This window comes from Candoia aspera, chromosome 3 (genome assembly GCF_035149785.1).
Source record: "Candoia aspera isolate rCanAsp1 chromosome 3, rCanAsp1.hap2, whole genome shotgun sequence".
Taxonomy (NCBI): Eukaryota; Metazoa; Chordata; class Lepidosauria; order Squamata; family Boidae; genus Candoia; species Candoia aspera.
Window position 1 is genome coordinate 161974708 of NC_086155.1, and position 240889 is coordinate 162215596.

Below are 240889 nucleotides of genomic sequence, written 5' to 3' on the forward strand. Positions count from 1 at the left end.
ATTTGAAATAATTTTTTAAATAAATTGTGATCTCCCCAAAATTTTCTATTTTCTAAATCTGCATTTTATTCCCTTGAATACAGAAAATGAAACTTTGAAACTGACTGAAACTTTGAAACTCACAGAAAATGACTTTCAAAGTGGGTGACATGAATTTTATGTCCAGCTATATATATAGTACTATGCAAGGCCCTCATTCTAATTGAAACATATGGTAACTAACTAATTTAAGATTAGCATATTTAGAGAGAATTACACTGCAGAGTCCTTGTGCTGATAGATGTTTCATCTGTTATAAATACAGCTGTAAATGTGATAGAAAAACAGCACATGGTTCTTTTTAATTTGCTGTTGCAAATTATCAGACACAAAGAGACTTTTTAAAGCACCTTTTATTCATATTAATGATCCTACTTAATTGGTGTTGTATATGTTCAGTGGGACCAATGGCCTATAATTCTGATCTTCAGTTAATGGAATACAACCAATACACAAAGGGTTGATAAATACTAAACAATAAACGCATCGTTTATCATAACTGTACAGTGGTATTTTATGGCTAAGATATGTTGTGGAGACATGGACATCATGGAAGATAAGTACTTGGTTATTTAGTGACTTTTTTTAGTACTTCTGCTCAGTGATGCAGAAGTTAAGAAATTAGTCTTTGGCCCTAATGATTTTACTGGAGCTTAATTACAGGGAAAAGTGTTCTTTAGGTAGTAGTATTTAGTTCACTCACAGCATAGTCATCTATACATCCATATTTTTTTGACTTTGAAAAAAACAAAAGCCCCACATAGCAGAAGACTCATTTGGAAACTATCCTCATTATGCCAAGCAGGGCCCTAGACATCTGCCCCAAAAATCCACCCCGAACTCTACTATTTCTGCCCAGCTCAGTAGGTGATGGCACTTAAAGAGTATATTACAATATATGAAGTGTATTACAATATAACTGAAGCCAACAGCTTGTGGGGAATTAAACCAAAATAAATTATAATGAAGAAAAAAGGTTTTCTGTTTCATATACAGATAGATTTTAAAGTTTTATGTGTTATGAACTATGTTACTAAAGTCATATAGTTTGCTTTATTTTAGAGGGAGGCAGTAAAAAAAATCAATGTGTATTGATATGGCTTATGGCGGATAGGATACATACTTACGAGTAGACCCACTGAAATAAATGGAATTGGGAATAACTCAAAATTGTTTCAATTTACTCATTTCTCATTATGCAAGTTAAATTCATTATCTGCTGTTTTACTTCTATGGATTGAATTATTACAACTGCAATAATTGACAATCCAAAGTTATTCCTGTAATAGTAATAAAAAAGACTGAATGACAAAGGTTGTACGAACATGGAAAAGCCTCACCCTGCAAAGGAATGGTAGTTGCAAAATCTTTTTTGCCACTTATTACTGATGAGTAGTGCATAGCTGTCTCAGCACCATTGAAAAAGTTGGCAAGAGGACTGCTGGAAATATATGTATTTATGAGATTCTGGTTAGGAAAAAAAGTTTGCTAGTTAGAGTTCCATGATTGTGCGTCATAAATTTCAGGTTTCCATGTGGAATATACCCAGATATGGACAAAATGATGTTTAGAGGAAAAATTTGATTGCCAGGTTTTGGAGAATATTTGGAATTTTTCACATTTGTAGGAAAACGTTGGACTATGCTTGAACAACAATGAAATGAATCCCACCATTAATCTGTATTAGCATAAAGAGAACAGCTTGAAAACTTATTTCTGGGGGAAGACGTGAAGAAGCTCTAAAGCATGAAGATATCCCTTAAGTTAAAAGTGTTGTTGTGAAATGGGAATAAGGCAGAACTTGCCCGTGCATGTATATATTGTAATGGTATGTTTCATCTTTCAGACTTGCAAGATCTTTCAGACTTGCAAGATTCTGTTAATATAGCTTTACAATAAAGTAGAATTAGTTTATCTGGTTGTGTTTCCTCTCTGGTCTATATGGTAAGGCTGACATTAATCTTGCAAGTCTGAAAGTACAGTTTTCCCGCCTTCTCCTTTACAGCCTGCAAAACTAGGGAAGGTTCCTTCTGAGCCACTTCCGTGCCCATTATGCAGGTGCGGCCTATCCTGTCTCTTATCTGACTGTTCCCTAGGCAGCATCTCTTTGCCCTATCTCCCAAGGTCTTTCCCACATACCATTACGTATATTAATGAATCATAGAGAAAACTATACAAAAAACAACATTAGAAAAGTCTACACCATGTAGAGAAGTTTATATATGCTAATACCATTGTACTAGATATGTCTAAACCAAAGAAGCTGGAATGCTTAGCGCTAAAACAGAGTACAAAGATGGTGGGCATAGTAAAATATCTGGATGAAGAGGACAAATCCATGGAATATATTGTAGTTATAACTGAACAGAAAATAAATAGAAAATAAGGTGTATTAGTTTGTTAGTCTAAATGTCCAGAGAAGGAAACATGAAAGAAGTAAATTATTCAAAAAATCACTATGGTTAAAAGCATCACATTCCAAACTAATTTAAATAGGTAAGATGCTGTAACATACTTGGCCAGGATTCTTGAAACAGAAAATAAGCATGGTAATGGTGTGTCTGTAACAGTCTCTATAAAAGTATTCAGATGAACATATCCTCACATTCAGTGCATTTTCAAAAGCTCTGCGGTGTCCATTGATGTAACACACAAAATGTGTGACAAAATGCAATCAGTAAATTTTGCTTTTCCTAGATATGAAAAACATGAATTTGCATTGTAATCCATCCAGGAAAAATATTATGAGTGGTGATTTACACAGGCCTTAATTGAAATAAATGCATGGAAAACAGAATTACATAAGTAATAAGAAATCTGCATAGAGGTCTCTGTGAGGATAACAATAATAAAATATACAGAGTGAAACTCAGTAATGCTACTATATACAGCAATTCAGCAATGGTATGCCTAAGCAAAGGCATATTATAACCATCTATACCTCATTTTTATTGCGAACCTTCAGAGTATCACTGAGGAGAAAAGGGTAGTTGGAATAATCACTGCAAGGAAGCCAAACACATTATAGGAAGCTAACCTATTGGGAGGCACTTGTGTATCTCAAGATCTAGAGTGGCCGACAGTAAATAGAGCCTAGGCAACATATTCTTTTTAAAAATGGTTAGAACAAATGTGGGTTAATGTGTGACCTTCAAGACGTTAAAGAATTGTAATTCCCAGCACCCCTCATAATTTCTTCCTGGCTGCTGTGAGGTCTAGTTCAGCAGCAACAGGAGAGCTATAGGATTTCCAGACCTGCGTTAATGCTTATTACAGCCTCATCACTGGGAAGGCCTATATAATACTGGAGAAGGATTAGGAGATTTACTTCAAGGAATATAATATACTAAAGCAAAGAGGGTCTTTTTCTAGTACAATAAGAGCTGCTTTTTAGGAAAGCTATATTGTGGACCCAGTCTTCCCTACCCCAAAGCCAGCAACTAAAACCTGGTATGCCTAGTGGCTTAATAGGTCTTAGCTGTACCACTCCATGAAGGATCCTGACCTCATTCACAGAGTAAGGAGCAGGAAATGCTTGAATCTCAACAACACGTTTCCAGTTCTACAGGAATACGAGCTTTGAGGACTAGTATGGACAGGATTCATCAGCTCTCTCACGATGTCAAGTGACATTAATTCTTCCTGTGCTTTGCTCTAGATTGCAGGAGACGTAGGATGCGCTCGTTTTTTGTCAGATCTGAAGGCAATTCATTTTTCTGAAACAAGAAACAAATCAGTGAGAAACCAGAAAAGGATGGTCACTGCAGAGCTTTGATGTATCAAAGTGTGAGACACAAAATCAACAACAGGATTATTTGCATTCAGTTATAGATTATGCCCTAAGAATATCTATTTCTTAGCAGTATTTACTTTTTAAATTCATTTGTAGTGAATATTATATTTCAATATAGGTTGGTGATTAATGTCTGGCAAAAAGCCAACTAAGAAAAGTCGAAGGGCAAGATTTGCCTGGATTTGATATGGATATACAAACACACTGTATATGACAATAAACTTATGATATAGTTTATATATAAATAATTTCAAGGATTAAAATTACATCTTTTATATATATATATAAACAATTGCCAAAAATACTGTAGTATGCTTATGCAATAAATCTGGATTACATAATTTCCTTGGGAACTATTCCCAGACTGATATTTATTCTGTAATTTGGGTTGCACAAAAGTTGTGTTGAAATTGTGAACAGATGGTAATTTTGATTTTGGCATGGATGGGGATAGCTACTATAAGGCTTACTCCAGATAAGATGAAGATACTACAGATAGGAAAAGTTGCTTATCTGAAGGCGTGTGACTAATTTTGGATTAGTTAGAACTCTCCGAATTTAATAAGTCTATTGCTTTATATTTTCATCTGTGAACAGTGTTTGCACAGTGCTTTTTGCCCCCCAAAGTAGTACAAAATAGTTGAAACAGTAATTGAAAACCTGTCCTATATCTGGTAGTCTTTACGATATTATGAAAGTCTTTGCAAAGACGTGATTATTCTCTGAAAAGTGTACTGATAGAAATAATACTATAATGAATGCAAATAATTCTTCCCAAGAGTTCTGCTGCCCTCTAATGGATAGCTGTTTTGTTTTCCATCTAACTTTTCAGAATACTTCAGAATAAAATTTAAAATACTGTGCCAAGTTGTTTTTACAGCTTGAAAAAGTGTGGTGAGTGTAAAACGACGTATGCTACCTTGTTTTTAAGGAGTGGATCTGCTCCTGCTTCTAAGAGTGATGCTACTGCTCTAATATTGCCGCCAAGAACTGCTGCATGAAGGGCAGATGTCCCATTCTAGAAAATACAGAAAAGGTATAAATACATCCATGTATTGCATCTGCAGAGTAACAGCTCAGTTTTTTCATCAGAATAAGAAGGGCTTCTCCAGAAGAGGAACAAAGCAAAACTTTAACATCCAAACTTTGACAGCTATGCCATGGAATGATTCTACATTTGAAGACATACTAGAAACACCTTAAAGTTCTAGCACAAGACTACACTACAATATTGTCGCAGCAATTTAGGATAGGGTGAACATGAATAATCTTCTGTACATGCCCCACTGAAATTATAGTCAGATTCTGAGGCTTCCGGGTGACGTTCTATGGTGGACTAGATGGCTCTGAAGGAGCGGTGATGGTGCTGTTGTAGTGAACGGTGGGCAGTGATGGTTTCTGGCCGGCAAAGTCTTTCTGGATAAAGAAGAGACAGAGAGATTGCCCACCTATACCTGGACAGCTGCTCCTCATGAGGAGACCACAAGATGGAAGTCATGAGTAGAGCAGCTGGAGGACGAGGAAGAAACATTGTGCTCGCATCTGCAGCGCAGTCTTTTAAGGATATTAAGGTTGACTAAACCCCCACTTTCTTAACCCTTTTTGGATATAATCAGTTTATAGTTGAAGAGAAGTCTTTGAAACAGCAGGATAAAGAAAAAAATCACTGAGTCCACCTTCCTTCTGAACTACAGAATGTAAGGTGAAGAGGAAAATAATATTTTTTAAAAGTCTTTAAAATAACAGCAAAGAGCTTAACAAGATTTTGAGTAAGAAAGTTACAAATGGATAAAGGGGTCTGTATAAATTTGAAAGATTAATTTTTGGTGAAAGTGCTTTTGACATTATTTGCAATTAATTAAATAAATAGACCAGACCTTCATGGGAATGTTGATTGTTTGACATCAAATGGAAAAGACAATTGGTGGATTTTACAAAACAAGGAGTTAAGTGTAATATGAAATGGACTGTGTCATTAAAACTATGGAAAGAGAGACTGGACCAAAGCCTTAAGAGTATAGAAAAGGCACAAGAGGATAAAAAAAAAAAGGAAGCCTGCCTTTTACTTTCACCTTCACAATTGACTTACTTTTACTTTTGGATTATAAATAAAAGAATGGTGACAACCAGAAAAGTGGCAAAGCTTGGTGAGGGGAGGAGAGGATCACTGGAGCAACCGACAGAAAAGGGGATTATTCCAGAAATATTTAAAAAATATTTGAAGAGATGGGAAGCAGGTATCAAATCTGTTAAAAGTGATTTGGTTGCTTTTAACGCAAGAATGGAAGAAAGGTTTGTAAATATGAAAGGAGATGAAAGAAGAAGTTTAAAAAAAATTAAGAATCTATAGGACAACTTCCAGGAGAAGTAAAACAATTCAGTGACAAAGTGGAAATTTTAGAAAGTAAAACAGAAATAATAAACAGAGAGGTGGAAAAGGACTTAGACAACCTGGCATTATTGGAATTGAGAGAAAAAGAATTCTGCTTGAGACTCAGAGCAGTTCCAGAGGCTCCTGGAGAAGACACTAGAGAAAAGGTTGTTCAATCTTTAACAAACTTTTTGGAATGGGATAAAGATGATATGGAGGCAGAGACTGGCAAAGTATATCGAATCAATACACAATTTGCAAAATTAAGAAATGTATCAAAAGCTCTGTGCACATTGTGGGGATATGTAACTACTCTGGTTTATTTTGAAGTGGAATAAGGGTTAAACCGCTGAGCTGCCGATCGGAAGGTCGGCGGTTTGAAACCGCACGGCGGGGTGAGCTCCCGTTGCTAGTCCCAGCTCCTGCTCACCTAGCAGTTCAAAAACATGCCAATGTGAGTAGATTAATAGGTACCGCTTCAGCAGGCAGGTAACGGCATTCCGTGTAGTCATGCCAGCCACATGACCCGGAAGTGTCTATGACAACGCCGGCTCTAAGGCTTAGAAACGGAGATGAGCACCGCCCCCTAGAGTCGGACACGACTGGACTTTACGTCAAGGGAAACCTTTACCTTTTTTAAGGGTTAAAGAATGGTCATCTGGTTTGCTTTAAGGATTTGATGGATGATATTTGCTCTTAAAGATTTGGATTTACTGTTTTGAATTGTCTTTGTTTTTTGAGTTTATTAAGATTAAAATGATTAAAACTGTTGTATTATGGTTAAAGAATGTTTATCTGATTTGCTTTAAGGATTTGATTGATGTTATTCGCTTTTAAACAGGAACTTTTACCTTTACTTTTATTCACTGTTAAAGATATGGAATTACTGTTTTGAATTGTCTTTGTTTTTTGGGTTTATTAAGATTGGGATTATTAAAATTGTTTTATTATTAAGTATAATAGCAGACAACTTATGTGCTTTTTAATTTGATCTTTATTATAGTAGCCAGAAATGTATAGAATAGTGGTAGGAAGGGAATAATTAAATAGGTGTTATCCTTTGGAGGGGAGAAAGATGTTTAGGAGGTTTATATGAACTTTTATTTTATTTTAATATAATGGGGAGGAGTAACTGTACTTAGTGATTTTTATTATGTGTTAAAGTGGAATGATTTATAGAAATAATGTGGTGTTTTATATAGTACAACCAAGTAATGTGGTTTAATATAGAGTAAGAGATTGATTATGGAAAATTTTTGTATATCCTTGCTGTTAAAAGTCAGAAGCCACAACTTTTTGTAAATTTGAAAAACTTTTCTCTTGTGTTTCTGCACTTCTTTAGTTTTTTCTTTCTTTGTAGTTTTCTGTTTTTCTGTAGTTTTTATTCTTCTCTTGAAACTTAATAAAATTTACTATATAAAAAAATAAAGAAATATACCAAGGGATATTCTTGTGTACTTTGTCAGGAAGAAGACTAGACATAAAGTTTTGCAGCAGCATTTTACTACCAGACTGAAGATCAATAATGCAGATGTGATTGTACTTAAAGAAATCCTGATCAGAATACTGTGCAAGCCAAAAGAGTATTTTTTCTTGACTGACAAGCTTAAACAGAAAAAGATATGATTTCAATGGGACAAATTGCAAGTGATCTTCACTTTTAAACAACAGAGGTTCAGACTGAATTCAGTCCAAAAAGCAAAATAATTTTTAGAAAAATTTAAAGGGGAATTGGAAGAAATGAAAATGGAAGTGACAGAGGGCCCTAAGCAACAGCCACTGTAAGAAACTGAGCAAGAGACCACCACATTAGATACTACAGGTATTGACTTTTCTAAGTTTCTGGCATAAATATGTTTCCCTAAGACCAAAGTTATACAGATATCTTACTGTTAAATTTTAAATTGCCATCTAATTGTTGCTGAATTTATCAGTTTGGATATATAGAAAGTAAGTACAGATTTGCAATGGTGAGCTAGAACTCTTTGCATAGATTTGTAGTTTCAATTAGTTCTTGGATTGTGAGAAGTAAAATTTTACATTTTAGTAAGTTCCATTTCTTCAGTGCAAATGTCATGTTGTAGTACTCAAATTTATGGCATCTTTGTGTTTTGACAAGTTACAAAGTTAATACTGGCAATATGAATGTGGCAATAACTGTAAATGGGAAAATTAAGAAACTATCAGGTTTCTTATATTTTTGGATTGAGTATTTTTCAGTATATATTATTATATATTGGAATGGAATTCTGAAACTATGAATACTCTAAAAGAGTTATATAAATTGAGCAAATGCTCCTCAAAAAAGAAAACTATTTCACTATTTTAAAAAACTGAAACAAGATGTAGTTTGTCTACAGGAAATGTAAATTAGAAAAAAGGACACAAAATATTTGATTTACACCCAGATAAACTAATGGACTTACCATTTGAAAATTGGTGTTTAATGGGAAACTGAGATGAAGCAATTTGTCTACAAAAAGGCAGTACCTCTGAGAACGGTATTGAAACAACACAAGGTAAACTACCAAAAGTTTTTTTAATATATGATGGACAATTTAGAGCTTATAGATGCATGGAGATACAAAAATGGTGATGCAAAAGAATACACTTGTTTTTCTGAAAGACAAGATCTTTTTCAAGAATTGCTATGTTTTGTATATCTAAGAATTTGGCCACTAGTGTCCATAAAGTAGAGATACTGCCAAAGACTTTTTCAGATCATAACCCAGTGACTTTAGAATTTAAAAGGAAAATCAGTTCCTTCAAATGGAGGTCAAATGAAACATTGTTGCAGAAAGAAACAGTAATGGAAGATTGTAAAAAGAAGTTAAAATTTTTTTTGACAATAATCTTAATAAAGGTACAAACATAAGGGTGATTTTAGATGGGAGTAAAGCTTTTATGGGGGGACATTTTAAACAGCATAATAGCAAAGTAAAAAAAAGGAGACAAAAGAAAACACAAGTGATTTTAGACCAGATAAAAATGAAAGAAGAAGTAAAGAAATCCCCAGAAAATAAAATTATTTCACAACGAATTAAACTTTTACAACGGCAGTTGTCTTTGTTAACAGTAAGAGAAATGGAAATAAAAATGAATTATATAAAACAAAAGAGTTTTGAATTTGCAAATAAACCAGGGAAATGGTTGGCATACAAATTGAGGAAAGAAAAAGAGAAAAAAAATGATATTAAAATTACAAGATAGAAATACTATAATAACAGATAATTAAAGGTGCAAAAATATTTCATCGATATTACTCTGAATTATATAAAAGAGAAGAAGCCTCCCTGGCAAAAGTTGATTAATATTTACAGAAACAAAATTTACCGAGCCTGCTGCTTGGTTTGGATGAAAGAGTAGGTCCTGCTGAGAAATAAGAGAATTTTAGAACTAGATGAGCATGATCTGAGGTTTGGATGGCATGGTTTCTTATGGTATGATAAAGTTAAGGTTAGTGTAGATTTTAAGAATCATTATATTAGACGCGCCATATTGAGAATATGGAATAGATATAAACCCAGGCTGTGCCCAAAAATGTCTTTATGGGTCTCCGCACAAGAAACACTTTATGGGAAAGAAACAGCAGGTAAAGAGAAATGGTTAACTTATCAAGACTTGTTAGAACAAGAGCATGGATAATATAAGATAAAATTTAAAGAACAGCTGGCAGCAAAGGGATTTAGTTTTCAATGGTTTTCATACGCACAGTTAAGAGAAAGATTTAAGGCAGAGAATAGGACATTTGGAATTGAGCAGCAGAAGACAGAATTTGTAGTTGAACAATGTACGAATGAGGAACATGTAATTGCTAAAATGTATACACTTTTATTGAAATTTGAAACAGAAGAAGAACAAGTGAAAGAGAGTATGATAAAATGGGCTAACAACTTTGGGCATAATGTATTGATGGAACAGTGGGAAAATATGTAGTTAAAAGGACTGAAATGTACATTATGCTATAACTTAAAATATATCTTTTTATATGATGATGTACTGTTGGTATATGATTTCAGAAACATTGTCTAGAATGTACAAAGGTATTTCAAATTTAGGGAAATGTGGAGAACACAAAGGGTCATTTTATCATGCCTGGTGGTCTTGTAAAAAAGCCATAAAATTTTGGGTTCAGATACACACAATGATATAAAGAATTTTAAAAATTAATATTCAACAATTTTAAAAAATCAATATATAACTTTTTTTGCTGGGATTAATGGACAGAAACTAGAACAGAACCATGGAAGATTATTATATAAGATTACCGCAGCGAGACTATTACTGCTGCGAGACTGCTATAAAATAGAAAGACTTTGAAATACCCAAAACGGAGGAATGGTTGGTGAAGATAATGGAACTAGCAGAGATGGCAAAATTAACTTGTTTTTTTAAAGGAAGATCAACTACTACATTTATTAGTGACTGGAAACCCCTCATGGACTTTTTGCTGAAAAAAGAAAAAAATAAACTTATGATTTTTGGATTTGATTATTAGAAAGATAGATTATGGAAAGAAGGAAATTATGATGTAACTTTAGAGACAGAGGGAAAAATATAAATGCCTTTATAACCACTGTTAAGATTTGAAGCCACTTCTTTGTAACCTTTTTTCTTTTTTTTCTTTTCTATTTCTTTCTACTTCTTCTTCACTTATTACTTTTCTTTACTCTTCTTACTGTCAACTTAAAATTTGTACTGTTTTTATTTCATTGAAAACCTCTTTAATAAAAATTTTATATATATATATATATATATATAAATATATAAATATATATATATATAATATGTGTGTGTGTGTATGTATATATATAAAAAAGAGCTAGTTTGGTCTAGTGGTTAAGGCAATGGGCTGAGACTGAGAGTTCTAGTCCCGCCTTAGGCATGAAAGCCGGCTGGGTGATCTTGGGCCAGTCGCTCTCTCTCAGCCCAGCTCACCTCACAGGATTGTTGTTGTGGGGAAAATAGGAGGAGGAAGGAGTATTAGGTATGTTCCCTGCCTTCAATTATTTATAAAAATAATAAAGGCAGGATATAAAATAAATAAATATAAAAGAAATTATAGTCAGATTCTACAATATGTCATAAATTACAGTTCTGAATAACCCAAAGTTTTTGTCCCTCAAAACTTGCCTTCAGTAAGCCAAGTGCAGGGGAGAATTTAAGTAATTCCTCTAAAACATCATTATATCCTTTGGTCGCAGCTTTAAGTAAAGCAGTTGTGCCATCCTTCAATAAGAACAGAAAAAGTGGAAAGGAAGGAATTGGGGATTATTATAGTACATGACTTCATTTACATTTTTCATTTTTTTACATATCTGTCTTCTGAATTTATATAGAAAGATTCCTCCCATTCCTTAGGTCTGACTGAGATGTTCCTTCCCTCAAAATTCATAAGAATTCTTAGTTTATCTAGAAATCAGAGATAACTATGTTGATCCACTGAGTAACATGACTCAACGGATAATCTACCAAGTAAAAAAAGTCAGGAAAATCTAACATCTATGTTGTTACCTAGTCCAGTGTAGGCATTTGCTGCTTTTTATAGCCTAATGAAGCATTCTAAGCTCTAAAACTTGCACACAATTGTAACTTTTTGGCTAGTCTTAATAAAATTACTGGCAACAGTATATATCTCTTACAATGTACTGCAGTTACCAAGCTGCATTCTGTATGTCTATACTACCATTTCACCTCCCTTATACTCTTCCATAAATTTTCTTATTAGGTGTTTTTTTCCCCTTAACATTCATTATAATCTCCCACCTTTTCTCCAATAAGCAGAAGTCATAAATCCATGGTTCCTCCCCTTCCCATTTTATCTTCAAAGTAAAGTTAAATATGAAGGAAGAGTTAAAGTATGATTTTTGAAACATAGGTTGTGAAAAGTTCAAAAACTGAGCCTAATGGGCTCTTTTATACCGTGCCCTGTTAAATAAGCTAATAAAGATAATTTACATGCATACCTTAAAATGTAAATAAATGCCACAGCCATGGGAGAGTTACTTTTTCAGAAGATGGGTCTTTTAATTCTGGTTAATTCTGGTTACGAAGCAGCAATTGAACTTTTAAGTAATGACAGCTTCTAATGTGCCAGGTAACAATAAGAGAACTTGAGAAAGTGCTCTAGTCAGAATAGACCCCCAAAATACCATAAATAAACCATATTGCAGAATTATTCTTTCTTCCAACATAAAGCCCAGGAAACTAAAGTGCTTGCTTACATGCCTTGCAGCATCTCGATCTGCTCCTCGGAGCAGCATGACTCGCACTACCTCACTGTGTCCCATCTGAGAGGCTATCCACAACGGAGCTGTCCCGTCCTTAAGGAAAATTAAAAAACAGAACAGGATTAATCAAGCTGATTCAAGCAGTGCTAAAAATTTCTGGCATCTTACTATGAGATTCTGGCTGGAACTCAAGGACAAAATGAATTTGGATATCCAAATGAAATCCTTTCCTTGGAAAGACAGTACTCAGCACAAACGGAAATGTGAATATGCATATACATTAGGATGTCTTCTAGTTGGAAAAAAACTGCATGATATAGGCAAAATACTTGTCGCCTAAATGAAATAAGAGCATCACTCTGTATCATAGCATTTTTTTCTTTTAAAACTGCTTGAGAAAATCCAGATTTAGTCATACTTAAGAGAAGATGCACTGAAATTAACAACAGTAGTCTTGACTATGGGCTCTTCCAGATAGCCATATGAAAGTGCTATCTACCAGTCCTTGAGCCAATAGAAAAGTATGCCAGGGTAAACTGCTACCCTCATTGCTGATCCCTATTCTGGCTCACTAACCAGGCCAATAAAGGTGCTATGCTTACTAATTTAATGCAGGGCAATTTAAGAAAAAAAATTGGTGAATTCCCTGGCTTTGTTTCCCATCCCATCCTGCTGGTAGGAAAACCATCCACAAATCATTCTCTTTAATACTTGCTGGGACAGGATTGGCTACTGTAGCTGGGCATTTGGAACAGCAAATTTAGTCATCCATTAAGCTGCTCCATTTTCCTGGTGCTTCTTGCAATTGTCTTCCATGTCTGTAACTTCTCAAACTATTTTTGAACACTGGTCTAGCATTTTTCTGTCTAGCTGACAGGTCACAGGCAGGGAAGAAGAACTGCAAGGTAAGGGATGAAGGAGCAAGTGGAAACTGATAATGCCAAAGCTCTATCCTCAGCTACTGCTGCAACAGATTGCCAGTGCTGGCAGTAACTGGCCAAGGAGTCCAATTCTGATCCTGTGGTCACCTGGAAGTAGCCAGTAGATGGCCATGGAGGACATGCAATTGTGGTTTGCCAACGTACAATAACACAATCATTACCATTGCACCTAACACTGCCAAATCTGGAGTGGAGTTGACAAAATGGCACACCCTCATACACCCTTGAGAGTGATACAAGTAATTGTGTGTTGCAGAAATAGCCGCAGGAATTACAATTGTAAAATACTGGTTCTGGAGTGTTGACAGGTCAAAGTCACAGTTGTAGTGCATGAATGTGAGGTCCCAGAAATAATAAAAATAATGAAAACATTAAAAAATATGGCAATGCAAAACTCCTTATTGGCAGAAGTTGCAGAAAACCTCTCACACATACAAAGGCAATGGCACTAACAACAAACAGTTGGCAGAACACTGACCTATGCAGCAAAAAAGTGCTTGTATTTACATGGAGAATGTATAACTTGACAAGCACTACAGAAATTGCCAGCCAGGCATTATGGGCAGATGCCTCTGCATAAGGCAGATACCCAATTTTTCCTGCAGGTCAAGCCAAAATCACCCTGGAGGGCAGTTCCAAGTAGTTGGAGGGGTGGGGATGTGTCTGCAGCAGCCCATAGTGGCAAGAATGGGCTGGGCACATACTAACCCCTGACTGTGCCAGCAACCCCTTCATCTGCATAGCAAAAATTATGTCAGGAAAAGAGGGAAAACCTACATTAAAACAGGAACACCTAAAGAAGAATTTAAGCTGCTTCAGCTACAGGATGGGTGTGACATAAAGGCAATGTTATGAGGATATTGCAGGAAAAAGTTGTTGCCAGAATATGTTTTGTGTTGTGGTTAGGGAGAAGTAAGGATAAGCCTTATGAACAGATGAGGGCTAAATCTGGATGTTATTCCTTAATGTTTTGAACATAAAAGTCCAGTTGAAATTGTCAAAGACCTTCTCTGCATCTAAAAAGATGAGACTGCTTGCTGTTCATTGTGGTATTGTAAATATTCTATAATGTCCAAAACTATTGTCATATTGGCTCTTAATTGCCTTTGGATGGAAACCTACAGTGATCTTGGTGAATAAAGTCCTGTAAAGTTTTCTTCATTCTTTCAGCCAATATTGAAGCAAATATTTTATAATCATTGTTCAACAATGTAACTGGTCTATAATTCTAAGAGTAACATCTTTGCCTTCTTTTGGTAAGAGTGAAATATTGGCTTCTTTCCAAGAGTCAGGCACTGCAGAGTCCTGCAAAATAGAATTCATCAATCTTTGAAAGGGCTGAAGCTGCTGCTCCTGGAAGCACCTATAATACAACACTGGCAAGCCATCTCGACTGGTGCTTTCCCCAGTTTGGTTCTTTTTATAGCTTCCACTATTTCAAAAGTAGTTATAGGGTTGTTCATTCATAATTTCTGTGATTGTGAGAGTTTTGGTAATTTTTGTTTCTCCAAATACTCATCTATCTTTTCCAGAGAAACTTCTTGCCTTTTATACAAATTGGAAAAAAAGTTGTGGAACAATTTCTTAATTCCTTCATTATCCAATAATTCAATATTTCCTTCCTGAATTTTTAATATCATTTTCTTTTCTCTTTCCTTCCTTAATTTACAGGCCAACCATCTTCCAGGTTTACTGGCAAACTCAAAATGTCTCTGTTTAACATAATTCAATTTTGTCTCAATTTCCCTCACATTCAACATAGATAATTGTTGGTGTAATAATTTAAGTTGGTGTAAAATACCAGTATCCGCTGGGTTTTTCTGTAACTCAATTTCTTTAATTTGATGCAAGATAGTTTGCATTTTTTGTTGACATTCCTTTTTTATATTACAATTATGGTACATAAAGTGACCTCTCATAACTGCCTTACTGGTGTCCCAAATAGTTTTTAGGTCAGTCCCTTTGTCCAAATTGATGTCAAAAAAATCTTTTAAACTCCTCTTACAATCAACCAAAATGTTTTCTCTTTGTACAATAGCTTCATTCAATCTCCATATAAAAGCCATAGAAGATCTCTTTTTTTTCAAACTTACTGGATTGTGATCAGAGAAAGTCTTTGGTAAAATATCAACCTTACAAATTTTATTGGCTAAATTATTTGAAATCCATATCATATCAATTCTTGAAAAGGATTTATGTCTTTCTGAGTAAAAGGTATATTCCCTTGCCAATCCATTTTTGTGTCGCCAGGAATCTACTAAATGCCAAATTGTCTATCATGTCAAAAAAGGACTGTGGGAGGCTTCCTTGTTTAAGCTTAATTTCCTTTTCAGATGTCCTGTCCAGTCATGGGGAAGTTACACCATTCCAATCTCCTAGTAGACTCTGGCTTTGATATGAAAAAGATGACAATTCATTCAGAAGATGTCTAAAACATTCACTTTTATCCTCATTTGGTACATATATCCCCACAACAATAGATTTAAGTCCATTAAGCTTAACTTCCACTGCTACATATCTGCCATGTTCATCAGAAAGCAATAACGTGGTTTCAGTTGTGGTTTAACATATATTACAAGTCCATTTATCTTCTTCAAACCTGCTGAAATAAATTGCTCTCCCAAATTTTTATTCATCAAATATTTAATATCTTTTTTTCCTTATATGAGTCTCCTGTAAGCATATTACATCATGGTTTAATTTCTTCAAATAATGATTTTTTTTTCTTTTGTGTGGGGCATTTGTCCCATTTACATTCCAAGTAAGGTAAGTGCAAGCCATGATTAAGCAGACATCTCATCAAAGTCCTTAGATGTAGTACCCATGTTTAACCTTGTAGAGCAGATTCTGGGGATCTAGTTCCAGGTGAAAGTTTCTCATCTACATCCCAATCCAAACTATACCCATATCTAGCAAGCAAGTCCTTGGCCTTATGGATGGAGGTCAATCTGAATCTTTGCTGTTGGAACATAAAACTTACACCTTCCAATCTTTCCCATTGAAAAACAATTTTATTCTTTTTCAGAATCTCTGTTAAAAAAGCATAGTCTTTTCTCTTCCTCAAAATCCTTATAGGAATCTGTCATGTTCACTGTTCCATTGTATAGTATACATCGTAACGTTTCACATGCCGTGGCACTGACACGTGTTTCTGTTTGGGAGGGAGCTGCTGTGAAACCTTGTACCAAGCTCTGTATCTGTGTTCATTACAATGGAATGTGTTTGGGTTATGTTCTCTGTTCAAGGACTTTTCCCGCAGACCATCAGAAACTGTTAGGAGCACCTGGGATTGTGAACTTGGGAAGATTCTAGGGGGGGGGGAGGGATTTCATTTGCACCGAGGGTTTTTAGTTTGCATTTGGCGCGCTTTTATCATTCTCAGCTTTCTCTGTGATCCTGCATACTATTCTTTAATAAATCAGATATCTATGAATTCCTGCTCATGAATCTGACAGTGTTTTAGAATTTGCAACCATTACATAAAGCTGAGAATCACCAAAATTGTACCATTAGCTCCTACCAAGATTAGTTTCTTGTGAGGGAAAATAGTTAACGATGGCCGAGTCCAAGTTTATGACTGGGGGACTTGAGGAGACAGCTAGCTTGATGCCCGAGTCGACAGTCAAGAGCGGAAAACTGAGCCTCACCCCAGAACCTTCAGATTTCCGGGCGGAATCGAGTTCCGGTCCTGAGGTGGAGGAATCTGACGATGGGGGAGAATCAGAGCAACCGGCACCCAGCGAATCGCCCACAGAGTTGATCACCTGGGATGAAGTGGGAGAACCCCAGCCAGGGACGTCCCAGGCATCCTGGAAGTATCAGTTCCCGCTGACCCCAGATGTAGAATCTACCACAGTATCAACAGAGAGACAGCCTAACACACAAGGGAGGGAGGAATCTCAAACCCCTGAAAGGCTAAGAGTGATGGAGGCCAAAATAGAATCGATGGAGTACATGCTAAGAAACCTGTCTCTGTCATTGGGGGGGGGCAGGGGAGGCGTGGAGAAGATACCAGCTTCACGCAACCATCCCCCATCCATCCAAACCACCGGCGGAGTGGGGCCGGAGACGGCTCTGGGATGAATCTCCACCCTGCAGGGCTCGATCACCAGTGTCCCCCCCCCGAAGAGGGAAAGCTACTGTAACCTGGGGCCCAACCACTCAAGCAGCTGCCGATTCCGCTCCAACCGGAGTGGGGGTGAGAGACTTTTCTGTCATGTTTGATGGGGATCCAACCAAGTTATCTTTCTTTCTAACTAATGCTAAAAGTTACATGAGGCAGTTTGGAGCATACTTCCCTTCCGAAGAGGCTAAGATAACTGCCATTGCCACCAAGTTGAAGGGTTGAGCGGCTGACTGGTATGTTCAATTAAGTGAGGCTGACTCCCCTGCACTTGATTATTTCGAGGAATTCATGTGGGCGTTAAAGCTGCATTTTGAGGATCCTCTGGCCAAGGCAAGAGCTAAGAAGGTGCTGAAGGATCTTACCCAGGGCCAAATGTCTATAGCTGATTACACCCTAGAGTTTTTAAGGCTCTAGCTGGGAAAATCCCCGACTGGTCTCAGTCAACCTTAATAGAACGGCTTAAAGAGGAACTCAACCGGGACGTCCTACAGTGGGCGTTGTGTAGAGACGACCTAGAGTCATTATACGAATGGATCTGTCTGGCAGGCAAGGCTGAGCACGCTCAGCATACCTTCATGCAAGCTAGAAGATCTGAAAGACCACCCACCACCATGAGGGCACTCCGAAGTGCTGCGACTGCTCCCCGGCCAAGCTATAGAGCCTGGGATGAGGAGAGAGACTGGCGCTACGCAAGGGGTCAGTGTCTCTGATGCGGAAAGGAAGGGCATCAAGCAGCTGATTGCCCAAAAGCCAAGGCTGGAGATCGAGCGGGCAAGCCGCCAGCCAAATCGCCCCCCCCTCGCGGCGGATGACAGCAGCCAAGGGCACAGCCAATGCTGAGGAAGTATTTTACTCCTCAGGAGAGGCTGAAGACGACTCTAAGGAGCCGGCGGGAAATGCCAGCCACCTGCCATGAAGAGCGCCTGCAGGCAGGTGGAGGAGGATGGGTGCGAGGATGCTATGGTGAGTGCTGACTGTCCCACTTTAGCAGTAAAAGTGAAATTGGGCTCCCGCACAAAAACTACAGAGGTCTGGGTTTTGGTTGACTCTGGGTGTTCCAGGTGTTTAATTCACCCTGATCTGGTTGCTGCTTTGGACCTGCCTAGCTTCCCCCTCCAGCAGCCTTTGATCTTCACACAGTTGGATGGTTCAACGGGGGGGGGGGGGGGCGCGGCGGCAGCAACCCATTTCACTGGAACTGTGGCAATGCAAAGGGCAGCCACCATGTGACTTTAAAATTCATTGTAGCACCTGTTGGCAATCCCTTGGTAATTCTGGGGATCCCCTGGTTGACCTATCGAAGCCCATATATAAACTGGGAACACAGAACTGTGACTTTTAAAGATGGGTTTTACCAAGCTCCTACAGCAGAGAGAGCTGCACATGCAGGGGTTGGAAGGGCTGCGATCGCCATGCCACGCCCTAGCTTGGCACATTTAGAAGGCTTGCCCGATCAATACCAAGACTTTGCAGACGTATTTGGGGAAATGGAAGCAGATCAGCTACCCCCACACAAGAAAACTGACTGTGCAATAGAGTTGGTTCCCAATGCTCAATTGCCCAAGCCAAAAATTTATCCAATGACTCAGAAGGAGCTTGAGGCATTACGGGACTTTATTGACAAAAATCTGTCAAGGGGGTTTATTGAACCTGCAAATTCCCCAGTTGGGGCCCCTGTGCTATTCTGGGAAAAGAAAGATGGCACGCTTTGACTCTGTATGGACTATCGAGGGTTAAATTCCATCTCAATTCTCAACAAGTACCCTCTTCCACTCATGAAGGACATGTTAGCTCATTTGTCTAAGGGCAAGATTTTCTCCAAGCTCGATCTTCGCGAAGCCTATTTCCGCATCCGCATACGAGCTGGGGATGAGTGGAAAACTGCTTTTAATTGCCTACTGGGTTCATTTCAGTACAAAATCCTCCCTTTTGTGTTGGCAGAGGCGCCCGGAGTCTTCATGTAATTGATTAATGAAGTATTACATGATCATTTGTTTAAAGGGGTCCTGGTTTATTTAGATGATGTTCTCATTTACACTGAGACCAAGGAGGAACATGAACGCCTCCTCAAACAGGTGTTACGCAAGCTTAGAAATGCCAAACTCTATGCCAAACTTTCCAAATGTGAATTCCACAAAACCCAACTTGACTATCTGGGCTATTGGGTGTCTGACAAGGACATTGAAATGGACCCTGCAAAAATTCAGGCGATTTTAAGCTGGGAACGTCCTGCACCCGGAGGCAATTGCAAAGTTTCTTCGGGTTCAGTAATTACTATCGCCAATTTATCTAGGGGTTTGCTGAGATTGCCTTGCCCCTCACTGATTTACTCCGTACCAAGGGCTTGGGGGAGACACGCAAGGTAAAACATCCTGGAACAGTGCTGAATTGGATGCCTGAATGCCAGGCAGCATTTGAAAAACTGAAATCCCTTTTCACTGCTGAGCCTATTCTACAGCACCCCGATCCTGACCGCCCCTTTGTGGTCCAAGTTGATGCTTCTGACTCCTCAGTTGGGGCTATTTTGTTACAGAGAGATTCTAAAAATCACTTAAAACCCTGTGCTTATCTGTCCAGGAAATTTTCTGAAACCGAATGCCAGTGGCATGTTTGGGAAAAGGAGGCGTTTGCTGTAAAAGCCGCTTTGGAAGCATGGCGTCACCTCCCTGAAAGCGCTAAATGCCCTTTCGAGGTTTGGACCAATCATAGGAATTTGGAAGCCCTCCGCACCCCCCAGTGTCTCAGTCCTAAACAAATTAACTGGGCTCTGTTTTTCAGTTGTTTCAACTTCCAGTTAAAATTTATCCCAGGAAAGAAAAACTTTCTGGCTGATGCTTTGTTGCGTTTACCTCAGGATTTTGACCAGGGGGCAGATGTGGTTGGGACTGTTCTCACTGAACCACAACTGGGTTTGGTTGCTGTCACTCGGAGCCAGACCCGAGCGCAGGGAACCCCGCCCCCAGCCCAGTCTGGGAAGCGGAAAGTTCAAGTTCCTTGTCAGTTACAGAAGGACTTTCTCCAGGCGCTGAAATCTGAGACTTGGTTGCTAGCTAATAAAGACTCTGTTTCATTTGAAAACGGTCTGGCGTGGGTGGAACATCGCCTTTATGTGCCTGAAACTTTAAGAGCTGAGATTTTACAGCATTCCCATGATAAACTTGCTGGACACTTTGGTTTTGTCAAAACATTGCATTTGGTTCGTTGTCAATTCTGGTGGCCTACCTTGAGATGTGATGTAAAAGACTATGTTGCTTCCTGTCCTGTTTGTGCCATGTCAAAGCGTAAGGGGGGGAAACCACAGGGGCTTCTACAGCCAGTGGCCAGCCCATCCCATCCCTGGGATGAGATTTCTATGGATTTTATTGTGGATCTTCCTCCCAGTCAGAAGAAAACTGTCATTTGGGTTGTAAAATATTTTTTTTCCAAACAAGCACATTTCATTCCATGTGCATCCATCCCATCAACCCCGCAATTGGCGCGCCTATTTCTCATCCACATCTACCGCCTCCATGGTAGCCCCTCCCATTTGGTCAGTGACCGCGGGACACAGTTTACTTTCCAGTTTTGGAAATCATTTTTAAAATTGATTGGCACCAAACAAGCGCTGTCCATGTCTTCCCATCCTGAGTTCTACTGAGATTTTAAACTCCACTCTTGAACAGTTTCTTAGAGCATACATTAACTACCATCAGGACGATTGCGTGGAGTTACTACCTTTTGCTGAAGTGGCTTACAACAATGCTGTCCATCAAAGTACCGGGCAAACCCCTTTTTGTGTGGTTTCTGGTCACAACTTTGTTCCCATCCCTGAACTGCCACAACCCCCTTCCCAAACATGTTCTGCATTGGACTGGGCTGTTAAGCTGTCTGATTCCTGGCCGGTGATTCAACAAGCTTTGGCTGATGCCCAGGCTGCTTACAAGTTTCAAGCCAATAAGCATCGTTCCTTGCAACACGACTTCAAGATTGGGGATCAGGTGTATCTATCTACCAAATTTATCAAGTCACCACAATCCTCTAAAAGACTTGCTCCCAAGTTCATTGGTCCTTTCCCTATTGTTGGTCTTCTCAATCCAGTTACTGTTAAATTGGACCTGCCTCACAATTTGAAACGCTTGCACCGTTTTCCATTGCAGCTTGCTCAAGCCTGTCCACCACTCCTCCCGCTGGCATCCTCAACCTCCTCGTCCTGCTCTGATCATGATTGACAGCCAACAGCACTTTGAGGTCAAGGACGTCGTTGATTCTTGCAAGCTTCAAGGCACCCTCCAGTATCTGGTCCGATGGAAACACTTTCCTCATCCTGAATGGGTGTCTGCCCGCCATGTTAATACTCCTGATTTAGTTCGCTGTTTCCACCTTGCTTACCCTTTGAAGCCTGCTGCTTAGTCTTTTCTTTCTTTTGGGGGGGCAGTATGTCATGTTCACTGTTTCAATTTACAGTATACATTGTAACGTTTCACATGCCATGGTGCTGACACGCGTTTCTGTTTGGGAGGGAGCTGCTGTGAAACCTTGTACCAAGCTCTGTATCTGTGTTCATTACAATGGAATGTGTTTGGGTTATGTTCTCTGTTCAAGGACTTTTCCCGCAGACCATCAGAAACCGTTAGGAGCACCTGGGATTGTGAACTTGGGAAGATTCTATGGGGGGGGGAGGGATTTCATTTGCACTGAGGGTTTTTAGTTTGCATTTGGTGCGCTTTTATCATTCTCAGCTTTCTCTGTGATCCTGCATACTATTCTTTAATAAATCAGATATCTTTGAATTCCTGCTCATGAGTCTGATAGTGTTTTAGAATAGGCAACCATTACAGAATCTCTTTCAAAACAATTATATCCACATTGTCAATATTTAATCTTGATTCAAAGTGAGTTTGCAAAACCTGGTCTCTTATTTTCCTTCTAGCAAAATAAACCAAAACATCTCTTGGTTTATTATTTACAGCTGCATATCTTGAGTTGATATGAAAAACTTTATCTAATTCATCCTCCATTCTATCTTCTTCCCAATCCAATAATTTTGCCAAAGCCTGTAGGATTTTTTCAACAATATTCTCCCCTTTCACCTCAGGAGCTCCTCTCAGTCTCAGACAAAAATCCATGTCTCTAAGTTCTAACAGAGCCATTTTATCAAGCTCTTTTTCTGTCTCTTGCTCAGTATTATCCATCTTAGTTTCTAACACCTCCACTCGATCTGTTACTTGTTTCACCTCTCCAGCAGTTTTTTCCATCTGCTGTTCAATCTTTTTCTCAAAGTCAGAATATTTACTTTCCATCGTTTTCTCAAAGTCTCCATATTTAATTTTCATCTTTTTCTCAAAGTCAGAATATCTATTTTCCATTTTCTTCTCAAAGGCATCAAAAGATTGTTTAAAGGTATTAGTAATTTCTTCAGTCATATTTCTCATCATCTCCATATCATCAGAACCATGATGAGCTGGTCTCTTAGAAGCCATGATTGGTTCCCTCTAGTGATTAAAATTAGCCAATACAGCCAAATCTGGACTTTGGGGACAATTTTATACAAGGAATTAAATCAATTTATGTGCCTCAAAAAGCATGTATTATTGTAAATGGTGATTTAACTGAATCTTGTCATATACAGAAAGAAACAAGACAAGGATGTCCTTTGTCACCTTTACTTTTTATCCTAGTTTTGGAAGTCCTGAACAGAGACATTAGACAAGACGATCAGATAAAGGGTTTGAAGATAAAGAAGGAGGTCTTCAAACTGAGGGCCTTTGCTGATGATTTAGTTTTAATATTACAAGACCCTTTGAATGCTGTTGATCAAGAATATGACTACATACAATCAAGAAATGTGATGGGTAAGACTGGTTTTAAAATTGAAAAAACGGTCAGATATTTGGGGGTGACAGTATCAAACACAAATTCTATGTTGTTTCAGAATAACTATGTTAAATTGTGGAGTCATGTTAAGAAAGACTTGTTAAGGTGGGGAAAATTACAACTGTCAATGATGGGTTGGATATCTGTGATTAAGATGAAGGTTTTGCCTAGAATGTTGTTTTTGTTTCAGACAATACCTATTTTGACAACAGATTTACCGTTTAAACAATGGCAGAAAGATATCTCTAAGTTCATTTGGCAAGGGAAGAAAACAAGAATCAAGTATAAATTGTTACAAGATGCCAAAGAACGAGGAGGTCTAGGTTTGCTTGATTTGAAATTGTATTTTGTTGCCTGTTGTTTGCCGTGGATTAAGGATTGGGTGGCTTTGAAGGACAAGAAATTATTGGAACTAGAAGGACATGAACTCCAATTTGGGTGGCATGCCTACTTGTGGTATGATAAAGCTAAAGTTAATAAAGATTTTAAAAATCATTTTGTTAGACGTGCCATACTGAGGGTTTGGAATAAATATAAACCAATATTGTCTCCTAATGTACCTATGCGAGCCAGTTTGGTCTAGTGGTTAAGGCAACAGGCTAGAAACCAGGAGACGGTGAGTTCTAGTCCCGCCTTAGGCATGAAAGCCAGCTGGGTGATCTTGGGCCAGTCACTCTCCCTCAGCGCAACTTACCTCACAGGGTTGTTGTGGGGAAAATAGGAGGAAGAGCAAGTATAAGGTATGTTTGCTGCTTTGAGTTTTATAAAAATTATAAAGGCAGGATAGAAAATAAAATAAAAAAATAATAATAATAAATGTCGTTGTCCCCTCAAGAAGTTTTTTTAAGAAGAGAGATGACAGGCAAACCAAGCTGGTTGAGATATGAAGATTTGCTGAATTCTGAAGAAGGTATACCTAAACTGAAAACAAGGGAACAACTAGAATTGGAAAGTCATATTTGTCACTAGTTTAATTCGCACAACTGTCAGAATGGTTTAATTTGGATAAGAAGGTATATACTTTTGTTAATGAAAAAACACAATTTGGAATGGAACTTTGTACAAATGATAAGCATCTTATTAAGAAAATGTATAAAATGTTATTACAATTGAATTTAGAAGATGAATATGTTAAAGACTGTATGATTAAATGGGCTAAGAATTTTGGGTATAATATTATGCTTGAACAATGGGAGAATATGTGGAAGAAAGGTATGACATTTACTTTGAATTATAATTTGAAAGATAATTTTTATAAAATGATGTACCGTTGGTATTTAACTCCTGATAAGCTGTCCAAAATGTATAATGGGGTATCAAATGTTTGTTGGAAATGTTTACAGGATGAAGGAACTTTCTATCATTTATGGTGGACTTGTGGAAAAGCTAAGAAATTCTGGAATCAAATATGTATTATTATTCAAAGATCCTTAAAGTGGACTTACAATTGAAACCGGAGCTGTTTCTCTTGGGTGTGATGGAACAACAATTTGAGAAGCGGCATGGAACTTTGTTCTTATATATAACAGCAGCAAGATTCTTATATGCTCAAAGATGGAAGGATACACAAACTCCCTCAATGGAGGACTGGATGATTACGTTAATGGAACTGGAGCAAATGGCTAACCTAACAACATTGGTAAGAGAAAATATTGCAACTGGATTTGTTTCTATTTGGAAGCCACTTTTGGACTATTTGCTTGTAACGGAAAAAAATGAAGTTCTGATTTTGGGTTTTGATGATTAAATGGTTTGATTTTAGAGAAATAATGTTACTAAATGTTTAATTAATAGCAAGAAATTAACTTTTAAGTGCTTTTATATCTGTGTTACAGAAGGTCAGAAATCACCTGTCTTTTATGTTTTTCTGTCTATTCTTGCACTGCTTTAGTTTTTCTTGTTTCTTTTTTAGACTTGTATTCTATCTGTTCTATATTCTGTATTTTGTGTTTTAATTATATTCTGAACATTTAACCAAGCTTTATGAAAAAATGGATGTTATTCTTTAATGTTTTAAAGGTGTCTCTGAAAACTAAAAGCCAAAGAAAAATATCAGCCTGAGCTTCATCATCCTGAGGGTTTTTTTTGGGGGGGTAGGTAGGCAGAACCCTAGCTGTGCCTTCTCCTATGTCTTCTTCTATGTTTTCCCCTCCTCTTCTCTAACACAGCTACACAGAGTCCCCTTTTCAGGAGAGATGGGCAGTGATAGAAATTTGAAAAATAAATAAATAAAAATAAATAGAGGATATTGGAAGCTTACACATCCATTTTAGTTTAATTGCAGCTTGTTTTGTTTTCAGAACCCAAGATTTATTTTATGAATTTAATATTGTTTGGATTACCTCTTTGCTCAATCAGTCTTTAAAGATATGTACAAAAGAAGTAATTTAAAAAATAGAATATACAGAAAAACAAGACAATCTGGAAAAGCCACAATGTAATAAAACAAAGGATCAGTAAAACAACAATACAGTATTAACATTGACTATTAAAAACTCAGTGGGATAATATTATCTTCACTGACCATCAAAAGGACAATAAACTAGAAGCTACTAGTCTAATCTTCTAAAGGAGGAGAAATAAATTCCACAATGGGAATGGTACTACAAAAAGGCCTCAGTCTTGGGTATCCAACAAGTATCTTACATGCAACGTGGTAGTCTTTCAGATACTTGGCTCCAAACCATTTAGACTTGCATAGGCCTAATTTGAGTTATCTTAGAAGCAAACTGGAGAGTAGAGCAGCTTGCCAAACAACAAACTGGCTGACCCATTTTGCATTAACTACTGTATTTGGACACTCTTCAAGAATAGCACCATGTGGCTTACAATATGTAATTAAACACGAGGTGATCAAAGCATGGAATGAGGTGGACAGCTGCACTTCCTCTGATAAAGCTGAGACCCCATCCAAAGCTGGGCAAAGACCCTCTTGGAAGTTTTGTCAATCAGCTTCTCAATCAGAAGCTGTGCTGAATCCAAGAGTGCAGGGTTATCAAACAGTCCTTTAGAAGAAGTACAACCCAGTACAGAACAGGTTGATGAAGAAAGCGAGTTTTATATCAAGCTGACTTGTTTCAAAGATACAAGTTATTAAAGATTAACTAAGAGTATGTGAAATGAATAGAAATATAAGGTTAATCATTACAGGAATTAACTCTGTTTTATATGGTGTCTACTGATGACAAGGGCTCAGTCCTTGTCAGTTTTATAAGTTTCCACACATAAAAGGAACTGGAAACCTCCAAGTCAGTTATGATGAGTCTCAAGTTGGCAGGTAACAGTAGGCCTACATCTAAGGAGCCAATTTCCAATTACTTTTGGAATATATTATTTTGAGGTTTACTTCTCAAGAAATTTATGTCCAGCAGGAAAGAAATATATGTGGTTAGAGGCACCTCAAACTTGTTTGCAAAATATATAAGGAATCTGGATGCACAGAGAAGTAAACAAAGAAAATAATACCCAAATCATAATAGGAACATAAGTAAATACAACCTTGATACAAGCAAGGTTTTTACACACCTACCTTATGGCATATACAGATGGTCCTCATTTAACGACCACTCATTCAGCTGACCATTTGAATTTACGATGGTGCTGAACAAATGGTAGTTATAACTGGATCTCGTACATATGGCCATTGCAGTGTCCTGTGGTCACATGAACACAATTTGCAGCCTTCCCTGCCAGCTTCCCACATGCAAAGTCAATGGGGAAGCCGGCAGGAAGTCAGAAGTTGTGGTCATGTGAAGTCCTCACTTAATGACCAGTGTGGTCCTTGTTTAATGACAGCAACTGGACTGTTGCTAAGCAGCATGTTCATGTGGTTTTACGACTTACAACCATGTCACTTAATGACAGAGTTTCTGGTCTCAATTAGCATAGTTAAACAAGGACTATTTGTGATAGTTTCATATGTTTGGAAAGGAAGAGTTTAAGACTAGAAGGTGGGATTAGGTCGCACGAATTCATTATTATTTATTTATACTGGGATATGTCCTGAAATTACCTCCTGCTTTGCTTATGCCATATCATATTTGATATTTATCAGGAGTGTAATCAAAGCTGTGTAGTTGAGCAGTTACATAATATAATTATTGTTATTATATAGTTTAATCAATAGATGGCACTATACTGTATTATATCTAGGTAGATATAGATATATCTAAAATTTCCTGCATTCTGTTCTTGATGGAATGAAACAGTAACATTATTTAGCTTCTTTGAATTGGTCTGCATTCTCTAACCTTCCAGTGACACAGATCTTCACTGCTTGGGAGAAATGGATTCTCAGAAATAAAAGACTGATATTTCAAAGAACATCTTAGTAACATTGTGTTAGCTCTGTGAGGTGGTCTAGACAAGAAGCACAACCAGGAGTACTAGCTCTATTTTTATTGTAAGCTTTCTTTAACAGAATCTTGCAAGACAAAGTATTTCTCCACTCCTTTCCTTTTATTCTCTGAAAAACTAGGGAGGGCCCCTTCTGAAACATTTCCCACAACTTCCCTCCTTCTGTGGGCTGAGATACCTTTTACACGCCAGTTGTCCAGTCTGCAGCTGTCCTTCCTGTCTCCCAAGGTCATTCCCACATACCATTACCCATTGGCAAAGATCAGAAGAAAATAAACTACAACTTTGGCAATCTGCAGAAAGCCTACAATCAGGGAAATCCAAGTTTTATCAAATATTAACTTCCATGTAAAAGTCAGAACAACTATTGGAATCTGCTGAATATTAAGATGTGGCTGATTAATTTAGCATATGATAGATGAAGGGACAGTAACAAAACAAAATCTATATCTGAACAATGCTGAATATTACCTGCCTTGGCTGGTTGACCTTTGCTCCTGAAGATAGTAATAACCGAATTAAATCCAGATAGCCTCCTTGAGCAGCCAGGAAAAGTGTAGTAGCTCCATCCTTAATTTGAAATACACATATAATCAATTAGCTTTTTAGCTATTAAAAATGTCCATAATAGAACCATTAAATGCTTCCTTTCTTCCATTAATCCTCAACCACAGAAAAATGCTGCTTGTACTTAAAAATCTTTTCCACATCTATTAAACAGCTTCTGCCACTTCACATACCACTTTTCGCAAAACTGATAAAAGTAAAATACAAAGATGCTATTTAAATAGTCTGCTTCTGGCTTGAGATGTAATCAATGTAAAGATTAGACTATAAATCTAGCTGCTTTGTGAATAATTGTTCCAGCAGTGTGTATTTGATGTCTGCCTGTAGCAGAATTTTTCCAATCAGAAACCTTTTATCAGCTCAGCTGAATAACAAATGCAACAGATGATAACCAGGTTCTTGTTTTTAGGTAGCTTCTGTTTATTTCTTGCTTGGAAGTGCATTAAACCATTTAAAGACTATCAAACACAACTTGATTAAGGATCTGCACTAATTTTCATCAGCTTCTTTATTGAAAGTTTCAAAACAATCTAATTAAAAAAGAGTTTGTGCTGAAACTTTGCTTATTTGCATATTAATGTTATCTTGCTTTCGTAACTTTTTAAAGGATTTAACAAACTATATATTAATGTCATTAATTCATTTTTATTCATAGTTTTATTCATCGCCTTGTTAGTTGATTTTGAAATAACTGATTTTTAAACGTTTTACTAGATACATATAAATCAAGTATTTAATATGACTTATTCTTCCTGAAAATGGAAAGAGAATAACTGGAGAAGGATATTTTTACCCAGTTTCAAAGAAAAGGTAAAAAGCAGAGGAAACAGGAATGAGATCAGCACTATAGTAGAGAGATATGCAAAAGCCTAGATTCTTGTTTGCTAAGTAAAGAGAAGTTATTTTTTAACTTAGGAAATATTAAAAGAATCTAATTGCTAATCTCATGAAGAACAAGCTAAAGCTGAATCACCTCATTCTGCAAACATGTGGAAAAGGTTGTGAGTATAAAGGTGGTATTCCAGTCATCTACAAATATTTGAAAGACTGTCACATAGATAATGGAACCAATTTACCCTTTGCAGTCCCAAAAAGCAGGACCTAAATAACTTTAAATTTCAAGAAAGGGATTTTCAATGAAAGATTTAAGAACTTCTGTACAGGCTGATTGATACTGGAACAGACTGATGCAGAAAGTGAAACAACTATTTTCATTGGCCTTCTCCTAATGTACTGTATAAAGTTGGGATATGCAGTCTAAATTTCCTGCCTCACATTGTATTTGCTTATTCCAATCTGTAAAATATTTTGCAATGTAAAATTTAAACAACTATAAGTGTTGTTATGAACCATTTTCTCCAACCAATATAATTTTGTACGAACATCTCTAACTTAAACTATTTGTACAACGACTATCTGAATGCATGCTGTTGGGTGCAAGCATTCTGAGCTAAGAACAGTGGACACTAGTGAACCTCTACCAGCCATCTTTGCCAGTCTGCACTGGTGGAATGCGTTATTTCAGTTAACAGGAAATCTGTGAGGGATTTGCTTGCACCCCTTACAGAAGGTGTTCATTCTAAGATTTCATTTTTCTTGTGAAAAGAAAAAAAAAATGGAATCCCAGAAACACTTTTACCACTGGTGGAAAAGAAGGGTTGAAATAATGAATATACATTTCAAGGAAACTCACATAAAGCTGATCATGTATGTTGGCCCCATGCTTTAGTAAGGTTTCCACCACTCTCATGTGCCCATATTGACAAGCAGCTAACAAAGCTGTACCACCATCCTGAAAAGAATACAAACGGATACAAAATAAAGTTTCAGGGAATAGCCACTGCTAAACATTTCTTAGCATTTAACTCACAGTGAGTAGAAAAACTCAAATTACGTGGCTATAACTTGCTCCCCTGAAAATACATACCTCAGTTCCTATTCACTTAAAAAAACACATTTTTGAATCTTAATTGAAAGCAGACCTCTCTTGAGAACTTATCCTCATATTATTCCTACTTAAGAACAGCTACTACTTCACATTTACTACAATATTGTCCCAATATATATTTATATTCAGTGGCCTCTTTTAAAAGGGGAAGATTTGGCTGTGCCCTCTCCTTCCTCCCTCCCTCTAGCAGTAACTTGGCTTTCAGCATTAAGAAGTGTCATTTAAGGCCAAACTATAAGTAACAATGGAAGATCTTGCTCTTTAAATAAGGCCTAATATGGAACTGTGGCAAGATACATTTTACAAAGCAAAAGCAGGGCTTCAGCCATTTTCCCAAACCCCACCTGCTGCAACCTTTCCTGTGTTTTCTTTTCTCAAGTGTTCTCACACACACACACACACCTTTAGCCTACTTTAGCAAGGCTTACTTCCAATTTGGAACCTAAGGAAACATTGACCTGGGTGACAGACTACAGAAAGAAAAGCTATGGGGAAGGTTCATTGTTCCACACCTGCAGCTTCTTAACATGCCCTACAATTTGTGTGTTTCAAGCAGAATTGCATTTTAAGATACAAATCACTCCCCGTCATGCTTTGTTCCTTATTTCATACCATGGCTATTACAGAACACTGCTGGTCCTCATAAAATAGCGCTCAATTCTATAAAATGACAACCTAGTTTCCATAGTGCATTAAAGTGGGCAATCTGGTAAGCTTACACCTGTTTCCCTATTTCCCTTTTCCTTTTTCAGAACTGTCCCTGGATGTATACCCTGCCCTGATTTTATACTAAATGGAACATGATGGGATATACAGTACAAACAAGATTCTGCCCTGGTCATTTAAAAATCTTCCAGGAGTTTATTTTGAGATGAGCCCTAACAGGAAGTAATTTCCATTTTTCACTTCTATCATGTATGCATGCTATGAAGTGTTCCATACTTACGTCATCATGACAACTGGTAACCTCTTCATACTTACCTTTCCAAACTCTTATATGTTTATATATCTGCAAAATAATCCTAGCTATCCCAAAAGTGGGTAAGATTCAGTTTTTTGTTCCAATCCATACTGCTGATTACCTGAAGTATGTCATTGGTCTAAAAGTGTTGTTCTCAGGATTTTTAGGTTCATCCAGATAGCTAGTTTAAGGTGCCATTGTCTAGTCCATGAGTTGGCATAAAGTACAATAGCACAAATTGGCTGTGTCTAAACAGTTGGGCTGTAGTCCTCTTCAAGAACCATGAGTGGTGCTATTCTAACAGTTTATTGTGGGGTAATTTAAGATGCAGTGACTTGTGGATTTCCCTGTGAATTGGGAAAATGTCCACCAACTGCTCTCTCTAACAGAGGGTAGGACTCAACAAGTTCCGATAGATGGGTAGTGGTGGATTTACCCTTTGTCAAAATCTGATTTGTGGGAGTAGGCAGGTTCCCAATAAAGCTCCTACTCCACACCACTTCTCCATATTCTGTAGAGGCAATCTGGGAGACAAGAACATGTACTGTCACCTCCTGGATACTTCACATGACCTACTTGTGCTCCATTCAGGGGAAGTGAGACTGGCTGAAGCTGCCTTATTTCAGCCAGCAATAGCTGTACACAGTGTGTTGGCAGGCCAAGGGGAAGAGCTGCTGGCTGAGCCGGGAGTCCTGCTTCAACCGGCATTACTTTACAACTGCGAGGGGTCCAAAAGACCTCCTGCATGTTGTGTCAGCGCCGGTGTAGTGGTAATGCTGTCTGAAGTTTGTGCTTTGTCCTGAAAGAGTCAGAGTCACCACTGCAGCAACCTGCTGCCGTGAGTGCTGACATGCCACAAAGTGAAAATCACCCACACACCATGTCAGCAGGTAGGAGTGCAATGCTAGCTGAAGCATGAGTTTCTTACCTTGGCATGTAAGCAAAACTGGCTGAACAAGAAGGAATTCCCCTGCCTGGTGTATTGGTACCCATACTAGCAGGCTGAACTATCATGCTATGGTCAGCAGAGCAGGTGTCCCTGCACCAGCTAAGAGTAGCCAATAAGGGTTGGGCAGACCCCACCTATTACACTGTTGAGTCAGTCACAGCTGCAGCACAATACCACATGCAAATTACAGAACTTCTGCTGGGAGAAGGTGGAAAACACCAGTTCAACTTCAGTTCAGAAAAACCAGAATTCGGCTGGCTTCAACTCTGGGCTGCAGATGAGAGGAGTGCTTCAAGAACAGCTAACCAGCCATCCTCAACCTGAATTTAGGGGTCCACAGAGATATGCCTTATGCCTATTAATTAAGGAAATATATACTATATACAATACCATATATTTCCTTAATAGCAGGCCTACATTGTTGTGTAGAAAGACACTGTTGTTTTAGGAGAACAATACAAAATTCAATTTTTCTATAATAGATACATATGACCATCTAATTGGTAGCAGAGCAGCTATGCAAAAATTTAATAGGTAGATGGTATATAGATCAACAGTTTTTAGAAAGTCTACCATTGTTGCTATGCACACTTTCCCCCATTCTGTCATATAAAATGCATGCAACAAGCAGTCCTTCATGTGGGAGGTGCTTCAGACAGCTAATAAATGTATTTACTCTAATTATGGCTGGGATGGGGTTCCACATTTCGTATGAAATTTGGAACGAAGTTGGCCACATCTGTAGCGTATTAGAAACTGAAGCAACATTGCTGCTGCTGGCAAACATGCTGGAAACTCTGAGAAATTAAATCAGTCCTAGAGCAACTGCACACAAAGATCTCAGAATGAAGAGATTTGCACAATCACGGAACTATTACCAAGAATTGGCTATGCTGCGAAGAAAAAGCACATGAGGCCCTTTCAACCAGAAAGTAAATGCATAAATTGTACAACACGTGCTGCGCATTTTGAGCTGATTAGTCCATACTAGTCAGGAATTCCTCCAAGACATTTTGTCCACAAACAACTCATAAGCTGAACAGCAGTGTATTATTACTGAAACCTCCTTCTGATAGTAACAATTTTTATGTTGCATTAAGCCCACCAAACGAGCTGTGCAATCTTAATCCCTCTATATTTTGAACTGCTAGGTAAACATATACGAGGAGTTCTAACTTGAATTCAACCAACTTTCTATTTAAATGCAGCCCTAGAAAACAGGCAGTGAATCAGTGGGCTACTTCCTGTAAAATGCAGTTTCCACATTACTGGAACAGGATGTCAGAAACAACAGTGCAATTAATGCAAGCCGGGGTATACAATCTGTAGTTCCAAGACTGTCTCCCTAAAGCTTTTGGATTAGGATGCAGCGGTCCTTCAAAAAGGTGCCACCAAACTAGTAATAGAAGTGGAAAATGAAATACGTGCAGAGTAATCATATTAACTGCAAGTAACTTGATTAAAATTATTTAAAATCATTTTCTTTCTTTCTTTTCCTACCACTGTCCAGTTTTTTGTCTTGTGCCTTTTCAAACAAAACATCTGACTCCCAAAACCACATAACTGAAGGAGGAAGCCAAACCTGGTGCAATCAGATCTGCTTCCTGACACCATGGGACCAAAGACAATGATTATCTTACTTGAATGATGGATCTGCAATCCTGATTGGGAGCCTAGCTACTTAGTGTAGATTGTGGCGCAAGATTCAAAGGTTCTACTATTAACAGGCTATGGCTGTTTTTCCCCCCATTGGTGAATTTACTTTTTGAATATACTGTATGCTATTTTTCTGCTTATCTAAGATTTCTTGAGAATTTTTATGATTTTTTCCTACTTCATTTAGCATTTTATGGATTAGTTTTATTATACAAGCATTTCTTATTGTTATAGGTTGCTTTCAAGTTTCTTTTATTTCTTTTTCAAGCCAGATATAAGCAACTGGTTTTATTTTGTTGTCCTGTTTTAAATTGTTTGTTCTGTGGCATAAATTCAGGTCTTTGTACCACAGCTTCCTCTTACATGGTGAGGTTCCACAGGACCTCATGCTGCTACTTTCCCATCTCACATAAAAGAGCTGTACCTTACATACAATGAGAATCTGGGAGGGTCAGATTCATTTTCAAGTTCCATATTGCTGCAGGTTCAGTGTATATCTCAGGCAGCCACAACCTCAGCCTTAAATACACACCTATATAAAAATAAAATAAACAGTGACCTACCTGATAAGAACTTTGTGAGAGAAATCACTATTAAGAGTATAAAACATTTCAGAATTTATAAGGGCATATAGTACGGCTGTGCACATTTTGAAATGATTAGGAAGAAATGTTTTAGACCTCAGACAAATGCAGAATCTCCTTTTCTAGGCAAACCTGAGAAAAAGATGCAGCTATTTTAAGGAATGGCTTCTATCTGCTGTTTGCTCCCTGGAACGACCCCCCGATTATGCACCCACTACTTCAGGGGGAGCAGTACCCTGTCAAGAGTAACTATCAGGATCAATGTTAAAGGGAGTCCCCAATATTCACTGGCATGATTTCTGAAAGCATCCACACTTTTTTTCCTGGTAGGGTTGCTTTAATAGTAACGAAGAGGTAGTGTGTTCACACAAGATCCCAAAAACTTTTTCACAGAATGCAGAGCTCTAACTGTAGTAACCACAACAGGAAATCCATTCTATAGTTTTGTGAATCAGTCTAGAACAGTGTTTCTCAACCTTGGCAACTTTAAGATGTGTGGATTTCAACTCCCAGAATTCCCCAGCCAGCCAGCATTCTGGGAATTGAAGTCCACACATCTTAAAGTTGCCAAGGTCGAGAATACTGATACAGTCCTGAATTGTACAAGCTGCACAGTATATTCAGCAAAACCATTGCTTCAGTGTGTATTGTGTATATTCATCTGCACTCTACAATCTCTTCCTGCATTTGCACAGTTATGGGCTCCTTTTCAGTAATGAGAAAGCAGTTCAACAGGTGATCTGCAGAAATCTACAATGGCAATGAAATCTGCAGATTTGGATGCCTCCTATTTAGAGCAAAAATAAGAAAATCTCAGCTGGGATACCTACATGCTGCAGCTTTCCCCAAACCGGTTTCTCCATATATGTGGGATTACAGCTGCCATCATTCCCAGCTATCATACTGTACCAACCTACAGCCAGGGCCGCAACTAGGGGGAGGCAAGCAGGGCATGTGCCCCGGGCGCTGTGCTGGAGGGTGCCAAAATGAGTGCTGGGGGGGCGCCAAAATGGGCACGGAATCCATGTTTGCCCCAGATGACACAGACCCTAGTTGCGAGCCTGCCTACAGCACCCTACAGGAACAATTCCTGTCCTGATAAATATGAAACACAGTATTGTTTTGTTTTGTAAATCTAGCCTAGATTCTAAATCTAAGGTCTCTGTAATTGTGACTTTCATACATTTCCAATCTGTCAATCAAGCAGATTTTTTAAAGTTTGCTTTCATGGTCAGCTTTGGCTTTGCCTTTCCAAATGAAATGACAAAAACAACAAGCAAGTTGAGTGACACTTATATAATGAAAACTGAGCAATAAAGAGCCAGACACAAATTAATGTCCTGCCAGAGAACTGTACAGGGAGAAGCAAAATTGTTCCATGGGCCTCTTGTCGGTTCTCAGTGCCAAGCCTCGGATCAGAAGAAAACAGCCGCCTTTCCTTCCTGCCTGGCTGTCTACGTTCACCAATATGTCAAAGCCAAGTATAACTTCTTACTTTGGTTTTGAATTCTGTGGAAGCTCCATATTCAAAGAGTAACTTCACTATATCATTGTGGCCTTGTTGTGCAGCAAAGAATAGGGCAGTGGCACCGGTCTAAAATGAGAATCAGAAATCCCATAGATTACCAAATATGAAGGGACATTTCATACAAAATATATGTAAGATGTTTTTGTTATTTAATGAGGATGCTGATGGAAGTGCTAAATGAAACCAAAAGTCTATAGCAACGACCATTTCTAAGACACGCCCACCAGATTATTCTTTTGAAGATTCCAGGATGTTTCTTTCATGTGTCAGAAAAGTGTGTAACCACACAAGTAATAATAATAATTTATTACATTTATATACCACTCAACTCCCAGCAACTCTGGGCAGTTAGGAACAGGAACAAGGTTAACTTTGCCCATTCCCCCAATCTCAGTTCTTGTCAATGACATATAGGTAAGGAAAGCCTTTTTTCATAAATTATTTACAACTTCACTGGTATGGCCTAGTAACCCCAACTTTATCCCCTTTCTCCATGTCACTGGGTTGTCTCATTCCCAGGCTATGATTTAAAGACTTTTATTATTTCTGGTCAACACTCATAATAAAGTTTTGATCTGATTTAAAAAAGACCCTTATATGGCTCTTTTCTATAGTGTAAAATCCTGAAGGTTGTTTTGATTGTTTTGACAGCTTTTTCTGTCCCCAAATCTTTTATCAACAAACCTTGTTTGTTTGTTTATTTATTCATCTAATTTATAAACTGCTCCAATCAGCCAGGACTCTGGAGAGTGAGCAACACAACTAGAAAACTTCATAATATAACGTCCCCAAAAATCTAAATTAAATACACAAGATGCACTAGGACAAACTAAGGGCTGAATGTCCACTATAACAATGCAGTTTTAACTGGTCTGCTAAATACAAGTAAGTAGGGGGTCATCCTCACTTCCAGGTGTAAGATGTTCCAAAGTGTAGGGACCACCACTGAATCCCACAGACCTCTCTGGGTGGGGAGAACTCTCAACAGGCCCTCTTTAGGTGTTTATACCAGTATGGCATTAAAAGAGTGACTAGCGCTTTGCACTGGACCTGGAAGCAATCCGGTAGCCAATGCAGCAACTTCAGGATATGCAGCAGTGTCATTCTACACTTATGAGGTTGTTCTCTCAGGAGCCTTTCCACCACATTTGGAACCAGCTGTGGTTTTTGAGTCATCTCCAAAAGCAACCCATGTACAGCACATTGCAGAAGTATCACTGTGAGGTTATCAGGGCATGAATCATTGTCCTCAGGGCATCCTGGTTGAGATAGGGGTGTAACTGGCACAGCAGCCAAAGCAGAGCAAAGACCCACTCACCATGATTTCTACTTCCTGTTTCAGCAGGAACCATGAGTCCAAAAAGACCCACATATCATGCACCAACTTCTTCCAGAGGAGCACTACCCCATCAAGAGTATCTACCAGGGCTATTGTTAAAGGAATGCCCCAATATTTCCTGGCAATGAACAGCTCAGTGTTGGCAGGGCTTAGTCTGAACTTGTTTTGTCTCATTAGATGCTGACTGCCTCCATGCACTGATTTAGGATTAATGCAATTCTAATCCTCCTTTGGGAGGGAGATGGGCAGCGATAAAGTTTGATTGATAAATAAATAAATAAATAAACAAACTATCTATGTAGCAAAGCTCACATTATCTGCTGTTAGATTTGCAGACGATGTTAGTTTGCAGATTTGTTCTACACGGTGTTCTGCTGATAATGGAAAAAGATCTTGAAGCTCATGGTAAGTTAAGGCCATTATCATGCTTAATTAAAAAAAGTCTGAACAAATTACATGTAAGCACAAAAAGATTTTACTACTGAAGATCACCTAAGTTCTCATTCCATTTTTGCCTGCCAAAAAGTTTTAGCCAGGCAGTGAGTTTCATTCACCAGTTACATCCACTTATTTCTCACAGTTTCTGCCTTGTGCTTTTTTTCTGTCAAATGGGTTAGGGTTATGGATGGTTGACAGTTACCTCTGTAAATTTATGTACCCATGCAGTAATCTTAATAAGGATATCGCACCAATCGACTATGTCTGTGGCAGGCAAAAACTTTTTGGACATGAGATTTAGTGACAGGCAAAAAGGAACAAGAGTTGTCACCTAATCATTGAGGTTGCCATTATTTCTTATCATTTGGCATCTGTGCCTTTAACAATCCTGGGACAGATGCTAGTTTAATGCATCCTACCCCCAGCACTGACATGCAATAATGAGGAAACTTCTACCTGTTGTGAGTTGGGCAGCCATATAAATCATCTAAATAGATAAGTAATTTCATGGAGGACAAAGGAGTACTGCTGAGAAAGAGGTGGCAATGAGATTAATAAATAACTTTCCTGTAATGTGTTAAAAGTACACAGATGTAGTGAAAACTCTGCCTCCAAACAAGATCCATTAACATATTGATTTCCTCATCGCTACGTCCTATAACCCCTTTGACACAAGGATTTAAAGATCATAGAAATATGAGGATTAAAAGAGGGTGACTAGAAGCACCATCCTTAGGAAAAGGTCAGTCTCTTGTTCAGTAGCAGGTAATCAGCCCTGACCATACTGTTCAGAATCCTGACAGCAAGGTCCTGAAATCTTGCTGACAAACATCCAACGAAATTCAGAATATCAAATCCACTGTGTTCTGTCAAAGATATTATGATTAGTAGTAAAACTACTACTCTTTTCAGGCCCTTTGCCAGCTAACCACACTAACCAGATTTGCCAATCTTCTGGACAGTAATTAGGTTGTATCCAATGAAGTCTCTCAGCTGACTAGATCTGTTGGCTGTTTGATTCTGGAAGATCTTCCATCAGCAGAATGGGGAGGAACAAATTTCCCCCTCTCCTGAAGATGCTGCTAGCATTCTGAAGCTGGGGGAGTGTGAAAAAGGGATTTGCAGGGGAAATTAATAGTTTTTTCTCCCATTCTATGAGTGGAAGACCTTGCTAGATCAAAGAATCTCTGATTACTGAGATCATGGGATACCATTTGTGAGACTACAGTAATAAAAGGTATACAAATGTAATATATTTTTTTAAACAATAAATATTCCTTAACATCTATAGCAGACATCTTTGAAATATGCCCACAAAATTCCCTGTAATATACTTTGGGGTGCTGAAACTTTAATTAAAGCAGTCCCCAGGGGTACTTCTTCTGCAACTCTTTTTTTAAATACAGAATTTTATCATACCTCTCTCTGAAGATTAATATCGGCTCCTTGCAGCACCAGTTCTCGCACACATTCTTTGTGGCCATAGTATGATGCTACCATAAGGGCTGTTGAACCAAGCTGGGCACAAAGTAATACAGTAAATACCTTAAATATGTAAACAAGTCATGAAAACTGGAACCTCCTTTTCATTTTTCTGCAGCTGCAGGCTCAAATGGAAGACAAAATACCTTTGAGCATGTCTCTATTTTTACTGTGTTGAAGTCTAGACCAATAGGCTTATAAACCATATGACAAGAACAAATTGTCCAATATAATTTATTTTTTCCTTTATTGCATATATGCTTCCCCATTTGTGATGTTCTTTGACCTGCCATTTTTCCTCCATCATTCAGTTATTTGCTTCCAGCAGAGTTGCTTAATCACTGCCCAGTTGTAAAGGGATGGGAGACAATTTAAAGGCAGCAGATTACAGTATTCTGATTGAGAAGTTAGTCCAGTACACAATTAGCTACAGGTAGTCCTCGACCTATGACTATTCAGTCAGCAACCGTTCCAAGTTACAATGGTGCTGAATGAATGATGGTTACAACCGTTCCTTGGAGTTCCGGCTGTCTCAGCACCCCCGCGGTCACATGGTTGTTATCTGGGTCCTCGGCAATCCATTTGCATTTATGAGCAGTTGCGCCCTGCAGTCACATGATATCATTTGCAACCTTCCCTGCCGGCTTCCCCAGAAAGTCAATGGGGAAACCGGCAGTGAATGTTGCAGGTCGCTGAGGTATTGTAAGTCTTCCCCACCTGCACACCTTCCCCCAGCCCCTCTGCACTCACACCACGCTGACCACTAGCACCCCCCACAAACCCTCCCCGACTGTGCTGCACCCCCGCGCACCCTTCCTGACCCGTGCAGCACCTCTCGTGCACCTTCCCTGACCTGACAATGCCTCTTGCCCAACCCCTCACATTCTCCCTGACACATGCCTCTTGCATACCCACCCTACCCCTCCCTAACCCATGCCTCTTGCACACCCTTGCACACTCCCGCACACCCTCCCCGACCCACATGGCAGCTCTTGTGCACTCCCTTGCACCCTCATGCACCCTTCCCGACCCACGTGGCACATCTCACAGACCCCCTCACAACCCCGCGCACCCTCCCCGACCCACATGGTGCCACCCTACCCCTATCACCCTTGCACCCCTCCCCCACACCCGTGCGCACCCCCTCACTCCCTCCCCTACCTGGCAGCAGCCACTTACCTGCCTGCGGGCCTGGGGCTTGCAACTTCCTGCCAGCTTCTCCATTGACTCTGGTTGTGGGAAGCCGGCAGGAAGTTGCCTCACCTAACGACCACAGGATTCAATGATGGCAACTGGGACTGCAGGGATTGCCACTGCTTAGTGATGCTGTTGTGCTTTACAACCGCATAACTTAGCGATGGAAATTCTGGTCTCAATTGCTGTCTTAAGTCGAGGACTACCTGTCCAAATGCCCCTTTGAATCCTGGATAGTTTTCAAACATAAAATATTTACATTCTTATGGGTGAAAATGCATTTACTGAACAGTTCCATAAAATTTGCAACTCGAAGTATCTACCATGGCATAAATCCAAAGTGAGACATGTAGAGAAACAAATAAAGTAGGACTTATGCTGAAGCAAGCAGGCATAATATTGCCACAGTTTGAATGAGAGATGCAGACATTTCTAATTTTCAGAACAAGAATATAATAATATAATATAACCAAGGCACACGGTATTATGAAGTATTAATTATAATACTCTATTTCAAAGAAACAAAATATTTTAAAATCTGACAGGAATTCTTCAAACTTTTCGAAGAAACAATGGAGAGAGAACATTTGAGTTAAAGCTGTAGCAGCCGTTAGCACTTTCTAATCCTGTCCTTGTACCAAGGTCCCCATTCAAACAGCACCCCTCCATTCTGGGATTGGCTATGGAAGAGAAAGCCTATGGGCACAAAATGTACCCCCTCCCCCCATTGTTAACAGCAAGTCAGTGATGTGGAAGAAAAGTGCTGTTCTCTTTTAGGAAGAGAAAAATATGGTTCCAGTCATGGAATTGCAGTTAAAATTGTTTGGCAATTCCTTTTAAACAGAAGTTAGAAACTAAAATGAATGCATTCCTCAGTTTCTATGTCTTCCCTATCACAGTGTATTATGAAAACTGATGCATATCGTATGTTTTTCCATGGAGGAAACCCTTACACTATCTTTGCAGTCCACGTCGACACGCCCACTATTGAACAACAGCTGAAGCAGTGCCAAGTTTCCTTTCCTTGCAGCCCAGAATGCAGCATTTGCAAGTGGTGTCTCCTTCTGTTAATAAATCCAAATGTAACAAAAATCATTAAAATCTGTTTCACGATATTACATACAAGCACATGGGTATCTTGAATACCTTACTGATAAAGGTATTTTCCCCCCAAATAAAAGATATTGCACTGAGGCAGTCCTACAGCAGTCCAGGCAAATAATTTTTTTCTTTTATTCTATGGAAGGAGAATCTTGCCAATTTGGGCCACATCGTACACTCTTTTTTGCTGCCACTGTTCCCACAGTAGCTCAATAAATGCACCATGACTATGAGGTCAGACCACTGTGAAACAAGCACAAAACACAGCACATACAGAACTGTCCTATGCACAGTAAATAATGGGAGCCCAGCACTCCAGATTGCCATGCAAGCAGATGTTAATGCAGGTTGGGGTTGTCCATGGGATAAAGAGGTTAGCAGCATAACTGCATTATACCCTACATGTCTGCGGACCGTGGCCAATCCCCACTGGCGGTCCCATTTTACACCAGAACTGGGTGTGACACACACAGACACCATTCCTTTGCTGCCTTCAGTTTTCCCTGAGTCAACAAGGGATTTGCCTGTCTCTCCTTCTGGAGGTTTGGTGATTTCTTTCATACTGGTAGCAATGTGCTGTGATTGAGTGCTGAGATATCCGTTATCCTTAAATCTCCAGTGAACAAATGTATTTTGAGAGATTATGATAAAATATTTGTGTAAGTTTATGGGGACAGTATGAGAAATTCAGCATTTTATTATGTACCTAAAATATTATCTGATGACACTTGCTGTAATAACACGATAGGAAAATATCTAGCTGACATTTATCAGAAATATCTGTTTATTGGAGCATCAGCATTTTTTCAGGCTGGACTCAATGACACTACAAAAAAAAAAAAGGAGAGATCCTACTTAGTCACTGTATTCTCCTATACAGTGAACACATATTCTTCAGAAGAAGGACAGCTCTATTGCTACAGAGGTTGGAATAGGAAACTCTACTCTGCTGGTAAAGGGGCCATCCTTCCAGATGTCCATTTACATTCATGGATGTAAATCTAAGTCTTGAATAGGGGTATTTCAGGGATGCTAATGCAATGCCCTTCCATTCCCTTGTGACCAGGCCCTTTACTGACATCAACCAGAGAAACATAAAGGGTTACACTAATACCGCAACCTATGCAGGTGTACTCAAAAGTAAATCCCATTTATTTCAGTGGTGTTACTGTCAACTAAATGTGCACTATAGGAGTGTAGCATTCTCTGCAGCAGCTTCCACCCTCTGGAACATCCTGCCCCTGTGGGTGAGGTTAGCCACATCGCTCCTGGCCTTTCGGAGGAACTTGAAGACCTGGCTCTGCCACCTGGCTTGGGGCAGGGAGGGGAATGGTCATGCCTGGGGATGGCTAGTGACCTAAAGTGCTCCTCCCACGCAAGGACTGAATTAGACCATTGCCATCTGGACTTCATTTTTATCTATATTTATTAGTTATTTGTAATTGTTTTATATAGTGTATTTTATATATGGTAATTGTATTATATATTTATTGTTTTTCTGATTATTTTGTTGTAAACCGCCCAGAGTCCCTCTGGTGAGAGAAGATGGGCAATGACAAATTTGATAGATAGACAGACAGACAGATACCTGCATAATCCGGCATAGTCTTTCTCTATGTACATACTGTATACATATTTTTATATAAAGCTCTGCATTCTTGAATTAAGAATTTTGTTAAAAGCAATCAGAAACTCATCGTGTATTAAATTTATTGTATTAAATACAATAAGCAAATTCATGAGGTCTAGAATGTTATTTATTGCAAATTTTGCACTTGTTCTGCATTCTGGAGACCATAGATTCAACCCCCAACACAAACACCCTGTTTCAAGAAATCAAGTAATAGGTAATGGGAAAGATTTCTGAGACCCTGGACTCTCACTACCAGTCAGCTTCCCCTCACTTGGAAAGATGTTGCACTCCATATCATCATCATCATCATCAATAATCAAAGACCAAGAATACCTAAACATATAGAGAGCCAGTCTGGTCTTGTGGTTAAGACAACGGGCTAGAAACCAAGAGACAGTGAGTTCTAGTCCTGCCTTAGGCATGAAAGCCAACTGGGTGACCTTGGGCCAGTCACTTTCTCTCAGCCCAACCCACCTCACAGGGTTGTTGTTGTGGGGAAAACAGGAGGAGGATGGAGTATTAGGTATGTTCACTGCCTTGAGTTATTTATAAAAATAAAAATAATAAGGGTGGGGATAGAATAAACAAACAAACAAACATTAAAACAGAATAGAAAACTTAATTTAAGTGATATCTAACTATTGAATGCCAGAAAAAAATATCTATCTCACACATTTGGCTATCCAGAGAAATTGTAGCCATTCTTCCTTTTCAACTTATCACGGCTATGAGTTAGAAAGGGTGTTATCAGATCTGCCTGCCAGGCCAAATAAAAAGGGTGGTGCAGAAGTGCGAGTCCACTGTGAAACAGTCTCCATTTCCTCTGCCAGGGAGTGCTATAGATGCTCTTACACGGGTGTTACTAAATCTTCCTTCCAATAACAAGGAGGCCAAACACTGAGCCTGGTCAGTGTGAAAGTTTTTCTATGAGATGGACATAACGTTAGCTAAATAGTTAGCTAGTACTGGACGTTAGCTAGTACTGGACAATGATTTTTCTATCAAGCCTATCCCATATAAGGAGGGTCCTCATGGAGGTCTCTCTGGAGATCATTATCAAGGACACAATACCATACCATAAATTAATGCCACATGAGACAGCCTGCATCACCAATGTGTTTGGAAATATATTCCAAAATCAGAACACTATATTATTTTAATTCTCTTTCCTCAAACAGTGGGAAATCCATGCTGCCTAATGAAAATAACCGTATAATCCAGGTGGCAGAAGGTTGGTGGGCAAGATGGAGCTACTGGGACTAATTGTCTGAGGCAGCACAGGGATTCGCTTGAATTGCCTTTTGCAGCTTGAACCCCTTGATGCTGAAAAAAATGTATGAGGGGATCATGCTGCATCATCAGGAAGAGCCTTATCTGGAGGTACCTGTGTAGATCTCTTCCTGAGGTGGAGGGATTCTGTGGATAACTGTGTGAAGCAGAGCATAACATCTTTACGTATCTTTCAGTACCGGGGGAACCAATCTAGTGTAAAGTAGCTTGCTATTCTAATGTGGTCAAGTGGAGAAATGCACCATAAAGACGCTGAAAAAGCCTTTATGACCATGGCTTCCAAACTCCTGAAGGAACTTAGAGATAGAGCAGCCCTGCCCTGTGTGGCTTTTTTGCCAAGTGGAGCATTAACTAACTTGTTTCAGCAAGAACCCGGCTGGGCATCTAGTTAGTTTTTTTCAGTGTGTATTTTAATAACCAGTGTGTTAATTTAAAAAAAATCCAGTGAGTTGCTTTGGGGGTCCTAAGACTGCCTGTGGGAAGATGACTGATGATGATAAAATGCAGCCCTACCAGCACTTCCTTTTACAGCCCCCTCAAATCTACCTCTTTGGAGGACATTAAAGTCCATTGGAGTTGGGCAGCCAATAAATTTAAATAACTAATATAAGAATGTATGTACTGTGCAGAAAAGACCCCTCCCAGAACGCTACTCCGGCTGACAGTTCTCAGTGGCAGGAGGCTTTGCACCACCTTCACTAGCAATAGGAAACAAGACGTTTCCTGTGATCTTTGAACGCAAGCCGGCTCCCTACCTCTGGGATTAGTCGGGGGGTGCGGGGTGGGAATGACTTCTAGACACGGCTCATTTTCCAGCCGCAGGCACAGGCAGCCCACGCGTCTCAGGTGAATCTGGTCAAGGAGGAGTCGCCCCAGCTGCACACGCTTCACCTTTCAACGCCGGCTCCACCGCCAGCGGCGAGCGGTAACACGCCAGAGATCGCTTGCCTGGAGCAGACAGAGCTCCGGTTTCGCCCCCCGGCTCATCACCACGCCCCATCAAGAGGCTGCCGCTCCACCAGGCCTCCCCGGCAGCTGACTGCGTTAGCGGGAGGTCAGCAGCCGCAGGAGCAGCATCGCCCGGCAGCGGCTGGACTGCGGACTTACCTTGAAAGACATTTTGAGCTCTCTAAGGGGCTCATGCCCGCCACCAAAAGTGGAGCCGCATCGTCCGCCCGCCCGGCAGCGCTTCCTCCCGGCTTTCCTCTGGCGCTGGTAGGCGAGCGATCATTGGCTCGCTCGGCAGAGCAGCTGGAGCGGAGCAGAGCAGCGTTTGGCTGCAGACAGCAGCAGCCCCACGCCCGAGCCGGCGTCTGAGTAACAGCGGCGGCTGTCTGCCAGCCAACCAGCGGCACGAGGCCCGCTTTTCCTCGGGAGCTGCAGCCTCTGCTTGCTCATCGCTACGCCCTCGGAGGATTTCCGCGCTTTGTCCGGTCACGCAGGAAGCGCCAGCTGCTGAATTAGCAACTCTCGTGAACAGATCGGGCGGGAGATGAGGATTTTGCTGCGGGCCTCCTGCTGCCAGTCCTGGCTACCTCCGAGCCAGGGCGTTTGAGTGCCCGCTCACTGCCTGCGTGGTGATAAAAGTAACTGCAGAGAAGACAAAAAGGGTGGAGAACCTGCTGGGCTATTAGAGAATTTGTGGTCTCTAGGGCTTATTTCTTTTAAAATATTTACACCCCACCTTTTGGGTATTCAAGACAGCTAAGAATTAAAAAAAGAAAGATGCATTATAAATATTTCAGATTGGTAATTAAATGCATTTAAATGTTATATTAAGAAAAGCAGCACATGAAAAAGTTGCAAAAGTTACAATATTTGCAATTGTACATGAAGAAAGAATAGAGTTTTAAAAAAATAATTGGCTATCTTTACTTCCATTGTAAATCAAAGGACCCAGTAACACAAGAAGAAAAAACAGGAGTCATCTACAACATACAGTGACTATAACAGCCACCACATGGGACAGACAGGCAGAAGATTAGCACATCTATGAACACCAACTAGCAGCCAGAAGACACAATGAAAACTCCTTAGTCTCACAACACATGGACAGACACAACATAGTTTCCCAGTTGAAACTATGAGCCTCCTAGGTAAAAGGTAAAGGTTTCCCTTGACATTAAGTCCAGTCGTGTCCAACTCTAGGGGGTGGTGCTCATCTCCGTTTCAAAGCTGAAGAGCCGGCGTTTGTCCGTAGACACTTCCGTGGTCATGTGGCCAGCATGACTAAACGGAACGCCGTTACCTGCCAACCGAAGCAGTACCTATTAATCTACTCACATTTGCATGTTTTCGAACTGCTAGGTTGGCAGGAGCTGGGACTAGCAACGGGAGCTCACCCCGTCATGTGGATTCAAACCGCCAATATTCTGATTGGCAAGCTCAGCAGCTCAGCAGTTTAACCTGCAGCACCACCACATCCCCTTGAGCCTCCTAGACCAAGCTAAATCGAAAAATGCTAGGGAATTCCTGGAAGCTTGGCATCAGACATTTCAGCCATCGGTAGACACACAGAGATAAACTACATTTACACATCATTCAAAAGAGACAATAACAAAGCTAAGAAGGAAACAAAAAGACCACAACAAATCCTCTCCAGCAGCCAATATCCAGATAAGCAGGGATTAACACAGGACAAACAAGCAGAAAACAATATTCTAATCAAGGAACCACCAAGGAGGCAACCAATCAAGCAATCAAGCAGAAAACAATGACAAAACAATAATAAGAACAAAAACAATACTCTAATCAAGAAACTACCAAGGAGAAAACAACACCTCCCCAACACTGGCAGGGCAAGCTACTGTATACAAACAGGAAGCAAACCCACGCTCATTAGCTCTGATGATGTTACCTAGTTGGGTAATGAAACGTCTGCAAGCAAACAACCAAGCTCAGGGAGCATCAAGGACTCCACAGTTCAACTCAGAGCTACATATATTCTCTTCTATCAAATGTAGTATCATAGCCCCAAATGTTGGTTTGCCTGTTTGTTACTTGGTATGTTGTGTGAACACAGTAACTATGGTTATAAATCATTGTGAAAATCCAGCAAAGGCAATTTAGTCAATTAAAGTTAGTTTAGCATGTAGTTTGCTGCTTGCCTTGGCTGCAGGATTCATTATTGCAGTTCTGACGCAACACCCTGACTTCTGTCCAGGGTCCTAATTCTGTCCTTGTTTCAGAATGGCTCCAATTCACACTTCCACGCTCTGCTTTCTGCCTGAGCTGTTGCTTTTCTGTGGCAGCGGAACCACTGATGGAACAGGACACAGGTAGGGACAACAATTAGGCAGGGACAGTGATTGAAGAGAAGACATATAACTGACAACAGATATAGTATGAGCTAAAATGTTATAATGTCGCTGTAAGAGTTGAGAGTGAGGAGGCAGGAACCAGCAGTTTCCAGGCTAGAGAGGATCTTTATATGAATGTAAGTGAGGATAAAATCTCTTTTGAACTGAGCTCAGCTGGTTATTTTATGGACATATCTATACAGCTTTGTGAAAACAGTACAGAAGATGTTTGCAATTGCCTTCTTCCAGGATTTTTCAGTTTCCAGGTCTAAGTCTCAGTATTTCTTGGTGGTTTCTTATAAATGTGCTAATCAGGTCTGATTCTGCTTAGCTTTTCAAGACCAGTCAAGGTTGGCTTGAGAGGCAGTTTGGTGCAGTGGTTAAGGCATTAGGCGAGAAACTGGGAGACTGTGAGTTCTAGTCCCGCCTTAGGCACAGAGCCAGCTGGGTGACCTTGGTCCAGTCTCTCTTTCTCATCCTTAGGGGAAGCAGGCTATGGCAAACCACTTCCAAAATCTTGCCAAGAAAACTGCAAGGACTTGTCCAGGCAGTTGCCGGGAGTCAACACTGACTTCAATTCTATTCATCAAGAAAAATGATCTCGAGTAATGCTGTTAGTTGCCATTGTCAACTGTGCTGGCTAAGAAGTGTAGGAATTGTGGGCCAATTCATCTAAAAGTTACTATGTTGCCAAAGGCTGCTAAAGAATAAAGAATACGTGACTGCATGTATCCTTTATACAAGTTTATTACTATCTATAGATAGGCCAATGATCTACATAGGAATTTATGTTTATTATCAATTTCTGATTTTGCTCTAACCAGGCCAGAATGTTAGCCAGAGGATCAGCAGAGGATAGAACATTACAAGTAAACAAAACTGCTTTCACTTTTTCAGGAGCTGAATTATCTACCGTACATCCACTTCCACTTCCACATCTACATCTACATCTACATCTACATCTACATCTACATCTACATCTATGCTTTCAAGCATCTAAACCAGCCTTTCTCAACCTTTTGACCCTGGAGGAACCCTTGAAATATTTTTCAGGCCTCAGGGAACCTCTGTACATTCAGGCTCAAATATAGGCCAGAAGTTACAAAATTATTATATTTGTTCCATGTGTAGGCCTGTATATATGCATTAACAGTGTTCTTAAACTAAAAGTAAAGAATGAAACTTACCTCTTTAATGTGAAGTTGCCTGAATTTGAAATATTTTTTTAAATAAATTGTGATCTCCCAGGGAACCCCTAGTGACCATTCATGGAACCCTAGGGTTCCACAGAACCCTGGTAGAGAAACCCTATCCATCCATCCATCCATCCATCCATCCATCCTCAATCATTTAGATGTTTTTAAAGCCACAGATTTGGTCTCAAAAATAAATCAGAATGCACATGGAAATGTTCTTATAATTAGTCAACTCACTGGCTATCATTTCAAGAATTCTTCTATTTTAAAAAGATTGACTAAAGAGTCTTTTATCTCACCAGCATATGAGTGATAATCAGTTTTGGTTCTCTGGCAGTTTAGGTAACAGAACTGTAGCATGTAAAAAAATGTGCCCTATATGGAATTGATACAAACCCAGGCTGTGCCTGGAAATGCCTTTGTTGGTTTTAGCACAAGAAGCATTTTATAGAAAAGAAACAGCAGGCAAAGAGAAATGGTTAACATATCAAGATTTGCTGGTACAGGAACATGGGGAGTTTAAAATGAAGTCAAGAGAACAACTGACTGCAGAGGGATTTAGTTTTCAATGGTTTTCATATGCACCATTAAGAGAAAGATTTAATATAGATAAAAAAGTAGTTGGAACTGAAAAACATAAAATGGAATTTGAAACTGAATTGTGTATAAACATGTAATTAAACATGTGATTGCTAAAATATATAAACTTTTGCTGAGATTTAAAATGGAAGAAGAACAAGTTAAAGAGTGCATGATAAAATGGGCTAAGAATTTTGATTATAATATACAGATGGACCAATGGGAGAGAATGTGGATAAAAGGACTGAAATTCACATTGTGTTACAATTTAAGAGAGAATTTTTACACAGTGATGTACTGTTGGTATATAACACCAGATAAATTAACTAAGATGTATAAAAGTACTTCTAATCAGTGTTGGAAATGAGTAAAACATGAAGGATCATTTTATCATGCATGCTGGACTTGCAAAAAAGCAAAAAAAAACCGATACAAATACATATACAAAGATTGTATAAATGAATTTTTTTGTATTTATATTGCAAATACATTTGTAAATACAAAGAATTCTAAAGACTAACATCCAGATGAAACCAGAACTGTTTTTACTGGGACTTATGGATAACCAATCATAAAAGACTTATGGAAGATTGGTTTTGTATATGATAACTGCAGTGAAACTATTGTATGCACAAAGATGGAAAAATACTGAAATACCCACAACAGAGGAATGGATTGTAAAGTTGAGGGAATTTGCAGAAATGACAAAATTAACATGTTTGATCAGGGGTAAGACGACAAGTACGTTTATTAAGGACTAGAAACCTCTTTTGGACTTTTGCTGAAAATAGAAAAAAATGAACTGGTGGTTTATGGATTTGCTGATTAAAAAGGGTTGAATATGGGAAGAAGAGAATTATGATGTAATTTTAATGAGGGAGGACAGAGGATAAGTTTGTAACTGCTATATCGGAAGTAGGTTCTTTATATATATTTCATTTTTTCTATTTGTATTTCTTTTCATACTTTTCTTACTTTCTCACTTCACCTTTTTCTTTTCATTAATCTTACTATATGTTATTGCATGTTTATCTTTTACCTCTGTGAAAATCTTTAAAATGTTGATATACACACACAAACACATTACACACACACACACACACACACACACACTGTATATATAGGCCAATCAACCGGACATTGTGGTAATAGACAAGGACCAGAAGACAGTGGTGGTGATAGATGTAGCGGTGCCAAGTGAAAGCAACATCAGGAAGAAGGAGTGTGAGAAGCTGGAGGAGTAACCAGGGCCTCAAGGAGGAACTAGAGAGGATGTGGGAAGTGAAGGCCAAAGTGGTCCCAGTGGTGGTAGGGGCACGTGGGGCTGTGACCCCCAAGCTGGGAGAGTGGCTCCAACAGATCCCAGGAACAACATCGGAGCTCTCTGTCCAGAAGAGTGCAGTGCTAGGAACAGCTAAGAACCCTCAAACTCCCAGGCCTCTGGTAGAGCACCTGAGGTTGAAGAAGGCACATACCACCCATATGGGTGAGAAGAGATTTTTAAAAATAATATTATATACTTTATTTGTTTGTTTATTTATTTTCTAACCTGCCTTTATTATTTTTATAAATAACTCAAGGCAGGGAACATACCTAATACTCCTTCCTCCTCCTATTTTCCCCACAACAACAACCCTGTGAGATGGGTTGGGCTGAGAGAGAGTGACTGGCCCAAGGTCACCCAGCTGGCTTTCATGCCTAAGGCGGGACTCGAACTCACAGTCTCCTGGTTTCTAGCCCATTGCCTTAACCACTAGACCAAACTGGCGTGTGTGCACGCGTGCGCGCGCACTCTCTCTCTCTCTCACACACACACACTGCCCTGTCCTAATGCACAGTGACACAACTATGTATTCACATTGTTCCTAAGCAAAATCTCAAATGCTCTAATAAATTCAATTTTCTCTTTTTATTCTTGAGAGTACAATCTAATACAGATCAACTGAGAAGTAAACTCCAACTCAGTTCCTCCCAAGTTCCATTCTTATATTTAACAGTAAAATATTCTTTATAACATACAGTTTAAAATAAAGTTTGTTCTTCCTTCCCACTTCAGCATTTTTTTTCCTTTTCTTTATCACTTTGGGACATTGTCTACAGGTTTACAATTTCATGGTTTACCTTTTGCCAACTTTTCAGGTTTCTTTCCTCCTCCTTTCCTCCTTTGTGTTTTCTGTGACTCATTCTGAAGTTAACTGTTTATCTGTTTAACTGACTGAAAAGCATCTGGATTGAGTTCCACCATCTTACTTCTTCAACAGGAATGGATACAGCAATTTAGAAGAGTTTTATTAAGTACATTATGTTTTCCAGAAGTTTTACACACAAACTGCATCCAGAAGGCTAGAAATCCTAGCTTACAAAAGTGGTAAATAGATGGGAAAAAAGTTCATGCTCAATGAACTCTCTTTCAGTATTTTATCCATATGGACTCTGAGTGCAGAGGTAATAATTTGTTCCTGAATTGGGAGCAGAACAGCATGTACGGCCTTAACTGAAAGCTTGCATTGTAATAATAATGATATATATGAAGTCTACTGCCGCAAGGACATTGTGCATTTACTTTATAGTCCAGAAAGAAACAGGTTTCATAAAATACTAAGGGGTTTAACTTCCAGTAGTTATACAGTACACAGAATTGGACTGGATGGCATATCACAAAATAATACCCAATTATGCAGAATTAAATGAATATTACGTTATGACTTCCTATCTGTCTCTGAATCTACATTTTTCAACAATACACAGCAAACAAACATAGATGTAAAATAAATAAACATATGTATAATAAGGTAATTGTAAAAATGATTTAGTTGAATTATTCTACAACTACATTTTCTTCTTTCTGTTCCTAGATCATCTCATTTGGATTAATTTAACAGAAAGCAATGTTAAGTCTCAAATCAGTAGGTTGAAACTATGAACAAAACTGAATTATACAATGTAATTGCTTTTCCATTTTAGTCAGGAAAGTTTTTTCTCGCTTCTCTATCTTGCTGTTCTTGAGAGTTGCAGATTTATTTTCTCTTGAAGCACATGAGAAAAGACTATCTATTCTGAAAAGTTTTTGTTTGAAATAGTGACTGCATAAGTGAAATTAAGTGCTTGCTTCAGAACAGAAGCAGCAAAACAGCAAGTATGATTTCATTTGAAAGCTTGCATTCTAATAATTCATTACAGACCAAAATACATGGATCATATGGAGAATTTTTCTGTATTTTCTGGGACTCTTGGCATCTCCTAACTTCTTCTATAGCAACCAAGAGTGCAAGGGAAAAAATTGCATCGTGCATGAGTTGAAGGCCCAGGCCTGAGCTGTCAGTGGGGATGGTGAACCTTTCTTTAGAAACATGCTCTAATTTAGGAATAAGCAACCTTTCTGGACAAGTATGCACATATGGACTTTTCAGATCACATTTCTGGCACTCTCACAAAGAATGCTGTCTTGGCAGAAATAAACGATCTCTGGGCACAAATCAAATGCATAATAATAAAATGGCTCCCATGGGGAAACAGCCAGTCATACTCTGGCCATTTACCAGAAGGCAAAGAATCGCACTTCAGCAAAGGATTGTTACCTTGTCGTGGTGCTGGAGCTTGAGCACCTCAGTGACGCCATGAGCTAAACCGTGAAGGGCCACCCAAGACGGGAAGGTCATGACAGAGAGGTCAGACTAAATGCGATCCCTGGGGAAGGTAATGGCAACCCACCCCAGTATTCTTGCCGGAAAAACTAAATGGATCAGTACAACCAGAGATATGTCGGTATACGATCGGAAGATGAGACTCCCAGGTCGGAAGATGGTCAAAATGCTACTGGGGAGGAACAGAGGATGAGTTCAACTAGCCCCAGACGTGAGGCCGCAGCTAGCTCAAAGCCGAAAGGACAGCTAGCAGCCGACGGTGCTGGTGGTGAATGGCGAATCCGATGTTCTAAGGATCAACACACCATTGGAACCTGGAAGACCCACAGATCAGCTAGATATGAGCTCACTAATATTCCTAAGGAATATGCAGTGGAGGTGAAGAATCTGATGTTCTAAGGATCAATGCACCATTGGAACCTGGAATGTAAGATCTATGAGCCAGGGCAAATTGGATGTGGTTATTGGTGAGATGTCAAGATTAAAGATAGACATTTTGGGCATCAGTGAACTGAAATGGACTGGAATGGGCCACTTTCAAATGACCACCAGATCAAATGACCACCAGATCTACTACTGTGGACAAGAGGACCACAGAAGAAATGGAGTAGCCTTCATAAGTAATAGTAAAGTGGCTAAAGCAGTGCTTGGATACAATCCAAAAAACGACAGAATGATCTCAATTCGAATTCAGGGCAAGCCATCTAACATCACAGTGATCCAAATATACGACCCAACCACAGATGCTGAAGAAGCTGAAGTAGAGCAGTTCTATGAGGATCTGCAGCACCTACTGGACAACACGCCTAAAAGAGATGTTATTTTCATCACGGGAGACTGGAATGCTAAGGTGGGCAGTCAAATGACACCTGGAATTACAGGTAAGCATGGCCTGGGAGAACAAAACGAAGCAGGACATAGGCTGATAGAATTTTGCCAAGACAACTCACTCTGCATAACAAATACTCTCTTCCAACAACCTAAGAGACGGCTTTATACATGGACTTCACCAGATGGACAACACCGAAATCAGATTGACTACATCCTTTGCAGCCAAAGGTGGCAGACAACTATACAGTTGGTAAAAACAAGACCAGGAGCTGACTGTAGTTCCGATCAAGAACTTCTTATTGCACAATTTAGGATCAGACTAAAGAGATTAGGGAAGACCCACAGATCAGCTAGATATGAGCTCACTAATATTCCTAAGCAATATGCAGTGGAGGTGAAGAATAGATTTAAGGGACTGGACTTAGTAGATAGGGTCCCGGAAGAACTATAGACAGAAGTTCGCAACATTGTTCAGGAGGTGGCAACAAAATACATCCCAAAGAAAGAGAAAACCAAGAAGGCAACATGGCTGTCTGCTGAGACACTAGAAGTAGCCCAAGAAAGAAGGAAAGCAAAAGGCAACAGTGATAGGGGGAGATATGCCCAATTAAATGCAAAATTCCAGAGGTTAGCCAGAAGAGATAAGGAATTATTTTTAAACAAGCAATGCGTGGAAGTGGAAGAAGACAAGAGGACCTCTTCCAGAAAATTAGAAACATCGTAGGTAAATTCCAGGCAAAAATGTGTATGATCAAAAACAAAGATGGCAAGGGCCTAACAGAAGAAGAAGAGATCAAGAAAAGGTGGCAAGAATATATGGAAGACCTGTATAGGAAGGATAACAATATCAGGGATAGCTTTGACGGTGTGGTCAGTGAGCTAGAGCCAGACATCCTGAAGAGTGAGGTTGAATGGGCCTTAAGAAGCATTGCTAACAACAAGGCAGCGGGAGATGACAATATCGCAACTGAATTGTTCAAAATCTTGCGAGATGGTGCTGTAAAGGTAATGCATGGTATATGCCAGCAAACTTGGAAAACACAAGAATGGCCATCAGATTGGAAAAAATCAACTTATATCCCCATACCAAAAAAGGGAAACACTAAAGAATGTTCAAACTATCGAACAGTGGCACTCATTGCACATGCCAGTAAGGTAATGCTCAAGATCCTGCAAGGTAGACTTCAGCAACTCATGGACGAAGAATTGCCAGATGTACAAGCTGGGTTTAGAAAAGGCAGAGGAACTAGAGACCAAATTGCCAATATCCAATGGATAATGGAAAAAGCCAGGGAGTTTCAGAAAAACATCCATTTCTGTTTTATTAACTATTCTAAAGCCTTTGACTGTGTGGACCATAACAAACTATGGCAAGTTCATAGTGGTATGGGGATACCAAGTCATCTTGTCTGCCTCCTGAGGAATCTGTATAACAACCAAGTAGCAACGGTAAGAACAGACCATGGAACGACGGATTGGTTTAAGATTGGGAAAGGAGTATGGCAGGGTTGTATACTCTCACCCTACCTATTGAACTTGTATGCAGAACACATCATGCGATGTGCTGGGCTTGAGGAATCCAAGGCTGGAGTTAAAATTGCTGGAAGAAACATTAACAATCTCAGATATGCAGATGATACCACTTTGATGGCTGAAAGCGAAGAGGAACTGAGGAGCCTTATGATGAAGGTGAAAGAAGAAAGTGCAAAAGCTGGCTTGCAGCTAAACCTCAAAAAAACCAAGATTATGGCAAGCAGCTTGATTGATAACTGGCAAATAGAGGGAGAAAACGTAGAAGCAGTGAAAGACTTTGTATTTCTAGGTGCAAAGGTTACTGCAGATGCTGACTGCAGTCAGGAAATCAGAAGACGCTTAATCCTTGGGAGAAGAGCAATGACAAATCTCGATAAAATAGTTAAGAGCAGAGACATCACACTGACAACAAAGGCTCGCATAGTTAAAGCAATGGTGTTCCCCGTAGTAACATATGGCTGCGAGAGCTGGACCATAAGGAAGGCTGAGAGAAGGAAGATAGATGCTTTGGAACTGTGGTGTTGGAGGAAAATCCTGAGAGTGCCTTGGACTGCAAGAAGATCAAACCAGTCCATCCTCCAGGAAATAAAGCCAGACTGCTCACTTGAGGGGATATTAAAGGCAAAACTGAAATACTTTGGCCACATAATGAGAAGACAGGACATCCTGGAGAAGATGATGATGCTGGGGAGAGTGGAAGGCAAAAGGAAGAGGGGCTGATCAAGGGCAAGATGGATAGTTGATATTCTAGAGGTGACAGACTCATCCCTGGGGGAGCTGGGGGTGTTGACGACCAACAGGAAGCTCTGGCGTGGGCTGGTCCATGAAGTCACGAAGAGTCGGAAGCGACTGAACGAATAAACAACAAAAAAACCCCAAAGAATTGAAGTTGTCCTCCGTCATTCCCTCTAGCCTTTTGTACTACCCAAGCATTTTTTTTTCTGGGCAGACAGACAAACTATTAAACAAAGCACTGGGCTCAGCCATCTATTATTTTTTTAATTTTCTAAGAATGTGTTTGGAGTCAAAAGGACATTGTCATTATGATTAAAGCTTTGTAGTATGCCAGCTTCCCATGTAAGCTTTCTGAGTTCAAAGAATCTTGAAAGACTCTGAGTGGGCAGAGGGTCTGATGAACACTGCTGAAACCAATATTGATTTGGACAGAAGTGCCATGATTTGTTTCAAATTTATTTCGTGGAAAGATAGCTAGTCTTTAAAATCTTGCTGCAACCCCCACCCCCCAAGTGATACACGTAAGTCTTTTTTTGAAGTTTAAACTTATATAGACATTCTTGCCTCTCAGTTGTGCTTTACCAGGCATCATAATAACATAGACTACATTTTATTATATTCTATGTCCCAGTTAATCAGAGGGGATGAACTGTTAAATTGATTGTGGTCGATTAAAACATAATTTAAAACAATGTATGAACAGATAGTATAGATTCTGTGTAAAGAGACACATCCACCAAACTACTCTTCCATGCTTGATTACAGAAAGAGTTGTTACTCTGGCCAACCATCAGCTGCCTCTTTCTCTTCTCATCCTCCCTCCTTACAAGGTCATTTAGATTTACAGCTCCCTTTTCGTATGGTTGTGGGCAATTAATACTTCTTGTTTTTAACAGAACAAAGTCCTTTCATCACAAGCATCAAGGACTATTTCCATGGACATCTTGTTGCCTATTCATGTTCTAATGATTGTAATTCCATAATTAAGCTACAGTACTGTAGTCACATATATTTTTCCGTCTCCTCTTTCTCTCTTTTATTCTTCTTGTAGCAGTGACTGGACTCCTGCAGGCTAGGGGCAGGTAACAAGAAGGCTGATCTTAGGGGAGGGAGCAAAAGTGAGGTGGGGGAGTGATGCAGACTGATTACAAAGGCAAGAAGAGGGAGGCAATGGGTGTGTGTGTGTGTACTTCTTAGAAAGAGGTGAGTGTGATATCTCAGACCTGCCCATTGCTGACATGGAGTTTCCTTTAAAGAAATGCAGCACTGAAGCATGTACAGGTTCAGAAAATAATTTTACAGCTGGAACTTGGGTTTATAAGGTTCATTTTGCTACTTGATTAACCCTGTTAGACATACTGTATCTGAACTGGTGCAATAAAGAAAACATATCCAGGCTTGTATAGTAACCAGGTCTCTCCCAATCTGAAGAACGCAAAAGACATTATTTGTGCATAAATCCATTAAATAATGTCCATAAGCATCCCTCAGTCTCACCTGTTCCTCAGCTTATGGTGAGCCATTGGCACATATAAGGATGACTTTCCAGGTTGGTGCATTTTGGCCTATCAAGTTTCTTTGGGAAAAAAAAACATGCATAATTCAGCATCAGATGTTTCAAGCTGATGTTTTAAACACAGTGGCAAAAAGCATTAGTCATCACTTTTCTCAACTAAAAAGTTAGGAGGAACATTGGCAGCATCGTACTGTATTAAAAACAGGATATGAAACAAAAAGAGATTTAATACCATTTTTCCATTATATATATTTTTGACAAGATAGAAGCTGGCAATACTGTATTGGTGTCACTTAAAAGAAGCAGACTGGAGCTGCTAGTGTCCATTATTCTCTATCAATACCTGTTGGCATAAAATGTGATACGTAGATTTGGCAGGATCAGTAGATAACACAGGTCAGTTCTGATCTTGCTGTACTGAGAGCCTATTCTTTCAGTTCCAAAGTCTTTGCTTCTGCTTTGTGCAAGATTTTCAAGCTATTTTGAATATATTTTTGTAGAATGACAAGTGTTTATCATCTTTATCATGGGCTGGGCAAAACTCCAATTACATAATAGGGGAAAAAAGTGCAATGCACTTTGTGCTTTGATTTTTCCAAGTAGTAAAAGCCAAATATTGAAATGGTTCCTTACCATATACGGTATACAGAGATGGCTCCTTCCTCTTCCCTACTTTGTTTTCCTGGATTAGAATAGTATATATAACTTTCCTGTATGTTTTAGATTATAAACAAACTGATAAAGCTTTATCTGGATAATCAGCCAAAAGCTGCTTCTTACCACATAGCAGTATTCACAAAATACTTCTGTGTAACTTAACTTACAGCCCCTAATACAACACTGTGTGAAGATGCAAAGATGGCTAGCAGGGTTCTGGCCTCTAGCCTCCTTACTGAAGTACCTCCCATGCAAAACCAGGGGGAGGGGAGGGGAGGGGGCACGGCTGATGGCTGTGTCGCCAAGTCCCTGGTACATGTGGCTTCCCGAAATGAAGGTGTTCCACCAGGATCGTTACCTTCTCGTGGTGCTGGAGCTTGAGCACCTCAGTGACGCCATGAGCTAAACCGTGAAGGGCCACCCAAGACAGGAAGGTCATGACAGAGAGGTCAGACTAAATGCAATCCCTGGGGAAGGTAATGGCAACCCACCCCAGTATTCTTGCCGGAAAAACTAAATGGATCAGTACAACCAGAGACATATCGGTATACCATCAGAAGATGAGACCCCCAGGTCGGAAGATGGTCAAAATACTATTGGGGAGGAAGAGAGGATGAGTTCAACTAGCCCCAGACGTGATGACGCAGCTAGCTCAAAGCCGAAAGGATGGCTAGCGGCCGACGGTGCTGGCGGTGAACGGCGAATCCGATGTTCTAAGATTCAACACACCATTGGAACCTGGAATGTAAGATCTATGAGCCAGGGCAAATTGGATGTGGTTATTGGTGAGATGTCAAGATTAAAGATTGACATTTTGGGCGTCAGTGAACTGAAATGGACTGAAATGGGCCACTTCACATCAAATGACCACCAGATCTACTACTGTGGACAAGAGGACCACAGAAGAAATGGAGTAGCCTTCATAAGTAATAGTAAAGTGGCTAAAGCAGTGCTTGGATACAATCAAAAATGATAGAATGATCTCAATTCGAATTCAGGGCAAGCCATCTAACATCACAGTGATCCAAATATACGCCCCAACCGCAGATGCTGAAGAAGCTGAAGTAGAGCAGTTCTATGAGGATCTGCAGCACCTACTGGACAACACACCTAAAAGAGATGTTATTTTCATCACAGGAGACTGGAATGCTAAGGTGGGCAGTCAAATGACACCTGGAATTACAGGTAAGCATGGCCTGGGAGAACAAAACAAAGCAGGACGTAGGCTGATAGAATTTTGCCAAGACAACTCACTCTGCATAACAAACACTCTCTTCCAACAACCTAAGAGACGGCTTTATACATGGACTTCACCAGATGGACAACATCGAAATCAGATTGACTACATCCTTTGCAGCCAAAGGTGGCGGACATCTATACAGTCGGTAAAAACAAGACCTGTAGCTGACTGTAGTTCCGATCACGAACTTTTTATTGCACAATTTAGGATCAGACTAAAGAGATTAGGGAAGACCCACAGATCAGCTAGATATGAGCTCACTAATATTCCTAAGCAATATGCAGTGGAGGTGAAGAATAGATTGAAGGGAAATTTAAATTTAATAGATTTATTTTGGCCACATAATGAGAAGACAGGACACCCTGGAGAAGATGCTGATGCTAGGGAGAGTGGAGGGCAAAAGGAAGAGGGGCCGACCAAGGGCAAGGTGGATGGATGATATTCTAGAGGTGACGGACTCGTCCCTGGGGGAGCTGGGGGTGTTGACGACCGACAGGAACCTCTGGCGTGGGCTGGTCCATGAAGTCACGAAGAGTCGGAAGCAACTAAACAAATAAACAACAACAAAAATAAAAAACAACCCTAGAAGAGAAAGTCAGGAAATTTAGCACAATCTTGTTAGAAAAACTCAGAAATCAAGATCTTAGATCAAATAAAAATATACTCAAAGGTTTATGCTACTAAAACTCATCACGTTCATATATAGTTCATAAATAGCTGTAGAGATCAGGAGCTGAAACAGTTGTTTCGCAGAAACTGAATAACTGAAAATGTAGACTAAGTTTGCAATCCAGCTGAAGTGTCCTGTTTTAGGGATGTCTGTATAGGCTTTAAGCTGTTTATAGTAGGTATGTAACTTTTCTTTCACTTTTGATATGCTCACCTTGCCAAAAAAGAGAGAAGTGCATAAGAATAATCATATATAAACTTTCATAATAATAGTCTCATTGTCTTTAGTGCAGCTTTACCCTTGAACAGGATTGCACTGTCATAGTCGTTGTTATGGTCCATCAAGTCAATCCTGACTCCTGGTGACTAGAGGGACAAGTCCCTGCAGTTTTCTTGGCAACATTTTCAGAACTGGCTTGCCAGGGCTTTCTTCCTAGATTTGAGAGAGTAACTGGCTCCCAAAATAATATTCTATAAATTGTTTCCTTAATGTTTCATTTAATGTCAGGGCATTGCAGCAAGCTATACATTAGATTTTGACACTTTTAAAAATCAAGAACAGTTTGGAAGAATTGAGTTGGTGTTTCATCCATATTTAATTTAGAGGAGAGGGAGAGAATTTCAACTCTTAGCAGCAATTCCAGCAATGATGAGAGATGTTGTAGTTCAGCAATGAACAAAAGGTATACACTTAATTTTAATTATTTTATTCCTGTAAAGTGCTGCTGAAACTGTTAGGTGATCTCAGCTAGTATTCTCCAAAGCAGAAGATTAAGTATAAGACTCAGACAACTTTCAATATTTATTTTGTGATTGGTTTTGTGGTGGTCATATGTCATACAGTTCTTCAGTTACAAGGGAAATTAGAGGATAGTAAATTATTTGATGGAATCTTTTATTTGTAAGTCTCTTCCTCTCCATAACCATCACTGCCAAGTTAAAAATGCTATCCACCCATCCCTGTATTGGCAGAAATCTATACTGATAAAATTTGCTGTCCCCATTGCTAATCCCTATCCTATGTTTGTGTGTAGCAAAAGTATGTGAACCTTTGGTTTCAGTAACTGGTGTGCTCCCTTTGAACAGCAATAACTGCAACTAAACATTTCCAATAACTGTTGATCAGTCCTGCACATCAGCTTGGAGGAATTTTAGTCCATTCTTCCTTTCAGAATAGCTTCAACTCAGGGATGTTGGTGGGCTTCCTGACATGAACTGCCCACTTCAGGTCCTTCCACAGAATTTCTACAGGATTAAGGTCAGGACTTTGACTTGGCCATTCCAAAACATTATCTTTCTTCTGCTTTAACCATTCTTTGGTCATATGACTTGTGTGTTTTGGGTTGTTGTCTTGCTGCATGACCCATTTTCTCTTGAGCTTCAGTCCACAGACAGATACCCTGACATTTTCTTGTAGAATTTGCTGATACAGTTCAGAATTCATAGTTCCAGCAATGATGCCAAGCCGTCCTAGTTCAGAGGCAGCAAAAAAGGCCTAAACCATGTGACTGCCACCATGATGTTTCACAGATGGGATAAGGTTCTTATGCTAGAATGCAGTGTTTGCCTTTTGCCAAACATAAGCCAAAAAGTTCTAGTTTGGTCTCATCCATCCACAGAACTTTCTTCCAATAGCCTTCTGGCTTCTCCACATGGTATTTTGCAAACTTTAGATGGGGAGCAACTGTAAGGATTGCCTACCCTAATAGACTCAGACTCACAAGCAGGAATTTAATGATATCTGATTTATTAAAGAATAGTATGCAAATACAGAGAAAGCTGAGAATGAGCAAAAGCGCGCCAAATACAAACTAAAAACCCTCGGCTCAAACGTAATCCCTCCCCTCGCCCTGCCGTTGCAAACTCCCCCCCCCCCAGGTGCTGGTAACCGTTTCTGCTGATGTCCTGGGAAAGGAACCTTGAACACACGAAATAACCCAAACACATTCCAATCCGGCTGCTGACATATAACAATCCCACGAGACGGAATCCTCCTCCCCTCCCAGATGAAACACGCATCAGCCAAATGACATGCGAAACGTTACCATGTAACGGTAACATTGGAACGGTGAACATGACATACCGCCCCCCCAAAAACACTAAGGATCAGGTTTCAGAGGATAAGCTAGATGAAAGCGTCTAACTAAAACAGGAGATTGAACATCATGGGCAGGCACCCACTCAGGGTGGGGAAAGTGTTTCCACCAAATGAGGTACTGCAGGGTGCCATGGAGTCGGCGAGAATCAAGGACCTCCTTCACCTCAAAATGTTGCTGTCCGTCAATCATGATCGGAGCAGGAGGTGGGGGTTGTGGATGCCAATGATCGGAGTGGTTGAGAGGCTTGAGCAAGCTGCAATGGAAAACAGGATGTAAACGTTTCAGATTGTGTGGCAAATCCAGTTTAAACGTAACAGGGTTCACAACTCCCACAATGGGAAAAGGACCAACAAACTTAGGAGCCAACTTCTTTGAGGGCTGAGGGGACTTAATGAATTTGGTGGAAAGGTAGACTTTATCACCAACTTTAAAAGCAGGTTGAAGGGCTTGTCGCTTATCAGCGTGCAGTTTATAGGCAGATTGGGCATCAGCCAACACCTGCTGGATCACTGGCCACAAATCTGCCAGTTGAGCAGCCCAATCAGAAGCAGAGCAGGGCTGCGTGGGGGGTTGAGGCAACTCAGGATGGGAACAAAATCCCATCCAAAAACAATATGGAAAGGGGTGTGTCCTGTGCTCTGATGGACGGCATTGTTATAAGCCACCTCAGCAAAAGGTAGCAGATCAACCCAATTATCCTGCTGATAGTTGACAAATGCCCTCAAAAATTGCTCCAGGGTCGAATTAAGAACCTCCGTAGATCCGTCAGTCTCCGGATGCGACACAGTGGACAACACCTGCTTGGTGCCCACCAGCTTCAAAAATGCCTTCCAAAATTGGGAAGTGAACTGTGTCCCGCGGTCCGTGACCAAGCGGGAGGGGCTACCGTGAATCCGGTAGATGTGGATTAGAAAAAGGCGGGCCAATTGCTCAGCAGACGGAATAGAAGCACATGGAATGAAATGGGCTTGCTTGGAAAAGTAGTCCTTTACCACCCAAATCACAGTTTTTCTCTGACTAGGAGGCAAATCCACAATGAAGTCCATAGAAACCTCCTCCCAAGGACGGGAGGGGCTGGCCACCAGCTGCAGCAGCCCGTGCGGCTTACCCCCCTTCCATTTTGACATGGCACAGACAGGACAAGAAGCAACATAACTTTTTACATCACGTCTTAATGTAGGCCACCAAAATTGGCGGCGTACCAGATGCAAAGTTTTGACAAACCCAAAATGACCAGCCACTTTATCATCATGAGACCTAATCAAAATTTCCCTTTGCAAACTGTCAGGGACATAGAGGCAGTTTTGCTTCCAAGCTAAGCCTCTGTCAAATGTAACATTGTCTCTATTCGCTTGCAACCAAGTATCAGACTTCACCTCTAGCAGAAATTGTTGTTGCAATTGCGAGGGAATTGGCGTCCTTCCCCCAGCCGGTGAAACTGAAGCTGGGGGCAGCTGCGCATGAGTTTGACTGTGTGTGACAGCTTGCAAACCCAATTGGGGTTCTGTCCATACTGTACCCACAACGTCAGGTGCCTGGACCGAATCCTGGGGCAGGCGGGAAAGCGCATCAGCTAGGAAGTTTTTCTTGCCCGGAATGAATTTCAACTTAAAGTCAAAGCGACTGAAAAATTGAGCCCAGCGGATCTGCTTAGGACTGAGCTTACGGGGCGTGCTGAGCACTTCCAAATTTTTATGGTCAGTCCATACCTCAAAAGGACATTTAGCCCCCTCTAAGAGGTGGTGCCATGCCTCCAAAGCAGCCTTGACTGCAAAAGCTTCTTTCTCCCAAACATGCCACCGCCTTTCCGTCTCAGAAAATTTCCGGGATAGATACGCACACGACTTCAGGCGATTGTCAGCATCCGCTTGCAGCAAGAGCACTCCAATTGAGAAATTGGAAGCATCCACTTGAACCACAAAGGGTTTAGTGGGATCAGGGTGTTGAAGAATGGGTTCAGCAGTGAACAGACTTTTGAGTTTGTCAAAAGCCAACTAGCAGTCAGGTATCCAATTGAGCAATGCCCCTGGGTTCTTTACCTTGCGTGTGTCCCCCAACCCCTTTGTACGTAACAAATCAGTGAGAGGCAACGCAATTTCTGCGAACCCCTGGATGAATTGGTGGTAATAGTTGGAAAAGCCAAGAAAACTTTGGAGCTGCCTGCGGGTGCACAGGCGCTCCCACCCCAAAATGGCTTGAATCTTCGCAGGATCCATCTCAATGCCCTTGTCAGAGATCCTGTACCCCAGGTAGTCAAGCTGAGTCTGATGAAATTCACACTTAGAAAGCTTAGCATAGAGCTCAGCCTTTCGCAGTTTGCTAAGCACCTGTTTCACCAAGCGCTCATGTTCTTCTTCCGTTTCAGTATAAATCAAAACATCATCCAAATAGACCAGTACACCCTTGAACAAATGTTCATGTAACACTTCATTGATCAATTGCATGAACACCCCTGGTGCCCCTGCCAACCCAAAAGGCAAAACTTTATACTGAAAAGAACCCAGTGGACAATTGAAAGCAGTCTTCCATTCATCCCCCTCCCGTATGCGGATGCGGAAATAGGCTTCCCGCAAATCCAGCTTAGAGAAGATTTTCCCCTTAGCCAGATGTGCTAACATGTCTTTTATTAACGGCAGAGGATATTTGTTTAATATCGAGACCGCATTTAATCTGCGGTAATCTGTACATAGTCTCAATGTCCCATCCTTCTTCGCTCGAAACAAGACAGGGGCGCCCACTGGCGAATTTGCTGGTTCAATAAAACCCCTGGCCAAGTTTTTGTCCACAAACTCCCTCAATGCCGCCAGTTCCTTTTGAGTCATGGCATAAATTTTTGGTTTGGGCAGTTGAGCGTCAGGGACCAACTCTATCACACAGTCAGTTTTTTGATGGGGTGGGAGTTGGTCCTCTTCTTTCTCACCAAACACATCCGCAAAGCCTTGGTATTGCTCCGGCAAGCCCTCCAGTGGTGTGACAGCGAAATGCGGGGTTGCTGCCGCCGCCCTCCCCACTGCAGCCTCCGGAGCATCGTCATCCCCAGGGGCTTGATAGAAACCATCCCCAAAAGTCAAAGTCCTGTGTACCCAATTTATATAGGGGTTTTGTTGGACCAACCAAGGAATCCCCAGAATGACTAAGGGATGCCCCACAGGCGCCACCACAAATGGCAGCCCCTCATGGTGGCTGCCCATTTGCAATGCCACCATGCCCGTGTAATGGGTGACCGGTTTCCCCCCCACCGTAGAACCATCCAGCTGGGTGAAAATCATGGGACGTTGCAGTGGAAAGCTGGGTAACTCCAAAGCAGCCACCACGTCAGGGTGCATCAAGCAACGCGAACACCCTGAATCGATCAATGCCCAAACTTCAACGGTTCTTGTGCGGGAGCCTAACTTCACTTTCACATTCAGTGTGGGATAGTTGGCACTCACTGAAACATGTTCGCGCCCATCCTCCACCACCTGCCCACAGGCGCTCCTTAGAGCAGGTGGATGGCGTTTCCCGCCGGCTGGTGTAGATCGGGCTCCCCCTCGCCCCCGAAGTAAGGAACCTCCTCCACTTCAGTTTCAGCCATGGCTGCCTTCATTTTCCTGGGTAGGGAGGGAGATTTCCCCGTGGGCTTCCCCGAACGATCATCAGTCTTGCCCTTTGGGCACGCCGCGGCTCAATGACCTTCCTTTCCACATCGGAGGCACTGCCCTTTCGCATAGCGGCGCTTCCTCTCCTCCTCCCAGGCACGTTGACCGAACTTTCCAGTAGGCGCAGCAGGGCGGGAACCCTTGCTGACCCCGGAATATCTCATCACCTTCCTGTGAGCGAAGGTTTCATGGGCATGCTCAGCCTTTCCTGCCAACTGTATCCATTCATACAGGGTATCTGGGTCGTCCCTACCGAGCGACCACCTCAGGACCTCCGTGTTCATACCGTCCTTAAAAAGTTCTATTAAGGTAGATTGGGACCAATCCTCAACCTTCCCAGCCAGAGCCTTAAATTCCAGAGCATAGTCTGCTACCGATCGTGGCCCCTGGCTAAGCTCCCTCAGTGCCCATTTTGCCCTTTCTTTAGCTAACGGGTCTTCAAAGTGTAGCTTCAACGCCCACAGGAATTCGAACTCCTCCAGCTCAGGAGCATCCGATTGACATAACTGCACATACCAATCGGCAGCCCACCCCTTGAGCTTAGTGGCAATGGTATTAATCTTGGCTCTTTCTGAACGAAAATATGGTTCCCATTCATCCATATAACTCCTTGCATTGGTAAGGAAGAACAATAGCTTAGTTGGATCTCCATCAAATTTAACTGTAAAGTCCTTAACCCCCACTCCAGGCGGTCCCTTCACCACAGCTGGGTGGTCGGACTTTCTTTTAGCTCCCAGGGATCTCCGCTCTCGAGGAGGGGACCTTGAAATTCTCACCCTCGGCGCCCTTGCCTCCTCTCTGCGCCGGGTCCTACTCCTTTCCTCCGAAGAAGGTGGGGGCGAAGGAGACGAATGCCTATTACTAGACTCCCCTCTCCTCCTCTCCTGGGGACCCCAGTCCATTGATATTTTCTGAAGCATAAATTCTATTGACTCCAATTTGGCCTCCACCAGTCTTATATGGTCAGGGGTTTGGGAATCCTCCTTTCCCTCCTGCCTCACCACAGTTGGGGAACTCGGGTACCGCTGTTTCCAAGATGTTTTGGACATCCCTGGTAGGGGTCCCTGTGTTTCATCCCAGGTGATCAGCTTGCCTGGTGACTTGCTGGTCGGTTCAAGGGCTCTTTTACCTCCAACCTCCTCTTCTCCCAGGCTGGAGCTCGACACCTCCTGAATTTCTGAGAGCTCCCGAGTAGGGACCCTCTGTGTTCTTATCACTGTGGAGTTGGGTTCCCCCTTGCTCGATTCCTCGCTTTCCGTGGTTTGGGGATTTGGTTTGCTCATCGCTAGCACTTCTCCCTCACAAATAAATCTGGAAAGGGGCTAACGGAAAATTTTTTGAGATTCTCAGCTTTATGTAAGGATTGCCTACCCTAATAGACTCAGACTCACAAGCAGGAACTTAATGATATCTGATTTATTAAAGAATAGTATGCAAATACAGAGAAAGCTGAGAATGAGCAAAAGCGCGCCAAATACAAACTAAAAACCCTCGGCTCATACGTAATCCCTCCCCTCGCCCTGCCATTGCAAACTCCCCCCCCCCCCGCCCCCAGGTGCTGGTAACCGTTTCTGCTGATGTCCTGGGAAAGGAACCTTGAGCACACGAGATAACCCAAACACACTCCAATCCAGCTGCTAACATATAACAATCCCACGAGATGGAATCTTCCTCCCCTCCCAGACGAAACACGCATCAGCCAAATGACATGCGAAACGTTACCATGTAATGGTAACATTGGAACGGTGAACATGACAGCAACCTTCTTTTTGGAGAGTAGTGGCTTTTTTCCTTGTAACCCTACCATGCATATCATTGTTGTTCAATATTCTCCTGTTGGTGGTCTCATGAACACTGACATTCACCAATGCAATACAGGCCTTTAGTTCCTTAGATGTTACTCTGGCTTCTTTGAGACCTCCTGGAGTATTACACAGCTTGTTCTTGGTGTGATCTTGGTTGGCTGACCACTCCTGGGGAGGGTACAGTAGTGTTGAATTGCCTCCATTTGTACACGATCTGCCTGACTCTGGACTGGTAGAGTCAGATCTCTTTGGGAAGAGTTTTATCATCTTTTCCAGCCTGCTGAACATCATCGTGTTTTGGAGGTCCTCAGAAATCTCCTTTGTTTGGGTCATGGCACACTTCCACATAGCTGTGTGAGATCAGATCAGACTTTGATAGTGAATGCCCAGAATTCTGTTCTTTAAATTAGGCAGGACTCCCACATTCACACCTAATTATCATCCCATTGATTGATACACCTGACTCTAATTGGCCCTTCAAATGAACTTTTGCCACACACAAATATGTTGCTTTGGATAATTTTCCTCAATATATAAATGAACAAGTACTGTATAGTATTTTTTACTCTTTGTTTAATCAGGTTCTCTTCATCTAGTTTTAGGACTTGTGTGCAGAACAGATCACATTTCTGCATATTTATGCAGAAATATTGACAATTCAAAAGGGTTCACAAACTTTTAAGCACCACTGTATATGGTAGAGTGGAAAGATTGGTCCAACAGCTGTTTGGTGACCGCAGGGAACTGCCTGATATCAGCTGTTTCCACCCAGTGGTGTCAAAGCAGAGTCCCTGGGACCAGAGGGGGAGAGGCATGCCTGGACCTTCCTGAAGTAGCCCATAACTGCTGGATTGTTTCTACCCTTTATGGATCACCTGACTGTGCTGCTGACATACTAGCTGGTAACAAGCATCAGATTTTCCACATTTTGCTGCTAGTTTAAGGGGGGAAACACTACTCTGAAACCAGAACAGCTAAGGATGGCAAGCTCCTCCCACTCATGGGCTCCAGATTAAATGAAGACAATGTCATGGGTCCATAATGGGACAAAAAAGTTGCCAAGATACGTTTCTACTGTGATAAGATGAAATTGGGGAAGTCTTGTAATTTTATTTAAATTTGTAATCTGCACATTTTATTCCTATCTGGGCCCTCTTTTATTATTATGTTGCTGTTATTTCTCCTTATCAACATCTTCCAGAAATGTTGACAATAAGTTATAGGAAGCCATTGCCACTTCACTTTCGCTGCTGTGACCTTGAATGCTGAACCAGCTGCTACAGAGGAAGTGTCTTAATTTCCACACAGTGGATGAAAGATGGTTCTGACATTCTCCAGAAAAAGCTGAGTGACTTGCAGCATCCAGCGTTTTGTCTAGAAGAAATGTAAGTTGGAAATGAATTGAAATCCCATATGAAGTTGTCTCAGAAATGGCTTATTAAGTGAGGTAATGAAATTGGAGAGGGTAATTGTGAATTGTCTGAAGTCTGCTAGCTGGGAATCCTGGACATGGTGTTCCCAGTCTCAGTGTATCTGCAAGGCATCAAGTTGGGGAAAGTGTTAAAGTCTGAAGAAATTTTCTGTCTTTGAAATGTGTTTTGAATGCCCGCCTCGGCCCCTAATCCCACTGGGTTTCAAGCACCTTGTAACCTGATCCGATGGACGTTTAATCAGAAGCAGATCCCGCAGAGCTGAGAGAAGCGCGTACAGGATCGCAGCCCCGGGCGAAGCCATAATCTGATCTGGAGCCAGCAAGGGGTGACGCGTTTCCTCAGTCCTCGCCTCGCTTGCGATGGACTGGTGCTCCCTGCTAACGAAGCCAGCGCCGGGGCGTTATTACAGCTACAGGTGCTTTCTCGGCCGAGATCTTTCTGGAGATCGTCGCGCTAGAGCATTGCCCGTCTCCTCTCCCCGGCGCGCTCGACGGTGTCTTCCCTCGGGATCCCGCGACACTGGCGGCAGAGCAGCAGGAGGTGTCTTCGCCGCCGCCTCCTCCCCTCCGCTTTCCTTTTCGGTGCCCTCCGAGCTAATCAGAACACAAAGGGGCACAGGAGGGGCGGAGGCAGGCCGTCCCTCCTGGATCACTAATCCCGCGGGCGGCGTAAACAAATCCAGTCAAGGGGCGCGAAGATGGCGAGGAACCGGGCGGCGGCAACTGTCGTGACTGCCCGAACGCCGCCGGGCGCAGCGTTGGCAGGGATCGTCTTGGCGCTCTGGTCGTGCTGCCACCCCGCGGGCTCTGACTTGGCTCCTTCCCTGGGCGCCGGGGCGCGGGGACTTAGTCTCCACCCGCCTTACTTCAACCTGGCGGAGACAAGCCGCATTTGGGCAACTGCCACCTGCGGGCAGGACGAGAGCGGAAGGCCCCGCCTAGAGCTATTCTGCAAGCTCGTGGGGGGACCCGCTGCTTCCCCCGCCGGACAAACCATTCAGGTGAGAGGAACGACCGCGGGGTGGGGGGGAGTCGCGGGAGAGAGACTGGGAAGAAGAACAGAGAGAGCCGCAGCGCGCATAAAACTTTGAAATTGGATGAGTTACTCTTATAGTAGCAACCATTACGGTTGCAGTCCTTCACACTTGGGGCTGAGGTCCATGAATCTCAGACTTTTTTTCTGATGGGCATGCATAAAATCGCTTATGTAAGGGTGTAGTTAGTCTATTTTAACAGCTGTCTTCTTCATCAAGACAAGGTAATATGTAGAAGAGCAGACTCCTCCCTTTCTTCCCCTGTCACCGGTGGCACCGGTCCAGTGTGATCATACATGTATAGATCAAAGCAGGAGGCTCTGTGTAATGTGATTGGGTTACCACTACCTTTAATTTCCAATAGTTATATGGTGAGTTAGGTAGAGTTTCTTCATCAGATGTTTGTGTGACAAAAAGCTGCACCAGTTGAATTTCTGTGTCTAATGGGCTGGGGAAAAAAATGAAGTCAACCCAACATGCTGAAAGTCATTTCATCTACTTTAGCTACTCCTGTCTTAATCACTTTATTCTACTCATATTCTCATTATTGAAGCAAAGGTAATAGGTTGGTGTTTCTATGGGTTAAAGTCCTCTGAAATTAGGTCTTTCATTCTAGTGACCAATACTTCTCAGTGATTAGTACAGAGAGCAAAGGTGATAGGAGTGAGCAAAAAGGTCAGTGATACAGAGTATCTACTGGCATAGTTGCAGTGTGTTAATGAGGGTCTTCAACTCCCAGTTTTCATTTTTAGGCCTACTTCAAAGTATTACCATCGCTGTTCTGTCAATAATCAGAGACAGATTTGTGTTTGTTGATAGAAGTCATCCCAGTTCATTGAGCTCATAGGTAAACTGGTTCTTCTCTTTGGTTCTAGCTGGTCAATTTTCAGATGATAACTATTTATTTATTTATTTATTTAATTTTCTATCCCGCCTTTATTATTATTTTATAAATAACTCAAGGTGGTGAACATACCTAATACCCCTTCCTCCTCCTGTTTTCCCCACAACAACCCTGTGAGGTGAGTTGGGCTGAGAGAAAGTGACTGGCCCAAGGTCACCCAGCTGGCTTTCCTGCCTAAGGCGTACTTAAAAGCAGCACAGATCCTGTGATCCAGGCAATATTGGATGACATACTGTAGATTACTCAGAATAATTCCAAACAGGCTTCAAACCTGGTCTGGGTTGAAACAGCCTTGGTTGCTCTGGTAGATGATTTATACCAGGAATGGATGAGAGAAGTGCATCCCTGCTAATGCTTGTAGACTTTTCAATGGCTTTTGGTATCATCCTTCAGATTATCCCTCTTACCACTTACCTGATTTACCTTTAGAAGGCACTGAATTTCACCTCGTGTCTATTATCTTTGGAGTGTTATGAAGTTTCAACTTATTCTCCTATGCATAATTGTTGTGGGGAAAATGCCCACTTACTTGATCCTGCAGTCAGTCGGCAAGACTCAGAGATTCACTGTCCAGAGTCGCAACTCACCTGGATCGACTCCTGCAGAGTCCCTGACGCACAATTTAGTCCCCGCAACCCAACTGCACATCTCCAAAAAGGTTCTGAATTGGAGTGGAAAAAGGGCATGGGCCAAAACCGTGAACCTGGGAAAGTGGCAGGGGCACGCTGAATGTGGCAGACTGCCCTACTTCTTGTTCTTCCAATCCTGCTGACTGTGCCAAGCTGTTGTGAGAAAAATGCCCACTTACATTAGAAACCAAAGTGATTGGAGAGAGTTGAAACGAAGTATTCTTTATTGGCAAGCACAACAGTGATCACTGGGCTCCTTGCTAAAAGGAACACAGATAAGCCCCAAACAAAGCAAATTTTACTGGTTATATACCTTTGGTTTGTTATGTAGCAATGATAAAGAAAATACTGTAAATCATACTGTGACCTATATAACTGGAATGTCTTTGTTAACACTTAGGAGATGACCTTATTGTGCTGCCTCTTAAAAAAAAAAGGAGAATTACTGAGCATTGTTATAAAACTGTATCAGAATTTATGGGGAGAGTTTTGAAACCCATAATAGTTGCTGGTCTGCCTTCCCATGGTGGCTTATCTTCCATGGAACAAGGTTCCATTTGTCAATGAATAAACAAATGTGTGATTAAACTCTTGACAATCTTTACACTATTTACAAGTCCTCGCTCTGATTCATCTCTGCCTCCCTGTTATAATGATCATCACTGTGGTTGTTACTAGTAAAAATGATTAAAACCAGATTGTAAAATGAGTATGTTCTTCTTTGATGCTTAGATTTTTTTTCATTTCCAAGCACTCTGGTTATCAAAGGCTGAATAATATAAAGAAGTCTAGTCCATGTCCCCAAACCAGATGCCTTGCTGAAGCATTGAGCTACATTTCTCATCATTCTTAGCATGTCAACTTATCATAATGGCTGAAATAGAGGGGATGGAATCCAATAGTTTTAGAAAGCATTCAGTTGAGAAAGTTTGTCCTGTGCTGTATAATCATCTTCCTTATTAAAGGAAATGTGTGCACTCTTCCAGTCTTAACTCCTGGCTTCCTTTTGTGTACGATAAAGCAATACTACATCACAATCTACACAGTTGGTTGCCATGGCAAGAAGGGTTTAAACAGATGGGCCTCCTTTTAACAAATACAGAAACTTTAGCTGTCATAAAGTACTACTTGAGAAGTTGCCTGCCCAAAGATCCTGGGCAAATGTGATAACCAAAGCAATGTCTCTGGGCAACAAAATAGTGGCATTATCAGCCTGTTTTTGCTATAGTGAAAAGAAGAATCCATAGACATCTTTTCAGGGTTGGGTTAAAGAAAATAAAATCCCTTCAGGTGCTTTGGCAGCAACTTGTAGGATCTTGTCTGTTAGGAGTCAGAAGAAGAATAAAATCTAACACAAGTGATGCACTATTACGCATGATCAATTCTGCATGTACACTGAGAATAGCTAAGAAGTTTGTCCTGAAAATTAGCTACCAGGCCTCTTCTAAATCAATCCAATTATTTGCCATGTATGTATCTGAGTTGCATGCATTTCAATTGAGTTCTGATAATTTTATATGAATATAGGTGTGTGAAGACACATACACAAAACAGATTCAGTTCTTCTTTTTCATGGGGAATACTGTAATATCTATTGGATATGAATTAACAGAAACTACTTGTATGAACAATAGGATATTTGAGAAAAAAGTATTATCCTGAAGGATAAATTTAGAGTTACAGATTTACCATATTTAATAGTACAACTGCATTTTTATACTCATTTTCCTGGAAGTAAGCACCATTAAATTCAAAGAAATTTACTTTTGAGCAGACATATATAAGAATTGTATTGCTAATGGTTTTAAGAACCATTGCAACAGTCTTAATACTTTATGGGCTTCTTGAAAAAGGAAACCTTTTCCTCTCATCAGCAATACAACACACAGCAAAGAAATGCAGTCCTCTGTCCCTGCTCTGTGAATACCTAGCCTGTTTTTGCAGACTAAAAATATTTGCAAATTTAGTCACATTACAATAATCCATACTAGCCTTTCCCAGTCTGGGGAAACTACACTAAGACTACATCTCCCAGAATTCCTACCCACCTTGGCCAATTGTCCTAGAAGCTGTTGTCTGGAACATCTGGATGGCATCAGGTTGGTCAAGATTGATCTAACCAGAGGAAAAATACAGAAATGCTTCTTTGTCAATTTATGAAATTAATGCTCTGGGGTTTAATAATTAATGTAGTTATATTGCTGACATACGTTAGAATAAAAAAGAATAGGAGAATTTTTCTTATTTAATATTTGTCATGGAGCTTTTGGGTGAGAGGTCGGATGTGATTTGTGCCAGGTCCAAGATCTCAGTAGGGTTTTTGGCAGATCTACCCTGGCAGAAGAAAGCGTGCCATTCTGCTTGCATATTTGATTGAATGGGAAGCCATCAAAGTCCTTCTCTCCAGCTTCATCAAAGCCTCATTCAGACACATAGCAAGAATGCTTCTGTAGCTTACCACTTATTGTGGTTCAAGAGGGATTCTACATTCTTTCAAAAGGTTGGGAAATCAGCCACAGCAATGCATACATTATCACACTGTTTCAACTCTTGAATTACTGGAACTGTTTTCACACAGAAATAGGTACCATGCACTAAATAGCTTAAACTAAAGGTTTAAACAAACATGTCCCCACATACACAGATGTATCCAACTGAACGGGACAGTTGGGGAAAATGGCACATTCCAGATAGTCAGAAGGTTAAGATAAACAACATAAGCAACTGGAGATTTACCTGAGATTTATTTTATTATTTATTTGTGCAGTTTATCTGTCACGTCAATCGTCATGGATTCTAGGCAGTTTACAGATATGATGTGCTTGTTTCAAGATGTTTTTTTTTTCCAGACAAAGTGATTTGAAATAATATGTATTCAAACTTAAAAGGATATAATAGTTCTGGCAGGCTCTGAGTGGTCTCATATTGTTCAAATTTCTTCTAAAGTTATAGTTATAAGTTACTTTCAAGAATGGGTGACAATTCTATGTGTCGGCAGGCTAACACTGTATAAACACCCAGGATCCTGGATAATATTTAATTATTCCCTTCACTCAGCCTTAGCCAGTGGCATCTGCACTGATATTTAATTAGGCATTTTAGAACTTTCATGTATACATGCTTCCTTGGAATAACCCCAAAATTTATGGGACTCCATGGGATTTAAATCTGACTAGACATGTGTCTGGTTGTGAAGTTCTTCTGGGATGAGGGAGCTATAATGGGTGATTTTATCAAGTTCCATCAAAGCAACAAACTTGGAAGCAAAAAGGGAAAACTGTATGGGAGGACTAACAACAAAACCATTTGCAAGTTGCAAGTAAGAGATTTAATCCCTGGCTGTCATCTCTAGGGATACTGATAAAAATAATGGGAAAAACTTTACTCTGTGTAAGATCAGAGAACGACTCCTAGCTAGAATAGGTGATTTTGAACTAGTTCTCCAGTATCCCCATAACATTTTTGTTGCAAATCTTTGCTGCAAAAGTTTAGCATCTCCTTAGCTTCTGATGAGTTTCATAGGATAAAGCCGAGAGGCAATTTAAGATGATCCTTAAATGAATCCAGGAAGTATGCTTTACAGCAGCATTTTTGTTCTATGAGTTAATATTGAAGATCACGATCCAGCAATGGCCAGGGTAACCCACTCTCCCTCTCCTGCACAGATAGCTTTTATTCTACCCCACCCCCCATTCAGATGCATACAGGTAGTCCTTGACTTATATTCAGAGTTATGACCGTGCTGAAAAAAGTGACTTAAGACCAGTTCTCACACTTACAACTGTCACAGCAACCCTGCAGTCATGTGATCAAAATTCAGGTGCTTGGCAACCAGGCGCTCGCACTTATGACAGTTGTAGCATTCTGGGGTCATGTGATCACCATTTGCAACCTTCCCAGCTGGTTTTCGACAAGCAAAGTCACTGGAGGAAGCCAGATTCGCTTAATGACTGTGGTGGTTCACTTAATGACCACAGCAATAAAGGTTGTAAAATTGGGTATGACTCACTTAACAACTGCCTCGCTTAGCAATGGGAGTTCCAGTCCCAATTGTGGTTGTAAGACGAGGACTATCTGTACTGAAAATAACAATTTTCAATATATCCCCCACTATGCTGTTCAGCTCAATAGAATAAATACCGTAGGTCATTCATACCACCTTAAAATGATATCTTTTCACATCCAAATTTGCTCAACTTTTGCCTTTCTGTGAGATCCTTTGGATCTTGTGCCTTGACTTGGCAATTCCCCAGTATTTGGAAGCAAGTAAAGCCCTGAAAAACCACTATTTCAGGGTGCCAGAAATATCTTGCATGTTCCACAGTGAACTGGTTTTGGTTGACTCCTGCACTGTGATCCTTCAAGGCACTCCCAATAGATCCAGTTCTTTTCTTCTCCCTTGGAGGAGAAGAGGTTTTGAAGATAGCAAGGAGCCTCAACAAAAGCTTAGTGGATGGAGGGGGCAATCTGGCAGTCTAAATTTGGCCTTTGGCCTGTAGATTCCTCATCTCTGCCTTAAAAGGATGGATATGTATGTATGTATGTATGTATATAGTTTTGACCTTTGTGTTGACAGAATCATTAGTGCTGTACTTTTGGAGTTTCTAATCATTACATTTGGGCAGATATTTTTTCTTATATGCCCTGTATAAGGCCAATCCAATACAGAGGATATATGCTGTCATGTGTTCATGGATCACTTAAAGTATTTGGAATAAGTATTGGAATTTGGAGGAGGATGCATCTTCAACAAAAGTCTAGAAAGAATGGATGGTAAAATTACAGATATCCGTAGGCTGCTTCCATGATCCCAGCACTGGAAACAGACACATGTGTTTTGCTGCAGACAAGCCTGTGATGTGGAATGCCTTTCTGAGATAGTGCTGGGAGCAGAGAAAGCCTTGTTCAACAACTTTTTTTTCTTTTCTGCCATCTTTGTTGGCAGTTCTTGTGGAATGTACTTTAAATAACTGAAATGCTTGCTATCCCAGAGTGATTCTTGATGCACATGTTAGAAAATGTCTCTAAAACTCCAGGTGACCCAGTTAGCTTAAAAGAGCTCTTCTATATAGCCTTATTCATTATCTGGGGGAAAGTGGCTTAGTCTGATGGGTAGCAGAGGGCTAGAGGTATGAAGACACTGTTCCCCAGTTACCATCAGCTTCATCACTGCCATCACGTTTATGGTATATGCTGATTTCCCATATTTTGCTCAGTGCTGCCAGCAAGCCCCGTAAAACAAAAATATAGAATCACACTGTATCAAACATATTTCACTAATAATATTTTGACTTTAGAAAATTAACAGAGAATCTACATAGTTACATGAACAGTTATACAAATTAGGGGAAGACTAATTATATATAAAGCTTCTGTATGTTGTTGTTGTTGTAAGTAGTTATGAAACTTCCTGTTTTTTTAGAACTATGATGTGGGCAGTAAAACAAATACAAATTTCAAATACAAATTTTATGGATTGACACAATCCTAGTTACCCCTGTGAACAACATCCACTGACATTTCTGTTGAACATAGCATAATGAATGTATCCCTTTCTGAATTAAGTACATGCATTAAAGTACATGCATTCTTTTTCTTCCTTTCAAAATACCTTCACAAAAGTATTAATCAACTATGGATTTTTCTGTTGGATAGCATAGTTACTATTGCTTTTCAAGCATTTCAACTGATTATTTTACTTTTTTTTTTGCCAAGAAAGAAAAATAAGTTGTTTCCATACCAGCTCATTTTTCTGAAACTGCTATCCTTTGTTGGGGTCTGCTTTTTATTGGGATTTGCAGTCTAGTCTTTCTGTGTGTCTTCTTATTTTTGAGACCTAATTTGTGTTGGAGGTCCAAATTCAGTGATACTGGCTCTTCTACACTTCATGTCCTACTGACCACAAGTGCACTATAGGATGTAGTTAGGGATTTAAGGATTTATTCTGTGACAGCTCTTTGTCTAACTTTGCTGGCTGTTTGTTTAAGAGTCTGCTAATATGAGGTTGCTTCCTTTGGTTTTTCCTCCTAGGCACAGATCCACAGAGCACATGCCTTTTGACTCTTCTTCTGATAGAATATAGTTAATTAGGTGCTGGGCTTTGCCCATCCCTATAATATATGTTGTGTAAATAAATCTCCTTTATGTTATAAAACCTGCTTCACTGATCATTGCTCAGTTAGAGTCTACTCTCTTAGGAACACTTACATGTACACAGAGAGTGCTTCAGCCTCCATCAATTTGTTCAGGATTTTTTCCCAAACAAAATCCAGTTGTTAGTCCAATCTGTGCCACGCTAGGAGGTGAAGCACCGTGAAGGTTTTTAAACCAACTGTGCCTTCCTTTTTGCTTCTGTTCATTGCTTCTTATTTAGTATGGTACTGATTGAGCTTAGTGATCAGTTAGAGTCAATTAGTCAGCAAGTATTTGATATTTTTATAGTTATTTTAATAGTTAATTTTCTTTCTTGGAGACTCACATTACAGAATTTTGGCCATGGAGAAGAACATTGCTGGCTATTTAGAAGTACATTGCCATTTGGAGTTACACTTTAATTCTGCTTCCAGGTAACTCCAGAAAAACAAGAGTTTTGTTGTGGAAGAATCCACTTTTATCTCTATTCCTGTATTAAGCTGTTTTAGGCATTTCTGGGGAAATGACTGTACAACTTCTGAATCTTTCAGTACAACAAAATTTGAATGGTCATTGATTGTTACATCTTTTTGTTCATCTGTTTCAGGGCCAGTTTTGTGACTATTGCAATGCTGCTGATCCTAATAAGGCTCGTCCAATAGACTATGCTATAGATGGAACAGAGCGCTGGTGGCAAAGTCCTTCTCTCTCCTTAGGTTTGAAGTATGATGAAGTAAATGTTACTTTGGATCTAGGACAGGTAAGTATGGGTGCTGCTTACCATGTTGCTGACTTAGACAGTTTGGTTCTATGCATGTGGTTCAAGTTAACATGGAAGCATTTTGTAATAAGGTGGTGTGCATTAACCTTACCAGCCTCTCCCAGCTTGGCATCCTTCAAATACATTGGATCAAAACTCAAAAATTTCTCCATTGGTATGAAAGTGCACAAAATTCCCCCTTCGATTTTGCTCTCATAATAACTCTGAGAGGTAAATCAGGTTGTGAGACTATGCCTAGGTTCACCTATCATGCAAATCATGGTCTTTTAAAGCATAGCTTATTGAATAAACTACAATTGGCTGGGTTCCCATCTCATGTTAAGACATAATTTATTTCTGAATTCCACCAGAAATATTAAAATAATAAGCAATATAGAGACAAATTTTTATCTATATTTTACTAAAGAAACCAATTTTTCATTATAATACTGTGATGGAATGTGAGGGTGACCTTGGAAGATGAGGAGAAGAGATGTCACCTAAGGAACAATCAGATAAAAGAGAAAGGAGTGCGCAACAGAGTAACAGCCACAGAAAGAAACTTAGGAAGGACCTGCCCTAATTACTCAGGGGGTAAATAAGGAGGGTGGGAGATTTGAGTCTTGCAAGATTCTGTTAATGTAGCCTTACAGTAAAGTAGAATTAGCTCATCTAGTTGTGTTTCCTGTCTGGTTTACCTGGGAGGGCTGACAAATATCAAGTTACCACATTTAGTTGCTTAGTATATTATAACAAAACTAACAAATTCAGAGCAACCATAGGCTAATAAATTAAAATCAATAGAGGAGTTCTAACAAGGGTGCACAGGATTAGACATCAAAGTCCCCAAACCCTTTCTCAGCTGTTCCTCCTGCTGTTCAGACTGCTTCTATTATGTTGGTGGAGCCCATGCTGGGGTTTAATCCAGTTAGCTTGTTTGTTCTTTTTTCTTCCTAGGGAAACATGCAATGCATTGTTAGGAAATCATTAGCTCTACTATACTGTAAGCCATTCATTAAAATATGCACAATTAGAGGAAAGGTGTTGCAAACAGATCCAAATACTTTTTGAAAAATGTCATGTTCCTCTTATTCTCCCTGTGATTCATTCCCTTCCTATTCGATAAATATAGGATTTCAGAATTTATTAATGAGGGGGAAGTGTTGTGGAACAAATTCTTCTCGTGTTCTCTCTCCTCCAGAGTAAAAAACCTAAATGTTTTTTTGGCTTGCAAGCATTTTAGAGCATTGCTATGGAAAGGGGAGATTCTAGCTGCTCGCGTTCATAAAAGGTATTGTTTAGCATTGTTCCCTGGGCTGTGTTAATTGTTGAAGCTGGTTTTGTTTATGAAGTTGAGCCAAAAATCACAAAAGTAATAGAAACTTATAGAATTCTACAGTACTACCAATTTTAAATGAGATTCATAGTGAGATCCATTAACCCAAAGGAAATTTAACCACAGCTAATTCACAGTTCCTTGTCTCAGTGGTAAAATTCATATATCACACCAAGCTATGACTTAAACCATTGCTTGTTGACTTGGCTGGGTTCACATCTCAAGTTAAGTCAGAACCAAACAAAGCTCATTGTGTCTAGATCCAAGCTAGTTACAAAGGGTTTCTCTCTTCTCCTAATAATTTTAATCAGCATAGGAATACAATTGAATCTCACATGCAATTCTTTTAATCTTATATTTTTAATGCGCCATTTAGGAAAAAAATTGTGAATCAAATAAAATTCTTCATTTGCCTAGCCTTCAAGCCCAGATTTTTTTAGGACAAAGCACTCAAAGCTGTAGAAAGACAAATCTGTCACTTCTGTTTTTTCCTAAATGCAGTTTTTAATTAGTAGTTCCTTCTGTCTGTGTCAAAAACTAAGAATTTTCAAACGTTCAAAGAAAATGAACCAAATGAAATCCTCACTCTATATAAATTGGTAGCCCATCTCAAAAATGATAGTGGGGGGAAATTTCCTAGCTTAATTTCCATTAAGGAGGCTTCCTAGCTTGGAGGAAGGAAGGAAGGAAGGAAGGAAGGAAGGAAGGAAGGAAGGAAGGAAGGAAAGCTTTTTAATAATGTCCTCCTTGAACAGGCATTCTTCTGTTCTCCTGCAGCATAGTGATAGGCCCATTCATATTAAGCAAGATGACAAGATGCATAACACTATGAGTGAATTGCAGCTTATTAGAATTCCAAATTGGTGTGTCTCCCTTAACTGAAGAAAATATTATGTACCTTGCCCGCAGTGAGAAACTGCAGGTAACAATGCAATCATAAACATGGCTACCATTTCTGATTCCTCTTCTCCTGTTTTCTCCTCCTCCTGGTTCTCCTGTTGCTGTTTGCTGCCTTACCTGTATTCTTACCTCAGCTTCATCCTTCCTATCTTCCCTTCAGTAATTATAGCTCCTTCCAGTTGTATCCTGAGTTGCTCACCAAGTCTTGGGAGAATATATCCTTGGCTTTCCAAATACTCTTATTTTGTTTCTAGATGCCATATATTCTCCCATATAAGCCAAGAATTTTAGGTGTCAAAATACACCCCAAAATCAGGTTTGGCTTGTCTGCAGATGGGCTTATCCACAAGTGTATATGGTAATACTTTTTTAAAGGACCTGTATTTCCCATATATATTCATGTATAAGCCCATCTGTGCATAAGCAAACTCCCGATTTTTTAAACCAAAATATGAAAAATGTGGGTTGGCTCATCCAGGAATGGTACATTTTTCATGGTATTTTGGTTAAACATTCGAGGGTTGGTTTATACATGGATGGGCTTATACATGAGTATATATAGTGTATATATATATATATATTTGCCCCTTTTCTTTCCCCATTGTCAAAGGCTTCCTTGCCTTCTGTAGAGGCAAAGAGGTCTAAGAGGCGAGTGAAGTCAATGATGTATTTTCTGTTGAAGTCACAAAAGTAGTGACTCAGAATACCCATGGCATTCAATCCCCCTTTTAAGTTGCCACTGATTTTCAGCAGCACATTATAAAATCTTATGAAGTACTATGGATAAGTTCCCAGTGATGTCTCTTAAATTCTATGCAGCTGTGCAAAGTAGATCCATACTGTCTGTCCCAGTTCTTAGTGGACAGGGTGTTTAACACAGTCTCTTCCAGGTGAAAAATTGTGGGTTCATCAAATGCAGGCCTTGTACCTTCTCCCAAATGCAGTGAAGCAGCATAAAACAATATGATTGAGAAACAGTACAAGATACTAGATTTCCATTGCCCCAGGTAAAGTACTAAACACATTCATAAATGCATGCACAGACATGTGTGCTTATATACACATCTTTAATAAGATCAGTGGAGTGCAGAAAATGTCTGGAAAAGTAGTCACTGAAATATTGGAAAAGATTTTGGAAAAAGCAAAACTAACACTAGAGGCCATTGATTTAAGATATAGTGAATTTATATTAAATACTATATTTAGAAAATGTCCCCATTTTCAGAGCAATTAAGCAGGAGAATGTGCTGTTAAGGAAATCTGTGGGGTCTGCTTCTTGAGGAAGTGAGAAAGATTTTTACAAGCATCTTCTGAAGATGCTTTAAATATAGATTGTCCGGCCAGTGATTTTGTAGCTTAGGTTAAATATTCTGCTGCCTGCCTTTTCTTTCTTCCTTTCTTTTATATACTGGCAAGTACCAAGGTGATGGCAGTTGAGAAAGTATCATTTTATTTGTGGTAAGCAGCTGATTTCAATTTGTATGTGTATTTACTATGATTCATTAAACTTGCCTGTCTAACTTGTTGCATCACTTTTGTTATGCGCAGACTTCAATATCACAGTATTTTACCACTTTACTAAAGCTGTAGGTTTGCACATGGTAATTCTGATCTTCACAGAATTATTACTTTGATGTAATGGTTATGGCTAGGACCTGGAAGTCCCCTGGTCAATTTCATCTTTAGCCATGGAAACTCAGCGGGTAAAATTGGGCCTGTCGAAATCTCTTATCCAACTTACCTTTATTGTATGGAATACAGTGTATGTCACCTTATGCTCTTGTAGGAAAGGTGAGGCATAAATCTAACAGATAAATAAGATGGATTAAAAAAAAAAGATGCCATGGAGCTCTTATACTGTAGAATTCTTTTCAATTCTGGAACATTGGATGCATGAAATCATTAACTATTCTTAATGCAGAACTGCAAACTACTTCAATAACATCACGATACCAAACCCTATTCTTTTTCCTAGCTATAATTATTTTTGATTCAAGATCCAAGCAGAGAAAAGTGGACTGTATGGCTTTGTGAAGTCCTTTGTCAGAACTGACTGACTGAAGAAAGTTGAAACATCTTCCTGTCTACAAATTGTCCCTTGAAAATCAAACCACACCCCATGGTGCTCTAGCTTGGAAAGATATCTATTTCCATATCCATATCTATAGCTCTAGCTATGGGGAAAATACAAACACACACATACACATACACACATATACACACACACGTATACTATATATATATATATATATGTATGTATATATATATATATATATATATAAAGTACACACATACATACACACAATGCATACTTTTAAAAAGGGAGATAAAAACTAATACAAACTAATATATAGTAAGGAAGAAAAAAGAAAAGGAAAGAAAGAGAAAGCTAAAAGTGCAAGAAAAGAAAAAAAGTAGAAGAAAAATAGAAAAGAAGAAAAATGATACAAAGGAGTGGCTTCCAATATTCTTCACAGCAGTTATAAGTAGAATTATATTTTAACTTCTCTTTCTAAAGTTACATTATGATTCTCTTCTTTCTATAATCTATCCTGTCTAATCATCAAAGCCATAAATCACAAGTTGATTTTTTCATTTTTATGCAAAAAATCAATAACCATAAGGTCTCCAATAAATGTAGATACTGTCTTTCTCTAATCAAAGAAGTTAGTTTATCCATCTTAGCAAGATCTGTCAATTTCACCAACCATTCCTCCATAGTGGGTAGTGTCTAATCTTTCCATCTTTGTGCATATAATAATCTTGCTGCAGTAATCATATATTGAAGTAATCTTCATATTGTTCACATTTCCAACATACATTTAAAGTGCCTTTATACATCGTAGACAATTTCTCTGGCATCATGTACCAATGATACATCATTTTATAAACATTCTCTTTAAGATCATAACATAATGTAAATTTCAACCCCTTTAACCACATATTTTTCCATTGATCCATCTGAATGTTATAACCAAAATTCTTAGCTCACTTTCTTTAACCTGTTTTTCCTCTGTTTCAAATTTCAACAAAAGTTTATACATTTTAGCAATTACATGTTCATCTACAGTACAGTTTTACTTCAAATTCTCTCTTACTTTGCTCCATACCATAAGTCTTTTTGTCCATTTTTAATCTTTCTGATAACTGTAAATGGGGAAACCATTGACTACTAAATCCTTCTGCTATTAGTTGCTCTCTTGATTTAAACTTAAATTCTCCTTGATGGTTTTCCATTCCTCTTCTGTGGACTGCTTCTTGAACTAAGATCCACAGGTGTGTTTTATATCTATTCCTTATTCTCAATATGGCATGTCTAATAAAATTGTTTTTAAAATCCACATTAATTTTAACTTTATCATTTCAAAAATATCCATGCCATCCAAACTTCATGTCAGATCTTCTAACTCTAAATGTCTCTTGCTTCTCAGCAACATCCATTCTTTCATCCAGACAAGCTACAAAATACAATTTCAAATTTGGTAAACCCAGTCCTTCTCTTTCCATTGTATCTTGTAACACTTTATATTTAACATGTTTTTTCCCTTGCTATATAAATTTAGATATATCTTTCTGCCATTGTTTGAATGGTACATCAGTTGTCAAAACAGGTATTGTCTGAAACAAAAACATTCTTGACAAAACATTCATTTTTATCACTGAGATTCCCCCAAACAATGGTAATTTTAATTTTTCCCATCTTGACATGTCCTTCTTAATTTCATTCCATGTCTTAACATTCATATTTTTTGTTAACATCTTTGTCTTCTGATTATTCATCCTAAATCCTAATAACATACCAAGGTCTTTAATTTTTTCATTAATGTTTCTACTCCCTCTAATGGATCTTCCAAAACTAACACTAAATCATCTGCAAATGCGCTTAATTTATAAGTTTCTTTTTTAATCTTAACTCCCATAATTCTCTCATCTAGTCTTATGTCTCTATTCAGTACCTCAAGAACTAAAATGAGCAAGAGTGGAGACAATGGACATCCTTGTCTTGTCCCTTTTAGAATCTCACAAGGTTTTGTTAGTGGTGCTCTAGCTTTTAGAGATTTCAAGTTCCTGCTTGTTTCCAGATTTTTTTTTCAAAAAAACTTCCCTAACTTAATTTTCCTTTTTTTTTTGCAGATCAGTATCTTACTCAAATTGCACAGACTGAGAGGATCTTGAAAAAAGTTACACTATCTTTTTTACTGTGTTGCAATATAGTTATTTTTGAGTTCCTCATCATTGCACCTATAAGCAACTTGCTAAAGGGGTCAAGAAACATTCCCCCAATTTTTGATGTAAATTAATAACTTCTGCATTCAGGTCCAAACTTGCCTGCATGATGAAGAAACCTCTCTGAAGTATTTTCCTCCCTCCCTGTCTCTGCATTATAGACAAAGCCAGGGAAGTAGTATGTGCAGTCAGGCTTTTTATGGGGTTGGTCCTAGTACTTGAATTTGAGTTCAGGCAACGAAATTGCTTGGGCTGAATCATATAAAAGGATCAAGAACCACTAGTATACAAAATGGGCTTCTCAAATAGGGATATTCCTTTGTAATCTTGGGACAGTTTTGCTTGGTTTATAGTTTTCCAGTCAGAACCACTCATTTCCTTTAAACATTGCTCCATCACTGGATTAATTGTATTGGAACGCATGAGGTTTTTTTCTTGCCGAAACTCTAAAATGACCAAAAACCCTGTGTTATATAATTCTGTGTTCAGTAGAGCTCTATTAAAAATATATGCCATATTATTTCAATTATTAAATTACCAGGAGTACATGGGATATGCATTTGTGTATTGTGAAACGTAATGAATAAGAAATAGAAATAATAGAAGAAATGTTAGTTCCCTTCAGGCAAAGAAAGTGGTTGACTTGAATTACTTACTGCTGGTGGATTACAAATTAAAGAGGGTTCAGAGAAGGTCAACAAAGATAATACAGCTACTTGAGGACACACCTTATGAAGACAGGTTGAATGAACTTGGGATGTTTAGTCTGGAGAAAGAAGAGTGAGGGGAAACTTGACAGCTATATCCAGGTACATAAAGGGAAGCTATAGCGAAAATGGTCAAAAGCTATTTTGAGTTTTATGTTGCTGGCCCACTGGATAGAGAAGAGTGGCAGGAAGAGTTATTGTATTCAGCAAACCACTAGATTTGTTTATTACATCTCTATTTTGGAGGCATAATCCAAGCCTCCGCAACATATCACAAAATCAGCCTCCCAAACTATCCTTTTTCCTATGTCAGCTGGAAGGAGATGATATTCTGTTTGTAGCTTTGATTCTGTTAAGTTTTTATGGAAAGACAACTCAACAACTTTGAGAAATGAGTAAAAAATCCAAGGCTAGAAGGTAAAAGCCATCCAGTGCTCCCTCATCTAGATGTACTGGTTCATCTTCATCAAATGTACAGTAGACTGAGCTAGTCGTAATGAATTTGGTTGATATTATAGAGTAAATAGGCCAAGCCTTATGACACTATTCCAAGCAAAACAACATGAAAATTAATGTTGACAGAATACTTATATGATGGAATGTGAGGGTGACCTTGGAAAACAGAGGAAAGAGATGCTGCTTAGGGGATGATCAGATAAAAGGAAAGTTAGTCCACGAGAGGGTAATGGTCTAAAGAAGAAACTTAGGGAAGACGCACCCTGACCACTCAAGTGATAAATAGGGAAGGCAGGAGATTTGTACTTTCAGACTTGCAAGTTTCTGTTAATGTAGCCTTAAAATAAAGTAGAATTTGTTTGTCTAATCGTGTTTCCTCTTTGATTTACCTGGAAGGGCTGGCAGTTTAAAAAGAGTGAAACTGAAGGCTTGTGTGATAAAAATTGCTCACACTAAAGTAATTTCATTGAATTTACATATATCCTAGGTTCAGGAGTCTAGTTACATGCACCCACCTTATCTTTGGAAATAAAAATATTGTTTTGTTAATATTACACTTCTTATATTTGCTTGGTATTTCACAGTTAATGAAATTTCCCTTCGTTTGGGATAATGTATCCCAATATTAATATTTTGGGCACATTTTTTGGTGTTATGTGAATTGATCCCTGCTAAATTGAGAAGGAAGCATGAGACATGGATATGATACATACTTTTAATCTTCTCACCCTTTTAACAGTGTATCTTGCTGTTGGGAAGTAAAGGTTTTGCTCAGAGAAACATGCAATTCTCACCTTTGGATCCTCACCATTGAGGAGGTCTCCCCGCACCCCCAATTGCAACACTAGAAGGCAGTCTTAATGAAGACCCCAGATGGGAACAGGGCAAGGACAAAACATTTTGTTACCTGAAATGGAGCAGCACCCAGAGGACAGTTAAAAGCCGTTTTCCACTCGTCCCCTTCCTTTATGCGAATGCGAAAGTAGGCTTCCCTTAAATCCAATTTTGAGAATATTTTGCCTTTGGACAGATGTGATAACATGTCTTTGATTATGGGCAAAGAATATTTATTTGATATTGATACCACATTGAGCCTGCGGAAATCTGTACATAACCTTAAGGAACCATCCTTCTTTGGTCTAAATAGAACAGGTGCCCCCACCGGGGAGTTTGCCGGCTCAATGAAACCCCTAGCAAGATTTTTGTCAATGAATTCCCTTAGCGTAGCTAGTTCTTTCGGAGACATGGGGTAGATTTTTGGCGGAGGTAATTTCACATTAGGGAGGAAGTCAATGGCACAGTCTGTCTTTCGGTGAGGTGGCAATGTATCTGCCTCCTTCTCCCCGAATACCTCAGCTAGATCCTGGTATTGGCTGGGTAGTCCCTCGAGAGGTTGAAGTGTTTGTACAGTGGTGTGCGCTACCCCTCCACCTCCATGTCGTCTAGGAGATCCTTTTCGGGTACTTTGTAAAATCCATCCGCAAAGGTGACAGTTCTATGTAGCCAGTTGATGAAAGGATTTTGTTGTACGAACCAGGGCATACCTAAAATGACCAGAGGGCCCCCCACTGGAGCTACAACAAATGGTAGCTTTTCCCCATGGGAACCCATTTGTAAGGCAACCAGTCCTGTGGAATGAGTGACTGCTTTTCCCCCCGCCATAGTTCCATCCAATTGGGTGAAGATCATAGGTCTTGGCAAAGGGAACGTGGGCAGTTCCAGGGCCGCTACGACATCAGGGTGCATAAGGGAACGGGAGCAGCCCGAGTCGAGCATGGCCCAGACTTCCACAGTTTTGGTTTTAGAGCCTATTTTAACTTTTACAGTCAGTGTAGGGAAATTCCCACTCACCGAATCGTGGTCACGCCCGGTTTCTTCCACCTGCCCAACGGCGCCCTTCAGGGCAGGTGGTAGCCTTTTCCCGCCGGCTGTTCAAATTGTAATTCCTCTTCCTCTTCCCCGAATGGTAGTTCTGGTGGGTCTAGCTCCGCGATGGCAGCTTTCATTTTCTGCGGCAGGGCAGGCGACTTCACTGAAGGTTTCGCCTGCCGTTCCTCTGGACGGCGTCTGGGGCACGAAGTGGCGCGATGCCCTTCTTTTCCACATCTCAGGCATTGACCTTTGGAAAACCGTCGTTCCTTTTCCTCTTCCCAGGTTTTTGGTTTGGGGCGGCTGGCAAGTCCAGTCGTACGTGCTCCTCTGGCAATTCGGGATTGTCTAAGTTCTTTAGTATGGGCATAGGTCTGCAGGGCGTTTTCCGCGCTGCCCGCCAACTGAATCCATCCGTATAGCGTTTTAGGATCGTCTCTTCCCAGCACCCAACGGAGGATTTCTGGTTCTAGCCCTTGCTTGAACATTTCAATTAAAGTTGGCTCGGACCAATCTTCCACCTTCCCTGATAAGGCTTTAAATTCAAGTGCGTAGTTGGCAACGGAGAGGGACCCTTGATAGAGTTTTCTCAGGGCATTTTTTGCTGTATCTTGGGCTAAAGGGTCTTCGAAGTGTTGTTTAAGTGCCCACAGAAAGTCATCGAAGTCCTCTAACTCTGTTGCCTCGGTTTGGCACAGTTGCACATACCAATCAGCTGCCCTCCCTCTTAGTTTGTTGGCAATAAAATTGATTTTGCCATGTTCCGAATGAAAGCTTCGGCCCCAATCCTCCATATAATGCTTAGCATTAGTAATAAAGAAGGAGAGTGTAGTGGGATCCCCATCAAACTTCACCCCAAACGGTGGGAAGTTTCTTACCGGCTCGGCTGGCTGTGGCGGCTCTGTAAACGTCAACGTACGCCGAGCCCCCAGGGGTGGCCGATCTCTGGGCAGTCTTGCCTCTCGCCCCCCCCCTGGCGGGACGCTCGAGTCCTGCTCCTTCCCCTGGGTGGCAGGGTGCTGTGTCTTGGGTAAGCCAGCTGTGACGGCTCTTCCTCCCAATCTTCCTGAGTTGGCTCTGCACCCCTGGGGAGATCCTTTAGGATTGTCACTATCAGATTCATTTTGTCCTCGATTGCTTTTATACGAGCAGGAGTGACCGGCTCTTCCACAGGTTGGTTGGTTACCACCACCCTTGGTGACAAGGGATTTCGGGCTCCCAGGATAGTTGTGGGGACCCCCTCCCTGGTGCCCTTTCCACTATGGATTTGTGTTCACTCCTGAGGCTCTCCTGCATGGATAGCAGCAACTCATCTAATTGAACTTCCCGCATTTCTCGACGTGCTGCTCTTTGCGCTCTCGAAGTTAGAGCGGGCCGGGTCCTTGTCGAATCCTGCTCTTCCTCGCTCCCTTCACTCACGCGAAGCTGTTGGTCGGTCATCGCTAGCGCTCCCTTTTATCCAACGTTTGGATGGGGCTAGCGGGAGATGATTGAAATGATTCTCAGCTTTATGTAATGGTTGCCTAATCCCAAATACTCAGTCTCACAAGCTCGGGCTTAAAGATAACTGATTTATTAAAGGAATAGTATGCAAATACAGAGAAAGCTGAGAATGAGCAAAAGCGCGCCAAATACAAACTTAAGAGCCTTGCGTTCAAACCAGTCCCGCCCCGAATGCATGACAGCCAGCACCCCCTCCCAGGTGCAAGCAACCGTTACACGCGCCTGGGAAAGTAACCTTGAACAGGCTTGCAAACCCAAACATACATTCCAGTGTTGGGAAACAAAGAGGAGGGCAGGAATGGAAAACCCCCAGCATGAAGTAACGTAAATATAATAAGCAGAAAGGTTTGACATGTGAACCGTTACGATGTACACAGATCATTGAAACGTGGAACATGACAACTAGATACTAATTTGCTAATAATTTTTGGAGAACTCTAGAAGTTGCCCTCAAAGGTTTTTCTCTTGTCTAATGCAGTCCCTATTCTCTGGTTGTGCACTCCTAGTCTAGGACAGTAAATGTCAGTATGATCACTTGCTATTTCATACATAATAACAAATGTTAATGACTCCCCTTGGAGTGCATAGGACATCTAGAGATGGTTGCCAGTTCACTACTAATCAAAAACAGAATTAGCTTATTCATTCTACTTTATGGTATCATAGGGCTGACAGGTATATTCTAATGTTCCTTTATTTATATATTTTATTACCAGTTGTTCCATGTGGCCTATGTCCTCATCAAATTTGCAAATTCTCCTCGTCCAGATTTGTGGGTGTTAGAGAGATCAGTAGATTTTGGAAGAACATATACATCATGGCAATATTTTGCCTGTGAGTATCAACCACAGCTATTTGAATGTTTATAGTACTCTTTTCTTTTTAATTTTTACTATCCTATATAGGCATATGTAACCTGTAAAGCTAATTGAGTTTTACAGAATTAGTCGTGCTGAACTCTACACAGGATGTGTCTAAAATGCTGTTCCCTAATCCATAGTTAAAGTAAACAATAAAGCCAGCTAATGTCAGTGGGACCTAGGTATGCTCTGGCTCATGTCCATCAGAACCCAAAGTTTTTGTTATTGTTCATTCATAAGGTGGATTCATTCTTTTCAGAACTGAGGTGGAGGTTCTGCCACTTCTAAACAGATTACTGTTTACCTTCCTCTTTCTTCATTCAGTTCCCTGATTCAGATTCATTAAACTTTCATATTTTAGTAAGCCAGACAATACTTTGACATAACTTTGCCAGAATGTCCATGGACTTTGGAGAACTGAAGGGCGGGGGCAGGACTTATGATGCCAAAGCTGCTCCAACTTTAGCATATCATGTGTATTAGTTTTAAGTCTTATTCTCAAGGCTAGAAGACACATTGAAAATGCATCAGAGACTGCAATAAAAGTGACTTTCTTTTTAAAAAAATAGATTCTAAGGCAGACTGTTGGGAACGTTTCAGAAAAGAAGCTAACACTCGTCTTAGAAAGGATAATGATGTCATTTGTACCACAGAATATTCCCGGATAGTGCCTTTAGAAAATGGAGAGGTAAGTTGAAGACATCAATGTTCTAATGCTTGCCATTCTGGTAGGATTTTAACTGTTCAAATGATACTGCATGTATTGTTTTAGTACTTCTACCATCATAAAATCTACAAGCTTGGTTTGTAATGATCAATGAATATTCCTCCTCATATCTGCACTCACCTTTGCTGCCCTATTTCATTTCATCCACCTTTTCTACTTTACTGGGAGTTGGATTCAGGAATAGCTTGACTTAAAGGAAAAATCCACTTTGACGATAGCCTTCTTCTTCCAGATGTCATTTCCTGTTTCTTTAGTCTATTCTAAGTTACACTACTTATCATTCTTTGCTTTATTGTCTGGCCACCTTTTTCTTAAAATGACAAGTCGTTTTGAGGCTACTTTGTTGTTTTTTTTAATGCACATTTATTTCTACATAACAGCCAGACAAAGATGAAACAAATACCTTAGTTTGGAATTAGAAGCACCAATATAAAGACAGACTCTTTCCCCATATCAGTTGATCTCCTTAAACCAATAAAACTTTACTAGTATGAATAAAGTTTCCAGTTTGTTCATAAAATAGTGTTGTTACATGAACTGAATTCTGAGTTAGCAGAATTTATTATTATTCTACAATGAGCTTTTGTTTAAAAGAACTCTGAACCTGCTCTTGCTGATGGGGAAGTTCCATGTGTATATTCTTGTTGCTATAAAGAGCCATTGATTAAAAGAACTCTTTTCCATTCATTTATTTCTTGACTCTTCATGCTACAGCTGGAAATAAATGCACATTGATCAGTGTTTACAGTACAGTATCCACTCCTCTTTTCATTATTAGGGACATACAGACACCTATTATTGATGTTTGTAATAATCATAATCAATTCTTTTAAGTATATTTTTGTTTATTCAAATGTTACCCTACTGTTCTGCTGATACGAGCAATCAAGATTGCCAACAACAATAAAAAAATTAAAACATAAAATGAATACTAAAATCATTAACTATAGATGCATCTTCACAAACTTTTAAATATTGAAAGTCAAACAGATAAATTGAGTTGAGCTCAATTCCTGATGACTCCAGGGACACATACATGTAATTTCCTTGACAACAATATAGAAAGGTATAGAAACTGTGCATTCTTCACAGTTCAGTATATATCTCCAGAATTTTCCACAGGGTCTCCCATCAAAGTATTAATCAGGCCCAAGCCAGCTTAGCTTCCAAGCTAAAGTGCTTTCCTCTTCTAAGACAAATGCTGAGAAAGTGGGGGCCAAATGCAACTCATGAAGAATTGGGTTCTGGAGCCTGTGGCATTGGAGGAGAGTAATTTTCCCACATGCCAGATAGAAAGATCTGTTATGGCAAAGATGCCTTCAAAAGGAGATAGAGATCTAAAGAGAAATAGTAGATCTGAGCGTTCCCTGTTTCTAGTTTCCAGTATAAATTATTCACAAAAATGAGCAAAGCATTCTTAGTATGATATCCTGTAAAAAAAAGGCTGATTTAAATGAGATCAAATAATCAGTATCATCCAAATGTATCACCTTTATTACCTTTACCAGAAAGTGAATATTGGAGTTCTCCTATAACTGCACTGACATTCTGTAGACATCTTGTCCCTGTCGTGGGAAAGGAAAAGAGTCTAAAAGAACAGGACATTTGGTTGCCAAGTTAATCTATATGAGTTGCCTGGCTCTGAATCCAACTTAAGGCGGATTTGATCACCATTATCCATGAGGAACAGCACAGATTGCTGACAGTAAGACACCAGCTACTCTGCTGCCCGCTCCAACTTGGTGAAGGAGATACCTCCTAGTACATGCTAGCAATGCTAGCATGGAAACAAGAGAAGCAAGCCCTCTTTCTGCCTGCGTTGCTGTGGAGTAGGAATTTAAATGGGACTTCTTAGGCCTCACTCTGTGCTCAGTCTAATCTGTCCCCAGAGTTCCTTCGCTTGTGCTTCAACTGATGTCCGTTCTGGTTGATTTAACTCTGCAAGAAGGAAGGGAGTACTTAGGAATGATAGTGTCAACTGCCCAGATCATCTCTAATCTATAGAGCAGTGAGAACTTCAGCAGTGTTACAACAGACAAGATGGAAAACTCCCCAAGTGCATTCAGGAAACTATCTGAATTCATCAGGGTCACTTTAACCAATCATCCACACTTACAGAGGTTTGTATCATCTGACTCCAAGGATGTGATCTGACCATGACAACAGAGTCTTACAAGTCTCTTCTACCTACCTATCATCAGCTCCATATGAAGAGAATATCACAAACCTATCCTACCGCTTTCTCTTTCCCTCCAGACTCTGATTTATATTGTATCATATTTGTTTATGTCCTTCACTGATTTAAATGTGCAATCATCTATGTTAACAAAGGTCTCTATGTTAACCTAGAGAAGTATGTTAATGGATTTTCATGCTTTGTAATATAATTTTTAATGTTTCAGATAATTATATTCAGCCCAGAAAATTCCTGTTATTGGATCATCTAAAGTGAAATCAGTTACACTTAAGGGCAGAATGACTGCATGACCATTCCAGTGGCATAATCTGTTGACTTCTGTAGAAATTTATAAATTGCATGCTATTGATTTGTCCATCTCTCTCTCTCTTTTGAATCAGATTGTGATATCCTTGGTAAATGGCCGTCCAGGAGCGAATAATTTCAGCCATTCTTCCATACTTAGAGAGTTTACTAAAGCCACAAATATTCGTTTGCATTTCCTCAGAACCAATACTCTCCTTGGACACTTGATCTCTAAAGCTCAGCGGGATCCTACTGTGACACGCAGAGTGAGTCCCTGTTCTTTTTTGACAGTGGAAATCCAATAGATTGGAAGAAGGGCTAAGGCCATGGAATTATTCTGCAAAACCTTTGACCAATTTTCAACCCGCTTGCAGCTTTCTCTTGATAATTTAGAATAGAACATCCCATGTAAACTTTCCATATTTATTTATTGTATTTTATAATAATTGTGATGTCGCTGCTTTTATGAGATTTTAATGTTTATGTTTGGAGCTTGATTTTATTGTAAACCGCCCAGAGTCCCTCTTTTGGGGGAGATGGGTGGTAATTAAATTTGAATAATAAATAAAATAAATAAATTATGGTATGCCATATTGCTTGAGGTTCAGATAGATAACAACAAGAACAAGAATAACAAACCCAAAGCCTTTTCTGTCTGCATGTTCTGATTAATTTTTTATTGAGTAAGAATATTGTCCACTGAGTTCAGTTCTGTCCAAACTGGCATAATCTTTACAAAGTGTTAGGCAAAGTGGTTATGCACAGTTCTTGTACCTGAGAGCCTTTCTAAAAAACCGGAGATGGCAAAAGTAGGTACAGTATTTATATATGGAAACATCTTCACTGCAGCAGTGTAGGAATTCAAATGGGCTCTTATCTTGTCATTGAAATATGGCTAATCCTTGTAAATGGATCAATTTATCTTTGTAAGCTAAAGCTTCTTTACAGTTGCACTGTATACCGGAAAAACCACAATTTTCCTCTTGAACACATTGTGCAGATTAAATTCCTGCAGACTGTAAATGCATGCCGAGGACTTGCATTAATGAAAGAAAGTAGACTTCCAAATGTATTTCATTGGTGTGTTTTTGTGACAATTGGCATTGCTTAGTAAGACCAAGGATCTTAAAACAAATATATTTTACAGACAGACAGAAAGTATACATTAGTAAGTATTCATATCTAGTGAACTGCTTCTCTCCCACAAAAGTTTATACTGTGTCCATGGATACCAGCAAATGTGGTATTGGGGTAGAGTTAGCCAGCTTTTAGTTGCAACTTCATTTTGGTCATGCCGTGATCCCCTGAAGATTGGAAAGTCCTTATTTTGGACATTCTTAAAGAAACACAAACCCTGGAGGCACATGTGACTCAGATTTCCTGTTTATCACAGGATATATTTTGTTTAAAGCCACTTTTTTTTTTGTGCTAGCCAAGGGTGTGATGCATATATCAATAGTTTTCAGGGACAGAGAAAAATACAGGCAAGTTGAATAGGATTTTGGCATCTAAGAAATACTTTCATTGAGGCCTACCTCAATTTAATGGCTTCTTGACCAGGTATAACATGGTCAAGAAGCCATTAAATTTATATGAAAGAAAAAGTGAGACTGAGTTCTAAGTTACTTCAGATTCTAGTACGCTAGAACTGCCAGAAAAATGTGGAACATTTTTTAAATAATTAGGCATCTATAAACCAGAGTTTGTAAGATAAACCATTTTGCTTTTTTTGGTCATGTGAATAAAGCAGCAAACCTGGTTCATTTTCACCTTCTTGAACTATGCATCAGTACAGTGCTGGTAGGGTGGAGAATATCTCTTTCTTATATGTACATAGAAATCATTGTTATTATTGACATTTTCATTGAGTCAGCACAGACAGGTATAGCTTTATCTGTTATAAATATGTTGATGGTAGGGAGTGGTGGTAAAATAATAAGCTATTAATTCTTTGAATACCATTTAGATTAGTAATGCTTGCAAATGACTTCTAACCCAATCTTATGTGTATAAATGAAATAAATTTACTAGTCTAATGAGCCTTACTCAAATTGTAGCATGTAGGAATGCAGTGCCATCCTCTGTTAGTATATTCAGAAGTGGCACTTAATTCAGGGAAATTTGTTCCCAGGTGAATTTTTATAAGCTTGAAGCCTTGGTCTTAATTTGGCTCAAGGAATGGCATCTCTACAAACAGAAATGGAAAATAATTGGGTAAATGACGTTGAAGAATGACCAAATGTTTGAATTAATAGTGCATGGGCATTATATTGGCCACTGAGATGAATAGTGAAGGGAAAAACAACTTTGTAGTATTTCCCTTTTGTTTGCTATATCTCTATGGTATAATAGAGTTTGTTCTAAGGATTGGTGTTCCATCAAGTCAGTGTTGACGCTTAACGACCACATAGATAGCTTTTCTCCATGATGATCTATCCCTAACCTGATCTTTCAGGTTTTCCAACGGCACATACATCGCCACTGTAACTGAGTTACTGCTGGTCATGCTCTTCTTCTCTTTCTTTCCACTTTTACCAGCATTAGAGCCTTCTACAGAGAGCTAGGTCTTGGCATATTGTGTCTGAAGTAGGGGTTAAATATAAATAGGTAAATACTTCCCCAAGTGCTCAAAGAATTGCCTATATTAAATTCTATCTCAAGGTACTTCTGGGTTTGCTGTCCAAACCCCAGAATAATTCCCTCCAAATGTCTAATAAGGGAGAGTAGAAACTGGCATTGTTGTTAACTTCAATAGAGTTGTTTTTGCAGCAAGGAAAAAAAAGCCAGCCACTGTGTGAGGTACCACAATTGGTGAAAGGTAGGGAAGGGGGAGAAGTGATAAGACAGGGTGAGATGGAAATTTGTGCCAATGGGAAGCTGCCTGCTCCAGCATATACGGTATATCCCACATAAATGCTCTTGCACACATACTTTTGCATTGCAGTTGAGCCAAAAGTTGACTGACTTGGCTGCAGATGAGCTGCAGAACTCTGGCAGGGTTGTGGGAACACTCATAGAGGGGCTATCAGTAACCCTGTGAAGAATCTTCACTAGCCTTTTTAGTACCTTTAAAATGGGCAAATATTATCTTAATTTTAAAGATAAGGGAGCTGATATGTAGCTGATTGCCTAAAGACACCAAGTGGGTCCCATAGCTGAACTGAAAGATTTCAGCCTTCCATGTATGTGGTTTTTTCTTTCCTCCATAGGTACAGCTTTTTATCCCTTTAGCTGTTTATTATCAGTATTGATACAGTTCCCTCCCTTTCCCTCCACTGTTTCTTGTCTTCCGCCTCTTTGGAAGTGAAAAAAAACATTAAAATATAGAAAGCTTAAAAAACAAAACAAATACATGATTTAGTAGCATTGTAGTAGGAGAACCATGTTAGTTTATGGTGGGAAAAAATCAGGAGGAGTCTGGTAGCATCTTTTCTGAACTAACATATGTTATTAAAAGGCATCTGCTCTCATGAAAAAGGTGCTACCAGTCCCCTTCTAATGGTTTAGTAGCAGAGTAAGTAATACATGTTTGGAGAATGTACTTGGGCCAAATCTATATTTCATAGCAAATAATTTGTATTCATAAAATTATTTAACAGAATGTTTTGAAAATAGATTGCTTCTGCTATTTGTCTACAAATCTTATTTCTTCTGTTATCTAGTACTACTACAGTATAAAAGACATCAGCATTGGTGGGCAGTGTGTTTGTCATGGACACGCTGATGTGTGTACTGAAAAAACTAACCCAGATTCATACAGGTAAAGTAACCAACAGTACAATCAAAACATCAGCACTTGCAAATGATTACTTTATGTTTATAAAATGATGGAGGTGATGTGGTGGATCCTCCCTGCCCCAAAATCTCAGATTACAGTAAAGGTTATCCATTCATCCATCCCCATGGCTATTATGGAATGAGTTTTGTTTTGAAAAAGTTATTAGTCTCCTGTTTGGGCTTTTTCCTTCAAAATGTGGGATATACATTTTATAAACAAATATGTTAACACTTGAATTTGTATTATCATCAGATTAGGACATAATCTATAAATTATATTATTTTTAAAAAGCATCTGATAAGGAAATATGATATGAGAAGTACAACAAAAATAATGAAAAGCACAACGGGGGAAATTTAACTGAAAATTACTTTATACTTACAGGTACCAATGTGAATGTCAGCACAATACTTGTGGGGAAACCTGTGATCGTTGCTGCCCAGGGTATCATCAGAAAAGCTGGCAACCTGCAACAGCCAGTAGCCCAAATCTCTGTGAACGTAAGTGATGCAGGAAGAAAAGCTTTGCCTTAATGTGTACACAAGCCAAATGTGCAAGGTTTATACTGTATAATAATAACGATCACATAAATGGTAAGCTAGAACGAACAGGTGAGTCCCATGGTGAGCTCTGTATTTTGTGGTACTCATACAAAACAATTCACTATTTTTAAAATAAAAATGTATCAGTAAAAGTGTAAGTAAATAATTCCTCTACATTACACTGTTCCCTTTCTAGAACTTAAGCTACTTGATCATCCTGAGTAAACAAACCACTTGTAGCAGAAAATAATGAATAATTAGGATGTACTCTGGATTGATTACATTTGTACTGAATCAGAATTCTTAGGGTAATGGGACACCTCCTACCCCCCTCCCCCCTCCCCCAAAGCCAATCACTCCCAGTTTTCCAGACCAATTTATGTAGATGAAACAATACCGATATTGGAGGGAAGGAGTGGGGAGTGGAAGAATAGGAAGATAAGAGCAGTAATACTGAAAGTGCGTAAGTTTAGCATAAGAACTAGGCTGCCTGGAAAAGAAGACAAAGAAACCAGTTGTTAAATTAAATAATTGAAAAAAGATAAAAAGAGCTTCACAAAAGGTTAGTCCTCCTGCTGAAGATGCCAGCAGATTGGGAAGAAAAAGGACACTCTTCATGGCACGTATCTCATTTAATTTGCATTTGCCCTTTAGAAGCAAAATGTGATCTAGACATTATGGTTCCCTAAGAACTTCCATTACTAACAGCATTCATAGAAGATTCAATATCTCAGTGTCTTGGTCCATACTTTGCATTAAGCCAAAATGTGCTTGGGTGATTTTACCATAGTAAGGGTACAGGGTTGGCAAGGTGCACACAGCTGGAGTACATGGCAGAGGAATGGTTGAGAATGGTAGTTGCCCTAGTAAGGGGTGCCACAAGATTATCTATTCTCCCCCATGCTATTTAACATCTACATGAAACCACAGGGGGAGGTTATCCACGAATTTTGGGTGAAGTACCATCAATATGCCATTTATACTCAGTTATACATTGCCATCCCAAATCAGACCAGCAGGGTGGCAACTGGGTGGGTGGGTGAGCAAATGGGGCATGTGCCCTGGGTGCCGCGCTGGGGGGGCGCCAAAATGAGTGCTAGGGGTGCACCAAAATGGGTACGGAATCCATGTTTGTCCCGGGTGACACAGACCCTAGTTGCAGGCCTGCAGACCAGGGATGCTGTGGAAGTTCTGACCCAGAGCCTGGAGGCTGTGAGAGCTTTGTGACTCTTCACTGAACTTCTTAAAATTCAATCTTCACAGGAAAACATTACTGTTTGATAAATCTGACTGTATTCCTGTTCTAGTCTTCATGAGTTTGCTCACCTCTGGTGTGGTAGGTGACACCAGCTACTGTGCTTGTAAAACATGGTTTATCACTTAGTATTGTTGTATTAACTGCACAGCTTCTTGCTGTGATGCTTGAGTGTCCCTTTTTTTAGTCTGTTCTAAGAAATGAGATCAAGTTGGGCAACCAACAAGTAAACAGTTGTGTTAGAAAATAAAAGTTTTTGCAGATTATGTTTTGTTTCTTTAGATTAGAACTGTGATTCTGCAGTTTTTTAAGAGCATATAAATTGACTCTTGTGTCAAGTCAACCTGATTAAAATCTGATTAGTTGGAATGCTTCATGATTGCAAGCTGAGCATATTATACCTGCCTTGTTGCTGATTGTGAAAAAGTCACTGCAGGTTGTATGTGCAATTTGTGATGCTTTTTAAAAAAAATCAGTGTCCCATTGCTCATTTTCTCCTTTTGTTAAAAATAATTTTAACTCACCATCTTTCTCAGCATGCAACTGCCATGGCCACGCCCTTGACTGCTATTATGATCCTGAGGTTGAACAACGTAAAGAAAGCTTAAATCTTCATGGACAGTATCAAGGGGGAGGAGTCTGCATTGAGTGTCAGGTAACCCCCCCTCCCCCTGCAACCCCTTTTGTAGACTGATAAGTACATGAAAGTTGCAAATGGCATACTGAACTTTAATTGTTCCGGGATAGAAAGCAGAGAGAGTAACTTTCTGTCACTCAAAGCTTTATCCAATTTTGATCGCTAACTATGCAGGTCTATTCCTTAGAATAGAACTATTAGACCTTAGGCTATTACTAAGAATACATGGTTTAGATAGTGCCATAACATAATTTAACACAAATATTAAAACAATACAGATAAATGCATTTGAGTAATGCATATATTGATAAATGATTTGTGTAAAAATGCATATCAATCCCTGAATTTTCAAGGGATATTAAACTATTTTTACATTATCTTATTCTCTTTCTTTTTGAAGTTATGTTATTCTGGCTTTGTGGAAATGCCATTCGCAATCTTTTCTAAGAAAATGCATTCAGTTTTATACTGAAATTTAGGCATTCTAGTCAAATTATAGGTTTCTATGAATCTCTAAGAAAACAGAAGCTGACACATCCTCTACAAGGGATGAACTTAAGACATATTTCTACAAATTCTACTATTTGCATGCAGTTGTTTACAGATTCAAAGTTAAAAAAAACACAATGAATATGGCATGTGCAGAAGTTTGGACCCCCTGAGTCAGTACTTTGTAACACCTAGTTTGGCAGGCATAACAGCTTCTAAACATTTCTTGTAGCCAGGTAAGAGTCTTTTTATTCCTTGCTTTGGAATTTTTCTTTCTTCCTTGTCCAATTCCTTTGTTTGTGTTGTTGTTTATTCATTTAGTCACTTCCAACTCTTCGTGACTTCATGGACCAGCCCACACCAGAGCTTCCTGTCGGTCGTCAACACCCCCAGCTCCCCCAGGGATGGGTCCGTCACCTCTAGAATATCATCCATCCACCTTGCCCTTGGTCAGCCCCTCTTCCTTTTGCCCTCCACTCTCCCTAGCATCAGCATCTTCTCCAGGGTGTCCTGTCTTCTCATTATGTGGCCAAAGTATTTCAGTTTTGCCTTTAATATCATTCCCTCAAGTGAGCAGTCTGGCTTTATTTCCTGGGGGATGGACTGGTTTGATCTTCTTGCAGTCCGAAGCACTCTCAGGATTTTCCTCCAACACCACAGTTCCAAAGCATCGATCTTCCTTCTCTCAGCCTTCCTTATGGTCCAGCTCTCGCAGCCATATGTTACTATGGGGAACACCATTGCTTTAACTATGCGGACCTTTGTTGTCAGTGTGAGGTCTCTGCTCTTGACTATTTTATCGAGATTTGTCATTGCTCTTCTCCCAAGGATTAAATGTCTTCTGATTTCCTGACTGCAGTCAGCATCTGCAGTAATCTTTGCATCTAGAAATACGAAGACTTTCACTGCCTCTACATTTTCTCCCTCTATTTGCCAGTTATCAATCAAGCTGGTTGCCATAATCTTGGTTTTTTTGAGGTTTAGCTGCAAGCCAGCTTTTGCACTTTCTTCTTTCACCTTCATCATAAGGCTCCTCAGTTCCTCTTCGCTTTCAGCCATCAAAGTGGTGTCATCTGCGTATCTGAGATTGTTAATGTTTCTTCCAGTGATTTTAGCTCCAGACTTGGATTCCTCAAGCCCAGCATGTTGCATGATGTGTTCTGCATACAAGGTGAATAGGTAGGGTGAGAGTATACAGCCCTCCCATACTCCTTTCCCAATCTTAAACCAGTCTGTTGTTCTGTGGTCTGTTCCTACTGTTGCTACTTGGTCGTTATACAAATTCTTCAGGAGGCAGACAAGATGACTTGGTATCCCCATACCACTAAGAACTTGCCACAATTTGTTATGGTCCACACAGTCAGAGTCTTTAGAATAGTCAATAAAACAGAAATAGATGTTTTTCTGAAACTCCCTGGGTTTTTCCATTATCCATCGGATATTGGCAATTTGGTCCCTAGTTCCTCTGCCTTTTCTAAACCCAGCTTGTACATCCGGCAATTCTCGCTCCATGAATTGCTGAAGTCTACCTTGCAGGATCTTGAGCATTACCTTACTGGCATGTGCAATGAGTGCCACTGTTCGATAGTTCGAACATTCTTTAGTGTTCCCCTTTTTTGGCATGGGGATATAAGTTGATTTTTTCCAGTCTGATGGCCATTCTTGTGTTTTCCAAATTTGCTGGCATATAGCATGCATTACCTTGACAGCATCATCTTGCAAGATTTTGAACAGTTCAGCTGGGATGCCGTCGTCTCCTGCTGCCTTGTTATTAGCAATGCTTCTTAAGGCCCATTCAACCTCACTCTTCAGGATGTCTAGCTCACTGGCCACACCGTCAAAGCTATCCCCGGTATTGTTATCCTTCCTATACAGGTCTTCTGTATATTCTTGCCACCTTTTCTTGATCTCTTCTTCTTCTGTTAGGCCCTTGCCATCTTTGTTTTTGATCATGCCCATTTTTGCCTGGAATTTACCTACGATGTTTCTAATTTTCTGGAAGAGGTCTCTTGTCCTTCCTATTCTATTGTCTTCTTCCACTTCCACGCATTGCTTGTTTAATAATAATTCCTGATCTCTTCTGGCTAACCTCTGGAATTTTGCATTTAATTGGGCATATCTCCTCACTGTTGCCTTTTGCTTTCCTTCTTTCTTGGGCTACTTCTAGTGTCTCAGCAGACAGCCATGTTGCCTTCTTGGTTTTCTCTTTCTTTGGGATGTATTTTGTTGCCGACCCCTGAACAATGTTGCGAACTTCTGTCTATAGTTCTTCTGGGACCCTATCTACTAAGTCCAGTCCCTTAAATCTATTCTTCACCTCCACTGCATATTCCTTAGGAATATTAGTGAGCTCATATCTAGCTGATCTGTGGGTCTTCCCTAATCTCTTTAGTCTGATCCTAAATTGTGCAAGAAGAAGTTCGTGATCTGAACTACAGTCAGCTCCAGGTCTTGTTTTTACCGACTGTACAGATGTCCACCACCTTTGGCTGCAAAGGATGTAGTCAATCTGATTTTGGTGTTGTCCATCTGGTGAAGTCCATGTATAAGGCTGTCTCTTAGGTTGTTGGAAGAGAGTGTTTGTTATGCAGAGTGAGTTGTCTTGGCAAAATTCTATCAGCCTATGTCCTGCTTCATTTTTTTCTCCCAGGCCATGCTTACCTGTCATTCCAGGTGTCATTTGACTGCCCACCTTAGCATTCCAGTCTCCCGTGATGAAAATAACATCTCTTTTAGGTGTGTTGTCCAGTAGGTGCTGCAGATCCTCATAGAACTGCTCTACTTCAGCTTCTTCAGCATCTGCGGTTGGGGCGTATATTTGGATCACTGTGATGTTAGATGGCTTGCCCTGAATTCGAATTGAGATCATTCTATCATTTTTTGGATTGTATCCAGCACTGCTTTAGCCACTTTACTATTAATCATGAAGGCTACTCCATTTCTTCTGTGGTCCTCTTGTCCACAGTAGTAGATCTGGTGGTCATCTGATGTGAAGTGGCCCATTCCAGTCCATTTCAGTTCACTGACGCCCAAAATGTCTATCTTTAATCCTGACATCTCACCAATAACCACATCCGATTTGCCCTGGCTCATAGATCTTACACTCCAGGTCCCAATGGTGTGTTGATCCTTAGAACATCGGATTCATCGTTCACCACCAGCACCGTTGGCCGCTAGCCGTCCTTTTGGCTTTGAGCTAGCTGCGTCATCACGTCCGGGGCTAGTTGAACTCATCCTCTGTTCCTCCCCAGTAGCATTTTGACCATCTTCCGACCTGGGGGTCTCATCTTCTGATGGTATACCGACATATCTCTGGTCGTACTGATCCATTTAGTTTTCACGGCAAGAATACTGGGGTGGGTTGCCATTACCTTCCCCAGGGATCGCATTTAGTCTGACCTCTCTGTCATGACCTTCCCGTCTTGGGTGGCCCTTCACAGTTTAGCTCATGGCATCATTGAGGTGCTCAAGCTCCAGCACCATGTCAAGGTAACGATCCTTTGCTGAAGCCAATTCCTTTAGCTTAGAAATATTCTTAAGTCTCCTTACATGCACTGCATGTTTGAGACCTCCACACAGATTTTCAATAATATTTTATTTTAGGATTGTGGAGGTCATTCCAAATCCATGCCTTCTTTCTTATAAGGACTTCATGGTTGATTTGGAAGTTGTTTCAGATTACTGTCTTGCTGAAATATTCAACCTCTTTTCAGCTTCAGTTTCTTCACTACCTATAGGGCATTAGCTTGAAGATAAAGAAGAGCTCTTCTAGAACTGCTTGAAGACTGGAAGTCTTCAAGACCCAGAAGTCACAGATCACAGAGATTGGATATTTCAGTGGGACACTGATCTGTTTTGAAGCTGTTATTTCTGCCAAAGGGTGCCTATCACACAATTCCCTTTTAGAGTAATCAGTATTATGCAGAGGGTGGAAAAGAAGTAAGAAATAATAAGCCAAATAAATTAAAGACATGAGAAAAGAAAAAAAAAAGAAAAGGAAATATAACTAAATCTAGTTTATACCAGCACCATTCACTACAGCTTGTCATACTTTCTATCTTTGCAAACCATCTTTGCTTCCATCATACTGTTCATGTTTTGCCTTTTGCTTTTGAAACTTCTCACCATTCTCTTTTTCAGAATCTCATCAACTCCATTCAGCCACAACTTTCGTAGTCCTTCACTTCTTCCTGGCCTATTTTCTTTTCCTTCATATTTATGTTTTGGAGCCCTCATTCTGTCTCTTTATATGACCAAAGCATTTCACTGTATTTCTTTCTTACTAGCATTCACTTTTGTATCTACATGATATTCATTCATCACCCATTCATTCTTGACCCCATCTCTTCTTGTTTTGCCACATAAATGCCCCATTCACACTGCATTCAACTTATTTTTATGTTCCTCTTTATATACGCAACTTTCATTTCCATATAGCACAGTGGACACCAGCACGCTCACTTATAAACAATATTCTTTTCTAAGAATAGTTTTTAACAATCTGTGATGCCTGGGTATTGCTATTCCTCTGGTGAAAGACCTGTGCAAGTAGTTATGGTACCAGCACCTGTTCTTGAATGGGGAGGTATCCCCTCACCTGGAATCTGGGTGGGGCAGAACAAGAAATCCCCCTTCCCCAGGAATAAGTATTTAAATAAAAGACTCCAGGATTTTTTTTTCCTACAAAGTACAAGTAGTTTAGGTGTGTGTTTAGTAGGGCAAAACACATACTAGACTAACAAAGAATAAATTATTTTTGAGCAACAAAGGATTTTTCTTAGAAAATGGGCTAGCTACTTCAAGTTACATGAGGCTAAGTTCTGTATATCAAAGGTAACAATAATGAACAAACAAAGAAATAAAAGGACAGAGGATGGGAACACAAATGAAGGCAATACCTCTGAACACTAGCAGCACTGAAAAGAAATAAAACATACTTCTCCAATCTGTCTAAAGTTCCCTGCCAAGTATATCCTACTGCTTTTGTTTTCCAAGAACTTTCTGAGCATTGAGCCTGACTTCCCAGTAAAAAAAAAAAATCTGGCTTAAGATCCTTGCTTCCCTTGAAGGCTCCCAAAGGAACAAACACATTCTTCACCGCTGCTCCTGTATCCTATTCAGCTGTCTCATTGGAAAACAGTGGTTGTGTTTATGGAATACGCAAGAATCCTCAATTAGCCAGCAGGCTACTGACTTAAAAATTATCAGGTAACCTGCAAGCCACTTACATCTACTACAGCATGACATCCCCCACTTTATCCATTTGTTCTTGTGTCCTTCGCACTCCCCCCAAACCTTAAGTGCAACATGATTCCCATAAAATATTGACTGTTCTTGTCTTAGGTCACTGCTATCAGGCCAAGGGATGCATATGGTTGTACATAATTCCCTCATACTTTTTTCAATTATAGCTTGCACAAAAATGATCTAATCCAGATATGGTCACAAACTAATCCTTTTTGTTTATGTCACTCTGTCTTTATGTAGCTTTAGATACAGAAGCAAAACCAGTGCACATAAAAATGTGATAGCTGATACACAGAGTAATAACTTTTAACAAAACAAAGATTATTCCCTTGGTTGATAGACTGATAAGGATAAATAAAAGGACAATGGTTCATGTTGTTCTTTAAGATCCTCAGCAGTGGATTCTTAGGGGGTATAAATGTGTTCTCAGAAAATGGGGAATTTCTCCTTCAATTAATATAGTTATATTGGTTGAGTGGAAGGGTAGAAATTAGATTTGAAATTAAAGGAAAGGATTAGAGGAATTCTTGCTTTCCTAGTATCATTCGTATTTCTAAGGAGAGAAACGGTTTTCCCCTTGTAATCTGGGATCCAAGCAAACCTTTCAAAAGCAACCATGTACTTTTGATCTCCTTCCTAAACTGAAAGTACTGCTTGTCAGAGACAAAATTGGATGTAAGTAAAAAACTAATTGTTTTTCAAAAGAAAGAGGAAAACTTTTTCTTTTCCATTTGACATTTCTTTGTGAAGTTTCCTCCTGGCACTTTTGCCCATAAAATAATTTATTGGCTAAGCTTCTTCTCTAAACAGCATCACAGTGGAAAAATAACCAGAATCTTATGAAATACTATCACTTGCAATTGAAGTTGATTGTCCATAATTCATTTGTGCAAATGAAGCTCAATGCTTATCCTAAAATCTGATTATGTCTTTCCCCTCCCAAAAGATGCATATAAATAGCACTTGTCCTATTTATAGTACAGATACACAATTAAAATTGTTTGCAAACAGTTGAAAATTAGGACTTGGTACACAGACAATATGTTTATTTCTATGGATAAAATTAATGATTAATGTGTGTATTGTGATCTAGATGGATTTCCCGGTGTAAATCTTATTTTCCCCATTATTTTTCATGAAATATCTTTGCCCCTGTAGTAAGCTGGTAGCTGCTCAATCCTGATAAATTAATGCACCAAACATATATTCTCTGTTACATTTATTTAAATGAAGTTGTTTAATGGGAGTGGATGCTATGAGTCATAGAACAATAGAGTCTGAAGTTACCTTAGAGGTCATCTAGCCCAACACTCTGTCAGTGCAGGATCCACAAGAACCTTTCTGATAGATTAGTGTCCAACTTCTTCTTGAAGTCCTCTAACAAAGAAGAACTCACAATTTCATATAGTAGACTATTCCATAGGCTGACAGCTTATACAGGTAAAAAATTCCTCCTGGTGCATAGCTTGAGCTTACTTCCTTGTAGTTTTAACCACTGGTTCTGGTCCTGTCCTTTGGGCAGTAGAAAATATGTCCACTTCCTCTTCTGTGTGACAGTCCTTAAGATATCACATTTCCCTTCATATGTCTTTTCAATAGGCTAATCATACCAAGATACTTTAACTGTTCCTCATAGGGCTTGGTTTCCAGACTCCTAACCGTCTCGGTTGTCCTCCTCTGAACTTGAACAATTCGTCACTGTCCTTTTAAAACTTTGATGCCTAGAACTGAATTCATCTTCCATATAAAGTTGAATTTATTATAGTTGATAGTATAATTTTACATGTTTTATGTCAATACTATGTTAGAAATGTGGCGGTGGATGTAAAGATTGAGTCATAGGAGTAATTCATTTTGTGTCAGGAGGACAACAGAGAGAAGTCAGAGTAGAAACAAGAATGAAAAGATCAAGAAGTCAAACCAAGAAACAAATCGAAAGTCAAACACAAAAAGTAAGCCATATATTAGAAAGCACTAGGAAAAGATATAATTGGTCAGAAAAAATTACACCTTAAACTCCTTGCTGGTCCTTTCAGTTGATGCAATTCAGTGGTTAATCTTGGTAATTCCAGTACCTCTGAAGGACCCAGTGCTACATTGCTTAGAGAGATATTCCAAGATGGAGCTCTGGTAGCTTACCATACATGTAGTTGAATCTTGGAAGTTGGCAGTGCAATACCTATAACATCATTAGAAGGCATCCACAAAACATAATACCATAAAAGTAAAAGTGGAAATTCCTCAAAAAATGAGATTTCATATGAAAATTCAGAGATTTGATGATAATGTGGCCATTTTTAATTTTATTTTGCCTTTTAAGTTTTTCTTTAAACCTGTGATATTTTGTACAATCATGTGATTGTACACTGCACCCACTGTTAGAAAAGATTGCTAATCCCTGCTGAACCCTAAATTACTCATTCCTGGCTCAGACTATTCCTGATAGATTAATAGAAATCTCAAGTCACTGTAGTTCTGCTACATCAACCTTTTTTTTAACTGCAGTAACACATTTAAAGTTGCCAAAATTTAATTATTTCTTGTTTAGCTCTTCTTCTGATTGTGTTTTTCTCATGCCAGTTTTTTCCCCTTTATTTTACCCCATGTAGCACAACACAGCTGGTATAAATTGTGAGAAATGTTTGAAGGGGTACTATCGTCCATTTGGTGTTCCAATCACGGCAGTGCACGGATGTATACGTATGTCATTTCTTTTATTCTTTTAATTAGCCCCTTCCCCTCAATATATTAATAGGAAAAACTGATAAAATTATTTTCAATATACTTTAGCATGTGAAGTTAGTCTATTTATACTACATATAGTGCTTTTTATTTTAAATAACATGGGAAAAGTTCTCTGTTAGGATGGCAAATGCCTAGCATGTTGGACAATTGTCAAATAAACCAGAGTACTATTTGGCTGCCTTGGTCTCCCTGATTTTGAGGACATCTCTCATGAGGGCTATGTACCAATTTGGAACCCAATCTCTCAAAAGATGGTGCTGGTTGGTTATGAACCTGAGTCAGTTCCCCCCCCCCCCAGTTCCATTGTTATTTATTTGAAATGTATGGAGTACTTGGGTGGCCCATTTTACATTCTTGCCCCATCCATCCTCTTGATTTTTAGTCTTGAGGTACCTCCCTGCCCCTGCAAACTTCAGTGTCCTTTGATTTAGAATATGTCTCTCCCCACTCCTCTACCATAGTACCATGGTTACAGCTATTGGGGAAAACAATGTTAACATGCTATTCTCTTGGTGTCACAGCTTGTAGAGATTGGAAAAGAAAAGACAGCTTGGTGGCTTTAAAACTGCCTGTCTAACAATTGCTCAGTTTTTTTTTCATATGGCCTGACAAGTACAAAGAACATGAAGTAAACTGATAGAAACATGCTAATAATTTATAGTATTTCTTTTCATTTTGTGTGGAGTGGGTGTGTGAGGCTGACTCAATAAAGATTATGAGATTCTCTGATCGATTATGATGTTCTTGTGCTCTGTTTCAAGGGCAGCAGTAGCTGAGATGATTGCAAGTCAGCTTCTAATTCTTTTGAGAGGTTACAGGAGTGAAACGGGGTGATGTGGAAGTGCTCTCATTTGCTACATTTGGAAAGCTTAACTGTCACTACAAAACAGCATGGCTGTCTGCTTTGGTCTAGACTATTTTTTAATGGTCTAAGACAAAAAAAAGCTAAAATTGATGCATCAGTGGCAACTACTTCTGCAAAGACAGAGTAGCAACTTTTATCCATTTTCTTGAGGCAGCTCAGATTATTGTTTTCTTGATGGGAACTAACTTTGAAAATCATTAGGCAGCTGAATAGGCTTAGAATACAACTGGACTGTTGATCAGCAGAATGGAGTATGACCAGGGCTTACATGATTGATTGATTGATTATGTGCCATCAAGTTGGTGTCATTTCTTAGTGATCGATAGATTTTATCCATGACAATCTATCCTAACCTGGTCGTACAGGTCTTCCAACTCACTGCCACTATATACATCGCCACTGTAACTGAGTCCATCCACTTGCTGCTAGTCATCTTCTTCCCTTTCCTTCCACCTTTTCCAGCATCACAGCCTTCTCCAAAGACCTAGTTATTCTCATAATGTGTCCAAAGTAGGATAATTTGAGCCTGGTCATTTGTGCTGAAAATGAGATTACATTATTTAATGGTCTGCCACTTCATGGGGAGGTGTAGTTCTTCTGAAGAACTTAACAGTTAAGAGCCTGGTTTTAGATCTGTCTTTTAGAAGTCTCAGGGATGCTTCTCTGGATGCCTCCGATTTTTAGAGGCTGGAGAAGTATGCACAAGGAAAATATTCTCAGTTATGAAATTCTGCCTATAGAATGCACTATCCAGTATGGTTCACCTGTATCAAATCTCATGTTCTTTCTGGCATTAAAGAGCATTCCTTATTTACTCAGGCCTTTTAAAAAAAATTCTCACTCTACTGCTGTGGTTCTGCTGCTTTGCCATGTTCCTTGTCTGTGCATTGTATGATTTAAACAATGGTTTACTTTATTTTAACTGTTTTTGGTAAGCTGCCATGGAAGTGGAAAACAAATGCCAAAATAAAAAGGAAACATTGTATCAAGTGCTCCATTGAAAGAGATGTAAAAGTACGGTCAAGCAATTCCATTACAAGAGTCCTTAAAATATAGGAGCTGGTGGGGGTGAATTGTGTTTGAAACCGTGATACAGCATTCAGATCCTTGTATTATCAATAACATTCTAGAATGCAGTTGTAGCCACTTTCCTCCACATGAGACAAAATAAATACATCTCCACTATGAAGTAATACAACCTTTCTCAACTTTTTGACCCTGGAGGAATCCTTGAAATATTTTTCAGGCCTTGGGGAACCCCTGCACATTCAGGCTCAAATATAGGCCAGAAATTACAAAATCATTATATCCGTTTCATGTGTAGGCCTATATATATGTATTAACAGTGTTCTTAAACTAAAAGTAAAGAATGAAACTTACCTCTTTAATGCAAAGTTGCCCAAATTAAAATAATTTTTTAAATAAATCATGATATCCCAGGGAACCCCTAGTGACCTCCCACGGAACCCTAGGTTTCCACAGAACCCTCGTTGAGAAACCCTGAAATATTAATTACTTAAGTTTCTATCATTATAAAATAAGGATATTGATGTTATAAGCTTCACACAGCATTTCAAGATAAAAAGTAGTATCTGCTCCCTAAACAAAGTAGCAAGTACAATAGTTATTCTGTTATTGTAATGGTAAACTTCAGGAAATACATGTATTTGAAGAAAGCTTTTGATGATGTCATTTCATGTAGCCTGCAGGTGTAGCCCTAAATATTCCAATGGCTGTGAAGAAGGATCAGGTCACTGTTATTGTAAGCTGAACTATCAGGGTGAGGCCTGTGATCGGTGTGCCAATGGATATCATAGCTTTCCCTTCTGTTACCGTGAGTATCACAGCATATCCAATGCATCTCTGAACTAAGATCCACTGTTTTATTCAATATTCTCCTACACTCATTTTTATCATAGTACTATCTCTAAGCTATCCCTAAGTCATACTTCCAAATAAGACAAGGAGGTAAATATTTTTATTTTATTGCCATGCAATAGTCTTTTATGAAGTATGAGCTAAAGCTGAACTCCTACAACAAGCATCTGGAGTTATATCTCTGTGACAGATTAATTACCTAGATTGGAAAGCCGGCCACTCTATTTTTAAACATGCTTTCTCTCTGGAAGATTTTGCTCCCCCCTCAGCTCTCATTCTTCCCTTCCCCTGCTTGATGTTCTAATGCTATAATTGTTTTTCAGTCTAGTGCTACTATAGTGTTATGGAATGTGGTCATTACACCTTATATAAGAAAAATGAATTGCTTCAAATTATTGATATAAATATCAAGAAGCAGGTATTTGCTAACATGCAGATATTAGAAGAGCTGAAAGATGGAGATGGGACAAGAGAGGGTCCAAGTTAGAAATATATTAAGTTTGTATTAAAAATAGGTAGAGGGAAGTGATATTCCACTAGATTTACTGACCACATAAAAAATCCAGGGTATCTTTCAATAGCCAGTTACTTCCTTTTTCCTTTTCTTTTTCTCCTTGGAAGAGAAAAAACTCTCATGGGGAGGAAAGAACAAATCAGGGTAAGAGAACAAAGAAGGTGAATATTGAGCAAGAGACTGGATGAGATACAGGGAGAATAAATGGTTAAGGGAAACAATTGAAAGAAGTGGAGGGCAAGATGTTGCAATGAAAGGATGATTCGACCAAGGGGAAGAGAAAGTCAATGAAATAAGTGGGGAGAATGAACCAAGCAGGGACTTGCATGGTGGGGAGAGAAGGTGAGTCCCAAGAAATTATTATAGTGAGGAGAGAGAAGATGTTGAAACAGAGGGGAAGAGTGGTGTAACGGTGACAATAAGAGATTTAAAAAGTTTTAAAAAGACCCTTCTTCTCCCCAAGTTTGTGTTAATATACTGTATATATAGCAATACTTCACAGAGTTTTATGGGAGAGAGAGAGAGAGAGAGAGAGAGAGGTGAGATACCACAAAATCTTCTCCAAAGGCTATGTGTCTCCTGTCACCCACAGTTGCCTGTAGTCATTCCTGACATGCTTGATTGTCTCTTTTTCAGTACCTATTTGTGTTGCCTTTGGTATCATGCCTATTAAACTGTAATAATATACTTTAAACCTGCCTTGAGTGCCTTGATAGACCAATTATAAAGGGGATAGTAAATGACTTTGTTGTCTCTAGTTATTTGTCTAAATGGCTTTTTTTCTTCTTTTGAAAGAAATTCCTATCTCCCCAGCTACAACTCCGAGTCCAGAAGACCCTTCAGTTGGTCACGTTGTTGGCAAGTTTATTTCTTTTGGGGGGGGGGGTTAGCTTATTATTTACTAACAGAGTATCAATCATAGATGCATCATTGATACAGACCTTTTTGGTAATAGCCTTCACACTGTGGAACACACTGCCCCCAAATGTACCGAGGCATGATATGCATATTGAAATAATGTTGTTCCCATCCTTTCTTTATCTAACATTGGCTACCATGCATATGCTGAGCAGAGCAAATGAAAACAAAAATAACTTTTGAAAAGAGTACTTTCAGAATAGGTCAACATTTGTTTTTTTTTACTAAACTCATCTTGGACTGGAGTGGGTGGCTACATTAACTCTACACAATAACAACAAAAACAAGATTTGGCTGTAAGCCCCATCAATTTTGCTGGAAAATGCCTCTCTCTGTTCTAGAGAGCCTTACAAGTTGATCTAGTCATTCTCATAACCTAGACTGGTCAGTTTCACAATCAGTTTGGTAAACTGTCTGCTTGATTTTCCCTGGTTATTTGTTGGCTGTGAAATTTGGACAATATTTCAAGCGAGCAATAGAAAAAGAGCATCAACAAGATGTTACCCACATTCTCCAGGGACAATTCTTTCCCCTGTGTGTCAACTGCATTGTGATAACTGGTGGCAACAATGCCAGCACAGCCCACCTCCACCACGTACTTTCTACAAATTGCTCCTAATCATCTGGGTTTCAGGAAGTCTAAAGAAGTAGATAGGCAGCCAACAAAGTGCCCAGTCACTGTAGAGCTATGATCAACTGTTTCACCTTCTCTTTTTATAGTATCAACAGTAATGTTTATTTTTTTGCATTTTAGGCATAATGGGGGAGAAACTGGGCCACTGAATGCACAAATAGCATTTCAGTTCAAAATTCTAATTAAGTGAACTTTACCAAGGAGGGATAATAATTAAAATAAAAGAAACAGTGAGGTGTCAATTAGGTAAGGGAATTATATACTATTTTAGAAAATTTTACCTAGCTAGAGTTACTTTGGGGTAGTTGATCCAAATCAAATAAAGTTGCTGCAGGGATCCTTCAGTGACTCTTGTGGATGGTCAAAGGTGGATAATTGATAAGAAAGGGCATTTTGCCAGATTTTTTGTTGTTTAATTGCGATGACCTATATTAATAGTCTGCCACCGAGCTGATGGATCAACAGTACTGTATGCAGAGATGGCTCCTGGAGAAGAGCAATTCATTTTAGAGATTATTTTAGAAGATATGCTTTCCAGTCAAATTACCATTGGGAATTGGGCGGTATATAAATTGTGTAAATAAATAAATAATCCCATTTATCTTGAAGTTTGACTGACTTCAAAAAAGGGTTGGACCAATTCATGGAAGTTATAACGATCAATGGCTATTAGCCTTGATGGCAGTGTGACTGTGTCTGAAGGCCATCTGCTAAGAGACTAGTGGGCTTCCTTGTGCCATTGGTTGGCCACTATGAGAACAGACTGCTGGATTAGATGGGGCAGGAGCCCGATCCAGCAGAGCACTGCTTATGTTCTTATGCTCATTTTTATCAAGATCATAACTGAATGATAGAATACAATACTTTCCAGGTGGAAAAAGATTCAACCTCTGCTACTCCAGTTAAAATAATCTGGAAGCAAGTGATGTGAAATGCCCTGGCCTAAGGTTCTGGAGACCCAAACATAGCCAGATGGACAACTAGCCAATCTATGTACTTACATTGGAGTTCATTTTGGGAGGTGCTGGTGGTTGTCTCTTTAGCCAGAACAAGCAGCTCAGAAGGATGGACTTTTCGTGTGAATGTGAAAAGTGTATCATACAGGCATATTTTAAAAACACATATGCAAGTATTGTACATCTACACCAGCAGACACCTGCAGAGGATGTCAACCTTTGCTTGTTAAGAGTTCATCCATCACAGGGCCCCCTGGCATAGGAGATTTGTCTGCTTCTTAGCACAGAAAATCTTTTACTTGGGGCTATTTGACATCTGTTTCTGCACCTGGATTATTACTTGCAATTCCCTTAGCTATTCAGAGCTTTGTCTAGGCAGCACCAACCTCTCCCAAACCTGCAACTTTATTATCAGTCAAGATACTCCTGGCACATGCTGTAGCACTGTTGCGCTCTTCTCTCTTCCGGTATTAGGCAGTCGTTGCAGACCAGGATATTTTGGAACACATTGTCAGTGTAAGTTCTGCTATTCTTCTGGGAAATGCCAAAGTTAACTGCAGGGCGATGTCACCAGGAGACTTTTTTCACTCCAGCTGTGCTTGAAATCCATGGCTATTGTGAACATTTTAATTTTTTTTCTTTTAAATATAGCTTGTCAGTGCTATGGCCCTGGACTGTTCAATAATGATGTTTGTGATTGCAGAACAGGACAGTGCCAAAGCCAGACTGGATTTCAGGGGATTCTCTGTGACAGATGTGCAGTTGGGGGTTTCCATTACCCTTTCTGTCAAAGTCGGTCATGATTTGTTTTTATATTGTAAGCATTTATAAATTGCATTCATCAGGTAAAAAGGCAGGTTATGAAGTTTAAAAATGAAGGCAAGTTAAACAGTTGTTCAACAATCATTGTGGTAAGAAAAAGGAAAAAGGAACCTGAACATATCATGATAACATATTGAGAAGAGAATTTTATTCTAATCCAGAGTTCCCAAACTTTTAAAGTTTGGTACAAAGTTATAGTTTAAAGATTAAGAAAAGATTAAAATGGGAGGCATGTTTACATGTAGAGAAATATCTGTGCTTTGAAAAAGGCTAACAGATCAAAAAGCAAAATAATTACATTCTACCTCCGGAGAGAATCAACCATCCACTAAATCAAGACTCAGAGATGATAGATGTGCAATGCTGATGCTATCAATTGTCTCTGCTGCAAATGCATGTCTCCCAGAAGGGGTGGCAGTGTCTTTATATTAACTTATGGCAGAGAGAAAGATACAGGAATGTTGCAGGAGCACCCCCAGTTTCAAGGGGCCTAGAGGTATTGAAGCACCCAATATGGGAATTTAATTTTTCCAGTTGTACTTCATAACTTCACAAAATGTGCAATATCGATTTGTTTATTATTTAATAGTGTTTCTGCACCACCCAAATCAACAGATTCTGGGTAGTGTATAATATGTGCTACTGTGTGGTTTGGGAATTAACATTTTAACTCCTGTTAATAAGTGCTGAGTGAATAACCATTCCATTTATTAAAAAAAGCTGAGGTATGCATGCTGATTTTAAGCTATTGCAGGAGGAAAGTTAAGCTTTAAATCTATCATCTTAAATGTTATTAAACAGAAATTCAGGCACCTGGCTACCAGCGTGCAATTAAGATGGTTGTAGTGTCCCACAGTCATGTGATCACCATTTTCAACCTTCACTGTCGGCTTCTGACAAGTAAAGTCAATGGGGAAGCTGGCAGGTGGTTGCAAATGGTGATCGCGCGACCGTGGTTCGCTGAGACTGCGTGGGATTCACCTAGTGACGACAACTGGAACTGCCGCAACTGCCATCATAAGTCGGTGCAGTGATGTGACATTATGCTTTATGACCATGTTGCTTAGCTATGGAGTTGCCAGTCCCAGTTACCATTGTTAAGTGATGACTACCCATATTTGAGACCAGGAAAAGAGCTAATTGGGTCAAACAGTTTAAGAACCACTGCTCTAAGGAGAAACTTAGATACTGGAATCAGTAAGATCTTCTGCTCAAGAGTTCTTCTTAAATTTAAATAGTTCATTTCTTGGCTTGAGTAATTAATGAAGTGGATGGGGCACCCACTCAGCCATGTGCATTTATTGTGCAGTCCACTGTCGCTGAATTCAGTACAGCTCACCCTTTGGAAAATGGCTATAGGATTGCAGTTTTAATTTTGGAATACTTGTCCTGAAAAATATTTTGGGGTTCTGTCCTTATTCAACTACCCCTGTGCTAGAAATGTCAACCTTTATAAAGCAGAGTAGAACAAAAGAATACAATATTAAACAGTCATGATTAAACATCATTTTCCTACCAGTTTGGTAGGCAACTGAAGAAATCCACTGCACAGAAGGAGAGGGCACAATGTAACACTGGGGAAAGGGAAAACCCCTCTGTTTAAATCCACATAGACTTTAAATAATTCAGATTTTACAAATGACTTTGCACTAAAGAGCAAATTCCATGCTTTTTTGACATTAGAGTAATTTTACAATGTTCTGATTTGGATCGAGGCTACCATAAATAATCCCTCCATCCCACCAGCAGCTTATATCAGAAAATTTACATACATCTTCCAGTAGATCGTGTTAAAGAATCTTTGAGTGCGGTGATGTAAATTTTCACAACAAGGATTAAATGTACCTGCTGAACATGGTGATCTCAATCCAGATTGGCCCTCCAGATGCTTATGCTAATATATATCAAACCAACCTGAATTTGTTTTTCCACGAATAGTCGTTTATCATGTTTTCTGGGAAGAAGAAACTAAGAAAAAATGTTGAATTGCTTTATTATGTCAATTCTGTTTGTATTATTTTGTTTATTATTTTCAGTTGTTTTGAATGCTTTTTTTTTGGTGGAAGGACAGGATATAAATGGAATGTATAATAATAATGACCCATTTATTTATTTATAACATTTATGCTTTGCCCCAGACAGATCCATCTGTGCCCCCAATTTCCACTTGAAGCCCAATTCAGTGTCTAAGTTGAACAGGAAACTAAATAAATGCTTAAGTATCCAAAGAGGGCACAATAAACAGACCAAGAATCTGTAACAGACAGATATCACAATATAATTATTAATTAATGTATTAATTAATTTAATATGCACCAAGGGAGATCAAGATAGAAGCTCCCATTTGAAACCAAAAATGGTGGAGTATAAAGTGTTTTAGGATAAAACTATTAAAAAAAAAGTGAACGAGCAACCATACATCCGCATCTTATATCTTGAACACCACAAAACACTATATATATGCATAATACTTGGGGGGCAATATGCAGCTGTTCAACTTACATTTTGCTTTTGCTAAGTTTAAAGTGATCAGCATTTTTAAATGTACACTGGACATTAAGCTTTAAGCTAATCACTGACTTTGCAGAAAAGTCATGTTAATCAATAGTTCCTAATTTTGTGATGTCATATAGCAATACCATAAGAACTTTCCTAAATACATTTTATGGGCTTTCAAGGATGGTTAAACACACACATACACACACACACCCTGCATATATTAATACAATAGGATTTGTGGAGAAAAAGGCATAAGAAACTTGTGTCTGGTGTATTGGTACCTTTGGCTCAAATGACAGAGGTAGAAAATAATTGTTTTTTAAAAATTAACATGGGGAAGAAAATATTATTCTTTCATTCATCATATATTTTTACTGAAGGAAACTCACCCACAGAAATTAGGATTTTATTGATTTCTTTGAATTTTGTTTTGGAGAGGCAAATAGGGAATTAAAATTATGATTTAAACAGAATACAATGGTAAATTTGTTTCTTATTGTTCTCATCTAGAATGCAACTGTCTTGCAGTTGGATTTGTGGACAACACCTGTGGCCCTTAGGGCTATTGTCTTTACCATGCAAAGTATGCTTGGTCCAAATGCAGCCAGTTATTTGTGATTATTGAAAAGTGGTGGGTAGTTTCCTGCCATTGTGAATAGAAGACACACTTAAATTGTAGCGCAATCTCTGAAATAAGCTTAGTATAGTGTTGTTTTTAAAAAGAAAAAAATGGAGAGCCTTGGTTGGCCCTACTCACTTTTCATCATCACTCTATCCACTGTGACCCTTCTCTGCCTCCAAATTTTAAAGTTTTTGTGCCTAGAACATGAATCTTTGTAGCTATTGGGTATATCTTTGTGATTCTTTGCAGATGTTGCTTGTTTGTTATGGTGCTTCATTGCTGTTGAACTGTCTCATTTCTTATCTGGAGATAAATGAGAAGGCTCAGAGCCCTCCAAAGCAGCTTAGTATGGATCACATTTGGAATATTTCAAATAGGAAGTGTATTTGACAATTTGCATGTTTTTTCTTCTCTTTTAACTCAACACCCAGTGATTCAGTATTTTAGATGGAGACATTAATATGATAGGAACAGAGCTTTCCTTTCCTTTCCTTCAAGAGCTTACTTGCATAGCTAGGGGCTACAGAGGAATGAGTTAACCAAGTTACCTATCTGTGTTCAAAAGAGAAATATGGAATGCATCATTCCATAAAGAAGTCATAGCTTGCTTGAGCAAGGTTCAAACTGTTGTAAAACATGTATAAAATCATGCTGGAGAAAGGCTTAATCTAATGATTTCTGAACTCTGGCCTCCAGGTGATGGGGGACTAGAAATTATGTAATCTTTAGACAGAAATGCCAGCCACTGGCAAAGATGGGATTTGTAGACCAAAGCACAAGGACCCAGAATTGGGAGACAGCACATCACCCATCATATGGCTCCTTCAGTCTTTCTAAAATTAACACTTTTGTTCAGCTTGTCAGTGTTCAACTTACGGCTCCTACCAGGATGCATGTGATCTGACCACAGGGCAATGTGATTGTCGACCTGGTTTCATAGGCCAGCAGTGTGACAGATGTATCTCAACAACTAACAACTTTCCTCATTGCCAAGGTAATATTTGCAAGGACAGTTCTATTTGTAGAGATATCATACAATCAGCAAACGGTATGGATTTGTCTGAGATCAGGGGACTGGAGATTTTGATCAGCTCAGCTCCCAACAAACCTTGTAATGAAGTTGATTGCTTTTGATGAAGTGCTCAGCATCTTGACTTGAGTGGGCTTTTTGGCCAGCCCTGACTCAGCACATAGAAATGCTCTCTAGATTATAAATAGTTATTCATATTCTGAAAGAAACCTGCTGTGGGAGTAAACAGTGAAGTCACTGTCCAACAAAGGGAAATGCTTTGATCTTGAACTTGCTGTATAAATTTATAAAAGTAAAGTTTTGAGAATAATGCTGCCTTTTTTTAAATTGTTAAAAAGGGGCCATCAATAGATGTGATCCTTCTGGAACCAGAGATTCTTATTCTGTAAGTATTATATTATATAATTAGCATGAAGTGACGGAAGTTAAAAAAAACTCGTTGACCAAAGTAGTGCTGAATATATAGAGAAAGAAACAAATAGCATCATGGTAGCATTTATCTATCTTAATGACAAGTCAGATAAAGATAGAATTTAATTCATCTACAGGTGTCTAGCTCACCTTCAGGTATCTAAATTAGTAGACCCAATGGAAGGAAATTGCAAGGAAGTTGCTTTAATTTCAACATTGGGGAAAAAAAGTTGTTAACCATAAGAGCTGGTTGATAGTGGGAAATGGAATATTCTGTGCAACGGTAGGTTACAGCAGAAGTATTTAAACAGAGGTTGGATTTCTGTCTGTCAGAAATGTCCAGGAGTCCCCAATTTTGTTGAGCTAGTAATCACATTTGGAAGGTTGATAGCATGTTGTGGATTCTCCAGCAAAGTGGCTGGGTAGGATATTTGCCCATTCATAGAATGGCTGCCATGGGAGGCCTAAAGCACAGTTTTATCAGAATGTTGTCATTTCCAACTCCTGCCTGTTCCCTGAATGCTTCTTTTTACCCTACTTACTTTTCTACAAAGAACTGAGCTGCTATTGTGATCATGTTTATTTTCTACGTAAAACAAGAAAAGATTAATAGGACAATGATTGTGACACATTGTGGCATGCTGGTGTTTTAGGTGCCATGTGGAAAACTTTTACCCTTGTTAGAAGAGTTCTATATTGAGCAAGGTTTTTAAAAAAATAATTTCTAAGGTTGTCTCTGTTGTAAGGTTTTCCACATTTTGATATACAGTACTCCTCAGCATTCATTTTGAGTCCAGCAAGTATTACAGTCAGTATAGTCTAATGGCTATGGATTAAGGGTCACTTTGTGCTGGATTCAATTTGCAGCTTGTTTGTTAAATCAGTTCCACACCTGTAAAATAGTTCCCCATCTCAGTTCTCTATTTATATTGATCTACCTCATTAGCTTGTTATGCTCCATAATTTCCTTTAATAACAAATGTCTTTTCCTCTTCATTGTTAGGGCTATTGCCAGTGCCTACAAAATGTAGAAGGCCCAACCTGTAGCATCTGTAAGCCACTTTACTGGAACCTGGCCAGAGACAATCCTTATGGATGTGTAGGTGAGGTTGTAGGGCATGAAAATCAAGCCTATTTCCCCCCTATTACTTTCAACCTAATCCAGATCCTCCAAATCAGCTACTATTTTGTGTTTATCAGCCTTGAGAGAAATAGAATTGAAGTTCCAAGAGATGCTTCTGACAGATGGGAATGTTTGTGAGGCCTTTCAGTGTGTAGCATTAGACATTTACTGAGACTTTGCTTTTCACATATGTTGCAAAACACTTTCTAATGTATTTTGCAAAATGCATAGTTTGCACTATATACAGTAAGTTGCAAATCAATGTGTACTGTATCCCTCCCCCCACAACTAATCGTATCATCTACACAGTAATGTGTTTGCATCAATCTATCCTTCAAAATAGAAATTAGTACTGAACTGACATTATTAATTAATATAATGGTCAACGCTGGAAAAAGAAGTTTGAGTAGGAGAAAGAAAACAATGTTTTCAGGAGAATCATTAGAGAAAAGTGTTGATATTCAGTATGACCAAGAACAAATAAGAGAGAAGGATTATGGTTCAACTGATTTCATCTTTCAGAATCCCAATAAGTATGCAAATTGAAAGGCAGACCTTGGGTTCATCTGCTGTCGTACTTCTCCACTCCCACCACTTTGAAGTTAATTGTTGAAATAGGAAAGGCTATTTTAATTTAATACTTTTATTCAAATATTTTTATTCTGTTTTTATCTTTGGAGATTCTTGTTGGCAGATTGCTAGGAAAGCCTTTGGCCCAGGAGAGATCAGAAAAGTCACACACCAGGCACTTCTATAAAAATAATTTTATTTACAGAAAGCAAACATATTTACAGGCTCTCAGTGAGAGCTGCTTAACTCTCTACATGCCTACACAGAAGGGAAACTGAAACTAAAAACAAGTCCAGGCAAGTTCTTCTCCCCAGGTGCAAAAATTAACATCCGAAAAGAGGACAATTAAATTCAACCTCTTCACCCAAATGATTAGTTACCATAGTAACTTTAATCTGTAGTAGAAAACATATTAACAATTCTTGCTTCCCTATCCTCCATTATTTTTAACACTGTGCCTGACAATGAGGTCTGGAGAACTTAAAACCTTGTATACTCTGTATTGCTGCATCATGACTGGTTGACATTTTTCCCCCAATGTGGCTGTTATTTTTTAAATCTCTCTATCCCTGTTGGAATGGCGAGGTTTCCAAGCTTTTGCAGGGAACCAAAACTACTTCCTAGTTGAGGTGTTTTACTCTATATGTGATAAGACAGACATGAGAAGCAAAGCAGTGAATAGCTTGAATACTCTGGACCTTGGAGTATATAAAAGTTCCAACTTTGAGTATTGTGTAAAGAAACTCAGGTCTGTTAGCAATTGTATAAAACCATCAGAACCCAAATGTCCAGAATTTGTCACTTGATTAGTGGACCCTAATACTATAATCAATTTCTCATTAGCTGGAATTCAGATAGTTTTGTTTACCTTTGCAGACTGCCAATGTGATATAGCTGGAACACTAAGTGGAATCAGAGTGTGTCAGCAGGTAAAAGGATTTTGTTTACTAACAGTTTACCTACGTATTGTTTACATTTTAAATTTTTTTTATTAAAGAAGTTTTTTTTACAAAGTAAAAACATTGCAAATTTATTTTTTATAGTAATTTTATTAAAGATCACCATTACAACAGTAAAAATTAATGCAAACTAAAAAAAAGAATAAAAATAAAAATAGAAGGTGCAGAAAAGAAAGAAAAATAGAAAAACTGGAAATAGAAATAAATAAATGAATAAGAATATAGTAAAGGAAAAGAAAAGAAATATTTAAAGAAATGGCTTCCCCCTTCATTCCACATCTGTCAGGAATTGAGAGAGGCAGGGTGATGCGGTGGGTTAAGGTGGTGGAAGCCCATCCTCCATCACGGAAAAGATAAAAGATACAGAAAAACAAAGAACTACAAAAAACTACAACCCCCCCCTAAAAAGTGTGAAAACACAAGATAATTTTTTAAAAAATAGATTACTTGTTTTTGTAGTCCATCATGGAAATTCCTGAGTGACTTTGGGTACAGTTACTCTCTCTCACACGGCTGTTGTGAAAATAACATGAAGGGGGATCCCGATGTAAAATGCCTTGAGGTCCTAAAGCAGTGCTTCTCATGCTGGCTGGGGAATTCTGGGAGTTTAAGTCCACACATCTTAAAGTTGCCAAGGCTGAGAAACACTGTCCTAGAGGAAAGAGAGATATAATTGTAACAAATACTTACGTATAGACCTACCTCAGTAATATATGTTTCTGTATATGTAATGTATTGGTTAGATTGATGCTATCCTGTTTATTTATACTGTATTATGTTTTTTACCTTATTGGCACCCAGAGCTGTTTCGGAGTGGGACAGTGCCTAAATCTAATAAAATAAATATATACTGCACATAACACACACACACACATATATATATAAAACACATATTTTATAACACTGCTTTACAGCACCAAGTATCTTCTGATTTCTTCTAAAGTTGTGGGGTGGGGAGGAATTCTGGACATAATCTAAAAAATCGGTTTTGATCTCAGTATCCAAAGATCTCCCTTTTATGTATAGTTGATCCTAAAGTCATTATCTAAGGCAAGGACAAGCATAGTTTTGTGTTCTAGGGCTGCACTTTGTGTCCTGCCTGGGTGCTGCAAGAGTTGTGGCTAGTGATGTCAGAGAGGGCAGGGCTGAATGTTTGGGCCTTTGTTTTGGTATGTGTTCGGGATTTTTAGAGTTCTAGGACAAAAAAGAGGTGACTTTCCCTTAATCCTTGCTGAAGGTTAAGGCACCCATTTTACATCTTAGCCCCCAGAACAGGAACATTAGCCTGATTTTGAGTGGGGTTCAGGATTTTTAAGCTCTCATTAAAGTTCCATTCTCCATGCAAAAAGAGTCCCTAATTACTCCAGGGTGTGTGTGTCTAGGACTCAAACATGTGAGGAACATGAGACTGCTGTGGGATGCACAAATCTAATCTATGTATGAGTCTTCTCCTGAAAAGTAAGGTAGACCAAATGCCAAAGAATGAAGGAGCCTTCACACACTGAGATAGACAGATCCCCTGCCTCACTGAGGGTCGAAGACCTATTGGTTACCCTCACCTGGTTTGAGTCTCTGATTATCAGAGCCCATATGCGGTGGGTGGGACATGTCATCAGAACTGATGACCACTGTATACCTCGCCAGTTGCTCTATACTGTATTGGAGTCTGGAAGAGACCTCAAGGTTGACCACACAAGTGCTACAAAGTTGCTGTGAAAGAAATCCATCCAAATGACATCCAGCCAAAGGAACTAAAAGCTGCAGCTGCTGACAGAACCTGCTGGCAAGCCCTATGCTATGAAGTCTCCACCAGGTTTGAAGCCAGGCGCCAGCAAAAACTTAAAGAAAACCAGGAGCAGAATCACAGAATAACACCCGCAATTACTGCAACAATGGACTTCCAGTACCCCCATTGTGCTAGACTCTGAGCTTTCAGACTGGGACTGCAGAGCCACCTCTGTGTTCACAGATGCACCGCACAACAGTATGTCTTCTTCGAACCCCAAGGACTACCATAAGAAGGGGCCTTCTCAGTTATGGGCTGTCTATCCATTTTAATGGGAGACAAAGCTATTTTGATTTTCCAAAACCTTTTAAATTATGTTGTAATTCTAACATTGTTTTAGCTTGGTGAATTATACCCTCTGTTCTGTTCTTTTTTAGTGATGCAGTTTAATGTTCTGCTCATCTTTGTTCTTTGCCTTTGCTTTTTAATTTCTTTATCATACTGTAAGTGTCCTGGAGAACACTAAAAACAACCTACTGTGTTAAAAAAAATCTGAATAACTAAATCTCAAGTTGTAATGATTTGTGGAGTTCAACATTCCATAAGTAGTCTCTCATTCTTATCAATAATGAGAAAGATCTTCCTCCATAACTCATTGGGAAAGGTCACTAGTGGAAGACTCTCAGATTGTGATCCAGGAACTTGTGAAGAAATGAATTTAATGGAAATGTGAACATGTGTTCTGAGGTTCACGGTACAATTGTTAGATACATATTTCAACTTATAAGAGTGGCTGCAGTTGAAAGTTAGTTGAAATATGACAGGTCACAAGAGAATGTTTTCAGCCTGGTCTACTGCCTAGAACCTGTTTTCTGAATTGTTGGATGACTTGAAACATGCATTTCTAAAGAACTCATCCAATCAAATGTTCTGTTTGTGACTATGTGCCCATTTACCACATAATGTCCAACGTGTTCCTCTGTGCTATTGTTGATATCAATGGAAAGGTTGAAACTCTTCTTTTTTTTCTTCCCAACCCTCCCCTTATAGTTGGATGGTGAATGTTACTGCAAACCTAATGTTTGTGGAGGTTCTTGTGATACTTGTGAAGTTGGTTATTATGGCCTGGAAACCAAGAATTATTTTGGGTGTCAAGGTATGGTAAGGTTTATTAATAGCAAAGGTGTGATATAGGATAATGGATTTCTGAAAAGATTGTTTATACATTCTTGCTACATAACAGCTTTGTCCACAAACATTTTGGAGTGTTTCTTACAAGTGTACAACTGTGAGTCTTCTGAATAAAACCTAGGAGGTTATATCTGCCTCAATAAACTTCAGTTATGATAGTAAATGGATATTTCAAGAGAGACAAGACAGAACAAGCAGCAAACAAAGTTGTCATTCATAGCCTTTGGCTACTGTTTAACATAATCAAACTCATTTATAATTGTAGTCTTTGATAAATATTTTGCTTAAATAAGAAATATTTTAAAACAGATGGCCAATATAATAAGTACTTAATCTTTTGCAAAATGTTTTAAATTTTAATATGAGAATGAGTTAGTAGATGATGGTCTCTTCTTCAGTAGTGGCTCTCAAGAAAAGGTGGACAAACCTCTGTTGGAAGTACTGTATGATCCAGACTCCTTATAGATGAGATTGTCTTTAATGTTCCTTTTCATTCTGTGATTGAAAAATACCTTGTTCATCTCCCTTTGTCTAGAAACCTACAGTACTTCTTGTAATGTGTTGTATTTGTTCTCTGATCAAAAGGTGATTCTATTCTTCACTTGCAGGATGCACATGTGATGTGGGAGGATCTGTAAGCCATGTCTGCAATGACCTGTCAGGTGACTGCCAATGTAGAAGGCACATAGTTGGGAAAACTTGCAAAGAGTAAGTAAGATGGGAATTTGTAGCCATCCTTCCTCAGTTATGTAAAACATAGGAAGATCACAAGCCACCTATGTTTTCCTCATATTGCAATGAACCCACAAGGATTAAGGAAAGAAAAAGAGAAAAACTAAGAAGTGTCTTTTGTTAGGCACTATTAGGTATTATCTGTCTGGAAGCAATCATCATGATTGATAGTGTGAAATAAGCTGCTGGTTATGTATAAAATTTGTTGTTTATTCGTTTAGTCTCTTCCAACTCTTCATGACTTCATGGACCAGCCCACGCCAGAGCTTCCTGTCAGTCGTCGACACCCCCAGTTCCCCCAGGGACGGGTCCGTCACCTCTAGAATATCATCCATCCATCTTGCCCTTGGTCGGCCCCTCTTCCTTTTGCCTTCCACTCTTCCTAGCATCACCATCTTCTCCAGGGTGTCCTGTCTTCTCATTATGTGGCCAAAGTATTTCAGTTTTGCCTTGAATATCATTCCCTCAAGTGAGCAGTCTGGCTTTATTTCCTGGAGGATGGACTGGTTTGATCTTCTTGCAGTCCAAGGCACTCTCAGAATTTTCCTCCAACACCACAGTTCCAAAGCATCTATCTTCCTTCTCTCAGCCTTCCTTATGGTCCAGCTCTTGCAGCCATATGTTACTACGGGGAACACCATTGCTTTAACTATGCGGACCTTTGTTGTCAGTGTGATGTCTCTGCTCTTAACTATTTTATCGAGATTTGTCATTGCTCTTCTCCCAATGATTAAGCATCTTCTGATTTCCTGAGTGCAGTCAGCATCTGCAGTAATCTTTGCACCTAGAAATACAAAGTCTTTCACTGCTTCTACGTTTTCTCCCTCTATTTGCCAGTTATCAATCAAGCTGGTTGCCATAATCTTGGTTTTTTTGAGGTTTAGCTGCAAACCAGTTTTTGCACTTGCTTCTTTCACCTTCATCATAAGGCTCCTCAGTTCCTCTTTGCTTTCAGCCATCAAAGTGGTATCATCTGCATATCTGAGATTGTTAATGTTTCTTCCAGCAATTTTAACTCCAGCCTTGGATTTCTCAAGCCCAGCATGTTGCATGATGTGCTCTGCGTACAAGTTGAATAGGTAGGGTAAGAGTATACAGCCCTGCTGTACTCCTTTCCCAAACTTAAACCAGTCCGTTGTTCCGTGGTCTGTTCTTACTGTTGCTACTGTATAAAATTACAATATTTAAATAGCCTGTACCACATTCCTAGAGGGATTTCATGGGGCTGCACCCCAATTGTGGAATTCTACCCAACAAGCTGCCCATTTGCCCCTTTCTTTTTAATTTTGCCTTTGGTGAAGGCAGTTTTGTTTTCTGGGTTTAATGCTAATTCTGATAGTTTGCCTGTTAGTGCTGTGCTATTTCTCTTTGCTATTTTTATATTAATCTATGTACTTAAAAATATCTATGTGTTATAGCATGATTTGAATTTTTGGATTATTTTGAAGTCTATTTTTTAGAGGAAAAGCAGGAAATATGGTTCTTGAATAAATGAGAAAATAAATTGTTGATGTTAGCTAAATGAAAGCTTCATGCATAGGGACTGTGTACTTTGCTAGAGATCCTATGAGCAGGAGGAAAGTTATTGTCTTAAATGCAGATTTTCCAATAGTACTGTGAAAAACAGGATGCTGGACTAGGTAAATATTTGCCCGAGTAGAGCAGTATTTGTAGTCTTAAGTTTATGTTAATGTATAGCATATTAATGTTCATAAAAAAAGCTAGGCATTGTTATTATCTCATTTATGAAAGGCCTGAAAAGAATTACTACTTACCTGATTTACATCACATGAAGTTTGAAATTGAGGATGGTACATCTCCTAATGGAAGAGCAGTCCGGTTTGGTTATAATCGTCAAGAATTTCCTGGCTTTAGTTGGAGAGGTTATGTGCAGATGTCTTCAATACAGGCATGTACTTTATTTCTGTCCAGATACATTGTGTGAATTAATCTTGGTCTGACTGGACCATCTCTTTAATCCTGCTGGAATTGTTTTCAGAGATTTTAATTTCTTTCTTTAGATCAGCCTACTCCCTGTCTAGATGTGTTGGATCATGACACCTATCATCCCTAGCTAAGATAGGAAAGATGATAGTTGTGATCTAACACATCTGAAGTGGACAAGGTAAGGAAAAACCTTTTTAGGTGGTGAAAGAGGAGATGGAGAACAGAGCATCCTTCAATAAAATTTGGTCTGTTAAGTACACTGTCTGCAGAAAGATCTAAGTGAGGATTCCATCTAATTTTCCCAACAGTAACTAAGATATCCTAGAACAGCAGACTGATATATACCTAAAACGTTTTCACAATAATTATGTGCTTGGGCTTTATATAAACCTTGGGATCACATGTTTCTTCTATAGCCATGTAAATACATTTCACATGCCTTTTTTGAGCAGCAGTGTTAGTGAATTAACAGAACTGCAGTGTTTTTCAACCCACTAAGAGTGGTAGTGTGTTACAGAACCCAAATTTTTATATGAAAAAAAAATACATGGGTACAGTCTCAATACGAAAAGAAGAGGAAGATGTTCAGAACCTAAATTAATGGTAGCTTTTGATTAGTTAATCAAATTCCTTTTTAGTGATGTTTGTTTATTTAGCTTTGAGATTGACTAGAAGTCCATGTTAGCCCCAACACCAATTCAAATGTAATTTATATGCCCAGTTAAAAGCAGCTGAAAGCAGCTTGTTGATAATAATGGGGATTATTCTTGGCTGTTTTCTTTGACATTGATTTATGAGACATGAGACTATAACCCATCTACTTCTACTGTACTTGTCCACATCATATTTGAAAGTAAGGACAGTGAGGTAGTATGACTAGCTCATTTGTAGACTTTTGAGGGAGGAATGGAGGTAATGCTCTGTTTCCACCATGAATATATCTCAAAGCAAATCTTTATTATGTTCATAGACCAGCACAGTGAATATATCTGTTCTCTTTTCACCTTGACAACTACATTTGGGAGGAAAACAAAGGTTAAGTTTGGTCTATGCCATTCTAAACTGAGAGTGGTAGTAACAGATGATATAAGAAAGAGTTAATATATTTTAAAAAGGATGATTTTGAAGAAAATTATTGTCTTCAAACAACTATAAGAAGAGAAGTAATGCATGGAACTCTTTCCAACTCTTTCCCCTGCATTGTTAACATTAGGTTGGATTCTTCTGATAGCGAGCTATAAAACAACGTTAATATATTAAAGGGGGAAACACCCTGTGTTTCAAATACCTAATATAAAATTGGTCAGAGAACAGCCACAATACAAGGCGTACAACACCTGATCGTTGGAATGCAACTTTTCACCAAATTAATATCAAAGTTAATTGGATAACACTACATGACACCACAGTCCCTCACAGATTTATGGGCAATCATTCCGGAAATGAAGACCTTTGAATTCAGTGGGTCTTACTCCCGGGTAGATGGCAGCCTTGGAGATGAGCATCACATTATTGACAAATAAGGCAACACTCTAGATTCATCAGCTCATATACTCAATAGCTAATTTAGTATTGGAGGGCTTTGTGAAATGTTTTATCCCTTCTGGACCTAGAGTAAAATTTATACATAGTGTTTGCATTTTCTATTGTTTCTAGATATTTTCTATCTTTCGGTGGTAGTATTAAGTAATTTGCTTTCCTGTCCTCTTCTTTGCTTCTTATTTTCCCAGCCAGAGGTGGTAGTTCCTGTCACTGTGGCTTCTCCTAAGCTCTTCCATCTAGTACTGCACTATGTCAGCTTGGTTTCAAAACACTGTAAAGGGAAGATCTCAATTGCTGAGGGAAAGCGTTTTGACCATAATAACACTTGTAAGTGAATTATATTTCTTGCTAGGTTTGTCTCCACTCTCCTTACTCTAGAAAAGGCTTTTTTCTCTGTGTTTTCAGCTGCATGTGTGTATCTCTTGAAAGTGTGTGTGTGTGTGTGTGTGTAAGAGAGAGAGAGAGAGAGAGAGGGGTTTTTTTTCCTGATAGACATTGACTATTTTGCTTGCATGGCTTATCCTTTTGGCACTTTATGGCTGTCTCTCTTTTTCTTGTTTTATTAACTTCATTTTACAGAATGAAGTCAGGATAACTTTGAGTGTGAAGAAACCAAAACCCTATTTATTTCATGTTATCTTGAGGTATATAAATCCTGGACCTGCAATAGTATCTGGCCACATAACCGCTTATCAGTCTCGAAGCCTAAAAGGTAGGTAAGCAGGATGGATGCATAACTCAGCAAATGACTGAAGTTCAATGCAGTTTGGAGTGTCATTTAACAAGGCTTGTGTACGTGACCCAGTGAGTTTTGCACAGTTTGCAGTCTCTCACTCAGCGCTTGATCTTCCCAGCTTTCATTTTGGACAGGCCTGTGATGGGTGTTGTGCCAGCCATGCTTTTTTTTTTTTGCATGCATGTTCTTAGGTATTTTTTCCCACATGTAGGCTGTGCTTGTTCAACATGCTTAATCAGTTCTCTTAAAAACCAGGAGTTGCTTGCTTTTGTGTAACACTGTGTGCTTCATTGGTGGTAATTGTCCATTTGAGTGCGTGTGTGTGTGTGAGTGTGCACATTTGACTTAGTATGCTGTGCCAACACAGCCTAATTGCTTAGTTCAACATATTATGTAACCTCAGAAAATGGGATGACTCTGTTATCAGTTTAAGGGTATTGTATGATCACAGTCATGTGTGTATTCTGAGTATTTTAAATCATAAGTTCCTTTGACTGAAGATATTTGAAAACTCACATAACAAAATTCTAATGAAGCACATGATTATTAGGCAATCAATTGAATTGGCATCCTGACTCAGTTCAAGATAGATTCTGTGCATCCCCACTATGCCTATGGGTGATCTGTCTGTCCCTTTTTATGACATATAAATACATACTGGCAGAAATATCCTATTTGGTCCTAAATGCAGAACAATTGTTTTACTTACTTTGGATATAAGCAGGGTCAGGCTAAAGAACAGCATACAGCCCCTGGCAACTCAGGTGTCTTGCTCTTCCTTAAAAAAAAACAAAAAAAAAAACCCTTTAGTTATCTTTGAACAAGCGATCATGAAAACAAGCCCTATAACCCAGCTAATTAAACCATTTTCAGTTGCTGTACTTTTCTAGTATCCTTTGTTGTCACAAAGGATGCCAACATGTGCATGTCATGCTCAGGGCCTTCGTAAGTAATCCATATTTCTCTCTGCTTGCCATTATTAGATCTTTAGTGCTGACAGATGCTTCCTGAGGTGCTTTCAGGGAAAGCAATTTTGGCAGACTTGCTTTTGGCTTTAATCATGTGTATTTAAAAGCTACCATTTCCAGCCTCAATATAGCAAGCTGTGTTATTTGACAGAGGGATTAGGACTTGAAATATGGGCCCATTGTCTAAGAGGTAATACAATGTGAATGGTACATATTCTAGGATTTGGCTAGATCAGTGTTTCTCAAACTTGGCAGCTTTAAGATGTGTGGACTCCAACTCCCAGAATTCCCTAGCCAGCATGTTACCAAGTTTGCAAAACACTGGGCTAGATTAATTATATATATTTAAAACTGGCTGGGAATTCTGGGAGTTGAAGTCTGTAGTCTGTGAGTGCTGCTAAGAGGCACTGGAAGATGTATCTATTACACAGGTATAGTTGATAGACATCTTGTATTGCTGACAACTCTCTTGAGCATCTATTCATTGGCAAATTTAAGTTGGTTGCCATGAAATGGGTAAAGTTTGCTTTTCAGGAGTTTCATGGTTAAATTTAGCATTCTTTTTGTTAGAATAAAGTTACTGTAAGCAGCAAGCATTTTTGAATTTATTTACCTGAGAATAAAATAATTGTCTCTGCATTCTTGTCTAACTTTGTTTCCTGACTTTATGTGCCTAACTCTGGTACTTATATCACAGCTCCCAACATATTTCACACAACATTCATATAGAAACTATACTTTAATCTTTGCTTACAACCCAGGATTTGATCTATAAGCAAAGATTAACCACAGTTTCTCAGTTCAGATGTTGCAGGAAACTCCAGCTTTAATAAGACAAGATGTAAGCTCCAAAGCTGGGTACAGGGGAAAAATATTTATTATCTATCTATCTATCTATCTATCTATCTATCTATCTATCTATCTATCTATCTATCTATCTATCTATTCTTTTTTTGTTGTACACTGCCCAGAGTCATTCTTTGAGTGATATGGGCAGTGACTAAATTTGAAATATAAATAAAATAAAATAAAATAATAAGGCAAGATGTAAGCTTCAAAGCGGGGTACAGGGGGAAAATATTGGCACATGGATTGTTCTGTTCTTCTAAGTCACTTTATTGATCTAAGAACATTGTATCAGAATCAGGCTGCAGATTTTCCAGGGAATAGTATCAGGTGTAGAAAATGTACTCATGTCCTTTCCTTAGCCCCTTCACTGGCTGACCATCTAATTTGAATTAAGAAATGTTATTGTTGGATGAATAATCTTCAATAAATTTGATTGTTTTCCATCAGGGACTGATCAGAGCAAAGACATCTTCTTCCCATTCAGTAGAGAGCCAGCTTTTGTAACTGTTCCAGGAAAAGGTTTTGCAGATTCATTTTTATTGGGACCTGGAACCTGGATGTTTAAAATCATGGTGGAGGGTGTCCTTCTGGTAAGAAAAAGATCTATCATAATGATGCTTATATTTTGGGAAACTAATTCTCTTCTGGAGTGCTCCCAAACAAATAAAAGGGAAATGTCTGTTCAGAAAATTAAATCTCACACAGGAATAAAGAATGAGCTAGTCATGTACTTCAAGAGCTAGTACTGGAATCTGAATTATACTCGAGATTCATTCCTGTAAAGGCAGTAGGAATCTGGTGGATCCTGAATATAGGATTGTACTTTTGAACCACAATTGGACATAGGATTACTTGTGAAACTGTTTCAATATGGGGAGATTATATCTTAGTTGATACCAGTTATGTGATATGTGAATTGTATTATTAATCCTGAAAGGACTCTGGACTGAACCTTGTTTGCAAATGTATATTATAGCCTTCTCCAAGCTGAGTGTTCCCAGATGTGTGGACTTTTACTCCCAGTTCCCTAGCCAATTTCTCTATTGCTGAGAATTCTGGGGGTTGAAGTTCACATCTCTAGAGGATGCACAGGATGGAGAAAGCTCATTTATTAGCTAATTTTGTTGAAACATGTAATAGATTTTATGGGTATTAATATGCTTATGCTAATACTGTTTTGTCATCCCAGGATTACCTAGTCCTTTTACCAAGTGACTACTATGAAGCATCCATCCTGCAATTTCCAGTTGTACAGCCTTGCACATATTCAGGATATGTCACAACAGATAAGTTAGTATCTCAGGAACATTTTGGATCTTTCATTATGGTTATCTAAAATTTATGCTGATGATCCAGTTTCATCATGTTCTTCTTTTTCTTTTCAAGTTGTTTACAGTATGAATACTTGCCACTAGACAAATATCGCTGTGTTTTTGGTACAGAAGTAATATTTTTCTTGCATGGGGGAGAATACAGGAAAATAAATTTCCAACAGCCAACAGCCAAACATCCAGTGATGTCTCATATCAGTGGTCGAGAGGTAAGATATAGGATGAAATTGGCCACATAGTGCCTACCTCCTGGCAGTCTATGTAATTGAAAACACCACACAGGATGTATATTGTGTAAAAATAGAGAAAATTCTCCCTTTCTTCTTGTGGAGGTGGATATAGAAGTCATATAAAGCCCTGAAAGAAGGGCATGACAAATTGTAGCACCTATATCTCTCTACTCTGAGTGCTTAAGGGAAGGTGGACTGTAGCTTTCTTGTTTTTCAGTAACTTTGCCACAGTATGTGCCAGATTGATACATTTTAGTTTTGTGCACCTTCTTTCTGGATCCATGGGCACACTGAGAATTTTGAGGACGTATTATGGGTGTTCTCACAAAACTATGGCGAACAAGGAGCTTCTCTTATGGCTGCCATGGTACATGTGAATAATCATGAAGTGTTTTTTTACTAGAAGGCAGACAGATGTGGTTGCCCTACCTGTACTTGCTTATGCTTCAGGATACCCCACCAACCTGCTTCTCTTCTCTTTTTCTGGGCAGGTTGGTGGACAGTGGATGTAGCCATCCACCATCTTTGTTTTCTAAATATCCATACATGAGCCATGTAAGTCCTAGAGGCATTCTGAAATACTGTATGAAGATGACACTGGATGCTGGAGTTTTGTTTTACAGCACACTATTTCTCATTTAATTAAAAATCTAATTAAAAGAAAACAGATGGGGTAGGGAGACTGGCTAATGCCAGAAGAGGTATCTGCAGGGACATGGACACCATGTTGAAGAAAGTATTAACCCTGGGGGATGTAGAGGAGAATTGCCATTATTTTCCTAGCAAAAAAGCATTGACAGGTTTACTTCCCTATTACCTATGGTTTAGCCTGAGGATTCAGGTAGTATTTGCTAAAGTTAAGCAAGCATGAGTTAATACCTGGAAAGGAAACTGCCTGGGAAACTGCCATTTGTGTGGCCTCTCCTTTGCTTTAAAACCTATGTGGTTGTTTAGTGTATGAAAGAAAGATAGCATCCCCCCATTACTCTGATAATATCCAAGCATGATTTGAATCTTCTTTAGGTGAATCTACAGATCAAACTGAAGGTTCCCCAAGTTGGCCGCTATGTAATCATCTTTGAGTATGTCACAGATCATGACCAAATGTATGTTGGTAATGTAAAGATTGAGAGTCTTGGGCAAGTGATGGAGGCTAAAATTAATATATACAGCTGCAAATATAGGTGAGAAAAATGTAGTGAGTTTCTGTTTTGGACTTTCATTATCTAAGTATATTTGTCCTTTCTTACTTCTTTCCTGAAGCCCTTAGTTTCCAATGCACTCCTTTTCTTTGTCTCCTTTGCTTTACTTTATCAAAAGAGCACTCAGCTGTTAATATCAGGTATGTTCTTCAGCTTCTTTTTTTTCTAAAATCTTCTCCTCCTCTGCTTTCAAGAAAACATTTGTACTTTCTTTGTCATGCAGTTAGGTACATACTGTTAATTAAGTGATATTTTTCCTTGTATAATTGAAGTGGATATAATGGGATGATATGTAAAAAAAAACTTAAAATCATTCCTGTTACACTGAAATGAATATAGGAATATTTTTAATATCACATTAAACATCTTCAGAAAACCTAAGCTAAGAGTGGGCAGAAGATGTTTCAGATTCTACTTCTGGATATTATTATTATTATTATTATTATTATTATCATTATTATTATATTTGTATTCTGCCTTACTGGGATGGTTTCCAGTGGAATGGAAAGCATTTTGACTGCTGTGCCTATTATTGAAATATAGCAACAATTTAAACATTTTTCTGTAAGGTCATTCAAGAAGAAGACTTGGAAGTGAAACCAGGAGTGGAATTATTGGGGGTTGTTGTATAAAAGCACAATTTGTTTTTTTACCACATGTTCCAGGAATAAGTATGTGCTTAAAAGCACTTTTTTCATTAAGTTTTAACATTCATCTGCAGCACTCTTTTATACGTTGGGGTTAGTTGCTAGACTCCTGTTGCATCCCACACAGATCCCATAAATCTGTCCACCCTAGTCGAGACTGTGTTCAAGTCAATACTGTGTTAACATTTTTTTGTCATGTTTTGTAAGGGCAGTTTATTTGTAGATTAGCCTCATATATCAGCTCTTTCACAGGCAGAAAAGAACAAATGGAATGGTGGAACTGAAATCTATAATGTACACATATTGTATTGATTGAAAGTAGTGATCTTTTTCAATTCATGCTGGTCTTCTTTGTTTAATTTAAAAGTGATAAATGTAATTCATACATTTGGTGATGACTTTATAGAGAAGGAGTTCAAAAACAGAAAGAAAGGCAAAAAAACTTCTTTGGGGTTGGAGGATATCAGTACCTAGCTATTAACTACTTTTAAAACCTGTTCTAGCTTCCTGTGTCGCAGTGTTGTGATCGATGATATGGCTCGTGTTGCAGTTTATGACCTTTTGGCTGATGCAATGTTACATTTCAGATCATCAGCCATAGATTTTCTACTGGTGAGTTTCTAATATTTTCCTAAACAGAATATCAAGAAAACATACAACTATTTTATATAGGAAACATAGGATGCTATATCTAAAATGTCTGGAATTGCTTTTTGGGTTTTAAAGAGACTGCAGCAGCCTCTGAGTAGCCTCCCCACCTCCCTCCTCTTTTAAAAAGTTTTTCTCCCCATCTGCTTTGGCGACTATCCTATGGCTGTATCCAGTTGTCATGATCCTATCTAACTTTTCTCCTTTACTGCCTGCCTATCTGCTTTTACATCATTCGGTCCATCGTTAGTCCTGTTCCCAACCCAGAATCCAGCTCTTTCTACACTCCCAGCCCAAGACCCTTCCCTCCTTCCATCTTTAGTTGTTCTTGTTAGTATTATTACAGGGGACTGAATTCAGGAGGAGTGTAATGTGAAACATGAATGTAAATATAAATGTATATATGTTGGAATGTTGTATTCTGTCTGCCCATAAGAGAGTACAGGTAGTCCTCATTCAGCAACTACTCGTTCAGCGACCATTCAAAGTTACAACGGTGCTGAATGAAGACTTACGACTGGTCCCCATAGTTGCAGCTGTTGCAATGTCCCAGCAGTCATGTGATTGTGATTAGGCACTTGGCAACTGGCTTGCAATTACACCATTGCAGCATCCCACAGTCATGTGGTCGCCATTTGCAACCTTCACTGCCAGCTTCCGACAAGCAAAGTCAATAGGGAAGCTGGCAGGAGGTCACAAATGGTGATCATGTGATGTCACACCTAACAACCGCGTGGGATTCGTGTAATGATGCCAACTGGAACTGCTGGAACTGCCATTGTAATTCAGTGTGGTCATGTGATGTTGTACTTTATGACCACGTCATTTAGCAATGGAATTGCTTGTCCCAATTACTGTAGTTAACCGAGGACTACCTGTATATAGGTATGTGATTGTATGTGTGTGTGTTTAGGACTGTAGAAGACAAATCAGAGATCTGTCAGTTTCAGATCCTCACTTGACTATGTAATTCACTGAGTAGCTTTGGGCCAACTCTCTCTCTCAGCTTACCTAGAGGAGATCCCTTGTGAGCCACCTTGAGCTCTCAGAGGAAAGGCAAGCTGTAAATGCATAAATAAATATTTTTTTTCTGGTACCACACAGTACACTAGATAAAACAATCACTTTTCTAGAGTTTCCTCTCTTTAGAAGATTCAAGTATGGTACAGTTTTATTCTAAGATCTTTACTGCCACCTTTTGGGTGCATGAAGATTTAATCTTTCTGCATCTTCCTTCTCTCCTTAATAAAAGCAAATGAGCTGTCTAAGACAATACAGTGAGTAAATGTCAGCCAAGATAATCCCATGTAATGGGCAGCTCTCTACCCACCATGTCGCACTCATAGCTGACTCACAAATCCTTCCAATGAAGGCAAAAAACTCCTGTAGGCAAAGCCTTACAGCCGACAAGTCCTTTGCTCACAAGTCTCAACAAACTGTGTTACCTTTTAGCTAGAGTGCTTTCTTGCCTTCACTTTTTCTAGAAGCATAAATAGAAGTTTAAATAACATGCAGTCCCCATTTTCATATGCTGCTCTTACCTGGTAAAGGGAAAAAAATTAACAGGCACATTGTCCTTCTTTCCTAGCACAAAATTTGCATTATTCCAACTGAGGACTTTTCACTGGACTATGTGGAACCTCAAGTTCGTTGCATTGCAACATATAGCCATGGTTCAAGGTAAAGTACTTTCTTCCCTTTTGCTTTCCATAGAAGAGAACTTTAAGACTTAGCAACTTTAATACTCTGTTTGCTCAAAGTTTGGGGACTATTTATACTGCCCATCATGCAACACAGCTGTCACTCCTTTACTCTAACAAGAAACATTGATTGAAGAAGTCACACTTTTTTTTAACCTTGAGACTTCCTAAAGCTCCCTTATGTGCAGGTATTGCCATTTTGGCTATCAAAGGATTCACATTCAGGGAATAATTTTGCTATTTTAGCCTAGCATATGGTAAAACTTTTGGTTGTGCCCTAAATATTGACGGTACAGCTGAATCTTGAGTTAATCCAATTTTTCTGATTCACACAACACACTGAACTGGTAACTAACCACACAACGAGGATTAGCACAACATGCTAAGGGAAATGTTAGGCTGGTTTTCAGCTTGGTTTGTTGAGGGAACAGAGTCATTGACTTCAGAGTTCGTATTTTGTAGTGTGTCTTATTCTCTTCAGCGAGCATTTTTAAAGCATGCCATATTTGACATTTATTTGGCATTTTTCTGCCTTTAAAGTGCCTCCTGTATACCCTTGCAATATGAAATGCCTCTTGGAGCTGTGGTTTTGGATCCTCACAGGAATGGCAAAGTTGTAGAAGGGTCAAAACGTGTGGTCCCCTGGGATTCATCGAGTTCTCCTCTACCATCTCTTCACTCAGCTAATGGTGTGACTCTGGCTTCCTCACAGGTAGTTGCCTTTTGAATTAAAGGTAGAAAACATGTTAATCTTAGTTGCTATGGAGTTGAATGCTAGATGTTCTTTGGGTACTTCCCTTAACTGATTTGCAAGAAGCTGTCATCTAGTAAAGAGCTCTTTCTTGATGTAGTAGCTCAGCTGTTGCCAAGATGACTTTTGAAGTTCATACTCCATCTGACTATTTTTATAGATATTGTGATTTTTGTATATGATTAAATTTGGCCATTTTATCATGTGAGGGTGGGGATATTCTGCCTCCTAATTTTATATATCCAGTGTTCAAACTCTGTGGTGAGCTTTTGCTTATATCATTAGAAAGTGAGTGTCCATAGTGTCCATAGTGAGTGTACACACATAGTGAATGTACATAATGTACACACTATTCCCACCTTCATAACTCAGGTCAAAAGCAAACTGAGATTGATGGTCCCCACTCTGTTGTTGTTTAGAAGAGCCATGAAGACCTGACTCACCACCCAGGCCTTTGGCGAGGGAGAGTGAGACCCCTCGCTTCATCGCACTTCCTGTCTTTTATCTTTTCTTTTATCGATTTTATCGTAATTTCTTTTAAGGTGACGAGTTGCCCAGAGTCATTGAGTCAGACAACATACAATTTACTATATTATTCACAACAACATGAAATCACAGCTGCCAATTCTTTAGCTGGTGTTGGCCTTCATTCGCATTGAGTTCTTCCCAAGAACATCATCATCATCATCATCATCATCATCATTATTAGATGACCTTAAATGTGTGGTATCATATTACTTTCCCACAAAATCTTGTTGGCATTATTGGGAAATTAAAATGATAGGCAACTCCCAGAAATCAGATGACCTTACAGGCTGTTGGAGATAAAGTTTTCTAGGGTGGAAAATATCAGTAAACAACTATCACATAGCACTAAGCATGAAAAGCGCAGAACAACATTTCTATTAAGCCATAAGAAGGGCAGGAGAAAAAGGTACCAAGCTGAAACTTCAGGGGGTAGAAACAAGGACTGTAGTTTTCTGTCAGAGGCCAATTGACTGTTTAATGTGGCTTTAGTCTTAGTTTACAGTGTAATAAAAATTCATTATGAGCCATACTGGGTCAAATTTCTGGGAAATTCCAGCGATGTTTAGGACAGCTAAAGGAAGAAGCTTGACATAGACAGGGCAAATGATGAGGCTTTATCAGCAATTTGAGAATGTCCTATATTGGTGTTTGATAGATTATTTTTATTTACAATAAGAACTTCTACAGTCTTATAGAGAATTGTAAAAAGAAGAATAGTGAATTGTTATGTTTTTCCTTCACAAGTTGCAACTACTTGAAGTCATTTGTAGTTTCTAAAAAAAGTTGAAGTACCACACATTTGAAGGACCACACTTGATAAGCAGGTTATTTTATTTCTGTTCCATTCTAGTTTTAAGTAGTTACCAGGGGATTAACAAAGAGAGGGTTCAAACAAAAGTGGATCCCAAACTGTTTTAATAAAGGCATCAAATGTTTTCTATGGTATATCTTCCTGCACCTTCATTTTAGTGCTAAATCGAAGCACTAGTGTGCAAACATAGTGCTCAGATGCTCCCTTTGATGGCCAATATATTAATTTCCACATACGTATGTTGACAGAACCAAATTACCCTGAATGGGAGAGTCCCACATATAGGCCGACATGTGTTTATCATACATTTCTACCAGCCAGAAAATCCAGCATTTCCAGTACGAGTTTTGGTGGATGGAGGACAACTCTGGTCAGGTAACCTTGACTTAACAATAGTTTAGATTTTTTAGGACATTTGAGTTTTCATAAATTAGATTTGTCCTCACTCTACTTCTTCTATCTGTTCTAGGTTCTTATAATGCTTCATTTTGTCCACATACTTCTGGATGTCGAAGTCTGGTAATGGCAGAAAATCATATTGAATTTGATATCCTTAAACATGACATCTCAGTCACCATGAAAATTCCTAATGGAAGAACAATGGTGTTGGTAGGTTAAAAACTACTTAACTTTTGACTGAGATAAAGACCATCTAGTTACAGTTACTTATGCTTTGGTAATCTTAAGCTTAGACAATCTTCCACATCTTGCAAAATGTGTTAAACTGCAATTCAGAGTTCCTAGCCATCATGGTCAGCGGCTCTGATAGCTGCAAAACTAGGGACTTGTAATTCCACACATCTGGAGGACACTGGGTTGGAGAAAATTGATTTTGGCTACTGCAATGTGTTGCACATGGGGTGGCCTTTGAAGATTGCTCAAAAATCGTATTTTGTTCAACCCATTACCATTAAGCTGCTAATTGGGATTAGGTGCTAATAACACATTTTGCTAGTTGCCAACAGCACCACTTGCTTCTAGTAGCTTTCAAACACAATTCAAAATGTTGATATGTATTAGGTCTTGGATATATATCAGGGAGGTCTTCTTCTCATTAGCTGTTGAAATTCTATGTACCCCTTCAGAGAACCGGCTCAGAATATCCCTACTTTCTGAGGTGTCCTGGACAGGCTTTTCTCGATTGTGCTGCTCTTCATCTGCAACTTTTTTTGACTTTTATCTTTTCATTTCTCTCACGAGGTGAAACTCTTGAAATCACTAATTGCCTCTCTACTTCTAAAGAGAACTTTAAAAAAAAACCCTGGATAAAAGATTAAAAAACACTCCAAAATAAATACCACACTGGTGAAAGATAAAGACTCTTTTGAGTCAAGTTGAGTTCTTGATTTTACACAGACCAACTGATAATTGCTGCTTTATTGGTTATAACTCCATTTTCTGTGAGCAGAAATTATTACTATCCACAGAAGAGAGTGAAGTGATTCCATTACCCTTTCAAGATTTGCCCTGGAGCAGAGGCTTCCCAATGCTGGGGGGGAAAGCGGGTGCCCAGGGAGCTGTAAGAATAAGAGAGACTAAGGCAAGCCCCATTTAGGAATGGACATTCATTCCATTCATAATTATATAATTATTAATATACTTATATATAACAGTGTATTCAACCTGTTGCTACAATGGATTATTGTAGACCACCCTTGACGTTTTTAAATGAAAGATTGATTGTTTTGCAAGGCTTATAAGCAACTCCAACTGAGGCCAATTCTTAGCAGCATACAATTCCCACTTTCATAACTCAGGTCAAAACCAAAATTGATGAAGGTACAAACATAATTAATAGCAATCCTATTGATCCATAACAACAGCACATGAACTGGGAACATCCAACAGTCAATATCCCAGTTTGAAAACAATGTTCCTTTCAAGAGGGATCAGTCATAACATTTCAACCGCTGAGGCCTGCTAGACTAGCCATGTTTTTCTAAAAGCCAGGAGTAAGGGGGCCATTTGGATGTCCAGGCAAATGGTATTCCAAAGGAAGGGGGCAGTGACTGAAAAGTGATGTTCCCACAGTCTCAGCAGACAGCTATCCCTGAGTGAGAGAATATGGAGAAAGGCTGTCCTGCTTAATATTATCAGGTGGGCAGACATTACTAGGAGAGCATGGTCCTGACGATATCTGGCCTATGAACTATGAAGGGCTTTAAAGGTGTCAACCAGCATGCGGAATTGCACCTGGAAACCAATTGGTAATCACTGTAGCTCTTCAGACACATTGAACTGAACCCATAATTACTGTAACTGCCTCATTCTGGACCAGCTGTGCCTTTTGAATATTCTTCAAGATGAACAACCTGAGAAGCATATTGCAATAGTCCAAATGGAAGGTGATCAGGGAATGAGTGATTGTGAGTAAAGCCACCTGTTCCAAAAGGACTAATTTAGAATTGTTTTTAAAAAATATTATCTTTTAAGTCTTTTACCTTTTTAGGAGTAATGCAGGTACAATGCAAGTGCTTTTCACACATGTGTGCACACACTTGAAATGAATGGAAATACTGTGCTTCAGTACTTTAACTTTCTAAAATATACAATTTAATTTTATCATTTTAAAGGAGCATATCCTAGTTGTTCCAGCACACAGCTACAGCTATACACTTCTTCATAAAGACAATGTGCGTCATTCATCGGATTTCATCAGCCAGTGTGGTGGAAACAGTTTTTACATTGAGTAAGTCACAGAGTATGTATATAGGCCAAAACAAGCCAGAATCCAAAGAAAGATGGATTATGCTAAAAACATATTAAATAAACATATATAATATAAATAAAAGAGAACGTAGCATATTTAATAGTGGAACTCAGATGCTCTCTCCTTCCATCCCTCTTTTTAACAGTCCTGGCAATTCCTCAGAATTTTGTCGCGATTCAGCTCGATCACTTGTGGCTGCCTTTAATGATGGGGCGCTGCCATGCAACTGTCACAGAAACGGTGCTACCAGTCCCACTTGCAACCCTGAGGGGGGACAGTGTAACTGCAAACCACACATCATTGGTCGCCAGTGTAGCAGGTGCCAAACGGGCTACTACGGATTTCCATTTTGCAAACGTAAGTAGCCATTCCAAATGGGAGAGGTTATCTGCTTTTTGGAAAGTTGCCCAAAGAGCTGAATATTTTATTTTAATTCATTCTCAGCTTAAGAATTTACTTCAGAGTTCATTAAAAACTTCCTGCTTTGTTTGCTGTCTTGCATGTAAAGTATGGCTAAGAAGGCTGCCTGGATGCGGAAAATGTTCATTCATATCTCAGCTTCTTAAACTGAGATATGATCATCCAGATGCAATCAAATGTTTGATATTTATCTCTGATGTATTATTATTATTAGGAAAACATAATTCCATTATGTTAAGCAGATTTTGCAGTTATTTACATAACATTGGGGGTGAGGGAAGCCATGTATTTGATGAAAGTGACTACTACTTGTTGAGCATATGTATGTTCAGATCAAGTTTTAATTTTCTGAAAAGAATTAATTTTGGAATGAGACAAAATAAGTTCCAGTAGACTTTTGTTCCAACAAGGGTAATTTACATAATCCTAATATTCCTTGAATACAAAATGGTTTGTCTTCTTGTTCCCAGCCTGCAGCTGTGGAAGGCGCCTTTGTGATGACATCACTGGGAAATGCATTTGTCCTCCACAAACTGTCAAGCCTAGATGTGAAGTATGTGTGAGGTTGCACTTTGGATACCATCCACTTACTGGCTGCAAAAAGTGCAACTGCTCAAGAAGAGGAATTATCAGTGCTACAAATCCCGAATGTAATAAAATTGATGGCCAGTGCAAGTAAGTGGGCATTAATGGGTTGTATTTCTATGATGGAATGAATTTATTTCATTTCATTTCATTTCATTTCATTTCATTTCATTTCATTTCATTTCATTTTATTTTATTTTATTTTATTTTATTTTATTTGGCACAGGAGGATGCTATAGTTAAAATATTGCACTGGTGTCATGTTCACTGATTCAATGTAGTTTATACATCGTAACGTTTCACATGCCATGGCGCTGACGGGCATTTCTGTTTGGGAGGAAGCTGCTGTGAGACCTTGTACCAAGCTCTGTATGTGAAATCAGTACGATGGAATGTGTTTGGGTTATTTTCTCTGCTCAAGGCCTTTTCCCGCAGACCATCAGAAACCATTAGGGGCATCTGGGATTGTGAACTTGAGAAGATTCCACGAGGGGAGGTATTTCATCTGCACTGAGGGTTTTTACTTTGAATTTGGCGCGCTTTAATCATTCTCAGCTTTCTCTGTGATCCTGCATACTATTCTTTAATAAATCAGATATCTTTGAATTCCTGCTCAGGAGTCTGATAGTGTTTTAGAATCGGCTATCATTACAACTGGGGAGTTGATTACTTTGGGCCAATTCCTTAGCCCATCTACCTCACAGGATTTTTGAGAGTGGCTTGCCAGGAACTTCACTTCAGAAAGGAAGGCCAGGACAAAAACTATCATTTAAAGCAATTATATTAATTAAATACAGCTAATATGATTATTTCCCATGTATTTAATCATTGAGAGCTAGTTTGATATAGTGGTTAAAGCACCAGATTAGAAATTGGGAGACTGTGAGTTCTAGTCCTGCCTTAGGCATGCAGCCAGTTGGGTGATCTTGAGCCAGTCACTCTCTCTCAGCCTTAGGAAGGAGTTAAGGGCAAACCACTTCTGAAAATGCTCCCAAGAAAACTGCAGGGACTAGTCCAGACAGTTGCTAGGAGTCAGCACTGACTCAAAGGCACACAAATACATAATGTGATCATTATTCCCAAGTATTTAATGCCTCTAGTCTCTGCTGATTGGCAGTGGCAGTCCGTGATTTCAGAGGAGAGTGTTTCTAGCCATGCTTGGGGATTGTACTTGAGACATTCTGTATGAAACATGAGCTCTGCTGCTGAGCCACAGCTCTTGAGGACTGTGGCTATTGACTGGCCAGGCAGCCCAACAGTAAAGCTATTGAGCCAGGTCTACTCCCTTTCCACTGTTCAGCAGCAAAAGTATTTTGTTTCCCAGTACCATATCAGTTACTGTTCTGCCATGCAATGAATGGGACAACACTGGAACAGTTAGCTATTTTTGCAGGACATTTTTTCAGGACACGATTAGTAGCTGTGATGGAATATGAGAGTGACTTTGGAAGATGGGGAAAAGATAGTCTATCAGATAGACTATCAGATAAATGAGAAAGGAGCCTGCAACAGACGGCCACAGAAAGTAACTTAGGAAGGACCTGCCCTAAATACTCAGGTGGTAAATAGGGAAGGTGGGAGATATACTTTGAGACTTGCAAGATTGTTGTCAGCCCTCCCAGGTAAACCAGATAGGAAACACAACTAGATGAGCTAATTCTACTTTACTGTAAGGCTACATTAACAGAACCTTGCAAGACTCAAAGTACAAATCTCCCACCCTCCTTATTTACCCCCTGAGTAATTAGGGCAGGTCCTTCCTAAGTTTCTTTCTGTGGCTGTTACTCTGTTGTGGGCTCCTTTCTCTTTTATCTGACTGTTCCTTAGGTGACATCTCTTCCCCCCATCTTCCAAGGTCACCCTCACATTCCATCGTGGTAGCTGATTCCATGTTTCATCTATCCAGCTACCTACGTGTCTGTCTATACCTACATCTCCCCACCACCAATCTCTAGTTCAGTGTTTCTCAACCTTGGCAACTTTAAGATGTCTGGACTTCAACTCCCGGAATTCCCCCCATGCTGGCTGGGGAATGCTGGGAGTTGAAGTCCAGACGTCTTAAAGCTGCCAAGGTTGAGAAGCACCGCTCTAGCTGTATCCTTCTACCTGACCTAATAGAGGCAAAACATCTGTGCTTTAGCATATTGCTATACTCTTGCTGTAAAAAGCATTGGACTCCTCTAATTCTAAAGCTGATAGTGTTCCATATGCAGTGACCCTGTTATAGTGGGGAGCTCCATGTTGACTTTGGAGCTGAAGAATAGAAGCCTTTACTCTGTACTAATTAGTAATTATTTATCAATGTGGGAAAACTTTCTCTCAGAAGCATTTGTTTTAAACTGAAGAATGGTACACAGTCTTACTGAGAACCAAATTGCTTATTTCAGTACTGGGGCAGCAAGACTGACCTAAAAAGGGGCAGGGATGCAACCCTTCTATGGAGAGTTATGCAAATTAGAACATAAATGTGATTGGCTACCACAGCAACATATTTGATTGGATATAGCAGCGTATCAGGTGTTTAGTCATTTAGGGCCAAATTATGAGATAGGGGCAGAACTACAAAGACAATGAGTAGGTCATGAATATAGTTTCTTTTTTGAGGGTTACTGCTATGGGGTTTATCTTAAACTATCTTTGGTTTCCAGAGCACTCCTAGTATATTTTCCCAGCCCATCAACATTCTTGATCTTTCTAAATGTTTTATGACTGAGCTGACAATTGATTTTCCCTGAGAAAGTGTATTTGGAAAGGAGGTGATGTACTTGTCTATTCTAATGTCATTTTCCAGGCTACCTAATTATGTATTATCTAAATCAGTGTTCTCCTGCACACCAAGCAGTTCGAAAACATGCAAATGTGAGTAGATTAATTGGTACTGCTTCGGCGGGAAGGTAACGGCGTTCCGTGAGTCATGCTGGCCACATGACCCGGAAGTGTCCTATGGACAACGCCGGCTCCAAGGCTTTGAAACGGAGATGAGCACCGCCCCCTAGAGTCGGACACGACTGGACTTTACGTCAAGGGAAACCTTTACCTTTACTAAATCAGTGTTAAGTTAGGTCTGCAGTCTTTATGTTCCCAAGTTATATTTTATTTTTGTTGCATCAAAACTTACCATCCAGTCTACCTTTATGCTTCTCACTTTCAAATGATTTAGAACAGAGAAATTGCATTGAAGTCTTTCAATACAATACAAAAATGATCTCCAGCATCATGTCTATTTTTGGTCTTTGGCACAGAAAGTAAAAGAAAATTTGCTAGCCACTGGAAAAGAAATGCAAAATGTCATATCTAACAAGATCACCTTTTAGGAATGAGGGTTTGGGATGGGTTTATCTTCTTTTCTAGCCTTAATTAGCCCTGCATCTGCTACTTTTATCATATAAAATCTGTATTATGTGCTGAACTGATCTCCTGAAATAAGACCTTTTCCAGAAATGATTTTTGGCCTTTGTTTTCTTGTTCAAGATGTCGCTCAGGAATAGCAGGGCGGCAGTGTGATCACTGTGCTCCTGGTTCTTACAGCTTTCCCAACTGCAAACCTTGTAAATGTAACAGAGGAGGAACAGAACCAGATATCTGCAATCCACAAACAGGACTTTGTCTCTGTAAGGTCAGATGTTTTCATATTTTAAAGTTCGTATGATTATTTTATGTGTTCATCCTTATTTAACTGGAAATAATTCTCATTCTCATAATTACTTTAAAAAGTAATATATCTAGTCATCTATCTCTCTGCACAAGTTTTAGTATGTACATTGTGTAGATCTATAATCAGGTGTCAGAAGGAAACATAGGAGAACATGGTTGATTTTTGAGAATGGATTGCATTTCGGTCCTTCAGCTGCATTTAATAGAAGAAGTATGGAAGACTGAATTATTAAGAAAACATTGAACAGGTTTATTTGTAGATTCTCCACTACTGAAAACAAAGTAATGCTAGGAAATCCCACAGGCACTGACCAGGCCATACCTCTACTTTTCCAGCAGTGCATGTGCCTTTCCCAACCTGTTTTGTCAGTTGAATAAAGGGAAATATGTTGCAGCATTCAATTTAGATACCTACTTCTTTGCTCAATCCAATACTGAGGGCTCAGTGAGTGTAGAATTAGGTTTCTGGGAACTGGCCAACAAATATTATTCAGTTGTGATCCCAAATTTTAATATCACTTCTGGAACATATGAATTGTTGACCTGATGCCCTAACAACTGTCAAAGTGTCATAGTGTTTCCAGAAATTCATTCCATTATTGTGAATAGTGCTTAATTTGTAGTTAGTAATATGATTAATGGTTGGGTATCAGTCAGCACTGCATTTATTTCTCCTTATCAGCATACCTTGTCTACTTGTTTTAAATCAAAAAGGCTCTTGATGGATGCAGCATCAATTTTCTTCCACTAGCAATCAATTTCTTCATCTGTGTATAATTCTAGTACAAGGCCATTTATTTTCCTTTTGGATTCCTGCAACTGTAGTGATATGATCAGAATCAAAGCAAAATGCTCAAGTGCACAATCACACAAATGCTGTGGTATTATTAATGCTCTGTGCTGTGGCTATCCAGCATGTGAGGTGGGGGGGCGTCTTCACAACAGTCTTTATAGTCTACGTTTTTGACTAGGAATGCAGGAAGGTTTCAGTCTTTGTAAATTTTCACATTAATTGAATGATCTCTCCTTCCTGAACTGAAGAGAAGAGAGAATGTAATTACTAGTTTTCATGATGTTTCAGACAGAGTTCTCAGTTCAAAAAGCATTTGAGAATGTATTTAGAAATATGTCTCTTGAGAAATATGTTAGAAGGGCTTGCAGGTGGTCTTCACTTAATGACCATTTGTTTAGTGATGGTTCAGACTTACGATGGTGCTGAAAAAAACGACTTACAACCGGTGTTCACACTTATGACCATATCAGCATTCCTGTGGTCACGTGATCACGATTTGGGTGCTTGGCATCTGGTTTGCATTTATGACTGTTGCAGCATCCTGTGGTCGCATAACTGCCATTTTTGACCTTCCTGGCCAGCTTTTGGCAAGCAAAATCAATGGGGAACCATGTGATTTGCTTAATGACCATGTGGTTTGCTTAATGACCAGCACAGAAAGGTCATAAAATTGGGTTGGATTCATTTAATGACTGCTTTGCTTAGCAACCAAAATTCTGGTTGCAATTGTGGTCGCTAAGCAAGGACTACCTGTATTTACATGCAAATGTTGTATTTTTTTTTTAAAAAAAATACTTGTTGGATAATATGGAAACAGAATAGAATAGACTTATGGATGCATACATGCCAAAGTAATGCAGATTGGAAACAGATTTTCAGTTCGTTATGATTTGATCAAGAATATTGTGTGCATTCAATGTGAATCATCTAGTGACTAATGGCAATAAAATTTGTGTCAACAGACTTCAAAAATGTCTGTCTGGAAGTCCCCTTATTTAAACTGACAGCTGCATTATGGTGGTGGCTATGGCTGTTGCGTACTGAAGAGGCAAACCACTGACTTAAAATTCTCCTTGCAAAAGGAGATAATTTCAGTCTTATGTGTGCTACTCTCTACTGAAAGACCATAGACAAACTGTCTTGTTCTTTTAGCACTCTTTTTCTCTGTATTACTGCAAAGTTTTATGTGGAAACGTTGAATGACTTATTCCAACTGACTTACAGGAGAATGTTGAAGGCGTGCAGTGTGACATGTGCCGTTCAGGATCATTTTATCTGGACCCTGCTAATCCCAAAGGTTGCACTGCTTGCTTTTGTTTTGGAGCAACCAATATTTGCCACAGTACAAATAAACGTAGAATCAAGGTATGTTTACTACATATTTTTTCTCCTTTGGAGGAGACGACTAGACCAGATAGTCCAATATCTGCGACTAGAGTTTTGCGTTGTATGTTAAAAGCAGTGATGTGGTCGAGGCTCAGCTGAGCAGCAGACCACAGATTGCATGGCAATGAAGGGATTTAACCAGCTGCACACGAGTCAGTGGTGGCCTTCCAGGCCCTAAACTGCCCTGTTCCTAGAGCGGCGATTCATCCTAAGAGAGAAGCTTCCAAGAGCATTACGTTTAACCTTTAAAAAAAGCATGGCAGAAAGGCTTTTAGCAGTCATTAATACTGTTCTCCTTTCTCTCTTTGTGCTGAGGATTTTAAGATGCATTTTTCCCTTTCTTGTGTCTGTATGTCATTGCTGTTCCTTACAAACTGTTAACGTCACTTTCTTCTTGCTGGATTTAAAGCTGTTGCTTTTTTCTTTAGCTTTCTGCAGGGCTTTGCAAAAACAGGCTGGCTTGCTTCTTTGCCATGAGCCGAAGTGTAACATCTGGTCACAGTTGCAATGCCCAGATTGTACTTCTACTTATCCCAGAAACCAACATGTCTCTGGAAATTTTCCTGCCTCCCCAGAAAAGCACCTCACTTGTGAATCCGGGCAGTTGGCTTTCCAGCTCTTACTCCATGTTGCTGGGTAACCTGCAGAAGGAGTTAGTGAAACCTATTATGTGACATTCTCCTCCTGATTAGTATGCTCTGTGCCACTGGCATTATGATATAGCTTGTGTCTTGATGAGTGGACAATTTCAGATCTGTGATGTTCGAAGCCTATCTCCATGGGTAATTGTGCACAGCTAGGATGAGATATTTTGTGATGGCAAGAAAAACTTACAGCTTTTGTTCATGGCAAAGAATCAGAAAACCTTACATAAGCCAAAGGACAAAAAGTTTCCACCAGATACCACTCCATCATGCAAATTAACTTTCCTGTTGTGGGAAGAACTGAGTTCAAAACAGAAACTCATTTTTTGTCTCTCCTCTGTTTTACTATTAGTCCACCGATATGAGGAACTGGCATCTGGAAGCAGTGGGTAATGCCATGAGTATCCCTACAACTTTCAATCCTGTTAGCAACAGTGTTGTTGCTGATGTCCAAGAATTACCTCCCTTTCTACACAATTTGTACTGGGTGGCACCATCATCTTACTTGGGGAATAAGGTATATGGTCTTTTCTATATTACCTTTTAAAATTCTCCCCTATCAGTTCCAAAGACTATTTCCTCTTGTCCTTTTTTATTCCATTTATAACATCCAGATGCAGACTGGACTCCATTTGGCAGGCATAAAGCATAGTTTATGAGTTATGGTACCTTGATTCATGCAACATACTACGCCAAATCCAAAGAAATCATAGTATCACTTAGAACAATGTGAATTCAGGCATAGTAAGTTTCTAGCAAGTAACAATCTGGTACACCAATAAAGAGACTTTTTGTGATGGTTGCCTTGCTCCCAAAGAGACACGGACTCACTTAGATAGGGCTAAGGATTTCCGGTTTAATGGGGACAGAATGCATACACGGAAAAAGACAGGAGTGGGCACATGGCATGCGGGGTATCCTGTAAATACCCGCGGTGCGGACCTGGCCCTTCTCCACCCCCCACTGTCCCACAGTCCGGATCCAGATTCTTGATGGGCGATCAGGGTGCGATACTGGGGTCTCGATGGGTGATCGGGGGGATTATCGCTGATCGCCTCTGTCTCCTTCTCGTGTCCGGCGCAGGTACGTCCCCCGGGGTAATGCAGAGATGCCCGGGAGATATGATGATGGCTTCTTTGGTCAGGGCAAAGGTATGCTTCCTTTGTCCTTTAATTGCATTTGTACCTGAGTGTTTAAAGGATTAGTATGATTCCTTCCTCCTTCCTTCCCTTATCCGGAAAGGCATGTTCCCCTGCTGTGATGCATGATTGCATTGCAACGGGGGACATGACACTTTTAATGACACAGGTTTTTCCTTTTCTTGGTCTCTCTGAACCTATATTGAAAATGCGATTGAGGATATTGTGATTTTAAGACTAAAAATCAGAATTATTTTAAACTATAATAACCAATTTCAATATTTCCTGAAATACATTATTTAGATTTCGTCGTATGGAGGACATTTGAGCTATCAGTTGAAATCCTTTGGCTTACCTAGTGAAGGCATGGCTCTCCTGGAAAAAAGACCAGATGTGCAGCTAATTGTAAGTCAAATGATACATATAAACCTGGATGCATCATTTTAGCTTTAAAGAATTTTTACTCCTTAATCATATGTAGTTGACCTTCAAGTGTATCTGAAGAGAGATTGGAAGCTGGCTTGCATTCATGTATTTTTGGAGCTTACATGCTGTACAGCCACTATGTGGAAATACGAAAGCCTGAGAGGTCTTTATCTGAATCTGCCATTTTGATGACTCTGAACTGTTCCTTAAGTTCTGCTGACTGGCATGAAGATGCCCTACTAACCATTTTTAGAGGACATGATCTCATGATAAGTGCTCGTCTCATCAGCCCACTATAGAGGCAGCTAAATTTGGTCTTTGTCCTAGTGTTTTCTGGCTTCTTCCACCACAAGCCTTGGCATATTAATAATCTCTGATGCCTCATTCATAATCTTGATGATGATGGGGTCAGGGCTAGCATCTGCTGAGTTCCTAATGGCTGATTGAGGATGCTGCATTCATGTTCCCTCCCTTCCATGGGCACTGCTGTCCATGGCCATTTTAGCTGGGCTGTAGGAGAAACTGGACATAGAGTTTTTGTGGAGACATCTGCCCATGTAAGCCTAATTCATGCTTCCCAAAGTGCTGTTAAATATCTGTATTCTTTATATGCACTGATTGATTATGTGCCCCCATGACAATCTGTCCCTAATCTGGTCCTTCAAGTCTTACATCAGTGCACCCATCACTGCTGTAACTGATTCCATCTACCTTGCCTTTTCTCATTCCTTCTGCCTTTCCCAGCATTACAGACTTCTTCAGAAATAATATGCACTGGTGTACTGGTTTCCTTGAAGACCACTAGATTTGTTTTTAAATATGTGTTCCATCTTCTATAGTCTTTCAAAAGACAGGTAGACTTGTCTGTAGAAAGAATGGACTGCCAATTGATTTAACTAGGAAAGAGCTGAGTTGCTGGTTCTGTCCAAATTAGTGGATTATAGGCTTTCTGTTGCTTTGGCTGGCAACGAGTAATGCAAGGCCATGCTTTGTATTGTTTTTATTACTTTGGTGTGGTGCCATTTTGCATACTCCATGGAATACTTCCTGGTACTGCTGACTATGGCCCCTTGCTGCTGGCACTGCTGTTCACTTGCAACGCTTCAGAATAGTTGGGAGCTGAGGTGGAGTTGACCAGAGTTCTGCCAGTTTTTCCTTTTAACCCAAATGACAGACAAGTAAACCTCTATTCAGAAATAGTCTAGTGATGTCATTGAGGTGTAGGATGGGCAGAGATGAAAGGGGAAGAGGCTCTCTTAGTGTCCCATGTGAGTTCCCTTCCTTTTTAGCTGTTTTTCTTGTCTGTGCCATCAATCTGTCACCTGGGCTATTTTTGGACACAGGTCTAATGGTCTTCCAGAAAGCTGGGACGCCCATGTTCATAAATAGCCTGAATGACAGGTTACCAATGCAGAGCACCTCCAGGCTGAAGACTTGTCACTCGGGAAATGTGTCAAAAGCCTTCATCTTCAGCACCCAAGCCTGCCCTACTTTAACAAGAGTGATCGTTGGAGGCTTATCCTGCTGGCTGGTGACGATGGGTAGGAGAGAAACAAAGATAGGGGAATCCCTTGCTCCCTTAAATTGTCTCATACTAAAACTGTACTGACAGGACCACTTGTAAGCCTGTAATAGAAGCAGATTACAGCTTGACTACAGGAACAGTGCAAATAATGCCAGCTTATTTTTCTGCTGACTCCAGGAGTGGAGGAATTATGGTTGTAAGGAAGAGCCCTTGGGGAAAATAAATGAGCTAAAAAAGTGTAGTTAGTTTCTGAGAACAAGGAGATCTATTTCACACTCAAATAAAACTGAGATTTCCACATTTGGACAACTTCTATTTCCACTGAGAGAAATGTGTGGTAAACAAAGAAATGAATGTGTGAGCTGAACGTTTCCTCTTATTCCAAGTTTCTCCAACCTGGTAGCTTCCAGATACATTGATTGGCACCTGCCGTAATTCCCAGCCAGCATGCCATGAGCTCTTTCCAAGTCCATCCCCATCTAAACAAGGCCTTCACACCATTTCTACTTTAGGTCTCCAAACTGATGTGATAATATATTTTATCGCTATGCTTTTTCCCTTATTCTTGTTTGTTGAGATTTATTAATACTGAAAGTTTTTCTAAAGTTAATTCAATACTGAGAAAGAGCAAAAAAAAAAAGTTTCTGATACCACAAAGCCTAACACAATGATTGTTGCATACGTTTCCAAGGACATGTCTCCATTATCATGCAGAAAGCATTATCCTAAGTTGCAGTTATATAGGCACATGGCTTGCTGGGAGAAAGGGAATTGTAAATAATGATGTGAGTGCACAATGAATGCAAAAGTGACACTTATTTACCTCATATACAAGCAATTACATTGTTTCAATATTTTGTTTGACATGACTATCAAACTTTTTGGCCTAACATTTAAGAAGTTTACTTTTTGAACCACGTGATAAATCCACTTGGCAAGAAGAAAGTGGGATATAGGTTTTTAAGTTAGTAACTTGAGAATCATGCTAATAATGTGGGCAGCATGGTAATTTGGTATATAGGTATGGTATTGTACTGACACTGGACTTGAACTACTTTTGCACAGGGACGGGAGATGAAAATATTCTACATAGATCCTAATAATCCTTTGCCAGACAAACAATATTCTGGATCAGTTCAATTAGTTGAGGTAAGAATGATGTTAACTCACTTGGGGTAAGCTATGTCATCAAACCTTTGCCTATTTTTAAGCCCTCTCAGAAAAAGCTAACATGTATGTTCCTGCTCTAAGGATAATTTCCAGGACTGCAGTTCTAGATATTCCATTGTCCACTGGAGAAAAACACCCTCATAAGCATGCATTAATTGTGCAGTAAATATTTATTTCTTTGACACAGTATATAATGACTCTCCACATGTGAGAAGAATCTGTACTGTAATTATACGTTCAAATCCAGAATGGTGTTATATGTGATAAACGAACAGATGGCCTATTATTCAGTAAATAATTGAGGATATTTTCTCAGTGGGAAATCAAACTACAGGGTTGATCCCAAGATTAGTCTTCATGTGCTATAGAAGAAGATAGCAATTTTATAGTTTGAATGCAGCAGAGGAGAACAGCATTTTTAATCAGCATTTGGAAAGAGGTAAAGCATCCCTGGGGTGCAGTTCCTCTTTGGGAATCTGGTGGAGGATTAACAGCTGTGCTACATACTTGCTTGGAATCCTCTTCCACTTGCTTTGCTTCTATTTTGTAAATAATCAGAGATTTTAGAGACACCATATTTACCCAGTGCTATATCAACTATTTAAGAAAATGTGCCTGATGTGTTACCACAGGACTTCTCAAAGCCAGAGCAGCCCTGTGAGAATATTGCCAGAAGCCAAATTGTGAAGATAGTTTGTTTAGTTACTTATGTGGATACATTTCTTCCTTCAAAACACAGATGAGCAGCATCAAGTTATTCTGGCATCAAATAATTCTGTAATATGGTAAACTAATGTGTTATATTATAGTTAAGCAGCTACTTGCACTGGTTGCCTGAGTAGTCAAGCTGGGTCCTTGGCTGATTCATGTTTAGACCTGAAAAGTAAAAATATTTGGCAACATACTCTACCTTCAATTACAGATGTGCTTGAAGATTGTTTGGGGCCATTCCAAACTGATTACATTTTGATGTATAAGGCTGAGTTAAGCATAAGAACTGAAGATAGGAATTGAATCTTGCTCCATAGCTCCTTAGAAACCATCTACCAAATGCCTTTTATTCTAGCATCAGTGGGAGTGAATGGCATTTAATGCCATTTGCTATTCAGAATGAGTAAGAATGGAACCTGTGGAGAACAGAGTATATGCATAGCATCATGCTGTCTAACGTTTTAATATGTTGGAAGTGGAATATTGTACAGTTTTATTTTCCAACAAATTTTTCCTTCATATACCCAACTTATTTGGTTCTCCCTGACCAATATGCTAGACAGCAACCTAATAAGATGTCAAGCATTTTTAAAAAAATCTTTTCTCTTAATGGACATTATCTTCCAAGATGGGAGCTTGATAGATTGATTGGGAGAAGGATTTATTTTTGAGAACTTAGTGATGGGTGAGTTTGTGAGTCGAATATTATCTTAGAGTGGGTGGGTGTTATGTCTTTTAATCTTTTGGAGGCTATATTGGTGGGGGAGGGATATGAGTCCAAGAAAAAGGACAGACAATTGTGGAAAGTGCTAGGGAAGGTGGAGGTATTGTGTGACAGAAGTAGCAGTACCTGTCCCACTCTGAGGCCAGGTTACCAGTCATGATGAGGCAAGGGGGACTCCCAACAATTCCCTTTCTGCTGCTCTTCACCTGGTAAATGCAAGGTATATTTCCTGGGAAATTTGATCTAGGAAAAAATTGTATTGGGCAAGCTGTGCGATGTCATCGGGGCCTCCTAGGTTCTCCTACCAGGTTTCCATGTTCAGGAGCAGAGACTTGAAGGGGCTTGCAGTTGCTGTCATTGCAGTCATGGGCCTGGCCTAGGTGCTCAGGCCTGCATAATAGCAAGGAGTACCTACTTCCAATTGTGAATGATTTATTAACTACAACCCTTTTTGGAAAGAGCCAGTCTGGTTCTTTCAGTCTATCCCACATGCTGGTTACCTCCTGAATAGATTTTTGTTATGTAGGGGAACTGGTCTTCAGTTGTGTCTATCCCAGTGGGAACATGTGCCAGCCATTCTGACAAAACTGGACACCCCCCCCCCAGTTTCTGGAGTAAAAACAAGGTGCTTGTGTTGAGATATATATCTCCAAATGGCTTGCATAAATAAAGAGCTGTTGCTGCTTGGTAACTGTTTTACGAACATTCTCAAAATAGAAATTTTTTGCTCCCAGGTTCTCTATTATTATATGTTGATTGCTAACACTGATCCTACCTACCATATCATTCTTTTAATTATCTCTTGCCTGGCTTTAATCCTTTCTTGATACAATTACTTTGCTAGCACCTTTTCCCCTTAGACTGCCAGTACCTGATCTTCATGCTGTCTTTCTTTGAAAATTGATGTCCCTTTTTTTCCTGCACTATAGGAGATTAATGCAATGTACTCCAGACCCAAATTCCATTTGTATCTTGAATGTGCAGGGGAACTTCAGGCACACCAGCAGCAATAACTTAGTATCTCGAGAGGAGCTGATGTTGGTCCTGTCTAGACTAGATGGATTACAAATCAGAGGTCTTTACTTCACGGAAACTCAGCGGTTAAGCCTGAGTGATGTTGGTCTGGAAGAAGCCACCAATACAGGAAATGGTAATATTGCTTATGCTGTAGAGGCATGTTCCTGCCCTCCTGAATATATGGGTGATTCATGTCAGGTAGGAGATTTTCTTTCTCTTTGTTCTGCATCATCCATGAGACATTGCTCAGGATAACAGTACTGATTTGGCTCTGGCAATGAGAAACTGTTGTTCACAAAGATTTGACTTAAAGGTGCAGCAGGGATGTATTTTGAACCACCTTAGCAGTTCAGTGGAAAATTGTACTGTATCCACATAATCTGCTTGTAAAAAATAATTTATTCAAAGACATTGTGATAAAAAAATGTAGGAATATGTAAAGAAAATAAAATGCAAAGCTAACATAACATAACCCAGTGAATGTAAGGCTGTAACCTAAGGTTTCTTAACCATAGTTTGTTGAAAAAACACAGTTGGCTGAATTCAAAACATTGTATTCTAAAACCAAAGAGCAATAGGATCTGTGAACCCTTCTCTGGTTCTACCTGGCTAAGATGTCGCAATGCCAGACAGTTCTACCAAGTTCTCCTTTTTTTTGCTCTCTACTTTTGTTGATACCAACCAGATAATTTGATTATTTTGCAGTAGCTTTCTTGTTTCTGTGAGTTATTTGTTAAAGGATGACAAATGCATAAGACTTTCCTATTTTTAGAGGCAACTAAAATTTAAGATGCAGTTTTTCAGGTCAGAGTGAAAAAAGCTGCACCACCTTAGCTTCTTTCTTCTTTCAGTGGCCCAGGAGCTATATCAATCTACGCCTCTGGATACCTTGCTTATTTGATATCATTTCACTACTGATTTGGTATCATTGCAACCTTTTGCAAAGCAAACATTTTTAAGATTGACCTGTAACCCTGTCAGTTTTCTTCTCAAGTTACAATACTGGGCTTGTTGAATGTTATTTTGAAAATACCTTCAGTTTTATTTTAAATGATTTTATAGTCTGTGATATGAAATATTCAATCGATTGGCACGTCGAACATGCATTTAAACCCTTACCATTGCTTTTCCTATTCCCCAAGCACACACTATCTGGTCTGTGGGCTCCTCACTTTGTTTTCTCCAGCCTGGTGAAAATGCATAGCCCAAAGGTAGACACAGACACACTCCAGCAAGGAATACACCCACCCAACGCATTTCCTCAGAGTTACTCAGCCTGTGATTTATAGGGCTGTTTCATCGTCTAATACTGTCTCACTGTGTTAGGCAGGGAAAAGGTGATGCTTGCCACACCTTAATTCAGTGATACGTTCAATTTCAGGAATTGCAAAGGCATTGCTCTGTACAGTATTGCACAACCTGACTCATGTGCAAAGTCTAAAGGAGGAGCAGATCCTGGCATACAGATAGAGCCAAAAGCAGAACAATACGAAGTAGCGTAAGGGAAAGTGCTGCTTCATAAAAAGGGCTGTGCAAGGGAGCAGCTCAGCTTCAGGCTCAGCAAAATGAGGGCTGGAGGAGGGAAGCTGTGCAGCTTTGGGTGGCTAGCCTTCTGCATGGGCCTGAGCCTCTGTTTGGGACATGTTTCGCAACAGAGGATAGCATTTCCACAGCTCCCTGGCCGAGGGCAACAGCAACAAGGTCACTGGGATTTTAAACCAAGACAGGTAACCGCTCTTCTCTTTCTCTACTCTTGCCCCACCTGTTTGAATTTTTAAAAATCCTGATATGAACGCATGTTAAGCATGGCCTTAGGGTTAAACCAGTAAAGCAAACTGATATCTTTCTTGATAGCCAGAATCTACACTGGATTCTACCCAGTGTGGGAGGTCAGTAAATGGTTAGTCTGCTCCCTTTGACACTGAAGATTGTAATCCTTGTTCCAAACATACAAAAACCAAAACAGTTTAAAGCCATTTTTCCCCTGTGGGGTTGAAATCTTGACTGCAAATATGTTAAATGGGTGTGGTGCTGCTGCTATACCTAGCAAGTTAAATACTAAGAAATATGTAAAAAAAAATAGCTCCCCAATATGGATATTTTATATGTACAGGATATTTTTCTTTCATACAAAGATGAAAAATAATTTTTATTAACATGGATACTGCTGTTTGTTTAGAACAGTTTTTGCCAATTTCACACCAGAACCACAACCACTCACTTTAAAATGATTAATTCCTACTTAGTTGTCCCTAAGAACTGAGTTGTCTCTAACAATTTCCTTTAATTGATGTCTTTATTGATAATTACTTATTCTAATTTAGCCAAATATCTTTGCAATGACCTCCATCTTAAATGTCCATTCTACTGGCTTTGCCAGCATAATTGCCTAGTATATCCATGCCCAGAGAATTATTAATTTACAAAAGCTTTGTAATGTTATTGTGTCTTGTGAGGCAGTTCATTATCCCAGTATTTACAAATTGGGAATTTGGATTGATGCATATTACTTTGTCCAGTGCTAAATGGTCATTGGGTTAACCCAGAACATGATTAGTTTGGTTTTGCCATAGCACGATGAAGCACCCAACAACTGGATGGTAGTGGATAATGGCTTAATGTGATATGTGAATCTAGTCAATCAGGCCAAGAGGGAAAATGGTGTTTAGACAAATGTCAGATCAATTCCTAATTGCAACTATTAAATGAATCACATTCACTCTCCACTGAACTTAGCATTGATTGATGAATACCAGTGGACATCTGTGGACCTCCAAATTCCACTAAATTGCAGTTTCTAGCATCATTGAGCATATTGGCTGAGGCTGTTGGGATCTGCAGTTAAGAAATGTTTGGATGGCCATAGATTCCCCACTGGTCTATTATATTTATACCCATAGATTCTATTTATTAAACATGTTACCAATAGTTAATGTACCATTAATTTAATGCACCAAGATTAATATATTCTAACCAGTTATTAGTTGAAGTCTCAATATACTAGAAGGATTAATCCTTTTTAACCAAAGAGTTCCACTAATATTCAAACCAATCTTTTAAATTAATAGTTTAAGATTCCCTTTTTGCATAAATTCACTTATGTGAATAGGTACTATATCCGTAAAGAGTTTAGTATATCCTCTTGCTCAACTTAATTCATTAGGTGATTTCCTACATAATGGCTTTGTGAAGATGGAAGTATATATTACATGTCACCATATTAATTAAACTCCAATAGCAACATATTATTGGTGAATTATTTCAGTAGAGGACGGTTTGCAGCAGAGATGTAGAAAGGTGGGGTTCTGAACAACTGTCTTTCCTGCAGCTTTCCCTATGTAATTGTCTCTGACACAGCTTTGTCGCTTTCTTTAATGTCCAGCATGGTTCCAGTTGCCTACAAAATGTGCTTGGAAACTTGCAGGGTAGAATTATTAGCAAGGCAGAGGCTGCAAAGAAAATATGTGCATCTGCTTTGTGTTAGCGATTGTGGCTTGCCTTTCTTCATAGGAGAAAAATCCAATGCGCAAAAACTATGGAGATGATGACAAAGAAATTCTTCTGAATTTTTTCTACCAGTTTTCATTCAATTTATGAAAGGCAATTAGCATTAGAAATGATCTATTATTAGATTATAATATATAAATTATCAGAGACATTTTAATTCATGGAATGTGATGTTTTTGCAGTTATATAGTCATGAGGTGACCAAGATGTGTGTGTGTGAATGACCTATCTTTCACTGGGGCAATCCTCAGTCCAGTGATCTGCAACCTTTGTGGCTTTCAGTTAAATCCCATAATTCAGACAGAGGTCAAAGGCAAGTCTAATGGTACATGACACTAAGATCTTTCTTCCATGTGTTTATGCACAGAGGGAACATGCAACAGCAGCTGCTAAGTTTGTCCAATTACAGATGGCCTTAGTGAAAATTTATTCATTTATTTAATTTTGATATAAATATATATCATTTGAAATAATGATAGATATTGAAGAGGAGATAAGCAAAGACTCAAATGTTTGGCAATGGGTGTGGTTGTGTTTCTTGTATTTTGCTGGTGTTAGCTATGGTATAAAATAGTTCAAAAGGTACCAGCTTATTGGAATTAGACATCATTTTGGAGAAATGTATTCCTATATACATGTTCTGTTCTGCAATGTTTCCATTGATTAATCTAAAAAAGGACAGCTTTTTCCTCTTCAAAGTTTCTAGCCAATGAACATTCTTCCCTGTCTTTGGGATAAGAATATAAATACTGTATATGTTTTGTAATGAAGAACACTTTTGTTTCCTAAACATTGCTTCATATGTCTCCAGTTAGGTATTTTAGCAGAAGTGACATCATCATCATCATCATCATCATTATTATTTCCATCCATCTTTTCTCCACAAGCTCCAAGCAATATACATAGTAGTGCTGCCTCCAATTTTCCCAAAAGTTACCCAACCCTACATAATAATACACTGCTTTCATAGCAATATTTTGGAAATTAATCTGTAAATGTTGGAAAGATATTAATGAATAGTGCACATATTTCTGAAAATATTCTGAATAGCACATGAAATATATGCTATCCAATCATCACTATGGTGATAGAATTCACAAAATATTTCTTGACAGACCTCTGTAATTTAAATATCTACAACTATTTTTCCAGTTTTCAGGTAGTTCATGGACTTTGAAATCAACATTGCTTGTGTTCATTTGTCTTATTATAATGAGCAGAGGTGTAAATAAGCCTCGGCTATGCATACAATCCTTTTATGAGAAAAACCAAAGTAGCCAAGAAGTCTTCCATTGATTATACGTTCTTCATTCTTTCTGAGATTGGCTTCATAGCCTGAGTTGTCCCAGGCTACTGTTTCCTCACCTGGATGAAAAGGAAAATTGTAGAAAGTAGAAGACTTCCTGACTTGTTCACCAACAAGAGAAGAAAGCAGAGTCTGTTTGCATAGCCAAAAGAAGTCTCATTATCTTGGCTTATTAAACCAAGATATTGTAATCTGTCATGGCTTGTCTGTGTTCATCATGCAGTATGTTCTAATATGTCAGTGGTTATGTACTGTAATTCAATTAAATTTCTTCTACTTTCAAATCCCCAAGAGATCTAATTTAAAAGAATGAATTTTCTAATCTTCTCAAACAATTATTCAACTTTTCCTTCCTTCTATATACACCAGGAATGCAGTCCTGGATTCTATCGTGAGAATATGGGTCTATTTACAGGAAGGTGTGTTCCGTGCAATTGTAATGGAAATGCAGAGAGATGCCTGGATGGTTCTGGAATTTGTATTGTAAGTAATTACAACAAATGCTGCTGCAAGTGCTCTTAATTTCTTTTGCTTCAGTCCAACATTCTAACAGATCTCAGCTGTTCAGCTTGCCCTGCAACTTCCTTATTTAAAACAATCTCCAGCAGAGAAGCTCAAACCACAACAGAATATGAAGCTCTGCAAACAGAGAGCAGTTCCTCCATGGAACAAGATAGGCTGCATATCTTTTGCCAAACAGTTAAGCACCTACACAGAACTTTAGTGAACTCACAAACATAGTAATAACTTTGAGATTGCTTGTGCCAGCAAAAATACAAAAGTCTTTGAGGCCCACTAAAAACTGACATATCTATTACAGCAGAAATGTCCACAGAAGCTTGTCAGGTTTGAAACATGAATTATCTTCACTTGCCATGCTTAGCAAGCATTGTGTATTTTTTTCTTTCAACAAGAGTTACCAAGTTCGCATCTGAACACAGTTAACTTTGTTTACAAGCTGAGATATAAACAATCCAGGTGCAGATGCTTCACTCCTCTCTTCATGCATTTTTGTTAATTATAGCTTTCATGGTATATCTGAACAATGAAACTACAGTTTGGGAATAAGCCAGGATGTTCAGGCCACTTTAAACAGTGGTTTCATTTCACCTGTTTGGCTTATTAAGCTGTTGATCATCCATATATGGCCATGAAATGTATTAGTATTTTTCTCCCAAGAGTAAACATTGGATGGTAAGTCTCTTGTAATAGTAGTTCTATCCAAAGAGTAAAAATTGGGTGGGATGCATTTATAAGCACAGGTAAAGGAACTGGGAGGTATAACACTGACCTGCTCATACACCTGATCTCTACACAGCCATGTTGGTTTTTGGCATTATTTCCTTTTGAAATTAGTTAATCAAAGCAATACTTCTATAGGAGCATGACTGGCAAAGATTGGAGCTTAAATAAAATTAAATAAAAGCTCTAATTCAGGGGACAAGGTTTGCATTTTGTGTGTGTGTGTATCATAAACCTGTAGAATATTTCATTACCTTTTTCTCTATAGTACTGTATATTGAAAAATTGTCCTTAGGATCTTTTTTTCTTATATAAATACATTTACTGCCAGATTCATTACACAGTCCTGGCCAATTTCCCTACCCACATTTTTTTTTTTGTGCTCATACTTACTCATTATTCATTGCCCACACAGAGTTCCTTGACATTACACAATACTTCCCTTGACTTTGTTTTTGAGAAACCCTTTTGAGTTTAAGTACAGGAGCTGTTCACCAAATCAACTTGTTCCAGAATAGGTGTGAATCATAAGGCATTTTGATTGAGGAACAGGCCACAACAAGCAAACACAACCAGTAAGATCAAGCAAGAGCTGGATAGTGTACATTGCCCTATGATGAGAGTTCTCTAAAAATTAGCCTTTTCAGCCTCATTCAAATTATCTTTAATGGCCATTACAGCTACCAGACTGGGTGGCACAAATCCAGATAACTCCTAGATGGCAGCCTAGAGTGGTGGTCTAGTAGTCATCTGGTGGTGGTGGTTTTTTGTTTTGTTTTGTTTTTTTGCAGCCCAGATCTGGTAGCCCCAATGGTTATCCATGCTGTGTAAAAAGATAAATATCATATATTTGCAATGAATGTTTACAGCTTGCATTTTATTTGGATAACTAGTTTTCATTGTTTATGAAGTCTTCCTTTCCAGTTAGAAATACTGAATAGGATTTTAAAACAGTTTATAAGGTGTTATTATATGTTCCTCTTAAAAAAAGACTGGTTGGGGAATTCTGGGAATTGAAGTCCACATATCTGAAAGTTGCCAAGGTTGAGAAACATGGAGCTAGACTAAGAGTTGTTTATATAGCTAGAAAACACATGAAGCCAGAAGACATGGAGCCATATATTTTTAAGCACCATAATGTTGCTTGCTGCCCAGTACCTAATACTGGCATATTATGACAGAGGAATGATATTAGTACCAGTAGAGCAGCATTGATAATTGATACCACAGTAGGATTTGATTTCCATGTTGGTGGGGGAGCTTATTTTCATCTTTGCAGTTCTGCTAGGCTGGAATATGTATCAACAGGGTACATAGATCAGTCTGTATAAATGTAAGAATATTTAAACCTTCTGCGACAAATTGATCTCAGTCAAATGCTCTGTCGCTGAGCTATACCCCCACTGCTTTAGGCAGTGAATCTACCCAAATAGAGATGATGATCAAAGTGTCAGACTAATTTGTTTATTAAGAGAAACTGCAAGCTAGGTGAAAGTCAACTTTATTATAACTGCTAAATCACTTCTAACCAAGAGTATCTTAACTGTGAAACATCTGCTATATTAAATTCATAATGTGTTGACCAGCTGTGTAACTGTAAAACTATTCTATCACTCCTGGAACTAAGCAGGAAAAAATTGTCCATACACCTTTGGCCATACGTTAACCGAGTCTCATTTATTTGTTCAGTCTTGCAGTAAGGTAAATATGTGATGGCTTGGAGTGCATCAGCTGTCATTTTCGCCTCTTGGTATTAATAATAAACCTGAAAAATCAGACCACTGCTAACCTTCTGGTTTCTGTATATTTTTAAAAAGAACTGTCAGCATAATACTGCTGGAGAGAAGTGTGAACGATGTAAAGAAGGTTACTTTGGAGATGCCAGTCAAGGACTTTGTAAGGAATGCCGCTGCCCTTACACAAACAGGTACTGTGTTGGGTTGAGAATGGGAAGTAGTGTATTTATTGTGCTTGGCTCAAAGTTGCCCTGATGAAGATATTGTGTCATTATGATTGTGAAAACAACTATTAGATAATTCCATCATTTGCACAATAATGTTATGATTCACATGTCATTTTGATGTCATGGTGGCTTGTTATGGACACTTCTGCTGGCATGGATGGTAAGATGATGTTGGTCACCCATTTTGAACCTCTTCATATAAAATAAAATACACTGATCCCTCTAATAGTGAGCTGAAGTGGGGAATGCCAACAGGGCTACATCCAAAATGGGTCATCTGGAAGCAAAAGGGAGATTTCAGCATGTTTAGAGAAGCATTAAGGTTTGTAGAACCTTCAAATAACAACAATAATAAAAATACCTAAGCAATGATGGGGAAATCAGAAATAGTATAATTAAGAATTGAAATCTTGGATGATGGGAGGTAAATGGGCCTACTAGAACTGGCTGGAAACTTAAACTGGAAAACCTATTAGGAAATATAAATACATTACACTTACTAACATCTCAAATATCTGTGGGTGAGCTACAGAACTATGAGGAGGTCCATGCAATATGCTAGTCTAACCTTCAAAAACTCATTTATCATACAACATATACTTTTTAAAGATAGGGAGCAGCTATCTACAGTCATGTGAAAAAGTAAGTACACCCCATTGATTTTTTCAAACTTTTTTTTGCCATATTTCAACATATAGATATCTGATCTTCATTTCAACAATATTGATAGATGAAAGGTATATAATATAACAAATATCATGCACCATTTACATTTTGTAGTCCAATTTCTATTTTGTTTAAATGTTATGGTATTTTCCAGTTCTGACAATGAACAGAAAGAAGAAGTACATATGAGAGAGAGAGAGACAACATTTATTATATATTGATTAAAAATTGTAGTGGACACTGTGCTATCTTATTCTTCCTGATTAAGACAGCAATACTATCTAAAATATTTTTATTGATGCCCTTCTTGTGTCAGGGAAAAACTAGGGAAGCATATACCATTATATGCTCCTGCAGTCCTGCACTCTCTAACTGGAAGCAAGTAAGCCCTTTGCCATTATTTTTTCTCTGACTATGTCAGGGTCTGCAGAAGAACAGTGTCCAGTCAGTATATTCTAAACTTCAGTTCTTTATTGCTTTTACCATACAGACAGAATCTTGCCAGACTAAAGCCACTCTAACTAACCTAAGGGTAAATAACCTGGGAGACTCCAGGGTGGAGCTACCTTGAACCTCTTAACTTTCCCAGCAACGGTCTCTGGACTGGGAATCCTCTTATCTGCCTGGAACGTGCCCCCTCCTTCCTAGGAATCAGTGACAGCATCGAATTCCACCACAGAATGGACAGCAAAACAGTTGGTTGATCCCTCTTGCTTTGCTATCTTCCTCCTGCATACTACCAGCTAGCAGAAGAAATATCTGCCAATTACAGTGATGCAGCAGAAATGATTCAGGTCTGGAATAAATTGTTAAGAGCCATAATGCCAAAGGATTTAAAATAGTGCCAGCTGGGCTGTCTACTGCTATTACACAATTCTGATAGCCCACCAATGCAGTGCCGTTGCATCCAGCTCTTTAGGGACACAACTACAGAATAATGGCATATTAAGCTGATGGGGACCCAAAAGGGAGGGAATGTGCCCACATCAGCCTGAAAAGACCCATAAGGGCTGCTCTATACACACCCATTTCTGGTCACCTGACTCCATCTCAAACAGGATGGGTGGTGAGATGTACCAAATTTTATATGCCTTGCGGCCATCATCGAATACTGTCAACTTAAGGAGGAAAACAGGGTAATATACAACTAAGGACAATTAAAAGCTGTCACTCATGTAATGAAGACAACTGTCATGGAGACCGTGCAGAAATAACTATTGCCAGGCACATTTGTATCATGGTGAGGTGCAAATGGGGAAAGATCCTAGTCTCATCTTTCTTAAGCACTAATTTTGGCCCAGTCAGTGACTACAAATGGGCAGATGCAGGTATTTAGAGAAGGATTGTAATGAACAAGGAATAGATGCCAAATATGCAAGTCTATTTTGGGGTGGTGGTAGTTTCAGTCTAGAATCTGGGTCTATTTGTTATAATAAGCCTATGTTAGGACTTAATTTTATAATTTTCATGTTTCTTGCATAAAAAATGGCAGGTAACTGTTCCACCAATTTTGGGGGTGTGGGGTTCCACAGGGTATGAAAAAAAAAATCAAGATGGTGGCCACAACGGTGTGATTGAAGCTCCCCGTCTTTTATGTGTGCTTCATGACCACCTTCTTGACTTTTTTTAAACTATACCCTGTGGACACCCTTGTTTGGGTGATTATGTCTGGAAGAGATAGAGATGGGAAGCATTTGTCTATGCAGTTATCATGAATCTAACTCAGATGCAGAAAAGGAGTGATGGGGTGCAGGTTGTTCACCTCAACATAGAAAAGCACAAGTATTATGATGTTCATTTCTAGAATGTGTGGGGCTAGATGAAGATTACAGTAGATGTAAAGCAACAAAATAGGAATTGCTAAAACATTTGGGACTGCATGAAATAAAGACACTCTAAAAGCATTGAAATAAAAAATAAACAATAGCTAAAATGGCCATATGGATTTGCGTGGTATAAAAGCATAGGTCAGGAGAACTTTTCAGTTAGAAAAAGTTGTGATGGCTTTATTCATAACAATAGTATAACAGTACTTAAAACAAATAGCAAATATCTCCAGGTGTTTTCCTGCATCTGTTTTTAAATGATAAATAGTCACATTCTGGTTAAGGCAACGAGCTGGAAAGCAGGAGACTGAGAGTTCTAGTCCCACCTTAGGCATGAAAGCTGACCGGGTGACCTTGGGCCAGTCACTCTCTCAGCCCAACTCACCTCACAGGGTTGTTGTTGTGGGAAAAAGAGGAGGAGGAAGGAGTAATAGGTATGTTCCCCACCTTGAGTTATTTATAAAAATAATAAAGGGGGGATAGCAAATAAATAAATAAAATTCTTTAACATTCAGTACTGTTTTTTCTCTAAAATTATGTATTTCCTATGAAGAAAAAAAAATCATAAAGCAATTTCCACAAATTCTAAACTTAAGTGCATTTGAAAGAAAGAAAGAAAAGAGAAAGAGAGAAAGAAAGAAAGAAAGAAAGAAAGAAAGAGAAAGAAAGAAAGAAAGAAAGAAAGAAAGAAAGAAAGAAAGAAAGAAAGAAAGAAAGAAAGAAAGAAAGCCATTTTAAATAAGTTGTTGATGACCTGGGATAAGATCTCCTGTTAGAGTTTTTAAAAAGCTATTGCAGGGTGACTCATGACCTTAACAAACCTTTACGCTCTAGATGTGCTGGGCATCAACTCCCATAATTACCATAATTGCTAACTATCATCCTAACTGGGAATTGTGGGAATTCAAGTCTGCACTTTTGGAGGATTTTAGCTTGAGCAGTTACAGGATAGCCTGCAAGAAAAGGAGACAGAGAGAACACATTGTTTCTCTTCCCCAGCATCACAGCTCCAGTCCTTTTTAAAAGAAATTTATGATGCAAGAGACTTGGCCTGCAATTTGTCATCTAGTTTGCTCTAAGATACGTTTTATTCAGTTGATATTAATTTAAAATGTATTTAAGGCAAGTTCATTGTTTTTACTCATTTATTTTGCCAGATGCAATGGAAATTTCTTGTATGTCTTCTATTTTGAATATGCATGAGTGCATTAAAAAAGAATAGAAATAAAAAAGTTAATATTGAAACAATTTTCTGAAAGTGTGCCATATTAGTTCATTAAAAAAAACCAAAATAATATTGTGATACCTTAAAGGCTAACCACCTCATTGTTACAAGCACTTGAAAGACTTGGTTTTGTTTGCTGCAATACTGTAAGTAATGAAATAATACCTTCACTTTTTAGGGAAGACCTGTATTTGCTTGATTAGCATAGAGCACCATGTCTTTGCTGCTGAAGCTTTCACCGGTGTCATGCTCTTGATTTCAAAGAGGGGATGGAATTGAGGAAATAACGGAGCTGGCTAACTGATGACTCTCCAGATGTTGTTGAATTCTAGTTTCCAATAGCTCCAGCTAGGTATAGCTGTTGGTGACCAGTGGTGGGAATTGTAATGCAACCATTTCAGGAAAGCCACAAGGTGTCCAATATTGATAGACTGGGGAAGGTTGTAATAACTTTCTTTATTAGATACGTACAGACAACCTTTTGTGCATTGTTCAGTGATCCAGTGAACGTGGAGATTATCCTTTCAACTTATCAAATAGAGATATTTAGATTCCAGAGATACATATGCCAGACTTAACTCCTCAAGGAAGAACAGGAGTGGTTTATTCTTGTTCAGTAATAAAATACGATCCAGTGCCTTTTTTATTCCTTAATTCCTTATTGCAGAATTTGGATTTCTAGAATGTTCTCAGGAATGTAGGACTGCATTCTGATTTTGCAAGAAAAAGATGATAGGCAATGATGTAAAGAGCAAACATAGTTGCAACTTGTCTGTGACTGAAATTATTTGTGTTCTTACAGTTGTGTAACCCTTAAATTGTTTTTCTTTCCCTGTAAGCTGTCTAAATATGCCTTTAGAAGAATAAACTATTTTCAGGCCTTTCATGTTCTTGTATTTTTTTAACTTGTAGTTTCGCTTCTGGCTGTGTGGAAGATAATGGAGAAATTCAATGTTTTTGCAAAGAAGGCTATTCTGGAACGCACTGTGAAAGGTATGTGACTCGTCTCAGTACTGATTTACTATGTACAAAGTTAAAGCAGATCTTCTCAATTGATAGCATGTTGGAAAATATTGTTTTCTAAGCAGGCACCATATTTTCATGCTTGGGCTAGAGTCCAAAGTGCTGCAAGGCTCCTAAACATGTGCATGTGCACACATACCCTCTTTATGTAAATATAAGCTGCTGTCCTTGATTCAGAGTTTCAGAATAATCTGTTCATCCCAGTTAGGACTATTTAATTTCATGTTCTTTTGAATAAACTGCACCAAATGTCCAATTCTCCATTAGAAACCAGATACTATACACATTGATGTTTTTAGATCTGAATAGTTGTGTGAAGTATAGATGCAGCCCACAGAAAGCTAAGTATGCTCAGATTCTTATGATGTCAAATAAGTTAAATATTCTTTTGGACTGAGCTGTCTACAGTATATGGCATGTCAAATTAAAAAATACAATTAAAAATAGAAATAAGCAATATCTATAATATTGAAGCTTCCTAATATTTTACACTAGCCTGTCAATACAAAGACATTCCAATGACATGATCATAAGGCCACCTGAAAACTGAGTGACTAGCAAGAGCAGAGATTTAGAAAGTAGTAACCAAGTAACTTTTGGATTAGATGGATTGACCAATTCAAATCCTTACAGTAAAACGTTTGGAGTACTGATTTCTTCCACCAACTCTCCTTTCCTGCTGACCTGGCTTGCAGAACCTTGTAATTAAGCTCTTTTCTGAAACTTGTAATGTCACTATATTGTACTTTATGGATATATCTTGATATTACATGGAGACACCAAGTGAATTATATATTTAACACCAAGGAGCTATTTGCTTAGTCACTGTATGTAAATTTCTGACCTTTTTCTGTCTCTTAAAAATTAGGAAAGAAATAGGATGTAGTCTAGTTTTTTCCACAGGCTATTTCTTAACAATTATTTGCTTTATTCAGTTCTTTGAATGGTTCATAATGCATCTGTTCCATAAGTTAGCCAAATATTTTATGAATTGTGTTCTGAAATTTTACTTTACTTTGGCTGGTTAGACATCTGTAACACAAATTATTTCACTTTATGGATTTGATGCAGACTTTTAAGCAAGCAGAAACTGTTTCAGCACAAGTTCATATATGTATCTTGTGAGTTTTATTTGTCCATTAATTTATTTTGTAGCTGTGCACCTGGTTATTTTGGGAATCCGCTGAAATATGGAGGATACTGTCAAAAATGTAATTGTCTTGAGAATGGCCAGCTCACAACGTGTGATCGCTTGACTGGGGGTATGTAAAGTGACATAAATGTTTCTGAATAATATCAAACAAAGGAAGCCATAGATCAGTGTTTTTAAGATTTGTGGACTTCAACCCTAGCTGACTGGAGAATTCTGGGAGTTGAAGTCCACAAATCTTAAAGTTGCTAAGGTTGAGAAACAGTGCCATAGATGTTTATTTGAATATAGTCTACTAGGAGGTCTCTTGTGCAGATAAAAGTTATCTTTCCCCATTACTGAGTCAGTATCTAACCTTTTGCCGATTCTTAGCTTATAGCTGTTCATCCATACTACAAATGATAATATAGTATAAGGGTAAGAAAACTATGGCTCTCCAGATGTTGCTGAAGTACAAGTCCCAAGAACCATTGGCTGCTGGAGCTAGGAGCTCTAATTCCACTATATCTGAAAAGCCTGCTTTACAGATTCATGGTTTTAATGAAGTAATTAAGTCTGTTAGTTAATGTTTAAACAGCATGATACAGGTTTATGTGCCATACGTCCTACAACTTTGATTGCTGATTGCATTCAAGTAATCTGGATATCCACATGAATTATGAATTTCTTCTATACAATTTTAATGTTGGCGCTTTCAAAGTTTCAAGGATGATAAGCTTGAACAATAGGCATGGGGAATATAGGGCTCTCCAGATATTGCTGAGCTGCAACTTCTAGCTGCCTCAGCTAACATGGCCAGTAGTAAAAGATGCTGAAGGTTGTAATTTGAATCCCCAAATGTAAAATTGCCTAGCCGCTGTGGGTCTTTTTAACAACGTAACTACCTGCAGAATTAAGCAATTCTAAATGCATTCTATGAGCATGTATAGAATCACTTATAATATCCCCTTCATCCAAAAATTCCAGTTGGAAGGTGACTTCAATAATGTGTTCCTCTCTCTATAGCTTTGTTTAGCCATTTCTAAGTCAGAACAAAGTTTTATATATATATATATATATATATATATATATATATATATATATATATATATTAATGGATTATAATAGAAGAAGAGCAGCCATTTAATAATGTATATCTCAAACACTAATTAAAAAGATATATATTTTATCCAAACATTAAGCTATCAATAATACTCTTATAGTTTCACTTTAAAGTATCCCATGATGTAGGATTTGTGGATCACTTACTTGGTGCTTGCTAATTAACACATACAGTAGTTAGACAGTTTGGTGCTTTGCACTTTGATTTTTGAATTCAATTTGCCGGAATTGCTCTCTTATTTGTATATAGGATCTAGGAGAACCAGAAGTTTGCTACTCTGGTGTATCAGCATGCATTGTATGTACTCTGTACTACTCAGAGGAGAAGTCAGACTTGGAGCCAATATAATGATGCACAAGCATGCACCCTTCAGGTCTGAGTCAAAGGCAACTGTTAGAGATGAACAAGAAAGCAGAAAGCAGGGAGTTGAACCAAGGAGTCCAAGTCATGGACAAGAATATACAAGGGCTAGTAGAACTTGTTCCTCAGGAAGGTTCCCAAACAAGCAGGAATCCTTCCCCAACAGGAGCCAAAGGCCAGCCCAAGGACACATGGCCAGGCCTGAGCCTAAGAAAACTTCACTTGCCAAGGACACATACCAGACTTCTGTTTTGAAACTTGCACATATTTTCCAGTTCTACTACCCAAAATATTTGACATACACATAAAAGAAACCTGTTTTATATTAATAGATTACGATGCTGTCTCAAAGGCCATGTTGTTTTCCCAATTTCCATTTTGTAAACTACTAGGATTGTATAATTGGTACATACATTTCAAACAACGTATTTTAAAGTGCTGTTTTGCTGCTGAAATTAACAGTTGCCAGAACAAGTTCAGTCTTGATGCAGAATCCAATTTAAGTTTTGAGCTGTTTTTTTCCCCAGCCATTTGTTTCTCTACATCAGCAGTAACATCCCCTGTGATCAACAGTACAGTTGCTTTAGCAAGCCCTGATGTCACTGTGGTTTTGCAGTCATGTATTTAGCCTTGGTTTAATTGTGGTCATGCAATAGCTTATTGAAGTCTTTAATTGCGTATCTTTGGATGTTCTCATTCCTATTAGGCAACAACAAGTCATATTTAATGGGCACCCTTCTTTATGTGTCATAAGATAAAAATGGTTAAAAGTGATAGACAACTTCATTGTTCAGCCTGGCTGGGGAATTATGGGAACTGAAGTCCACACATCTTAAAGTTACTGAGGTTGAGAAACACTGGACTACTTATATGTTTAGTAGCAATATTTGCAACATAGCCTCGAGTTTTGTATTTGCTTATCTTGCAGAATTGCTTTAGATACACTTAGCAAATCAGATGGACAGTTGTTCAGCTTGGAGGTTGCAGTTAATGAGATGAGGTGATACTCAAAGAGATGTAAATCTTGTGCTTCGCATATTTTAAGTATTTTAATTCACTGTAGTCATGCTATTGCCTGAATTTTGATTTTCAAGCTGGAATGTGTGCAAAATCATGGAGTACAGAAGGGGAGCCTGTTTGATAGGAAGTCTTTTAAAGACTTGGCAGCCTGTAGTCTTTTGACAGCATGGCTCCTTTAGATGTCAGTACCACTCCTCTTATGATAATGGAATCATACTGGCAGGAGAGACAGACACAGTGTGGACACCTGCATGAACCAGAATTACTGATCAATAGGGGAAGGAGTTGTACAGGAGTAGCTCAAAACACTGCTAAAGGCAATGTCGCCAGAAGCCCTAAATGTGGGTTGTCTTGGTTGGATGTTTTGATTATATTTTACCATTTGTGTATTCTAATGCCACATCTTTTGTTTCTGGGCTCAAAAAGAGTTTAATCAGAGCACAAGTTCAGGAGCCCTTGAATTACCTTGTTTCCCTCCCTGGTTAGAGATTCAGTAAATAATGCTTTGGATTTCTGAAGGGGTTAGGGTTATAGGGTACCATATCATGGTATTTTTGTTCACATTGGCAGAAGCTGTTACTTGAGGAAAAACAATTTGTAAATTTAACTTTGAGGGGGAAAAAATGCACAAGATCCTGTAAACTTCCTCTATAAAGTAATGGTATTATGGTATTGATTCTGGGCAACTTGTGGCCTATTTGTAACCTATCTGCAACGTGCTGAGAGTTATGTGCAGTTTTCAGTGGAGTGCAGAGAGCATCAATTAATAACAGTATCAGCTTTCTGACATTTCAGAATGTCACATTTGTTAAGTGAGTTGCATCCTGTAATTCTAATTTTGCCCCTCTTTTTTTCTAATTTCCAGAATGCATAAGCCAAGAACCAAAAGACATAGATCCAAATGAAGATTGTAATTGTAAGTTATAAACCTTATACATTCTGGAAGCTTGCTTATATAGCATTAATAAAGAACTGTACGTGTTTTGAGAGATTAGAAAGAACAATTGTGGTGTTTTCCTGTGGATAATAAACATATTCAGAAACAAGTTACCTAAGCTCTCAATAGTGAGAGGGAATTTCTCTTTTAATGGTGAGGATAATGAGAGTTGTAATCTAACACATCTGGAGTTGCAGCAGGTTAGGAAAGGTTGAAACTACATACAGTAAGAGACATACAAAGAGTGGCTTGAAGGATTTGGTTACCATCTTACATGTATTTGGCTTTATTGTCTGTTATAACAGTGAAGCAGTGCAGACAAGCAATACAGTTGTATACCAAACGTGGTTTTATCATACCATTTCAAAAATTTTGTTATTTGTTATAGTAACAGATTACATTTTCTGGAAATATCTTTTTGTCCTATTATTGTTTTGAGTGGATCCGTCCTTTCTTTGAATATACTAAAAATTAACATTTTAAACTGTTCCATGCATGCTATTTTTCATTTAGCTTGTGGGAGTTGTGTAATCACATTGCTGGAGGATTTGAGTACAATGGGAAGTGAGCTCCGAGTGATTGAATTTCAAATGCAAAATGTCAACACTAGTGCCCAAGTGCTGGGACAGATGAAGAACCTGGAAGATCGTAGCAAGCAACTGGAGGTAACTTGAAAAACCTGGCTTTCCATGGGACTGGGTACACTTTCCAGGGGCTTGAGTACACTTTTGAAATGTGCTTTAGAAGCAGCTCAGTAAGAGAAATGTCATATTAAATGGTCTTATGGGGCTGGAATATGTTTTTGAATTTTGATGAGACCCATGCGATTGCTCTTTCTGATGCCACTTCAGGAGAAAGATCCTAGCAGCCAATTCAGATTAGACTATTGGAATGTATTATTCATGGATTTATCTCTGAAGCCTTCTTTAAAATTTAACTCAGCCCAACTCCTGCTCAGCTCCTGCTGACTTCATGGAGATGTATTCTTGGCAGCAGTACAGAAGTGGTTTGCCATTGCCTTCTTCTGGTTAGTTATGCAAAAGTATAGTGCTAAAATTACCACCTGGGATATCTTGTGAGACCTTAAATAGTCATACTAGTTACAAATTCATTTCCAAGCACAATTCAAAATGGCCATGCACGATTGGGACTGAAGTCCTTGATCTTCTGTATCCTTTCCTGTATGAACATCTTCTGGAAGCACTTTTATGGTACCCATGTATTCTAAAGATAGGCTGGGGAAAGAGGATCTTTTGATTGCAGCCCCTTATTTTTAGAATATCCTCCTCAGGGAGAGTCATCTAGAACCTATTCTTTTGTATGTTTTGCATTTAGCAAAGAAGGACCTTTCTAAATGTTTGAAGCTTTCTAAATAAGTTTCAATTAGAAATGTTTGATTCTGCTCCTGCTATGCTCCTATTGTTTCTGTTTTTTTCTGCTAGTTTTAAATATGTTTATTTGACATTGTTGTAATTTAAATGTTAAATATAACCTATGAGCTTCCTTGAAAATAGAAATACTATAAATATAAACAGTGAATTCCTTAACGCTTCCCCTCCTGTTCCTCCTTGCTGTCAGAGGCAATGCCTTTCAGGTCTCAGGCATCCAGGTAACGTGCTTTCTGTTAAATTCTATCCAATGGCTCAGTCATCTCTTCCTCTACTAATGACAGTAGAGCTGATTTGTGAAGTCTGACTCCAGGGCTTTTCTGTCCAATACATTTTTCCTAATTCCATATTGTATTTATGCTCAGTTTGTGGGTTCCCATTCTGTTTGGCCTTTATTTTCAGATTCTGTTGAACCGCACTCGTTCTGCTATTAAAATTCAGAGTCCAAAGGTACATGAACTGGAGGCAGACTTGTCTCACCTTAACCAAAATATTAATGCTCTGAAAGAAAAGGTAAGCTGTTTAAATCTTACACATATTGCTATCAGTCCATGAACTTTTTATAAAAGTTTGTGTTTACTAGTCATCTTTGAGATTTGAAGAGCCTTGGTGTAAAATGATAATAAATGTTAAAGGCCATGTGCTAAGGTACCTTTAATAGATGGCAAATGTTACCCTAATGTCCATATAGTGGTAAATACGTTTATGTGACAAATATTTCTGAATTTTAAGAACAACTAATATATTCTACTACAATAATTCCAATCCCAGTCAAAAGCTTATCAAAGAACAATCAATAGATTTATGTGCAGTGTGAAAAAAATCTGAGAGTAAGGTTCAAAATTTTGCAAGACTTAAAAGAAAAAGGCAGCCTTGCATTTCCCAACCTTAAAGTATATTATTGAGCAAACTGCCTGTCATGGACAACAGAAGGGATAAAATTTCCGAACAGCAGAATATCAATGCTGGCTTAGCCAATGGACTTCATAAGTATTTATGGTATAAAGAAATTAAAAAAAAGAAAAGGATTTGAAGGGATGTGTTATAAGATAAAGTTTGTTAAAAATACGGAATCCCCTAAAAACGAAGAAAAGTTTGGCAAACTCACCATTGGTATCACTGTTAAATGCCTTTTATTTCAAGGACAGCTACAGTAAGAAAAATTTAATCACGTACGCCAATATGGTACAGCCAGACTTAGAAAACAGACTAAAGTTCCAGCAAGAACTGCTCAGTGGAAATAGGAATTTACCGTGTTGATATATTTACAAATTTTTTGAAGAATCAGAAGTGACCTCAAGAAAGAAGGAAGGACCTTGAGAAAGATGACAGAATTTGAAACTTTTATACAAAGCCAAGATCATATATTAGGGGGTTATATATGCACACACACACACACACACACACAGTTATTGGAATACAATACAACGATGGAACAAATTAAAAATTGCATGATAAAGCATATGCAAAACTTCAAAGAAGTAATCATGGTAGAACAATGGGAACAGCTATGTAAAAAAATCAACAAAATTTACACCAAGCTAAATATTGTACAGATGGTATATAACTCCATCAGTGATTGCCAAGATGGACAAATCATACAACAATAAATGTTGAAAATGCCACAGCAAAGAAGGAATATTTTATCATATGTGGTAGTTATGCAAAAAGACCCCATAGTACTTGAAAGAAATGCATCAAAACAGAAAATTCTGAAAATGAAATTCAAATTAAAACCACAAATATTTTAATTAGGTATGATCCTGGAATATATACAGTAACTGAAAAGCATCACAATTTATCAAGATAATATGGTGACAGCAACAAGAATCAATCTGGCACAACATTGGAAAAGAAACCTTGCTGACAGTACAAGATTGGCATTCTAAAACTGGAGAATATGCCGCAGTGAAAAAATTGGCTGCATATATTCATAGCAGAAGTCTAACCAAATTCAAGCAGAAATGGTTCCCTTATATACAACATATCACACAGCAAGGCAAGCTAAGACATTTAGAATACGGTTTTTGAAGGAAGAGAGAAATTGTTTAAAAAATAAAAACAATCCAAATAGGAATGAGCTGTGATCATAGATGTGCAAAGCACAGTATAAAAATAATTAAGTAGCAATTAGCAGTTGTGAAAAAAAAAGGAAGAAAAAGCCGGGGGAGGGTGTACTAGAATACTTTTTCTTATAATGTTTTTTTCTTTTTTTCTTGTGTTTTGCCTTTTAAAAGTATATTTTTAATTTTTTAAATAATCATTATATTATTACTTCAACCTTTGCTCTAATGCAGGCTTTCCCACTGTCAGGTGGACCTCCCTTGGGGAGGTGCAGAGAGAGTCCAGGGGAGGTGTGAAGAACCTTTTAGCTACATTGTCACAATAAATCCACCTTTCCCAAAGTTTCATTGATTTTTTCATTGTTCATTTGCATTTATTTTGGTGTCTAGGTTTTTAGGGGAGGTGTGTACCTTAAGATTACACCATAAGGAAGGTGTGATAGCAAAGGGTTTAGGAACCCCTCCTCTAGTGTAAAGCTTGTTTTATATAAATTATGTGTGTATATGTATACCTTTCTTTTTTCTTTGTTTTTAATTTATTATTGTTTGTTTTAATTAATAAATATAAAAACATCAAGAAAAGAAAAATTTACCAAGATAGACAAATCACATGGCAATAAATGTTAGAAATGCTACAACAGAAAAGGAACATTTTTCTCCATTGGTGGTCATGCAAAAAACCCCAAAAGTTTTGGAAGGAAATGCATCAAAACATTCAGAAATTTTTAAACATAAAATTGGAATTGAAACCACAAATATTTTTATAAAACGTAAGTGAAAAGTATCACAATTTACTAAGATGACAGCTGCAAGAACGAATTCAAAATTTAAAAATTTAAAAGCTGACAGCCGCAAGTGCCTAGTACTGGGACCCTGGACTTACATAAGCCACACAGTAGACTTTCTAGGGAGGAGGAATGAAATGGTGTAAAAGGAGACTGCAGTGTAAACCATGCTGATCATGTCAGGAAGGGTCCTGCAAGTGTGAAATTCTAACGGTATGTGGGAATGACCTTGAGGGGTGAGGAGAAGAGAGGCTGCCTAGGGAATGATCTGATAGAAGAGGGAGGAGCCCGCAGCTGCTTAACTGTCAGAGAATGAAACTTAGGAGGGATCCGCCCTAATTGATCAGGCAGTAAAAAGGGATGGTGGGAGATTTGTACTTTCAGACTTGCAAGGTTCCGTTAATGCAGCCTTACAATAAAGTAGAATTAGCTCATCTGGTTGTGTTTCCTGCCTGGTTTACCTGCGAGGGCTGACAACAATCTTGCAAGTCTCAAAGTATAAATCTCCTGCCGTCTCTTTTTGTGAGTAGATTTCGCACAACAGTTACCAAAACTTATTTTTTCATAATGTTTTTACTCATTGTATTAGTGGTTGTTTATCTTCTCCTTTGCTTTTCTGTCTTTATCCTTGTATGATTTCTGTTTAAATAATTCTGATAAAGTTTATGCAATAAAAAAAGATTTTTTAAAATTCCTTTAAGAATGGCTAGTAAATGCCAAATTCATTAATTTGATCAAATTAGTCATATTATAATAGCAAATCATTCTGGCTTCTGTCAAGACATATGTTAATGAAGTAGGGTGGTACATAAACACCCAAATAAATCAGTAATATTAAATACTTTTAAATCAAACTTTTACTAACAGTATCTAATTTTTAACCCACCATCTTAGGCTGAAAGTAATTACAAGAAAGCACAGACTCTATTAAATAACTTTAGTAAAACTAATCAAAGAGGAAGAACCTTAATTTCAAAGATCCAATCTATTCTCACCAATATTAATGGTAAGAGTAATGTTTCTTCTATGTTAAGTTTGGGGAAATGATATCAGTCTGGGGACCAGAATAATTCTTGGCTAATTTTGCCAATGCCATAGCAGGCAGCTTTCAGTTTGTTTTCTTTCATGTGCACAGAGATATTTACACTTCATTTAGGGTTTAACCATTTTCTGTTTATATCCGTAGAAGCTATTTGGAAACCTTATTGCAGTACTAGTGGGGGCAGTTTTTGAAGTCAATCTCAGTGTTAGTGAAGGAAGTTTATTACTGTCCTCCCCAGCATGAACCTTCCTCCCCATCACCTGTTCCTGCAGTAACATAGTTTTGAAACAGGTGACAACAATAGGGCTATTTAAAGCCTTATGCTGGCCAAAAAAAGCATTTGTGTGCATGAGTGACCATGCATAATGCCTCCTGCCCCAGGACAGGATGCAATTGGTGCACCAGAGGGTATTGTGCAAAATTTCTCATGACCATTCCTCCACCTGCTGTTCAAGCAGGAGCTATGAGTCCAGAACTCCCAGATTGCAAACCAGCTCAGTACAGATGAGTGTGATCCCACCCGGAGATAATGTATAAGTAGAACATCTCTGGATTCAGAAGTCTTTCACATCTACACCTACTCCATTGTGGTAGGGTTCGACCTGAGTCTGTACCTCTCAATATACAGTATTTCCTAACCACTTCCGAGAACTGGGTTAAGACCTTCATCTCCTGCCAGCCCTGTTCAGAGTAGAGACATACAGTAAAGCTGAATTTATCTACCAATTGATGATAAGTCACCCTATGCTGACAAATGACATCTCCCAGCAGCTTCATGTAAATGTTAAAAAGCAAGGCGGAAACGGCTGAGCTCTGCAGTGCCCTATAATGCAATGTGCAAACGCCCAATTTCTATGCCCCACCAACTGGAACTGGTTGCTCAGAGAGAAGGAGAACCACTGCTAAACAGTGCCCTTAGCCCTTGCATCTGGCCTAAAAGGATACCACGATCAATGCTGGGTTTCATTCCCTCATCCCTGCCTTTCAAAAGGTCATCAACTAGGGTGACCATTGCAGTTTCCATCTGATACCCAGCTCTGAATCCCAGCTGATATGACTTAGATAATCCGTTTCATCCAGGGTTCTCTAGGTAGTTGCAAGCCTATCACCTTCTCTACCATTTTCCCTAGAAAGTGGATATTGGAGAACAGGTGATAGTTGTCTAAAACAGCCCAATCATCTATTTTAAGACATGAGGCAATTCCCCTCCCTCAAGGATGGACTTACCTTCATGACAGCCATAGTATCCATAGACTTTCTGCCTTTGTCATGTGGGTTGTCCTCTTAATGTGCAAAAAAGTCACACCTTGCCCATGGCAGCAGAAACAGGAGATGAAAATATCCTCCTGGGACATCTATTGAGGAAGAAATAATATTCTAGAGCCACGTATTCAGAAACAAGTCTCACTGAACTAAATTAATTTTACTTCTGATACGGTGTGGATTAGACTGCAATGTTCTGATAAGCCTCGTGTGTACATTGGCAGTTCCTATCGGCTGAGATAAATTAGGATGTCATTAATGATTTACTTATAGTGTGTTGGATGGAAAGTTCTATCTTTTAAGTTTAAAACGGGTGGGAAACTGTTTATAGGCTCTGTATTTTATTTGATCTTTGATTGGTTTGCTAGGGCTCCAGTCCAAGAAGTGGGCAGAGCACGTATGAAACCAATTATAGTTAATATAGCTACTTCTCATATATTTAACAGTTTCCCACTTCTGTCACATTAAGTACTCCAAATTGATGTGACTTCTGGAGAGACCTGGGGCTGCACTAGAGGGTACAAGTTTACACTCCTCGTTTAAAAATGTATCATGTATATCGCTGTGGCATGGTGTGGTAAAATTCTCTTATTTATTCGAATTATGTCTTTCTGTCCTAGTTCTCTTGGAACAGATAGGTGGCACTTCTGAGGAAGGAACTTCTTTGCCTACGGAACATTCTGCAAAAATGCTGGTGCAAGCTCAGCAAATGATAAATGAGATGAGAAACCGCAATTTTGGCCAACAGCTAACGGAAGCAGAAAAGGAAAAAGGGAAAGCCCAACATTGTAAGATGTAAAAACTGTAAATATTTGGGGGTAGAAATGGCTTGATTGGATTTATTAAGGTGAGAATAGATGGGGAAAGACTGTTGCCTTATCTGGAATTTCCCAGTGAGTTTTTAATGGGTGTGAAGGTAGTTATGGTCTAACAGTGAAGAAAACTGGCAATAGCCACTTTAAAATGTATTTTGTTGCTTGCTTGAAACTAGTTCAGGACTTGTGCTGAGCTTTTGCAGTCATATAATCTATATAGAACGTTTGGAAACATAAAGATCAAAAAGGATATACAGAACTGACACATTCATATCTATCTTTACACTTACTGGACCAGATGATCTGCCCAACTAACATTCATTTCTTGATGAGAAGTTGATTTACAGAAAGGCTGTAAGCCAAAAGGACTTGAAGGACCTAATGCTCATAGAATATTGGATTTACTCCTGTTCTGCTTTGTTCATTCTGCATAGTGCTAGAACGAATAAGGGGTGAACTACAAAAGCTCAAAGCAAAAAACCAAGGCCTTGCTAAAAATGTGAGAGATTCACTAAATGAATATGAATCCAGGCTCAATGATCTTCATGATTCTTTGAGAGAGGCAAAGGAACAAACCAAGCTAGCTGAAAATTTAAATGGAGAAAATAGACGCCTTTTGGAAGACATTAAGGTAACTATCTGCTTACCTACCTACTTAAGTACAGTATCCAGGGTTATGGGTCTTCATGCATGATGCATTAAATTGGGAAAATTCCATATTTTGGGAAAACTTGGCAAAAGCAAATGCAAACATTTTAATACATTTAACTGTTACCTGTATCAAGACAATTCTGTGAAAGACCAGCGGAATTAGATTTCTACTGGGTTTTTCTGCTATTTTATTTTTTAGAACACTATATAATTAACATATAATTTCTCCAAAAGAAATACTTAAATTAAAGTTTAGTCATCTGGCATGCCCTAGCCCATTCTTTTTGTCCTGCAAATACCACGAATGACCCAATCATCCTGGGACATGTAAAAAATTGTTATTTCATGTTCTGTTTCCATGCCAAATACCAAAGCTGTTCATAACTGTTCAGTAAAAGAAATAGTTCTTCAGCAGTGGTTCCAAGGTAGGTTTCATTCAGAATAGCATTTTCTCTTGGTTGCCAAGCAAAGTCTTCTCAAAGAATAATGCCAAGTGGGAGGTCTTTCCTGTTGAAAACAGGCAAGAAAGGGTGAGGAACTGGACTTGTCCAGGGGCTAAATTCAGCCCCAAAGTTGTCCTTTCAGGGCAGGAAACATTAGGCACAGGGCTTAATGGATGGAAGCTTCACCCCTGATATCCATGTCTCCATGCAGAAAGACAGAGCATAAATAAATAATGCACTAAGTGGGTGGACTTAAGAGGAGGAAAGGGACCTCACTCAAGGCCCTGAGGGCCGTATGAACCCAGATGTTTGGTAGTTCAAGCACCTAACAGCAGCATATGACTAAGGAAGAAAAATTCACAGAGATTCTCTTTAATCAGGTTTAATGCCAAGAAAAAAGGTTAGGTTACAAAATCTTCGTAACTAGAAAAATATACACAATATACTCATTTATTAGTGAGTATATTCAGATGGAGTATTTATGAATTGTTTGAACTTCTTTCTCACTGAATCCGTAACAAATAGACTGACACCTCACCTAAGAGATAAGGTTGAAATGTCTATCTTCTCTTTAGTTGCCGTGTTTTGAAAACCTCATTTTCCTTTCCCAGATTCTGAGAATTCCTCATCTCATGTAGAACAATGCCTCTATTTAATTTGGTGATTTATTTACTACAGAGGTTTCTGAGGAAATAGCCCAAAGGAAAAGCCCTTCCCTTTCACACACCATGGTCCACTGTCATTTTATACCAGATCTACATTCTACAGTTTTTAAAAAAAATGTTACTAAACATCTTATACCATACCCCCAAAGGAGATTATGAGTCAGGTATTAGCTGGATTGTGTGCCTTCCCATGCTAAGCAGAAGAATAACTGCATTTCCCCACTGGAATCTGCCCAACCGCTTTGATTCTAACCACTCCCAACCCCTGGGAGAGTAGCTGGTCCTTCATTTTCAGGAGGTTATTTTTCTATTGTTGGCTGGTCCTCTGGAATGGCCTCCTGCAAGAAGTGTGTTTGGCCCCAACTCTGGTCAAAGCTGCTTAAAACAAAGCTTTCCCACAGGGCATTTGGGAGCTGACACAAAATGCCTTTTGGAGTTTAGGGTTGTGTGTTTTGAATTTTGGCTTTATTTTATAAAATTCCTATTGTTATTGTTGTATCTTTTTATGTTTCGAGCCACCAAGAATCTGTGTACAATTGTGGCCGTGTATATAAATGATATATAAATAAATATCTAGATAGTAATTATGGGTATGCTACTTTGAGAGCTTTGTTTTGCTTTAAAAAGGGGAGTCACTCTTTATTTTTCTGTCAGAAACAGACAGAAGAGATGACTACACAACAGACTGCCATTTGGGATCTTTTGAATTCTGCTAAAGCATCAGTGTCTCAAGCAAACAGTGTATTTGGATTTCTCCAAAAGAGTAAAGAGGTAAATTTGAAAGAATTAATGTTTTTTATTAGGCTGAAAAGAGAGAAATAACATTCACATTATGATGGAAATAAGAATATACTACCAATAATGACTCGGCTTTGGTGACAGTAGTAACTGCTTGCAAAATACAGGAGCCATTACTACTTACTGTATGAAAAAAAGTCATCTCTAGCTAATCTCCTATATGTAATCCTCATGTTGTGTTCCAAAGCACCCAGGCATTGGGGTTCATACAGGAAATTAAAGCACCCAAAAGCTTCCCACTTATTTCTTATGGATATATAATGCATCTTAGTCACAGTGCATAAAATTCTCTTCTAATTCCAGGAATATGAAAGTCTAGCTGCCCATTTGGATGGAGCAAAGAAAGAGCTGGATGAGAAACTGAAGAGCCATTTTTTATCGTCCAGTAAGGAACCTTTGGTAGTGAGAGCAGAAGCGTATGCCGACTCTTTACAAGACCTGGCAAGAAAGTTGGCTGAGTATGCATTCCCTTCTATAAATGAATTGTTTCAGAATAGTTTGTTCCTTGCTTGAAGGGTATTATACATTGGACATGGTTCCTTTTAGGTGGAAAGGTAAACTATGTGCTTATGCTGGAACCAATTTAAGAGGAAGAGAGAGATTGCTGTATCGCTGGGATGAACAACATTTAAGGGGTTGGGGACGACAACTGAGTTTCCTCACAGAGCGGCCCAGAATGCTGTCTAGTGAGTGATGACGTCACCAGTATGGCTAGAGCAGAAATGTTGAGGCCAGTGTTTTGGAGAGTTGGCAAATTCTAAGAGTGGGTAGAAGATGGCTTAGTTTGTCTAAAAATAGGTTGAATCTGCTAGGGAGAAGTGGCTATGCCACCATCCTTATCTCTGTATCTTCTGAGGCTTATTAGGTAGCAGTTTTCACTGGTAGTCCCTGCCCAGTGCTGATATTACAGAAATATTCCCTCTAGGTGGGATCAATAAACTTAACTGGATGATGCATCACATTCTTTATATTTCTCTTCCCCTTGGGAAACTGCCAGAAGTCTTTTTTTAAAAAATGCCATTTGAAATGATTGTTCTCTCCTCAGGTGTGGGAAAGCACTGGTATGCTTCTTGTGAGGATAGTAGGCCTTTTTACTTACATGTTGCTAGTTTTTCAGAAAAGATAGGCAGCCCAATTTTTGACAATCTGTATGGGACAGTTTGAACTTGCTGGGCATGCTTTAAACAAAGTTAAGCATGTTTTGTACTGATTTCTTAATAAAGATAAGCATACGCTTAATTTTCTCTAGATGGGATCCTTGGGATGTATATTTTGTTTAGACCAATCGTACTTAAACTTTTTGCTCTCAGGTTCCCTTCCCACTTTTAAAAATTATAGAGGACTCCAAAAAAGCTTTTGTTTGTATGGTTTACTGATATTTACTGTATTAAAAATTAAAATTGACTCATCCATAGAATATATATTTATTGAATCATGTAAAAATAACAATTTAAAACTCATTAGATATTAACATAAATGAAATATTTTTCATGAAAAAAACTATATTCTTTAACAAATTAAAAATAATAACAAGAAGAATGACATTGTTTTAAATTTTTGCAAACATTTTCAATATCTGGCAATAATTTTGACTTTGTGGACCCCTGAGAAGGTTTGTATATGCATTTCCATTTTTAAAATCTATCTTCTGAACGGATTCATTTTTATTTCATATAGATTTCTATTGGAGTTAGTCTCTTCTCTATCTGGTAATACAGTATTTCAAATTAGCCTATTAAACAAAATGTGCTGTGTTTAATAAAGTAGCATAGTGCTAGACCCTCCCTCCCTCCCTCCCTCCGTCTTTCTTTCTTTCTTTCTTTCTTTCTTTCTTTCTTTCTTTCTTTCTTTCTTTCTTTCTTTCTTTCTTTCTTTCTTTCTTTCTCTTTCCCACATAATATAAAATTCTTGACAGTGATTAATGAAAGCCAAAAGAACAGCTAAAGTGTTTTAATGTTCTTGATAACTATATTATATTTTTTGCTTTTTTCCCCACAGACTCAAGAAGAATGCCAGCAATAATGAGCTAGTGACCTGTGCTGTGGGAGCTGCTACCACTTTTGAGAACATCACTGATATCATTAAAGCAGCAGAAGCAGCAGCCAACAGAGCATCAAGTGCAGCAGATTCAGCTTTATTAGTAAGAGTATTCTAAATGCACGTCATACAGAATTGCTTTGTTTCTTAGCACCAAGTAAATTCAGTGGAGGAAGTAGATCTTGGATGTTAGCATTGTTTAGGAAGGTTGGAAGGCCCAACCTTAGAAAGTTAGCCTGTCTGTATAAATCCTGAAGACAGGATTTTAGTTATCTTCAATGAGCACACTGCCTTCATTTAAGATGTATGCTAAGAGGCTGAGTATGCTCTACACTCTGGGAGAAGATGCTAAAGAGCAATCTTAGCAAAAACTAATTCTTTAAGAGGAGCACTGACCATTCTATAAGAAGATCCCCCAGAACCCTTCTTAATCCATGTTAATAGACCATTTTAATTGATCCTTTACCTCTGTAGAGAGGAATGGTCACTGCAAGCCTAAATCTCAACAGGAAGTAGTCTGATCATGACAAGATAATGGATGCAAAACTCCTACTTTCAGACCATCCTCCTCCTGCCCAGTAGAAAAATAAACAAATGTAAAACATAATCTACTGCACTTGTAAGGCAGTAACAGGTTGAGATAGAACAAGTTGTCACGAAAGCCATGAAGTCCTGAAGATCCTCAACCATCGCAGTAACAGCATGTATGTTGAACCCCCCAGAATGAACATTCTAGAGTTCACAAGCACTAGAATTCAAGGCCAGGTGCATCAACTCAGGTTGGTGGAATGTTGGGAAGCAGGATGTGTAGTGCATCAGCAGAACTTCAGACCTATCCTGAAATACCCAACACAAGATACAAGTGCTCTAGATTGGCACTTGAATGGACAAGTAGCCTGGAGAGGGAAATTAAATTCATAAAGACTACAGGAAAAGTGTTTGGTAACTTTTTCCTTCTGCTATATCAAAATATACAATTTGGTGGCTGTGCATCCTGAGACTACAATATTTCCTCAGTATATCCTATAATTGTGAACACTTCTTTTATAGCACAGGTGTGTAACCTGAGGCCCTAACACCCTATGTAGCCTCTAGAAACCTGGAGTGCAGTCTCCAGAGACCCCTCAAAATTGCCACTAAATTGTAATTTTTAATGTGACTCTTGGGAGGAATGATTGGAACCAAGTGTATTAGCTGGATGTAGTTGTTCTTATCATAACGCTGTTTAATTAGTTTTTGTCTTGGCCTTACCAGCTACTCAAGTGGCAGGCCCCGAAAAGAATGGTTAATCCCTGTATTCCTATACAATAAGCTCAAACCTCTTATGATTTTAATAATTTGGATCAGTGATGGGTAGAAAGGAGATTGGGATTTTCAGAGAGGTCTTTCCAGATAATTACTCTGCTTCAAATGAAATGTATTGAGGAGAGAGATAACATTAACTTCTGTTTGTAATTCCCATGTTTTATTATTGCTTCTTCTATTTTTTTTTCTTTTTACAAACAAATTCACAAAGAAAAATGATTGCTATATGATACCTTTTGATAGGAAACCCTAGAAACATCTTAGATTGCCAGGTGATTTGTGAGGGATGCACAATTTTTTTTTTAGAAAATAGCAACCATGAGAGATTCATATCAAATCAAATCAAAACCTTTATTATGACCTTTAGGCCAGAAATCACTACAATAAAAACACATAAACCTATAATTATAAAACTAAAAATTAGACATAAAATACAATAAATTCCATAAAAATAAATTAATATAGTAACAATAGTACAGATAACAGTGGCAGTCACCAAAATTTGTATTAATCTTCAGTCATAGGTAAGATGGATAGAACGAATGGTGGCACAAAATCGGGCAACCTGGAAAGACACATCAGGGTCCTGGTGAGGTAGACGTGACAGATAAGCATTGTGCTCTCTCTCAGGGTCATTCTTTAAAATGGGATAGATAGAGAAAGATTTTTGGCTTCTGAGGTAAATAAAGCTTCAAAAGAGATAGATTTTTGTATTGTAAGAGGGTCAGCTCTGTTTCTGGAGCATATTGCTCTTTTCTGACCCTTTTTCTGCCACACACCCCATTTTGCAGCAACCTCCAGTTCCAAGTCCTCTGATTTCACACAAAGCAGTTATAGCAATTCTGCCACTGCTGGTATGGATTATGAATTGGCATTCCTTCTGCTGAACAAACCTCTTACCTGGCAGTGCTTCATTTTCAGACAGTGGAGGGAAAGGATCTAACCGGAATGGCTGAAAGACTGAAAACCAACAGTGGAAAACTGTTAAACGAAGCGCGAGCAGCACAGAAGACTTTGCAAGGTATCACCAGCACACCATACATTGCAAGCAATACAAAACGTGTTAAAAAGCTTTAGGTTTTCACACTCTGCTATTGCTCCAGACTTGACCTTGTTAGAAGCTAAGTTATAAAATGGTTACCACCTCAGTTTTTGCTGAAACCCTAGTCTGAAATCAGCAGTTTTCACATCAGCCTATTTTTATAAGAACTTTATTAAATTTCAAAGTATAGTTAAAATACAAAATAGAAATTACAGAAAAGATAGAAGATAGAACTAAAGAAAAAAGAAGAAACGATAAAAGTGAAAATAGAGAACAGAAACAGAAAGTGACCTCCAACTTTCTCCAATACAGATATAGATACAATTAGAAATGTGATCTCTTACCATTGATTAAACCATATTAACCATATTAACATTATTTCTATCAAAACAAACCATTTAATCAGTAAAACCCATAATCAAAACTTAATTTTTTTCCAACCCAAGCAAGTAGTCTAAAAGTGGTTGCCAACCAGAGACAAATCTAGAAATAGTATTATCTCTTATTAAAGCTGTTAACTTAGCCATCTGAGCCAAATCCAGTTTTCACATCAGCCTAGATCACAGTCACTACATCTGATAAGAGCAGTTGGTAATGAAAGTGATTCTCTCTGTTTTACGATGGTCTTTCAATAGGATCACTTCCAAAGAAACTGGGCTTACAAAACTCAAGCTAGTAAAAGCTGCATGTGAGAGAAGAGAGGCTGCAGAATCCAGTGGTTCTACCCCCTACATCAGTGTTTTACAACCTTGGCAACTTTAGATGTGTGGATTTCTGGGAGTTGAAGTCCACACATCTTAAAGTTGCCAAGGATGAAGAACACTGCCCTACTGTAAATACTTGGACACAATATTGTGACTCATCTACAAAAAGGGTAGCACTTGTATCACAATGTCACAATGCATATTTTGTCATTTGTCCCTGGTAGATGCCCATGATGTGAGGGCTTTGGAAATGATCACATAAATTGGTTCAGAGCCTTTCCTAGCAGTGATTTGCAACTACTGGTAGCCTATGAGAAGAACCCAGTTCAAACAACCCTTTTAATAAAATATAAAAAAGATTTTATAGATACTGACTTATAAAAAAAGGAAATGATTCAATGTGTCAGAAGAATTAGAGGAGCCTGATTTGTATATATATACATAGCTGATATTCTACGATTGAAGTCAGGAATGGGGAACCCTTAGCTGTAATATGGCAGAGACTGCCTGCCCCAGCAGAGCCCTCTTTTTCTATCTCCTCAGATGCTTCCTTTTCTTACTCTATTTGGGCCACTGCCTTTACCCCCATTTTACTCCTTCCTAGGCATCCACATGAAATTAGGTGAAGAACTGTGGATAGCCTACTCCTGATAGGCCAGTAGCACCCCTATCTCTTTTGGGGCTCAATAATGCACTATATAAAACAAAATTAAACATATCCTTATCCATTCTCCGCTCACTGTAAGTAAATACAAAACCTAATTTGTTGCTTTCTTCTAAGTTTAAGTCTCACTATCTTTGGAACTTATGAAAATCTATTTTCAAAAACTATTCCTGCCATATGGAATATCCTCCCCCCAAGATCTGGCAGCCCCCCACTGTTCTAGACTTCCAGAAGGCCTTGAAGAGCTGGTTCTTCTGCCAAGCATTGGGCTAGGGTAAGGCTGGAGCCCAGTGATTGTGAATGTTTATGTGTTGGGGAGTGTTTTTTTTGGGGTGCCATGAGTTGTTTTGATGTTGGTTTTACTGTTTTGTTTTTACTGCTGTTTTTGTGAGTCACCCATGGTTACTGTATATAAGATGGGCGGCCATATAAGTCTTTTAAATAAATAAATATTTTTTTCTGGTTTTATAATGTTCACATGTTTAATACAGATTTCTAGATGTTTAAAGTAAAACCGTTGCTTATAAAAATGAAAGCCATATTTAAATGCAACCAAATTTGCCTAATGGGATTACACTGAAAATGAATTTGGCTATGATGGGTTCATTGTCTGGCCATCTGGGTGAAAGAAATACTAAATAGGAAAGCAGAGAAACCTCATCATAAAGCAACGAGTTATAGGAGCATGAACAGTAAACTACTATTAGTAGTAAAATTAGGGCAATCCATAATTATCAGGATGATATATAGTGGACTATTTTACAGATCTCAGTCCAACACTTGATGATATGAAGAGCAAACTTCAGGAGGCTGAACGGAAAAAAACTGTGATACACAGAGATCTTAGTGCTTCCCAAAATAACCTCCAAGAGATAAACAGAGGCAAGTAATATGATATGGGTTTTTACTAATGTATATTTTATTGGATTTCTTGTGCCAATTATTTTTTTTAAAAAAGCTTTAAGTGGAAGGGAAAAAAAGAAAAGAAACAAGAAACACGATTGTATAAAAATTACATGCTCATTTAGAATAGTGCAGAACCTAAGCCCATGTATTTCAACAGAGAACATATTACATTTTATCATATCTTGAAAGAAAAATAAAAGTTATCCTGAATTTATATGCCACTGTATCTGCCTGCTAGATAATACAGAGAGCATAATCACAACTGCAAATACCATAATTAAGAATGTCAACAATATTACTACAAACATACGCAGTGAACTGGACCCAATTAAAGCTGGAGTTGAGAACATAAAGCACACCTATGAAGTTGTACAGATTACTGATTTCAACAAGGCTTTGAAAGAAGCAAGCAGTTCAGGTAGACTTTTTTCTCCTACGTGAATTTCTTAATCTTTTTTAAAGTTAATGTTAGCTTTTTCTTATGTTGCCTTTTCTGAAGAAGGTCAGTTGTTCATTCATCACATAGCAGACACACCCTGTGAGTCTTATGGGACTAAACATTGTGGGGAATTTCCTGGAAAAGTCAAAACCCAAAATATTTAAGGTCCTCAATCTAGAATGATCTCTTCCAAGATGTTGCATAGCAACTCCTGTCAAAAACTAATTGGCATAGGAGTAGGGAAGGCAGCTCTAGGATATCTGATTATAGAATCTGAGACTTTGATCGGACTCAAGCATTAGCAAAGATGCTTGAATTCCCCCTTCCTCCTCCCTAATGGCAAAGTCATTGGGTTGGAGCTGTTGGGAATAGTGCTTGTAATGATTTCAGGAATCAGGTCACAGGACGGGTTGAACTTGTTATGGTCAGTGACACAGGACGGTCACTTCCTGCATCAGCCCCATTTTGTATATAGGAAGAAGTTCCACTTTCTGTTATAGAACACTGTTAGAGAGCTGTAGTGTTTTTTGGGCTTATGGTAAAATCCTAGTCATGTTTCCTCCAAAATAATAATTCTACTTCTAGTGGGTGTTCAGGTGAGTTGATTTCAACTTCCATCACCCTGAATGTTGGGTATGGGTGAATAACCTTTGTAGTTCAAGACATTTGGAGGATGTGAAAGATTGGAAAAGGTTTCCCATATGTTTAAGACTAACAGCTTAGCTATATTGCTTCTAGTCTCCATTCTTGAAAACAAAACAGGACAAGGGCTTTGGCAAGCTGGTCAATTATCATTTTCCCTTTCTGTTGCCACTTGGGGCTAATAATTAACAAATAATTAAACTAGTGTTTTGTTAATAACTAAAAATTAAGTTTCCAGTTACTTCAGCAATAATTTCATTAATTAAATATGTAGACTAGGCAATCTGTATTTTATATTGTTATATGTAATATTCTATATTTCTCCATCATTTTAAAATGCTTTCAACAGTCAGTAACTTAACAAGCATGCTCCCAGATCTGTTTAACAAGATTACAAATATCAACCAGCAATTCATACCAACAAGCAATATAACTGAGAATATAAATCGCATCAGAGAGCTCATCCAGCAAGCCAGAGATGCTGCAAATAAGGTGTGTTGCAAAACCTTTCTTGCTTTCTTTTTAAAATTTTTCTCACATACTTACCCAAATATTTTTCTCTGTCTTTTCTCAAAAGTATTTTATTTTGAATACCTACTGTACATAGGTCAGGCTGATGGGGATAGGAGTAATATTTGCATAACTGTGAAAGTCCAAGCTGGCTGAATTGTTTAAGCAAGATATGGATATGGTATGGCTTGCTGAACCTACGTAAACTGGTGCTTTGCTTTGCTTCCTACATAAGTTTGTAATGACTTACATTGTTTTAGGTTGCCATCCCTATGAAATTCAATGGCAAATCGGGAGTTGAGGTTCGACTTCCAGATATCCTGGATGATCTGAAGGGCTACACTTCCCTTTCTTTATTTCTACAAAGACCTAATGAAAAGGAGGACAGGCCACAACGACAAATACCCAACATGTTTGTCATGTACCTGGGTAACAAAGATGTAGGTATTGATTATTTCTTACTGAGCCATTTATTATTGAAAAAAACATATATCTATAACCAATATTTATTTTGTTTTACTGCATTTTATTCAATTTTTCTCCTACTCTGGTTTTAAGTCTAAATCTTTTAGGTTTGATATGACTGTTACACTGTCTTAGCTGTATTTTGTTTCTGAGAAATTTTTTTTTAACCTTGCTGGTCATTGACCATAATTAAATAAATTTAAGGTGAGGTGAGGCATTCTGTCTCTTGCAGAGGCCATCTCCTCCACCTGTGAAAAATGTCATGGGTGTAAGAATACTGCCACTGATGTTTTCACCAGCAGTAGGCCCAATCCAGAACCTTTAAGTTAATGGATTCTGCTGTCTGTAAAAGCTCTTCCTTCTCCCAAGAGGCCTCTGGACTGAGTCTTGATCATATACTAGTCTGTATTTGGATTAACCATGAAAGGGGAAAATTGAGAGCCCTTAGAAATATAAAGAAAAGTACCCTATTTTGGATAGCTGTGCTGCATATGAGCTGGAAGGACAATGGTATTTGTATCTTTGAACATGGCACTGTGTGCCTTATTCACTGATATTTAATTTAGGGTAGCATTTAAAAAAATTTATAACCTTAATATGCCAAACAACATATCCAGAATTTAAAAAATAGAGTCACTCTGTCTTGAAGTATAATCTTGTTTCTGCCATTCATCCTTGATGAATCCATAATTCTTCATATAGTGATAATAGTGGCTGCCACTATGTAGGACAGACAGGCAGAAGACTAGCAGAGTGCATCCACGAACACCAACTAGCAGTCAGAAGACACGATGAGAACTCCTTAATCTCACAACACATGGACAGACTCAACCATAGTTTCAACTGGGAAACTGAGCATCCTAAACCAAGCCAAATCCAAAAACGCCAGAGAATTCCTGGAAGCCTGGCACTCAGACAAAGCAGCCATCAACAGACACATAGAGGTAAACAACATTTACATACCATTCAAAAGAGACAATAGAAAAGCCAAAAGACCAGTACACTCCTTTGCCAGCAATCAACCCCCAGATATGCAAAAATCAACACTAGGATTAACACCAGATGAACCATCAAACAGCACAATACACCCTAATCAAGGAACTATTAACTCAGGCAATCAACCAAGCAGCAAACAACAGCCCAATCAAAGAACTCCCAAGGAGAGAACAACACCCCCACTAACACAGGCAGGGCAAGCCACAGTATATAAACTGACAGCAAGGCCCACTCCCTCTTCGCACTGAAGATGTTGCCTAGTCTGGCAATGAAACGTGTGCAAGAAAACAACAAGGCTCAGAGAGCACCAAGAACTCCACATTTCATATCACTAAGTGACCCCTCACTCATTTCACATTTGCAAACAGATTGCCAGCCAGTTGTTTTTAAATGTTCTCTGAGGTGTCCAGTACATGTGGGAGAAAACACTTTTTTGTTGAATAAGTGTCACCTTAAGATCATAAGATACATCCTAAATATCCATAGCCACCAATCTGTTAACATGGGATATTCCAACTCTTTATTCCAGAGTTCTTGTAAATAACTAATACCCACTTTATTGATACTCTTTAATACTTTTTAATGTCACTTTAATACTTGTTAGATACTCTTTAATTGAATTTTGAATGATTCTAAATCATGTGTGTGTGTGTGTATACATACATTGTGCCTTTGAGTCAGTGTTGACTCCTGGTGAATTCCTGGACTAGTCCTTGCTCAGTTGGCTTTGTGCTTAAGGCAGGGCTAGAACTCACAGTCTCCCAGTATCTAGGCTGGTGCCTTAACCACTACACCAACTGGCTCCACATACTGTATATACAGTACATGCACACATATGACTTAAAATCATACAAAACATATTCCAGTGTTGATAGTAATTTGTGAATTTTAGATGCTGATAATGCATCTGGACCAAGTGGTGAAATCAAAATACGGTTTAATTTTAAACTTGATAGGCAGTTGTCAAATTTCACCAGGCATGGCAATAAATATTGACTCTCCAGAAATTCAACCCTGGATTTAGGAACCCAGAAGCTTCAAAATGAGGCATGGCTAGATCAGTGGATTTATTGCAGACAAGAAAGAGTCATATGTATGCAAAAAGTCAGTCTACTGCAGAATGCAGAAATTAATCTCTAGGTATATCTGATAGACTCAGGCTTTAAATCCTAAGCCTTTTCCTCCACTCTTTGAATCCACATACTTACTCTGTTCTGGGCCTTGAGACATCTGTTCCATGTTTACATAAGGTTTTTCTTGGGCCTGAATATCACAGATCATGTCTCACCAGTTTTAGTCACTAAACAATAAGCTGATGAATATTGAATATTCGTAGTTGTGCATGACTTTCCCTGCCTTCCACAAATAATTTACCTGATATTTTTAAACTGGGATTTATCATGTGAATAAGGGTCAAAATTATCTTTAATGTGTCTTTAATGCAGGAAATAAATGGAGTTATGGCTAAAATAGAGCCAAGCTCCTGTCATTATGTCAAAGGAGCCACATAATTATTTTCTAAAGGCAGCAAATGTGTATTGTACTGTCATGAATTATTTCTGTTAATTCCCTGTCCTGTTATAATTCTACTAATTGATTCTTAGAATGTAGGTGTTTTAAGTGTGTGTCTGTTGTTTCATGCGAAGGTTTGGACATAGCATGTCTTCCATACATTATGAAACGTATATGAAAATTTTAGCCATATATAAATCCCATTCACCTTTTGATGGACCTTGGCTGAAATGGGCACCCCTTCACCTATTAGTCTGTTAATAAGGGTTTACTATGTGTGTACTTGTGCACTATGGGATCCTGAATTTGGGGCTAGAACTTTCTAACAGATAATTAGAGGGCGACAAACACCTGTTTAGGGTTCTTCGGAGGTTTTGTGCCATTCAATTGCCTTGAGCATCTACTGTGAATTTAGAATTATTTCTAAGGCAGCGTCCATCCCAGGGTGAACACAAGCTTAAGTAGGAAACTTTCTTTGGAATCTCAGCACCCCAAAAAAACTGAAAACAAGTACCCGCCCTGCTGATCTTGCTTGCATACCCCTCCTTCGCTGGTGCTGTTTGTTGATTTTTTTAAAGGATTATACAATATAAAGCAGTTGTCCGAAGAATTAACTTAAGCTTCCATGTTCAGAGTTCCAGCAACTACATAGGTATGGCTATTCGTGGTGGTCGTCTTATTTGCGCCTATAACCTAGGAGGCGATGAAGCTGAAATAGAAGTGACTGAAAAAGTATATGAGAAAAAGACCAGGGAAGTAGCTTTGGATCAAGTTACATTTAAGAGGTAAGGACCCTTAAAACCCTTACAATTATTTTGAACTCATACTGAAAAACCTTTCAGTTTTATGCCTTTTTTTCTTCTTCTCTAGAATTTACCAGTATGCAGAACTAGAATACAAGCGTGCTGCACCCTCTGATTTGTCAGTCAAATATGAACCTGTTCATGTCCCCAGTAGGAATAGTAACACTCTTCTTAACTTGGATCCTGACAATGTGGTCTTCTATGTGGGAGGATACCCACCAGAATTTACGGTAATGGGCTTATGTCTTATGTAAATATTAGAACAAAATGGTTAGATCATATTTTGGTTTTTTGTAAGCCAATAGATGATACTTCTCGTAATTTTATCATATTGTAGTTTCTTAGGGAAAAGTATTTGGAAATAATACCTCCACTGCAGCATATGCCTTGAGAGGTTTGTTTCTTTGTTGTTTATTTTTGGTCAGATTCTGTGTCAAGCATTATCCAGCTTTGAAAAATAGAAGCAAATTTTTGAAAATGGAAAAAAATAAGTCACTTCCCATGATTTCTTTGGCTTTTGGAGTTATAGAAAAAGGTTAAAGAGTTTATAGAGTTGTCAAGCCTAACATTTAAGCATTTGATATAAATACAGAATTAAATTGGTTTCAGAAGCAGATTCCATAAAGAACAAAATATTTCAGTTACTTTGAAGCATCTGAAGCATCTGATCAAGGCATGTTTGAGTTGATTATATTGTCACTGTGGTGTATTAGGGGAAAAACAGATCTGTCTGAAGCCATTGAAATTCCTTAAAATAATCATTACAAAGTAATTGATTTAAAGTTAGTATTCCAGACTCTGCCTATACTTTCCAATAGAATATCTTGTCGCCCACTTTTAGAGTAGAGTTCTTCCGTAAGGTTAAATAGAGACTCAGAGACTCAGCATCAGAATTCAGTCTATGTCCCAGTAGGGCCCAAATGCATCTAGCTGTCTCAAACCAGGAAATGAAAGACCCTTTTTGCCGTATGTTAATTTGAGTAATTGCCAAGATCTTAACAGAAATAAGTAACAAATTTCCAATAGAGCCTATAAAGGTTGATATTCAGTTAAATTCTAATTCCATATAAATAATCAGGGGATAATATTCACTTAAATAATATTAATCTTACCCCACCAAATTAATGGGATGTTAATCCATCTATTAAAATTCATGGCATTCTTGTCTACTACACTTAACATACTGATTTCCATATATTTTGGAATTAAATCCTAAATAGTTAATATATTCTGTACAGATGACAAAACCCAAACTCTTATATTGATCTAATAATATAGATCCCAAAGGAAATAAATTAGATTTTTTCCTAATTAATCTTATAATATAAATATTTACCAAATTGTTGAATCACTGTATCAAGTTAGGCAGTAAAGTATTTATCCAGTATTGCAAAAATGTCATCAGTATATAAAAATAATTTATACTTAGAAACCACCCATGCAATAGCAATAATATTACAAGATTGCCTAATACAAATGGCCAATGGTTCAAGAAATATGTCAGAAAGCAACAGAGAAAGTATGCAAAACTGACGGGTGCCACACTGTAATCAAGAGTCCCTCTTTTGGGGGAGATGGGCGGTAATTAAATTTGAATAATAAATTAAATAAATAAATAAATAAATAGGTTGGGAAATTAACGGATTTTTGTTTACTCTTGCTGTTGGTTGCAAATAGTAAATTTTGTGTATGTGTGCGCCTTTGAGTCAGTCTAGACTCCTGGAGACTACACAGACAAATCTGTGGAGTTTTCTTGGCAATGTTTTTGGAAGTGGTTTGCTACTGCCTTCTTCCTAGGGCTTAGAAACAATCTCCAAGCTGGCTTCATGCCTAAGGTAGGACTACAACTCATGGCCTCCAAGTTTCTAGCCCAGTACCTTTAACCACTATACCAAACTGCCTCTCAAATAGTAAATTGTAATCCATATAATAAAAAAGGCAGAAATCCCTACCCACACATAACTTGCTTTAGAAAATTAATCTGAACAATTTCAAAGGTTTTATTCAGCTTCTAAAGATATTGATATAGCACAATCTAATCCATCTTGAGCTATATCCAAAATATCTATTAATAAATGTAAATTATCTGATACTTGTCTAGTTTTAATAAATCTGGACTGAGATGGATAAATTATGTATGGTATAACTCACTGCAATCATCTAGCCAACAAAACAGTTAATAGAATCTACCTTAATTAATGATATGGGTCTATAACTTTGCATAGAATTTAGAATCTTTATCTGGTTTTAAAATCAATGTTATATAAGTCTCATAAAAAGATAAAGGCAATTAATCATACTTAAATTATTTATTATAAACCTCTTATAATACTGGGGCAAACAATCTATAAAATATTTATACCTTTTAATAGGAAAACGATCTGGGCTGGAGGCTTTCTGTTTTTCATCAGCTGAATTGATGAATTTAATTGTCTCTAATATCTCTTTAAGTTCAAAGTTGCTTTCAAAATCCCCACACAATCCTGTGGTAACAGTTGAATATCAGTCTCACTCAAAATACTACTCTTTTGCTGTTGATCTACCATATCATCAAGGTTATAAAATTGCTTATAGAATTGAAAAAATATAAGTTAATACATAGAGTATCTGTGATTCTCTGCCCATTGTTTGTTAAAATTTCAAAGTTATATTTCAGCGTTTTAAATGACGTGCTTATAAATTACCAGCTTTTTCATTACTTTCCCAATATTTAACTTTAATCTTTTCAAAGAAAATACAGCTTGATCAACCTAAAGATTACCCATCTGCAGCTTGGATGAATTAGTTATAAGACTGTGGGATTCTTTGCATATTCCAGTAAACATTCTTTAACCACATTTTCCATAAATTTGTAATCAAGAATTCTATGTTTCCTTTTCACAGAGGCATAAGCAATAACACACCTTATATGCCTTATATGCATCCCCTACAATTGGTAAACTAATTAGAATCTCAATCACATTCCAAAAAATTCTCATGCTTGTTCAATATGATCAAAAAATTATTATCCTATCTAAAAAGAGGGGTTAAAATACCATCTACCATTAACTGGGGTACTTTCTCCATCAATGTGCTAGCAGGAATGCAACACTCAGACTAGTGGGGGGCAAGGAAGTTCTTTGCTCCCTTCCCCAAGTGACTTCATTTTGTGATTGAGGGCATGCTAGTAACTCTATTTATTTCCCTAATGTATGGAGTCAGGGGTGAGGGGATTTTGGTTATTCTGGAACACTCCCTCTCTTCCCTGTCCCCAGAAGGCATCTTCAGCATCCTGTTCCTGGTGTCTGTTTGTAGGCGTTGTTTAGGATTTCTCATCCCCTTTCTCCCACTTCATGTACCACTCTAGCCTACAACTATGGTTAAAGGCTTTGTGAGAAGCACTTGATTGAAGACTTGACATAATACCACACTACCTTTACAGGTCTCGGTGGGGCTTCCTATATTGTAGGAATGACTACTGAAGAGCCAGGGCTTTACCACCGTGAGAAATGCACCATTGTGCTTTTTTCTTTATTTTGCAACGAATGAAATGTGTACTAGGTGGAAGGAGTGCTCACAGTCTATTTTCTTTTGTTTTTGCACGATAGAGAGGATGACGGGATTTTGTTCCTCCACTAGTTACAGTAGTTTAGGGTGGGACACTGAGGAAACCATTCAGTTTGCACACCTATTGATTAGCTGAAGACAAAAAACCAGTTGTTTCATGACTTTCCCTGCCTGTTTTCTTCATTCTGAAGAATGAATATAACTGCACGGTTGACTTCAAAATAGGTTGGAGAAATAGAGGACTGCTGTGTGGAAGTGCCCCAAAGTGATCTTAATATCTGGATGGAGATTTTGAAACTGAGTCTCTCTAGCCTTCTTTGAGATTTTTAGTTATTCAGCAAATCAGTAAATCCCAAATATTCAAACTTGTCATTGCAACCTGAAAAACTAGAACCTTCATTTTTAAGTTCTTTTAATTAAAAACTGGAATTTTCATGATAAGGAGTTCTGAATGTAGTTGTCATGGTTGGGTCTGTGCAATGCAATCATGAAAATGCAGCTTGGGCTACAGAATCTCATGACTATTTTAATTTCTGTGTTTATACAGAAATTAAGTATAAACTTAATTAAGCATTATTGAAATATGCTGCTGTTTTTGCTTGAAGAATGTTCTTATTTTTACAGCCTCCAAGTACACTGGACTATCCACATTATGAAGGCTGCATTGAATTAGATAGCTTAAACAACAGAGTTTTCAGCCTGTACAATTTCAAGAAGACTTTTGATCTTAACACTACTGTGGTGCAACCATGTAGGAGGTAATGTTTTTTCACTGGACAGTATGTGCTTTAGATAAATACCAGTGTGGAATTTTATCAAACATAATCTATCACATTCTGTTTCTCCTATTCAAGTATGGATAGGCATGATCAGCGTTCAAAAACTTCAAAGCATCTTTTAAAATCATTTTTAGATCTTAAATCGGTCATATACACAGCCATTCTACTCCTTGTTCCTCTACATATTGGCATCTGATCTTCAATAAAGCACTCCTTTCCACTTAACAGGGTGTTACTAGTTATCTGTAAGGTAAAATATAGTTGGGTGAATCTTTCTGTGGCCTATTATTGTGACCTTTGAGGATCTACATGGTGAAACTGTGTGAACCCCCAAAAATGGCAAAGAACCATGTTCTGACAAGTGATCAGAAATAATGTTGAAGGAGTAGTTTGGGTACTTTAAGTACCCTGTGGAGTCCTTGGCTGAGGCATCCTCTGAGATGGCAGTTTCGGAATATCTTTCAGGGCATATTGACTCCAATGGTCATGTCTTGGAGATGGGGTCAGTGGGATCAATGTTGAGTCAAGGGAAGAAATGAAGTAGCATGGTACCAATGTGATGCAAGCCTTAGCCCTTTTGTATATGCATTGTGACAATATGTGCATGTATGAAAGAGATTGAGCTTATGGCACAGTACTGCTTTTGTCTTTTTTATGAAAGAGGTAGATCCTATGGATGCCCTGGGTGAGGTTCAGTTCTGAGGAGATCAGTGCGTGGCATGGGCTGGCCTTGGCTAGGACTTTTATTACCACTTCAAAAATGCAGTCAGTGGGAGCAGAAGGAATGAGACTAGCAACAGTTAAGCTTATTCACAACTTCTTTTCTGTATGCCAAACTTTTTCACATTTATAGATCCTATATTTCAATTCCCACTGAGCTTCCATTAAAACGTTACATGCATTGTCTGACACTTTCCTCATTCTGTGGTTGAGCTTTCACATTGTACTAAGCCATAATGTGGTTTGTGTGCTTTTGGCTTCATATGTGTCAGCCTTGCGAGGTAGTCCAGACAAGAAGCATACCCAGAAGTACTAGCTCTATCTTTATTGTAAGGATACATTAACAGAATCTTGCAAGGCTGAAAGTACATCTCTCCCCTCTTGCCTTTACAGTCCAACAAACTAGGGAGGGCTCCTTTTGAGATGTTTGCCATGCCTCTATTCCTTCTGTAGGCTCAGCTGCCTCTTATCTGACCCTTGCCTAGGCTGTGGCCCTTCTTCCTGTCTCCCACAGTCATTCCCACATACCATTACAATATGCTAGTTTGGATTTTGCAAAGGCAATTGGATCAAATCATCCCATCAAATCAACCCTTCAAATTGAGTTGCTGAATCGATTCAAAGTGACAGGTTGAGTGGGTGCCTTCAAACAGATTTAGATTTTGATGGACTTTTGGGTAGGTGCTATAAGTTTCCTGCTGAAGCAACTTGATCCACACATTTCAAATTAAAATTGAATTGCAACTTTATTTTATTTATCAGATATATATCCCACCTTTCTTCAGGAATACAGAGCACTCTTTCCTCCATCCCCCCCACCCACCCACAAGCACTGTGAGGTACTGAGAGACCATAACTGGTCCCAAGTCACCCAGTGAGCTTTAATGGCTGAAGGTAGAGAACCTGAGTTCCCCTGACCCAGTTCACTCTTTGAGCCACCATCCCATACTAGCTCTCTGAGTCATATCTTGGCTCCTTAGCATGCTCCTTATGGGAACCCACCGATCATGATTTTTAAATTATGGCTTGTGCTCAGCATGATGCTTGAATTGAGGCTTATTCAAACAATAAATATGTTTGAAACAAAACATAGCTTAGTGCAATGTGTGAAGCAAATTTTGAAACTCAAATTTGTTCATCTAAGGGTTGAAGAAAGATAGGTTAACGCTTTCAATTTCAGCTATTTTTCAGCTCAAATTATTTCTAAATTTTTTTGTGTGTGTTCATCTGTAGGAAAAAGAAACCACTATGAGGAGGCAAAAAACAAGCAAAGAGAAAAAATGAAGCAGTTTTACTTTATTTTACTCACATTTCTTCTCAGAAACAGCTCTATTTTAGATTTTAAAAAACCAAGTGTAACCTACTATTTAAACTTTGTAAGTGTGTGATTTGGCCATTAAAAATAAGGAAACAAACATCTGTGGAGGAATGATTGTAGTTTAACATATAGCTTCCTTCCTTATGAAGGAAGCATAATTTTCAGTTAGCCTTAAATATTTTCTTTGCTTAAAACATTTCTTGATATATCAGACATGGTTGGTAGGACGGTAGCATTCTCATCTGCAGATTTCCTTATTTCAGATACAGAGAACGATCTGCCGAATTCTATTTTGAAGGCATAGGTTATGCACATATCAAACCTCGTTCTTCAGACAGAGGAGGCATAAGATATGAACAAACCATTCAAACTACTTCAGATGTCGGGTTGGTGTTTTTTGCAGAAAATCAGGTAATTTTTATTCATGTACATGTTTCCAGGCAAGCTGGAAGGTAGGGGAGAAGAGGAGGGAATGAAATTAGGCACAGGGAAAGAAAGATCCATGCAAATAAATATTTCTGAAACAATGTAAATAAGTCAATACTAACCCCAAATTTCTATCTATTGACCTATAATTGAAAATAATTCGAAACACATATTCAAATAACATATTGTTTCAGATTCCAAGATATACTGTATCATATTGCTGGAAGAAGAATTCATAAATAATTTTGATAGTTTTGTAATATAAAAAAATAGACTTGGTGGAATTGCATCTCAGAGATCTTATTTTTTATTTATTGGATTTATTTTATACTTTTCAGCCCAGGGACTAAGTTTCATCCATTGAAGGATGATTACTTTTAATCCATTTAACTCTTTGTTTTCTCCTACCAAGGAATGATGCTGCCCAAAATACATCTGGGAAAAGCTTTAAAATGCCCAATTATTTTGTCCATAGTTTAAGTCTTAAAGAATCAAGAATAGCTGCTTAAATATTTTTAATGAAAACTTAACAGAAATGCCTAGCGTAGGAGTGGTCCTCACTTATCCAGATTCCTCATTTGTTCCATTATGTGGAGTTTGTTGGTGGCTGAGGCTGTCTTCTGAGGTGGGGCCAGCTGTGTGAGGAAACTGAGCTGTTGATTTGCATTTTGTGCCCAGGATCTCTTCAGTAATCTTTGATTCAAACAATAGTAAAGGCATTTAATAAACAGTTATATTAACAAGCATAATCCCAAAACAAAGGGAATAATCTGTAAAGTATTTTAAATGTAGATGCACAGATACTGAAATATTATTCTGGGCATATTGAGAATCTCAGCTGTAATTTGCATAATATCTGTTAACTGCAATAAATTTAGTTAATCGTTCAAGGATATACTTAGTATATATTTTATAGTGTAGAAGTGTACACTGCTATAAAACTACAGCAGTGCAAACAATATTCATTGTTTTTCTCAGGCAACCCAGGAATATCCAAATATGGCATGGAGAGTTATGTAGACATCCTGTAATTGTTAAAGGATTTGCCCTATCTCCATTGTAAGGCAGGGGGCAGGGGAGGAATTGTTTGCCTAGACCAGTGTGCAGTAAAAGAACCCCCCCCTACAGTAAACTGCTGAGCTGCAGAAAGTATGGGTTTAGGCTACCCATATGCAGCCTGGGTTTCACAATCTTTACCGAATCCCAGTTTTCAGGACTTAACATTATGTCAAGCAGATCAGCTTAGTAGCCCCTCCTGAGCCCTTCTGATGCCAAATGTATTGAAGAAAGTTTTTGGAACATAACCTTAACTTTCTCACAACTTCATGCTGAGTCTTTCTGGGGTTTTTTGCTAAGTAAATGGAAAATTGATCACTGTACTATCAGAATGTAGGTATAAAGATCGGACTGGGCCCTCAGATCCAGTCCCTGATGCCTCATGATCTACTGCCTCTCTTAAAGAAAATGAAGAATACAGGACTGGTAGTTGGACATGAATGTCAGTAAGCAAAATAGAGTGTTCTGCTGTTAGACACTCTGCCCTTCTAGTTCATATATTTTGCTAGGCTTGGCCAATATTCAAGTAAATGTAGGGCTATTGTTGCCTGTCTCTGTTCATGAGCATGTCTAAAGTTCCTATTTCAGGCTCCAGATCTTCTAGTTGTCTGGTGACAGAAACAAGCAGCCTAACTGACAAAGCAGAAAGATGCATTACTTCTTTAAGTAATTTCTCATAGAATAAAAATGAAAAAGTTGGATGCTGAAATGTTCCTCTTTATTGGCTTCCGTCAATCTTTGCCAGCAATGCCCTCCAATTGTTGGACTATAATTTCCATAACCTCAACCATGGAATGTTTGGAGTTGTAAATCAGCACATGTGTGGGAAAGGGTAACCCCCTTTCTCCCCACTAAGAAGGAGCAATACATCTTTTCTGTAACATATGAAAGCTGAAACAGTCAGGCTATTAGGATAAAATGTAAATATGCCTGTTTCAATTAATGCCTATGTCTGTGATACTTTGCATAAAACATTATTTCTGGATCATAGGACAAGTTTATTAGTTTGAGGATTGAAAATGGCCACCCAATATTCACATACAAAACTGATTCACAGCCTTCGAAAGAAATAACAAATGGAAGCATGAGCAGTGCAACAGAAAAACTAGTAAGTCTCTCCGCACAAAACAATTTCAGACTTGTTATCATTATGAAAATGCTCATGTGCACCCCTTTGCAATATACTAGCTATTTTCTTAACCATAGCTACATAGATGGAAAATTGTAAAGCTTATTCTTAAAACAAATCTGTGGGATCAGTGCCTTGCTCCTAAATACGTATGTCAGCATAAGGGGATACATTGTGTAGGAGATTAGGACTGTGAGTCAGTCCCACCACCAAAACTGACATACGCTGGCTTTGCCCCTCCAGACAAAAGGTTCACAGGAAGAGCTTGGATTAACATGTTTGGAAGCCTCCATATTATCAGGAATCTTGATATCAGAAGGTTCTAAGACAGTCTTGTCCAACTTTAGCATCTTCTGCATATGCGGAAGATGGTGGGTTCCAACACCTAGGCTTCTCAGCAATGGCCATGCTGGCTGAAGAATTCCAGTGGTTAAAATCTGCACTTAGGTTGGAAAAGGCTAAACATGATTTCGTATTCAGAAGGGTGTTTATGCAGCAGCCAGCAATGAAGCAACTGCCTCAGTAGCAGTTATTGGGAACAGTAGCTGCCTATTCCTCCTGAGTAAACAAAGCCATTTTGGGGTTGTTGAACCATCAACTCTCTCAGTTGTGGATGGAATGCATCATCCTATTAACTACTAGCCCAGCTGGTTTTTGAATATGAAAAAGAGAGGGGTGCTGTCTTATTGTTTGCCTTGGGCAGCAGAACATTTTCATACAGATCTGAGATGAAAGATATCATATTTGGGTTGCTGAGGGGAGCCCAGCAGATATTACCCCAGTTGCTTATACATCCTCTGCCCTCTAATATTCAAGCCTAATGCCTGACTAGCACTGTGATGATGGTGGAGTGGAACTGCCAGTCAAAGGATGGCAATGCTGAGCACTTCCTCCTAGTGAGAGTGGTTTGGGCAGTGCAGATGGAAAGGGATAGTCTCAGAGTCCAAGCCTGGGAATACCTGCCATGGAAACAGGATCAGGAATGATTTTAGGACTGCGGTGAGGTAGCAGTGATGGGATGATTTGTAGAAATCTGTAAATCTCCTTTAAAATTCCATTTTTGTTGTCATTATTTAGCAAAAGTCCATTTATTCTTTTGTTAAACATATTAACCAAGGGTCTGCACTATGTTATATCTTTCCCGCATCCTACCCAGTTACGTTGTCTTAGAGATTTAAAGAATTTTAAACCCTCATTAGGACTTAGTGGTGGTAGCAGAACAATAGCAGAAAGGAACTGCTATTTTCAAGCGACTGGCATAATGCAGAGGCTCCCGTGTTGTACAAAGGAAATGCTCTTAAGTCATTATTTGAAAGTAAAAGGGGGGAAAATGAAGAAATGCTTTGTGCTTGTTGGCCATATTTATTTATTTATCAAATTTCGTCACTGCCCATCTCCCCCAAAAGAGATTTAGAGATTTTCCTCCGTTTAGAAAAGAATTGGAAGCTAATATATGTCTGGATCACAGATAAATTTATGGTGACCAAATCTTGCAAAACATGTGCTGTTGCCTTTTTAAAACCCTCTATTTTAGAAGAACACTTCAGGTTCCCTCTCCCTTCTTGCTGGTTTTATATTTCCTGCTGACTTACTATACTTTAGGGTTCTCTTATTTTTCTGTTTTTTCCTTATGATATTAATGGTTCATTGTTTGAATTAATTATTAAATACCAATGGTTCAAAAACATAAAAAGGCACAATTTTGGAAATAATAAAGATGTACTGTTTGTAAATATAAATGTTGAAATCATCATGAAACAATGAATAACAAAAAAAGCTTTAACTCTCATTGTTTTGTTCATTTCAGGTTATTTTATCCATTTCCCAACAGCAATATATTTGGGGGATTGACAAACTTAGATTATTTGCCAGTGCGAATACATTTCATTTTGATTCATATTACTTGGGAGGAATTCCAAGCTCTCTAAGAGAACGGTGAGTGACAACCATCTTGAAGATAGGGCCTGGCCTCTGCTGCAGAGTTTTAAGGATGCATGCTAGACCTTGGGCATGCTGAATGCAGTCTTGCCTGTGGATTGTGCTTTAGCTGGAGACTGTTGCCTTTCCTGTTTGATGCCTGTTATGGATATTGTCAATCATCTAGAAGCTACATTATACAGTGACTGAGCTGTGTTTGGCTTGATAGGTCACAAGTTCTTCAGGCCTGATGCAAGTTAACAGATAGAAGATCCAGCTGGATACCAAATAATTCTCTCCATTCAATCAACCAATCAATTTTATTTTGGTCATAGACCATCATACAACTAGTAACATAACAATCATGCTAAAATAGAAATACAAATAAAAAGTCATACTGATAGCATAAAATAAGGTAAAGATGAAATTATTAAGGTAAAATTACAGAGTACAGGTGTTAAAAAGCAAAAGACTCCTATAAAATTACAATTAATTTTACAATGAATAATCTAAATACTATAAATAACTAGGGCAAATAACTATAAAAGGACGTAAGTAATACTAGAATTGGTAAAACACTACGAGAATGTAAAGCTATGCTAGCTTATATTATCAGATCAAATCAATTTTTATTTGGTTATAGACCAGCAAATAAACCAGAAGATTCACATCTGACTAGGAAAAAAAAACACTTAAAATTCTAAAAAAAATCTAAGAAAAATTAGAAGAGATATTGTGGCGTGCTGTACAAATTATAGAGCAATGTTTAGCTGTGGTCAATGAAGTAAAATCAGATTGGTCTGACAGAAACAGCTTGAGATAAAAAGAATCCGAACAACCTGGGTGTTTAGTAAAAAACTGAGATAATAATTCCCGGCGAGCATGTGCATAGAGAGGACAATATAAAATGACGTGTTCCATTGTTTCAATTACTCCTCTGCCACTTGGGCACAGTCTTTGATCGAAAGGGATATTTCAATATCTCCCTTCACTAACTGCTGTTGGAAGGGCATTGAATCTAGCCAAAGATAAGGCCCTTCTAAATTTTGGAATTGATATGCAGCTAAGATATCAGGCTGGTTGAAGAAGATGTGCAGAATGGCCCAAAAAATGTTTTAGGTAAAATTGATAAATCTGATTGTAGCTCTAAGTCAATGGCCCATTGTTTGAGATCAGCTAGTGCATGTTCATAGCCCAACAAGATGATGGCTGCCCCTGAAAAGCCATATAATTGCAGTTTGGCGTTTATTGCCTGGTACCAAGAAGACTGAAAGCTATCAGTCATAATCAAAGGGACCAAGCCAACTGGGAAGAAAGTTTAAGGCAGGACAAAAAAGTATAAATCCAAGCAGAAGTTTCTATTTTTAGTAGGCCAGCTTCATGGCGAAGCACCACGTTCGGGATGCAGAGAGGTACTTGAAGGATAGATCTTAGAAACTTGGATTGGACTCTTTCAAGAGAAAGGAATGGCCTGTAGGGGCCCAACTGAGCTCCAAAAAGCAGCTGCGCTTGGAACTTAGCTGAGAAAACTTTAATCGCTGCTGGTATATGTTGAGCTCCTGTGGAGAAATAGAAAGATTATAGTGCTGACGCTGTTTTTTGTGCATTCAGGCTGACATAGTTGGCTTGGAATTTGTGGTTACCTGTGGCATGAAAAACAATCCCCAAGTATTTAAAGGTCTTAACTTGCTCTATTAAACGATTGTTTAGCCACCAGACATGTGCCTTAGGGCGCTTGCCAAAAACCATAACCTTGGTTTTCGAGTAGTTTATTTCCAGCCATTCTTCTCGGCAGTGCTCAGCAAGCATACAGAGCGCCCACTTCAGGCCAATCTGTGTCCAAGAAAGCAACACGGCATCATCTGCGTATAAAAGAACAGAGATGTGTCTGTTTCTCAGTTTTGGGGGGTGAAGAGATGGGCTATTCAGTTTGTCTATGAAAGAGTTAATATATAAATTAAAAAGAAGGGGATAATTCTTTCCTTCTTCTAAACTGGAATGAAGAACTTTTCACCAAATCTTTTTCTTCCTCTGGAAATTGAGGTTGCCATTCAAATCATCTGGGGGGAATGTACAATCATAATACTCGTGTGTTTTTTTTCCAAAACAGCAAGCATTTTGTGGGGGGAGTTTTACAATATATATGTGGGTTCTGGAATTTCCTTTAGAACATTTTTTGTACAAAACAATGCAATAGGTATAGACATATGCAATTATAAATAATGTTAAGGGGAAAAAAACTAACTCTATTTTCTCCATACTATGTATAGTTTTAAAAATACTTTATCCTCTGAATAAATATATATTTTGAAGAGAAACACACATACATATTTTAGAGAGGAGTAGGAATCCTTTGCTCTCTCCTGTATTGTGAATTTGGCTCTCAACAGTCCAGTCATAACAAACAAATAGAATTAAAATTCCAGCAACATCTTAAGGGGACATAAATTCTTCACCCTGGCTTTAGAGCCAGTAGAAAGTTACGTCCTATTGTGACCCCTTTTATATTAGTGAGAAAAGATCTATGCAGCCACTACAATATATTAGTATAGAATATGCAATCATCCTCAATTTGGATGTTCAGTTCACAAACACAAAACCTTGTAGTAAAGATTATAAGCATATACTTTGTATAATTTTAAGTCCTGTATTTGCTAGTTGTCCACTCTTGAAGTTACATGCAGCGTTAGAGCTAGGCAACAGAAATGCCAGATTTGGGACCAGGAGATTAAGACTGCAAACCCTTTCCCCCTGTACAGTTTATGGAATTAATTCTGATAGTAGACAGTAGTTTATCTACTCCCAAAAGACAAAGATATTGATAATATCAGCTTGAAAGCGGTGGTTTGCTGGTTGTTGTTATTGTATTTATTTTTGGAAGCAGGTTTAATATATCCACACCGCCATTTCGTGGGTGCATGTTGAATATTAAAACCTCATTTGATCGTTCTATAACTTTCTCTGAGAGCTTCGGTGTCAGCACAAAATGCCCTGATGACTGGCAGGTAAATAATCACCACTTCTTTTATTACTGGGTATTATGTTCACAATTATTTAATCATAATTCCTCTTCATTCTTCTCTAAAATATTCTAAAACAGGGCTTGCAGATCTTCCTTGCAATGGGATTTGCGACCCTATATAATCCTGAAATGTAGAAATCTCATCATATAAGAGATCTGTTAATCCTATTATAAATAATAGAGAAGCAAGAAAAACGAAGATCACACACTTTCTTTCAAAAAAAAAAGAGTATTCATTATCTGCTTACATTTTTTAGCTGGTGAGAACTGCAACTTTTTTCAAAAATGGAGTTCTTGACTTAAGTGATGAACATTTTCCATTTCCTGATAATTTCCAAGTTGGATTTGGTTTTCACACATTGGCACTTGATGGAATGCTATTAAGTTATAATTTACGGGTAAGAAAGATAAATAATTTTCTGTTCCCTTTTAAAATGCAGTCAAATTGCTTTCCCACAAAATCCAAAATCTCAATATTCTAAAAAAAATGTTTCTTTTCCCTTCTTTTAGCTTGCTGATTTTACTGTTCTCCTAAGAAATGGCTATGTAATTGTAAACCTGGCTGATGAAGAAATCCAATCTAGCAAAAAATGTGAAAGTGGTTCAATACATTACATAACAGTGATAAAAGAAGATGATATGTATGTTCAAATGATTATTGCATTGAGTCATGCTTTGGTAGAAAAAACATAATTCTATTGTTTGATTTGATGCTTGGTTATAGAAGTTGTGAATGTTTAAACTGCATTAGAAGAAATACCATCAATGGAAGTGGATCCTGAGAATGATTTGTTCTTTACAGAAGCATTCTTGAATATGTCAGCATTATCAGTAACAAAAATAAAACTACTGTGCTTGGAAGGTGGTGGTTAGCTTCTAGAGCCAAATTACATAGTATTTTTGTGATGTGATATACAATGGGACCTTTGGAAATAATCGCTAAAAGGGAATATACAAATGATCTAATTAAATAAGTATTATTTATACTGAATGTCTTAACAGTTTTGCCATGAGAATTTCATTCTTATTTGCATTTTTTGTCCTTCTAGGCTGAAGTTATTGGTTGATGATATACCTAACTCAAAAACAGTTGGATTCCCTGAAGGGAAATCACTGAATCGACCAATAAAACTGGGTGGGAAGGATTTTGAAGGGTGTATATCCAATGTCTTTATAGAAAGGTAAATATATTATGTAATCATAATTTATATATGGGGTAATGTGTTTATTAGAGCAGACCATGGAATGTTCCAACATGACTTTTAAAAATATTCTTATGATGTTTTTAATGACCAAAGAGAATTATAATAGCATGCAATACTGGAAGAAGAAAAGCTATATTATGCAGAGTGTCAGTCATCCTTACTTTTTGTCAATTGTATTGCTTCTGTTTTCCTCACTGTTTCCTAGCCTCCAGGATAGATGATCCAGGGGCAAGTGTATAATATACATAGAACATGTGTTGGTAAATCCCTCTGCCTATTGCTGAATCACCTCATCAAATCCTCCAAAATATGTGGATTTACAACTATGAAACTTTGACATTTTCACAACTTGATTTGTGTTGGTAAATCCCTCTGCCTATTTCTCTCACATAAGGCTACAACCTTTCACTTGCTGTAAACATGTGTGTAACTTACCTAATGTATTAGTCTTGCAGTAGGCAAATCTTTACAAGACACAGGATGAATCTTGTGAAAGAACAGTCAAGGCTTTAGAAAACTTATTTCTCTAAGAAAACAGTTGAAATACATTAATATTTAGCTAGATTTCACCTTTGAGTGCTTTGCATGTCAGCTGACATATTAGTAGGTGGCATTTTTATTGGCACAGTTTGTATAAAATATATTCATCTTCAGAATAGCTATATCCTAATATAAGAGCTTATATCTTTGAAACTATCAAGTGTAAAATCTGTCTGATTTCTTGGAAAAATACTTTCAAGAAATACTTTTGTGGAGTCCTTGGTGCTCTCTGAGTGTGGTTATTCACTTGCAGATGTTTCATTACCCAACTAGGTAACATCATCAGTGTGAGTGAGTGTGGAGTTTGCTTCCTGTTTATATACAGTAGCTTGCCCTGCCAGTTTTGGCAGGGGTGTGGTAGTTCCTTAATTAGGGTATTGTTTTCTGCTTGATTGTTTGCCTGTGTTAATCCCTGCTTATCTTGGTACCAACACATTGCAGCAACCCAGAACACCAGAAAAAGGAAACAGAGTACCTATACAGCATCTTCCAACAAAATGGATACCCCTGCCACTTTATCAAAAAGTGCCTCACAACTCAATCCACTACAGCACAACCAACACAAGTTATGAGAAGGATAACATTTGTTGTTGTTCAGTTGTTAAGTTGTGTCTGACTCTTCGTGACCCCATGGACCATTGCATACTAGGCCTTCCTGTCCTCCACTGTCTCCCGGAGTTTACTCAAATTCATGTTCATTGCATCGGTGATGCTATCTAACCATCTCATCCTCTGCCATCCCCTTCTCCTTTTGCCTTCAGTCTTTCCTAGCATCAGGGTCTTTTCCAGTGAGTCCTCTCTTCGCATTAGGTGGTGAAAGTATTTCAGCTTCAGCTTCAGTATCTGTACTTCCAATGAGCAGTCAGGGTTGATTTCCTGTAGGATTGACTGATTTGACCTCCTTGCAGTCCAAGGGACTCTTAAGATTCTTCTCCAGCACCACAGTTCGAAAGCATCAATTCTTCAGCGCTCAGCCTTCCTTATGGTCCAACTCTCACAGCCATACATTACTACTGCCATACATCAAAAACATCTCAGAAACAACCAACAGACTATTACAACCACAGCAATCACTACATCACAGTAGCACACAAACCAAATAAAGCTCTCCAAAACATCTTAAGTAAATCAAACGACCCAGTAGCCCAAGAAATAAAAACAGGAGTCATCTACAACATACCATGTAAGAACTGAAACAGCTACTATATAGGACAGACAGGCAGAAGACTAGCAGAGCGCATCCATGAACACCAACTAGCAGTCAAAAGACACGATGAAAACTCCTTAATCCCACAGCACATGGGCAGACTCAACATAGTTTCAGCTGGGAAACTGTAAGCATCCTAACCCAAGCCAAATCCAAAAATGCCAGAGAATTTCTGGAAGCTTGGCATTCAGACAAATCAGCCATTAATACAGATAGAAAAAAACCATATACACACACCATCCAAAAGCGACAATAAAAAAGCTGAGAAGGAAACAAAAAAACCACAACACATCCTCTCCAGCAGCCTACACCCAGATAAGCAGGGATTAACACCAGACAAACAAGCAATCAGAAAACAGTATTCTAACCAAGAAACCACCAAGGAGGCAAACAAACAAGCAGACAAACAATCAAGCACACAACAATAACAGAAACAATACCCTAAACAAGGAACTACCAAGGAGAAAACCACACCCCCACCAACACTGGCAAGGCAAGCGACTGCATATAAGCAAGGAGCAAACCCCACAGTCATTCGCACCGATGATGTTGCCTAGTCGGGTAATAAAACGGCTGCAAGCAAACAACCAAGCCCAGAGAGCACCAAGGACTTCACAGTTCAACCCTGAGCTACAGATACTCTCTTCTATTGGGACCAAATAAATATTTCCTTCAGACTGATAGGTTCCTTAGGAAATTTATTTGGGACAGTGAACCACCAAGGTTTTCTTTAGCAAAATTGAGTTTACCTTTTGAGGAAGGTGGCTTTAATTTATCTGCTTTGGAAAAATATAATTGGTCTTATATTTTATCACCTATTAGTATGTAGAATGAAAATATAGTGGAATATTATCCTTTATGGGCTATGCTTGAAAGGTATTATCTAATTCCCTTGCTGTATGGTCATGGTAAGTTCTTGGAACAACACAGAGTAGAAAAGGTGTTTTATTTCTGGGAATGTGGGTAGCGAGAAATCTCTGGGCCATATTGGAGTGTAGGTTACGTTTTGATAATGAGACTCATCAATATTTAACACTTCGGAAAATTTCTACTCTGCAAATAGGTGTAAAACATTTTATTGGAAAGTTTGCGTGGAAGCCAGGAATATGACTTTAAACCAATTATTATATAATTGTTTTAAGGATTTCTTCTGACTTCAGATTGAATTTAGTCTTCCTTATTCACAACAGTGGTAGTATTTTTGACTTAAGCATGTTGGCCAGATGATCATTATAAGCCAGATGCTTTGGCTGCTTCGGAGGCACCTGAGATGCTGTCTTATTTGATAAAATTCATGACAGAAGTAAAACTCATAACATATTTCTGTGAAAAGCTCAATAATATTTTTAAAATGGACATTTCTGGGATATTCCAAACATGACTAAAGAGCTGGCATTTCTGATAATGCCCTTTCAATGGCTTAACATTCTTAAAGATGTTCAAATGATATCAACGGATTTGAGATTAAAGTTGATTCATCAAAAATTGTGTTTAAAGTGTATTAGACTCCCCAAAGAATATACTTGAAAATATTGACATCACATTTTCTTTACTGGAGGTGTAAAAATTTTTGGGGGTTCATTGACCCATATGATATGGTCCTGTGATCATTTGGGACTTTTTTGGGATGGTATTTTAATGTATATAAGGAAATTTATGGGAATATTTGTACCAAAGCTTTGGAATCTGACTGTTTATCATGAATTATGGTTGTATTGTACATGGGGGGTGGGGGTGGCTAAAAGAGCTATACTGAGGAATTGGAAAAGTGATATTATTCCAGATGTTAAGGAATGGCTTTTGGAAAGGGGTAATTTATCTGTCCTAGAAAAGGCAATATTCTCCACTAATCAAAGAATGAAGCCAAATGTACCACTTTGGCTGAGATTTTATGGTATTTTACAATACTATTTTGCATTTGATTATACTACTATATTGTTTGGTATTGTAAACCAGTAACTTTAATAAGTTTAATATATAAGGTAGGATTTTATTTATTTATTTCAGTTTGGGTTTTTTTCCCCTCCTTTTCTTTTTCCGGTTTCTATCATTTCTATCATTTAATTTTGGAGGGTTTTTTTAGTGTATCTTGGTGTTTTGTCTATAATTTGTATTTTTCTAGAATTAAATAAATATTTGAAAAAAGAAAAAAAAAACCATGTAGTCCTGGAGGTTTAAACTCAACATAGATAGGTACTCCTTGTCTCTCTCAATCTCAAGCTTCAGTCTTTTCCTTTCAGATACTGCAGCTAGTATATTATTCAGATGAACAGCTAGTTTATTTATTCTTTTCCTTTTATTCTGAATATATTGAAAGAAGCCTTTTTTGTTATTTGTAGCATCCTTCTCTATCCACATCATACTTTGCTTTCAGGGAGTTTTTTTCCTTAACTAATCTATATAAACAATAATATACAGTTTCATTACTTTTTTTTCCCCCTATACTAGATCAAAGCTGCCTGCTCAGGTTCAAAATTTAACCAATTCTATTAAGAGAGATGTGTCTCTAGGATTCTGTATGATTCAAGAACGACAACAGCCAATGCTGATGAAAGAATTACCACATGCACACCATCCAAAGGTTTTAAAGGTTAGGAGCGACGTTTTTTCAAAGAAAATTCTCCAATTTCTTCAAGTTCTGTTGTACAATTATATATAAAATTTGCTACCTGTTTTTATCATGAAAAAATAATAAAGAAAATATAGAACCACATAAAATTACAAGCAGTTAAAAAATGCAACAGCAACAGTAATGATTCAGCCAAAATTTGGATGGAATAAATCTTCAGCTGTTACTGAAAGTTTATAAGCCTAAGTACCAACTGCAACTGATAGGGGTAGAATTGCACAATTGGGGCACATGTATTCAGAATGCTGTCTGCAGCACTGGCCCATAATGAATAGCAAATTAGCAACACCAAGGCTGCATCTCCATTCGATGATCATGGGAGAGTAGCTAGAGATAATGCAGTACAGTGGGTATTCCATTTCTAAACACTGATTTTGGATGAGAAGGGAAGCATCCTCCACCACTTGTACCACTGGGTACAGGTTTTTCTTTCAGAGGGTGAAGGTGATGGATTTAATAATTAAATTAATCTGCTATGAATTGTTCCCTTTTTATAATGAAAACTCAGATTGATTAATAAAGAATAGCAGTCTGATCATAAGCTAGAATTCCAATATTACTGATGTAATTTACTGATGCTAAATGCATATTGAAATTCATTACTATTCATTTATTTATTTCAGGCATTCATATGGTCATTCATATAAATGCCTGAAATACTCTGGATGATGTATAACAAAAATGAACATTAAACAAAACAACCCACAACCATATATAATCAAAAGATATATGGATATATATTCATGATACTTAATTAGAAGCAAATGGTTTAGGAGCCTTATTGGATGGGCTTATTGGCAACAAAAGGCCCCCAAAGGTTGGGCACTCCTAGTGCAATTATAGACCCCTCTTTTTCTTTAGCTGAAAAGACATCTCAGTATTTCCATAAATGGATAGATTGCTTTCTTACAATGCTGTCATGTGCAAGTACCATCAGCTTTAATGAGATATATTCCCAAATAAGTCCATTCAGGATCATAGCATTAATCAGTTAAGTATAACCTGTTGATTGAATTATAACTGTATAGTCAGCTTATAGAATAATAAAAATGTGAAATTAAGCATATAATATAACATACAGTTCCAATTTCTAAACTGTCTTTCAGTGAAGACTCTGTTAATAAATTGCTTGCTCTAACATACTGTAGAAAAGGAAGAGAATTCTTCAGACGTGGGATAACTGTTAGAGTGAATGTCCTTCCCACCTTATAACATCAGTTAATTTGCAATCATAAAAACAATATCCATTTCTGTTGTCTTATTAGTTTCCAAATTATTGGAATATAATTCCAAAGAGCATGAGAATCTACTTTTTTAAAAAAAAAATATGAAATGTAATTTAAAGCAAGGTGCATAGAAGCTGGATGATACAATCAAAAATGCCACAGTGAAAAATTAGAAGAGAATAGGATCACATTTCTGGTAATGATTGATTTTAATACATGTCTCTAAAAATGTCTTAAGATCTGTGACAGGAACTAAGAGTTAAAGTAAAATCTGAATTTTTGATAATGTAAATAGTAATAATAGTTGTTGTTCATATTATATCCTGTCTAAAGGAGGAGTGAATTCATAGTCATTATAAGAAAAATATAATCCTGAATCCTTTTCCCTCTTAATAAACCTCTATCTTGTGTTCCTGTAGTCATCAGTTCTAAAAATTTCTATTTTATTTGCACTTCCAGAAGGGGAAAAATATTGCCTATTTGACAGATTCAGACAGACAGCAAAACAAGAATGGCTGTCCTTTGCATGCAGAGTTAAATTTTGTCCCTAGAGCTTACCACTTTGGCAATAACCCAGGAACTTACTTGTTGTTTACAGTTTCCCAAACATCAACAGACAGGTAATGGGATTAATTTTTATTTTGTTCTAAATCAAAATCAGTATCTGAAATTTAAGCCTCAGATGAAGTCCAAGCTTTTGATCCACTGGAATATATGCATATATGTATACATGATTGTATGTGTATGATCTCTCTCTCTCTCTCTCTCACACACACACACACAAACACACTTGAGTAAGTGTTTGCATAGGAGGGCTGGCAACTAGATCCTATGTTCAGCCTCACTGTGATACACAGTGTGTCTATGTTCTGCTGTGTGAGCTCATATTTTGTGTTCCCCATTATCTTATGTAGGTATTTTCAGACTAGGCCCTAAAGAACAAATTATGCCTAAAAGAAGTAATATAAAAAGAGGTGTGATGGCAGTTGATCATTTCTATGATGATCTGGCTTTGGCTTTAGGATGGCAGTCAGTTCAGATCTCTGCTTAACCAAGAACCTCAGTGGATGATTTTTCAGCAAACCCTAACCCTCATTTACAAAAAGATTCAGAATACAAACAAGATAAGAATTACAGAAGCAGAGCATTAGTAGTAACATAACAAAAAGTAAATGTGTTCTACTTCTACCTTACTTTCTCTTTTTTTGCCTTCTCTGATTCTTATTTTTTATGTTTGTATATATATTCAAGGTCCTATTTTGCTGTTGATGTTCGTACATCGTCGTCTAGGGGAATGGTCTTCTTCATGGGAGATCAGATGGAGAACAGATATGTTGCTCTTTACCTTTCAAAAGGACGTTATGTCTTTGTAGTTGCTAATGATGAAATAAAGATAAAAATCAAGAGCAAAGCCAAATACAGTGATGGACAGTGGCATACGGTGAGCATAGGTTGCTTATGCTTCTTTTTTTTAAAAAACAGCTATTGGTTACTTATTACAGCAACGTTTCTCAACCAGGGTTCCGTGGAACCCAAGGGTTCTGCGAGAGGTCACTAGGGGTTCCCTGGGAGATCACAATTTATTTAAAAAAATATTTCAAATTCAGGCAACTTCACATTAAAGATGTAAGTTGCATTCTTTAATTTAAGAACACTGTTAGTGCATATATACCGCCCAGAGTCCCCCATATGTGGGAGATGGGCGGTGATAAAAATATGATAAATAAATAAATATACAGGCCTACACATGAAATGAATATAATAATTTTGTAACCTGTGACTTATACTTGAGCCTGAATGTGCAAGGGTTCCCTGAGGTCTCAAAAATATTTCAAGGGTTCCTCCAGGGTCAAAAGGTTGAGAAAGGCTGTATTACAGTATATCGGCATAACATAATATCTAGACACTCAAGACCAGCAGTCAGCTATATTTTCAGTATCGGGCACAATTGCGTGCCTTCTCAAAAAGCTGTGAGCATCTTTTTTTAAAATTAATGTTTAATTAAAATTAGGATTTTTTCCCCAAAAACAGATCATTCAAAATTTGTCTTAGAAGTTTTGAGCTTATTTATTTTCATTGGGGTGCAAGTATCCTTCTAAAAATGTCTGTGAAAACCATGTTGCCAACCATCATTCTGTTTCCAGTTCTTTCTGCTGTCCAGTGTGCTGGGGCAGAATGGCTATGCTCCAGACCCCTTCCATCAGACACTGTCATCATGTGGGACCAAGGAAATATGTCTTCTTTGTTGCAGCCCCTGCCCTCCTTAGAGATACCTATGGGTCCCACTCTCCAAGGGTTCTGGGAGTCTCTTTAGACCTGGCACTGTTCCTAGGTGTGGTGTTAGGGGTTTGGGGAGCCCCTGTCAAATATTTCTTGAATGTTCCTGATGTGGTTCAGTCTGGGTGATCATGTTTCTTGTGTTATGTATTTTAAATATTGTAAGATGCCCAGAGTCTTTTTGGAATCAGGTGGCCTCAAAACCCAATAAATAGATAAATGCATAAATAGCTTCTGCTTCCAATACACTGCGAATATTCCACAGCATGCTGTATAGTGTATTTTACTTGTTTATTGTGTTTGTTTTTAAAATGTGCTTTTCTTTATCTAAGGTCAATTAAGTATTGCTTAATCACCATGTGATATATCAGTTTAAGATTATGTTTGTCTCCTGAAAAGGTGGCATTCAGCACTACAGAAGAGAAAATACGACTTGTAGTTGACGGTTTGAAGACTCGTGAAGGAAACATACCACCTTATCTTTATCCCCGAATTGATGCACCAATCTATCTAGGAGGCATTCCTTCTTTAAACATTAAGGTAAAAACTGAGATGTTGTCCAATATGAATTTAAATGGTTATTTTACCCCAGATTATCTATAATTGCCAAGGCAGCCAATATTTATTTTTCTCTTTCAAGTCCTTGTTATTAAGTATGATAGTCATGTCATCTTTCCAGCTTGAGTGTCACTGGGAAATGGAGATGGTAATATATAATCCCAATTCTCACTTTGAATAATCACATTCAGGTACCTTATGGCCACAACAAAGCTTCTGTAGCATCAGAATGGAAGCTAGGCTGATAAGAGAACAGTGTCATAGTTATAGTTATTTCATCCAAAGAATATTCTACAAATCTAATTTTTGCATGCTTTATTCAAGTGTGGTGTTCATAAGTCAGCAGTAGTTAATTTTGCCTGTTTGCTTGTCTGTTAATTTTTTAATATTTATTTTCACCTGATTATGATGTCATGTTTCATGTTTTCTCCACACAATGAGAAGCAGCAGATTTTGCAATTATTTTAAAATTAATATATTTAAAACATTTTAAGTGTTGGATTTTCAAATAAGATACAGTTCTCTTCAGCAGAATTATTTAAATATATAGAAACCCACACCACAAAGTACTTTATTGAATGTCTGAAAGCCAAATCTATATAAAGGATAATATTGTGATTGAGATACCTGTAGCTGTAGCTTTTATATTTTTTCAGCCTATTGTTGCTTTGAAAATTCTGTTTTCTTTCCCAGCTGAAGCTGCTGTATCCATCGTTCTCTTTGCTTTTAAACTTTCGTGTCTTCAGTTGGTTGCTCTCTTAGTGCTCCGTTTTTCTCACCTGGTTTGCTTCACTCCCTCACCTTGTTCACATCTTCTTGCATTCCCTCCTTTGTGCCTTTCCTAAAACAAGAAGCTCTGTTTTTTCTGTCCATTCCACACCACATCCCACTGCTTTCAGTCCAAGTGAAATATTACAACAGGTTCTGTCAAGCACTTTTTTCTTAAATAGTTTGGCCCTTCAATTGTTAAGAGATTAATTGTTGAGAGCCAGTTCGGTGTAGTGGTTAAGATATTGGGCTAGAAACCAGGAGGCCGTGAGTTGTGTCGCCCCTTAGGCATGAAAGCTGGCTGGGTGACTTTGGACCAATTATCTTCTCAGCGCAACCCAACTCACAGGGTTGCTGGACAAGTAGGAGGCAGAAGCATTATCTAGACCAGTGTTTTCAAGATGGGCAACTTTAAGATGTGTGGACTTCAGCTCCCAGAATTCCCCAGCCAGCATCTTAAAGTTGCCCAGCTTGAAAAACACAAATTTACACCATATATAAATAAATAAGAGGAATATATAAATAAATAATGGAACCAGTTCTGACTAAATATGCTGTGATATGAGATCTAATCCTGGATCATCTCTAAGTTTGCATGCTCCCATGCTCAGTCTAGAGCTAGCCCACACTGCCCCAGGCTGGTCCCCTTGAGATATGAGAGAGACTGCAGCATCTAGAATCGTCAGGCAACATGGATGCACCAGCTTTTTCTGGAGAAGGTTGCTCTAACCAACTCCCTCAACACTCTATTCTTGTGCACATTCCTGGTTGGTTAAAACAAATTGGGATATTTAAGGCCTGCCCAACTCATTGTGGGGAAAGGACCACACTGATAAGTTAAAAATCCTTGCGGGCTGCAAAAAAATACCTGGTGTGCTGATCAGCTATTCTGCAGCTAGTGGAGTGGTAGAAGTGCTGGAGCTGGTAGTGGTAACAAGGCTTGGAGATGCTCAGCACTATGTCTTTTGGCGACTGTAAATTTACTACTTTTTAAAAAACATCACTGGGCTGCACAAAGTTGCTTGGCATGCTGGATGCAGCCCACAGGCCATTATGTTGTGCAAACCTGCCCTTTAGTAGGGTTACCAGATATCTGAACCAGCAAAGGAGGACACAGACAATTGGAAAGGAGGACAAATGGGGGGAAAGGAGGACACACTGTTTAACTTTCTTGGATCCACAACAAAAATTACAGTGAAAAACTCCAACTTTGCTTGTGGGAAACCAGCAGGGAAGGTTTCAAATCTGTGATCTCATGACCGTGGGATGCTGCAATGGTCGGAAATGTGGTCCAGTTGCCAAGCGCCCAGATCGCAGTCACGTAACCATGGGGGCACTATGATGCCAGAACTTTGAGGACCAGTTGTAAGTCCCTCTGGTTCAGCGCTGCTGCAAGTTCAGTCATTGAATAAGTTAACATTAACCAAGGACCACCTGTATTAAATTACTTTTCCCAGCTTCAGAAAGGCTGGGTTTTCAATCACAGGAATGTGCTAGAGCCTGTTAGGAGGCAAAAGCCTTCATCATGTAATTGATTAAGGTCTAGTCAATTTCAGGCAATAACTCAAGCCAGCCCAGGGTACTAATCAACTAATTAAGGTCACAGAGCCCAGCCTGTTAGCTTGGGGTTAGCGCTTCTAGTGCTCTGCCCCTGAGAAAAGCTGCTCAGGAAAGGATACTCAAAAAGCCAGACAATATTTGATATTAAGGCTATGCCTGCTGGACAGAGGACATGAAGACAAAAAGAAGGACTGTCTTCCTTTTGCCAGACATCTGGTAACCCTACCGTTTAGGCTGTATGGGGTGATGATAGTAATATAAAGTATATAATAATATTATTCCAATCTATGTTGGGTATGTATATCTTCAGAATATTCCAAAGAAGAGTTTTGTGGGCTGCTTGAGAAACTTTAAAGTTGGAAGAAAACACATGTATACTTACCAGCAAAACAATGGTGTCCTGCCTTGCTTGGATAATATTTTGGAGAACGGTGTTTCATTTTTCAATGAAGGAGGACATATTGTGATTGGTAAGTATGATAGGAGGAGTTATTTATTCTGATTTAAAATTCTGCATTTGCTCAAATGCCTTTCATCATGTGGAGTCCTATGTTGTCTTCCTATCACATGGGCACAGTCCCATGGGCATAGGGAAAGGAACCTACAGAGCTTCCCTCTTTTATTAAATAGCTGCTCAGTGTGTGGAACTCAGTTCATACTTTTGACTTTCTTTTAAATAGAACTATTTCCTTTTTTTTTTTTTGGTATCCCAGAAAACACCTTTTTGATAAGCATGGAATATAGGATTGTATTTAACATCCGTCCAAGAAGTTTCACTGGCATTTTAATCCATGCTGGTAGCAATCAAGAAAACTATTTAACTCTTTACATGGAAGAAGGCATGGTAGGAATTTTTTTTTTCTCTTCTTTATCTCAAATGTCAGTCTGTGGTGTGGACAGGGAGGAGGGAGGGAATGATTCTGGACTTGAGCTCCTGAAATACACTACCATTTATTACTGAATCTCCTTTTGGGGGGATCTTTTATAGCTGTGATCTCCCAATATATCAATAGACACTGCTGTTGTGCCTACCATGCCCCTTGCCCCATCTGATTATTTAAAAGGATTTGAAAGTGGGAAGCTGGCATAGAGCAAAGGAAGTCCCACCATCACCTTATTTCCTAGAATGCCTCTGGATTCTAGGAAATAAAGTGATGGTGGGACTTAGGTTCTTAAAGAATGAAATGGTGCAACCTAAGGCTTATTAGAAAGTGAACTCAGAAAAAGGTAACGTGGAAGCAGTAAAAACTATCAAGAGTTTGACAAAATGGCACAGAGAATCTTCAAAGTTTGCCTCCTCATAAACAAATATTTTGTAATTAGCTTTTCCTTCCATGGAAGCCCTTTTATTTGAACACCTATTAGATGCTGTCATCATTCCAGATAAACACATCAGCCACAAAAGATAGGGATTTTACAGACATGTGGTTTTCATATTCTTCATTTTCACAAAATTGAGATATTAGGCCACAGTGCACAAATCATGCAATAGTATTTGTCTTGTGTGACAAAAGAAAAGGCAGATGAAGGGTGGTGCTCTGTAAACAGAGTCTGGATGAAATGATATGGAAAAATTACTGTTGAGTTCTGCAGTAAAAGACTGTATGCTTCTGAGATCGGTAAAATCTATCCCTTTTCCCTGTTATTGGCAGTCCTAGTTGGAGGGGTGACCGTGACTGCTTTGTTTTGCTTACTCCCCTGCATCTGCATTACTATAAGTTACCAGAGGCTACTAAAATTAGCAGTCTCAACCCAGTGAAAACCAGCTGAAAAACTCCAGATTAGTAAAAGACAGAATTAAAAAAAGCCTTCTCTGGGAATTCTCAGGAGATGGCATCCTTGTTGAAGCACCGCAATATGAAGAAGATAGGTGTCTCTAAAGGTACTGATAAAACTAGTAAAGCTCAGAAAATCTGACAAAGATGTGTTCCTTGTGTGTGTTCTTATATTTAAATGTATTCTTATTGTTAGTGGTAATTGAAAAGGCTTCTCCTTTTCACAGCTCACTGCCTCTGGAAATAATGGTGCTGGAGAGTTTTCTCTGTCGGTCACACCTCATCAGTCTCTGTGCAATGGACAGTGGCACTCTGTAGCAGGTACTGTGGAGTTTCACTCATTAATTCTTCAGGGAGAGAGCAAAGTGGAAGTCAAATGTGGAAGAACTCCACAAAATTATGTGTTTTTTCCCCCAGAGACAAATTTAACTCTTTCAGAGTAATCCTATAGACAACTAGAGGTTTGTCTAAAACTATATATTCATAACAAAGTTTTTATGAGGCTTGATAAAATCATCTTTGCTTTTTTTCGTATAATGTATCCTCAGTTTTCTGATATGTTTTGCCATTAGAATAATAGAGAAATAAATGAGTGTTGTAACTTATATTCCTATGAAAATATGCAAGCAGAAAAGTATCTGACTGAAGAGACCAAACTGACATTACACATAATCTAAATATGTTGGCCTAACAGCTATTTCTCTTTTGAAAATCATCTTTTGGGGAAGGAATATTTTACAATGGAGAAGGGGAAAAAAGGGGAGTATTCAATTTTTCTCTTTTAGCCTGCTTTCCTTGAGATTTAGTTCTCCTTAATTATCTTCTTTCTACAAAAGGTACAAGACCCAAGTTTTACAAAATAAAAAGATAAGCAACTCCATAAGAGTTGTTGTAGAGTTGGGTGGGCAGGCAGCCTTATACATTTCTTAAATAAATGAATAGGGAAGAGCAACTTGGATATAGGTACTAATGGAAAATTTAAACATAAGACTTATTTCATATGAAGTTTCCTCTTAGATATATTTTATGATTATTGCATTTGCCCAGAACTGAAGGGAGTGAATTAGAATGTTATAAAGCAAAATATTTTCAGATACATTGTGAAGAAGAAACAGGATTCAATGAAAAGCATTTATTTATTTATGTATTGGTTTGGGTGGGAGATGGAACTGATTTATTCATCTGATTGTTTATAGTGACTCAGAAGAAGAATATTGTGTACTTAGATGTAGATACAAACAGAAATTATACTACTGCACTATCACCTAAGCTTTCCACCAGCCGTGCTCAGCCACTCTATTTTGGAAGAGTTCCAGGTATGAGAATTCTTTGTTTTGGAAGAAAAATGAGTAACTGTGATAATCTTCAGTTAAAAAACAGCTGAGTTTCTGTCTCATCCATTATGAAGCCTGAACTTTTTTTTTAGATTTTTTTTTATCCCTTTATTTTTTATAAATAACTCAAGGTGAAGAACATACCTAATACTCCTTCTTCCTCATCTTTTCCCCACAACAACAACCCTGTGAGGTAAGTTGGGTTGAGAAGGAATGACTGGCCCAAAGTCACCCAGCCGGCTCTCAGGCCTAAGGCAGGACTAGAACTCAGTCTCCTGGTTTCTAGTGCCTTAACCACTAGATCAAACTGGATTAAACTTTCTAAACTAAACTATACAAACTAGACCAAACTTTCCTCTGTCTGAGGGTCAAAGCAGATCCAGTGTTAATTGCCTGAGTGTAATTTATGATGTTTTTTAAAAAATAAAGATATGCAGGAGCTGGGGTCAGAAGTAGCCAGATCACTCAAGATTTTCATTATCCTTTTGAAAAAGGGCCTTGTTCTCAACTTGCTATTTTGCATCAGGAAGGAAGATTTTATTGACTCCATTTTCCTTTCTTTTGATGTAAATTGTAATGACTTTTGACAGAGGGAACAGTATCTATTGGACACAGATATAGCAGAAGAATGGTTATAGTCCCCTCTATACCCCTGCACTCCAGATATTGATCAGGATTTCTTGCAGCTCTTATATACATTTTTAAAAGAGACAGATTAATTACAACTAATAGGTCATCTAATTAGGGTATGTTGTCATGTACACACACATACGGAAAGAAACAATGTAAATAGATGCCATAAATTTCCTAATGTGGCATTTCAAGCTTACGCTGTAAATCTTAGGATATTTGATTATCTTTGGATGACAACACTTAGAACTTTCAACTTTATCACCCAGATTGTTTCATACTTTATAAGAAATAATTTTAGCCACCATTCTTAACGTTGAGCATCTTCTTCCTTTATTAGTTTACCAGGGGAGACTGGAAATTATACATGTCAAGATTTGGCGAATACTCACAAATCAGTTTTTAGTCCAGCATATAGCTTAATGGAGCCATCTTTGCAAAAGGAAGATGCAAAATGCATATCCATGTTTGCCTTCCCCATAGGAGTCCCATCCATGCATTTATCTGTATAAATATTCATTAGCCCCCTCCAAATTGATGTTGATCAAAGAGCAACTAAAGTAGTATCTTCTACTAATGTTTTAGTAGCTAGAGTGAATAATATGGCTTTACATGCTAGAGGAGAAATGAAGAGCTTATGGCTTTCCAGAAGCTGCTGAACATCACCTTCCAACAGACTAATAGATGACAAATAGTGAGGGTTATTCTGGTTTTCTCACCCCTGTCTAGCAAGCAAATGTTCAAACATTCAGTACCTAACATTCTTTATACAAAGTTTACCATAGGATCCTTATCTATTGTTCTATTTCTAAACTAGCTGACTTTCGAAAACACCGCTGCAGGGAGAAAAAATAGTTGAACACACTGTGTATATGAGAGAATGTATGTGTTAATAGAGAGGGAGAAGCAAATCAACAAAACACTTTGCTATTATTACTGTTATTATTATCATTGTCATTGTTCATTAATTCTTAACAAAGTTATCCAAACTAGGTCAGAAAAGGGGCTCCTATCTATTCAACTATAGCAGACTATATGAATATGTATTACACAAATTCAATGAAATGCGTAAAGAAATTTTAACAGCACTGCTATGCATCACCAAAAAAAGAAGCAGTTTGTTTTAAATGGAAATATGAACAGCATATTTCATTCAAATGTATGTTAATAAAAAATATTAGAGAATATTTCTTAAAAACAGGTGTATGTTTTCCACAATACCAAATTGTTCACACATTGTATATTTAGTCAATTTCTGTGCTTTTTCTTTACAGTTAATTTGGAAACACCATGGCTTCCAGTTCAGGATGTGTTCCTTGGCTGTTTGAAGAATGTGAAAATTAATGATAAATCTATCTTACTAAACAAAATGTCAAACATTCCTGGGGTTGTCAGCGTGGAAGGGTGTCCTGTCAATTAACTGTTCCATGTATATCTTCTCAGGATGAAATCACCTAATGTACTGTATGGATAGCCGCAATATGGTTTGATCTCTTTCAGTCTCTTTGGTCTTTTGCTCTTGTTTCCATCACAGTTCAAAAGTATGTATGTTTTCAGAACTGTGGGCTGTGCTGCCTTTCTTTGAGGTTTCTTGAAATGTTTGCTGTCCTATGTACCAACTGTTTATGATAAAGCCACTTCAACTACAAAATGGCCTTCTAATATGGTAAGATTCTGCTATCAACCACAGTAGAGTATACTTAGAGCAATTGCATTGACATAAATGCTGATTCCTAAGGCTCCTGAAATGACAAGAACTTCTAAAATGAGAATTGGAAGATCTTTGGACACACAGAGAACCTGGCTTTACAGATAAAATGTAGAAAAATAAAAGAGATTGTTGAGTTGCTGAATTGTTTCTTTTTACGCTGAAGTATGCATTACGTAATTGATAAAAAATAATATAAATTGAGTATGAAGCACTTTAAAAATGTGGCATACCAAAGGTGATAGTCTTAAGAGTTCTATGATCAAATAAATGCAATTTTCTTCTTGGAAAATTTTGGAAAATATCAGTATGTTTATTGTACTGACACACGTCCATTGACTTTAATCGAAAACCTTGACTGAATAGAGATGATGAGTGTAAAGTCATTATTCAGAAGACTTAATATGCATAGGATAGCTTTATATTTATTTATTTTCTATCCCACCTTTATTATTTTTATAAATAACTCAAGGCAGCGAACATACCTAATACTCCATCCTCCTCCTATTTTCCCCACAACAACAACCCTGTGAGGTGAGTTGGGCTGAGAGTGAGTGATTGGCCCAAGGTCACCCAGCCGGCTTTCATGCCTAAGGTGGGACTAGAACTCACAGTCTCCTGCTTTCTAGCCCGTTGCCTTAACCACTAGACCAAACTGGCTCCTTATATAATTTAGCTTCATAATAGCAACAAATGTTTTGCTTGTTTTAAGAAAATGAAGGTGGTTTAATCCTTGAGGGCCTCAGCCTGAAGCTTGCAAGAGCTGCACCAAAAGCCTTTTTTTAAAATATAATTTTATGATTTGGCTGAATGATTTATAAATATCCTATGGTAATTTTATACAGGATTTCTTGCAGCTTTTCTTTAACCTTTACATTACACTGACCACTTAAGAAATTAAGAAATACTAATTAGGAATTAGCAACTGAAGCATGCCATCATGATACAGCCAATTCTATTTTTAAAATTGTTTAATATGATAAACAACCTGAAGTCAGGAACATTTCAAAAGTTGGCTGTGTAAATCCTATGGTGCTTCCATTCTTGGAAGCCTGTTTACACCAGTGCAACATCAGCAAAGCATAGCTGGCATCCTAACTCTGAATAAACGTTGAAAAGGAAACCTGAGAACATTGCAGCACATCAGTTATGCTAGCAGTTGTTGCAATCCTTGCTCACCAGGAGAACTCTATTTAGAAAAACGAAGCTCCTTTGGAGTGTACTTTGCATGTTTCTAGTCCTAAATCAGAATAATTCTAAGATGGTATGGCATAACGCAGAGGGACACCCAGAGGTATGCTGGTAAATGTTTGAGGACCAGCTCTGCCTGTTCCCTTCCTGCCACTGCACTGCTAGCCACAGAACAGCTGATCGGCATGCTAGGCATAGTGGCTCAGCTCCTCTCAACTGGCTTACCAAATTCCAGAAATTTTACGTCGGCTTTTCTGAGCTAGTACGAGTTGGATTCAGCACACTGCTGGCTCCATCACTTTTGAATGGTGTGCTTGGGGCTATCCTGCAAAACATGGGTGTGGCTATGACAAAGTGGTAGAATTTAATTTTAACTTAATTCAATTAATATGATTACTCCTGTTATTTAATATTTCTCTCTTTCTGACACTTTTAAAATTACAATCTAGTAGCAACTTTTGGAGAAGCTCTGAGAACTTCCAGTTGTGGAGCTATACTCTTAAATTTTTTAACACTGTAAGTGTAATAAAAACATTTGGAATACTGTAGCATCCAATTCTAAAAATTAAAATGTAGTTCACTTCTGCAGTGGTATGATACTACTCTTGTACAATCCTTGTATTCAACAGAGCTTGTGCCAGAAATCTCAGAAGATTGGTTCTTTCTCTTTCTTTCTTTCTTTCTTTCTTTCTTTCTTTCTTCTTTCTCATATTTTTATTACCGCCCATCTCACCCACTTGGGGGACCCTGGGTGGTTCACAATAAAACAATTTAAAATTCAATAAAATCAGAATAATATTGATAATCAATAAATATAAAATATAATGAAATCCAAGTAACAAATGTAATTTGTTATATGTAATATGTCATTATATTACATAGATTAAATTATTTCCCTGAAAGCTAAAATACTTTCAAATTTCACACCACTGGATAACAAAGGAAAGATTACATTTTGCACCCACTGCAACTTCCAGACAAATGCAAGAGCAGGTCCACATTAAAGTAGTCTAAAGGTTAGGTTAACAGTGCATGAAGCATTCAGCTAGATCAGTGTTTCTCAGTCTTGGCAGCTTGCAGATGTATGGACCAAATTGCCAAGGCTGAAAAACACTGAGCTAGATTGTTCTACTTTAGGAAAGGGCATGAAAGCACTCCAGGTCAGAGAGGTGACACCAAGATCACCCCTAAACCACATAGCTGCAGAACTGCAAGCCCATTTAGGACGGGCAAAATCCACATGTAGAAATGGGGAGCCCCACTCAAGGTAAATTAGTCCTTACTGGTATCTTAGGCCTGTGCTTTGGCTTACTTGTACCATTCATAGTACTGTTCTGCAAGCCATCTATTTGTCCACGTAGAACACTCCATAGTGTTGAAGTTCAACAATATATTTTACCAGAGGACAAAAGAGTCAGGCTGATGCTGTCCCTGCCAGTTTGTTTTTTTTCCTTTCTAATCATCCCTGCCCTCCCCGCTTGTTCTACTTCGCGTAATATATATACAAGCATCTGGTGCCTAAAAAAAGGGATAAACACATTCATATGCATCTAATGTACCATTAAACAAGTGCCTATTTGCAGCTGCAACTAGCAATTATTCATCCTACTATTTTCCCATGCTTCCTTTTCTCTAGTTTCCTGCTTCCAAAAGTCAGCTGAAATGTTCTTCTCCTGTACAGTCAGCAAGCAAGAAAAACTTCAAACATACCCAGAAAGATTACAATAGCTAAGTCACACTATGGAAATAAAACAGCATATTGCAACAAATCCTTTCTGCTATGATCGCTCGTTCTTCTTTTGCTTCATCCAGTGAAGTCTAGCCATCATAACTTTTTGTAAGGTGTTACAACAATTTTATTAACTCTCTAAGCAGAGTTTCTTCATTTATAAGGAAACCTGTAATTAAAAATGGAAAAAGTGAAGGGTGGCCAAAAAGGGCATTTTTGCTCTTGCAGATACTCCACTGGAATATTTGCAAAAACTGGTTCTGCTTTGGCCATCCTGTGTTTTCTCCAGTGCAGGCCAAAAATATTCTTGTAGATGTTTCACCAGAATCCTTGTAAAGATGTGGGCCCTACTTTAGCTTTCCCATGATTTCTGAATTGGGGAAAACAAAAGTTACCAAAAATGAAACAAACAAGAAAGAAAGCACAACCTTCCTTTTTTAGATAGGAGAAACTGCTTCTGTATAGATTCCTTTAAAATACTTTTTCTAATCTGATTATTATATAACGATTATATGATAATATATTATGATCATTGAATTAATCATCAATGATGAGTCATGAAACATGAACACTTGGACAGAGAGTCATGGGCAGAAATTTTGAGGTAAGAATCTTCTTTTACAAATAGTCTGATGTGAAAAAAAAATCCTTCCTAAGGCAGATTAATACATGTAACATCCCAGGCTTTCTTCCTTGTACCCTGTTTCTTACCATCTTGCACCTACATTTCTTTGTATCACCTTTCTGGGATCTATTATTTAAGAAATACGTATGAAATTACAGCTTTCACAACACTTTAAAATTTATGGGTCCCATTTACTGATAAAATGCTACCAGATGCCAGATAAAAGGAATGTAGGATACTCTTTTGCAAGATAACTTTCCCTCTCTAGAAGAAACATCACTTGAGTCTACAGAACTAATTTCTGATTTTATTTCCATAAGTTATATGTATTTGACTTATTAACATTCGTTGCCAGATGAAATTGAGCTACTATTCTGTTTCCTTAATATGGTGCTTCCTAAGAGTGTTGGAACTGCAACTCCCCAAATTCTCAGCCGGTATCATTATTCCAAAATTCCAGGCTCGTTGGGGAAAGATGATGTGAAATAATTCCAGAAATGTTCAGGGAAGTAAGGAAAAAGAAATGTAAAGAAAGGTTCTCCATATCTATTTCCATATCAAATTAGAACAATTAGAAATACATGTTAGCTACCACATTGCCATTATTATATATACAACCATCATTTCAGACAATTACATACATACAATTCAACCCTGAGCTACATATATTCTCTTCTATTGGAATTACATATAGTTTATCAGAATTATATACACAGTCAGCAGGAATCTTTGCTTAATCTCTTCTTATTGTACAAAGCATCTGTTGACTTTTCTTCTGGCCTGTTGATTCATTGACATCTTGAATATAATAATCCTTGAACGTTATATCCTTCTTGCACTTCTGGCATAAGGCAACCTATGAATCCGAACAAGTGGTTATACATATCATAAACTCTTAATCCGCTTATTATAATATCACAATTGGAATCTGATGAAGAGTAGTACTGAAGACGGAGAGTTCAAAGCCCTTGATGGGAAACTGTTAATTAGTGCTATTGTTAAAGCAGTTTCTTTCTTTTTAGCATGCACTTCAACAATATTGAAGAAAAGGTATCATTCCATTTACAAATCCTGTTCCCTTCAGTTCATTGCTTTCTTAAGATTTTATCATTTATTTGTGCAAGCATAGTTTGCTGACAGCTTTTCTGCACTAATAAAATTAATATGGCACTGAGTGAAAGACCTAGAGCAGGTGAAAAAAACTACAGAGGTTTGACAAAGTTTGCCCACCATATATACATCCTTCTTTCAGCAGTGCTATTACCTCTGAAAGGAACTGCGGGTTCAATAATCTGATGAATAAACAGCCTCTTTAGGACTTAATTATGAGTACAATACTCACTCATGCATTTAATACTTTAATTATAACCTTTAAAAATATTTGAATTCAATCATGCTTCAGTGTAGCATTTCTCAATCTTTATTTATTTATTTTTTCTATTGAACACTAGAATCTTGATGTTGTACAAATCATGCATAGCCTTGCTTTTTCAAATACAACAGATGTGTCTTTTTGGGAAGCAATGTTCTCTCAAGCGGGGTACAGCATTTGTCAGCCGTAGCCTCAGATTAAGTTCAGCATTCAGTTTCTTCTGATGTGGAATGACTGTGAGGATCAGCCCAACATATTTTGTTGTTTTGGGTAAAGGACAAAATCCTGCCTCCTCCCCTCCCCTGTTCAGTAACATATATGAAGCCTAACAGGATTAGCAGAGGAATTTTAATTCCAATACTGCACTCAAGTACACCAGGCTACATTAGGAGAAGGCAAGACTACTTTCAAAATAGTTTGAATTACAGCTCCCATTAGCACTTGCAATTGGCCATGCTGGCTGAAACTGATGGAAATTGAAGCCCCAAATATCTAGATCAGTGTTTCTCAACCTCAGCAACTTTAAGATGTGTGGACTTCAACTCCCATAACTCCTTTATTAGTGCAGAAAGGCTATCAGCTGGCTGGGGAATTCTGGGAGTTGAAGTCCACACATCTTAAAGTTGCTGAGGTTGAGAAACACTGATCTGGAGAGTACCAGTTTAATTACCTAAAGTTTAGGAGGCACAAGGCAGGCCATATGGTACACAAAATTCTGTTCATAAGATCCCACTGCTCTTCTCTGCCCTCCACTGTATACTTCCTAATGGTTCTATCTACTTACTGAAAGTGTCAACCTCAACAGAACTTGGGGAAAGTTTTATCTGAAACCCGTGCACCAGAAATAAGTAATTAAGTAACTTACTTAAAGTTATCATGGCAACTGCACAAAAGGCCAAGCTACACAAAATATGGAAGGCGTACAATTGCATTTCCCATCATTTCGTGATGCTTAAAAGTTGCAAGCAGAGAAGAAAACAGGCTTTTGTGCCAGTGCCTCTGGTCAGTTCTCCTATTATAGTTTGCTATTGATCATGCTAACATTTGGCTTTTCACCTAGGGTTACAAAGCTGATGAAATGTTTATATAAATATTTCAGAGAGGAAAACTTAATGCTGGAATGGACAACCAGCAGACTGAGATGCTTAGCAATTTCCCATTCTATATTTTCAAAACTCACCCCTTCCCCTAGCATTTCAGGCCTTTTCTTGAGAATAAAAGGATAGAGTACCATCAAATCTATTTTGGGTAGCAAAGCCATTTGGAGAGAAGTGATTGTAAGCAGCACTTTCAGCTGCTTTACTCCCAGCTTTGGCCTTCTACGCCTGCTTTTCTTTCAATATCAGAACAGAAGAATAAGGTCATATGTAGCTTAGTGTTTCAGAATGAAGCCAAGAAAGCCTTGAGTTCATTTTTCCAAGCATTAACAACTCCACTGCCTACAGAAAATGCTGTCATTGAAATGTTCATGAAAATTATTATGCTGGAACATACACATTTAATGCATTTAACTGAGGAAACTTCTTTCACTTTGGGGAGTTACTGAGTAAAATGAACACTTGTATCAATCTGACCCCTAAATTATAGACTATGCTTTATTATTGTCTCAAGCACATGTGGCAGAATCTGTAGAACTACAGTATATTACCCTCAAATTATATATGAGACATCAGAAAGAAACACATTTGCCAACTCTGGAGTTGTTTTTACCAATAAAAAAGAACATTTATAAATTTAAAAAATCTAGAAAAGGTCCTTCCATAGTCAAGCAAATGTGGATACCATTTATTGTTGTCTAGAAGACAATCCTTAGGTAGCATTTTTGGTGGCTTATGGAAAATGGCTGATTTTTTTACTGCAAGTTGCCATGTGTGACTGCTTTTGATTAGGAAGTGAAGTTGGGAGAGAACGTATTTAACACTTTTTTCCAAGGCCATTTCCTCATTTGAAAAAACATGGACATATTCCTCACTCTCTTATGTTCTTCTATGGACCTAATAGTCTATGGAGGAGGGGGAAAAAGAGATGGTTAAGATATAGCTAAGGAAGTAGCTTTGTGCAAAACAGCTAAGCATCCATAAAATCCCAAAAGTTGACTTATTTTTTCCAGTTGCAATTGCTATTAGAACATACTGGGCTTGAATTATGCTTAAGCTTGGATGGTTTAATGCTTTGTGTAGAAGAATGTAATGTTTGTCATTAACTTCTGTCCTTTTAGTGTGTTCATTTATCATCTTGTTTTATTAGCTTATACTTTATTACTGTATACTTTATTACATACTGTTTTATTAGCTTATACTTTATTACTGACAATGAATCAGATAGATGAAGTAATTCCATAAAGTTAAAAAAAGAATAGGATCTGATTACAGAGATCCTGTGTCACAGAGATCTTGAATTTGTTGTAAGAGAGTTTCAGAAATATTCTCCAGCTTCCCCCAAAGGACACCTACTTATTTATTTTTGGATGTACCACAACTGATGTTCACAGCCTCTAATGATAGTATCAACAACAGTCAGTGTGGTTAGTGAAATGTTAAGAGTAAAAATAAATTCAGCATCAGTGTTGCCAGAACCAGCCTTGGAGAATCACTTTGCCCCAAAAAACGTATCTGTCACTTTCATCAAAGCAGGGTAATTTACATTCCATCCAAATGTCAGGAGCCAAACAATCATATCAAAACGTAGGATATCAATCAAATACATTATATATTTGTACTATAGGGTTACCATATGAGAATTGCAAATGTGATCCCTAGGTGGCAGCAAATGGAGCTATTTCTGTGTCTCTCTGCTGCCATCTGGTGAACATCTGGATTGTTCCTGGCCAAATATGGTGCCTCTACTGCATATACACAAAGAATTATTTGAGTATGAAAAAGGCAAGCAAGCTAGAATCTTGTGCTGGGGCTTTAAAAAAGCTCATTTTAAATTTTTCAGTATTTGTGTATATAATACTCTGTAACACCTAGATCCACAAAGGTAGTTTTCACTGATTAAAGGAGATTCATAGAGGTATCATACTCTGGCCTTAAAACTGGCAATGAACAAAGGACATTTTATTCTATTTAAGGGTGAAGAACAAGTGGCCCTTCAGATGCTGCTGAATTATTGTTCCCAGCAGCCCAAGCCAGCATGGCCAATGGTGAGGATTGCTGGGAGCGGTAGCTCAGAAACAGCACATTTCCTATCCATGAGGTTACGGTCACTAGTTTGATTAGGAGGTGGGGGGAGCATATTCAAAGTTTGCATTTAAAACCCTAGAAGACTTTAGACCAAGATATACTGTTATTATTTGAGACCTCTTTCTGAGTTTCCCTGCTTTTGCATGAATTAAGCAGTAATATAGAAAGTACCAATTTAGGCATTTTTTAAAAAAAGATGTGAATGCATGATATTAACTACCAATTTCTCAACATAGCCCTTCTCATGTTCATTATAAACTGCAATTGAGGGCATCTGTGTCCACATACTGATTGTTACATGCACACACACACGCACACACAACATGAGGAAAGTAACAAAGACAGGCATGGAATTAAGAGAGCAAAGTTAGTCCTCACTGACTCTCACACACATTTGTTCAATGCTCCTTATGTATACTTAAAACATAGCAAGTACTGAAATTCATTATTTCAGGCCTGACTGGCAAATTGTGAGACATGAAATATCAAGGAACCTGAACTACCCACAAGCTTCAGTGCAATGCATGTTTATGAGTACATGCTTGAATGCAAAATACTCTTATCTAATAAAGGGGAAATTGTCATTTCAGAAAATTATGTGTATTATTCTAAATGGTGACTAAACATTAGTAATAATCCGGTAAACTTCAACTCTAGTCCACATAAATTCTCAAATTATGAAACTCATAAAAGCCTACAAAAATGTGGAACATCATGTTGAACTTGTCATGTCAGCTTAAACTAACTACCCATTTCAAATACTGCTTTTCGAAAGTTCTTTAGGCTCTCAGAGAAAGGTTGTCATAACTTGTGATACAGAGAGCAAACATAATGATTGATGGGTTCTGAATTCATTCATTTTAGACATAATATCATTAGCAACATGTGCTTTATTGATCCATTGTGCTTTGAGGAGACAAAGTAGTCCGCCATCTCTCTGTTAAAAAGAGGTAGGTCTCATTTGTTAGCACACCATGGTGGACTTATATTTATTTATTATTTATTATTCAAATTTAATTACCGCCCATCTCCCACAAAAGAGGGACTCTGGGCGGTTTACAATAAAATCAGACTCCGATCATAAACATTAAAATCTCATAAAACCAGACCCCTTACAATTATTATAAAATGCAATAAACAAATATTGTCCTAACAGCCAGGAACCACGCTGAGACAAGGAGTAGGTCTCTAGTGTTTTATTGCTGCTACATAACAGAGAATCCTAACAAACTGAAGAAGCGTGGGAAAACCCAGACATATAAACCCCAAAGACTAAGGCGGGCTCGATCTGTGTCTCTTTGAATGGCCACCTAATTCCTCAGTACTACGCATGCGCTTTACAGCCTGGATGGGAGCCCCCTGCTCGCCATCCTCACTTATGACAAATATAAAATCCAAGAGGGTATAACATTCCAAGCTAGTGGGAGGGCCTCTAGGGTGCGAGCCACCCCCAAGAATGGTTACCCACTTTCCCGCCCCAGGCGAGACGGCAGAACCAGGTCTTCAGGGCCTTCCGGAAGGTCAGGAGTGAAGGGGCCAGCCTCACCTCCAGGGGCAAGATGTTCCAAAGGGTGGGGGCCACTGCAGAGAAGGCCCGTTTCCTGGACCCCACCAGATGAAATTCTCTTACGGACGGGGTCCGTAACATGCCCTCTCTGGATGATCGGGTGGGGTGGGCCTAAGTAATGGGGATGAGACGGTTGCTCAGGTAACCTGGCCCCACGCCATGTAGGGCTTTAAAGGTGATAACCAACACCTTGAATTGGACCCGGAAGCAAACTGGCACCCAGTGCACCTCGTGCAGCAAAGGTGTTATATGTGCCGACCTAGAGGCACCAAAAATGGTCCGCACGGCTGCATTCTGGACCAGCTGAAGCTTCCGGATACTCTTCAAGGGTAGCCCCATGTAGAGCGCATTGCAGTAGTCTATATGGGAGATGACCAGGGCGAGTGACTGTTGAGAGGGCTTCTCATTCCAGGAACGGGCGTAACTGGTGCACAACCCGAAGTTGTGCAAAGGCCCTCCTGGCCACAACTGCCACCTGCTCTTCAAGCAAGAGTCGTGAGTCCAGGAGAACCCCCAGATTATGCACTAAGTCTGTCTGGGGCAGTACAACCCCATCCAGAACTAAAGATGACAATTTCCTGGAAGGCAAGGCGCCAACATTATATGTTCTAAATATTTATTTTAACATTATTTACATCCCATCCTTCTGTCCATAGGGCACTGTGTGACTGGATAGGCCACAATTTCTTGCAATGATGAACAATGCCAGGGTCCAGGGCTTCATACATATCATAGAAGATATCAAGCTTATCAAAACAAATGAAAAGGGGGAGGGAGAATGGATGAAAAATCCTGCCCTGTTGCTAATGATATCCAAAATAACAATATGGTTTCCAAAAAAACAATATGTGACCAATGGGCAAATTGCCCACCTAACACATATGCTTTCAGTTTCTCTGACAAATGAGTCAAATAAAATTCTATATCTGAAAGGCTATTGAAGCTCTCTTATAATTTTTTACCTAAGTTAGAAACTATTCTGGACAGTCAAAATATGAGTCGATTAAAAGGTGTAATTTTTGCATAGAACTTTTTTTTTCTTTTGCATTTCTACTGCAGTCTGGGTATCAGTATCATTTTAAAGCATCAATGAGCAACCTCTTTTGATTGAGATTGGCTGATTGGTCCTTCAGAGATTTTATGAGTCAAGTGTAGTGTGATGAGTACGGGTGAGGTACTCAATCATACATACTCAACACATACACTGTATAGACTCCTCTACTTTCTGCATCCAGATTGTGAGAAGGAAGGACGTTTTTTGTCCAGAACACAGAGCAAAAATAATGTGTTTAAATTACAAGGAGATAAAATTTGGTTGGACATCAGGAAAAATGTCCTAATAATAAGAGCCATTCAGCAATGGAATAGATTTCTTTGGCAAGGTGGATTCTCCACTGGAGATATTTAAACAGAGGCTATATGGCCAGCTGTTGGGGATGCTGTTGTAGAATCTATGACACTATGATTTTTTTTCTTATTGCATTCATATTCCATTTTTTCTATTGGAAGCTCAAGGTAATATAAATGGGGTCTCCCCATATTTTATCCCCACAATAAACTTTGTAGTAGGTTGTGCTAAGAGAGTCAGCTAGTGAACCTGGATTGTTCAATTTTAGGGTGATGCTATAATGTGTAACCTCTACAGTATATTGTATCACTTTAAGTCTAGACATACATGTACCCGATTATGCATGCTGCCCTCCATCCCAACCTACATGACTTGATTCTACAAATAATATATATGTAAAACTTGTACTAGTGATCAGTGGCCACATTGTGCTATTTTGAAAAATACTGGATCTGCTTGCTATGACATCTGGAAATGTCATGGCCTTGAGTATCATTACTGAATTCTGCACATTTCATCTCCGTTTCATGGCCGAACAGCCAGTGTTGTCCGAAGACACTTCCGTGGTCATGTGACCAGCATGACAGTCACGGAACACTGTTACCTTCTTGCCAAAGCGGTACCTATTTATCTACTCGCATTTGCATGCTTTCGAATTGCTAGGCTGGCAAGAGCTGGGGCGAATGCGGGAGGTCATTCCGTCACACAGCGCTCGGGTCTTGAACTGCCGAACTTGCAACCTTCCGGTCGACAAGCCTGGTGTCTTAACTGCTGAGCCACCATGCCCCGCCCCGTAGTGTCGGACACGACTAAACAGGAACCTTTATCTTTTTTACTATCCATTATACCATCTCCAACTTCACTGATTGAAAAACAACTTGATTTCTCCCAATGTTTGTTTCCCCACTACCACAAAGCTGTATGATTGCCTAACGTCAAAGACAATTCAGAATTAATAGCTGGATTTAACATTTTAAGAAACCATTGTTTCATCATCCCATTAGTCCTTGAGCAAAGTCTGGGTGCAACCTAAAACCGTATCAGACAGAGGCTCCTTCCGAACTGTATTAATCTGACATCAGCACAAGCTTTGCTGTGTTCACACAATGCACAAGGCTTCTGTAGGCTTAAAAATCTGAGCCAATTATCGAGTGGCTCAGCTTCTCAGCTGACAGGTGGATGGATTCCCTTAGATGAGAATTCCAGCCTTGACAGGGCTTCTAGGATTTCCTCCTCCTTTTTGTAGCCAACTGTTCCTATTCTTTCCATTTCTTCACTCAAGCCTTTGGTGAGGGAGAATGAGACTCTTCATTTCATCATGATTTATTTATTTATCAAATTTTATCACTGCCCATCTCCCCCTCAAAGGAGGGACTCTGGGCAGTTTACAGTAAAAACAAAGTTAAAATTCAATACAATTATAAATAGAATACAAATGTAAATAAACAATAAGAATAAAAATGTGATAAAATCCAGATGGCTGAAGGTTCTCTATCAGTCCGTGAGTATAAAGGGCCATTCTAGGGCCATTCTAGGGTGCTAGCCATCCCTAGGAGTGGCTATTCCCCTTCCTGCTCCAGGCCTGCTGGCAAAACCAGATTTTTAGGGTTTTTTTTTAATTGATTTTATTGTAATTTCTTTCTTTCATTGTTGTAAGCAGCCCAGAGTCATTGAGAATTGGGTGGCCTACACATTTAATAAATTATTATTATTACTATTACTATTATCTTCATAGGTTGGCTTTGTCATTCTCCCCACAAAATGAATGATGCCTCTTTGCCTTACTTTCCTTGCTGTGAAAAGCAAATATGGCAAAAGAATAACAAGACAAGGATAAGACACTGACTGGCTGCCATTTTTTAATCTCTTCCATTGATTAACTGGAGAATCACTGACTTGCTCCATGGGAGAATAGAGTGTAGTTGTAAGAACACAAAATAATAATATATGTAATGATAATAACAACAACAGCAACAACAATAAGCAGCAGCAGCAACCCTGGATAGGAAGTCCAGAAAAATAATGACAATGAATCACGCCCTTCATCCACGCAGTGACGTTGACAGACTCTACTTACCAAGGTGCATAGGTGGGTGTGGAATGTTGCAAATACACCACACAGCTGAAGAAGAAAAAAGGGCATTGGAAGAATATCTGAAGGTCAGTGAAGAAGATGCACTGAAGCTAGTATACCATGAAGGCTTACTGAATACCAAAGAGACCAAACTGGCCTATAAGAAAGACCAAATGAAGAACAGAAAAGAGACATGGCAAGGCAAAGTATTACATGGCCAGTACATTTAAAAAAAAAAAAACTAACAAGCAAAGCAGATAACAAGAAGTCCTGGCAATGGGTAAGAGCAGGAAAGTTTAGGAAAGAGACAGAGGGGCTAATTCTGGCTGCATAAGACCAAGCCTTAAGAACAAATGCATATAGAGCCAAAACTGACAGCAAATGCCATCTCTGCAAGGAAGCTGAAGAAAGAGTGGGCAACCTAGTTAGCTGCTGCAAGAAGACCATGTGCAAGAATCACACAGACTGATTACAAACAATGGCATGAC

The 240889-nt window shown here is 38.6% G+C and overlaps 2 protein-coding genes across 3 annotated transcripts; one reads left to right on the forward strand and one right to left on the reverse strand.

Annotated features, from left to right (window-relative positions):
- Positions 1-374: 374 nt before the first annotated feature.
- Positions 375-45786, reverse strand: ANKRD29 (ankyrin repeat domain 29). 2 transcript variants are annotated; one of them, XM_063299191.1, is made up of 10 exons: positions 45487-45784; positions 41309-41419; positions 39099-39197; positions 35870-35968; positions 29970-30068; positions 28181-28279; positions 12428-12526; positions 11337-11432; positions 4752-4850; positions 375-3755 (listed from the first exon to the last, which is right to left on the reverse strand). In XM_063299191.1, the coding sequence occupies exons 1-10, from the start codon at positions 45496-45498 to the stop codon at positions 3672-3674; spliced, it is 897 nt and encodes a 298-aa protein (XP_063155261.1). In that variant the 5' UTR covers positions 45499-45784; the 3' UTR covers positions 375-3671. The 2 variants fall into 2 exon arrangements, with proteins under 2 accessions (XP_063155261.1, XP_063155262.1); XM_063299192.1 differs by lacking the exon at positions 39099-39197 and having other exon boundaries at positions 45487-45786.
- A 23959-nt stretch (positions 45787-69745) lies between these two features.
- On the forward strand, positions 69746-227602 carry LAMA3 (laminin subunit alpha 3). Its single transcript, XM_063299956.1, has 72 exons — positions 69746-70253; positions 78559-78711; positions 90426-90543; positions 91139-91257; positions 93874-94044; positions 97441-97538; positions 97941-98056; positions 99890-100008; positions 108336-108426; positions 119036-119173; positions 119548-119594; positions 120624-120723; positions 122190-122242; positions 125049-125154; positions 125798-125897; positions 127674-127830; positions 129990-130122; positions 132411-132553; positions 133153-133253; positions 133350-133503; positions 134548-134708; positions 135877-135985; positions 137610-137701; positions 138262-138433; positions 140060-140186; positions 140281-140420; positions 142385-142500; positions 142667-142878; positions 143412-143616; positions 146998-147142; positions 149198-149338; positions 150356-150520; positions 151446-151547; positions 154159-154242; positions 156683-156913; positions 161898-162011; positions 164588-164697; positions 169363-169443; positions 170629-170735; positions 173971-174021; positions 174556-174707; positions 175833-175943; positions 179173-179284; positions 181204-181371; positions 181833-182029; positions 183812-183928; positions 184259-184413; positions 185954-186095; positions 188219-188318; positions 190473-190589; positions 190852-191031; positions 192044-192186; positions 192465-192644; positions 195811-195962; positions 196048-196210; positions 200151-200284; positions 202607-202754; positions 204817-204933; positions 206762-206889; positions 209756-209876; positions 210151-210291; positions 210404-210534; positions 210943-211074; positions 215294-215435; positions 217160-217320; positions 217952-218141; positions 219377-219517; positions 222174-222333; positions 222577-222707; positions 223866-223959; positions 224835-224954; positions 226877-227602. The coding sequence occupies exons 1-72, from the start codon at positions 69951-69953 to the stop codon at positions 227020-227022; spliced, it is 9711 nt and encodes a 3236-aa protein (XP_063156026.1). The 5' UTR covers positions 69746-69950; the 3' UTR covers positions 227023-227602.
- Positions 227603-240889: the final 13287 nt, after the last annotated feature.

What these genes read in the sequence shown, in the direction of transcription:
- ANKRD29 (XM_063299191.1), bottom strand. An exon ending in CTGCACTTGGCTTACTGAAG is followed by an intron (nt 4,851 to 11,336) that starts GCAAGTTTTGAG and finishes TGTATTTTCTAG; the next exon opens with AATGGGACATCTGCCCTTCA. An exon ending in ATCCACTCCTTAAAAACAAG is followed by an intron (nt 3,756 to 4,751) that starts GTAGCATACGTC and finishes TTCTTGTTTCAG; the next exon opens with AAAAATGAATTGCCTTCAGA.
- LAMA3 (XM_063299956.1), top strand. Translation starts at nt 69,951, where the DNA reads ATGGCGAGGAACCGGGCGGCGGCAACTGTCGTGACTGCCCGAACGCCG. An exon ending in AAAAGGGAAAGCCCAACATT is followed by an intron (nt 181,372 to 181,832) that starts GTAAGATGTAAA and finishes CATTCTGCATAG; the next exon opens with TGCTAGAACGAATAAGGGGT. An exon ending in GCCTTTTGGAAGACATTAAG is followed by an intron (nt 182,030 to 183,811) that starts GTAACTATCTGC and finishes TTTTTCTGTCAG; the next exon opens with AAACAGACAGAAGAGATGAC.